Source organism: Ochotona curzoniae, unplaced genomic scaffold (assembly GCF_017591425.1).
Source record: "Ochotona curzoniae isolate NIBS_2020 unplaced genomic scaffold, NIBS_Ocur_1.0 contig_883, whole genome shotgun sequence".
Lineage (NCBI taxonomy): Eukaryota > Metazoa > Chordata > Mammalia > Lagomorpha > Ochotonidae > Ochotona > Ochotona curzoniae.
The window spans coordinates 22,288,672-22,532,464 of NW_024466599.1; the positions used below are offsets into that span (position 1 = coordinate 22,288,672).

Genomic DNA, 243,793 nt, shown 5'->3' on the forward strand with positions numbered 1-243,793 from the left:
ACCAGGCCAGGGAATGGTACCCACTGACATACATTTGCTCAGGTTAGGGGCAAGCCAGGTTGGACCAGTCAATATCACATGCCAGCAAATCTGGGAACCAGAATGGAGTATGGTTCAGGCCAGGTCAGGCAACAATATCAGCCAGTTCACATGAGGACCAGGACTGTTGACCGGCTAGGCTGAGCTAGGCTGTGGCCCCAACAAGCATGAGCTGGAATAGGGGATAGGCTGGGTCACACCAGGCTACAGCACCCACTGGCAAATGCCAAGGTGAGGTAGACCATGTCAGACTGGGCTGTAGCACCCAACCAGCACACATGAGACCCAGGTGGGAGGTGGTGAACCCAGTAGGGAGTCTGTGTGGGGCTCCCCTGCTGGACCACTACTCCCACTGGTGAGCGTGAGAGCTGTGGTGGAGGCAGACCAGGTCAGGTAGGGCTACAACACCTGTTGGCCTACATGTGAGCTGGATCAGGAGAAAGCCAGGCTGGGTTGACTGTTCCTACTGTACATGAATAAGCCAGAGTCAGTGTGGGTTGCTTGGGCTTTGCCACAGCATCAGCTGGCAGATGCTGGCACAGGGGGCGAATTCTGTCAAATTAAACTGCAGAACCACCTAGAGAGTCCAAGATTTGGGAGTGGGCCCAGTAGGGAAACAGTGGACACCTCCCTCTTGGATTGCCACTCCCACTAGTGAACACAAATCCAGGACTAGAGGCAGGCATGGGTAGATAGAGAATGACACCAGCCAGCAGGTGCAAATGCTTCATGATTTTTGCTAATAAAATATACCTAGGTACAAATTCTGATTACAATAATATTCACCGTAAAAATTAGTGATTATACTGAAATGAAGAAAACTAAAGTGAATATTATAAAACTATAAAAGTCATGAACTGCACCAATTTTGTTATTTATCCAATTATCATAAACCAATCAACAGATATCATACATGCATGGTATAATTAAATCTAATTCTATAAGCATTCCTTTTTTATGAGTACCAGTTGGGTACAAATCACAGCCTGACATATTTTTCAGTTTTTTCACCTTGGAAGTTTGGTCCATTCTCATTATAGTAATTACAAATTCTATAAAGCACATGAACACTGGATTGGTGAATAGTAAATCCTTGCCCCTAAAGAAACATAGCAGGTTCCTTCCAATTTTTTTTCTTTTTTTTTTTAAATTTTAATAATCTTAGTTGATTAGGGTACAAAGGGTCAAGGGCTACAGGTTGAAAGTGGGTAAGACCATTGTTTCCATGCTAATATTATCATTTTTTTTCCTGTATCTGGGGTTAGGGCAGTAACAAAGGGGAAAGCCCTACCCAACCTCCCACCCATCCCCAATCCCCAACAGGAGGCGCGCTCCAAGGGTCCTGCTCAAACAATTATAATAGTTCATCAGTTTGGGATTGCTGCCATTCTCACAGTTCCAATCGCAATGAAACCTATTCAGAGTCCACTGGCTGACAGTCTCTTGATGGTTGGGGTTCCAAGATCAGCAGTTCAGTTGGAGGGATCTCCAAAGAAACTTCATCTGAGATGATCTCATACCTGATTCTTTTTTTTTTTTTTTTTTTTTTTTTTTTTTTTTATTGTTGCTTACATTGTATTATGTAGTACAGTTTTATAGGCGCTGGGGATTCCCCCCACCCCTCCCATAACCCTCCCCCCATGGTGGATTCCTCCACCTTGTTGCATAACCATAGTTCAAGTTCAGTTGAGATTCATTGCTTGCAAACACATGCCTAGCATAAAGTTCAGCGTCTTATTGTCCAGATAAGTTCAGTGGCCTCTTGGGGAGACCTTCTATGGTCTGAAGATAGGTCTAACAGAGTAAAGATCCGGTCAGTTAAAAGCCCCAAAAAGGCCTCAGTATCAATATACAACATTATGGAATTAATTGACATAGTAATGGGTAGACAATATGTTAAAAATAATGCAAGTTCCATTCTTCGAAACATCTGGGTTGAGACAGTATCAATGACAGGATCAAAAAATAACCAACAACCAAACAAAAAATTACAGGTTAAATCAAGGCAAACATGTGGTATCTAATCTTTTGGGATTCACTCATTTCCCTTAGCATTATAGTTTCCAGTTGTGCCCATTTAGCCACAAAGAACTGCATTTTGTTTTTTTTAATAGCTGAGTAGTATTCCATGGAGTAGATGAACCAAAGCTTTCTTATCCAATCTTCTGCTGATGGGCATTTCGGTTGCTTCCATGTTTTTGCAATTACTGATTGTGCTGCAATGAACATAGGGATGCATGTTGGTTTGTCGTAAAACAGGTGTTTTGGATATATTCCTAGGAGTGCTATTGCTGGGTCATATGGTATGCAGATTTTGAGTTGTTTGAGTGTTCTCCAGACTGATTTCCATAAAGGCTGTACCAATTTGCAGCTCCACCAGCAGTGGAGTAGGGTTCCCTTTTCCCCGCATCCTCGCCAGCAAGCGTCGTTGGTGTTCTTGTTTATGTGGGCCAATCTTACTGGTGTTAGGTGGTACCTCATCGATGTTTTAATTTGGATTTCCCTTATTGCTAGGGAGCTGGAACATTTTTTCATATGTTTGTTTGCCATTTGGACTTGTTCCTTTGTGAAATGTTTGCCCATTTCCCGTGCCCATTTCTTGAGTGGTTTGTTTGTTTTGGTTTTTTGGTTGTTTTGAAGTTCTTTGTATATCCTGGAAATTAGCCCCCTATCGCCTATATCGTGTGCAAAGATCTTCTCCCACTCTGTGGGTTGCTTTTTTACTTTGTTGATTGTTTCCCTTGCTGTACAGAAGCTTCTTAGTTTGATGAGGTCCCATTTGTTTATTCTGTTCTCAACTGCTATTGCTTTTGGTGTCCTTCTTAGAAAGTCGGAACCTACTCCTAGGTCTTGCAGGGTATTTCCTACATTTTCCTGCAAGAGTTTGAAGGTTTCTGGATGTAGGTTTAGGTCTTTTATCCATGTAGATTGGATCTTAGTGTATGGTGATAGATGTGGGTCTATCTTTTTGTTTCTACAGGCTATCAGCCAGTTGTCCCAACAACATTTACTAAAGAGGCCTTCCCACTTGCTTGAGTTGTCATTGGTCTTTTTGTCAAAGATTAATTGGCTGTATTTGTGTGGGTTCCCTTTTGGTGCTTCTATTCTATTCCATTGATCTTCCTTTCTGTCTTTGTGCCAGTACCAGGCTGTTTTGATAACCACTGCTCTATAGTATGTCCAGAGGTCCGGGATTGTGATTCCCCCTGCTAACTTCTTATTTTTCAGGATGGTTCTAGCTATTCGTGGTTTTTTGTGTTTCCAGATGAACTCTTGAATCATTGTATCCAGTTCCGTGAAGAATGTTTTGGGCAATTTGATTGGAATTGCGTTGAAAATGTATATTGCTTGTGGTAGTATAGACATTTTAATGATATTGATTTTGCCTATCCAGGAGCACGGGATGTTATTCCATCTTTTGAGGTTTTGTTCAATTTCCTTTTTAAATAGTTTGTAGTTTTCTTCGAATAGGTCTCCTACGCTTTTGGTTAAATTTATTCCCAAATACTTCATACTTCTCTCTGCTATTTTGAATGGTATCCTGTTGGTTAGATCTTCTTCCATCTTGGTGTTATTTGCGTACACTATGGCTGTTGATTTTCGTTCGTTAATTTTGTACCCCGCCACTCTGCCAAACTCTCGTATAAGTTCTAGCAGTTTCTGTATTGAGTCTCCTGGTTTTTCTATGTACAGGATTATGTCATCTGCATATAGTGAAAGCTTGACTTCTTCGTTTCCTATACGTATGCCTTTGATTTCTTTTTCTTGTCTTATGGCCTCTGCAAGTACCTCTAGGACTATGTTGAATAGCAGTGGTGATAGCGGGCACCCTTGTCTTGTTCCAGATCGCAGTGGGAAGGGTTCTAGCTTTTCTCCATTCAGTATGATACTGGCATTGGGTTTTTCATAAATTGCTTTGATTATGTTGTGGATTTTCCCATCTATGCCTACTTTGGCTAGAGTTTTTAGCATGAAGAGGTGTTGGATTTTGTCGAAAGCTTTTTCTGCATCTATTGAAACTATTATGTGGTTCTTGTTTTGCAGTTTTTGGATGTGGTTTATAACATTTATGGATTTCCGAATGTTGAACCATCCCTGCATTCCAGGGATGAATCCTACTTGATCCGGATGAATGATCTGTCTGATGATTTTTTGAATTCTATTGGCTAGGATTTTGTTGAGAATTTTAGCATCAATGTTCATCAGAGAAATAGGTCTGTAGTTTTCCTTCTCTGATGGTTCTCTGTCCGGTTTTGGGATTAAGGTGATGTTAGCTTCATAGAATGAGTTTGGGAGGGTTGCTTCCTCCTCTATTGTTTTGAAGAGCTTGTAGAGGATTGGGGTTAGTTCTGTTCGGAATGTTTTGTAGAATTCTGTAGTGAAGCCGTCTGGGCCTGGGCTTTTTTTCGTTGGGAGATCTTTGATGACTGTTTCAATCTCTACCTCGGTTATGGGTTTATTTAATTCTGCAGTTGCCTCCGGGCTGAGTTTTGGTAAGTGGTGGGAGTCCAAGAACTTTTCTATTTCTTGGTGGTCCTCAAATTTGTGGGAGTACAGTTCTTTGTAGTAATTTCTAATTATTTTCTTAATGATTGCAGTGTCTGTTGTTATGTTGCCTTTTTCATCTTTAATGCTATTGATTCTCACTTTCTCTTGTTTTTTTTTGGTCAATCGGGCCAGTGGAGTGTCTATTTTGTTTATTTTCTCAAAAAACCAACTTTTTGATTTGTTGATTTTATGTATAGTTTTTTTGATTTCTATTTGGTTTATCTCCTCCCTTGTTTTGATGATTTCTTGTTTCCTATTGTGTGTGGGACTCTTCTGCTGCTGTTTTTCCAGATCCTGGAGGTGTGAGGTTAGTTCCTGTATTTGGCGTCTTTCTTGGGCCTTGACATGGGCTCCGATTGCGATGAATCTACCTCGTAGCACTGCTTTGGCGGTGTCCCACAAGTTTTGGAATGTTGTATCAGAGTTTTCATTGGTTTCCATGAATTTTTTGATCTCATCTTTAATTTCTTCTCTGACCCATTGTTCGTTTAATAGCATATTGTTCAATTTCCAAGAGTGCCTATACTTCCTGGGGAGTTTTGAGTTGTTGATTTCCAGTTTCATCCCATGGTGGTCTGAGAGGGTACATGGTATGATACTAATGTTTTGGAAGTTGTTTAGATTCGCTTTATGTCCTATCATGTGGTCGATTCTGGAGAAGGTGCCATGCACCGCTGAGAAGAAGGTATAGTCTGTGGCCTTAGGATAAAAAGTTCTATATATGTCTACTAAGTCCAGTTGTTCTATTGTTTGTGTGAGCTCTGTTGTTTCTTTGTTGAGTTTTTGTTTCGTAGACCGGTCCATTGTTGTTAGAGGTGTGTTGAGATCGCCTACAAGAATTGTGCGGGTGTCTATGTCTTCCCTTAAGTCTGTAAGTAATTGCTTTACATAAGTAGGTGCATTAAGATTCGGTGCATAAACATTAATGATGGTGATTGCTTCTTGATGGATCATTCCTTTCACCAGTATAAAATGGCCTTCCCTGTCTCTTTTGATGTTAGTTAGAATGAAATCTATCTCGTCTGAAATTAGGATAGCTACCCCAGCTTTTTTTTCTCGTCTATTGGCGTGAAATATCTTTTTCCATCCCTTCACTTTCAGTTTCTTTGCATCCTTTCTGGTTAGATGCGTTTCTTGTAGGCAACAGATGGTTGGGTCTTGTTTGATGATCCATTCTATTAATCTCTGTCTTTTGATTGGTGAATTTAGACCATTTGTGTTGAGAGTTAAAATTGAGAGGTTGCAATTTTGCCCTGCCATGTGATTGTGTTGTGTGTGTGTTGTTGCCTATGTAATTGTCTTGTTTGTGCGGCCTTTAGTTTGGAGACCTTCTTATTTGCCAACTTTGTTTGTGATTTGCCTCCTTTTTGTCCGGGACTAGCGCATTTCTAAGGAGACTTTGCAGAGCTGGTTTTGTGTAGACATATTCTTCTAGTTTTTCTTTGCTATTGAAGTATCTGATTTCGTTCTCATATACAAATGAGATCTTTGCTGGGTAGATTATTTTTGGTTGACAGTTGTTTTGTTTCAGGACTTGGAAGATCTTTGTCCATTCTCTCCTTGCTTGTAGGGTCTCTTCGGAGAAGTCAGCAGTGATTCTGATGGGTTTTCCCCTGTATGTGATCTTTTCTCTACTTCGTACTTGTCTCAGGATTCCTTCTTTGTCTTCATTGGAGTAGAACTTGAGCACCGTGTGTCTGGGTGAAGATCTCTTTGGATCATGTCTGTTGGGAGTTCTCTGTCCATCCTGTATGCGGGGTGGATTCGTGTTCCAAGTGTTTTGGAAGTTTTCCTGTATAATTTCATCGAGCACTGCTTGCATCCCAGATTCTCTTTCTACTCCCTCGGGGAGGCCGATGATCCGAATATTCAATTTTCTAAGGTAATCCTTCATCTCTTGCATCATTTTATTAGTTTTGCTGAGGTTTGTCTCCAGCTGTTTAATTCGCTGGGCACTTTCATTTTGTGTGTCTTCTGTTTCAGAGATCCTTTCCTCTGCCGCATTTATTCTGTTGATGAGGCTTTCAATCTTATTATCTTGGGCATCCAGTTTGGTTTTGATTTGTTGTATTTCGGTGATTATGCGGTTCTGGAGGTCTTCCAGCTTTGTGTCCACGTCTCTGAGAGATTTTAGCATTATTTTCATCAATTCCTTTGTTGGTAACACTTCCATGTCTTCATCTCGTATCGTCGATATTGATAATGGCTTTTGGCCCTTGTTTGGTGGGGTGCTGGCTCTTTCATCTGGAGCACAACTCTTTCTGGTGGTTTTTCCCATTGCGTTGGTGTATTCTGGTGAGGCAAATGGACCCGTGTGTTGAGGGGCTGTCAGGTGCTTTCCTGTAGAGATTGGAGCCTGTAGGCGTGGTGTTGCCGGGCGTGGTAATTTTCAAGGCACCGTTGGTGCGTTCTCAGGGCCTGGGGCTGTAGAGCACCACCTTGGGGGCCCAGTGGATTCCAGGCACACTCTGGGCACCTCTTCTACAGGTGTGACACCCCAGGGCGTGGCGGGATGGAGGCGCTCTCTGGGTGTGCTCCCTTCACGGGAATCCGCAGGGTGTAGAAGGTTTTATGTGCTTTCTCCCTGCGTTCTCCGTGTCAGGGACTGCAGGGTTTTTCAGAGCCCACCTGGTGCGTCTCCCACACACGGGACTGTGGGTGAGGCACTTTGCAGGCGTGGCTCTTGTGCAGTGAATCCACCACTCGTGGTGTGTGGGTGTTCAGAGCCCCTGCTCCCGTGTGGCTCCCCCACACAGGCCCTTAGCGGAGGAGTGGCCCAGGCGCCCTGTTATAATGACTTCACGGCGGCAGGTTCGCACCGTGTCAGTTTGTTGCAGGAGTTCCCCTGACACCTGACACCTGCGCTACGGAGGTGCTGCTGCTGCAGGCGGGGCGCCCAGCCCGCTCGGTGCGGCGATCAGAGTCCTGGTGGTTTCAAGCACTCACCAGGCAGGATGTGGGGGACTCCAGACCCTCGCCAGCTACCTCTGCGCACCGAGCCGCACTGGTCCCCTCAGCGCAGGGACATCCGATGCGCCTTCCCGGGGCCCCCTCAGCCACCAACACAACACCACTGTACGTAGTTCCACACAGACCCAACAGTCTGCTCCGTCTGCTCCGCGTTCTGAGGCTGTAGCCTCAGCGGGGGGCAAGAAATGCGGAGGCTGCCACGTCAACCCCCAGCTCACCAAACGTCCGGCCGCTGCAGTCTGCCTCCACCGCTGCCGAAGGCCTCCCGCCGGTGACGATCCCCCTGATCTCCCCGCCTCCGAGCTGGCCGCGTCTCCCGTCAGGCCGTTTTCAAAAGTGACTCAGCAGGTCTGGAGTGGGATGTCGGTTTCTCTGCCTTTGCCCTGCTCCGTTCTCGTTGTTCTTCCGAGTTGTGTGGATCTTTTTGGCTCCACACTGTCCCAGGGAGCTTCACGGACCTCTCCCTGCGGTTCCCTGCTGTTCCTCTTTGCTGCTTCTGTAGCTTTCTATCCCTCTCTCACTAGACTCTCCCTCACAGCCTTCCTCCTACGTCGGCCATCTTCGCTCTCAATCCATACCTGATTCTTAAGTGAGTTTGCTAGTACAGACTCCAACACTCTCCGTCACACCAATCAGCTTATGGTACATGCTGGTCGTTGCGATTGCTGGGTCCATTCTGTGTCCAGTCCTGTCTTCCTCATGAACCAATGGGTGTTGTAGTCCAGCTCGATCCTACACACTTCATAATTGGTCCTCATGCAAACCAGTTGGAGCTGCAGCCTAGTTGGGGCGACTCCCCATAACCCTACCCTGGTTCCTATGCTTGCCAGTATGTACTGCAGGCTTATCCAGTCTGTCCCACATCCCATTTAGCTCTCACACATATCAATGGACATTGAAGCCCAGTTCAACCCAACCAACCTATTATCCAGCCCATACACCTACTGGCAGGTGCCTTTCTGTCTAGCCACCCCTGCCCCTATCCTGGTTTTCGTGTTGTCCAGTGAGGGTGGTAACCCTGAGGGAGGTGCCTACTATTTCCCTTCTAGGTCACACCCACTCCCAGGTTATGCAGTCTCCAGATGATTCTGGCATTTGGCTTGACAGAATTAGCTCCCAGTGCCAGCCTCTGCCAGCTAATGCTGCAGCTAAGCCCAAACAACCTTCAACCACTCTAATTTTTGCCTGCACCAGTCGGAACAGTCAGCCCACCGTGACCCTTCCCTTTTCTAGCTCACATGAGGCCCACAGGTGTTATAGCCCTGCCTATTCTGAACTGCCCCCAACCCAACTCACGCTTTCCAATGGAAGTAGTTGTCCATCAGGGGAGCCCACGTTCCCCTGTCAGCTTTGCCTCCTCTCCCTGATTATCACATGTGCTATTTGGGCACTGCAACCACATCTGGTATGGCTCATCTCACCTTGGCATTCCTTGTTGTGTACTGGTATGTGCGGCAACTGAACCTGGCTCAACCCACACTCTATTCTGGTACTCAGATTCACCAGTAGGTAACGTGAACAGGTTCAGCCTGGTCTGCCCCCAACCCATGCCATGTGTATGCCAATGGGATCATTTCCATTGCCTGTTCTGGGTTGGTCCCTATTGTGCTTCTTGCACTTACCTGCAGGGACTGTGTCCTGCCAGAGAAGTTGCCCAGGCTCCTCCATCAGAACCTCTCCCAGTGCCAGTTTTTGTGCATACCAGTGAGTCCATGAGCCATCCCTACTCAGTTCACCCCCTGTCCTAGCAGGAACAGTGGCTTTTCCTGACTAGCCTTCAACCCAATCTGGTTCTCACTGTTGGATGTTTCAACCCAGCCACGGCTCTTCCATACCCCAAAACAGCTCACACATGGTTCAGTAAGGGCTGAGACCTAGCCCAGTCTGTCACACATCTCTCCCCGGTCCTTCAGAACACCGATGGTGTTGGAATTTGGCCTGGCTTGGTGCTTCCCATCCCAGTCCACACTTGTGCCAAGTGAGATTACAATCGTATCCTGATCAGAATGCAGCCCCAATTCCAGCCCATGCGCTCCTTGGTGGGAAACTCAACCCAGCTAGGGTGTCCCCTTAGTTCCCCAACCAAGCCTATTCCCAGCCTTAGATCACGTGCAGGCTGGTGCTTGTTTTGTCTCCGCTTGGCAGAGCCCCTCACTTGTCCTGGCCCCTTGGATGCTGTGGCTTAGTGTCTCTGTCTCATGCAGATCAGTAGGTGCAAGGACTTACGTGGCATGACCTGTGCTCCAACCTGATTTCTGTTGTTTCTTGTGAGTTAAAGTTTGTTCAGCCCTGCCCATTCTGCCCCCTTCCAGTGGCAGCCCGGCCCACCCCACATCCTGTTTAAGGATGCACATTCAGGTGCTGCTGCCTTGACCTACCCTGACTGTTATGGGTTCCTTTACCCATGAGAGCTAGCTTAGACCATTGCAACCCCAGCTTGCAAGCTAACCAGGGGGACTTGTATTCCAGAGGGTTGGGCCCACATAACCCCACAGAGTCTACCCCCAGACCAAGTTCTCTTGTATGCTGGATAGTGTCTTGATCCTGCCAAATGTGACCATTCCACAACTCCACCACCCAGTCAGGTAATGATACCTAACACTGCCAAATAGGTCCCCATCCATAGCTTTAGTGTGGGCTAGTGTGTGGCGATCAGTGATGTTCTATGCTAATAGCCCATTTCTGTATTCCTAATTGAGCTGTTGTATCTGTCTAACTCAAATAATCTTCTGGATACTTCCCTCCAAACCACCAGGTCTTGGTCCCCATGCATGCCTGAATCTTTCATGACCCTGTCACTGAGAATCACCCAAAATTCACTTCTCACTTACACTCAAACTGGCCTTAGTCATGAGTGTCCCCAGGCAGCAACTACATATCTTAAAAACCCCAGAGTTCGCTGCCGGGCGGCCAGCAGGCAAAGCCTGGCACCACTTGATGCACTGGCCACCCTGGGGGAGGCCGAAGATTCATTCACTGCCTTGTGGCAGTGTCTTTGGCGTGAGTCCCAGCATTGGGTCTGACCCAGCAGGGGCACCCCCACAGTCGTCACACTGCAGGAAGCAGCAAATGTCCCCAACTCCAAGGCCTGAACCCTCCTTCCAAATTTTGTATCACAACATTTTTATCATTGGATCCATGTCTAACCATGGTTTCTGTCTTTTGTCAAGTAATCAACACACAAGTTCAGTTTTATGCCTGAACGAAGCTCAACTAACCCAGGTAGTTATGGCACTCTGCATATCACAGCCTTCCTGCAGTTAGGGGCACTAGAAACGCATCAGCACTGCCCTTAAAGACCATGCTCAACAAGAAAACATCAGAAAGCAGAAAAATGTGGGAGAAGACAGCATTAAACATGCAAAGATCACTTGTTTACAGCATAAGAATCTCAACAAGAAAGCTATTTCACTTTGCTTGACTTCACTTGGTAACATACAAATTGGATATATGTGCATATATGTGAATTACCATGAAATTCTGTGCTGCAATCACTGCTTTGCTGGTTATAAATAAATTCTAGTTAACAGGCAAGCGTATTACACATGAGTAATGGACATTTGTATTTGTCAAGTTAGGAACACAGCACATTTTCATTTAGTAGTCAATTGGCTTGACTTACAACTTCTTGAGTGGCAGAGAGAGAGAGAAAGAAACAGAGAGTGCCTCTTATCTACTGGTTTACTCCACAGATGTTTATTAATGGTAGGGACTTGGTTGAAGTTGAAGACAGGAGCCAGGAGCCAGGAATTAAATCCATACCTCCCACAGAGGAGGCAAGAAAACAGCCATTTCAGCCATCTCCATTGTATTGTTGGAGCTGGGAACAAAAAGGAGATATCAAATCCACACCTTCTGCTATGAAAATCGGGTGTTTTAATTACCATCTTAACCAGTAGGCCAAACACTCTTGATTTATAAGGTCTAAAAATATTAAAGTATGCATAGTGACATTTAGAACAATGATGAATTATACACACACACATTGGTTGTCCCATCAATTATCACGAACCTGAAAACTTGCTAAAACCTAGTGATGTGTGTCATCAGAATGTTGCAGAGCAATGTGTCATTCACACGTATGTGGTGATACCCTGTAACTATGACTGCTGCCAGTCTTCTAGAAGTACAACACATACAATTATATAGAATATGCAATGTTTGATACTAATGACATTACTAATTGATGTATCAGTGACACTATACATTGTCATTGTGTTCGAGAGTACTCTCAGCTACATGTTTTTCTTTTAATTTTATATTGTAAAGCTGTATGCTCTGCTGCACGGACAGCAGCTCCATGTTTACCCTGGGTTGCCTTCAAAGGCCTCGCTGGGTGATTGTCCTGTAATGTCTAGACTTTCCTAAGTGCACTCAAATTTTTGCATAAAGTTGAAATCACCTGGTGATGCACTTATCGGTATATAGTGCCTCATAAAGTGATGCAGAACTGCATTTAGACAGGTGAAATTAAGGCTTTGACCAGACACTTAACTGGTCCAATATCTGTCAAGATCATGCCTACACCTTAGCTGAAGACCAACCTGCCCAGAGTTGAGAAGTAGGCTAACTTTGTGGCAAATGCCTTTAATCTACTGTTTTGAGCAGTAACAACTTCTTTTATTCTCTATTGTTATTCATATTATAATATTACTCATATTAAGATATTCTGTATTTATTACTCATAAATCTTCATTACCTCCCCATGTTAGGAGACATACATACACACTCACATACAGATCATGACTTTCTTTAGCAATCAACTCTACCCAGAATGGAATCCAAAGCTATTTAGAACAGACAATCCCAATACACATTCCATTCCATTCCTACATGAGAACCTATCTGCCCCTGTCTGCCCCAGGGCCCTGTAATACACTATGGGAGATATTCAAATAAATTGTTTCATGACGTTGGGCAGTACATATTAAATTATGCCATTGTATCATCACTTACAGATGAAACCAAACCTTAACTAAGTTTAGTTTTTGTTTTTCTCCTGGGCCCTTGCTGATAAATGACTCAGTGGGGATTTCAGATATACTGACAGAACCTTCTGGAAGATATTTGAAGGTTATACATAGCTTTCAAATCAAATCATCTGTTCCATGAGACACTTTATAAATTAAATGTGATCCTTGCCCTAGTACTAAGCCAAAAAAACATCATTAGGAAGGACAGGAGACAGTCCCTTCTTTGTCCTGAAGGAAAATGGACAGGCCATTAGTCAGGCGGAGGTTTACACATCAAAGGGCATGAACTGTGGGGGTGGACACAGACCACAGCACTGATGGGCCAAGTTCATTGTGTTCCTGGAGCAGCAGGTCCACACATTGGGGAAACTGGGTCAAGACTAAGCCCAGATGAGGTCTAATAAGAATAGTATACATGGAAACTAGGAACTGAATCACTTTAGGAACAAGAAGCTCTAAACTCATCTCTTCAAACAACTCTCCTGGGGTGAAGCACTGTGCAGCGAATGCAGACACCTGCATCTCATAGCAGGGTGTCTGAGTTCAAGTCCTCACTCCATTTCCAATCCAGCTACCTGCTGATGTTTACCCTGGGAGGAAGCAGGTGACGTCCCGTGTACTTGGATCCATGTCACCTACATAGGAGACCCAAACACAGTTCCAGGCTTGTGGCTTTGGCCTGATCTAGTCTTGACTACTGTGAGCATTTGAGAAGTGAAAGAGGTATGTGTGTAGGAGTACACAAGTCATGTGTGCATATCTTTCAAACAAATAAACTTATTTAAAATGCCCCTCTTATTCCCAAGACTCCAGGAAGCCAATTTCTCCCTAGAACTTCACAAACGAGGGTTCTCACATTCTCAAATTTTTACCAACTTAATTTTTTTTTACTAGAGACCCAAGAATTATCAAGTTTTCACGTGGATATTTTAATATTTTTGTTTAAAGATTTTATTATTTTTTTATTGGAAAGGCGGATATACAGAGAGGAGGAGAGACAGAGAGGAAGATCTTCCGTCCGATGATTCACTCCCCAAGTGAGTGCAACGGCTGATGCTATGCCAATCCGAAGCCAGGAGCCTCTTCCGGGTCTCCCACACGGGTGCAGGGTCCCAAAGCTTTGGGCCGTCCTCGACTGCTTTCCCGGGCCACAGGCAGGGAGCTGGATGGGAAGCGGGGCTGCCAGGATTAGAACCAGCGCCCATTTGGGATCCCGGCCGTGCAAGGCGACGACCTTAACCACTTGCGCCACCGCGTCGGCCCCTATTTTAATATATTTTTAAAGCTGTTTGCTATTATAATAATTTCACAGAAGAAATTACATTTGAGCATCAACAAAGGCAGAAAAATTCCAAAATAAAGGAATTATCCTTTGGGAAGAGTTGATGGCACAGTGCTGGCAGTTCATAGCATTAAGTGAAACCATCACATGGACTTTCCTGGTCCTTGGAGCCAGCATCCGGGATCTGGGCCCTGAGACCAAGCTCATCTGGGCTCAGGACTCCAGGGCCACACTGGCTCCCAAGAACCTGAAGTAGGGTCTCCATGGTTCCTTCAGAGGAAAGCCTGTGCCTCTCTGGGGCCTCATTGTGATTCTTTCCTTAAGTCTCCTACCTACAGTGTCCCTCAGCACGTGTGCTCCAGGGTGATATCCAACCTGAAGGGGAACCTGGCCCAGGGAGGACTTAAAGTCAGATGCTTCTTACCCAGAAACTGACTTCCTGTCTCCTCCTTCCCACATACAGGGACCTGGCTCAGACCCTGGTGGGCAGGGAGGATGCTCAGATCACACAGGCAGCAATTGTTCCGCGAAGTGGAACTTACCTGCAGGAGGGGAGATTTCTCAAAGCAGCCAGCTGACTGATGGGAGGGACATGTTAGGGAGGCCACCTGTGAGGGCCACAAGCTGCCGGCAGCCTTTGGTGCCTCATTCATTGTATCTGAGTGAGAGATACAGGGCAGCTGAGGTCAGCACAGCTACAGATGGACAAGAAGCCTGGGCGGCAGGGTTGGAAGAAGTGGAAGGCTTTGTCAGGATGCTTTCTCTTTCCCTTGTTTTCTGACTGCATTTAGAGCAGGGAATAAGCTAGCAAACATTTCTGAGTTCCAGGGTCAACTGTTGACTCATTTGTGACGGGGCCTGTGGGTACTGTCACCTCATGCCATTTCTTCTGTGAGGTCGCAGAAATGTCCTTAGAGGCCCAAGTATCACAGCCTTACTCCAACGCATGCCATCATTCTGTGTATCAGACATGGGAAGTTTGACTTGACCTGAGATCCTGAAAGAAGACAATTTTGCAGAGGCGATACATGAGATGACAGCTCTGTTCAAGATGGTTCTTCCAAGAGGGAGGAGCTCTCAAAGAGCCTCGGAGAAAGGTGTGACAAAGTCACCCTGGAGTTGAGCTTCCTGAATAACTCCTAACCAAGGAAAACTTTGTCCTAGTCTGAGCCGCAGTTGTGTTCCCCAGTTGAGAATCTCTGGCCCTCAGTCTTTCCCATTTGCATTATGTCTACCTGGCAGTAAAACATCTAGGACTTCGGAAAAATTTTTCATCTAGACTTTGAATTAACATCAGAGCCATGAGACAGACATTTTTATCTAGAAAACAACAACAACAACAACAACAAAAGATTGCTTGGTCAAAATAATAGGAATGTCCCAGGAGTGAAGTCAAGGTTTAAGTAAACTTAGAGGAAAACCCTGTTGTCTGCTAAGTGGTAACAATAGATTTGTGAGCCAAAGGAAATGAAGAGCAAGCTTTGAAAGTTTTAATTCCACCCTGTCCAAAGAAGGAACAGTGAAGGAATGGTTGATGGGTCTGGACACATTAAGGTAATCCGCTCTCCAAGTCTACCGAACAGCCTTTATCTTGCTCAAAAAAACCACCAAGCAAAATGTTGGCAATAGTTTTGCCTCCCTATTCCTTAGAGACTGATCAGAAACCCAGGATCAGGACCCCCGGACAGGCATATTCTTCTCTGTGTGTTGGCCTCACAATGTTCATGGTAATCTTTGAGAGTTTCTCCTAAGGGGATTGGAATCAGATAGCTTACACTATCTCCACTCATCTGTATTGGCTCCCTGTGTTACTGGTTCTTCGCTAATTCTGCAAGTAAAGCACAGGTTTTTCTATTCAGTGTTAATCACAATAAGTTGCAAGGGTACATGAGTGCAGAAACATCCAGAAAACTTCTTGTTGCACTAGGGAAGGGTCTGGATGGAGGCTGAGAATTGGGATCAGTTGAATTAAATATGCAACAAGGGTGAAAGGAGCTTGAGAGCCATAGAACTTTGGCCCCAGCTGAGCCACTAACTGTAGGGTCTCAGGCATGCTCTTGTGTTTCTCTGTGCCTTGTTACCTTTCTCCTTATTTGTATAATGAGAGTGTTTCCTAGAATTATCAGGTGTACTCTTTAGTGAATCTGTGTGTAAGCCACTGAGTTTCACAGCTAAGAGTGCTGACTGCGGAAGCCATCTGTCCCTTAAACACAGTGTTTTGTGGGAAGCATTGTCATGGAATTTTTTGAGAGCACCTGAACACTAAGCTTTCTTCACCCCAAGATTCCCCAAGGCCAGAGACCCAGTATGTGAGAACAAATGAGTCTCAGGACTGCAGATAAATAGCTGATGACTGTTGAACTCCCTGGTGGAGTCTAACAGGGAAGAGCATCAGAATCCCCCCCACAGCAGTGAGTCAGAACGCAAAGCCTCAGGTTAAGATGTAGCTGAAAAGTCATGGGATACACAGCAACACTTGTCAATCTGTTGACACTCATCAGTTGCCCTGGGATCTACGTTCCAACTTGATGTTAAGGGTCCTGGAGATTCCAGCCAGTGTGGGAACAACTCTTCCCTCTCCACTAGTCTCAAAGATACACCAGGAACACACTCAGGCAGCCAGGTATTTCGCTTGTCAGGGTTCTTCAGCTGCACAGCACTGTTCTAAGTTTTTATTTTGAAACCCCTCCCCCAGAGACCTAACTCAGGACACTCCTCCAGGGACGCAAGGCCTCCTCACTAGGCTTATCTTCTATACGACATAGTCACATTAAGCAACTATCTTCTTAGTCCCCTGAACTTACAACATTGGGATATAATTGCTAGAATGAGTTTGGAAGCCATATCCTACTCAAATCATGGCACGACTTCATGAAGTTTAAGACCCCTTTGCAGTACAGTAGACCAAGTTGTCACAAACCCAACTATGTGTTTCTGCCTTTGAAATAAACAAATAAAAAAAGGGATGAGTCTGGCAGTCAGGATACCTATATCCTATATGAGACTGCCTGGGCTCAAATCCCAGTTCTGCCCTCAATCGCAGGTCCTGCACTCGTGCAAGGGATTTCTGTATGAGGAATGTGTGGAGAGGAGTGCTACTGCTGGTACTCCCACTGATAATGCTTCTCTCCCCACAGTCCAGCCAACAGCATATGCTGCCAACCTTTTGATTTTCTGCCAACCTGGTAGATGGCAGATGAATTTTCAATATGCATTCTTCTATTATGGGTGAAGTGGAGCAATTTTCCATGATATAGGAATGCTTGCCAGGCCCGTTCCTCTCATGAAGCTAGTTGGGCATGAAGCCAACAGAAAGAATCGTGTTGACAATTTTTTTTCCTATTTCTTTTATTAAAATGTAACTGTTTATATCTGCATCTCTATTACAGTCAACTTGGGAAAATTATATTTTACTATACAATTAGTCATTTCATTTAGGGTTTCAGATGAATCCATATGGAACTGTGTATATGAATAAATACATCTTACTTGGTTAAGGCACTTTCAATGATTAATTGTTCCTTATTTTTGCTCACTTGGTCCATTTGTTATGGTGTTCTTAATTAACATTGTTTAGGTAGCAGTTTGCAAATGTTTTTAAATAATCATCTCATTCATCTATTAATTCTCTGTGAGTCTTTTCATTTCTAGGATGAATTTCTGGGGTTTCATTTGAGAGGCAGAGAAAACAGAAATAGACAGCTTCTATCCGCTGGTTCACAGGGCAGGGTCATAGCTGGGATCTGAGACTCAGTCCATGTCTCCAAGCAAGTGTTAAAAACCCGATCACTTGGGCCCAGCACCATGGCCTAGCAGCTTATGTCCTCACCTTGAACGAGCCAGGATCCCATATGGGTGCCGGTTCTAATCCTGGCAGCTCCACTGCCCCTCCAGCTCCCTGCTTGTGGCCTGGGAAAGCAGCCGAGAAGAGCCCAAAGCTTTGGAACCCTGCACCCATGTGGGATACCCAGAAGAAGTTCCTGGATCCTGGCTTCAGATCAGCATAGCATCAGCCCGTTGCGCTCACTTGGGGAGGGAATCATCGGACGGAAGATCTTCCTCTCTGTCTCTTCTCCTCTCTGTATATCTGACTTTCCAATAAATAGATAAATCTTTAAAAAAGAAAGAAAGAAAGAAAGAAACCCGATCAGTTGAGTCATCATTGGTCCCTCAGAGACCCCAAGCTTTGAATCAAACCAGACTGCATGATGTAGAACAGAGCATGCGCTTCTTACAGTAATATCTCAGTTTCTAGGCCAGAAGCCTTCCTCTAATCTTAGTTGCTTTCTTTACTAATGGCTTCCTGTTACTTTTAAAATTTATTTTGTTCTTTTTCTAATTTCCAAACTATTTAATTCACTTTAGTTGACACCAACTGCCTAAAGTTATATTTTTGATGACAACTGCTTTGGCCATATTCCAAACATTCAGAAAAGTACTGTTTTCACTAGAAGCATAACCTAAACATTTAATTTCAGTTTACACTTTCCCATTGACCCATGTGTTATTTAAGGGAGGGGATTGGACTTTACTTTTTAATTTCCAAGATGACAGTCCCTCTCAAAGTCTTTGTTAATGAGTTCTAATTTATGGCAATGTAGAGAATATTGCTTTTACTAATTTTATTTTTTAGAATTCACTGAGATTCTCAAGCATAAATTTTCTCAAATATTTCATATTTACTTGAAAAAGAATGTAATTTCTCTATTATGAGGGAAAAAATCATTTTAAAACCATCTCACCCAGATAGATGAATACTGAGAAGCCACACTGACCTCAGTAGTGGGAAGATCCCAACAAAGGAAGGACTACATTCTCAGGGTACCTAGTGAGAGACAGAACAGAGACTGTGAGGCAATGAGGAGACAAACATGCCAGCTGTGCTGACAGCCAACCGTATACTCACAATAAGAAAACCAGCACTCTGATAGGAAAGAGGATGCAAGAAAGTGCTTCCATCCCACCAAGAGCAGCTCTAGCTGAGGGAAGATCCCGCAGTGCCCACTGACTTCAAGACCCGTTTACGGTGCTGACAGGTGTCTGAGAATCCGCTTGCTTCTGAGAAAGCTGCCTCCTTCCCCTCACCTCACCGAAGCACCAGACTCAGGCTGTTTGGGTTGTTGCTGGTCTCTCTTTTGACTGGGGTGCTAGTTGCTGGGAGTTAGCTGAGCCAAAGACAAGGAACCTTCCAGGCAGAAAACAGACTAACTCCACCTTATCATCGAGGGACTTCTGGACATATGTCGAGCTGGGAAAGCCGCAGATTGTGGCTGGGTGCCTACACACCTGCCCAGCCTGACTATGGAGACTCAGTGCTCCAGGCAGATGCAACACGGAGTCAACGTTCTGAATTATGTGCGTGGCTGGGACTGTGCAGATACCGCAGGCTTGCTTTGGAATCTAAATCAGCTCATTCAGTCTGGCATGGAGAAACCTGAGGATTTTGAACACAGCAGCCAGCTCCCCTTCCCCTTCCCTTACTGATGTAGCCAAAAAGGACACCTCATTCATCTTGGTTGTCACTCTGGACTCTTGCCCCACCCACAATTCATAGTGAGAGTTCCCTGGTTCTACTTAGCACACATGCAAAGAGCACCCCCAGGCTCTACAGGCACACCTCCAGGGGGAACGTCTTTACTCAAAACACACAAAAACAAAAGATCCCCAAAATTAGCAAAAAAATCAATGTGTTAATATAAGACACATGATCATGGAAAGCAGTGTGTCTATGAATAAGGGGAGATTGATGAAATCCCTGAGAAAGAATGAAGAACTCAGTAAGTCACAGTTTAAAATACAGCAGAAAGAGTCGATAACAGATTTGATGAGGCAGAAAAGAGAATATTTGTTCTAGAATCTAGGTCTTTAAGCATAAAACAGAAAAGAAGAAAGAACTAAAACCATCTTGAGGATTCGTGGAATACTATTGAATGGCCAAATGTATGAGTTTTAGGTGTTTCTGAAAGAATATAAAAATTAATAACTTGGAAAAACTATGCAATTAAATAATAGCAAAAAAAAATTTCCAATTCGGAAAAAGATGTGAACGTTCAAATACAGGAAGTGCATAGAAGCCCAAAAAGACACAATCAGAAAACATCCTTACCACAACACATGATAGTCAAATTTTCACAAGTAAAATGGAGAAAGAATATTAAACTTTACAACCTAGAAATGTCAGACAGCTTTTACAGAAGCTCCCATAAGACTAACAGCAGATTTCTCATCAAAAACTTTATAGGTCAGAAGAGTATAGTTCAAGTTCTAAAAGGAGGGCACAGTGAGGTGGCCTGGTAGCTGGGGTCCTCCCATTGCACATGCCAGGAACCCATATGAGCACCAGTTTGTATCCTGCCCACTCCCCTTCCCATCCAGCTCCCTGCTTGTGGCCTGGGAGAGCAGTCGAGGACGGCCCAAAGCTTTGGGACCCTGTGCCCGTGTGGCAGATCCAGAGGAGGCACCTGGCTCCTGGCTTTGGATTGGCTCAGCTCCAGCTGTTCCAGGCACTTGGAGAATGAGTCCGTGGACAAAAGCTCTTCCTCCTCTCTGTGTATATGACTTTCCAATAAATAAATAAATAAGTGAATCTTCAAAATCTAAAAAGAAAGCTGCCAGCCCAAAATATTTTACACAGCAATGTTCTTATTTGTAAAGTTGAAATAAAAGCCTTGCAAGATAAGCAAAACCAGAAAGACTGTGTCACCATGAAGCCATCCTTACAAAGTTTACTTAAGCTATACTACATATACAGATACAAAAACAATCAGCACGATGAAACATTTAAAGGCAAAAAAATGTCCTGGTAAAAGAGCAAAGGAGTTTAAAAACAAACAATGTAAGCATTCGTGGAGAGAGCAGCAGATTCAAGTCATTACTTATCGATGATAACCTTGAATTTAAGTATACTAAATTTTCTAATTAAAAGATGCAGAGTGGGCCTGGCACCATGGCCTAGCAGCTTAAGTCCTCACCTTGAACACGCCCCGGGATCCTATATGGGCGCCGGTTCCAATCCCAGCAGATCCACTTCCCATCCAGCTCCCTGCTTGTGGCCTGGGAAAGCAGCCGAGAAGAGCCCAAAGCTTTGGAACCCTGCACCCGTGTGGGATACCCAGAAGAAGTTCCTGGATCCTGGCTTCGGATCAGCATAGCATCAGCCGTTGCGCTCACTTGGGGAGTGAATCATCAGACAGAAGATCTTCCTCTCTGTCTCTCCTCCTCTCTGTATATCTGACTTTCCAATGAATAAATAAATCATTTTTAAAAAAAGATGCAGACTGATTGAATGGATTAACAAAAACAAGACCCATGTATATGCTGCCTCAAGAGACATACTTAGGGCCCGGCACCATGGCCTAGTGGCTAAAGTCCTTGCCTTGATAATGCCAGGATCCTATATGGGTACTGGTTCTAATCCTGGAAGCCCTGCTTCCCATCCAGCTCTCTGCTTGTGGCCTAGGAAGGCAATCAAGAACAGCCCAAAGCCTTGGGACCCTACACCCATGTGGGAGACCTGTAAGAAGTTTCTGGCTCCTGGCTTTGGATTGGCACAGCACCAGCCATTGCGGCCACTTGGGGAGTGAATCACTGGACAGACCTCTGTCAGTCCTGCTCTCTCTGTATATCTGACTTTGCAGTGATAAATAAATCTTTTAAAAAAGAGAGAGACATACTTCATAATAAAAATGCAGAGACTGAAACGATGAAAAAAGATAGTTCATGCAAATGCAAATGAGCAGTGAACATAAATAGATGCACTCATATCAGACAAAACTTTTTAAGACAAAAACTGGCAAAAAAGAAAGATGAAGGAAGTCATTATGTAATAATTGAGGGATCCAGCCCTGAAGACTCTCGGATCCTCACCAAGGATTATCAGTACGGGCACCAAGGACTACATCCCAACAGCCAAGGAGACCACAGGGAATTGGAGTGCCTTCAGCTGGATCTACCACATGGGATGGACGAAGCCCAAATCCTTTCTTGCATGATCCAAGTTCACCGGAACAACAGCCAGGAGCCCTGAGTGGTCTGCAGAAACAGAAGAACAGTAAATTTCCTTCGGGACTAGGTAGAAGAGCTTTTTCTGGTCCTTACTTAGTTCCAACTTTGGATCCCCACCTTCTCTTGCAATGACCATCAGGGTAGCTCTGGAGGCCCCCCTCAAAAAAATTAAATTAGAATAGACGGAGAAATACAAGGAAAGCATAGAACCAGACAGGAAACAGTCAGCATGGATCCACATATGCCTTCCCAGGTAGGACACAAGGATTAGTTACTCCTCACTAGGGTATTGAAGATTTCTCTGCACACCCCTCCTAAAACTGTTATGCACCTCAACTGTTGACAAATGCCTTGTTAGAGTTATAAGCCAGTTTAGACTATCCTAAAATCTGCCAAGTTAAGCAAACTTATGCTTCAGCACTATAAACTGCTAAATACTAAAATGAAAATAGGCACGAGACGGTTAAATAGTATCCTATAGCCACTTTAAGGTGTATTGAAGCCAGTTCTGTGTATAAACAAAAATTGAAATGTCAATGAAGTAGTCACAGGATGTGGTTAAGAACTTGCATGGTTTTAAAATATTGATTACTCAATACCATGTCAATTAATTCCATAGTGTTGTAAATTGTTGTTGATGTTGTGCTGGGGCCTTCAATTGATCAGGGTGATATTCTGCCAGCTCTACCTTCAGACCAGAGATGGTCTCTACAAGAAACTGTTGAATTTGTCTGGACAATAAGATGCTGGACTCTGTGCTTGGTATATGTTTGCAAAGAAAGAATCTTGACTTAATTTGATCTGTAATACTACAATAGAACAGAGGAATCCACCATGGGGGGAGGGCTTGGGGAGGGGTTGGGGGAATCCCAGAGCCTATGAAACTGTGTCACATAATGCAACATAATTAATAAATAATAATAATAATAATAAAATAATTGAGATGTCAACTGAACAAATAAGTGAATATACACCCAATGTGAAGGGACCCAATCTTACAACAAATGCTGATGGATCTAAAGGGAAATGTGTTTCAATACAATAATAACAGGGCCTTCAATACCCCACTTCCATCAATCAGCAGATCAACCAAACAAAAAACATAACTAAGTTATACTATAGACCAAATGTATCCATAGATATCTAGAGAATGTTTAATCTCAGAGCGACAGAACGCACATCAGTGCTTGAAATGCACTCTAGGACAAGCCATGTGACTGCCATAAAAGAAAACAAATTCAAAAAATGTGAAGTTGTACCATGTATCTTTTTAGACCACAATGCAATGAAGCTAACATCAAAAGATGAACTATATCAGTAAGTTCAGCTTTGCAGATGATATGACACGCTGCTAGAAAAATCAAAGCACATCAAAACAAAAACAAGGTTTTTCATGAACATAATACAAAATATCCAATCAAAGCAACAATGAATCACACATTCAGTGGGATGTGTATGTGTGTATTCCTCACATTATACAGTAGTGTGAGACCCTAAAAATAACTGTGGAGGTGGATGCTGTGATGCTACAGGCAAAGAAATGGACGCGGCAGGAAGCAGGACTCAAACCCTGTGCCTCAGGTATGGCAGCAGAGACATTGCCCCAGTCAGCCATCTTCTCTAAACCCATTCATATTCAATTTCAATCTCAGCTCCAGGATTACCTATTTCTTTATTGTATATTCAACTTTATTGCAAATCCTGTCTTTCTCGTTCCCATTTTTTTTTAAGTGGCATGTTAGTGTATCACTGGGAGATGAGAAAGCAATGCAATGATGCACAGCAGTGTTGTCTGTGTGTGATCTGAACGGCAGGTGCTCAGGAACCAACCCACAACATGCTTTGAAAGAAACAATGGAACTGATCACCATACACATGATTTGCATCTGCCATTTTCATGGTCATTTATGAACTAGAGAGCCAGCAGCAGATTTTGCCCTGTATATAGCTGCCCACAGTGAGTGTATGTGATAACTGAAATTTGAACATGTTTGCTGGGAGACTGGTATTATTCAACTCAACTGTGTTCAGGGCAAATAACGCATGTTGGAACCAGGCAATGTAAAGGGAGCCTGTGTGTTACAGTTGCACCGAGTCCACACTGACAGAAGGCAGAAGAAAGTCTCACTGGGGGATGGCATCAGCCATCTTTTGATGCTCACTATTTTATTTCAGAACATTCTAGAATAGTCTCCATGGAACAAGAAACTGAGAGCACAGATGCAAATGATGTTCTCAAATGTTGTTCTCAAATGTTGTTCGGTTGGTGTGAATCCAAAGCCAGGATGTGTGAGACCCCCTCACAAATACCTCATCACTTCCGGAGGCTCCCAGGACTTAGTTCTCTCCTTGCAGCTGACCTGAGAGATCATGGCAGGGAAGTTTACTTTCTTCCATTCTGCTTATCCTCATGCCTGGAACAGACTTGAGACATCACAGAGCTATTTTCTCTGATGCCCGCGTGCACCCCCAACAAGATGCCATAAATTCTGCAAGCCCCGTAGTCATTCTCTAAATTCCCCAGAGTGAATTACGGTGCTGAGAGTTTGGTGACATTGATCCAAGGAAACCTGGTTTCTAATACAATATATTCCATTTGTCCTGGAATGCTGTAAGTTTTTTTTAGAATATTTGTTTTATTTAGTTGAAAGGTACAGTAACTGATAGAAAGGGACCAAGAGATCTATCTGTTGAATAACTCCACAAATGACCACAGAGCTGTGGTTAGGCCTGGCCAAAGTCAGGTGCCAGGACCTCCAAACAGATGTCCCATGTAGGTGTCAGGAACCCAAGCATTTGAAGCTTCTTCCACTGTTTTCCCAAGCCATTTCACAGGGAAATGGGTAGGAAGCAAAACAACTGTGATTCCAATCAGTACTCCTAAGGGATGTCATCATTACAAGTGGCTGTTTAATCTGCCACACTACAACATGAACACCTCCAATTCCAAAAGCTTGCTTTTGAGCCATTTTTTCATAAATACATAAATCCATCCCAGTAAATTAAGAAGATGATCCCATATACCTCCCAGGTTCCTTAGTTCTGTCTGCAGTTCCTGCTTACAAGGATAACTGTCGTTCCCTCTTTCTTTCTCCAAGAGCCTGCAGGAAGTCCATGAGGCCAACATGACTGTCCTCTGAGACAAAGAATCCCTCCTAGAGTACCTTAGTATTAGTACCCTACTTAGTACCTTAGCGTTAGTACCTGACACTAGCTTTGGCTAGTCAATCATGGGAAAACCTCAAGACATTGATCCCACCTGATCATCAAACCTGGGTTGACTATTTCAAGGGATCCTAAGAGGAAGAGGTGGGACCCCGGACAGGTGTGGCTGTAACACAACCAGGTGGTCCCAGATCAAATCTTGGACTGGTATCTATAACCAGGAGCATATATGAGGCCAAATGAAATGGGGCCCATGCCATTGCAGCCCACCACATCTGACCTGGCCATGATGCCTGCCATCCAGGAACACAAAGCCTTAAGGTCCCTCCCTGCACTCTCTGGCAGAACTTTCTGCATGTTAGAGTACCAGCTCTTCTCTCCATCCAGCTTTTCTCTCTTCATGAAGCGCTTTCCAGAAATTAACTATTAAGTAAACAAGCTACTCTGTGCCTTGGTTATGAAATTACTGGGCATAAATCACTTGGAAATTAATTGTGTTTGGGGTTCAGGGTTAAAACCTTACATGGCATTTCCCTTCTCCAGGTCACACTGAAGTTCACAGGCAAAGTCAGGTCAGCCCTTTTCTGCTTCAATCCTCTATGCCCCAGCACTTAGCTACAGGCTCCAAAGTAACAAGCAGTAATGGGCCTCCTGCACACAAAAGTTTGGAAATAAGGACAGCTGGGGCTGTGGGCCATTCAACCCTGACAGCCTCCAGCAGAAGGAGCCCAAGCATCAGGTGGCTGAGAGCCCCAGAAGAGTTTGTTTGGAGATCCAATGTGTGTTCCTCGGTGGCTGAGGCTGGCCCTGGAAGGTGTTGTACTCTGCATAGAGGGAAAACACAAGAGGAATGATAAAAATTTCTGGCTCATGGAGAGCTTTGGATCCTGCAGCTCAAACCAAAATGGAAGGACAAATAAACCAAACAGCATGTAGTGGAACACCTGAGAGATGTCAAGAACTGGGATATCTGAGTGGGAACACAGTTGCCTTCATGTGAAGGATGAAAAAAGATATTCTGTGAGTGAGGCAGAACTGGAATTCAGCTTCACAGAAGGATTGAAAATGTATTAGAAAATCAGGGAGGGCAATCCAAGCAGAAGGGACTCCATGAGAGCAACACTGCAAGGTTGTGGAATGCGTTCCCTGTGGTAGGAGGCACACATGCCCTCATGCTCCCTGTAAGACTTGAAACCACTGGGCACAAACCATGCCCCAAAGACACGGTGCTTGTTTACTAGGGCAGACTTTGGACACGGTTATTCAGGTAGGAACCTGGCTCTGGGCTTCTCCTTGGCCCATTCCCGGCTATTGCAAGCATTTGGAGAGAGAAGCAGATAGAATCTTGCTCTCTCTGCCTTAAAGTAAATATAAATAAATAAACTTTCCAAAATAGTGAAATGTCTGCCTGAACTCAAAAGCACTGGCTTTTAAAAAGCTCATGGAAAATGTTCACCATGGAAAATGTTCACCATCTTTTAAACATTTTTTTCTAATAGTTTTTTTTTTAACCCCCTAATCTTTCATTTAGTAGTAAGGTTAAGGGGCTTTAGAGCCAACCAGACTGTTCAAATTCAGCTGTTTCTCTTTTAAATGCAAGATTCAGGAGAAGCTTCTTAGCTTTTATGAGCCTCACTTTCCTCGTTTGTAAAAGGAAATAATACTAGTTAGTTGAAGTTACCTTGTGAAAGGCACAAGCTGATGCATGCAGAAATGACCAGCACAGTAGCTCAAAAATAGTCACTACCTGACATTACCTTCCCTGGTCTCTGAGTCATAGTGTAGTATGTTTCCATCAAAATAAAGTCCCCACATGTTATAAGGACTGAGGTCACATGGAGGGTGGGGGATTGGAAATCACCAGAACAAATCCAAGAAAAACTTTCAACAGAGAGCCAAGGCACAGATAAGCAGGTGAAATTCCCCAATTCAAGATGTTTTTGTATCTATATGGCTTCTAATCATGTTTCTAACAAAAACTGTAAACTTTTTTTAAGCAAAAATGTGGGTTTTTTTTAAACTGTAGTCATTATCTGGACTTAACAAAGCAGCAAATCTGAAAAATATTTAACCAGGTCCTACCTACCCACCACCTCCAGGGAGGTTGTCCCACTGAAGCAGATCTGCAGTAGAGTCCTCCACATGGTCCTGGCCACCTCCCAGCCTCCGGCTTCCCCACTGCCTGGCCCGCTGCGACTGCTGGCTTCACTGCCTGCTGCTGGCACCCGTGCTTTCCCTGGAACCTGTTTAGTTCTTGTCTCTGGCCTGCTGCTTCTCAGCCAGCTCAGTATGCTTGAGGATTATCATAGCAACACTTTCATAGGAAAGGCTTGGCTACTTCTTGCCCCTTAACAGATTGTTGACTGTTTTATCTTTGTTAAGCCTGAGCCCAGGAGGCAGCTTAGCAAGCCAGTTTTCTGATTTGTGACAGTTTGATTGAAGATCAGTTTGGGAAGGAAACTGTCATGAAGGGCCAAAGAAAGCACTCAGTCCTCAAACATCCAGTCTCCATTAGTGCCATTACCAGGAACTTGGCAATATCAGTCCAGGCCTGCAGACTGTCCCAGTTCTCAGTGCTGCTAGTGACTTCTTGATTTGATCATTGAACCTTGGAAAACGTGTGCCTGTCATGCCTATCAAAATGCAGACGTCAGACTGGGCTGGTGATGGTCATAAAATCACCTCATATTAACCCTGCCTACTGTCTCTGCTCTGCGCATGAAGAAATCAAGTGACCCTGCACAACTCACAGGACAGCTCGATCCCCCAGGGTTTGCCTGCTGCTCTCCACTCCAGCACTAGCAGCTCTGCACCTATGCCCCCAGCCTCCTCTCCTCCAGACCCTATTCTCAGAGTCCTCCATTCTTCTGTCTGATTCTCATTTCTCAGCCACCCAGGGGAAATTCAAGGAGCCCCACGCCGAAGAAGTGAGATCAAAGATACACTGTGAAGTCCAAGTGGCCAATCCAAGTGGCTCCAGCTTGTGTCCAATTTTTCCCAAGTATGATTCAGTTTCCCTGGCACCAGAGATCAACCCTATTATTGTCTTCAGAATAAAGTCTTATGTTTGGCTTCACCCCCAAGCATGAGGGTACAGTGTATCTGTCCTCTGACCTCATTCATCTTCCTAATGACCACCTCCTCTGTTGCTAAACTGTCCTAACTACCAGGACATCTGGTCTCCCTCTCAACAAATTGTCCTGCCACAATCTACCAAAAGACATGGAGCTGCATCTGCCCAGGCTTCTTCCCACTTGTAGCTAGCTCTACCTCCAGAATAAGCTGCTGTATCTGGAATTCTGACCAAACACTGAGTCTTAGAGATGCTTAGGGAAGTATGATAAAGTCTCCAGAATAGGATATCACCACCTGAACTGATGGGGATGTGTGTCCCACTATGATGCTACTCAGAAACATGAATCTTCGAAGGACCGCCTAGATCCTACTTGTATGGCTTCTACAGACCAAACTATACACCAAGAGAGGATCAACCAGTTGGGATCAGATATGCAAGAGTGTTATGGACAAGAAACCCAGGAAGGGGAGGAGTGCCTCAGATGGTGGTGTGAGTCTAACACCTGTGGAAAGAGAGGATGGTGGCTAGGAAGAGTTTCAAACACTAGAGCAAGAAGGTTCAGCCAAGACCGTGGGGAATTGTTGAACCACAGCGATCTATGAGGGAGTTCCATCTTGCTGGAATGCTCCAACTTTAGTTAAAATAAAAATGAAACCAAATGGAACTTGGAAGTTGTCTTAGAAAAAGGACACCACGGGATAGTGGACTAAGCCTGCAGCTCCAGCATCACTTGTGGGTACTGATTCAAGTCCTGGTGGCTCCCACTTATGACCCAGTTCCCTGCTAATGGCCTGAGAAGTCAGCAGAGGACAGCCCAAGGTTTTCAGCCCCTGCACCCACGTGGGAGACCTGGAGGGGACTCCTGGCTTCAGCCTGACCGAGCTTTGGCCATTACAGCCATTTGGACAGGAGGACCTTTCTCTCTCGCTTTTTGTAAAGCTGCCTCTCAAATAAAAATAAATAAATAAACTTTTTAAAAAGAAGAAGAGGAAGAAATTTGAGGCATTCATTCCACTCCATGCCTGTGTTCAGGTCAGGAAAGGGATCGCCAAAAGCTATGGATGAGATGAAGGCAACAGACTGGACTCTAACCTTGCAGGAAGCAAGATGGCAGCCTCCAAGTGGGCCACTGGAAGCCACAAGGCACCTGGAGTTAAAAGGGCATTGAATTGTCCTGAGAAATACTGGGCATAATCTGATGTGAGAGACCTGGTAAAAGTTGAGTGTGTGGCATCAGCTTCTAAGCCAGCTTGCCAACCAAATCTAGAGGGTCCACACACTTGATCAGAGGCTCACAGGGTAACCCGTGGCAGAATCCATAGGCTAGTGCAGAGGCCTCTCAATTCCAACTCCAAAGCCAACGCCTGCTCCCACTCATTCCTCCTGTGTCCCTCACCCACCCCACCCCAACTCGGCAGCAGGAAGGTCCTAGTTTAGATTTCCAGACTGATGGGCCAGGCATGGTAGCCTAGTGCATCCCTTGCACGCACTGGGATTCCATATGGACACCAGTTCTAATCCCAATGACCCCTCTTCACTTCCAGCTCCTTGCTTGTGGCCTGGGAAAGCAGTTGAGGACAGCCCAAAGTCTTGTGACCCTGTACCCTCATGAGAGACCCGGAAGAGACTCTGGGCTCCTGACTTTGGATCAGCTCAGCTTCGGCCGTTGTGGCCACTTGGGGAGTGAATCAATGGATAGAAAATCTTCCTCTCTGTCTCTCTTTCTCTCTTTATATCTAACTTTCCAACAGAAATAAAATAAAGATATATAAATAAATAAATCTTTAAAAAAAAAAGATTTCCAGACTTATAACTCCGTGAGCTCCTGGAATACTCATTTCTCTCTGATCTTCACTTTTGAAAATGATACATTTTATAATACTTATTACACACAAAAGTGCTTATTGTATTCACAATGGTATATGTAGTTTACATATATTCATACATGCATATGAATACCCATAAGCCCACAGTACAAACTAAGAACAGTAATATAATCCTCTGACACATTTTCTGTTCTACTGTAAAAAAGCTTTTGAATTGTTCTTGTTAAACACTGGGTACCCTATCAACCATATAAACATCATCAAAAATAAGATAATTTTTAATGAAAAATAAACACTAGGTACATACTAAAGAACAATCAGAAAGAAAAATTAAAGGAACAATATCTGTGTACCTTGTGCAGGCATTTGGTGCAAAATTTAAGAGGTCCCTTCAGATAACAGCACCCCATTTCAGATTGCCTAGGTTGAAGTCTTGGTTCCTATTCCAATCCAGTTTCCTGCCACTGGGCACCCTGAGGAGACAGCTCATAGCAGCTCATGTGCTGGCGTTTCTGCCATCCATTCAATACCACACTCCTGCCTTCAGCCTGGCCCAATCGGGTCTGCTGCAGACCTTTGGAAGGTCAACCAATGAATGGATAACCTCCCTCCCCCTTTCTCTTTCTTTCTCTCTCTCTCCCTTTCAAACAAATGAAGATGAATCATTTTTTAAAAAATAAAAAGAGCTTTATGAGAACACTTCAAAAATTTGTGGAGAAATTGAATTAAAGGCTAAGCTTACTTGGGCACAAAAATTTTTGAATATATGCATATTTTTTCAGATTCTGCATTTTCCATATTCTCTTTGAGGATCCTGACTATATTACTACCTCTGATCCTCCATGTGTGTGTCTCTCCTTATTTTTGTTCATGACTATTTGCTATCACATGGGGATGTAGTTCTTAGAACAAGTCCCAGGGAAAATCATTCTGTATTTAGAATGTTTGCAACACTTTGTAGAACACAAAATATAGCTACATAACATGGAAGATATTCATTTCACTTGGCTCTCCTTTTCCCAAATAAAATAAATTATTATTATGGGCAAGGAGGGATAGGGTGAGAGATGGAGAGAAATTTAAATTCATTGCTTTTGTGAAAGTCGGGGGCCATGACTTAGTTTTCCACGTACTTTGGAACAGCAGCATGGAGTCGAACAATGAACATTCCAACATAAGCATCCCCCTCCCCCCGACTTCTTCTTTTTCTCCTCAGGAGCTTCGTGTATCATATTCATTCTCTGCTGGTTTCTAAGTCATCCATTTTCTCAGGTTCTTTCACATTTAAAGATAATTCAAGTCTCTCCCATGTTAAAGCAAAACAAAATACCCTGGCATCTTGAATCTGTGTCTTTCTGATCTGTTTTCTTTTCCCTTCCAATGTTCTTGAGAGGGTGGTCTACACACGCAGCCCTGTCCTTGTCTCCTATCTTACTCTGTTTTCCACTGCTATAATAAATAACCCAAGATTGAGTAATGTGTAAAGAAAACAGGTTTACTTAGTGCACAGAAGTAGCCAAATCAATCAGGCGGTTTCCTCATTGCATGCTCCAAGCAGATCATGTGAGGTTGAGATCACATGGACAGACTGGAGTTAGTGATTCGGGGAGTAGCTAACTCATAATAAGTCACTTTGTAGATCGTATGAGGATAGACACATTGTCTCCTGAGATCAGTGTCATCAATTAGCCAATCACCTTCCTTTAGGCCTCACCTCTCAAGTGTCTCATCACAGCCAGCATCACTGCCTGCTGCAGCACCAGTATCCCACATGAACACCAGTTCAGGTCCTGGCTGCTCCACTTCCAATCCAGCTCTCTGCTAATATGCCTGGGAAAGCAGCTGAAAATAGCCCAAGTCCTTGGGCCCATGCCACCCCTGTGAAAGACTTGGATGAAGCTTCAGGCTCCTGGATTCAGCTTGGCCCAGTTCTCTCAGAGGATAGGAGGACAGACTAACTTTCTCTCCCAAAAAAAAAAAGACCTCAGGGCTGACACAGTGGTATGGCAGGCTAATCCTCTGCCTGCAGGGCAGGTATCCCATATGGTCACCTATTTGTGTCCCAGTTACTCTACCTTCCATGCAGCTCCCTGTTTATGGAAAAGCAGCAGAGGCCAGCCCAAAGCCTTGGGCCTCTGTACCCATGTGGGAGACTGGGAAGAAGCTCCATGCTCCCAGTTTTTGACCAGCCCAAACATGGCCATTGCAGTCTTTTGGGAAGTGGACTCTCTCTCTCTCTCTTTCAAGTAAAAAATAAATAAATAAATCTTAAAAAAAAAAAAAGAAAAAGAAAAAAGAAATCCTCCTCACTTCTCAACACCTCCCAGCTGGGTACCAAGATTCCCACAGGGGACTCACTTGGACCACAGCACCTTCAACCGACCCCCAACCCCTGGTAATATTTTCCTGCTCTCTTTCTTCCCCAGGCCCTGAACCTGCCCAACTCTGTTCTGCAAGATCACAAGCTGTCTCTTATTAAACCCAAACACCATTTACAAGTCTTCACCTGACCTCAGCTCTGAGCATGAAAGGGTGCCAGCAGCACTCCTCAGAGCCCTTCCATCCCTCACCTTCCATCAGCCTCCTTTCCTGCTGCTGCTCCAGCTCAGTATCTCCCAGAGGATTCCCTGCTTGCCCTTTCAAGGTTGATGTTCCCAGAAACGTTTCTTCGCAAGACTCTCCACCTGCATATCCTTGTGGGTGTGCTCACTCAACTCCTTCTCTGGCAGTGAATTTTTTCCCCAAACAACTGAAACCACATGTCCCAGGAGAGTTTCCATGGACAGCCAAGACAGGCACTGGACACAGAGTCCTGCAGTGCCAGCACGAGGAGCAGAGACGATCCAGCATTCTGGTATAGTGCCTTTGGAATTTTGCTGAGTTATACTTACTAGGTGGGATTATCCATATGAACAGAAGTGTTTTAAAAAGACACTGTAAGACTTCTTAGGTATTTATTACATACCAGGGAGCTTGCTAATTGTTAAATGTGGCATCTTATTTAGTTTTTCATGACAATTACATAGGGTATATTGGCATTGCCATTTACAGAATTTCAGGAATGTACACAAGATATCTGGGTCCAAAGAGAAATCGGGATAGTACCCCCAAGTCTGGATACTACATAGTTTTCATTCTTCCCCATGACTCAATTGATGCCCAGGCTCTGGTCCAGTCCCAGGCTTGCAGGCATTTGAGAAGTGTACCAGTAGATAAGACTGAGCCCTATCCTGCAACCCTGTTTCTCTTTCTCTCTCCCTCTTTTCTCTCTCGAGATTTCTCTTTCATAAGCAAATGACTTTTACAAGTATAAAAATAAAAGAATGCAAAAAGGTGGGGGAAGTATAGAACAATTAGTACAAATATAACACAACAAAATTAATCAGGAATTACATAACGTGCAATTAAACAATATATACCATCTAAAAGGGGAAGAAAAATGAACTGACAGTCTGATTTTAAAACTCAATTATTTGATGTTTAGAAGAAACATGACTAACCATGGACTCAGAAAGAAAAATTACTGGAAAATATACCTTACTGACAGAAGCCAAAAGAAAACTGACACTACTATGTTACTATCTAAGAGACTCTAATAGTATAATCATTTCTAGATGTCCAAAGAGGCAATTACTAATAGCAAAAATCTGAATTTACAAAGATGTGTTAAATAAAAATGTGTATGTAACTACAATGTCTGTAAATATGTATGCAGCAAAATAAGACAATATTCCTCAACATTTGTCAGACTAAGCACACAAAAATAAGTAAAGATGTACAGATATTTAGACTCAGGCATACAAATGTATAAATAGGAGAATCAAGAAAACGGAATAGGGTAAAGACACATTTTTAACAGACAGAGAAGCATTAGCCAGGATGAAGCAGAGAGGGTATTCTAGGAAATCGAAGAGGACAGACCGACGGCAGAAGGGCATCTGGCGGCTGACACAGGAAAGCAATGGAGACAACAGTGTGGTGTTGGACTGACCAGATATCCCAGCGCCATCCAGAAGCTGCAATCTGAACTCCACCAGCAGCCGGAACTTCGCCAGCAACCAGGTAGAAAGGGGAGTTCACCAGGAACTCAAGAGGTGAAAACATAGACCTGCCCATCCTGCTGGTTTGTTTAATTTGACCAGGAGCAAAGACACAGCAGATCCCAAACAGGTAGTGCAGGACAGGTGGATTTCACAGCCAAGTCCCTACCCCCATAGCCAAATCAGGCATCATTTTGTGCACCGAGGCAAAAGCTAAAGGACAGGACTGCACATGCATTAAGCTGGGAGTGAACTCATTTCCGGCTCAGTGATTTGCAATAACATGGCATCCTATGGGTTCCACCCAAAATAGCTCCAGGTAGACCCCAGACCTTAATACCCAACAGATCCAGAACTCCATGAGCAGCACATCAGGTGCCATTTTGTACAGTGTGGCAAAGGTCTTGAAACTGCAAGGACAACAGTGAGCTGCACACGGGCTAAGCTGGGGGCCAACACACAGAGTTGAGTGCCTTGCAATGGTCCCACATCAAAAATAATACTGATTTTGGCAACTTATGACTCAAAATAGATTCCTGTGGCCCTCAAAACTGTATCATGAAATGATAATAATAATAATAATAATAATAAATGAAAAATGGGGGGGCGTGACTTAGCAGGCTGAGCCTTCACCTGCAATGTTAGTGTCCCATTTGGTCATCGGTCCATGTCGGCAGCTCCAGTTCCAATTCAGCTCCTTGCTTATGGCCTAGGAAAATAGCAAAGGATATCTCAGTTCCTTAGGCCCCTGCACCCGTATGGAAGACTCAGAATGAAGCTCCAAGCTCCTGGGTTGCGATCAGCTCAGCTCCGGCAGTTGCAATGAATTGGGAAGCGAACCAGTGGATGGAAGCTCTCTCTGCCTCTCTTCTTTGAAACTCTGCCTTTCAAATAAAAATAAAACCTCATGGGGAAAAAATGTACAGGTAGATAGAAAGAGAGCGAGATCTTAACATACCAATACAGACCCCAGAGAGGGGCAGTCGGACCACCCAAGGATGACCCTGTTATCCCAAGTTGCAGAATTTCATTTCTCTTTGAGGTTTGAAAAGAAATAGAAGCGCAGAAGTACAAAGGTGTGGCAGCCACATTCCAGAAAGTCTCCACCTACTTCTGAGAAAAACCTTGACTATTCCTATTATTAGAATGTACTTGCCCTTTCGTTAAGAAACCCTTATCCGGGCCTGGTGGCGTGGCCAAGCAGCTCCTCTCCTTGAACAAGCCGGGATCCCATATGGGCGCCGGTTTTAATCCCAGCAGCTCCACTGCCCTTCCAGCTCCCTGCTTGTGGCCTGGGAAAGCAGTCAAGGACAGCCCAAAGCCTTAGGACCCTGCACCTGCGTGGGAGACCTGGAAGAAGCTCTGGGCTCCTGACTTCAGATTTGCTCAGGTCCAGCCATTGCAGCCACTTGGGGAGTAAACCATGGGATGGAAGATCTTCCTCTGTCTCTCCTCCTCTCTGTATATCTGACTTTCCAATAAATAAATAAATCTTAAAAAGAAAAAAAAGAAACCCTTATTCTATTGTGCACAGCTCAGAGATGAGGTCACTCTTCTCTGTATACCTGCACTCCTCGCAACAGTATGAGCACCGTTCTCAATAAAATGCTTGCTGCTTGCTAGTCACTACTGTCTGACTTGCTTATAAATTCTTTCTTGAACTGAAGTCAAGAACCCAGGTCCCAGGCAGCCCTTCCTGTCCAGTGCCAGACCTGGTAGACATACAAAGAAGACCATACTCTTGCAGAATACAGATTGTTCAAACATACTATATTACAATAACAAATTTAAACAAATCTCAAAATAATGAAATTATGATTCGTATTTTCAGATTACCATGAACTTGACTATGAATCCATAATTAGAGATTTATTGCATATTCAGAAATTTTAAAAATGCACATTCAACCAGCCCAGTGACCACAGGAAAAAAATTAAAGAAGTGAAAGCAATTTCATTTGAATGATGAAACCATTATATGTATTAAATAATTGTAATTTGAAAAACAAAATAATAAATTAAAATTTGCAAAATTAAGTAAAATACTAAAGAAAGTTACATCCATTAAAGGTTTAAAATAATGAAAACGCATTGATCTGAAAAGGCCAAAGCAGAAAGAGAAAAATATACCCAAATAAGTCAAAAGGGAAAGAAAATAATGTTGAAAGAGAAAACTTAAGCAAGCAAAAACTAAGCAGCATTTCTGACAATGCTGAAAGAAAAGAGAGCAAATTAAAAATGGTGCAGCACGGACCCGGCGCGGTGGCGCAGTGGTTAAGGTCCTCGCCTTGCACGCCCAGATCCCATATGGGCGCCGGTTCTATCCTGGCAGCCCCGCTTCCCTTCCAGCTCCCTGCCTGTGGCCTGGGAAAGCAGTCGAGGACGGCCCAAAGCTTTGGGAACCTGCGCCCGCCTGGGAGACCCGGAAGAGGCTCCTGGCTTCGGATCGGCATAGCATCGGCCATTGTGCTCACTTGGGGAGTGAATCATCGGATGGAAGATCTTCCTCTCTGTCTCTCCTCTCTGTATATCCACCTTTCCAATAAATAATAATAATAATAATAATAATAAATCTTTTTTAAAAATGGTGCAGATGGTTAAATGAGATACTATGAACAGAGAACACAGCATGGGACCAGTGAGGTTGACCTGCTGCCTCTACTTCTACTGACACTTCATGCCAATCCCACCCTGCTGGCCCACCCTAACATGGTCTGGCCTGCTTGGGTTCAGCGGCCACAGAGCCATGGCTCCCTGTTGAAATCTGATGAGATGGCATACTTGTGTGACATTTACCTGAAAGACCTTCAAGCATTACAGCCGGGGGTCTGACATCAGGGAAGAAGGCTCTGACCCAAATTGTGGAGAGGAGGAAGTAGAAGAGGACAAGAACTTGGGGCCCTAGAGGGCTACAATGTGGGAGTAGCCAGTGATGTGGATCTGCAGGGAGCTGAAGCCTTTGACACCAAAGAACACCAGTTCACCTGTTTGACCTACGAGGAGTCCAAGGATGCCCTCAAGCAACACATGCCCAGCCTCTGTGCTAAAGGCCACTGATGCTCAGTGCCAATAGCTGCACCCTCCCTATGCCATTTGTATCCCATTCGACGGCTAAACTTCCAGTGGTTAATTTCTACTGGCAGGTCTCAAAGATTTGGACTAGGTATGAGCCTAATTATGCTCAGCTGCTCATTGAAGCTCAAGTTCAGTCTAATCCATCAAAACATGCACCCACAACCCATCCCCTCACTACTGTGCTGTGTGCATGCAGCCAGCTTGATGGAATGAACTTTTTATAACTTGTTCCCATAACCAGTTTTGCTGCAGCTGCTGGAAGCAGCGCCACTCAGTGCTTGTCAAGTCTGGCATGAGGGTAGGAGTCTTTTGCATGGCTCAGTACTGTCCACTTGGTACTCAGAAGAACTTTGTGTTTCCAGTGCTTCCCATTGAAGACAGGAGAGACAGACACAGGTGCTACTCTTAGGGACTATGTGGCAGGTCCCCAGCAGCTCCAGCTGGGCCCCAGTGTGGACTGCCTCACTGTTATTCAAGTATAGAAGCCTAGAGCCACCAAGCACAGCACAATAGGTCCAATGAGGTCTTCTGCTTCTAGTGTTGTCAGAGGTATCACGCCCATGCAGACTGTGCCACAATCCAGAAATGGCTCACAAAGTGAAATGGCCAACTAATTAGAGTCCACACTAGAAAATGTGCCAAGTACAACATCTGCTTTGAGCAGAATGGAGGCTGCAATGACACGCAATGCTCCAAGTGTGAATGCAACTTTTGCTGACTGTGTCTAGCAAATCAGGAGACACATGCTAGTGAATACTATGAGTATACAGTCAGTATAAGGAGAATCCTAACATAGTCAACCAGAGCCAGAGAAACCCCGGCTAGGGAAGTCCTCACAAATTACCTGTTCTACTTAGGAGATGGGAAAACCACAACAAAAGCTTGCAGCTAGCTAGAGGCACCGATGTACAACGGATGCATGAAAAGATTCAAGAGAGGGCAATGAGCCCTCTGGGGACGTGGATCAACTAGCATCATCCAGAGAACACGGCCAACCTCTTGGCCAAGTGTCAATACGACTGCATTGAATCTATCCATTTGCCTGCTATGCAGAGTCTGGACCCAGGGAGAAACTGCTTGAAAACCAGCAGGCTCAGCGGGCGGCTGAGATCAAAAAGCTCTCATACAAAGTGGAATGTGCCGACAGCTAAGCCAGGGACTCAGAAAGCCAGATGCTCACATAGAGAAGTCTGCTAAAGGATTTCCATGAGACTTACGTGGAGACATAGACGTGCTGGAGCAGGGAAGATATAGCCACAAGATCTCCCAGCTGCCATTCTGCATGCTACAGGCTCTGCCTTTTACTGACCGTCAGGGCCCCCCACCCACCCACTTGAGGGACAGCAGCAACACTGCTTGGGCAATTTCTGCTTTCCTCTCATCTTTGGGCTTATTGTTTCTATCAGGGTAGAGGCCACATTGAGTTGACCTCTTTCCAGGACTTCAAGTTTCCCCTGGATGTTTGTTGGGAAGAAGATAGGGTTTTTTTTTGTTGTTGTTTTTTGGGTTTTTTTTTTTTCCTAAATAGCTATTAAGAGAATTAAATCATTGCAACTTACAGCATTTTCAGAGGTTGTGCAATGGTACCACAAAAATGACTCTTTTATAATACTAACACAAATCCCTTTTACAAAAATAGTTTAGCTTTAGTGCTTCACCTTCAGCTGTTTTACTTAGAATGTACTAGATCCTGGTCACCCATCCTGACTCAGAATGGTGCTACTCCAAGCGGATTCCAGGGTAGCCATTGCTTTCCAGATTCAAGTGTTTGAGCATCACTGGAGTCCCAAGGGAGATGCAGGGCTGGCAGGTGGGGTGGGGATAGACTGACTAGGCCTGCACAATGGTCATGGAGTTGTTTCAGGCCTCCTGCCTTTCCTTGGCAGTCAGGAGACAGTTAATGCTCACTCTTCTTGCCATGGGATGTTGCCACCTCTGGTGATGTTGGTGTCTGTGGGCTCCTCTCTATTACTGAAAGGGAGGTTAATCTGGGTCTGGTTCCTGAGGCCAGAGTCCACAGAAGTACACAGATGGGTGGTATTGCCACACACAGGGACACAGTTGCATCCCAGGCCTTCCTTTTATCCACTGCAAAAAAAAATACACAAATCCACTTTTGAGGAGAGTTCTCCAAAATATATTTGCTTTACTCTGGACCCCATGAGTCATGTTACTTGGAGCATGACCAACAACTGCTAGCACACGGGGTGTGTTCCCCTTTGCCCATTTCTAGCCATCTGAGGACAGCACCTATAGTGCCTGCAACTCTAAGGCCAACAGAGTCCTCAGTGAGTGGCCTCAGCTCCTGTGTGAGGAAGTGAATGGATAGAGGAAAGAGTTTTTGCCCAGTCGATTGCAAGGGAGTCAGCGTTTCACCCAGAGCCCTGTGTGTTCTGAATCTGGTTCTCTGGATCTTTGGAAAGTTGAATCTGTGATTTCTATGATTTTGTTCAATGGCTCCACTCAGATGGCAAGAGCAAATTAGAGCTCTGTGAATATGATGGTGGAAATTCCTTGATAGTTCCTACATTCTCACCTCCAGTCACAGGACAGCTGTGACTCGTGAGATCGTGGGGCACGTGGCCTTGCTGTGGCTTCCCTTTTTATCCCTTTCTTCTTCATATCCTTTTGTTTTTCTTCTAAGAAAAGGTTAATTGAGGCAATGTCAATCTGCTCAATGCTGAGCTATTTCTTCAACATAAACTGTAAATTTCTGATTGCAAAAAATATATATGTTATCAATAGTTTTGCTCCCAAGAGTTTGCAAATTCAGATGGAATGGAAATACTTTTAGAATAAGTATCCTAAAAGATAGAACTAAACAAACTAGCTAATCTGAAACAAAAGGCAGACTATTCCTACAACTACACAGGAACGTGAGAATTAAAAACATTTACACACACATACCCCGTACACAAGAAATGCGGCCTCAGTTGGTTTAACTGCCCAGTTCTTCAGCATTTTTACAGGAAGATAATTCTAATGTTACAAAACTCTTCCAGATAACAAAGTAATGTATCTTTAATTTTTTTTCCTGAGGTTAGTACAGTCTTGACATCAAAACTTAAGCAAAGCAGTACAACAACATCAACAACAAAAACTCTCCATTCTCTATTCACGGACATAGGTATTTGTAGCACCTAACTAATAAAGGTCTTTTGAACAAGAATGTTGATTTTTTTTTTTAATAAGTCAACAAGCAAAATGCCAGCCAGTACGAAAATGAATGAAGGATTTGGGCACTTCACAAAAGGACAACTGCAAATACCCAATCAATTTATGAAAAGATGCTAAAACCTCAAAATACTCAGGGAAATCAAGGTGTGAGATTTCCCAGTGCTTAAAGCACAATATATGCCTAACAATATCAACCTGTAGCAGTCAGATTTTTCACTCTAGTGAAACATCTGAGACATGCTTATAGAAACTGCTGACCTACACACTGGGGATTCACACTCCAAGATCAAAGGCCCCACCTTAAAGCAACATAATCAGATTGTTTCTCCCCTCTTAGCACCACTGACAAAATACTTCAGAGATAAACTACAAGAGTTAAAGGGTCAGATCGCATTCCAATCACAGCATTTTGCTAGTGTGGCCCTGAATTGCATATCCTTCTCAGATAGAAATGCAATCATTTCCTCCCCACCCATTCTAAACTATTTATCCAGTCCAATCCCAAGTCCAATTCCTTTCTTTGATCTCTAGTTTGGTTCCACTCTCACAACTTCATTAGGCCTCATGCCATTGGGGGTTGTCTGACGAAGCTCTTAACTCTACAGAAACTTATATTAAGAGCTTCAGCAGGCAACCACCAAAGGCATATAAATATAAATATATGTATATGTGTGTGTATATATATATATATTTTTTTTTTTTTTTGCAAAGTCAGATATACAGAAAGGAGGAGAGAGACAGGGAGGAAGACCTTCTGTCTGATGATTCACTCCCCAAGCGACCACAACGGCCAGTGCTGTGCCGATCTGAAGCCAGGAGCCAGAAACTTCTTCCAGGTCTCCCACACAGATGCAGGGTTCCAAAGTTTTGGGCCGTCCTCCACTGCTTTCCCAGGCCACAAGCAGGGAGCTGGATGGGAAGTGGAGCCGTAGAGATTAGAACTGGCGCCCATGTGGGATCCTGGTATGTTCAAGGAGAGGACTTTCGCTCACCATGCCAGGCCCAACTCTACAGAAACTCATGTCCAGCTTCCCAGCCCTTCCTTTGGAATTTCATGGCCACATGGAATTGTCATGGTGCCATAATTGATACACTATGACTGCCTGAAAAACAAACGCCATCCCATGGTTGCTTATGCCAATGTCACCAGCACAAACTACACCTAGAAAAAAATGAACCATGCTATATCTCAGAAAGGCTACACAGGCTGAGCCCAAGGTGGGGAAGGGGAGAGAATCTGTGAGTTATTCTTGAGCAACATCTGGTAAGCATCCCAGAATCCCACGAAAAAAATCCATCCTTCTGTTGATAACCTTTTCAGCAGGCACGTGGTCCTCAGCTGCACCTTCCATTCTGATCCTGCCTTGTCTTCTCCTTCTCTGGCCAAGACAAAAATTCTGTAAATCTTTCCATCGTGCCTCCTTTTGAATCATACATTTTACCTTTGAGTCATGCAGTTAAAAGCCATCATGTAGAAGCTTCACTATCTCCTGTGCCACATACCCCAATCCACAATTTTCAATTCAGTGTTCCATGAAGTATTCAGGACACTAAGTAGACAAGTGCTTTACTATGGTAATAACAAGGGTAGCATTTAATCCAATTTCAAATCCATCTTCATTTCCATCAGACATTACTATCCACATTTCCATCATCAGTCAAGTCAGGACTACTTAACCAATCTCTAAGATATTCTGGCTCTTTCCCGGATTCCTCATCTTCCAAGTCTTCATCAGAATCATGATGTTCCATTTACAGCATTCTAAGCACTTCTGGGCCTGTTCCTCCAGAGTCTTTCAGCACAGGCCAGTTACTCAGTTCCAGAGCTTCACATCTTTAGATATCATCATACTAGCACTCCCATCCTTAATAATCTGTATTATTCTGCCTTTAATCTCTAACAAAATACCTGAAGAAGGTGAATTTTATAAAGAAAAGGAGTTTATTTTGGCTCACAGTGCATAGTCCAAGATTAGCTATGGCCTTTGGTTCGGCCTCTATTAGCAGTGTTTTTACTGCAGGGCTCCGAGGAGGTAGGGACTATCATATAACAAGAGACCGGAAGTAGCACATGTCTATAGCTATGTGCTCTTTCCATCTGCTTATAAAGTCGCCAGAAGGCATTCATGTGGGATCCACCCTAATGATCTAATTAACTTTAATCAACTCCCAAAGACCCTACCTCTAAATGTCATGATCAGATTGATTTCTACCCCCTTTATTACATTGGCATGAACCTTTCAGGACTGGAGTTCTGCATGAGTTTGGGGAAAGGGACAAGTCCAACATAAACCGTGGCACAAATGTTGGCAAAGAAAATAGGACTCATAGATTCCTGGTGAGAGATTACATTTGACCTACTATCTTGGAAAATATTGTTGCAATTATTCAAGATACGTTTACACCTATGACTAACATGTTTCACTTTTAACCACATTTAGATGTATGTGGAGGCATGCCATCACATTTTTTGTAATATCCAAAAATGAGAATAAATCAAATCTCCAACAACAGTGGTCACATTGCTATCATCCAATCCCAAAAGGACATCCTTTGCTATTCTTTCCCACAAAGCTCATAAACAGATAAAATTATGGTATTATGTTTACTGTTATATACCTTGACAGAAAACTAGCAAGAAAAGCAAGCAGGTGATTGCCATAGAAGTTTTAGGGATCTGTAGGGAGAAAAGAGGTGTTTGTGACCAGCAAGGGGTCAAGAAAGCTTCGAAGGTTCTTTCATGTTCTTCAATTCCTTTGATGCATGTGGTGATCACACTGACGTCTACAGTAACTCGTTAAGTTCCACATTGTTACTTTATGGACATTTCTCAATGTGTAATATTTCACAAAAAGTTATTTTAAACTAAGAGAATAAACCCAAATGTAGAGTGATGCTGTGTATTGGGAGAGACAGAGACATAAAAGAAGAGAGTACAGGACCCAGGAAGTCTCAGCTCACTGACAATGTTCTGACTCTCTAATGGGGTAACAGATCCATGGCTATTCACTTTATTAGTATGCATGATAACTTACATGCACGTTACACATTTTACAACAAATGCCATCATAATTTATTATAAAGTTTTAGAAGGAAAGGGAGAAATATTCAGATTGTCTTCTGTTGTTTCATTTGTATTCAGATATTCACTCTTCTTTTCTGCAAAAGCTTAAGTTCAGCAAGTTCTGAGTGAATGAACGTATTTTTTTCACAGCTGTGGGACTGTGACAGTGTCACTTTGAGAAAATCAGAACCTACTGTATACAGCCAGAAGGCACTGGACAATTTCAAATAGAAGTAGCAATTTCTAAATCATCTGTAAGACATTTAATACTTGAGAAAATTATTAGTATTGTCAACCACTGTTTTTTTAAATTCTTTCTTAAGCTAAGCCAGACCATCAAGAAAAATCGTGAAATCATCTTTCTTCAGCCCCTCTAAGAACTGCATTATTTAGTTATGATTAACTCTTGGCATTTTCCTCTTAGGCAGGATTAAAACAGAAATCATCCAAGCAGAAAATGAAAACATTGTATCCCAGGTACTACTTATATCAATTCTAGCATTCCAACTTACAGGAAAGCTTCACCTAGCATATTCCTGATCCCAGGCAAAATAAATTGTCTACTTTATGATGACCACTTACTTAGGTGAGAGCATCTCCCCAGTGTAGACACAAAGTCAAAATTTTATAGATGTCATGAATCTTACTTGTCTTAATCCTTCTTTAAAGCAACTTGCAAATATTGATTGATGCCCTGACTCTTGTGTATATTTCAAACACAATGGGAAAGAAAGGCTAATGGTAAAGAATAAATAAGATTCTGGGAACTATGGCCAAGGGAGGGAAGCATGAGAGAATTTATGTCAACTTACTGAGGCCAGGCAACCTGCCCACTGCACAGAAACCAGAGCTGCTTACTGCCCAACAATTAAAAAAAAAAAAAGACTAATTAACTTCAGAGTGTTTCATTTTAAAAAGAGAGAATACTAAAGATAAAGAAATTACCCTGAACCTCTCCAGAGTGAGAGAAAAAAGAAAACAAAGCTTATCACCAAAAATACAGCAAACCTTTGGATGACATTTGATTTCTCTGCAATATTAGTTGTCAACACACAATAGAGCGACATTTTTGGAGTTCTGAAGAAAAACTATTTCTTGTTTAAAAGTAAGATACGAAGAGTTTCTGGCTAACAGGAAAGGAAATAAGAAGGTTAATATCTAACCATTGGAGAAACTACAAATGAAGACTGAGATCTATATCAAGCTGGGGAAGGAGAATAAATTATCAATCACTGTAAGACAAAGCCAATAGGAAATGTGTATGATCCACAGACACAAATACAGTGAGAAATGTGGAAGCCTGCAAATGGGGCAGAGGTGAGCATAGGAACTGTTTCTGGGAACCCTACGCAATAGTCTCTGGCAACATTGAAAATATGCCTACTGAATATTCATTTGAAAGAAATAGAATAACAGCAAAGTAATAGCAAACCCTCATGTTCTATTTATCAAATTGTTGAAGTGCTGCTCAGAGTTGACGAAGATGCTTAATGAAGGTCATCTTCCAGGAGTGCCATCAGAACTACCAACTGGTAGCACTTTCCTCAAGGGCAATTTAGGAAGATGTATCAAAAACGTTTCAGCCACACAAAACTTTTCAACCACCAGGAACTGATTTTGTCAAATAATAATAATTTTTTAAAAACATGCTAATATTCACATACTAGGATGTTCAGCAAATTTCCACTGACTAGACTCCTCAAATGCCCACACCAGCCAGGCCTTGGCTAGACTAATGCCAGGAAGCAGGAACTCCATTTGGTCCCCTACATGGAGGGACAGGATCCACAAGCTTGAGTCACCACCTGCTGTTCCCAGCATACACATCAGCAGGAGGCCGAGTCAGGAGCATGGTAGCCAGGACACCAAGTAGGCATTCCAATATGGAATAAAGGCATCCTACGTGGGAATTTAGACACTGTGCCAAAAGCATGGCCAGGTATTTTTTTTAACTTTCTCAGTAGATTCTAATCTGCAAACATGGCTGAAAGCTACTGCCTTAGCACCTGCTCTATATACTGACTCTCTTGACACTGCAGTCACCAAAGGGCAATAATAACACACACACCTGAAGCCCACCTCACCCTAAGATTCTGATTTAATTGGTCTCACCATGACCTGTGCTTTGGAATTTTTACCTCAATCCATAGCTTCCCACTCAATATACATCTCTCTCATCTTCTCACTGAGATTTGTTTCTTTATTAAGAATTTTATTAAAATATTAAAAATCCCACTAAGGAAAAAAGATACTAAGGATTTGCAATCCTTGACCATTTAGTAGGAACAAAATGTACACATGTAACCTTTCACATCAACAGTTTTAAGTTTTGCCTATGGGGAAAGAGAATAGAGTAATAAGACAAAAGATTTCTGAAGGCCTGATACATCAACTGTATTAATAACAATAAGGGAGAAACCACAAGAAAGAAAAATTCAGACCCAAGATAAATTTTCCATGCATGTGAACATGGAAAATAGCACAAAAAGATATACTGTATGATTCCATGTATAGCAGATATTCAGAGCTGTCAGTCATAAGGATGGATAAAAGGACAGTAGCTGCCAGGAACTGGAAAGATGGGGAGGGAATGGAGAGTTCTTATTAATGGGGACAGTTTCAGTTCTGCATGATGACAAGAGTTATGGAGCTGGATGCTGCAAAGCATTACACAATGACATGAATGCATTTAATATATTGAAGTGCAAACTGAAAATACTTAAGTTAATAAAATTTATGTCATGTATATTTTACCACAATAAAAACTGCGGGGAAAAATGTAGAGGAGGATAATGTCTAAAACCCCAAGGTCAGGTCTAGGCCAGTAGCTGAGCTTTACTGAGATTACCCAGATATTGTCAAAGTCAAGTTACCCTGTGACATCCACTGCCCATTCTAAACTTCAGGAGGAGTGTCTTTGTGGCCAGAACCTCAATTTACCCTATTTTTGTTTACAAGACCACACTGAACATATCTCTGGGCCCCTAATATGATGAAATTGACCTCCTCAATCAAGATTTTCGATTTTATAAATTATGTCCAGAGACATTTTCCCAGAAAATCTATTAAAGTCTAACACTAATTTTTCAAGGACCACAATTAAGATCTAGAATTAACCAAGGCTTCAATGATTTCATAATACAACATGTGGTAAGCATTTAATGTCTCATAAGCTCACACCACTTTTCTTCCTGGAAACATTTTTGTGTGTTCTGAAATATTTTTGGTTCTCTTGCGCCAATTTTTTTTTTGTTACCATTTGCTGTCATATCCAAAGTTTCCCTATTGTTTTCTGAACTTAACATGATAAAAAAAAAAGCAATGTGAATTTTGTACATAACACATCAAGCATTCATTAAAATGGGAAATTTCATTAATTAATGAGCCAAAAAATAATTGGAGATGACCAAGAAAAGCTCCCAGATAACACATAATTTTCAGTGTTTTGCTGTGAGATTGAAATCTTAATCTAACGAAATGGTTTTCATCATTTTCCCTCTCAACATTCATGTCAGTATTTTTCCAAACAATTTTTTGGTGTGTGTGTGTGTGTTTTATATAAAAATAAACAATAGACTCCCCAAACTCTCCTTGGGAAATACTTTTTTAAAATAATTTTTTTTTCTTTTTTTAATAATGATTACATGGCTGATCAGGGTGGGAAGGATCAAAGTTTAGCGAAAATTGGGTGAACTCTCTGCTTCCAAATTTGCTATTTTTCTTGTTATTCCTGGGGGAAGAGAAGAAACGAAGGGAAAACCAAGACTTTCTCAGCCCCTGGGAAATTCTAATTCTTTGCATGGAGCCCCTGATCCCTGAGCTGCCTCGAGTGATTCTGCATTTAGCTAAACTGCCTACACTTGAGATGAAGAAAAATGGTGGCTACAGCTCTTTCCAACTCATTACTGAGTTTTGCCTTCATTTTCAAATGCAATTATTGCAGACATTTCAATTTCCTGACATTTGGCCCCAGATTTTGATACCTGCTGCCACTCTGGCTATTCAAGCCACTGTCCTTGGATGAAGGATCTTCTGAATCTCCAGGTGACTCATGTGCACTCGCTTCTTCACTGAAGATTGAAAAGCATGAGGGCAAAGTGTTTCCCACACCTTTGGGTGGACATCAAAATCCTATGGGGCTTTCTTAAGCACACAGCTGCCAAGCTCCACCCAGACTGCAGGGTGACTGCTATGCTGCCCAAGGGGGTACCTCACTGAGCTTCTCTACCCAATCCAATACAGGCCTGGCAGAGAGGATTAAGTCAACAGGACTGCGCTGGGCTGGCAAGCCATCTGCACGACTTTCAGTCCTGAGCATTGACAGGAACAAGATGAAACTGCATCCATGGCGGGGAACTAGAGATTAGAAGGTGCATCTGAGCAACCACTGGGGAGCGAAGCAGAAGCTGCACACCAGAGACAAGGACAAGGACTAAAACAAAACCAGATTCCTTGCACTGCTCCAATGACCCACGCTCGCAAAACCCCCTTGCAAAGTCCCGGGCACCTGGGACAAGGCAGGAAAGAATTCTCTCATCCTGGAAAGAAGAGCCCCTTGCGTGAGATACTCTGAGAGGAGGGGTAGCCAAAAGGGCCACCTGCTGTAGGAGATATGAGGAGAAGCCAGGGACTTGGGCCTTGGAGCTCATTTTCTGTTAGATTTTCTGAGAAAACAGAGTTCAAGCCAGGTTGTTTTGAAAGGCTGTGTGAGGTCATGCTTGTACTCAGTGGGAAGGCCAGGTAACACATGCTGGGCTGAGACACAGGTATGAGGAAGTACGTGAAGGTGGCTGTTCCATTTGAGACTGGGAGGCAGGCTGCAGCAGAGTGGGGCAAGGTGTCCCTTGCAAGTCAGGGACAGGAAGGATGGGAATAGACCTGTGGAAGCCATGCCAAACCAGCCAACCATGCCCAATGGTGCTTAGGGTGAAAGGTTACAGAAATTCTTCTCTGAAAACTCATTTTCCCTTCATCTCTCAGGAAAGTTCCTCTGAAAAACATCCACTTTGCCCTTGACCAAAGGAGGAAAAAGATGGATTCATTCACAGGCTATAAATAGAGGGACTAAGAACAGGCTTCTACAGTTAAGCTGTCTAGATCCAAATCCTGACCCCACAAATCACCGTGTGACCTGCAACGTGTTATACTCATTCTCTCCTGTGCTTTCCAGTTCAGCTTCTGTTAAAAAAAAAAAAAAAAAGAATTCTGGAGATAATAATAGTTCCTGCACTGGGATGTTAAGATTAAACGTGGTAATATCAGTATGGGATAGCATCTGGACAATGTCAATTCTTAGCACTGTCTGAGGCCCTGGCAGAGAGGAGTCTCTATTTTCCTGAATGATAATCACTAGGGTATTCTGCCACTCCAAGTGACACTGAACCAAGTGTTCCTATACATGTCATGATGGTAACACTCCATCCCCCAAAAAGAAAGAAAATCCTGGGGCATTTGTGAAGCCAGAGCCCACACACACAGCAAGAGCATCCAGGAAGTGTGTGGGTTTGGTTGTCAGTTTGGCATGGCTTCCCAGGGGCTGTTGTCTTCCACAGGAGCATGTCCTTTTGCATTTGTCTTATCTTGGTCCACTCTCTCCGAGCATCAAATGGGACAATGGCCTGGGGCAGAGAAAGGGGAGGTTTGATGAGGACACCTCCCTATGTGTAATATCAAATGCCTCCCTTTCTGAAAGGGGCTTTTTGATAAGAACTCTGCCCCTGTTTTAAAACTTGGTGGTGATTGTATTCTGCTCTGCCGTTCTAATGGAGCCTGATGCTATTGCCTGCCCCAAAGGGAACAAGTTTGGAGCTGCTGCTCCATTCATAAGCTTAGCAAATTCTCCTGCAGTGCTCTAGGCAGCTGAAAGGACAGACAGTTCCTGAGTGCTTTGAGCCACCGGGCAACCTTCCACAGGCACCCGCCAGCCCCTCGCAGCCCCCCGATTCCAAAAAGCTACAGGCTGAGGCTCAAAAATGCTCTTTGTGGTCTTGGAGACCTCTGAACAGCACCCCAGATGGAAGGAAATGCAAACTTTTACCTAATGGAGTCCCTTGAAGTCCTGCCCCACCATGTCCTAAGGAAGCACTCAGCCTTCTGCTCTTGTAGCAATGGCATGACACTGGAGAACTGCCAATTGCAGAAAGAACACATGGGTTTGTGATTCCCTGGGTTTAGTTTGGGACTCCATGCTGACATTAGTTCCTTAACAACCACATGCACAGAAATGGCTTGTTGCAGCAGTGGGTGGGGGAGAGATTATAGACACATTTATCCTTCACAATAGAAGGTCCTAAAGTTAACAGGGCTCTTTCTGAGAGGATTTGAAAATTAGTCTCCTTTGAACACCACTCCAGGTGATGCTTTTCCTTTTTTTCTTTCCAGGTGACAAACTCTACATGACCTGCTTTCCTAATACAAGTTGCCTGGCCTTGGCTGCCTTCCATTCCTGTCTCATCTTCTTTGGAATCTAATCAAAAAACACAGTCTTTGGACTCTGACCGACAGGTGGAGCTTGGTCATTCTGCTTGGCAGTTCTGTAAATGTTGGCAATTTAAGTAACTTCTGTTTCCCTTGGCTTCCTAATCTATAAAGTGGCATTGGTATGGAAGGCTCTTTGGGAGGTTCTTCAAGAGAGCATAACCCAAAGTTACAGAACTGGAGAACAAAACTTACTTGAGTGGCCCATTACATACCAAGTAACTTTCCTTCCCCCATGAGACTCTGAGATAACAGGAGAAAAATGGAAGAACACCCTATATAACTTGTGAGCTAAGAGCATATACTTTGTCTGGTAGGGCAAACAGCCCAACACATAACTGGATAAACAATCAAATATTTTTCCCATTATAATCATCAGGGCCACCTCTGAGTGGAACATAATGTTGTAAATTATAAGGTCTTTGTCACAGTTCATGGATCTGTTTATCTGTTTTCATGCCAATATCATGCTGTTTTAATTGTTCTGGCTTTGTAACATATTTGTCAAGGACTGTAATACCCCCTGTTTCAATCTTTTTGCTGAAGATTGCCTCACATATTCAAGCTCTTTCATTTTGGAAGTGTTTTTTCTAGTTCTGTTACTGGTATTTTGAGAGAGATTGCACTGAATCGGTAAGCTGCTTTGGGTGGTGTGGACATTTGAATACTGATTCTTCTAATACATGATTATGGGTTGTCTTTCCATCTCATTGTGTCTTCTTCAATTGGTTTCATCAAAGATTTATAGTTTTTGTTACAACTATCTTTCACCTCTTTGACCAGATTTATTCCTAAGTATTTCTTATAGCTACTGAAAATTGGATTTCTTTTTTAGTCAGTCCATATTAGCACATAACAATTCTACTAATGCTTTGCACATTGACTTTGTATCTCACAACTTTGCTAAATTTATTAGTTCTAACAGCTTTTTGGTGGAATCTTTGAGGTTTCCTTTTTACAAGATTATATCATCTGCCAATGGTGACAGTCTTAATGTCTTCCTTCCTAGTCTGTGTGCCCTTTATTTCTTCCTCTTGCCTAATTTCTTTGGCTAGAACATCTGGCATTATGTTGAGTAAAAATAGTGGAAGCACGAGTTCAAAATGATGCTAACTGCTTGTTATTTTATGGTCTGCATTCTTGGAAGTATACCCCTTCTATTCCTATTTCATTCATGAAGCGGTATTTAATTAAATGTTTTTCCACATCTACTAACAAGAAAGTTCACACAAGTACCACCACTAATCTTTACCAAATGTGCTAAGAACATGCACTGGGAAAGGGGCAGTGCTAGGTAAGTTGTATGTTCACAAACAGAAGAATGAAACTAGACCTCTATTTTATCATATACAAACTCAGCTAAAAATCAATTAATTACCTAAGCTAAGACCTGAGAATCTGAAGCTACTAGAACAAGACAGAGGGGAGAAGACCTAGGGTGGTAGAATATGTAAGGATTTTCTTGCCTCAGAGCCCAAGAGCACAGAAAACAAAAGCCAAAGCAGACAAGTAAGATTTCATCAACTTAATGAGCTTCTATAGCTCAAAAATACATATAAATATAGCAACTGATTGAACAGACAACTTACAAAATGAGACAAAATACTTTGAAATGATAGGGGTCAATTGCTGTAATGTGTAAGGAACTCAAGCAATTCAACAGTAACTGTTCATTCTTTGTAAGTGCTATAGTCGGTACCAGAATCTCATGTGAAATACCCGCTCCTTTCTTTCCTCCTCAATGCTTTCTCAAAGCGAATTCCCCCCACAGGATCCCAAGCCATGCATTTATATAATCTATTTGTGCTTTTAATTTCATTAACCTTCACACCTGCACACTACCCCTTGCTGTTATCAGCAATGATTTAAGTGAATGTGATGCAGTTTTAAACCCTGGATGGCCCATGTCTGTTATCCTTCTGGCAAAAATTTATCCAGGTGCTACTCAAATGTATGACCTACTCAAGCTATGCTTCCATGCTGTGTTTTAGGGTGATCTCTAGCACCTGCTACTCTATCAGTCTGGTTCTGGACTAGAAATCAATAATAGCACCAAACTAAGATCATCAGTTGGGCCTTCTGTAGCAGGATAATTAAGTAGCATGTGTGCTAGGTGTGGTAAAATCAAAAAGGTTCTGTAGTTATCTGGGACTTCCACCTTTCCAAAGCTTGAAGTAGCAAGAGATGAGAGCCGGTTACTGCAATCCAAATGGAGAAACTGGTGTAGAGAGGATTTCCTCTCAAAAAAAAAAAGTCAAGAATAAAGGATTTTTTTTTTTTTTTTTTTTTTTTTTTGGTTAACAGACACAACATATCAAAACTAACTTAGCATGGAGGGAGTCTCTCTCCCATCACTTTTCTGCCAGGCTCCCAACTGAATGAACCATCCAGAGGGTACAGCTCCTGGGCCTGACCGATATGGTCTTTGATCTCCTCTTGTGTCACCTCCTAAGGGAAGAAGTCCAGGACAGAAGGCATCTAGTGAGACCAACTATTGAACACATACACTGCCGATTGCTCCTGGAAGGTTACTGTTTGTGCATACCATTACAGCTCTTTCATGTTAGATGAAGACATGTGGTCTCTATGGCTTCCTGATTAACCCGTAGCAACTCAGAAGCTGATTCTGAAATGAAAAGGGTGCACCTTCATCTGAAATTCTAGATGCTCTTCAATGTGATTCTCTTGGTGCTTCTTGCCAAAGGCTCCACACAACATTGCCACCAGATACTTGGGCATTATTGGACTAGCAAAGCAGGGTGTAAGACCATTAGCAAAGCAGATTGTCCTTAAAGATAATGTAGTAAATAAATCAGAGACGCAAACTAAAGAGATAAGTTGTCACCAGAATCCAAATATCTCGTTTAGTGTTATGGCTCTTACTTAGTAATAAGACTCAATATTCAACAATTTGTCTTTCTCTTTAAAAGAGGTAATCTCTCAATTGTCCAGATAACAAAATCTCTAGAAGCTTCATAATGGTGGTAAGTTTGTTGACCACCTCCTGAAATGCATATACCTAGCAGAAGCACCTAATTAAAGCAGCTAACAGTAGCTGATTTAATCACCATCACTCATTAATGTGGCTGGGTAGAGGGGGCAGACTATGCTAGGTAAGGGCCTAGTACCCACCAGCACATATACAACCTGGGTCTGGGAGTAGGCCTAGTGCAGTAACTTGGGAAACTCCCTGGTGAGCCATAGCTCCTACTGGTGAGCCTGTAGTCCAGGCCTGGAGGATGGGCAGGCCAGACAAGGCAGCTTCATCTGTCAGCAAGCATGTGGGGTGGTTTTGAAGGGGATGCAGAGCAGACAAGCCTTGGCCAACCTTAGCCCATTGGCATGTGCAGGAGCCAGGCTGGAGTGCGGGTTATGCTGGGCTAGGCTATCACACGTACCAGTTTGCATGAGCTAGGAATGGAAGCAGACTGGGCAAGGCTAGGTAGGCTGCAGCACCCAACAGCAATAGTTTGGACAGGAGCAGGCCGGGTCAGGCCAGGCTATAGCATCTGAAGGCAAAGGTGAGGGACTATACCAAGCTGGGTCAGAGCAACCACTGGACCATGCAAGATTTTTGGCTGGGAACAGACCTGATTGGGGAACTAAGGGGATGCCCCAGCTGGGTTGTAGTTTCCACTGGTGAATGTGAGAGCCAGGATGGGGGCAGCAATATGAACTGGACATGACTGTAGTGTTCTTCAGCTTGAATGAGGATTGGGTCTGGAGTGCGCCGGACCAGGCTAAACTCCAGCACCCACTGGTTCTTGTGAGAGCTAGGGTGGGTGTCTGACGAGTTGGCCTAGATCTCTGCCCCTGCTGAACCATGTGTGAGCTGTTTCTGTGTGTGAATCAAGCTTGGCTAGGCTATATCAACCAACAGTAAGTACCAGAATGCATGTGGACCAATTAGGCAATGCTACTATTCCTGCCAGGACAGGAGGTAGACTAAGTCAACCTGGGCCAAAGACCCACCGATGTACACAAGATCTGCCTCTTGGAAATGAACTAGTAGAAGAGCTTGGGGAACTCCTCTGTTAGGACTCAGTCTCTGCAGGTAAGCACAAGAACCAAGACAAGGAGCAGCCCAGACCAGGCCAAGTTATATATGTGCTGCTGATATATGTGTGGCTCAGGTCTCAAGTGGGCCAGACTGGGCCAGTTCATAATATCTACTGGCAGATTCTAGAACCAGGGCACAGTGCTGGGACAGGCCAGCCTGAGCCTCAATACCAGCTAGTTCACATTAGGGCCAGGACTGGAGGCTGGCTGGGCTGGGAAAGGCTGCAGCACTGCTGGCAAATGCCAAGGTGAAGCAGTCCAGAAAAGTCTGGGTGATAGACATTAGAAAACTTAATACACCCTAGGAAAGAAACAATGAGAATAAATGTGTATTCCTTTAAGCTACCAAATTTCCAGTAATTTATTACAGTGGCAATGGAAAACAAATTCAGTGATCAAAAGAATGTCATGTGTCCTAACCTAACAACATACTCTGAGCAATATCCCACACATCCAGATTCGGCCAGTGCCACACTTGACAGCCACTAGTCCATGCTATGTACAACTGATGCAAGGCACCTCTACATCCTAGGATCCTTACAACATGTCTTGCTCTTCCTTTCAGAAAAACAGATAGAAATTTCCAAAATCACAGGAATAATTCATAATTTAGAATTTTCTACTGATAATGCACATCATTTCTCTGGCATGTTTCATGGTCTAGGCTTTATTTAAAGTATTGACCAAGGAATATTCCTTTCATTCAAATAATATGTAAAATATTAAGTCAAAAATTAATACTCTGTCACTACAGAAAACTACATTTGAAATGAAAATTCTCAGACCCAGCACAATGGCTCAAAAGTCTCCTGCAATCACCAGGATCCTATATGGATGTGGATTCATATCCTGGTTGCTCCACTTCCCATCCAGCTCCCTGCCTGTGGCCTGGGAAAGCAGTTGAGGATGGTCCAAAGCATTGGAAACCTGCATCCACATGGGAAATCCAGAATAAATGTCTGGCTCCTGGCTTTGGATCGGCTTAGCTGTGGCCTTTGCAGCCAGTAGAGGAGTAAATCAACAAATGGAAAATCTTTCTCTTTGTCTCCCCTTCTCCCTGTAAAGCTGCCTTTCCAATAAAAATAAATAAATCTTTTTAAAAGAATGAGGAGGAAGAGAAATAGAAACTTCCAAACCTGAGCCCCCATGAAAACAACAGCATTCCTTGCTACTTTCTCAATTTAAAAGTAACAAGATCCAGCAACCCTCCCTATTCAGTGTTGTCACCTTAGTTTTTCTTTTCCATTGATTTCAGCAGAGCAGGACTAGAAGGAACAAAAAATGTATGAAAGAGATAGAAGAATGCCAGGTAATGACTCTGGGGTCTGGCGTTGGGATGTAGTGAGTTAAGTCACTGCCTACAATGCTCATATCCCACATGGGTACCAGCTCATATCCCAGATGTTCCACTTCCAATCAAGTTCCCTGACAATGGCCTGAGAAAAGCATCAGAGAACAGTTCAAAGGTTTGGGCCCTTACCACCCACATGGAAGTTCCAGAAGCTCCTGACTCCTGGCTTCAACTTGGCCCAGTACTGCCACTCCAAGCCATCTGGGCATTCTTTTTTTCCCTCTCTCCTTGAAACTCCAACTTTCAAAATAAATAAATAAATCCCTTTAAATAGAATAAAGTTCTACTGTCCTATAGCACAGTAGTGTAACTGCAGTCAAAATTATTCTATTTTTAAATGTATTATTTTTTTTCCTATATTTCCACTCAACTAGGATCTTTTTTTTTTTTTTTTAATAATCTTAGTTTATTAGGGTACAAAGGGTCACGGGCTACGGGGTGAAAGTGGGTAATATTATTGTTTCCACACTAATATAATAATTTTGCCCTGTATCTAGGGTTAGGGGAGTAACAAAGGGGAAAGCCCCACCCTACCTCCCACCCATCCTCCATCCCCAACATGAGGCGCGCTCCAAGGGTCCTGCTCATACAGTTTTGATAGTTCATCAGTTCTGGATTGCTGCCAATCTCTCCGTCCCAACCGTAATGAAACCTATTCAGAGTCCACTGGCTGACAGTCTCTTGATGGTTGGGGTTCCAAGATCAGCAGTTCAGTTGGAGAAATATCCAAAGAAACTTCATCTGAGTTGATCCCAGATCTGATTCTTGAGTGAGTTTGCTAGTACAGACTCTAACACTGTTCGTCACACCAATCAGCTTATGCATATGCTGATCGTTGCGATTACTGGGTCCGTTCGGCTTCCAGCCCTGTCTTCCTTGTGAACCAATGGGTGTTGTAGTCCAGCTCGATTCTACCCACTTCATACTCGGTCTTCATGCAAACCAGTTGGAGCTGCAGCCTAGTTGAGGCGACTCCCCAAAACCCCTACCAGTTCTGCCCCCTACCCTGGTTCCCATGCTTGCCAGTATGCACTGCAGGCTTGTCCAGTCTGTCCCACATCCCAAGTAGCTCTCGCACACGTCAATGGACATTGAAACCTGGTTTAACCCAACCAACCTATTATCCAGCCCATACACCCACTGGCAGGTGCCTTTCTGTCAAGCCACCCCTGCTCCCAGCCTGGGTTTCGTGCTGTCCAGTGAGGGTGGTAACCCTGAGGGAGGTGCCCACTATTTCCCTACTAGGCCACACCCACTCCTAGAGTATGCAGTCTCCAGGTAGTTTTGGCATTTGACTTGTCAGAATTGGCTCCTAGTACCAGCCTCTGCCAGCTAACGCTGTGGCTAAGCCCAAACACCCCTCAACACACTCTAATTTTAACTTGCACCAGTCAGAACAGTCAGCTCACCGTGAGGCCCACAGGTGCTATAGCCCTGCCTAGTCTGAACTGCCCCCATCTGTATTCACACTTTCCAATGGAAGTAGTTATCCAGCAGGGGTGCCCACGTTCCCCTGTTGGCTTTGCCTCCTCCCTGATTGTCACATGTGCTGGTTGTGAGCTGCAGCCACATCTGGTACGGCTCATCTCACCTTGGCATTACTTGTTGTGTACTGGTATGTGTTGCAACCGAATCTGGCTCGACCCACACTCTGTTCTGGTGCTCGGATTCACTAGAAGGTAATGTGAACAGATTCAGGCTGGTCTGCCCCCAACCCATGCCGTGTGTATGCCAGTGGGATAATTTTCATTGCCTGTTTTGGGTTGTTCCCTATTGTGCTTCTTGCGCTTACCTGCATGGGACTGTGTCCTGCCAGAGAAGTTGCCAGGGCCCAAGAGAGCTCTTCCCTCAGGGTAAGTCCGCCATGAGGGAACTTGGGAACTGGGTGGAAATTCCTAGCTCCACCCAGCTGCTAAGACCATGTGGCTGGGGGAGTTTGGGAGGAGTTCGGTCCTTGGGCTTGGGGGCAACTGACGCTCCCTGCAGTGTGGCGACTGTGGGGGGTGCCCCTGCCGGGTCGGACCCAATGCGGGGGACTCACGCCAAAGACACTGCCACAAGGCAGTGAACGAGTCCTCAGCCTCCCCCAGGGCGGCCAGTGCACCAAATGGTGCCAGGCTTTGCCTGCTGGCCGCCCGGAAGGGCAAACTCTGGGGTTTTCAGGATATGTAATTGCTGCCTGGGTCACTCATGACTAAGACTAGGTTGAGTGTAGGTGCAAAGTGAATTTTCGGGTATTCTCAGTGACAGGGTCATGAAAGATTTAAGCAGGCAAGGGGACCAAGACCTAGTGGTTTGGGGGAAGTATGCAGAAGATAATTTTAGTAAGACAGATGCAACAGCTCAATTATGAATACAGAGATGGGATATTAGTATAGAACGTCACTGATCACCATATAGTAGCCCACACCGAAGCTATGGATGGGGGCCTCTTTGGCAGTGTTGGGTACCATTGCCCAACTGAGTGTTGGAGTTGTGGAGTGGTCACATTTGGCAGGATCAAGACACTCTCCAGCACACAAGAGAACTTGGGCTGGGGGTAGGCTCTGTGGGGTTGTGTGGGCCCAACCCTTTGGAATACAAGTCCCCCGGGTTAGTTCCCAAGCTGGGGTTGCAATGGTCTAAGCTAGGTGTGACCACGCCATCTGCCATCACTCATGGGTAAAGGAATCCACAACAGTCAGGGTAGGTCAAGGCAGCAGCACCCAAATGTGCATCTTTAAACAGGATGTGGGGTGGGCCGGGCTGCCACTGGAAGGGGGCAGAATGGGCAGGGCTGAACAAACCTTAACTCACAAGTAACAACAGAAATCAGGTTGGAGCACAGCTCATGCCAGGTAGGTCCTTGCACATACTGATCTGTGTGAGGCAGAGGCACTAAGCCACAGCATCCAAGGGGCCACGACAAGTGAGGGGCTCTGCCAAGCGGAGACAGAACAACCACCGGCCTACACCTGCTCTATGGCAGGGCAGAGGCCCGGTTGGGGAAATAACAGGACACCCTAGCTGGGTTGAGTTTCCCACCAAGGAGCGCATGGGCTGGAACTGAGGCTACATTCTGATCGGGATACGATCATAATCTCACTTGGCACAATTGTGGACTGGGATGGGAAGCACCAAGCCAGGCCTAATTCCAACACCATCTGGTGCTCTGGAGGACCAGGGAGGGTTGTGTGACAGACTAGGTTAGGTCTCAGCCCTTACTGAACCATGTGTGAGCTTGGTAGGGGTATGGAAGAGCCATGGCTGGGTTGAAATATCCAACAACAAGAACCAGCTTGGGTCGGAGGCCAGGCAGGAAAAGCCACTGTTCCTCCTAGGATAGCAGGCGAACTAAATGTATTATTTATAATTCACCTTATTACACATTTTACAGGTATTAAAAGAAAGGATTTCAAACACAAATAAGCAACAAATGCCTTAAAGAAAAAATGCTAACTATTCTGATTTGACCATTAAACATTATATTCATGCATCAAATTATCATGCTAAAATAAACATTCAGAATTGCAGACCAATTTTACAAAATACGGTCAATGACTATATGTATATACACATATGTATATCCACACACATACATACAAAGACTAAGTTTGGTGTGAGGATAAGACATCACTAAAATTTGCAAGAACCAGGGAAGACTCATTGGAGAGTCTCTAAAGGCAAAAAAAGACTTTTTATGGCTGAATTTAAGAGACAGAAGCTGTATGAATTAGAGCATTACCATTTTTGATGGCTATGTATCTGGAACACTTTGTCCATATTTGTAATACTGAGAGTATAAAATAAATTGCCATTTAAAAGTGAGTATCATTAAGGTCTATAAAGAGGCCATGAAAATCCCATTTTCATTTGTGTTCCATCTTTCTCTCAAAGCTGAGCTATAACCTATGTGTTCTGCCTTTTAGGAACTCTTCATGCTTTTTTTGTTACCACAGAGCACCATGCAATGTTGAAAAATGAGAAGAGACATTTCTTTGTGTTTGTGAATGATAATTTGATACGTAGAAGATCTGGTTGCTTAATCAGTTCTAAAGACTTGTATCAAATACATCCAAGTGAAAATCATGCCTTTGTATATACACAGGTAATTTTAGCAGCAAACTGAGCTCCTGACATGACTAAGCCCCACAAGACAGGATCAGCCTCTCTCAGTTAACTCACAAATGTGAAGTAAACATAGAGCTTGGTGTCCATACTATGAAATTACGCAGCAACACAAGCATTCCTAGGTATATGCTAGCAAGAATTGTGTGTAAATTTGAAAAGTTATGAACCTTCAATGAGTTATCCAGAGGCATATAGAAGTTGTTAGGTTTAAATTACTACTAAAACATCATTTTATTAGCTCTCAGTCAAAGACTTACTAAGTTATTCAAACTAATGACAAAGTTTGCATTTTACTCCAGAGGTAGAGGGGATGAATTTTCCTACTTTTTTCTCACTAGATTAAGTTTCCCTATAGTAGCTTTTTCTATAACAAGAAGAGCCATCTTGACTTGAGTTGTAGCACCCGTGATCATGCTACCACTCTATGGATCCCAAGATGATGCTGAAAATATGTCATTTTTCCTCTCTTCCTTTGTTCTAATTATGTCTGATAAAAATGGCTAACACAGGACTAGGCAAAATAGTTCAACTGGCTAATCCTCCCCTTGCAAAGAAAGCACAATTATCCAAAATGGGCACAGTTTGTACCCAGCTGCTCCACTTCTCAACGAGCTCTCTGCTTATGGCCTGTGAAAGCAGCCTAGGATGGAGCAAAGCCTTGGGACCCTACACCCATGTCAGAGCCCTGGGAGAAGCTCCTGGCTCCTGGCTTCAGGTTGGCTCAGCTCCAGCCATTGTGGCCATTTGGGAAGTGAACCAATGGATGGAAGATCTTTCTGTCTCTCCTTCTCTCAGTAAATCTGCCTTTCTAATAAAAACAAATAAATCTGTGAAGGGAAGGGTATGGAGAGTTAAACTACTGCCTGCAATACCAACATTCCATGTGAGTGCTGCTCCACTTCTGATCCAGCTTACTGTTAATGTGCCTGGAAAGCAACAGAAGATGACCCAAGTACTTGGTCCCTGCGATCCATGTGGAAGACCTGGATAGAATTCCTGGCTCCTGACTTCAGCTCAGACCCAACCATCCCCTGCCATTGTAGCCATTTGGAGTCGAACCATCAACTGGAAGATATTTCTCTTTTTTTCTCTCTCTCTCTCTCCCTCTCACACATACTCTCGCCCTCCTCACTTTGTCTATAACTCTTGCTTTCAAATAAATTTGAAGAAAAAGCCTAACGCTATTTGGTTGGCCTGATTCTAAGTCTCTGTCAACAGAAATACCAGTTATAAATGAATTCCTCTTCACTAAGTTTCAGGCACATCCTTCCACAATTACAAGCACGGAGCACTGTGAATTTATAAACATTACCTCTTTGGGAGTCTCCTTTTTCTTCCAGGAATGACTCATGGATAGGCTTTTGAGAAACCACAAAAAAAACCCTACTGTTTTGCTTACTTTGCCTTGTAACCACCCACTGGTATGACTGAGGCCATGAACTACAGCTGGAAAACAAAACTGATCCACTTTGTTGGGGAAGACATTAAAGCTTTGTGAATAATTGTCTACTATTTATAGGAAAATGAGCCTCGCTTTTTTTCTTTTACTTCCCATTACAATTGCCTCACAGTTTTTTTTAATATTAAGTTCCACCCCTTGTTGTTTATTGTTTCAAAATTATTCTTCAGCATCATCCCCTAATTATCTCTCTCATATTTTTGACAAAACAAACTCCATCCACAATAAGGCAAAATAGTGACTCACACAGCAAGACTGCCCTTGTGTTCACAGGCAGGCTTCTTTGTCTCTCAGGATTCTCCCACCTGCAGACCTTCTCTTCATGGTGCCTTAGTCAGGCCAACAGTAGCACCCAGAGCAGCCACCGCTACCATGTCACGGTGTTGAGGAGGACCAAGACCTGCCCATGCATGTGTCTCAGCTTTCTATCTCAACTCACAAAGTGGACAATGCACGGGTATAAGTTGCCTCTAAGGCCTCTTGGTTTCCAGGTGGCTGTAGATGAATCATAGTTGAATTGTTTAGCATTCAGTAGGCAAGGAGAGTATGAAGGTCAGGAAGAGGTCAGGGCTGAAGAAGATCTAAGATTCATCAGTGTGTGGTGATAGTAACCATCTTCCATCCTGTCAAACACTCCCTAGATGGCCACAATGGCCAAGGCTGACCAGGAGATTCAGCTGGGTCTTTAACAGCAGGGCTGAATACTTGGGTCAAATTCCACTGATTTTTCCCAATCCATTATCAGGGATCTGGATCAGAAGCAGAGCAGGCGGGATGTGAAATGGTCTCCATTTGGATGCTGACATCCCAGGCAGAGGCTTTACCTATCCTCAGCTCTGGCCCCCAGGACTCCATAGGGTTTTGACACTGAGCTGTGAGAGTTTTTAATATATCTTCAGCTATTAAACCATTATTAAATACATGGTTTGCAAACATCTTCTCTTATTCTATAAGTTTTCTCTTGATTTTGCTCATTCTTCCCTTTACTGTGCAGAAGTGTTTTATGTTAATAATATACCATTAAAAATTATGTTTAATTTTGTTTCTGTTGTCTGTTTTAACATCATATACAAGAAACCACTGTCAAGGCCAATGACAAGAAGCATATGGGAAGGATCCAAGGTAGCTGAACATGAGAAGCCATACCACCCCAGCCACAGAAAGATACCCTATAAACAAAGGATGGACCACATTCCCAGGAACAGACAGAGAAATCTGCAATGGAGAATGGACAAAGCAGAGACACTGCACGGGAGTAAGGAGAGGGGAAAAACATACTGCCATGTGCTGTGCAGCCAGCCATTCCTGTAGCTACACAACCAGTCACCACTTACGAAGTACCACCTTGTGAGGCTAATCCAAGAGGAGACTCCTGCAGCTCATTACTGATGGTTCTCAATGAGGTGGAATTCATTGGTCCCATTGGCTTCAAGTCTGGCCTGGGGAGCGGGTGGGGCTCTGAGTGCCAACTTTGCTCAGTGAAAGGAAGCCACGTTGTCTGCCTCCCCTATCTCCACCAGACTACTAGACTCAACTGGTTGCAGTGGAAACAAAACTGAACTCTGTCCTGACTCAGGGAATGGTAGGCCATTCCGCCACTGCTGGAGGATGCCAGGGACATGATATTAAGAACAACTGCTACAAGAGACAAAAGAGGTCACCTGAGCAGGGGATCAGTTCTACAGGAAGATACTACAGTAAATGAACATGCTCCCAATGCTAAAGCACTCAGCTATATAAAACAATGTTAATCAATGTAAATGGAGATATATTACAATAAAATCATGTTGGAAAACTTCAATACCTCATTTTCCTCTATGGACAAATCATCAAGCAAAAAAATTCAAGAAAGAAACATCAGTGTTAGCCTATACTATAGATCAAGTGGACTGCATAGGTATCTTCAAACATTTCATCCCACAGATGCAGAATACACATTCTGTCCAACAGCATATGAAATATCATAAAGATAGAACATATACTAACCCTGAAAGCAAGTCTTAACAAATTCAAAAACACTGAAGTTATACCATGCTTGTTTTCTGAATATGATTGAAAGAAACTTAAACTTAACAAGAAATTCTAGAAAATATACAAACACATGACTAGTGCACAATATGTCCCTCAGTGGACACAGTGTGCCAAAGAAGAAACCAAAATAAATATGTAAGATTCCTCGAAATGAATGAAGATGAAAACACAACCTATATAAGTTATGAGATACAGCAAAAGGAGTAAAAAGAGGAACATTCACAACCTGCATCAAAAAATAAGAAAGGCATCAAATCTAACAATGCATCTCAATGACCTAGGAAAACAAGGAAAACTTACAAAAGGAAGGTAATAAAAATTAGAAAATAAGCAAGCTTTTAAAATTATGCAAAAGATCAGTGAAATGAAGCACTTTTTTAAAAAACAAACAAAACTGATAAACAATTAGCCCAAATGACAAAACAATGGGAGCAGACCCAAATTAATAAAACCAGAGATGAAGAAGGGCAAAAGATGTGAACAGGCACTTTACAAAGATGAAACACAACTAAGCAACAGTCACATTAAAAAAAAAAAAAATGCTTTCAGGGCCAGCACACTGGTGTAGCAGCCTAAGTCTCAGCATCCCATATGGATGGCAGTTTGAGTTCCAGCTGCTCCATTTCCAATCCAGCTCTGAGCTTATGGCCTGAGAAAGGAGCAAAAGCTGGCACAAGCCATTGGGCCCTTGCATCCATTTAGGGAATGAATCAGGAAATAAAAGGTCTCTGTCTCTCCTTCTCTCTCTAACTCTACATTTCCAATAAAAATAAAGAAATCTTTTTCAAAATGTTTATGATCACTAGCTATCAGGAAAATGAAAACAAAAACTGCAGTGAGATATCACCTCACCTCAGTAAGAAAGGCTATTATTCCAAAGTCAAAAAATGCTAATGAGGATATAGAGAAAAACATACCCTAACACATTATTGGCACAAATGTGCAATCAGTATAGAGAACAATATTGTGATTATTCAGAAAACTAAAAAATGATCTACCATATAACTCTTCTATCTCATTCTTAGGAATATGTCTAAAGGAAATAAAATCAGCATTTTAAAGAGCTACTATTACTTCCAGGTTTATAGCAGTTCAGTTCACAATAGCTAAATAATGGAATCAACTTACCTGTCCATCAGTTCCCATCTCTGGCTCCTAACTCCAGGTTTCTACCAATGTGGACTTTGGAAAAGAGCAATGACAGTTCTGTCTTCCTCTCTGCTGTCATCAATAACTACTTATTAATTATTAATGAAGAAACACTTCAATGCTGAAAGAAAATACTATATTGCTCCTATCCTCCTTCTAAACTTATCTTATTTTCCTTCACTTTACCAACAGATAGTAATAAATACCAGATTCCAAGACATACAGTTATAATCACTACGGTCTGATATTGGCACAACAATAGACATATAGACCAATGAAAGAGAAGAAAAACCCAGAAATCAATCCACACATCCACAACCAAATAATCTTAGACGAACGAGTTAAAAATCATTTGCTGGAGGAAGAAGTCTCTTCAATAAAAGGTGTTGGGAAAAGAGGGGGTCCATGTGCAGAAGTCTGAAGCCAGACCCCTACCGATGTCTTACACAGAAATCAACTTGAAATGGATCAAGGACCTAAATCTACCTAATGCCATCAAATTACTAGAGGGAAACATTGGGGAAACTCTGCAAGATATTGCCATAGACAAAGACTTCTTGCAAAAGACTCCAGCAGCCAAGGCCATAAAAGCAAAAGTAAACAAACGAGATTACACCAATCTAAGCTTCTGTGCAGCAAAGGAAACATTCAACAAAGTGAAGATGCAGCCCACAGAATGGAAGAAAATATTTGTTAACTATACATCTGATATATATAAGAGCTCAAGACACCAAAGAACAACAAAATAGTTAAAAAAAAAAAAAAGAACAAGCAAGCATTTTTCAAAAGACAAAATACAAATGGCCAAAGGACACATGAAAAAAAAAGAAAAAAAAACTCAGGATCACTAGCCACAAATGCAAATAAAAATCACCAGGAGGTTTCACCTCACCCCAGTTAGAATGGCCATCATGCAAAAAAATCATAAATTAATAAATGCTGATGAGGATATTGAGGGAAAAGGAACCCTAATATACTGATAGTAAGAATGTAAACTAGTATAACCACTGTGGAAGATAATACTGAGATTCCTCCAACACCTGAAAATAAACCTACCCAGCCATCCCACTCTTGAGAATATATCCAAAGGAAATTAAGCCAGCATAGGAAAGAGTTATCTAAAATCTGTGTTTATAGCAGCTCAATTTACAACAGAACCCAGATGTCCATCAACTGATGATTAGACAAAGAAAATGTAGTGTATATATGTGATAAGATACATGATACTACTACTGAGCCACAAAAAGAATGCAATCCTGTCTTTCACAACAAAATGGATGTGACTGGAGATAATCAGTTGTTAGTGAAATACGCCAGTCCCCTCCAAAAAATAAATATCATGTTATCTCTGTCACAAAGCAGCTAATACAGAGCACAAAAAAAAAAAAATGTGAGAATGAAGCTAACATCTTCTGACCTGATTACTGTTTATAACCCTTGCTGGACATTGTGGTTCTGAGTCCAGTAAACCTGCAAATGTATAATAAGTTGAAAGTCTATTACTGCAAAATTTAGAGGGAAAAGGAGAAAGAAGGAAGGATGAAGAGAGGGATGAAAGTATGGTTATCTTCTTGGAATTTTTTCTGTAAGACACATGAAATTTACTCTGTGTTAAGAAAAGATTTAAAATTGAGTAAATTTCAAAGGCCATGTAAACAATACAGAGAAAATACACAAAGACATCAAGAAACATAAAGATCAATCCTTCTGATTGAAAAGGAATTTGAACTCAAGGAAATGTAATGCAGGACAATAACATATGGCAAGAGCACGTAACAATTGCAGCCTTATCTGTATGGATGAAGCCCAGTGTGATTTGTACAGATAGGACTTAACCAGCTCTCTACTGGGAGACTGTAAACGGGGCAATACAAGAAGCTGAGCGAAATTACCAGAAGTATGGCCATCTGAAGGAATGCTGTAGGCAGGGAGGAAAGCAATAGCCAAGGTAGGGTGGAGGGAGCAGAAGTTTCTTTGCAGAAAGTAGTGGGAGATAAGACTAATAGGGTAGGTGGGAGCCAAAATTCTTGTGCTTTTGAAGACCAAGCAGAGTTCAGACTGCATATGGAGACACTGCTATGCTCTTAAAAAGTCTTTTAACATTGAAATGACTTGAACCAGATGGTTTTGAAAGATGAACCAGATAGCAGGAAAGCTAAGCACACACAACCACTTAGAAAGTAGGAGTTCTGGGGTCTGGGCGATGGAAACAGAAATCAATAAAAGGAAACAGAGAGAGGGAAACAAGAAAACATCAAGAATGACTAATCCCAGTGGGGCTGCTGGGATTAGAACCGGCGCCCATATGGATCCCAGCCCATTCAAGGCAAGGACTTGAACTAGGCTAAAGTCCTTGCCTTACATGTACCAGCATCCCATATAAACTGCTGGTTTATACACTGGCTACTATACTTCCCATCCAGCTCCTTGCTCTTATAATCTCTTTCTGTGTCTCTTTCTGAAAAAGCAGTCAGGATGGCCCAAAGCCTTGAGACTCTGCACGTGGAGAGCACTCAGGAGCAACTCCTTGCTTCTGGCTTTGGATTGGCTCAGCTCCAGCCACTGTGGCCACTTGTGAGAGTGAACCAGTGGATGAAAGATTTTTCCCTGTCTCTCCTTCTCTCTGTAAATCTGACTTTTCAACAAAAAAAAAAAAAAAGATTTAAATAATACTCATTACACATTTTAAGTTGTTACACATTTCTTTCTAAATTTTATTTCAAAACAATAGGTTAACATCTAGAAGCAAAAAAAAAGAAATTTTAAATTTCCTATTACTATTGCAGTTACATTGGCCAAAAAAGGAATGTATATTCATATGTGAAGTATTTGATATTTGACTTCAGTTTCTACGGGAGTATAGAAAGCAGATAAAAATGAGTTGGGGAGACTATGTGTGGATGGGGGGGAAATGGGCTGGCAAGCAAGGAGAAAGCAACAGAGACCACTTGAGAGCCAGTATCCAGGGGCTAGATGATGGAGCGATAAATGAGAAAAGCAGAATTTTTTTTTAATTTTATTTATTTATTGGAAAGTCAGATATACAGAGAGGAGGAGAGACAGAGAGGAAGATCTTCTGTCCGATGATTCACTCCCCAAGTGAGCGCAATGGCTATGCTATGCCAATCCGAAGCCAGGATCCAGGAACTTCTTCCGGGTTTCTCACATTGTGCAGGATCCCAAGGCTCTGGGCCATCCTTGACTGCTTTCCCAGGCCACAAGCAGGGAGCTGGATGGGAAGTGGAACTGCCGGGATTAGAACTGGCGCCCATATAGGATCCCAGCTTGTTCAAGACAAGGACTTTAGCCGCTAGGCCACGCTGCTGGGCCCAAAAGGCAGAATTTGAGACATATTTTGAAGATGGCCTTCTTGGTAAGAGGATTGTGGTCAAGTAAAGGGTTAAAGTAAGGATGATGTCTGAGTTTCCAGTTTGAACAACTGAGTACAAGTGATGTCACTGAGTCGGAAATAAAACCTGACTATAGGTGTCAGGAAAGAAAGGCCAGTGAGAAATAGGCATCTGTTGACATCTGTGGCATTTTGACTTTGAGGTTTCTACAAAAAATCCATGATTGTCAAGCCAAGGAGAGATTGTTCCTTTGGTGTGAAATCATTTGACTAAAAGGAGGATTTTCTTAATCCAGGGGAATCAATGAGCCTCACTGGGTGGAAGATCAAATATTTGTTGAATCCTAATACATCAGACATAAATGCATCTACAGTTCAGGCAGTGCAAACATTGTGATAACACAGGAGCGAGGCGCTGCAGAGTAGGGGCGGAAGGAAGATCTGTCTCAAACTACCGCTCCATCTATTCACAGGAGAGGCGCTGTGAAAAAGCCCAACAATTTTAAACTAAATGGTGCCTGAAGTAGTGTCAAAAACTGGATGTTTCAACTTCCTTCAAAGGAAATCACCATTTTTACTGATAATACTTTTTGCAGCTCATTTCCTCAAAAACTGGATTTTGGGCCTGGCCTGATGGCCTAGCAGCTAAAGTCCTAGCCTTGAATGCTCTGGGAACCTATATGGGTGCCAACTATAATTCCAGTGGCCCTGCTTCCCATCCAGCTCCCTGCTTGCAGCCTGGGAAAGCAGTGCAGGACAACCCAAAGCCTTGGGACCCTGCACCCATGTGGGAGACCTGGAGGAAGGCTCCTGGTTCCTGGCTTCAGATCGGCATAGTATCGGCCGTTGCGGTCATTCGAGAAGTGAATGATCAGATGGAAGATGACCCTCTGTCTCTCCTCCTCTATGTATATCTGACTTTGCAAAAATAAATAAATCTTTAAAAAAAAACCTGGATTTAAAGGGCTTTGGGAATGGGGTAAAAATGTACTGCCCAGCATGTTGGATGCCAAGATCAGTCACAGATGGAATGGGACTCCCACAAACAGATTGGAACCCCATTTTATTGGTAGCAAGAACGTTGGGACAGCCAAGCAACTGGAGACTGCAGCCCTACAGAATGTTCTCTTCTTCACCAGGTCTGTTTATGCAAGCCTTGTGCCTCTGCAGTTTTCTCCCCTTGGCTGAGTGCTCGTTTACAGGCAGGGCTGATTCTGATCTCTTAGTTGTCATGCCGCAATGTTTATGATGTGCTGAGAAAATTCCTGGCAAAAAGACTCTGTAAAAAAGGCCGTGTATTATTTTCTTGGATGTGATATATCAGGAGAGTGAATGTGTGTAACCTGATCTACCCAGTCAAAAATTTCATCTCTTCTATTTTTATGGCCCTCCAGGAAAAAAAAAAAAAATCCATTTAGGGGTGAAGTATTGGCTTTCAGGAATCATTCTCAAATGTCCTATCAACATGTTACCAAAAATGGGGCCCAGTTCATTTGCAAATACTCCATCATTGGTAATGAGTTCTTTGTGGCACACATTACTTGCAGTACAGCTTCCAACTGCCTCTAGAAGTGATGCCTGCTGCTGAGAATCTCTAGAATGACCACTTGTTTTGTCCCAATCTATCACTGTTGTCCACCTGTAACTACCCATCCCCACCTTCATCTTGCAGCTCTGCATGAGACTTAGAGTTACATGAACTTAACCTGCATGACCTTGACAAATTGCTTAGCTTCATTAAGATTCTCTTGCTTTCATACAGAAAACAGAAATAATCATAACTAGAAATTCATATGTTATTGTGAATATGAAGTAGTGCTAGGTATCAACTGTATATGCAAGTTGTTATAATGTATGGCCTACTTACACAACTTTTTTTTTTCACCTATAGTTCAGAACTTTCACTCTGCTTTTCTGTAGACCTGTGCTTATAGAAAAGGGAGTGCTCTGAACTCACTGTTAGAAAACCAGGGCTGGGTGCAAGTAATGTCAGGCTGGACCATCGTACCCACTCAGGGACAAGATCCAGGGCTGGGAGCATACCTGGAAGGGGGTACTCTCTTGCCGGGCTGCAGCTCCCACTGGAGAGCAAAAAAATCAGTGCTTGGGGTGGACCAGTCTGCTCAAAGCACAGCACCCGACAGCGTACTTGTGAGCTGAGTCTGGGGGTAGGTCGGGCTAAGCTAAGCCGTAGTAATCATGAGCATGCATGAGAGCAAGACAGGATGTGGGACAGATTGGGATAAGCCACAAGGACACACGCAATACCAGGGCTGAGGGCAGGCTTGGTGGAGGTTATTAGGGTCACCGCAACTGGACTGCAATATATGATGGTATTTGTGAAGATCAGGCCTCTGTCAGGCCAGACTGGGCTAGCTGCAGCACCCATCAGTCTATATGAGAGATGGGGCTGTGCGTAGAACTGCCTGGTGTGCGCAGCTGCTATGTGCATTGGCTGGTGCAGGTGACAGACCAAACCTGACCCTGAATTGGCTGGCAAACACAAAAATCAAGTCTCAGGTCACCTTAGGCAATTTTCTTGTGGGGCTCTATAACTAGACCACTGGACTCAAATCCTGTTCACATGGAAAATCACAATACATGTAGTCTGACCTTGGAGTGCATGTATTGAGTCTGGGCCTCCACAATTGCCAATGCCTGTGCACACAGGGGACATGAGAGTAGAGAACTTTGAGTGCCTTGTCAGAGGATGGAAAGCAAAACAAGTTGAACCACTCTCTTAACCAAGCTTTACAATATGTTCCAGGGCCTATGGATGCACTAAGGTGGACTTGTTCAACCAATAGACCTTGGGAAGATTTTCTCAACCTTGGTGCGATAAAACTAATGACATCTGAGAACTATCACAATCACCAAATAACACCTTCAGAATACTCTTCCCCACATCAGAGCCTTTAAGGCATCATCATATGAATATCTCCCTCCCCTGGGTGCTGATGTCATTTGAGAGCAAAGAGCAGTGCCCTCCCCTGCCTTTCTGCAAACACGGGAGGAAAAAAATTTGTTAACATTTATTCTACCCACCTGCCTCCATCCTTGACCCTCCCCATCTTAATCAGAGCCCCATATGTGTGTGTATCCCTCTCAATGACATAAACAATATTAAACATTTGTAAAAAGAAAACACTAAAGGTGTTGGTATTGTTATACATCAGGTAAAGCCGCAGCTTACAATAGCAGCATTTCATTGGGACATGGAAAGGAAGAGAGAGATTCCTTCTGCTGGTTCACGGCTACAACAGCAGGGGCCGAACCAGACGGAAATCAGGAGCCTACAGCTCCATCCTGGCTGACCCCTCCTGAACCAAGCACCTGAGCCATCGTCTGCTGCTTTCCCAGACACACATGCAGAGAGAAGAGCCAGAAGCAAAACAACCAGGACTGGAGGCAACACTGCAATAATGAGATGTCAGCGCCACATGAAGCCGTTTTAACCGCAGTACAATGCCAGCTACAATTGAAGTTATAACTTCTGTGTGTGTAAATCTATGTGTCATAACTCACAATGAGTCATGCCTCTTTGTGGCTGGATAGCATTTATGTATCTCCCAGGGAGATCAATGAATTTGAGTGTGGAGTCTATTAAAGAAGCTCTAAGAACAGGCTTTTAGCCTCATAATAAACACAGCACTTAGCGTACACATATCTCACACTGGCATGCTTGAGTTCAATTCCCAGCTAGTTCTTGACTCCAGATTCCTGCCAACACAGACCTTGGCAGGCAGCGGTGATGGTTCAGGTAATTGGGCTCCCTCAGCGACAGAAGACCAGAATACATTCTGGGCTCCCAGCTTCAGTGCCAGCCCATCCCCCAGCCATTGCAGGCAACTGGAGACTACAGCTACAGGTGGGAGCACTCAGCTCCTGTCTTCGCTCTGCATCCCTGCCTCTCTTTCCCTCTCTCTAGTTCCTTCTCTCTCTGCCTCAAACTTAAATAATAAAGAGACTCTGTTCTGATTAATTTACTCAAAAACTAAGTCAACGCTGATAAAAATGAAATACTAAGATTGCCAGAATATAAGGAAATTGAATTTCAAACACTTCAAATGTGCTGTATTTAATTAAATTATCCTTAGAAAAACCAACTCAGAAGTGTATTAAAAATTCAAGTTCATATTTGAAGGTACATCTTGCAAATAAGATAGTTCAGTTGGGGCCTGGTGCAGTAGCAAGTAAGATAGTTTAGTTGCATGCCTTGAATGCGCCAGGATCCCATTTGGGCACTGGTTCGTATCCCAGCTATTTCACTTTCCATCCAGCTCCCTGCTTGTGGCCTGGGAAAGCAGTCAAGGATGGTCCAAAGCCTTAGGACCCTGCACACTCAAGGGAAGCCTCGAAGCAGCTCCTGGCTCCTGGCTTCAGATCAGCTTAGCTCTGGCCCTTGTGGCCACCTGGGGAGTGAACCAGAGGACAGAAAATTGTTCTGTCTCTCCTTCTCTTTGTATATCTGCCTTTCCAATAAAAATAAATAAATCTCAAAAAGGAAAAAAGAAAGATACCCATGTGTTTGACTGCAGAAAATTGTAGTAGTCTGCTAATATGTTACATCTTCTTCATCTCTATTTTCCTCTGTGAAATTAAAGCAAGTTACTCTGGTCAAAAGCTATAATCAATGAGAATTTTGAAACCACAATAGGAAAAACACTGACAGAAAAATGCAATCGCTTGTATGCCTTTGCTTTATCAGTGAAAGAGGAATTTTGTCCTAAAGCAGCAATTCTCAGCCTTTTTGGCTAATGAGCCTCTTTCAAGAAGCCCAAGGGTTTTTCTTTGTGCGAGCTGTTAGTACAAGCACTTACAATATCAGAAACTGAAACTGAGAAAATTTAAACTTGTGTTAATTCATAGGAAGATACAACAATGAGCACGTTCATTGCTAGAAAAAGTAACATCTCAATATTTTGACAAAACTAGGTTTGACCTCAAGCACACGAGATCAGTCCTAAAATGTAAGACTGTTCCAGAACATAGAAGAACATTAAAAAACACAATATTTTGCATATAAATTTTGTTTCCCCTAAAACTGACAAGCAAATAGGAAATAGATGAAAACTTCAGCAAAATGTAAATGGATCCGATTCCCTCATTCCAGTGAATGCCTTCTCCAACAACTAGAAAACCTCTTTGTCTTCTGTGTAATTGGCCTACAATGCAAAGAATTTATGCTTACCGAAATAATTTGCCATTTCTTATGTTGACTTCATGTGTTCATGGCACTCCAGGAGATGCGAGAGAAATGAGACGTTGAAGAACAGCTGTCCCCGCTGCTCAGGCTTCTGGTCATATTGTGTCCGCAAGCACTGGTTGCTCTTTCTTCAGGACTACGATTTCTGGGATATTTGTGTAGCAAACAACTTTTGAAAACACTCAACATTCAACAACCCGGCGCAGTAGCCTAGTGGCTCAAGTCCTCACCTTGCACATACTGGGATCCCACATAGGCGCCAGTTTATATCCCAGCCTCTTCACTTCCCTTCCAGCTTCCTACCTGTGGCCTGGGAAAACACAAAAGGATGACCCAAAGCCTCGAGACTCTGCACTCGCGTGAGAGACCCAGAGCAGGTTACTGGCTCCTGGCTTTGCATCAGCTCAGCTCAGCTCAGCTGTGGCCGTTGCGACCACTTTGCGAGTGAAACAGCAGAGAGAAGATCCTTCTCTCTGTAAATCTGCCTTTGCAATAAAAATAAATAAATCTTAAAAAAAGAAAACACACCGTCTTCCTTACAATTTTTATCCAGGCAAGAATCAGGCAGGTGTATTTACAGCTCAATATAAGCGACTGGGTTTTCCTGGGCCCAAGGCTCCTTAGCCATGATGCAAACCACCTGTGCCTCCCGGCTCTTTGCATCAGCCCCACGGACTTTGCAGGGGAAGCAGAACCGGTGCACACCTGACGCTCATGCTGTGATGACGTCCTCAGACCCATGTCTTCTGCCGCCACACACACACCTACAGCACCTGAGTGGGCAAGTACCTCCAAAGTTCAGCCTTTTTTTGGTTTTTAACAACGTTCTTATTTACGAAACAGAGAACTAACACCTTTTTTACGTCAAATGTTACCTTTTCTTTGAAAATAGCTTGCAATCTCTTTAATGAAACAGGTAATCAAGTATGATTTCTTAGGCACCTGTGATTCTTTCTTAACCAAATATTCAAAAATTTAGTCATCTTCTAAATTCTACCTTTCCAATCAGATCCTCTATCTAGAAAGTAAATACATAAATAAATTTTTAAAAAATATATATTTTGGGGTATTTTTTTTAACTCAACACTTCACCTGAAATTTCTTTGAGAGAACTTGGGTGGAGGAAACAGATGCCAAGGATTTGTCCTTTCACTGTTAAAAAAAAAAGGCAGGAAAAATAATTAGGTCTATTTTATCTGTTACTAAATAGCATAAGAGATACTTAGTTTTCTGTCAAATGAGAAGACATATTTTCTTAGAGTTAAATTTATATGTCACTCTGTCATTAGTACAACTAAGTAATTATGCTTCAGGGGACTCACTTGCCAATTTTCATCTCTGGGTAAACACATTTCAAATGGTCTTGTCTAGTTTTCCTGCAGTTATCAGATCTCTGGCACATCTTTGCTTCTTCCTAGACAAAAGGAGGGGAGCCTAATCCGGATGACTCCACTGTTTAAAATGTCGGCTGGCCAAAGCCTTACTTTCTTCTTTTTTTTTTTTTTGCCTTTTTTTTTTTATTGATTACATTGCATTATGTGACAGTTTTATAGGCACTGGGATTTCCCCCATCCCTCCCCAAACCCTCCCCCCATGGTGGATTCCTCCACCTTGTTGCATTACCACAGTTCAAATTCAGTTGAGATTGTTTCATTGCAAGCATTTACCAAGCATAAAGTCCAGCATCTTATTGTCCAGATAAGTTCAACGGTTTCTTGGAGGAAAGCCTTACTTCTTCAGTTAGGCACTAGTGGCACTTCTTGGCCTTTTGACCAAGACCAAGTGTGGAGCTAGGAACTGGCATCTCCTGAGCCAGTAGGTCCCAACATGGAATTATATAGAAGAAAAAAATTAGGATGCCCAAGACCTCCTTGAGACAAGTGGAGCCCCCTTCCATACAGTCTCATGCTGATCACATACCCACCACTAAGACTTCTTTCTCTATTAAAAAAAAAAAGAGTGCCATCATTTTCATGAAATAAGTATAACATCCACTAAAATATTTGAAGAGACTTATTACAGTTAGAGGCCTTTTTTAAAAAAAAAAATTTCATACCTAGGTTCATTTGCCAGACATTGAAAATAACCAAACAGCCTCATTGTTATGAGTCTTACAACGGATTTGAATCAGGTCTTTAGTAAATCAGTCATATGTGAGTCGTAGGCAAGCAGTCACTACCATATATAGGCAGTTTGAATTTTACTACCTGAAGTCGGTGCTGGAAGCCACAGACCAAAGGTCATTTGCCTTCAACAGTCTCCCAGCGTCAATAAAAAGACAGCAAGACAGTACCGGCTACTCCAAGTTCCCGACATTATAATCCAACTGATTTCACGCCTCTCAGACCACACCAAGGGGCTCACCATGATTTCCAAAACATCTTTTTTGTGTGCAGGAACCAATGGCTTTAGGATAGAACAATCTGGATCCAGCAGAAAAGGAATGAATCTTATAAGAGTAGCCTAGAGAGATTCTGTTGTGGCTGCGATACTTTTGGTGTTGTATTTTCTGGATATATAAGGAAGATCTGTACCTGCAATTCAGAACAATTTTATATCTCTGCTTTTATAAACTGAAATAAACACCTGTTTTAAATGACTGAGATACTAATGTTTTGTTAGCTTATCTGAGAAACAGATAAATAAATGAGAGCTCTCCCTTGCTGGTTCGTTCCCAAATGTCTGAATTTCTCAGGAGCCAGAGGCAGGTATCAAACCCAGGCATGGAGTCTGGCCCAATAGCCTAGGAGCTAAAGTCCTTGCGTTACACACGCCAGGATCCCATATGGGTGCCAGCTCATATCCCAGCAGCCCCTTCCCATCCAGCTCCCTGCTTGTGGCCTGGGAAAGCAGTCGAGAACCATCCAAAGCCTTGGGACCCTGCACAATGTGGGAGAACTGGAAGAGCTCCAGGCTCCTGGCTTCAGAGTGGCTCAGCTCCGGGCATTGGGGCCACTTGAGGAGTGAATCAATGGGCGGAAGATCTTTCTCTCTGTCTCTCCTCTCTGTATATCTGACTTTCCAAGAATCAAAATTAAAAAAATAAAAAATAAAAAACAAGCACTAGGATGTGGCACGTAATGGATATCTTAACCATTAGGACAAATGCCAACGCTTTAAACCATTCTGTGTGATGGTGATGGCTCAGTAGATGCTTCCTGCCTCCCACATGTGACAGACTGAGTTCCCGGCTTCAGGCTTTGGTCTTGGCTGTGGACATTTAAGAAGTAAAGAGCAGGTGAGAGTTCTCTGTAAAGGCTTCTCTCTCTCAATCCCAAACATACAAATAGAAAAATTAAATGTCTCATTGATTCCTCTTCCTTAGAATTCATAAACTCTATTTTAAAATTTATTTTCCTCTTCCTTAGAATTCATAAACTCTATTTTATTTTATTTTTTTTTAATAATCTTAGTTTATTAGGGTACAAAGGGTCACGGGCTACAGGGTGAAAGTGGGTAATATCATTGTTTCCACACTAATATAATCATTTTGCCCTGTATCTAGGGTTAGGGGAGTAACAAAGGGGAAAGCCCCACCCTACCTCCCACCCATCCCCCATCCCCAACATGAGGCGCGCTCCAAGGGTCCTGCTCATACAGTTTTGATAGTTTATCAGTTCTGGATTGCTGCCAATCTCTCCGTCCCAACCGTAATGAAACCTATTCAGAGTCCACTGGCTGACAGTCTCTTGATGGTTGGGGTTCCAAGATCAGCAGTTCAGTTGGAGAAATATCCAAAGAAACTTCATCTGAGTTGATCCCAGATCTGATTCTTGAGTGAGTTTGCTAGTACGGACTCCAACACTGTTCGTCACACCAATCAGCTTATGCATATGCTGGTCGTCGCGATTACTGGGTCCGTTCGGCTTCCAGCCCTGTCTTCCTTGTGAACCAATGGGTGTTGTAGTCCAGCTCGATTCTACCCACTTCATACTCGGTCTTCATGCAAACCAGTTGGAGCTGCAGCCTAGTTGAGGCGACTCCCCAAAACCCCTACCAGTTCTGCCCCCTACCCTGGTTCCCATGCTTGCCAGTATGCACTGCAGGCTTGTCCAGTCTGTCCCACATCCCAAGTAGCTCTCGCACACGTCAATGGACATTGAAGCCTGGTTTAACCCAACCAACCTATTATCCAGCCCATACACCCACTGGCAGGTGCCTTTCTGTCAAGCCACCCCTGCTCCTAGCCTGGGTTTCGTGCTGTCCAGTGAGGGTGGTAACCCTGAGGGAGGTGCCCACTATTTCCCTGCTAGGCCACACCCACTCCCAGAGTATGCAGTCTCCAGGTAGTTTTGGCATTTGACTTGTCAGAATTGGCTCCTAGTACCAGCCTCTGCCAGCTAACGCTGTGGCTAAGCCCAAACACCCCTCAACACACTCTAATTTTAACTTGCACCAGTCAGAACAGTCAGCTCACCGTGAGGCCCACAGGTGCTATAGCCCTGCCTAGTCTGAACTGCCCCCATCCGTATTCACACTTTCCAATGGAAGTAGTTATCCAGCAGGGGTGCCCACGTTCCCCTGTTGGCTTTGCCTCCTCCCTGATTGTCACATGTGCTGGTTGTGTGCTGCAGCCACATCTGGTACGGCTCATCTCACCTTGGCATTACTTGTTGTGTACTGGTATGTGCGGCAACTGAACCTGGCTCAACCCACACTCTGTTCTGGTGCTCGGATTCACCAGAAGGTAATGTGAACAGACTCAGGCTGGTCTGCCCCCAACCCATGCCATGTGTGCCAGTGGGATAATTTTCATTGCCTGTTTTAGGTTGTTCCCTGTTGTGCTTTTGCGGTTACCTGCATGGGACTGTGTCCTGCCAGAGAAGTTGCCCGGGCTCCTCCACCAGAACCTGTCCCAATGCCAGTTTTTGCGCATACCAGTGGGTCCATGAGCCAGCACTACTCAGTTCGCCTGCTATCCTAGGAGGAACAGTGGCTTTTCCTGCCTGGCCTCCGACCCAAGCTGGTTCTTGTTGTTGGATATTTCAACCCAGCCATGGCTCTTCCATACCCCTACCAAGCTCACACATGGTTCAGTAAGGGCTGAGACCTAACCTAGTCTGTCACACAACCCTCCCCGGTCCTCCAGAGCACCAGATGGTGTTGGAATTTGGCCTGGCTTGGTGCTTCCCATCCCAGTCCACAATTGTGCCAAGTGGGATTACGATCGTATCCTGATCAGAATGTAGCCTCAGTTCCAGCCCATGCGCTCCTTGGTGGGAAACTCAACCCAGCTAGGGTGTCCTGTTATTTCCCCAACCGGGCCTCTGCCCTGCCATAGAGCAGGTGTAGGCCGGTGGTTGTTCTGTCTCCGCTTGGCAGAGCCCCTCACTTGTCCTGGCCCCTTGGATGCTGTGGCGTAGTGCCTCTGCCTCACACAGATCAGTATGTGCAAGGACCTACCTGGCATGAGCTGTGCTCCAACATGATTTCTGTTGTTATTTGTGAGTTAAGGTTTGTTCAGCCCTGCCCCTTCTGTCCCCTTCCAGTGGCAGCCCGGCCCACCCCACATCCTGTTTAAAGATGCACATTTGGGTGCTGCTGCCTTGACCTACCCTGACTGTTGTGGATTCCTTTACCCATGAGTGATGGCAGATGGCGTGGTCACACCTAGCTTAGACCATTGCAACCCCAGCTTGGGAACTAACCCGGGGGACTTGTATTCCAAAGGGTTGGGCCCACACAACCCCACAGAGCCTTCCCCCAGACCAAGTTCTCTTGTGTGCTGGAGAGTGTCTTGATCCTGCCAAATGTGACCACTCCACAACTCCAACACTCAGTCGGGCAATGGTACCCAACACTGCCAAAGAGGCCCCCATCCATAGCTTCGGTGTGGGCTACTATATGGTGATCAGTGACGTTCTATACTAATATCCCATCTCTGTATTCATAATTGAGCTGTTGCATCTGTCTTACTAAAATTATTTTCTGGACACTTCCACCAAACCACTAGGTCTTGGTCCCCTTGCCTGCTTATATCTTTCATGACACTGTCACTGAGAATACCCGAAAATTCACTTTGCACCTACACTCAACCTAGTCTTAGTCATGAGTGACCCAGGCAGCAATTACATATCCTGAAAACCCCAGAGTTTGCCCTTCCGGGCGGCCAGCAGGCAAAGCCTGGCACCATTTGGTGCACTGGCCGCCCTGGGAGAGGCTGAGGACTCGTTCACTGCCTTGTGGCAGTGTCTTTGGCGTGAGTCCCCCGCATTGGGTCCGACCCGGCAGGGGCACCCCCCACAGTCGCCACACTGCAGGGAGCGTCAGTTGCCCCCAAGCCCAAGGACCGAACTCCTCCCAAACTCCCCCAGCCGCATGGTCTTAGCAGCTGGGCGGAGCTAGGAATTTCCACCCAGTTCCCAAGTTCCCTCATGGCGGACTTACCCTGAGGGAAGAGCTCTCTTGGGTCCTGGGGGAGGCCGAGGACTCGTTCACTGCCTTGTGGCAGTGTCTTTGGCGTGAGTCCCCCGCATTGGGTCCGACCCGGCAGGGGCACCCCCCACAGTCGCCACACTGCAGGGAGCGTCAGTTGCCCCCAAGCCCAAGGACCGAACCTGAATTCATAAACTCTATTTTAAAATTTATTTTATTTTTATTGGAAACTCAGAAATACAGAGAGGAGAGGAGAAACAGAAAGGAAGATCTTCCATCTGATAATTCACTCTCCAAGCAGCCGAAATGGCTGGAGCTGAGCCAACCCGAAGCCAGGAGCTTAGAGCTTCCTCTGGGTCTCCCACACAGTTGCAGGGTCCCAAGGTTTTGAGCCATTCTTGACTCCTTTCCCAGGCCACAGGCAGAGAGCTGGATGGGAATCAGGCTGCCTGGATTAGAACCGGCCTTCATATGGGATCCCACCACCCAGGCGCGGACTTTAGCTACTAGGCTATCACGCCAAGCCCAGAATCCACAAACTCTTACTAAATCTCATTACTTTTTATGGAAATATATAGTTGCCTATACAGGTACATCACTAACTCTCATGGGCAAATCAATGATGGAACCAAAGCCTTGTCTGGAATATCATTTTTGGAGATGATACATATTTAACAAAGCAACGTGAATCATTTTCAGATAGCTAAGGTTTTTTTAAAGGTATGATTAATAAAACACTTTTATTTAAAAGAAAAGGGGAAAAAAAGAGAAATTCTCCTGGTTGGCATGGAGTTGCAAGCTTTACTTCAATGATCTCAAGAGGAATCCTATAATAATATAGACATTGCAGTGATGTCTGGGGCAATTTTACTGGCTCTGATTTCCCAACTTCAAAGTCACAAATAAAGAGGTTTTTAAGAGCCCAATCTAAGACTCCTTTCAAAATCTTCCAAAGAGAAATTCATTTTGCAATTCTTCAATACTGCATTGCTCTCAATTTGCCAATGCACATTTAAAGAGCTGCAGAGTAAATTAACCCTCTTGCCTCATCTATAATGAATAGCCACACCAAATTTAAGCAGTCAGGCTTATTTTGTGATCGAAACGATCTTTTCTCTCTTTTTGAGTTGATGAAAGATCACAAGATAGTGCTGGAGAAAGACTACCAGAAAAGTTTCTGAAAGCTTGGAGAGCTTGTTTGGTTTTTGCCATCCAGGTAACCGCTGGCTTTTCATGAATTTGATCTGCAAGTCTGTGAATTACAGATAACAGAGAATGTGCAGACAATCCTTTCCCGTGGTCTTGCCAATTCTGTCTTCTGGAGAGACTAAAGGCACCCATTCCATCTGGCTATTCTTCCAGGGCTCCTATCCCATGAAGCAGCAGAATTCATTGGTTTGGCTTTCTAAAAAATTATTTTGGCATAATATTATATATGAATTAACAGAATCCATATCTTTGTGAAATTGAATCTTTATATCCAAGGACAAAATATGCTTTTCCATTCATTTTAGTCTCCTCCTATGTCCCTCATTAGCACTTAACATTTTTCTCACTCTTCCATTTCTTATTTCTAAACACTGTATTTTTTTTTTTAAAGATTTATTTTTATTATTTTTTTTATTAGAAAGGCGGATATACAGAGAGGAGAGACAGAGAGGAAGATCTTCCGTCCGATGATTCACTCCCCAAGTGAGCGCAACGGGCCGATACTATGCCGATCCGAAGCCAGGAGCCTCTTCCGGGTCTCCCACGCGGGTGCAGGTTCCCAAAGCTTTGGGCCGTCCTCGACTGCTTTCCCAGGCCACAGGCAGGGAGCTGGAAGGGAAGCGGGGCTGCCGGGATTAGAACCGGCGCCCATATGGGATCCCGGGCGTGCTAGGCGAGGACCTTTAACCACTTGCGCCACCGCGCCGGGCCCTAAACACTGTATTGTATGCGCTGTTACAATGGACATTTCCTTGCAGTCTGCAAGGCATAACTCATAACTGACTTAAAATGAGCAAACGGCCCCCTTTTTCTTCCCTGTCTATACCCTTCTGGTTAACAGCTGGCAATTAAGACAATATAAGAAACATAAAATGTTCTCATTGATCCGAAAAAAGAACACAAGAGAAAGAAAAAATTCTTTTTTTTTTTAATAGAGGTTTTCCTATGCCTTTCTATAATAGATGTACTTTTAAAACTATATATAGGGGGAGGGTTTAGGGAAGAGTGAGGGGAATCCCAGTGCCTATAAAACTGTGTCACATAATGCAATGTAATAATAATAATAATAAAACTATATATAATATACCTTGTCCTTTATCTCTTTATCTAAACCCTTCTCTTTTTAGACAGAATCAATAACACCCCTAATGAAAAACTGACATTAGTACACTTTCACTGAGGCATGGTATTCACACATACACACTGATGCAGGAATAAATGTATATCAACCAAATGAAAACGAGCAAAGCCTAGAGACCCAGTCCTTGAAATAGCAGCTGAGTCTGTTACCGTGAGTTGTGCCTTTTCAGAAATTCTGAAACTTTCCTGGTTAGAGGCTGCTGGCCTGGGGAAGCTGAACGTGGGATTAAAGAAGCAAGGAATCCTTTGAAGTTGGTTAGCAGTACATATTTGGCTTCCTCTGGTGCTGAGTTGTAGGTAATGACACATTAAGGGAAGTTGACAGCAATTCACCAGCCCCACCAGCTTCAGGAGTGACGGCTTTGGGGATTATTACTTGATTTCCAGGCTGCCTACTATAAACAATAGGTTGATTTCCAGGGTTGAAGCTTGTGGGTCAGATTCCTATTTTCAGATGTGGTCTGGTCATTGTCTATTTGCATATTATGGGTCTCATTGCTGCAGCTGCAACAGTGGCTCAAGGACTGAAATTCTTTCACATGATCAGTAGGCTCCCAAGTGCCCTTCCTAACCACTCGGATTACTCTGACTCCCAGACCTCACAATACAGCAATCAATGTCTGGCACAGCTGCTGACCATCAGATCCAACTGCAAACAGTGGCCACTTGTCATTATGACAGTAGGTGTCCATGGCTAACTAGTTGTGAAATAACGGTTGCAGTATCACTCCCAACTCTACGTTTGCTCACTGTCTCCTTCCCTTATTCCCACACCCAATGTTAGCAGATCCTCTTTATTTCACTTAGTTCTTTTATTATTTACCTTTATACTATCGTGGATTGATTGATTTCACGGCATCAACTCTTCACTTCCAGCTGTCGTCATTCTCAGTGCTTCATGGCTTATTCTAAGTAACAGAAGAAACTTATTTTGTGGCTCCCTCGAATTTGCCCTTGGAAATGTAACCTGCTTTCGCCAACAGAAGAGACAACTTGATCCACTTAGAAGTTTGAAAAATACTTGTATGTTTCTATGTTCTTTTGCTTCTATTTCTTTGCTATGAGAACATGACCACACTGGCTGCTAAAGGATTGTGTGAGGCTCATGGAAATAAAAGAACTAATTCCAGACAAGGCACTCATAGATCAGCCATCCTCCGGGTCCTCTAAAGAAAAGTCTACGTCAGTGATGAGCAGCTAGAGAGCTCCTCTTTGGGAGGGCCCCTGTGGACAACTGCTGACATTTTTAAGCAATATTTCTATTTTAAGTTGACATGAATTATAACACAATTAAAATTAATTCCACTGTTTTATTTTGTGCCTGCGTTAGTTCTACTTTTTTGCATGTGTTAACGTCTTTGAGGGAACTAACTTTTGCTTCTTTGATTTTTTTTCTCTCCATTAGCATTAGCAGTTACACAGAAAAATTTTAAATGCATATTTGGAAAATCCCACCGGCTTTTCTGCCTTCTTCCTGAACAATTACAAGACTTTAGTATGCTCTAATTGTAGTCACTCCTTCAAGCCCAGTTGCTATTACAATGTGGCATTTTTCGTGTGTACTTCTTTAGCTCTGAAAAGTAAACGTTTTACTTTGCAGTATTATATAGCTGCTACCCATTTAGAATCAACTTTGTGCTTTTGACTCTTATTCTTTCTTACCATTCAGACCTTCTCTTTCAAATTGCTCTTCTTCCTAGTGTATTTCTTGGCAGTTTCTCTAATGGAAGACTATTGAGGCAGGACAGGCATGTGGCATAGTGGTTAAGAAGCTGCTCGAAGGACAGCGTAGCAGCTTAGCAGGCAAAGCTGCTGCCTTTGATGCCGTTGTCCCATCTGAGCACTGGTATACGTGAGCACTGTGTCCCATCTGCTCCACTTCATCTAAGTCTCCCATTTTTGGTGGAAGAGCCCAAGTACTTAGGCCATCTTCTACGGCTTTTTCTAGGACTTTATCAGGGTGCTGGATCAAAAATGGAACAGCTCAAAGCAGCACCCATGCAGGATGCCCAAATCATAGGTGGGGGTTTTATCGCTACACCACAGCAGTGGCCCCTTGACAATTAGTTCTATGAAATGCACACGCTTTGTTTTGGGGGAACTCCAATTGGTTGTAAAATATATACATATGTGTGTGCATACATTTATACATACATATGCTCACTTATTTATTCTCTCTTTTATATAATCATCTTGTCATTTCTATAGTTTTCTCTAACTTCTTCAACTTTTGTTTCCAGTTCAATAATTCTCTCTTTGTATCAAATCCTTTTAACAGTACTTTGAATATTCTACTTCTGCTGATGTCATTTGGCAACAAGCAGAGGCGGCCTCCCCCTCCCCCACTGTAGACACAGAAGAGCAAAAAATTGAAACACTTGTCCCACTCACCTTCCTCTGCACCTCGACCCTCCCCATCCTGATCAGAGTCCCACATGGCATGCATCCCTCTCAACATGTTAACAATATCAAAAATAAAGTTTTTTTTAAAAAAAGAAATAGAATCTGATTCTACTTCAAATACCTCTGCTCTTTTGTTGATTTGTTTGTTTGCTTTTCTTTGAGACGCAGAGAAACCAACAGGCTCCTACCAACTGATTTGCCCACAACAGCCATAGCCAAAGCCAGGAGCCAAGAGCTCAATGCAAAACCCCAACCGGGGTGTCAGAAACCCAGCTCCAGATCCATCACGTCAGCCTCCCACAGTCTGCCTTAGCAGAAACCTGAAATCAGGAGCCAGAAGCAGAAATCAAAGCCAGGCACTGCAATACAGGTCTGAGCATCTCAACTGCTAGGAAAACTGCCCATCTCCAACTTCTTTTTTATAGTCCCTTTCTCTTATCTTGTGTTTTATTTCCCTCTCTCATTTCCTTACATGTATTAAATCCTTTCCAGGTTCTATTACTGATGATTTAAACACCTGTTACTCTGGTCTTGCATTTTGCTGCTTTGCTGACCATAATTCACTGGAACTGGGGTGTGTGTGTGTGTGTGTGTGTGTGTGTGCACCCACACACCTGTATCTATTAGGACTTTATCTCTGGATGTGCTATTCACAATTATAGTTTGTTACAACTACAGTATAAAGTTGGAACTTGCAAAGGTCACCTGGCTGACATCAGTGACTCATTCTCTAGCCATGGTAGTTGTCAAACTTACAGCACACGACCCAAGGGATTCATTATGTAACTCATTTTCAGTACAAACCATCTGGTCCACCCCAGGATCCCAACTGAACAGACATTTCTTTTATATATAAGACCAGCAAGAACCTAAAGCTACTACTTCTATTTCTAAGCCTTGGTTCATTGCATATTGAAGATGATAATTGTATTTGCTACACATTGTGAAAAGAAAGGTTCAAACCTGGTTAGCAAAGTCATATAAAATCATGAATATTATAAGTTTATTGTTTTATATTTGGATAACACTGGCTCCAAAAGGCATGGGACTCTCTAGCCACAGGCATATTCTCTCAAACATCTGCCCTTAGACAAGAAAGAGTACAGGGGGGAAAGGCTTGGGGAAAAAAAAGAAGGGAAGAAAATAGCAGTAGGGACCTGTTAGAAAGCAAAGTGTGTGGATGCGGAAAAGCAGCCCTGCTATATTCCCTGAGGCTAGCCGCCATATTCTGGAAGACACGTTTTCTTATGAGTTAGTCTGTTGGTGTAGGTGGGTAGGGAGGAGGTGTGTGTGTGTGTGTACACACACTATGTCATCAGTAGGACTGGGCTATAGAACACACACCTGGAGAGCAGGGAGCGTTAGAACAAATAAGGCCTGGAAAGTGGGCAGGGCTAAGGCGGCGCACTGTGTCAGCTTCAGCATGAGAGTCGCCTGACCCAAACAATTCTGCTTGTTCCCTAGAAGAAAATCCTTTCACAAAAGTCTGTAAAATTCCAGAGTAGAATGCAAAGTAGTTTATGGCCCCTTTGAACAAAACAACAACAACAAAAAATCGATGTAATTTTACAAAGACACAATGGCTCAATAAATAAAAAAATAAGATTCCCTATCAGCTGCTCTATGCCCCAGCCCCCCCCCCCACTGCTGAATCTTTGTGTACAGAAGAGCAATGATAACGTGATTATAATCTTGCTCTCATGTCTATACCAACAGACACTGTTGAGCAGTGCACAGTATCTCTGGAATGTTAACATACAAGTTTAGGCAGAGTTCTGGCATTCCTTTCATTCCTCCAAAAAGCAGTCTATTCATTGGATAACTGTCCCGTCTGTTTTTCATACTCTATATCACTAAAATATACGTAAACTGAGTAAGTGTAAATTAGAAGTGGAATTGCCAGGAGCCCTTCACATCTTGGGGAAATCAGCCCTCTGTGATAACACTAGCTACACTTCTTCCCAGTTTGTCATTTGTTTCTGGGATTTAACTTTAATGGGTTCTCTCTGCATTTTTCAAATAATTAAGCTTATCACCATTTTATCACTTCTAAATTTCTTGTCATAACTACAAAGGCATTCTCTAATCCAGCGTTATATAGGAATTACCTGAAGTTCTGGGTAAGCATATATCAACACACACACACAAACTGGCTTCACGTTTTTACATCTGAATCTCAGATAGAATTTACCAGGTAGAATTTATCATTTAGAATTTATCCTGTTGTGGAATGGGCAAGAACCCAGCTGAAGCGTTTGCTGTATGCTCTCTAGCTATCCCAGTACTACACTAAGCAGTCCTTCTTCCTCCCTCACTGATCTGAGCTACCATCTTATCATCTAATAAATTTCTGTATGTATTTGGGTTTATTCCAACTCTCCTTTCTATCTGTGGCTTTCCCACACCGTGGTCCTACTTGTAAATCTGTGGTGCCAGCTTCACTATGCAAATTGGCTCCACTCCCCATCCAGCTCCCTGATGGAAAAGCAGGGAAAGCAGCAGAGAATGGCCCAAGGCCTTGGTCCCCACACCCACATGGGAGACCTAAAAGAATATAATAACTCTTCACTTTGAACCAACTCAGCTCAGGCCATTACAGTAATTTAGGGAATGGACCAGCACATGGAAGATATTCTCTCTCTCTCTCCTCCTAACTCTGACTTTAAAAAATAAGTAAGTAAATAAATAAACCTTTTTAAAAGCACCAATTTTTAAAAGTAATCGTTTACAGACTGACACTGTGACATTGTGCGCTAAGCCTCCTTCTGCAGTGCCAGCATCCCATATGGGCGATGGGTCAAGTCCCAACCAATCCACTTCTGACCCAACTCCCTGCTTATGAACTGGGAAAGCAGCAGAGGATGGCGGAACTCCTGGAACCCTTGCAACCACGCTGAAAACCCCAAAGAAAATCCTGGCTCCTGCCTTGGGACCATCCCAACTCTTGCCTTTGTTGCCATTTGGGGAGTGAATTAGTGCATGGAAGACCTTCCATATCTCTCCTCTCTCTGTAAAATTGACCTTTCCAATTGAAAATAAATCAATCTATTTTTAAAAAAATAACTCTAACACACACAAATGGTGCACAAAGCAGTCTCCTTTCCTTCTGACAGCTTTATGCTGCACTGTCATCATTAACGAGTCTGTTACTATTAAACTGCGATAGCCAACTGACACAAACAGAGTTTTTTAAACTCTTCACTGACTCACAGATCACACAGTAGCATCACCTTCTCCAAGAAGCTTTTTGTGTTCTCTCCTCCACTGCCCCCATCTGCTCTGGCCGACATCTCCTAGACCCTATCATGGGAAAATTCCACCATCTCACCTGCATGCTGGTCACAAGAATGCTTGAGTGATTCCCAGAACTGTTTGCTCGGTTATCTGTGCAAACTTTCAGGAATTGAGAATGTAAATCTTGGGCCATCCCCCCAACAGCAGCTTCCTGGTAGTGTGTCTGGAAGAGGTTGAATAATGCCATGTGGAGAGATAGAAAAGCCCCAGGGAGTGAGGGTGGACACGCACAGAGCACCAGAAAATAGTATAAAAACAGCAGCATTTTCTCAATAAAGCGGCATTCTCCTTACACAAATGAGCCAGTATGTGTTGTCTGTTTTTCAACCCTAGTCCCTCCGCTCGGCTCGGGGAAAGGGTGGCTCGGGCGTCGCTGGCATCCATCCGCACATTGGTCATTCAGCAGCATGCAACTCAACTCCATGTTGCTGTAAATCCTTTGTTCCATCCTCATTCCTATTGTTGATTCTGCCCCATGGCCCCTCATCTAAGGGAATGCACAGTAACTGTGCAATAGAAACTATCATATACAGCTGCAAAGACACAATGCACTAGGCATCTCCACTTACAAATCAAAGATGGACTCTCAGTAAAATTATTGGATATGTCCCGACAATAAGATACCAGACCATCTGCCATTGTCTGCACCCTCGATGTCATGACACACCCAAATAACAGAATGAGGGATTCACAACTGCTCATGAAGTACCACACCATTGTAACAATATGGAGGAAATAAGTCGGGGAGAGGGAGTTTGGGGAGGGAGGAGTGGAAATCCCAGTGCCTATGGAATTGTACCACTAAAGCAAAAATAAAAATTTTTTTAAAAAGAATTTGAGTGGCAGGTCAGGCACAGTGGCTAAAACATCACCTTGCAAGTACCAGGATCCCATTTAGGCACTGGTTCATGTTCCGGCTGCTCCACTTTCCATCCAACTCCCTGCTGATGGCCTGGGGAATGAGTAGAGGGTGGCCCAATACATTGGGACCCTGTTTTCAATATATCACAGAAGGTATGTTCATGTTCTCTAGCTTTCGTGGGCTTCAGGGCTACACCTTGCATGTGCCAAGATTCCATATTGGCACCAGTTCATGCCCGGGCACTCCACTTCCCTTAGGCTCACTGCTGACACAGTTTTAAAACTGCTTCTCCACCACTCACTAAGACCTGTGAGGCAGGCTTTCGAGGTAGGATCCATTTGGCTTTCTGAGCAGACTTGGTGATCTTGCCAGCTCTAATATCCTTCTTGTCTACTCCTCTGATTACACCCATAGCAAATGTCTGTCTCCTATCACAGCCAGTAAAATGACCCAGAGAAGGATAGTCAGAGAAGCTCTCAACCCACATGGGACACCAGGAACCACAATGACAACAACAGCATCACTGGATTTCAAGAATTTAGGGCCAGCTGTTCTGTACAATCACCAGTCTTTTCCTCCAGCTCAGCAAATTTTCAAACCATGTAAGCTGTGAGACAGCGCAGGACAGGGGCACACCCAGGACTGACCTAGATGGTTCAAGATAACCACCTGAGCAGAAAAGTCAGATGCTTCCATTGGTGCATCGTTTTCACTGTCACCGGCAACATTGCCACAATGGACATCTTTCAAAAATATGTTTCTGACATTGAAGCCCTCCTTGTTCCTAGGGAGATCTTCACTCGAAGCTTCATGGTGCATTTCAGTGGACTTGACATTGACTGGCACAAAGTTGCGACCATGCCAGGTTTGAGAACATCAATTTCCACTCAGCTCACAGGGGACAATGCCAACATCATCAATGTTGCGGGCATCCTGCAAAAGCAGGAGAAAAAGGCTTGTCAGTTGCTCTAGTTGGTGGAAGGATATAATCCAGGGCTTCCAGCAATGTGGCTCCACTGGCATTGCCATCTTTGCGAGTGACTTTCCATGCCTTGAGCCAAGGCATATTAGCACTTGGCTCCAACAGGTTGTCATCATTCCAACCAGACACTGGCACAAAACGCTACTGTATCAGGGTTGCAGCCAGTTTTAACATAGGTGCTGACTTCCTTAATGATTTCCTTGTATCTCTTGTGGCTGATCAGTGCCACATAAAACACTCCTTTGGGGAAAGAGGTTAGAGACAGGCTGGAAATGATTCACACACACTTTTTGGCAATGAGCCTGATGATACAGCATCAATTATGGAAGCAACCCCAGTGAAAAGCAGTGATGAGGAAGCCAGCATGAAAAGTTGAAGGAGCTGGAGATTTAGTTAGAAAAGATACACAGTAAAGGGAGGAGGAGGTGTGTTAGTATCTGTGGCTAGCCCCTCTGTGGCATGGGCTTCACCTCTCTAAGAATCTTCTCAGGTAGTAACTGAAATGATTACTATTTCACAGACGAGAAAATTAGTGTTCCAACAGTTATCTGCTACTCCAAGTGGGGTCCCACATCACCAGCATTGGCACCACCTGGGATCTAACCGGCTCAGGGTTTGCAACAAGACCACCACATGATCTGTATGCACATTACACTTTAAAAATCACAAGCGAATTTCTGCAGAGAACCAATGTAAATGGTGATACCGGATAGAAGAGCCTGCCTTCCTCACTCTGCCACTGCTGCAACAGTTACATCACCGGAGGACCACAGAAAAGAACCCACAGCTATGGCTAAGGACAAGAGTTCAAGTCTCAACACTAGGATCTCAATTGTCCTATCTGTTGGGGAGGTAACTACCATCACAAAAATTGGGAACAAGTCAGGTGCTTTCAATGTCTGTGACAGCAAAGACTTCTAAGGCAACAAAGCATGTCACGTTGAATGGCTTAAAATTTAAAAGTAAATTTGAAACACAAACCTTGTTATATGAGATTTATACTTGTCACCCTAAAAGCAAAGCTAATTTCTCAGGAATCTGAACAGCTCTGTACACACCATCTGTTCCTCCATGCTTCTACACCCATGGAGACTGGACATTGCACACATTGCCAAACTTACAGGAACATTGTTCTCACAATGTCACAGTAACTCCTCTAAACCTGAGCAGGGGTTTTCAAACATGAACGGAAGTGACATGAGATTCAGTTTACGTGGACTTCAAATTTGAAATATCCCCCATTGCATTTGATTTTTCAATTGTAGTGGCAATATTGCTAAAATTTGTTGTGGTTTTGTTGAAAAACCAGAAGGATGATGAGTCTTGAGCTGGTCCTCATGTTCTGTGATGGGCCAGTCCGTTCTACAAACAGCTTAAAGGAGCTTTTTACAGAGCAAAACCATAAAATCATTCTGCACGTGACTGTTCCCATCGAGCTCTAGCTGGGGGAGCCTGTGTCATGGGCCTCAAAGAACACCACAACTTGTCGTCGCCTCTGCTTCCCTTGGAATTTTCGAACTGGGAACCACCACAGAATGAGGTCTGTGGACAATGAATGCAGTTCCATTAGTTTAATTGCAGAATTAGCTTTGACTTTGGTTATGTAATTCTGTTGGTAAAATGCAGCTGTTTTAAAAGCATCAGTTTTATGAGGACACACAGTACTCATGGACTCTGTGGCGTCCTTTTTTTTTTTCCTGGCAGATCAGATTTCTATAACAATATCTCAAGGAGCGAGAAAAGGCAATGAAAGGGGAGAAGACTGTACCTATAGCACTGCAACACGGAAAATAAGAATTAAAAGAAAAAATGATATTTCAAGGATGAAACAATGAGAGAGAGAGAAAGAAAACCCATCTCAGGACTAACGTGGTGAGTGAATCCTTTAAATTAGTACTTGCTCCAGGCTGGAATGCCTCCCTTGTTGGATGGGCAGAAGGTGAAGGGATAAGCAGATGAATATGATTGTGAAATGTGTTCAGTGGCTCTGAAATAAAACATCAGGGGGCCATCACTATTTTTACATACTATGTTGCTTGCATAAACGATTAGCTGTTCAAGTTTCAGTTTCCTCATCTGTAAAATGAATTCTTGCAAGACCATTGTGAAAATGCAATGGGTTAATGCATATTAAAGCATTTGGTAATATGGAGCCAACTACATACAGCAGGTTAAGCCACTTCTCATGATACCACTATCACATATCAGAATGCCAGCTCAAGTCCTGGGTGCTCCATTTCTGATCCAGCCCTTGCTAGTAAGCCTGCAAACGCAGTGGAGGGTAGCCCAGGTACCTCCACTCACGTGGGAGATCTGAATGGATTTCCAGATTCCTGGCTTCAACTTGATCCAGCCTCGGTCACTGGGAAGCAAACCAACAAATGGAAGTGAGTCTCTTTCTCTCTCTCTCTTTCTCTCTCTCTCTCTCTCTCTCCTTTCTCTCCTCTCATTAACTCGTTTTCTCCTTCTTTTGCTAAAACTCTGCCTTTAAAATAGATTTTTTGAAGATTTATTTATTTTATTGCAAAGTCAGATATACGGAGAGGAAGAGAGACAGAGAGGAAGATCTTCCATCCACTGATTCACTTCCAAAGCAACCACAATGGCCAGAGCTGAGCCGATCCAAAGTCAGGAGGCAGGAGCTGTTCCAGGTCTCCCACACGGGTGCAGGGTCTCAAAGAATTGGATCATCCTTGACTGCTCTCCCAGGCCACAAACAGGGAGCTTAATGTTAAGCAGGGGCTGCCAGGATTAGAACTGGCACCTATATGGGATCCCAGCGCGTGCAAGGCAAGGACTTTAGTCATTAGGCTACTGCACTGCACCCAAAAATAAATAAATTCTTAACACACACACACACACACAAAAGCACGGGATATGGAGCAAGTTTGTAACCCATCCTTATTATTATCACTATTAAGGCAACTGAAATCCATCCTCCGCCAAAGAAGGAAATCTTGACCTCTAAAGAAAATATAAGCTGAAAACCAGAACAGAGGCATTTCCTTTAGGAATGCAATTCCTCCCACACCCATCTTTAGTGCTGAAATCACAGACCACGCTTTCCCCTGACAAACAGGAGGACACTGGGAAGGTTAACCGCCATCGAGAGCACGTGTGCCTGAATCAAGAACAATGGCCTCCCCGGAGGAATTCAGAAGAATCTGGAAACACCAACCATTTTCTGTCTCAGTCATGATGACAAGATATTAAGGCCTGATCTGGCAAGAGTACTGAGGCTACAGTCTGGCAGAGATGTGGCTAGGGAAAGCAACCAGACCGCTCACCTTCCTGGCTCACTACAGCTGGACATTAAAGGGGTAGAACCTCTTTAACTCACGCTCCAGATGTGATCCAAAGGGGCAAAGACAGGAAGAGCAGAATTGGCTCCCACTCTAGTGCCAACACTGCCTGCAGCCTCGGACTCAGCTCTGGTTACTCTCGGGAAAAAAGAGCATGGATGGATCACGTAGGCCAGGCACACTCCCCTAGATGGTTCCTTTCCCCCTCCCACAGTTGTACTGGTAAGGGAAGTGTTGATGGTCATGTGCAGTCTCCCACCAGCACCAGCCGAGGCATACATCCAGTCTGGCTCTCATGCACACCAATGGGTGCTGCAGCTTAGTTCAGCCCACCCTGCCCCCAGACCTGGACCTCACATAAGCCGACAAGTACTACCACCTTGTCCAGCCCTGATTCTCTTGCTCACTAGCAGTTGGTACAGCCTAGCAGCAGAGTGCACACACACCTACCAGGCATGCTCCCAGACACAAATCTTGTGCCTGCCAGGGAGTATTGTTGTCAAGCCTTACATGACTCACGCCCAGTCCTGGCATTTGCCACTGGCTACTGCCACCTTGCCTTGGTGCCCCACAACCATGTGGCTCTTGTGCAAGTACACATGTTTCAATACACTGTGCGATTGCATACTGCTTCCCAGCCAGGAGTACCTATGTCTAGTTTTATAACACTCCCCCATCACACACAATAAGACAATGGCAGGACTCCTGCGTCTGATGTGGTAATTCTCTATCTCACTGATGATGTTCTTGAGCACTGGACAGTTTGACCAACATTCACAGAAAGAGCCAAAACTAAGCAACAACACATTATAATCCATTTATTCTCACCTGCCACTAATTAACAAGTGCTTCCAAATTACTGTGTAAGATAGATCAATATGTGGCCTGGTGCAGTATCCTAGAGGCTAAAACCCTCACCTTGAATGCGCCAGGATCCCATATGGGCGCTGGTTCTAATCCTGGCAGCTCCTCTTCCCAACCAGCTCCCTGCTTGTGACCTGGGAAAACAGTCGAGGATGGCCCAAAGCCTTGGGACCCTGCACCCACATGGGAGACCCAGAAGAAATTCCTGGCTCCTGGCTTCAGATCAGCTCAGCTCTGGCCATTGCCATCCCTTGGGGAGTGAATCATCAGACAGAAGCTCTTCCTCTGTCTTTTCTCCTCTCTGTACATCTAACTTTATAATAAAAATAAATAAATCTTTCTAAAAAAGATCCTAAAGACTGATGCAATGTTTGTTTAAACGCTCTCTCAAGGATTCACAGAAGCAATCAAAGTTGTGGACCGCATGGTTTTCTCCCAGATACATTAACAACTCCGAACCTTACCTCTTGATTTATTCCAGCCATTTATTGATTCTAGTCTTGCGTCAAATAATCACTTGACCTAAGGATTCCTTGCTTTTTTGAAAAGAAGAACTATTTTTCATTTCCTCTGAAACTCTGTGATCGCTGGTCAAGAAAGGAAGAAAATCAATGATGAGTCTAGTCTTTGAAGTCCTTCCCATTCTCTGTTCCCCCAGAACCTGTTATCCTGGAATTAAAGCTGACCGAAGTATTTCAACTAGAAAACTTTAAATTAGGACGCAAGTAGCAGGATGTGACCCTATGCCTGTAGAAGTCTGATCTTTTTTCCTGTTGTTTTTTTCTAGAATTTATTTATTTGAAAATCAAAGTAATGGAGAAAGGGAGAAAGACAGCCAAGAGGGAGGATGAGTGAGATTTTCCATCTGATGGCTCACTCCTCAGATGGTACAACAGCTGGAGCTGACCAGGCTGCAGCCAGGAGCCAGGAGTTCCTTCCAGGTCTCCCATGTGGACGACAGAGACCCAAGCATGTGGGCCATCTGCTGCTGCTTTTCCCAGGCCATTAGCAGGAAGGTGGGTTGGAAATGGAGTAGCTGTGAGACAAACAGATACCCACAGCACCAACCCCTCAAAATCCGATCTTGTCCATGCCTAACTATCATAAACACAACTCCAAAGAAAGCTTATGCAAATTAGCAACATCTTTCCAGTACTTTAGAGAGTATTGGAAATCTAGATTGGAAATCAATCTAGAGAGGCATTTATAAAGAAGATATTATCTTCACTGAATAATAAAAATAGTTAAAACACACCCTCTTAACTTCTTGGGCCAGCCTGTAATTAAATCTTTGTAAATTAACTATAGAAGAATCTGTTGAAAGGCCCTGCACGATGGCTCAGTGGTTAAATCCTCACCTTGCAAGTGCTGGGATCCCATATGTGTGCTGGTTCATGTCCCAACTATTCCACTGCCCATCCAGCTCCCAGCTTGTAGCCTGGGAAAGCAGAGCAGGACGTTCCAAAGCCTAAGGTCCCTGTACCCATGTGGAAAACCCAGAAGAAACTCCTAGCTTCCAGCTTCAGATCAGCTCAGCTCTGGCTGTTGTGGCCACTTAGGGAGTGAACCAGCAGGTGAAAGATCTTTGTCTCTCCTTCTCCCTGTAAATCTGCTTTAAATAAAAAATAAATAAATACTTTTAAAAAGAAGGAGAACCTTTGAAATTATTCTTGTCTGGCTTTTACTTTACTTCTCCAAACTCAAGGATGTAACAGCTTCTCAGTGAATGAAATAGCTATGTCAGTTTCATTCCAAAAATTTAAAAGGTCTATACAAAAAGACTGCTATATTATTTGCTATTATGAGTGGGAAAAAGTGTTCTACTATTAAGCGATTGACAACCTGTGTAAGGGAGTTTGGAGACTTTTTTCTTCATACTCAGACTAAGATAATCAGCATATTGTGTGAAATGTATCAGATCGGTGTGCTTGCTACACCACAAATTAACCCCATTTTTGGATGGAATCATATATTACATTCAAACTCAAATCATGCAATATTAAAGGGAAATTCTCTTCTAAAAAACTGAGTTTCAACAGCAATGTAAGAAAATTTTGGGTCAAATCTCCAACCCTTTCTCCCTAAATGTTTGCCACGTGTATATGATGCTTTTTCTTGAATTTCAGAAAGGCTCCTTACAAACAGTTATTTTTCACTTATTTTGCAGTGACCTTGTGAGGTAGACTGGGCAGGTGTTATCTCCATCAGAATGGATAATAAGGAGTGAAGACACAATTCAAGCATGGCTCTTCCTAGGAAGCGAGTCTTTCTTGCAGCTTAGAAATGAAAAAGCACAGCATCCCAGATCAGGACAAGTTTGACTGTTGATACGCTGAACTCCTGGAGACCGCAGGTGACAGAGCAGATCCCTCATTTTTAAGATTTTCCATTGTCAAGAGAATGGCACACAGTGGACTCAGCCAGCACACTACTGTATCCTTCCATTGCATTTTCAGAGTTCCTACTTTCCCAGGCCTGTTTCTCACCGCTTAGTTTTGGATGCTCACTAAATAAAATCAGAGTTGTCATTTTGGGCAGTTTATTTGAAGCACAACGCTGACACCTAGTGCACTGACCAATTCTTCTCCCTTCCCTCCATCCTCCCTGCTCTCTCTCTTCCTCAGATACTTTTTATTTGCCTTCTTTCCCCCTTATTTTTCTTCTTTCCTTCCTTTGTGCCTATTTTTAAATATGATTGTTATAGCATATTTTAATAAGAATAAGCACTTAACAAGAGCAGACATTTGTCAACTAGAAATAACACTTCCTCATCATCTCCATTTTGTAAATATAGGAAAAAAGGTTTAGAGAATTTTGTTAGGGTCAAATGTAATAGGTTAATCCATTACCTCGCAGCTGCAGGATCCCGTATTGGCACAGGTTCTAGTTCCAGCTGCCCCACTTGCCACCCAACTCCCTGCTTGTGGCTTAGGAAAGCAGTAGATGTTGGCCCAAATCCTTGGGATCCTATACCCACATGGAACACCCAGAAGACGATCTTGGCTACCAGCTTTGGACTGGCTCAGCTCTGGCCATTGCAGTCATTTGATGAATAAACAAGTGGTTGAAACATCTCTCTCCTTCTCTGTCTCTTTCTCTCTGTAAATCTGCCTGTCGAATAAAATCAATAAATCTTAAAAAAATAAAATTAAAAAGTTTCAGGCCTGCGCAATGGCTCAACAACTAAATCCTCACCTTGCAAGTGCTGGGATCCCATATGGGTACTGGTTCATGTCTCAGCTGTTCCACTTCCCATCCAGCTCCCTGTATGTGGCCTGGTGCTGGGGTCCGTGCAGTGGGTGTGGATGGCACGAAGGTGTGAAGAGAACAGGTCCCCTGCTTGGCAGGGCCCGGGGGAGCTTTCAGCTGTTTGGTAGGGCCCAGCGGATTTCTCTCTGAACACCTTGACACTGTCTCACCACCTTTTTGCATGGAAACTCAAGCACCCCACTAAGAATTCTGTAATCTATTGAGGCATTGCTTGAAAGTTAATGTCACTGATAATGTCTTGGTGAGTGGGCCTTTGACAATTTACACACAGGAGCACAATTAAGCCCATGCCATTTTTGGACACCTTATTGGGTACTTAACTATTGCCTTGAAATCGGGCCCAGACATATATCATGTCTTCTGGGAAATGGCTTAATAAGAATTTTACAAAGTAATGGAAGTGATGGGAGTGAGAGCTGAAACTGCTATGGCAATAAATATAGCTATTGTTATCTCAAAGGCTAGCTTGTCTTTGCAATTTTTAGGAGTGTAGGAAATGTAATTGTTTTAGCTGCTTTTATAATTTTTAGCTAGAGGAATTAGAATGCTTTTATTAAAGAAAAATGCTTTTGATTATTGCCTTATTGTTTATAGGGTTGTAGGAATCTATAGTTGTAGGGAGATTTAACATTTGAAGTTTCTGTTTTAGATTTTAGGTTTTTTCCCTTGTAACCTATTTTCCCATTGAATGATGGGTAAATTGTAGAAGTAGAAATGTGGTGGGAAAGTACTACTGATTAGCAGGTAATCGCATGTGCCTTGGCCTTGGAGTTCTGGCTGTTGCTCCGTGGCTACTGTTGAAGAATAAATAATGGCTTGCTTTGAAGAATATGAATACAGTATTTTGCAGAATTATCTTTAGGGGCACCTGCTTAGCCTTGAAGTGCAGACGGAGTGACCAAATGTCTGTACATGCCCCCTTAGTCTTGAAGTAAAAACAGAATAATTAGTTGCTTGTGCAGAAGCTTGTGAGATGCTTCAAGCAAATAAAAAGGACAGCTTTTTCTTGAGCTGTTGTGAGAACGCACCAAGTGTCTGTGTCTTTCTTTATCGCCGACTCCACGAACCCTTCCTGAGCTCCGAACTCAGCTGGAGCTGGACTCCGGCAGCCTGGGAAAGCAGTTGAGGATGGCCCAAAGCCTTGGGACCTTGCACCCATGTGGAAGACCCAGAAGCAGCTCCTGACTCCTGGCTTCAGAATGGCTCAGCTTTGGCCATTGGAGCCATTTGGGGAGTGAACCAGCAGATGGAAGATCATTCTCTCTCTCTCCTCTCTGTAAATCTGATCTGCCTTTCCAGTAAAAATAAATAAATCTTTTTTTTTAAATTTCTCTTGAGTATTTTATAGCTTACACATGAGTATTTAGGTATATAATTAATTTTACTATACAATGTGAATTAAGGTTCAAGGTACTTTTTTTTCTGCCATGGATTTTCAACTGATTCAGCAGTTGTTAAAAAGATATTCATGAAACAGTTTTGCATTTCTGTGCATAATCAGTCAGATAGAACATGTCTACACCTGGACTCATTATATTACAATTCATTAATCTACATCTACCTTTATGTTAATCCCACACTGTGATATCTAATGTAGTCTCAGAGGCAGCCAGTATAAAACTTTAATTTCTTTTTATCAAAATTGTCTTGGCTATTTTATGTGTCTATACACAAAGTCAGGATCACCTTACCAAATTCTATTTTTATGTATTTGCAAAAGTTGGATAGGATAGGGGCCGATGCCATCGCCTATCAGGTTAATCCTCTGACCAATACACCCAGAATCCCATGTGGGCACCAGTTGGCATCCTGGCTACCCCACTTCCAATTCAGCTCCTGCTAATGTTCCTGGAAAAGCAACAGAGGATAGCCTAAGCACTTGAGCTCTGCATACATGGAGGAGACCTGGAAGAAACTCCTGGTTGCCAGCTTTGAACCAGCCCAGCTGGCCATTGTGGTCATTCGGCAACTGAACCAACTGTTGAAAGATTTTCTCTAACTCTCCCTCTCTGTCAAGCTGATGGAAGATCTCCATCTTTCTCTCTCAGTAACTTGTTCAAATAGAGAAATCTCCAAAAAGAAATTGGACAAAATAGACTACATTGAATTTTTACAAGAAATTAGGTATAACTAATGTATTAATAGTATCCTCCAATCCAGCCACATAGTACAAATTTCATATGTTAATCTCTCAGCAAGACTTAAATTTTGAGACTATATAAAATACTGTGAACTTTGTCCCTAAGTATTATATATATTTTAGCTGCTTAAGTGATATATTTAAACTACAATTGGCAAGCATTCATTGCAAGTATAGGGAAATAAAATTCAACATATATAAAATTCAAAACTCAACATATATAACATTCAATATATGTTATATATACATACATATGTGTATATTTATATATATATATGGCTTAGTATCTTGCAATGTGCAAATTATTCTTAGTAGCATTACCTCACCACCAAGATTTTCTAGGATTTTCTAGATAATCACAACACAAAATATTGTATTGTAGTGTATTATAGTGTATCATATTGTATTGACATGCAAAAAAACTATTGTATTCCTAAAAAACACTATTGTGTCCACATACCTTTTCCTTGCCTTATTATATCATTGAAAACCTTTCAGCAGAATGATGAATATAAAATGATGGGACACCCTTGTCTTATTTCCATCTTTTTTTGTTTTTGTTGTTACACACTGAACATTTATTATCAACATTAAGTCTGAACACAGAATTCATTCACATTTCCCATGTCACAACAAAGGGATATCATATACAAATTGCATCTTAATTATTTTAGCAACAAATAACCTCTATTCTGAAATAAAATGAATACTCTTCATGTTTATTATTTAACACTTGCTGAGACTTTCAAAGTATGTTTCCACATCCATTGCCCTTTTACAATATTTTGTATTTGCACTCTTGCTAATGGTTGCTTTATTCACTTTGTAATCTCTGATAGACAATAATAGCAGTTTTATTTTAGCTATTTTTTTTCTTACATATTTTGTAGTTCTGAGGTCTGTGACTCTGCTGATGACTGAGTTCTGAAAAATGATTGTTCAGTCAATGCAGTGATACTTTACTCATTTCTGTGGATATACTAATTATCGAAGCATGTATATTTTCCACTGCACTCAAATGTGTTTATGAATTTTAACACACATGTAATACATTCACGCTTTTCCCATGTGAATTCTTTTATTTAATGAAACTTGACTGCTTGCAACAGGATTTTCCACACTCCCTACATTCATAGAGTAATTATCCTGTATGGATTCTCTGATGTCGATTCAAACCTGCCTGGGAAGTAAAGGTTTTTAGACACACACTACATTCGTAAGGTTTCTGCCCTGTGTGGACTCTCTGATGTATGATTAGGTCTGACTTCTGAGAAAAAGCTTTTCCACACTCACAACATTCATAAGGTTTCTCCCAGGTGCATTCTCTGATGTCTTATTTCCATCTTAGAAGTAAAGTTTTCCACCATTAAGTATGAGATAAGCTTTAAATTTACTATAGTAGTATCTTTTAAAAAGATTTATCTATTTTCACTGTAAGGTCAGATATATAGAGAGAAGGAATGACAGAGAGGAAGATCTTCCATCTGTTGACTCACTGCCCAAGCAGCAACAACAATAGGTGGAGCTGAGCCAATCTAAAGCCATGCCTCTTCCAGGTCCCCACGGGGACGCAGAGTCCCAAGGACCTGGGTCATCCTCAACTGCCTTCCCAGGCCACAAGCAGGGAGCTGGATGGGAAGTGAAGCTGCCAGGATTGTAATCGGCACCCACATGGGATCCCAGCACATGCAAGGTGAGGACTTTAGGCTACCACACTGGGCCAATGCTATAGTAGTATTTTATCAAGCTGAGAAAATTCCCTTCCACAGTGAATTCACTGAGGGTTATTTTCCATACATATCATAAAGATTCCCCTCCATTCCACAAAGATGGCTCTTATTCCATTACTATCATGAATTATAATGTTAAAATTTGCATTCATGAGATTAAATATACTTATACCACAATATTATCATTTTTGATATGCTCTTACGTTCAGCCTGCATGAGTGCTCATGAATTATTCTGGGCTACAATTTTAATTTATGCAATAAGTGCTTGCTTCCATGTTTGTTATCTGAATAATGCCAGCTGAACACAAAGTTTTGAAACATTTCACTTGCTCTATTGCCCAAGAGTTTGTTTTAACTTGATATTAATTTTTGAATAAGCATCAAGTAGAACATGCCATTATGCTCATCTAGGCCCAGCATTTTCTTCATTGGAAGGTGCTTATGATAAATTTGTTTACAAGACATAAGGTTGCTTTCCAGCCATCTATACTTTTAAGTGAAATTTGGCAATTGGTTTTCTGAGAATAGCTCATCTACATTGTCATGTTTGCTAGTAAAAACTACTATCTTTTAAGATTTATTTATTTTTATTAGAAGAGCGGATTTACAGAGAGGAGGAGAAACAGAGAAAGATCTTCCATCTACTGGTTCACTCCCCAAGTGACCACGATGGCCAGAACTGAGCCAATCTGAAGTCAGCAGCCAGGAGCTTCTTCCAGGTCTCCCTTGCAGGTGCAGGGTCCCAAGGCTTTGGGCCATCCTTGACTGCTTTCCCAGGACACAAGCATTGAGGTGGATGGGAAGCAAGGCTGCCAGGATTAGAAACAGCAGCCATATGGGATCCTGGCGTGTGCAAGGCAAGGACTTTAGCCACTAGGCTACTGTATTGTGCTGGGTGAAAACTACATTTAATGCGGCTTCATTATTTTGCTATTAGCTTTCTGGGACTATCCTCCCAACACTTTATCCAAGATATTAGTTCCCTTCTCTATATCTTTTACTCTAATCGCAAACATTGATAAATTGTAGTTTCATGAAATCTGTTTGATTTCCCTTATTTTAATCACTAATGGCTACTCTTCTCTTTACATCTAAAATTTCCCTCCATCCTCTGGCTTCTGAAAGGTCATAAATTGTCCATTTGATACTTTTTTTTAATGAACAAATATATTTTTCTCCAGGACAATTTAGCTAAATTCCATACATTTTCTATTTCTATTTTTCAACCCTCTGCGCTTCCTTCATGGCCCATAAACCATTTAAAAATACGTTATTCAATTCCCAAATTTATTCAGTTAATTTTATCATTTAACTTTCACAAAATACCTTGAAATGTTTCAACCTTACATTTGTTGAGATATGTTTTGTATATGGTTGTGAAGATGCAATGAAGCTTGAAAGATGTATTAATCCTATTATTTGGTGAAATGACCCACACGTTAGTTAGGTCAAATTATTAAGTCTTCAGCTCTTCCCCACTCTCACCAATTTCTTCTGAACCCATCAATTCTAATTTAAAAATCTGAAATTTCTAACTATGACTGTCATTTTCCCATTCAACTATCTCTTAAGAATTTTGAAGTTGCTATCTCACCCATCAAACATATTTCTTTCTTCGTGTTGTATTAAAGGCATTAGTCTTAAATGTTTCTCATTATCTGATACTATTTATTGACTGGAAATGCACTTTCCAAACTTGGTCTTAGCCAAAAGGCCAAAAAGCATTTAGAAGTGCGTGTCCTGGCTAATACAGTCACTCCAGCTTTAGTGCTTCCATATAATTGAGTGCTTCTCTTCCCCCAACCCACCTTTTAATTGTGGTCTTTAGCTCATTTTCATTTAAGTTATTGATACATTCATATTGAATTACTACCTTTTAGTTGCTTCTGTGTCTCATGAGCTCTTTTCATTTCTCTTGAATTTGACTTTGATTTGTTTTGTTGTTTACAATGACTTCATTTTATTTCAGGTATTAGCTAATTAGCTAGAAACCTGCCCTTCAAAACTTGCATTGTTAATCTCCAAATACCATTAATCCCCTTTGCAAACATAAATATCTTGCAAATATATATTTCCCACTCCCCATTTTGTAGCTTTTGTAGTCACTTCACATCTACAAATGTAAACTCTAACCACAATGTTAAAATTTCACTCTAAACAACAATTTAAGGCCCAGCTCAAGAGCCTAGTGGCTAAATTTTTACCTTGCATCTCCTAGGATCCCATATGGGTGCCAGTTTGTATCCTGGCTGCTCAGCTTCCCTTCCAGCCCCCTGCTTTTAGCCTGGGAAAGCAGTCAAGGATGGCCCAAAGCTTTGGGACCTTGTATCCCTTCTCATAAGGTATAGGGTTCCAGCCTTCGGTGCTCCCATTTCTGCTTTTTAAATTTTATGATGGAACAGAAGTGATAAGCACTCAATAGAAATTATACTTCATTTTGCATCTGGCTCTTCCCCGTAGCTGCCAGTATGTGCAGTGCAGTATGCCTAGTGCTCTCTTGCAATTTCATCCTGTTAGATGTTTCGGGCATGTTCAAGGTGGGCTAAGCTAAACTATAATACATTAAGGATATCAAATGCAGTTTGACTCATATACTCTTGTCATCTTGTCAAGTTCATCAGAACGTAACACCATTGTAAGTTCTGGAACATTCCTATTGCAAAGATGTCCTTCCAACATGTTATAACTTCGTCGCATTGGTTGTTCATCTTCCTTTGTATCTAATTGTTCCCCCTCTGCTTTTTAAAAATTTCCTTTGCATCAGTTCAGTGCCTTACAAATCTGTAGTTTTCAACACAGTTGGGAAAAGATTTTGAAATTACTACTTCATGTTTGCTCTATTCTCAGCTCTCCACTTTCTTTCTTTCAGGACTTCAAATGACATCTATACTAGACTACTTGATCTTATCCCACAGGTCCCTGATAATCTGTACTTCATTTGGATAGTCTTGTCTAATTGATCTCTGCTGTCAATCTCATTGTTTTTATTTCAGATATTGTAGAGTTTCCATCTCTACAAGTTCCTCATAATTGCTTTTGCCATTTTTTCCTTTTAATTTACCTGAGAGGCAGAATGAGGCAAGATGAAAAAGGGAAAGATTTTTCCATCTGCTAGTTCACTCCTCCAAATGGCTGCAACAAGAATTAAAACATTATAAAAGTGACCATAGGCTTCATGTACCTTAAATTCAGGTGGCATAATTTAGGGCCCCGAGATACTACCTGGGGGCCAGTGTTGTGGTACAGCAAGTTAGGTCACCATCAATAATGCCAATATGCCATCGGGTAGGCTAGTTCAAGTACTAAAGCCCCCTGTTCCACTTCTTATCCAGGTTCCTGCTGATACACCCCCGGAAAACAACAAAATACAGTCCAAGTACTTGGACCCTGCTACCCACACTGGAGACCTGAGCGGAGAACAAGGCTCCAGGATTCATTGTAATTATTTAGGGAGAATTCTCCCTCTCTGTATCTGTATCTCGCTCTTTCACTCTGCCCTTCAACAAATCTTTTACAAAGAGGAGGGGGAGGGTAATGCCTGAAAGAATGTTTGCCTAAGCATGGGGCCAGTGGCGCAATAGATAACGCATCTGACTACGGATCAGAAGATTCCAAGAATATCTGACTAAATAGATTACTCATGGAGATGAAAAGAGGGGGAAAAAAAAAACAAAGCAAGCAGATCAGACATGGACCCCTTAAAATACAAAAAATAATGCAACTCTAACTGTATTAACAACTCTGTATTAACTCTGTATTAACTCTGTATTAACTCTGTATTAGCTCTGTATTATCTCTGTATTAACTCTGTATTAACAACTCTGTATTAACTCTGTATTAACTCTGTATTAACTCTGTATTAACTCTGTATTAACTCTGTATTAACAGATCTGAACGACACTGACTCTAAGAAGTCATACAGCTATCAAAAGAGCTGATGAAAAAATGCTCCATATGATGTCATTTGGTGACTACAAATTCAAGAAAAATGAGCTATTACTACACAATTGGGATGGAGAAAATCCAAAACAGTGACATCAACAGATGCTAAGGATTACATGTAGCAACATAAATTTGACTTCTGGTGGAAATGCAAGGTGGGATAGCCACTTTAGAAGACAACTGGAGGTCCGACACAGTAGCCTAGTGGCTAAAGTCCTCACCTTGCACACACTAGGATCCCGTATAGGTGCTGGTTCTAATGCCGGTAACGCTGCTTCCTATCCAGCTCCCTGTTGTGGCCTAGGAAAGCAGTCGAGGATGGCACAAAGCCTTGGGACACTACACCTGTGCAGGAGACCTGGAATTAGCTCCTGGCTCCTGGCTTCAGATTGGCTCAGTTCCAGCCGTTGCAGCCACTTAGGGAGTGAACCATCAGATGGAAATCTTCCTCTCTGTCTCTTCTCCTCTCTGTATATCTAACTTTCCAATAAAGTAAATAAATCTTAAAAAAAAAAAAAAAGAAAGATGGCTGGGTAGTCTTCCATGAAACTAAATCCACTCTTCCATCTAGCAGTAGCCCTCTTCAGGAAGTGAAATTAAACAAAACTTGTTCTTAGATGTTTTATGGCAGCTTTATTCATAATTCAAACCTTGGAAGCAACTAAAATATCCATTAGTAGTGAGTAGATAATTAGGTCAGTTGTGTTACATCCAGACAACGGAACACCACTCAAAACTAAAAAGAAACAAAGGATCAAGCCATGAAAAGATATGGAGAAATCTTACACGCATACAACAGTACTTCAGAGAGTTTGTGGAAAATGGATTTAAAAAGCTAAGATTCGTGCATATGATGAAGGGTTTTCAAAAAGTTCATGAAAAATTATGTACTACAAAGCATATGTGGATTTCAACTGTTCTGCACCAAAATATACTTACTAGTGTTAAAATGTGTACAACAGCTGGAGAATAAAGAGAAAGTGCCCATCTAATAGTTAAATAACCAAATACTCCACAACAAGCAGGGATGGGCTGGGGCTAGAGTCAAGAATTGACAACACAATCTAGGTCTCCCAACCCACGTGGCAGAAAACCATTTTCTTCAGTCACCAGCATACCTTCAGGAACCACCCAGACCAGCAGTCACTTCTGGACATTCAAACGTGGAACACAGCATTTTTCACTGCTCTAGTAGATGCACCCTTCTTGATTTTTAAATCCTTATCATGAACTTTTCAAAGTGTTGTGAACAGACTTCTAATTTCTTCAATATCCTAACACTCCCTGTCCTTACCATCGAGAGTAATCGAGACAGCACAGTATCCTGGGGACACTGCTGTAGTACAGCCGCTGCCTAAAGCACTGGCACTCCAAAAGGGAACCAGTTCAGGTCCCAAAGGTTCCATTTCCAACCCAGCTCCCTGCAAATGTACCTGGTAAAGTAGCAGAGGTTAGACCAAGTGCCTCTGCCCAGGCCACACACGTGGGAGACCCAGAAGTGCCTGGTCTCAGTGTCCCAGCCCCTGTTGTTGCAGGCATTTGGGCAGATGGATGATCTCCTTCTCTTTCTCTAAAAAAAGAGAAAAAAATCCTGCAACCTGCAAATAGTTTTGGTAGATGCCCAAATGCTTAAAGTCCTCACGTTCTGAATACGCATGGGCAGTTATTCACAAGGGCAGCAGCTGAAAACATGAACGTCTATGGAACACAAGGGTCGCCAGTTGTATCTTACTTGAACAGCTCACCACAGAGCAGACCATCCCACTTCTCATTCACCATACGTCTGTCAGCTGGTGCTCATTTGTGCAGTTAAGCCAATTTTACTTGAAATAGTACTTCTCCATCATAAGATTTCACCTGTAGTATGCCCTACATATCAAATACAATGCACTGTTTTCAAGTATGAGCATAGACAGCCAAAAAAGAAACTCATGTAAGCACACTACTTAAAAGGCACAGCTGACAGTTAGCTAAGAAATTAACACTCCGGGGTTTCTGTCCCAGTCTAAGTAACACCAGTTTATTAGCAAAGAACAAAGCTGACGTACTGGAATTAAAACATCTTCCTTAAATTCTCGTGATGCAACAAATGGAGACGCTCTTACATCGAGATCACCAATTCAGATTTCTCCAGTTGTCACAGTGGCCCTAAGGGATTCCACCTGTTAGCACGCCAAGTTTATCATGGCATTCCCAAAAGCTGCATGTTTGTATCACTTGTCAGTTTTCACGGGCATATGTAAGGAGTTTAAAGCGCAAAATCTCCTACATATGTATATACCCGTATCTTGTATTCTACAGTCTAAGCATCACCCATGAAGTCGACAACCTTGCTTCCTTCCAATCTCACATCCATGACATACGCCTCATAAAGAACCACTTCTTGAGCAGATCATAGTTCCCTCTGAACTACCTACCAACAGGTCCCATGACTGAACCACTAGGCTCCTTCGCTTTCATGAGGCATGAGTTAAGTTCCTCCCAAGGTCCAGTCTAATTTAGGTTTGTTTAAAACTACTAACAAGTATCTTGTCTGAAGATGGAAACAGAACAATTCTCCTGGTCTAGCTTTGGTAGCAGATGCCTGGGTGTGTGGATGAACCAAGGTGCATTTTGTCAACCAGCGGACCTTGGAAAGATTTTCCCAACCCTGGAGCAAAAAAATCAACAGCTCTCAGAACAATCAAAAATCATTCCAGTAACACCCTCAGAACATTGTTCCCCACATCGGGGTCTCTAAGATAACATCAAGTGGCAAGCCTCCATTGCTAATTGCTGATGCAGTTTGGCAGCAAGGAGCAGCCTCCTGCCTTTTTTCTTCTCCCCCTCTCTGCCACCCCAACCTGGATACAAAGATTAGTCCAACATTTGTCCAACCTACCTCCCTCTGTGCCTCCACCCTCCCCACCCTAATCCATGATCTACATGGGCATACATTCTTCTCAACTTAACAAATGGAATTAAAAAAATAGAATGTTGGGGCCTGGCGCGGTAGCTTAGTGGCTAAAGTCCTCACCTTGCATGTGCTGGCATCCCATATGCTGATTCTAATCACAGCGACCCTGCTTCCGGCCTGACAAAGCAGTCGAGGATGGCCCAAAGACTTGGGATCCTGCACCCATGTGGGAGGCCCAAAAGAAGCTCCTTGCTCCAGCTTCGGATTTGCACAGCTCTGGCCATTGTGGCCACTTGAGGAGTGAATCATCAGACAAAAGATCTTCCTGTCTTTCCTCTCCTCTGTATAGGTGACTTTCCAATAAAAAAATACGTCAATTTTTAAAAATAAATTTTAAAATTAAATAAATCTACTAAAACTCATTGCTTTAAAAAAAAATCCTGGGACATTTTCCATCTCATTCTGCCATAACATACAATTGACTCTGACTTCTCCACTTTAATTCCAGTGCTTTCTTATTTTTCTCTGCAAATCCTATTTCCTCAAACCTTCATTCATGCCCGACACTTATCAATTTGTTTCTTCACTCAGTGTGTGGGATCCAAAATCAAACACAGAACTGTAAGGACATATATCACCAGAGGGGGTCCTGCAGAAGACCGGGAGGAGGGCACTTTTCTCCCCAGCCTATGAATGAGGCAGGGTGACTGGCTCAGTATGCTGCCAACAGCACAGTCCCACAGCACTTTTCATTTCTCTGCGAACTCCTTTCCATGAACAACAATACATCAGAGGGAGAGATGACCAACCAATCATGCTTTTCAACGATTGAGCAAATCTCACTGGTTACCCTCTTTTGAGATCTAACCTGTCCAAAAATAACTTACAAACATGCTTTCTTACATGACAGTAGAGCCAATGGTAGAAAAAGCAATAGCAAGGAAAAAGCTATATTCCTTCTAATATGACAAAAGAAATGCAGGTTAAATGCTGTTTTACACCTAACAAAATTTTCCTACTATACACAAGAGTCATATTCAAGAAAAAACTAAACAAATTTTTTATTAAGGATCTGAGAGTGTTTTTTTTGTTGTTGTTTGTTTAAAAGTAATGTATTTACATTCATGTTCACAAATATTTCTATAAATTGATTTCTTCCCTTTTCTTTTAAAAGATTTTCATGTTTCAAGATTAAGCATTTACCATAAACAATGAAGCTTGATAATTTTTTAAATAAATATTTCTTGTATTTGCCCTTTTTAATAAACTCAGTACTCTTATACATTAAAAACTGGAAGGATGACGAATTAACAAAATTACACCTGTGTCACTAATGGCCGAAGTACTGTTATTAGGTTAGTATTAAAGTTATTAGTGCTAACAAAAGAACATGAAATGCAGTCATTTTCATACATACAAGAATTTTGTTTCCTCCAGTGTTTCAAGAAACAGACAAGAAAGAGTGAAACAAAAAGGAAAAGAACACCAATTTGGGGGCTTTGTGTTTTTGGCCACAGAAGAGGAGTGGAGGAAAAGGCAGGGGAGAGTTTCATAACCAACACTGCTAGAAGGGAAGAACACGCTCAATGTCGATGCTGGTCAAAACATGTAACTCGGAATCCCTCATACTGAATGCGACAGCTTGTTGACCTCCAGTCCCATTTTTCAAAAATTCTGGCTGATAATACCAAAAATGAACACAACAGCTCCTCTCAGAAGCTTCAGGCTTAGAACTGGTTTAAAAGTGAAACTTCCTTGCAGGTAACAGCAACTCTTCAAGACTGTACTGTGGGCTTGGACATCGTGCACACTCAAAATGCCTGCACCCGGATTGGAATACCCGGGTTCAAATCCAAGCTCCAATTCCAGCTTCCTCCTAACACACAACCTGGTAAGCAGCAGGTGCTGTTCCGGGTACACTGACTGGTACCTGCCATCCATGAAGCAAAACGGATTGAATTCCAGGCTCTTGTTTCAACCTGGCCCCACCCCAAGTGCTGCAGGCTGCTGGGGAGTGACCCAGGGGACAGGAGGTTCCCTCATATCTGTTGTCATTTCTTATTACTTATTAGTAAGCTATTGGAAAAGCAAGCTGCTATTTTTACTATACAAGAAGTACAATAGCAAAGGAGAATGGAAAAGATCAGTCTTTTTCATCTTCATATTAGCATGTCAGAATTTATTTTTGAATATTAGCATGTTACAGCATTATAGATTTTCACCAGTAATACAATTTTATTGCCTATGTCAACTGACCAAAATGGGAGAGGTATCAAAGTAGGAAAACAGACATATCTTAGTACATACTGTTTTAGTTCCTAATTATGGATAACTTCAAAAATATATAGGAAATATAATCAAAAGGCAACTTTGTCAGCAAAGCTCTAAATTCCAAATAGCTACAACACCCAGGGCTGTGTCAGTCTGGACTTGGGAATCCGGAACCACATCTTGGCATCCCACATGTATGGCAGGGGTCCACACATTTCGACAGGGAAGACACCGGAGAGTTGGCGAAACAGCTGGGACTTGAACTAGTATTCTGATATGGGATGCAGGCATCAACAAGCAGCCAGCTTCACCCAACCCCTAAAATGCATAGAAAGAAACTATGCATCTATTTCCAAAGAATTCTGTACCAGAAAGAACTTCTCTCTTAATTTGATTTTTGCATCTTCTGAGCTATCCTTGTACAAAAAAAAAAAAACCTTAAAATGGACAGTATTTTGCCCCTGTAGAGACAATTGTCTTACAATCAAGTTTAAATTTTTCTATTAACTTCTTATGCTTAGACTTTAAATTTGTAAATTCATTTTGGATAGCCATGTGATTTTCCAATTCATACTTTTCCCGACTGTGACAGATTATTTTTCAACAAACTCATGGCAAAACCCCCGTGTTCAAGAACCTGAATGTCACTATTTTGTTACAGAATTCATTACTTCATTACTTCCCTATGCCCATCTGCAAATGAATACTAAACTTGGGAAAGGCTCATTTTTATTTATTTATTTATCTATTCATTCATTCATTTATTGGTTTTTTTCAAAGAATACTGAGTGCTGTGGCCTCTGTGGAGAAGTAAAGTGCTGCTCCTTACCACAGCACTGTCCAATCAAAATAACTCCACTTACTAATGTCTAGTTATCTTAAAGCTGTAACGAACAAGGTAGAAAGTAACAAGAAATACTAACAATCCTAATTACAAAACTTTTACTACCACACAGTATTTAAATTACTATGTAATTTCTGAGCAGGCCTGGTGTTGTAGTGTACCAAGCTAAGCCTCCAACTGTGGTACTAAATATCCCATAGGGGCACAGGTTTGCATGATGCTCTGCTTCGAGTCCAGGTCCCTGCTAATGGCCTGGGAAGGCAGCAGACAACAGCTCCAGGCTTTGGGCCCCTACCCCCATGTGGGAGACCTGGAAGCAGCTCTTAGCTCCTGGCTTCAGATAGGCCAAGCTCCAGCTGTGGTGACCATTTAGAGTGAAAAACCAGATGGAAAATATTTCTCTCTGTGTCTCCAACTCTGTGAACTCTGCCTTTCAAATAAAAACAAATCTGTAAAATATATACTAAAATTTGGTTTTCTAAGTTATTTTACAGCAGGAGTAACTTCTCTCATATGAGATGCAAACAGAAATCTCAAGCTATTATGGACAGAAATTTCTTCAATTAAAAACGTTTTAATAAAAAAAGAAAAAAAGCACATAATGATATTCCATGTCATACTGGACCAAATTGTGTTTCAAGTAGTAAACTAGTAATGATTTGAATACTACATATTCACCAAAATCCCTATTATCTAAAAATTTTTTTCCATCTCCATTTAAAAAGCACTAAGTTAAAAACACTTGTAAATAATGCAAAAATTTCTGCACTGTGCATAAAAAATATATCACAATCAAGCAACCATCAAATTTAATATTAATTCTAAATACCTGAGTGAAACGTGACCATTGAGTCACAAACTCCAAGTAAAAATCAGACCTAAATTTGGGTGTTAGAAACTTAGTCAATTTTCCTTATTAAGTAATACAACTATTTGGTCCAAAATTGCTTTTGCGGTAGGTGCTGGCCCTACTGGTTAAACTGCCAGCTGGGATGCCTGTGTCCACAGAATGTCCAGGTGGAATTCCAGATTCCAGCTCCTGATCCCAGTTTCCTGATCACAGAACTACGGAAGATAATGCTGACAGCTCCATTATTTGGGTTTCTCCTACCCAAAATGGAGACCCTAATTGAGTTCTCCCTCCCAGTTCCAGGCCCCATACAGCCCTGACCACCAAAGGCATCAGGGGAGGAGTGTCCATTCACTCAAGCTCTCTCAATCTCAAAGACCATACAAATCCTTTTGTAGAGAAATAATAAATGAGATTATTATACAAGTGGCAATAAATAAATAAGCACCCATATACACATCAGCAGCTACATCACAAATATGTGATCAAGACAGCTAGAAATTAGACGCTTAGCAGTTACAGGGATCTATTTTTAAAAACATGAAATATTTGCTAAAATGAATGTTTCATGCATGTTAATTTTCTCTGATAATTAAATGAAACACAACTTTCAGAGACAGAGTAATCCTGTGACATAAGTCAAAATAACAAAACTCAAACACAAAATTTTCAAGTAAAACCCATGTGATAGTAAGAGGGTAGGGCGTACTTCTTACACCTAACAGGCTGGACTGGAGTCTGGCATTCACACAAAGGCACTGCATGAGTGGCCTCTGCTGGGAAAAAACGTACAAATGTTGGAATGGCAGCTAGGATGAGACTGTTCACATTGCACATACAGATTCTTCAGCTTCAGCTAAGATTTTAAAAGGATATCACCCAACTGTGGCCATTAACGCTTTTTGTATTTACCGTACAGAAAAAAAAAGGTGCTGAGCTCCTTTTTTATTATTATTAATAAGAACCATCCCTGACATTCACATATCTTCAGCTGATCATAGTTAGGTACTGGAAATGCCAAAAGCTTTGACCATGGAGTTAGTAATAAGCTAGGTAGCCACTCAATTCTAAAAAGCAACAAGACCAATGCGTTAAATAACACAACTATATATCTATAGTCATTTGACCATTTCTAACATCAAGACATCAACAACTGTCCTGCTACATAATCAAAACACAAGGGAGGAGGCTGACATCGTGTACAACTCCAACAATCCCATACGGGCTCTAGTTTGTCTCAGTTGCTCCATTTCCTTTTTTGTTTTTCTTTTCTTTTTTTTTTCCATTTATTTTTATTAGAAAGGCAGATTTAAAGAGAAGGAGAAACAGAGTAAAAGATCTTCTGTTTGCTGGTTCACTCTCCAAGTAGCCACAACAGCTGGAGCTAAGCCAATCTGAAGCCAGGAGCCAGGAGTTTTTCTGGCTCTCCCCGGCAGGTGGAGGGTCCCAAGGCTTTATGTTATCCTCAACTGCTTTCCCAGGCCACAAGCAGAGAGCTGGATGGAAAGTGGGGCTGCAGGGACTAGAACCAGTGCCCATATGGGATCCTGGCACATGCATCATCACACTAGGCCCTCTACTTCTGATCACTTCCCGATAAGGACAAGAGAAAGCAGTGTACACCCACATTGGGAGGCCAGTTAGAATCTCTGGGTGCCTGGTTTCAATCTAGCCCAGCCCTGATTTGTAGCCATCTGAGCAGTGAATCAGACAATATCTGATACGGATACTTTCCCTCCTTCTGTTATTTTTATTGCTAGAGACACATGAATAAGATAGACATACATTTACAAATATGGCACTTTGCAACCAGGAAAACTAAGCCGTATGCTTCAAATGGTTTCCTGCTTTTGTGGGAAAACACCTGTGGCATGTCAACCTTAGAATGACTATAAATAAAATTACAAACTTACTTGTTTCATCTGTGGCCTATTTCACAAAAGAAAATCAATATGACACACACCTAAGCCACAATAATCACGACTTTTGCATAGGAACCAAAAGAAAACTTGAAATATGCCAAAAATGAAGACAAATTTCCCCCAATTTTTTTTTAAAGTACACAAAGTCCATAATGCCAAAGTTGGGTCCAACAACAAAATAATTTACATTTTTTGCTGAACAGAAATTTCTGTCTTAATTTAGTTTCTACAGACAGATAATTCACTGTGTTCTTAATTTAGTCACATAACCACTCTACTCATGTAACTTTCCAAAAGAAAATATCTAATAGAAAGATTTCCAAGTTAAACTCTTTTACCTTGCATTTCTCATCTTGGGACAGCACAGTGGCAAAACAGATTAATCCCTCACCTGCTGGTACCAGCATCACATACAGGTGCCAGTTCATGCCCAACTGCTCTATTTTTTTTTATCTAGCTCCCTGTTTGTAGCCTGGGAGAACAGTAGAGGATGGCCCAAAGCTTTAGGATCCATGTGGGAAACAAGGAAGAGGATCCTGGCTCAAGGCTTTCTATCAATCCAGCTATTGCAGCCATTTGGGGAGTGAGCCAAACAATGGAATCATTCACTCTCTGTCTCTCCCATCTGTGTAACTCTGACTTCCCAGGTAAAATAAATATATAAAAAGAGAGAGAGAAAGAGAGTCCTTACTTTAAATATTCTGTTATAAAACAAAAATTAAGGAAATTTTATTGAATAAGGACGGAAAGCTTCTTCAGAAGAAACATTTACATATAATATGAACCCTGCTAATAAATCCGTTCCCTCATGAAGTGTACCTTAGTTTGTCCTAGAAACAAAACGAGACTGGGATCCAAACAAAGGAGGTTTAATTTTTTAAGAGGTAATCCCAGGAAACATCACTTTTAGAACAGGAATTGACAGAAAAGAGAAGTAAAAATCACATATTTAACAGTTTCCTGTTTTGAGAAAAGACCATCTCAACAGGAACTGCAGGAGACAATGTAAAAGATGCCCCAAGCAGCACCACAAGAACAAAAACGCTGGAGTAAAGATCTCTCCTGTCCATCGCTAGTGGAAGGCAGAAGGCATTATCTCCCCAGCTACGTGCAGAGCAGCTGCATGTAGTGAGAAGAGTTCAAGGCAGAGGCAAAGATGTCTGTAGTCCACTTCACACAGGACCTGAAATGGCGAGAGCTCAGCAGCTGCTAGGAGACTCACCACTGGTAAGAATCAAGTAGCAAGTAAGTTGCATTTCATCTGTCATTGTTTCATTACAAAGAAGTAATGTATACTAACATTTACAGCAAAAAAGTAAAAATTTCCAGGTTTAGAGTAAACCTACCAGAAGAGCAAAATAGATGACTCAGTAGGAATTTTTGAGCCCATAAAAAAATAACTCTATTTTACCTGAATTCAAAATATTTACATAGATTAGTCCCATTTTAGCTGAATTACAAGGCCCCATTACTTTCTAATTCAAGAGGACAGCTCAAAGAGCCAGCACCAAAAGCAAAATGCAGTCTGATGTATACAGTACTGAAATAAACAAAGCTGAAAACTAGAGGTGGGGGATTGTTGCCACAGCTATTCCTACTTGCAAGTCATGTATGTGTCTCGGGCACCTGAACATTAAAATCAAGGTAATAAAAGCTGGCCTTTGTTGAAATTACAGAGGGGAGCCTACTGAATTGTACTATAAAATTAAAAATAAAATAGAAGAGAAAAAAATGAAACATAATTTTTTTTACAAAAAGAAAAAAAAAAGAAATTACAGAGGGGAAGAAAAAGTTTTCAAATAGATTTTAAAATTTAGAAGTACAATGCAAACCAAACAAGGTAATGTATTACTGTCAGAGAAAGCCAACAATAGAAAGAGCCTCTGAAGTTGCGTTATTCTAGTTGATATTAGCAAGTAAACTCTGTCCCAAATTTGATCTACCAAATCAGCAGCATTTCCCTGGCCATGGTGACTGTGTACTCCACTGCAAGGCTGCCAGCAGTCAGCATCTTTCTGCTTGAGAACTGGCTATAGCAAAGCAAACTACTAAACATGAGTAAGAACCAGAGGCTTCAAATGTAGGGGCCAGGACTGTAGCATAGCAAGGTAGGCCCCACTTGTTACACCTGCATCCTGTACTGGAGCACTTGTTCAGGGGCCAATCCAGCTTCCTTCTAACAAGCCTGGGAAGGCAGCAGAAGGCAGTCCAAGTGCCCCTGAGCCCGTGCCACCTGTGTGTGGGAAACCTTGCTAAAGCGCTTGGCTTGACCTGGAAAGCCTTTCTTTCCCTCCACTCTCTATCAAATAAGTAAATTGTTAAAGTTTACAAACTGATCAAATTAATCACATTATCATGTTTCATTTAGCAATATATATTAAGCCCATAAATATCGCATTCCATCCACTTTTTTTTTCCATCCATTTTTAAAATTAGTGAGGAGGCTGGTTAAGCTAAACATGGAAAAAGCCCACTTAAAGGTTCTTCCGATATAAAGGGTATGTTTCCAGGGCTTTAGTAAACATTTCCTATGAAAATGTGGTCTCATTGCCTCAAATTTCAATTCACTGAAATCGAATAACATCTCAAAATTTAATATATGCTATAGTCATACAGATTTTTAAGTACAAAAACATTCTCAGAACAAATCCAGCTATAGAACAGTTTAACTATAAATATTTTTGCTAAATTCAACAGCTTAAGCTATTTAACTTTAGGAACACTCATAAACATGAACTAATGTTTAGCTTGTGCCTTATTTTAATACTTTTTACCTAAAAGATGTCACATCACATTCAGAAGAATTAAAATATTTTCCCAAACTTTGCATTGGAGACTTAAAGATCAAAATTCAAGGCCGTATGGCTAAATATGACAGGTCTGCAATAGCGTCTTACAAAATGTATATTCTCTTGGTTTTATTATTAGGATGATATAGGAAATCAATGAAAGCTGTAAGCCTCATTTTGTATTATGAAAAGTACATGAACATAATTTATAACAAAAATCCAATTGCACATTATGGTTTCCAAAAACAGAAGAACTGACTTATAAACTGTTTCACTTTTTTAACAGAATGATGATAGTTTGTATCAGCTGAATTAAGGTTCTCTCACACACACACACATACACACACACACACACACTCACACAGAATAAAAGTGATACATCCTGGACACAAACCACTCTAGAATCACTTGGAAACCTGAACAAATTACACATCTGAAATGCTAAAGTTCTTCCAATAGTGTTAGCAATCATGCGAAGGCAGGGTGAGAAACCATAACGAACTCCCATAAAAGCAACCTGGGGGAGACAGGGCTCCTGTCACCAACATACTTGAAACTTTTTCAAAATACACAGCTTGGCAATTGGTGACAGTATCCCATGATATTGGGCTGCATTCTGTGGCTAAAGGAATAAAGACAACAACAAGGACAGGAGGAACATCCTATGTGCTAGCTACTCCTAGTCTCCCTCCGAAGAGTAAAAGGACAGGTTCCCTGGCTCTTTTACCTTGGAAAAGCACCTCTGTTTAACAGAGGTAAAGCAATTTGTTTAAAGACAAACATAAATGTATTTTAAGAAATGCCAGAATTTGGCTCCATGCTTCAATGTCTTAATTTTAAAAACCAATTCATTATTCTAATGCCCCAGCATGAATCAATGTTATCAGTGTTCCACAAAGAACTGTGTAATAATCATCAATTCACAATCGTGCACAAAGTTAATGTCAAATGGTCAAAATCAATCTTAAAAAGTATTTTAAAATACTTTTTTTTGCATTTAAACGCAAATGAAATTTTAAGTTCCCAATTTAAACTGATACTGATAGTCCAGGAGCTAACTCTGAAGAATCAGTGAGCTAGATATTGTTTGAACACTTCCAATGATTTCATGAAGACACAGCCACTTTTCATTATTGGAAATTTCCACAGACAACACTAAATATGTGCAGAGAAACTTTTATTAATTTTTCTAACACAGAACGATCCTCCTAATCCTTCTAAATATGCCAGTCACTCAAATATTGAAAGAAAAATCCCCTTCCTTAAACTTAGCTTTTTCCTTAATTTCTGCCCATTAACTTCTTTAATTAAATCTCACTCTGTACTATTTATGTGTCTGGCACAACTTAAGATGGTAATATAGAAGCTTTAGTGTTCATTGCATTTCCATTTCCTACTTAATAACAGCTCATAATTACATTTAGTTTTCCAACAACTGCATCACAACACTTCCCTTGGACTGCTGCAACTATTCCATGGAATATTCCATGAGCTGAGAAAATGAAGTAATGTTTTCATTAACATAAAGTTATTTCAGTTGCGTTACTTCTTTATTTTGCATGCAGGTCCTTCCTAATATCAGCATTATCTTTAAAAGAAAATGATTACAGGAGCCAGTGTTGTGGCAACCACCTGCAAACCTGACATTACACACTGAAGTGCCAATTTCTGACTGCTTGGCTTCTGATTCAGCTCCTTGCTGGATCCAGTTCCCAGCTAGTGGGAAAGCAGTGAAAGACAGTCCAGGTAATGGAGTCCCTAAAACCAACTTGGGAGACACACAGGGAGTTCCTAGCTTCAACATGGCCCAGACCCAGGTCAGCCCTTACAGACATTTGTAGAACTGATTAGCAGGTACAAATTCTCATTCCTCCCTCTATGTCGCTCTGCCTTCTAAGTAAGTAAATTTTTTTTAAATAAAATTATTTTCCTACATGTCTTCACAGGATGAAATTAAGTATTATACTTCACAATCTTCTAAAAAAATATTGGTATAATTTTCTAAAATACTCAGGTAAAAAGTTTCTTCCAAACAATTTCACCACTGTCCTCTAGTAGCCAAGTACTTCGAATAATCAGACTTAAAAAACTCACTGACAACTTCTACCCATTGTTTTTTATTAATTTATGACCACAAAACAAACCTTCCTATGACCTCAAGGAAATTAAAGAATTTCAACATGCCTTCATGCTAATTGCCTAGAGTTCTTAGTTGCACTTCCCATTTACACTTGAGGCCCTACGTGACACTAAAACTCAAACAGATAATACCAAATTGTGAGGACTGAATTAAGTGAAACAAACTACTTGCTAAAGATTAGATCATTAGCCAACTTTGAACTATAAATGAACTACATCATACAGGCCAGGAGACAGCAAATTATATCTATAGGCTAAATCCAATTCTCCATTATTTTGTTAATAAAAATTTTATTAGAACATACATTTATTTGATTACAAAAAATGTATATGTTTGCTTTTGTGCCATAATGGTAAAGAGTTGGAATAGAAATCGTAGGACCTGCAAAGCTCCAAATACTTAACTATTTGGTCATTCATAAAAAGTATCTATCAACATCATAGAACAATGAATGATTTGCTGTCAAAGCAAAACCACGAGCTGTGCAGACACGACCATAGGTTAGGACCCCAGCCATCCACACTAGAACAGCTACATGGAAACAGTGGAATAGAACAGTTCTTCAGCCCACTCTGTGTAAAACATTTGTTGCATACCCAATACAGAGCTCTTACTTACCTGCTCAGTGATCTAATATTTAACTTGTATTTCTCAAGTAGTCAATACCAGAATAATAAAGAATAACGAAAAATTCATGAATATGCTTTTTTTTCCCGAAGGTTAAAAAAAGTTGCTGCAAATAACTCATCAGTAAGTAAAATGTGTAGAACTACAAAATAACTTCCTTACATTTTGGATCCCCCAGTACAAAACATTTTAAAGGCACTTAAAAGTAGGAAAGTTTAAGTACAACAATTTACATAATATCCAATGTATTAAATGATACAAATTCTCTCTTGCATTAAGTAACACAAGTTTCATTTTCCATGCTATACAACTAAAATCAGAGTATGTCTCATCTAATTCAAAGTATAGCTATTTAACATGAAGTGGCATCAGACTTTTTTAAAAAAAATTAAAGTCATAGCAGCAAAGAATCTGCAACAAGAAAATAACATTTTAAAGTGGGGAAAGTTTCAAAAGGACACGAAATATTTGAGAAAAGCAACAGGTCCTGACTAGCTAATCAGTGGCACAGACAAAACTAGCACATAACACTCAAGTACGACGTTGGCACTCTTTTGACTTCTTCACTGGGTTTAAGAGATGGTCGATTTCTAGGGAGTGCAGAGCAATCTGTCCAAATATTGAAGAGTTTTTAAAGGGCAGTAAAGATGCTCCTAGGCCTACAGTTCACCTACTCTAAGCAACCATCTTGTGTCTGTTTTTTTTAACCCATCAACTATAGTATTGCACAAGAACAACCCCCCCCCAAAAAAGCAAAGCAATTTTTATCACAAAGATCAAAGAAATAATCAACTATTTGCTTAGAAAATTGTCAAAGATGAGAAAAGCATAACAATACAAGTGAAGATACAGTGTGACAGATATCCATCTATTACCAGTTTGGTATGATATTTCTGAATGGTAATTTGGCAATATTTTTGAAGAGCCTAACAAGTACTTTGCATCTAAACCACTATTATATGTCCATTAAAAAATTCTAAAGAACAAATCTAATGTAGAGTTCAAATTTTACATACAAGGGTATACAATCCACTCTTATTTGTCAATGTGAAAGATTACAAACAACCTAACATCCAAAGAGTGAACTGGTTAAACTGCGGTTTTTCATACAGTAGAATATTAGGAGGCCATTTTTTAAAATCACACATTCAAAGACATGTCAGTGCTTAGGATATGATGTGAGGTTATATTAAAAAGGTACACAACTATATGGTCAAAATAAGGTAAATTCCCTTCTTTTACACACTCAAACACAAATGCACACACTCATACATACAATAGTATAAACAAAGACTGAAAGGAAATACAGAAATGTTAACAGTGTTACCTTTGGGTAGTGAGAGAGTAGCTAATTTTTTCCTCTATACTTATCGGCATTTTCCAAGTTTTCTATAGTAATCAAGTATTAATTTTATACCTACAAAATATTATTTTAAAAATTCATTCTGTAGTCAAATTTGGTATTCTCTGGTCTTCAGCAAATAAAGAATAAATATTTACAGTACTCAAAAGTATTAAATAATGGGAAATAAATCACTAGCTTATTATTATCTAAATCATTTTTGTTCTAGAGACAATAAGAAATAAATCATTAATGTATAAAAGTAATTTCCACTCATTTAGAGGTGGATGATTCCAAAAAGTAACATCATTATATTCCATTCTTGAGTATATAAAGTTGTTAATAAATAAGAGATGCAACTTTTAAATAAAATTGGTGCAAGGCATCTGAAAATAGTGCAACCATGGCATATGACCGGAGACATAATGATCTCCAATATATTGTAGATATTCAGTGTTAAATTAAAACAGGTATAAGGTACACACATGCTGGCCATATAATTTAGTATTCAAATTTCTTTTATTTTCTCAAAAAAAAAAAAAAAAAGCCAAAGTAACTAAATTGGTCTACGCCCAAGAAAGAAAAATATGCAACAATCATACCATCATTTTAGTTGGAAGAGCCGCACCAAAATTCATGACCCAAAAAAGTCAAACTATTAATAAAAAGAAAAAAAACAAATGACTTTTTTTCCTTATTCTTGCTAAAAAATTCAAGTGAAAGAGTAAAATTGCATAAATCACTAAAAAAGCACAGCAGCGTATGGTCTGCAATAATCTGAAAAGCACTAAGAACACTCCAATGTCTCCTCATGGAACATAAGGTGTTTCAAACGTGGTCTTTGAAGTACAGGACTCTCTCTCATCTTTCACAGTCTCTGAGTTTACATTCTGTTACAATCTGGTCATGACATGAAGGGATGTTACAACAAAAAAGGCAAACAAGCTCATTTTAAAACTTTCCAATTAAATGATTCTAATTTCTGTGATTTAAAAAAATCATATAAATGTCAAATATAAAATACATCCAAATATATTTTTACATAAGTGCTGAGGTTTACCAATTTTAACAAAAATTCTGAGATGGGATTAATAAACACTATTTCATGTATACACAGAGCAATAAGTTTAAATCAGACTATTTGAGTTGTGTAGCCCTTTATTAGCAACTAAAATAGAAGGTATCTGTTGTACAACACGGGTAATAATTGACTATAACTGGAGATTTATTATATTCTAATACAGATTATTTATAAATGCAATTTCTTTATTAAAAAGCTTCCACCCTTTTTTTGTTTGTGTACAATTTGCAAAACTATTCTGAAAGCGGAATATATGTGCACAAGTCTGCAAAGAGTGCAAATTTAGGATATGGTAAATGCTTTACAAGTTACTTTCAAAAAAACTGCCTGCCACAATTGGGCCATACAGTGTCATCTTTTGATCAAAATATCTTGATGCCAGCCTTCTTTCCACCAACCTAAACTATAAAGCATTTTTTTTAATGAGTTGAAATTAAGGAAGGACTACACCTACTAGAAAAGAAGAGAAGAAAGTTCTATTAGTCTGAGGTTTCAGAATCCCCCACACCAGGACCAGTGTCTCGGTAAAGGCTAGGCCGGGACCCCGAACAGGGTATGAGCATGTGCAGGTAGCATCCCTGAGGACTGAGAGCTTCAGTGCACTGTGAGGGCTCCAGCTGCGTAACTCACTGAACTGTCTTGCCAGTTTCTGCACTGGCTTGACTGGGCATAATTCAAAAAGGAAAAGCTCATATTCATTCCATTCTTCTGGAGCTCCGTGATAGCCTAGAAAGAGAAAAACGGGGTTAGGACAGACATCATATCAGCACGTAAACACTGCGAGTAAGCTACCTGCTTACCCTGGCCCTCTCCCCTGCGGAAGCGTAGGGCCCTCTCCTAAATTTCTCTCGTTGGCACATATGAAATAGAAAAACGATCAAAGTCCTTGCACTAACCTCTGAAGAAACCTGTTCTAACGTAGCTTCTTGATAACTCAATTCATTCATACATTAAGAGCTCTTCAGGTTCATGAAAAATGTTCATTGTGAAAAATTATAGATGGGTTTCAAAAACTCTTTTGGCACCAAAATCAACTTATTTCTTAATTTCATTTTTTTCCACAAACTTTTGAAGTACCCTTACAAATACAATTTCTTCTGTTCTCCAAATCAAATTTTGGTCAACTTCTTTCAAATACTAAGGTCCTTCCTGATCTAACTAAATTTAAAATGTGTAAGAATTAAATTTCAGATCTAACAGATACAATACGATTTTTACTTTAATTGTAGACTGGCTCAACTGATAAAAACTTTATCGACCAGCTCCTTATTCCATGGGCGCCTGGTGTGCAATGGCTCAAACAGCATTCTCCTTGGTAGTGTATGCAACCTGTTCCTTGTATGGGTTGCTCTAAGGGACCTTGGAGTCAGTCCTTCAAAGTGGCCAATCCTGCTTCTGACCTCATGCTGTTCCTCATCTAGGCTGCAGACAGGTGTGCGGGGTGCTTTTGGAAAGCCCCAGGGCACAGTCGTCACATAAGGGTTCACATAAGCCAAGTCATCATGTCCATCCGCACCAAGCTGCAGAACAAGGAACATGTGGTTGAGGCCCTACGCAGGGCCAAGTTCAAGTTCCTTGGTCGCCAGAAGGGAAAAAGTAGGGTTTTACTAAGTTCAGTACAGATGAATTTGAAGACATGGTGGCTGAGAAGTGGCTCATCCCTGATGGCTGTGGGGTCAAATACATCCCCAAGGGTCGTCCCTTGGACAAGTGGCAAGCACTCAACTCATGAGGCCTCTGCTCTTTTGCGCTCCTAAATCTGACCAAAAGAAATCTTGATTGTTGACTTGAAAAAAAAAATTTCTTGATAAAATTAGACTTAAGGAAACTAGTTTGATTATTTTAAATTTCAAAAATTTGTTTAAGTTTTTGAGTGGCTTTTTTTCATTCAATCAATCCTGGTTAAGAGTAAAACCTTTCCTAAACATTTACAGCATATTAGTTTTCAAAACACAGTAAAAAACCAATTTCAAGATTTCTAAAGATTATTCTTGGATACTACATCACTTTCTACATTATTTCTCCACTTTTCCCAAACAAATAAGCTCATTGTTACATCCTCCTCCAATTCATGAGTACATACAATATTTGCTCTTTTTTCTTAAGAGTTTCATAATTCTTTCAGGAACTCCATAGTATTTTACTTATAGGGAGAATTTAATGTATACTTTTCTTAAATTGGCATGACCAAAACTTGACTTATAATTTCCCTAAAAAAAAAACAAGTATTATCATAGTTGTTTTAAAGAGAAAAAGACATGTGTCATCCATCTTGCCACATTAAATTATGAAATCTAAAGTTCAACAGCAAGATCTTCCACCTATTAATAAAGACCTTATCATTTGAAAGGTCAATTCAGTTTTTATCTGGAAAAAAAACCCAGGTAGAAACAGTGTATCTTTTTAAAAAAAAATAGGAACTGGCTGAGTCCAGAAAAACATGGGTATCTATTCTACAGTATTTTTTGTATTAACAGATATTACAGACCAATATTCTAGTAGTAACTTTATTCCAGCAAAATAAATAAAAATCTGAAATTATGCTAAAGATCCTAGAAACAAATTTGGCAAGATGTATATAAAGTCAATGAAGATAACATTAACATACTGATAATATATTTAAGTATCACAGGATCAAATGGCAAAAGGCAAGACTCCCTAAGGGTACTCACATTTAGTAACACCCCAATGGGATGTCTTCCACATATAGTATTATGGTATTTCTTCAAGTAATTGCTAAAAGATACAGGATCTAATTGTTCTATAATACTCATACCCTAAAAAAATAAAAGAATAAAAAGAAAAAAAATATTAGCTAATTATATCTTAAAATTGTTACTTCAACTAAATTAATTTTCACTTACAGAGACACAAAGAAAATATGCTAAATCATCCCTGTGAAACATCAAACTCATTCATCAATGGCAATCTGATTACAGTCAACTGCAGTGACAGAAAACTAGGCCCAGTTTATCACCCTATTCTTACATATCCACACCACATTCAGCAGCTATCACTTAGCTCACAGATCTCAAGCATTTCTAAGGACCATTCAGGGAAGTAAATCTGCTCTGAAAATTTTCACATGAAACTTAAAATTAAATCTCATTATGATCGTATTTTCCCCATATCCATGTTTCTACTGCCATAAAAAAATCAATTATACTTCAACTACTTCCACAACATAAACATAAATATCAACAGTGTGTAAGTTATCAGAAATCATTCAGGTAAGTGATTTTAATTAATTCAAAGCTCCTCAAAGATTGGTGAAGGGTTATATATCACAGGATCTTAAAAGGAAAAGTTGTTCATCTCCTTACAATTCATACTAGAATGTCTTATTTTCAAGACTTTAATTCAGAATACAATTTATCTGATTATTTTAAAACAATTAATGATTTTATCACTTGTTTCCACAGAATGTTTCACTCTCCAAATACATAAATTCATTAATAGTAACTTTAACTTACTAGTCAAATAAATCAGATTAACTTATTCACCAATAACTTTATGTTATCTTTTTATTCAGTTAAATATTATTTATATGCAATAAACTATGAGAAATATAAGTGGTTTAATCTTGGACTTAACTGGTATACTATTTGTGAATATAAAATTTTATTTCACATGCTTTAACAAAGCAGGTACAATGCAAAAGTGCCAAGAGTTATAAGACAAACAGTCATAACAAAAAAGTTGTCTGGAAAGGAGTAGCAATCCGCAGGCAGCACACAAAGTTTTAAGTTGCAACATCAAAATTATATTTTGTAAAGAACCTTTCCTTGGATTCTTCAAGTCCTCCATAAATACTCTCAATTTTCTTATATGTCTGAAATAGGCAATGTTACTTATAATCAATCCTAAAGTGCTTGCACATCCATTAGCCATTCAGATTTATCAACAGTTCTTACTGTTGAGCTGGTTTTCCCCTGAAAACCAAAGTCAACAATCTAAGCTGACCCAAGCTCAAGAAATAAAGATTAACGTTAAAAGTTAAACATCAGAAACAATTCATACCATAATTCCAGTACAAAGAACTCAGTGTATTTCTAACACTGAGATAGAAATCCTTTCCATAACTATGGGTAATCAAGGTAAAACCGTCCTAAGACGAAGACATTAAGGCATAAAAAATGGTTACATTTCTTGGCTCTCAGTTTCTAGTCTTGGATACTCAATGTCTGCTCTGAGTCCTTACAGTGTAACAAGAGCCACACTAACAACTCTTTGAATGCACTGCCATACTACAATGGGCATGCATACTGCTAGAGAAGCTCCAGTTTCCTGGCAGCTCTCTTTAGCTGGAATCCTATCCATTAGTAAATGATGTGACATTGAGTTCTGACATGCAATTAATAACTAAGTTCTCAAAACACATTCAGAAAAAAAAATTATCAATAGTACATATTAACAGAAAGTCAAAAAGAAAACTATCATGTTTATAAAAAACACAAGTTGCCAAGCAACCGACCAAGACACTGTTATATAGAGAAGCATAAATTTCTAAACACAGAAGACACTACTAAATAGAGTTCAAAAATGAAAATAAACTGGATAAAATCACAATAGTGAAAATAAGAAATTGTGATGATTAAAGTTAGGGGATTAAATAGTATAAAAATGTTAATGCTTTTGTCATGTATATACTAAAGCAAAAATCAATCCTATTATACTCAAATCTCTGACAAATGTGATGGATTAAAAGATATGCCTTTTTATATAGGAGGAAGAGAGCAATTAAGACTTTTCTCATGGATAACTCTCTCCGATAAACAGCAATGTTGAAATCACAAAAGAGAACTCTGAGAATATCTGTAAGTATATCTATGTATATACACATACATATATATTTAGGTTTTGATTCGAACAACCATGAAATTACCATAAACAAAATTGTGAGAAAGCTACTTCTTCTACCCTGTTGCAAAATTTCAATATAAAAAAGAAAGTACTTCTCCAAATATGCCTACATAACTTTCTTATGACTTAAAAGGTAAGCAAGACTCACTACAGTAAAAATCTGATTTCTTCACATAAACATAACCTAACATGAGACAGTGAAATGGGTCAACACTTACTTATCTCTGAAATGAAAAGCAGACAAAGCATCAACAACCTCTATCAGGACTTTCAGTTTCTGAGGAATTCAGCATTTTCAGGAAGAAACCCACAGAATGAAGGCTAACTTGAACGTGGGGACAGGATGAAATCGGCCCTGCACTCACACTCCCTGCACAGTGCAAGCTTGTGATGTCAGGTCCCAAGTGTAAGCTGGAACAGGCAGTGCTGACTAACAGCAGCCTTAAATGCAGGACTCCGGCCAGAAAACAAATATACTCCCTTTTAAACAGAGTTAATCCACTTTAATGTAATAAAAGTCACTGAAAATTGTCAAACAGAAGCAACCCTCCTCTTAAAGTAATAAGGTAGCAGGAAAAAACTCTAAAGTATTTAAGAAATTACTACATTTTTAATAATGAGTACATAATAGTTATAGTATCAAATCAGTAAAAGTGTAAATTCACATTTTGAAGTAAAATGCATCACTAATTGAGGATGGGTATACATTCTAGGGAGGCATGGTGGGAAGAAGAAATATTCTAGCTTATTCAAGAGGCACAAAAACTAAAATCCACAACAGTGCAAGAAATTCCACGGGAAAAATTAAGGCTACAGGTAAAAGTGCTAAAGTAGTTGTCTTACAGATAAGATTATAAAACTGTTAAGAACCTATGGACTAAAATTGGGGGTGGGAGAGAAGATGTGCAACTGAAAGACATGAAAAATTTTCATTCTAAGCAAAAGTAAAAAAAAAAAAATGACATTCAAACAAATTTCCATTCTAAACAAAAGTTTTAAAAATGACAATCAAAGATTATGAAGTGAATAGTAAATGAGGAAGGAAAAGAATTGATAACAAATGGATGATTGCAACAGTCAGGTTTCCCTGACAAAATCGTAAATAATTTGCCAATGTCCACAATGAAACAATGGCCAACATTAAAAATGTATAATTTAAAACATCTGTATGCGATCACTCTGTGTGTGTGTGTGTGTGTGATTATTTCAAGTAAGCAAAGTTCACAACAAGTGTTCTACTTTAGTCACTGTAATTACTAAAACTGCAAAGTACTAATTATCCAAAACAAACAGTAGCCAATGAAACTACCATACAACGTTCAGAATCCACATTTTCTGCATTATAGGTACTTAATCTCAATCCCAATGTTTAGAAGCTTCAGAATTTATTTCTTACATAAAATTATGTATGTATTTTTTCACATAATCACAATTCAAGATATTACGCTACTGGACATTTCTCAATAAAGAATGGCAATTTTGCTTTTGGAGCACATAAGTGGTTTTATTTTCTAACATTTTAATGACTGTAAGATTTCTTAGCTAAAAAATGATCAAGACATAACTATCATTAAAATTTGAATAATTAAATTAAAACTTTACGCACAAAATAATTTTGCTTTTTCAAACTATCAAGAATTGCTAACATTTTACCAATACCCATACAGAGAACAAATACATTCTCCCTGAAGATTGCACAGGCTAAGAAACTGGTTCTCAAATGAATTATAATTATTGTAATTAAAATGACTTGTTAGAAAAAGAAATATGCAAAACTCTACTCACCATCACATTAGATAAATCACTTAAAACAACACAATGTTTAAGGATCCACCTAACAGTACACCGACACAGCTAGGTTTATACCCAGAACTGATCATCACTATTATTTTGACCCACATATCCTAACTTTCAGAACTGACTTTTCAGCTGAATTGGCAGTTCAATATTAAAAGAACAATACAGGTCATTTAAAAAGTCTATACAGGGGCCTGTTTGGTGCAGCACGTGAAACTGCCGACAGCAACAGGAGCATCCCACGTGGGTGGGTGGCAGTTCAAGTCCTGGCTGCTCCACTTTGACAATACAGTTCTATGGTAATACAGCTGGGAAGAGCAGAAGAGGGTCTGAGTGCTTGGGTCCTTGCCACCCAAGTGGGAGATGAGCTGGAATGTGGGACACTCAAAAGGAATTTTGGGTCCTGGCTTCAGCCTGGCTCAACTTTAGCCACTGTGGCCATTTGGGGAGTCAATCAGCAAATGGAAGATCTCTGTTTCTCCCTCTTTCTCTCTCTCTCTTTCTTTCTCCCTCCCTCTCCATCTCTTTATCTCTTTCTCTAACTTTGCTTTCCACATAAATATTCTTAAAATTCTGTATAAATTAAGATAATTCATTAATTGGGCAACAAAAATCAGTTTCAAGTTATATATGTTAAACCAAAAATTAAATTCAAGTATATTAACATGAGGCAAATAGTAGTATTTATTTGGCAATATTATTCTAGGTTTTTTTTAATTAAAATTTTTAAATTACATTCTAGTAATTTCAAACCCCAAAAGGAAAGCAAAGAAGATACAGACAGGGTAAGGTAGACGTTGTGATACCACAATCAGAGCCAGCACTTTGTATGCACACAGCCTGTATCAGAGCATCCACATTGCCCACCCAGTTTCCTGTAAATTAGCCTTCTGCTAACACTTTTGCAAGATAGCTGATAGCGGCCCAAGCATTTGGGTTCCTACCACCCTCATGGAGACTCAACTAAAGTTCTAGCTCCTGGCTTCAGCCTGATCCAGCCCTGTCCATCCTACCCACCTGGAAAGTAACAGTGTATAGAAGGTCTCTCCCTGCCTCCTCATCTGATACTCTGCCTTTCAAGTAAATAAATGCATCCTTCTAGAAACATTTTTAAAAACAGAAGTCCCTACAAATTTACTACTTACACTGAATACAACCTGTTTCCTGATGAATAAAAAATCCTAAATGAACTAGCAAAAAAGGCATCAATTTTAGAAGTTAGGAAAATTGGCCAATGAATAAACATCACTGCTATTTTACTGCTTTTGCTTTGCCATAAGGTATAAAATCAAAGTCAATTTTGTTGATCAAAGGGTCTTCAAAAAGTTCATGGAGCATGTCCAGTGCAGTGGCACCTGCTGGGATCCCATACGGGCACCAGTTCATTTCCTAGTTGTACCAGTTCCTAGCCAACTCTCAGCTTCTGACCTAGAAAAGCAGTAGAGAATCGCCCAAAGCCTTGGGACCTTAAAATCACATGGAAGGCCCAAAGGAAGCTCCTGGCTTCAGATCAGCTCAGCTCCGGCCATTGTAGCCACTTGGGGAGTGAACCAGCGGACGGAAGATTATTCTCCCTTTTTCTTGTTTCTCTAAATCTGCCTTTGCAGTGAAAATAAATAAATCAAAAGTTCTTGGTGGAACAGGCATTGAGTGTAGTAGTTAAGACACAAACATCAAACACGAGAGTACCTGACACTCTCCACGTCTGTCCCCTGACTCCAGCATTCCAAAAATACAGAACCCGGGAGGAAGCAATTACTCACCCAAAATTGGTTTCCTATCACACATGAGAGAGATCTGTATTGCATTACTGCTTCACCCTGCATCCCAACCCAGCACCACTTGGGAGGCAGGCATTTAAGAGAGGGAGCTAGCAGACAGGGGCTCGCTCTACCCATCTCTCAAAAGCCTTAAGTAAAATGTTTTTATATGTATTATGAAAAATCCAATTTTTCAGATTTCAATGCATAGATTTCAGATATCTTTGCATCAAAATAGACTTCTATATAAAAGATTTATTTGTTTGAAAGTCCAAGTCAGAAAGAGAGAGCACTTCTAGTCACTGGGTTCACTCTACAGGTCACAATGGCTGGGACTGAGTCAGGCCAAAGCCAGGAGCCAGGAGCTTCCTTGGGGGTCTCCAGGGGATGAGGGGGAAGCACTTATATCATCTACCTCTGCTTTCCCAGGATATTAGCAGGAAGTTGGATAAGAAGTTGGATAGGGATGGCAGCATCACGGGCGACAGCTTTACCTGCTACAGCCACAACACCAGACCCCAAACAAACTTTGAATCCACATTTTCCATGACCAGGTTAAGGATCACTATAGCACACAACCTCATCTCTACTTTGGGCTTAATTATCATCAATATGTTTGGTGAAATTTTCCACACTCAAATCTCAAGTCCTAACCACGTTTCTAAACTCCAGACTTACACATTCAACAACTGGCCAGGTAATGATGAATTCTCAAAATATTATACACTGGTTGTTTTTTTTTTAATCTCCACCAACATTACCCCAGTTCAAATTAGTATTGTCTTCTAAACTATAGAAAAGGCTTGTTCTTGCCTTCTCCTGGGCCTTCTATAGAGCCTGTTCTCCACACAGCTACCACGGCAACATTATCTGATCTCTGCCTACTTAGCTGGCCCAAGTTGCACCAGTCTTACTTAAAAATTGCCATCTACTCTATCCCTGCAACACTGGCCATTTTTCTTTCCACCTAGCACAGCAGCCTCTTCCCATTGTAAGATCTTGATCCAGGCAGTTCCTTCTATCTAGGATGGTCTTGACTGATCTTCTCTTCTGGTCTGCTTCTTACCATGCAAATCTCACAATAATGCTCCCTTAGGGGAGATCTTCCCTTGACCACTCAATCTCGAGCAGCTCTGAGTCATTCACTCACGCACAAGCCTTTTGAGCTCTTCAGTAGAGCACACACAGCTTACCAGAATGGGCTCCTTCACCCAGTTTCACTCTCCATCACTTCAGTCCAATCACTCATGCTCAACACCATGTCTGAAACTATTGCATGGAAAAGTTCCAGAAACAAACTCTTTTCAAGTTTTTTAAAACTTTTGTTGCAGTATTTGCTGTCATTCTTTCTACTTATTACTGCCTTACTCTTATTCTTAGTTTATGAATTCCAACTTATTATAGGTAGGTATTAAAGGAAAAAAAAAAAAAACATGTGCTTATAGTTAGTACTATCCATGGTTTTGGGCATCCACTGGGAATGCTGCAATGTGAGCCGCAGAGGAGACAGAGGACAACTCTACATACTTTACTGCCTTTGGGGGAAAAAAAATGTACCTCCTCCCACAAAAAGAAAAGTTCTGTGACAACACAGACCATCTTGGCTTATTTACTCCCCTATACTGCCAGTAACCACAGACTATAAATGCAATGAATACGGGAAAAAAAGAAGAAAGCAGCATAAGGTCAGAGAACACCTGTCTGGCTGGCAAACATTACAGAAAATCCTGCATATTTCATGGGTGTACCAAGGGTCAGGACACACTTCTAAGTTACAGCAGGGTTCCCAGGAGACTGACACGGGCAGTACCACATGTCAAGAACTGCTCTCCACCGACAGAATTCTCACATGCCCATACAGGTATGCTGCTAATCACTTCTGTCTGAATTCTGCTCATATCCATCATAATCTTTGCATGAATTTTATGGATAGAAATGAAATTACCACATAAAATGAGGCCAACAGAAATTAATTATGTTATCTTTTAGAAAACTAAGACACATCATCCAGTGATGTCATTTAGCAATCTGAATAAGGGCCCGGCAGCGTGACCTCGCAGCTAAAGTCCTCGTCTTAAACGCGCCGGGATCCCATATGGGCACTGGTTCTAATCCCAGCAGCTCCACTTCCCTTCCAGCTCCCTTCCTGTTGCTTGGGAAAGCAGTCGAGGACGGCCCAAAGCCTTGGGACCATGCACCCATGTGGGATACCCAGAAGTTCCTGGATCCTGGCTTCGAATCGGCTTAGCACCAACCGTTGCGCTCACTTGGGGAGTGAATCATTGGACGGAAGAGCTTCCTCTCTGTCTCTCCTCCTCTCTGTATATCTGACCTTCCAATGAATAAATAAATCTTTTTTAAAAATCTGAATAAAAACAATGTGAAAATTTGTATTTGTAACTTACATTAATATTATCATGCAAAGCCATCTAAGTACTCATTGTATCTTGCTGTGCCTGGACATGTTACATTATCAAATTTGTGCTGCTTTATTATCACATTTCCCTTTATTTCACTTTCATGTTACAGTTGGGAATTCAGGTTTCTAAATCGTGTACACGAATGCAGAAAGATCACATTCATGAATACACACATTTGAATAATGTTTACAGAGCCCCTATTTAATGTTCTAATCATTGCTCTAAGCATTTTAAATATATCTGATAACAAATATCCAGATGGCAAAAATGTAACAAACAAGCTAGTTAAATATCTTTTTCTTTTTTTTTTTAAGAATTTAGATGGCCTTTATTCTGGGAACCATGGTCACGGGTTTCCCTTCTCCATGCAGCAGAAAGACAGACATGAAGGAGAGGGCTACAGAGGAAGAAGCACCTAGTTAAATTTACAGAAGATAAAGCACAGTAGGGTAAGATGGACTGAGAATGCTGGAAGCAAAGTGCAGCATTAATTAGGTAGTCAGAACATCCTCCTGGGTAGAGGGGAGATAAGCAAGCAAAAAGGGGTGAAAGTCACAAGCAGGGAATATCCGTAGCATTAGTAACAAACAGCAAGGCGAAGACAGCTGTGTCATCACCATGGAACCAATAAAGGTAGGAGAGAAAACAGAACTACAAATGACAGTGGTCTATGTAGTCCATACTTACTAAAGACACTGTTAGCGCTCTGACTGAAATACAGTAATATTTCTTAAACTTTTTTTTTTTTAATAAAAGTCATATATACAGAGAGGAAGAAAGACAGAGAGGAAGATTTTCCCATCCAATGATTCACTCCCCAAGCGGCAACAACGGCTGGAGCTGAGCCGATCTGAAGCCAAGAGTCCAGAGCCTCTTCTGGGTCTTCCACACAGGCGCAAGGTCCAAATGCTTTGGACCTTCCTTGACTGTTTTCCCGGGCAACATGCACGGAGCTGGATGGGAAGCAGGGTCTCTAGGATTAAAATTGGCACCCATATGGGTCCTAGCACGTTCAAGGCAAAGACTTTAGCCACAAGATTATTGCACCAGGCCCCAAATACAGTAGTATTTTAAAAGGTTTGGAGCACTGACGTGGCCTGATCTGAATTAAGTTTTACAAGGACTACTATGTTCTGGGGCAAACATCGCATGTTAGGTTAAGCCTCAGCCTGCAGTACAGGCATACCATACTGGTGCAGGACTGAGTGCCTGCTGTTCCACCCATGGTCCAGTTCCCTGTAAACGGCCTGGAAAAGCATCAGAGCATGGCCCAAGTTCTTGAGCTCTTGAATCCACAAATGAGACCTAGAAGAAGTACCTGTCTACTGGTATTAGACTAGCCCAGCTTCAACCATTGTGGCAATTTAGGGAGTGACCCAGCAGATGGAAGATCTCTCTCCTCCTCTCTAAATCTGCCTTTGAAATAAAAATAAATAGGGCCTGTTGGGTAGCTCAATGATTAAGTCCTCACCTTGCAAGCGCCAGGATCCCATATGAGTGACAGTTGATATCCTGGCTGCTCCATTTCCCAACCAGCTCCTTGCTTGTGGCCTGGGAAAGCAGTAGAGGAATGTCCAAAGCTGTGAAATCCTACACCTGCAGTTTGAATTCACTCAGTTCCAGCCACTGTGGCCATTTGGGGGGTGAACCAGTAGATGGAAGATCTTTTTCTGTCTCACCTTCCCTCCATAAATCTGATCTGTTTTTCTAACAAAAATAAATAAATCTTAAAAATTATTTTTTGGGCACTGGCATTGTGGCGTGGTTAGTTAAGTCACTGTCTGGGATGCTGGGGTCCCATATGGGCTCTAGTTCCTGTTCCTATTACTCTATCTCTGATCCAGCTCCCTGCTAACGCATCTGGGAAAGCAGCAAAAGACGGCCCAAGTACTTGGGGCTCTGCTACCTCCATGGGAGTTGAAGTCCAAGGCTTCAGGCTTGTCTGACCCAGTGCGTGGCCCACAGCCACTATCTGAAAAGTGAACACACAGATGGAAGATCTCTCTTTCTCTCTCTCTCTCTCTAACCCTACACTTCAAATCAAAAAATCTATTGAAAGCAATTCTTGGACCATTAACTAGTGGAAATAAAGACAGTTGTAATGAGAGAATCTACTTACCTACCACTAATAATTTTTATTTCTTTTTTAAAAAGATTTATTTATATTATTTGAATGTCAGATATACTGACAGGAGGAGAGACAGAGAGATCTTCCATCTGCTGATTCACTCCACAGGTGGCCGCAAAGGGCGGAACTGAGCCAATCCGAAGCCAGGAACCAGGGTCCTCTTTCAGATCTCCCACATGAATGCAGGGTTCCAAGGCTTTTGGCTATTCTCTACTGCTTCCCAGGCCACAAGCAGGGAGCTGGATGGGAAACGGGGTCACCAGGACACGAACCATCACCCATAAGGGACCTGGCACATACAAGGCAAGGACTTTAGCCACTAGACTACCATGCTAGGCTCAATACCTTGTATTTCACATACATACATAAAATCATTACTCTTTATAGATTTAAAAAAAAAAAGCCAAGTGAAATGGAAATCATGTTGCTGATTTCACGTTTGGAGTCAAGTCTGTGTACTGTAAATGTTGTAGTGATCTTCGTTCAGATCAAAGTTTTGGCACAGTGGGTTAAGGCACTACTTGGAAAACTGCATCCTGTGTCAGAGTGATGGCTGGAGTCGTGGCTACTGCACGTCTGATCCAGCTTTGTGATGATAAACCTGGAAAGGCAGGACAATACAACCAAGTACTTCAGTCCCTGAGAGCAGAGTGGGAGATTCAGAGTTGGCTCTGGTTTCCTGACTCTAGGCCAGCCCATTAATGGCAACTGCAAGCATCTGAGGTGTAAACCAGCAGAGGAAAGGTATTCCCCTCCTTCTCTACCTCTTTCTCTGTCTCTGACTCTGCTTTATTCAAATAAAGAATTCCCTTGGAAAACACATTTTTATATATATTAGCCCAAGTATTCTTATACGAAAAATTATGCCTAAGGCTTCATATACAGGTAAAGCTGTTTGAACAGGTCAGAGATTTTTCAAACTGAAAGAATTGAAATACACTCTAGACAACATTTACCCCAAGTCTCTCTTCTTACAGATGAGGAAAGGACTTGCCAAAAGTCATAGAGTAAATCAGTTTCACTAAACTTAATAGTCTATGAACATATCAAAATTGTCTACGATTTTTTAAAAATTAAGACAAGTATGGTGACTACAATGCTACTTCCAGAAAACAATGACACCAGGATCAATGTCTATTTCACTCCCAGGCTAGGTTAAAATTACAATTATCAAAAATAAGTTATTTAGAATAAACTGAAATTTAAGAAAACCCCCAATTTTTTTCTTTCTTGCTGGGGGGCTCCAGATAGGCCTATTTTGCAGGAGAAGCAAAAAACAAGAGGAAGCACTATTTCTTCTAAAGGATTATCTGTTTTTACTGAAAAGGGAAAGTAACAGAAAGAGATCTTCCATCCATCAATTCATTCCCCAAATGGCCAGAATGGCCAGACTTGAGCCAAAGATCCCTCCAGGTCTCCTACATGGGTACAGGGGCTCCAGGACTTGAGCCATGTTCTGCTGTTCTCCCAGATCCTAAGCAGAGAGCAGGATCAGAAGTGGAGCCGCCAGGCTTAAAATGGAGCCCATGAAGGATGCCAGCACTAGAGCCATAGACTTAGCTTGCAATGTCACCATGTCGTACCCAAACTATTTACACCTATAAAAATAATTATTTTAAAGCCTTTTCACAGCTCTTTTTAATATAAAACACCTAAAGTCTACATACAAGCCATAGAAAATTAAAATTCAAGTCAAGATCAATTGCTTCAGATCAATAATAAACGAAAATCAAAATAAAACATCAGCTATAACAGAATCCTCAAAAAAATTCATTGAAAACATTATTTAAAAAAAAAAAACCTCTGCATGGATTTCACCAAACTTATCTTCTAGTTCTGTTTTTCCATGAACTTTTAAAAATACTCTTGTGCAACAATCTTATACGAAGATATTTTTAAAGAGACACTACAGATTTATAATTTTCAACTCATTAAAGTTCACTTTAAAAGGTTCTAAAAAATATGAAGTTAAAAGTCAGCACAATCCCAAAATAAATATGCCTGGTATTTAATAATACAGATTCCTTTACAATTGCCAACAAAATTTAAGTTACCTACATTTGATATAATATCTACTGGAATCCCTACATTCTGTCATCGTAAGGCTTTGGTATTACTATTTCTACAAGGAAAAAGCAGTAACTGAAAATACTTTAAAATTTTACATTTAATACTTCAGGTCTACCCATACTTTCTCCCACAGAGCACAGCTTTTTGTTAACCAACTCATAAAGTCCTCAGTATCAATCAAGAACAATAGGATGGCCTGCTAGGAAACTTAAATACTAGGTTACTTTGTAAGTTGTAAGAAGCAACTCAATTCAGACAGCGTCAAAACAAGCATTGTAGACAGACAAGATTAAAGACAAGATATTCCATCACCTGCTGTGCTCACTACTGCCTAACAGTAAGGAACACCATCAGTATCCACCGGCCCAAAGACCTAACAGACTTCTCCCAAAAGTATGGGAGAGCCAGTTCTAATTTTTCATAATCAAATGCAATTATGATGAAGTAAACTTCCACTAGATAAACAAGAGTCATTCTTATAGCCAGTATCCAAATGATGACAAAGTATACTTCGTAACATTTATTTTAGAATAGGGAAGGAAGTGTTAGCTTACTGTAAATTTTAACATCTTACATCTTGAATTACTAATCTGACAATTAAAAAAAAAAAACCTTAAAGCATTAAAACCCCACACCTGAAAGACTTACCATTTTATCTAGATGTTCAATGGATCTATAAATCTCCCCCTGGGATTCATCATAGTAACTGTAACGGAACCTTTGACCTTGAAACAAATATCATGTACAAAATAAAATAGGGAAAAATTAGAAGCTAAAAAGAAAGCAAGCGCTTACCAAATCATTTCAGTTCTCATGAAAGGCACAGCACAGCTTAAGCCTCTGAGAGATTTATTCCCAAGAGCCTCACACATAAAAATAAGAAGGCAGATTTGGGAATGTAGTAAGGAAATGATATATCATCAGGCTTTATGATGCTAAAATTTATTTCAAATTGTAGAAACCTTAAAATCACCAGCAACCGAAGATTAATGAAACAACACAGCTTGAAAGTTAAAAGCACTGTAAAACATTGTATCAGTCTATAATGGAAACACAAAGAATGACTTAGGAAACTACTACTGCAGTGTAATAAATCAAAGCTTAGCTTTGGCTTACAAATGCAAAGATCTCATCTCCACTATAGAAGAGAAAAAAAAAAAGTGTGGGATTTGTGTGCTCTGCATGACCTTGGGGGAAAAAAAACTCAGTTGGAGAAAGATCGATACTAGTACCTTACACAACATGAATAAGATACACAAAAGGATAAATTTAATAGTCCTACCCTGACATAAACTTTCAGTCAGAGGACAAGCACAGAACTTTCAGTGTTTAGCTGTTCTCCAAAGAACAGAGAAAGTCAAGTGTGGGAAGCTTAAAAACAAAAGACTCCAAAAGTAAATTCTCTCCTACTTTAGTCACAGGAACATAAAAAGTTAGTATTTCAGATACACCTAAATCTATCTTTGAGCAATGCTTTTTTCCCAATAACTTACTACTTTTATCTAACCTTTCTGTCAAAGACTCTCTAAAATGCATTTCCTGAAGCATCAGAGTATATCAAACACATATACACACTACACATCTTTAAGGTTTTTTACATGTATTATGCTTCATGTTTAAAATGAAATTAACATATTAAACTCGTTTTCTTTCCCATCTAGGAAGATAGGTTTCTTTGGTTGAATAATCATGATTTCTAAGCTGTGTGTGCCTTATTAAAGATAAAATCCTATGAATAATATGCAGTTTAATATTTCAAAAGTCTCTGATTCTTGGTGTTTTTTCTTTTTAGTTTTGATTTTGTTTAGAAAAATCATTGTCCCAAAGTTTAACACTTTATTCATCTGTTGATGTTGGTATCCTTCATGGACACTTTTCTAAAATATACCACATTTCTTAATTTCCACATTTTAATTTTTCATACATGTTAACATACACAATTACTCCATGTGGTAATTTTTTTTCCAAGTAACTATTATTAGACAGTATCACATCACATAATTGATGGCTGTATTAAAACAGAAAAAGGTCTGAAATAATACCAGCTCCCTGAATATAACAACTACTGCACGTTGCTATGGAGCTATGAGATGTATAGTCTTTGAACTAAAAAAAAAATCCTTGAGGCTAAAATTGATCATTTATCAGTAATTGTTTTGATACTAATGATTAGAACAGCTCTTTCAAAATGCAGTTGATTGCAGCATTTTCTTTAATGAAAAAGCTACTAATGAGAATTTATTAAAAATAACTATACAATAGACACTATTTTGGTCATTTGTCAAGAAGCTCCAACAAGGCTATTCAAAAATAAATCTAAAGTTCAATCACTTCCAATAACTTAGTGATTTAATTCACTAGCACTAAATTTTTACTTATGTTTAAAAGCTCTCTTGACAGGTTGGGCCTGGCAACAGCAGCCTAGTAGCTAAAGTCCTTGCCTTGCATGCATCGGGATCCCATATGGGCACCAGTTCATATCCTGGTTGCTCCACTGACCTTCCAGCTCCCTGCTTGTGGCCTGGGAAAATAAAGAGGATGGCAAAGCCTTGGGACCCTGCACCACATGGGAAGAAGCTCCTGGCTTCTGATCAGGTTGGACCGGCTCAGCTCCGATCACTGTGGCCTCTTAAGGAATGATCCTGTGGATGAGATCTTTTCCTTTATCTCTCCTTCTCTCTGCAAGTCTGACTTTCCAATAAAAATAAATAAATCTTTAAAAAAAAAAAAGTTCTCTTGATAAAACTGCTCCAATTTTTTCCACAAAGAAGAATTGAATGAACATCCCAGACAAGAATTTCAACCCACTATCAACAGGACAACAAGGTTAACACAACCTTGCTTATTTTTAAAAAAGTAAAGTGCTTCAGATCTGTACTAATATGAGAGTACTTCAAAAAATGTATAGAATACATATTATTATGAAATGACGTGGATTTCAAAAAAACTTTTGCAGAACTTGTATGATCTTTATGATCTTGAGGAGAAAAATAAATAAACTTGCCTTTTAATTCCACAAATTTTTTGAAGTACCTTCATATCCATTCTTCTAGAAATAGCTGCCAGTTTCAGCTTCTGTCAACATGTTAGTTTTATTAACATGTCTGGGACATGCGATCTTATCAGAAGACTGCTACTCCCAGGTAGACAGGAAATGCAGAGATTGGGGACAGCCTTTTGTCTTCAAAAATCTCTTCTCTGCTTTCCTACAAGGTCCAGAGCTGTAGTTTCAAATGGCTCCAGCTGGCCAACCTGGCCTTAATAAGAGAAAAGTACAACTACATTTTTAAGTGCTATTTTATTCATACAAATCATTTATATGTAATTTTCATTTAAAAGCTACTTCAGTAAAGAAATAAAAATACATGGATTCTTGGAAAAATTTCTGAATACAAATTAGCGTGTGTCTTAATGACACACATGGAGAACTAATTTGAGTAAACACTTCACTACGTATTTCCCTAACCTGTGGTAGCCATTTCACATTTAGTAACTGAAAAACTAAGTATAAATATTGGAATTGCTCTAAAGAATATACCAGTTAAGAAAACCAAATCCATACTACTGCATTATACTGAATAAGCATTTTACTTTTAATAACCCAAACTGCCTCACAATACTCCTTAAGAAAAGGTAAAAATAAAGACTTCTTTAAGAAGGCATTCAGATCAATATGCATACAGAAAGCATGTAATGTGAAGCATTCAGATGCCATCACTGCACTTAACTACTGTGTATATGGATTTGTCCGGGTGTGCACATGAGCACACACATCAACAAACACACCTTTTGTCAATCAGCACATGAAAACTGAGTTCAAAAGACCTTCTTTCTTTCTTACTTCTATTAAAAATAAGTTTCTCAAGATCTACTTAGTAAACCAAAGAATATTTGATAGATCAAAGCAAATTATTGAACTAGCACAATACGAACACATCTTTATATATTTATTTTTGCTTTAAAATAAAGACACTTCATTCTCATAAGCACAAACATTTCATTTACAAGTTCTCATAATTCTGACATTCAGCAAAGGCTATGAATCTGTGAACAAGCGTGCTTGGCTAAACCTGGAGAACTGGACTTGTGCACTGTTACACGTATGAATAAAGCATATCACATAGTAAGAGAAAATTACTTACCTGAAACTTATCCTTTCAGAAGGTACACTGGGAAAATGGATTCTTTGAGCCCCTGTTTCAACTCCAAGTATGAACTTTCTAGCTTTAAGAGCCATTGACACTGCCCCTAGGGGCAGAACAAGCTTTGGAACTCCCCTAGTGAGTGTGTCAGTAGGTTCTTCAGGTGCCTTCCCTCAGTTCTTTTCAAATTCAAAAGATGAGAGGAAAAAATAACCCAAGAAAAACATCCTGTAAAGCAGAAACCTTACTCTTTGAGGGAAGGAGGGTAGCTCATTTGTGAATCCATTCCAGAGCACGCTTTCTGAGAAAAAGAAATACAGGTAAGTAATTTTCCCATCTCCAAAGGTGACTGGTGATTAATGAGTGGATTCACAGAGTGTGAAGAGTAAGCTCCAGGTATGTCTGTTTAACACACAACAATCAACTAATGAGGACAAACAGAACAATGGATGGTACGAGAACCAAACACCTCAAAAAGCAGAAAATAAGAATATTTCTAATATATTAACTACCTCAACATTACGTTGTGCTCTGGACTGCTAGAATAAACAATGACTTTGGAAAACTAATCTATAAAACTCAGTGAGACAGACCTCCAGACACATGTCCCATCGAAATGTACTAGTACAAACTTTATTAATCATTTTTATATGTTAAACTATTTTTCAAATATTTGAGTTACATCTTACAACAAGTGAGATAGATTATTAGGCCATTCTAGATCAAGGACTTGACTTGGGGCTTTCATAACTGGACTCACTACCTGAGAAAGCCTGCATTTCATAGAGGAAACATTGTCAATGCAGCACCAAACCAAGCAATCATTTTGAAAAGCTAAACACTATCATCTTCTCATCCACGCAGAACTTTCAGCTTTACATTAACCCCACCAAAAATTCTCTAAAAATATGTATGTACATGAATAAATTTGGGGAGATAAACATGAGGATTTGGGTAAAAAAAAACATTTTGGAAGTTAGCTAACTTATATTCAAACCAATTTATATACTTAGGAAATACTTCATACCCTTAATCTAAAGAGACTATTAGAAAGGGAAAAGAATAAAAGCAAAGAATCACTTACTGATATATTTCAAAGAAGAAAGTTATATAAAGTTACAACTTTAATAAATATTTAGGAAAAGGCTACAGTGGTATATTTTGTAAAATAATTATATAGACCTAAATCAGTAAGTTCTTGGAGAAAAACCAAAATTACCAAGGAGACTATAGAGAAACTTCATGCACATTATGACAAAATAATCGGTCATAAACATTACCCAGTAAACTTACTGAAATAAACTTGCCAAGCCACAAAGGCAAAGCAAATAGAAACATAATTCCACGTTTAAAGAATCAATTCATCTTAGGTTCAACTTCATTTAGAAATGTCTTAAAAATTAACGATAAAGTATGTAAAGGAAAGCTATCAGTAAACTAAATTTGAAAATATAATTTTCAGGAATATCAGAAAAACACAAATATGGAGAAAACTAAACCCCAACCTTGAAGGTAGGAGCATTTGGCCAGCACAGCAGTTACAAACATCAGCTCAGGTGCCAGTGTTTCACAGCATAGTACAGGGTTCACAACCCAGCTCCAGATCTTGACTCCACTTTCCTGCAGATACAGACCCTGGAGGCATCACCGGGTTTCTGTCGCTGCCAGGCCATTTGGGGAGTGGAGCAGAGAACAGAAGCACACGTATGTATCTGCACTTTGTCACCTGCTCTTTCTCTCTTTCCCTCACTGCTTCTGTCTCTATGCCTCACGTGTAAATAACTATTAAAACGAAAACAATGAACAAACAGAATAGTAAATTCTAACAAGCAGTCAATCTAAGATAAGTCCAGACAAAATTCTTAAAAACACAATCATCCTAAAGGATGTAAAATTTGTTAGGTAGAAAAAAGTCTGAGGATGGGAGCAGCACAATGGTGTGGCACATTGATCATCAGCCTGAAGCACTCGCATCCCATATGGAAGCCAGTTCAAGTCCTGGCTGCTTCACTTCTGCTCTAACTCGCTGCTCATGTTCTGTGAAAGCAGCACAGTTTGCTCCAAGTACTTGGGTCCCTGAAACCACATGGGAAACACAGAAGCTCCAGGCTCCTGCCTTCCTATCAACCCAGCTCCAGCCATTGAAAGTGAGTCAACAGACAGACAATCTCTGTCTCTTCTCCTTTTCTTTTTCTTTTGCTTTTTTTTTTTTAAGATATACTTATTTTTATTGGAAAGTTAGATTTACAAAGAGGACAGACAGAGAGGAAGATCTTCCATCTGCTGATTCACTTCCCAATGGCCACAATGGCAGGATCTGAGCCAATCCAAAACCTGGAGCCAGAGCTTTATCTGGGCCTCCAACACATAGGTGCAGGATCCCACAGCTTCAGGGTGTCCTCGACTGCTTTCCCAGGCCCCAAGCAGGAGCTGGATGGGAAATGCAGCAGCGCCCAAATGGGATCCAGTACATGCAAATAGAGGATACCCATTAGGCTATCACACTGGGCCCCTGTCTCTAACATTCAAGAAAAAACGAAAAGTAAAGAAAACATACTGACTATGTTAAAAGTCAAGTACTAGAAACAAATGTCTTTATTTACTCCATTTCTTGCTAGTAGCAGGAAGGATAAAAATGAAGTGGGTTCATTCTAGAGTCACAGAAGATAATGAGTAATGTATTTCCTATGTATAAAGTTCGTAAGATAAAAGGCATAAATTGAAATCCAGAATTCCCTTTTGGAGAATCAAATGAGAAGACAGCAGAAACAACATTCCCGTCTCTCCCTTGTCATATCTCACACCAACCCCCTTCTGACCCTCCAAAAATCTTGAAGGGTATTATAATCTTGCTATGTTCTTTTATCAAATATTATTTTTCCAAGCTAGGATTAAAGTAAACAGGATTTGAGAGAGAAATATCTTTAAAGTAAAGCATATCTTAAAACATCATTTTTATAACATATTACCTAATCAAAAAGGTCAACAAGGGAAAATATGGACAATTATCGTAAAGAACTTCCAATTTTCTCTGTTAACAAGGTTTATGGTTGTTCACAAAAGCTAGACAAAATACAAAAGGAATCAATGACTGACCAGAAATGAAAAAAACAGAATCAATGCCAGTGGTCTATCTTTATGGAATGAACACAAGAAAACTTGCATTGTGTTTATATTCTATATATTCTGTCAAATGCTGTAACATCAGTTTAGTGATAAAAAAAAAAATAGCTCCTTAGAAATGTGTAAGGTGTTAAGAGTTAACTTCAATGGATCTTTTTAAGGTATTTTGTGATTAAGGAAAGGCATTCTTTCTTGAAATTATCTGAAATCTGTTATAATTGCTTTTACATGCTGAAAAACAATCTAAAATCTCTTTGTTTTATAGGGAGAAGAAAAAAGTACTTGATCTTCACAAGAAACAAATTTTTGAGATGGTAATATAATACTTTTTTTTATAAAGATTTATTTACTTTTATTGGATAGTCAGATATAAAGAGAAGAAGAGAGGCAGAGAGGAGGAGCTGTCTGCTGATCCAATCTCCAAGTGACTGCAACACCCAGAGCTGAGCTGAACTGCTCTGAAGCAAAGAGCCTCTTCTGGTCTCCTACATGGGTACAGGGTCCCAAGGCTTTTTGGCCATATTCTACTTCTTTCCCAGGCCACAGGCAGGGAGCTGGATGAGAAGCAGGGCAACTGAGATTAGAAGCAGTGCCCATATGGATCCCAGTACATGCAAGGCAAGGACTTTAGCCACTAAGCCACCGCACCGGGTCTGGTAATATAGTACTCTTTATCTAGAAAGGCTACCCAATGGCACTACACAAATTTTTATCTAACTCCGAAGTTTAAAAAAAAAACTTAACTTTTACCTAGCCAATGATTCATATTAATATACTTTATAAAAATTCATTTCTATGACTATAAGGAAACTACAATTTTGGAATGCTATCCACATTACACACCTTTCTCTTACCCCTACACCTCCAACAAACTATCAGTGAAAACTACCACGGTGCTTTCCACAGTATGAGTATTGCTAATGATGATAAGAAGAAAAATAAATAACTAAGCACATGTACTTAACCACCAGGTTGTGGCTAAAAGCTAAATTTATTGAAACCCAAATTTATGTTAGTCCTAAACAAATGTAAAATCCATACACCGGAGCCAGCACTGTGGCACAGCAAGTTAAACCACTGCCACAGCAGGTACAGTATCCTAGCTGCTCTACTTTTGATCCAAATGCCTGCCGATTTCCCAGGAAAGCAACGGAAGACGGCCTCAGCATCTGGAACCCTGCCACCCAAGTGGGAGACCTGGAAGAGGCTCCCAGTTAGAGCCTGACCCAGGCCCACCCAGAGTAGCTATCTGAGGATGGACGATCTCTCTCCCTCTCGGTCTTTCCCTCTCACCCTGTTGCTTCCTCACTGTTTCTTCATCTCACTCTCTAACTTTGCCTTTCAAATAAATAAATAAATTTTTCCTTTTTCAATGCAGTTTTGTTCATAATGAAATTTTCACTAACCCTGCATAGACATGTATTTCAAAATGTTCTACTCCAAAAAAATAAACTTAATTTCCAGTTTTTCACACACTTTATAAGTGCCTTTGTATAAATATCTTAGTCTACAAAAATTTTCTGAGCTATCATTCATCAACATTTGAAAATTCTGAGTTCTTTTCTGTAATCATGAAGTGGAAATCCCATCTTACAATACCAATTTTTTTTTTAAATCTGAAGACAAAATGGCCCAAAGAATTTTTTTCTGAGACTCCAGATAGGATATAAAATAAAATCTTTATCTTTCGACCACTGTAGTTACATACAGGAGAGGATTGGGGAATTGTTTGCTTTCAAATTATTAACCAGGTAAAAAGGATTATGACACAGAAAATAACAACATGAAGGCATCTACTGTTGTCTGATGTGAATTACGTTGTGATCGCAACATGCGGCAAACCGAGAGTAAGCCCTCAGATTCTGAAGAACAAAGTACTTAAATTATTCACAAGAGCCTTCAAAATTAAGGAGGATGGTCATTTGCTCTAAGGATTTCAATTTCTGAAAAGTGAATACACTTTACTGCCAACACAAATTCAAAATACTAAGAAAAATAACCCTGTTTTGAGAACTATTAATAAATTTCAAAAAGAACTCGTTTGAACAATCTCCCTAGCCAGTCACATCTATATAAAATAATCTCTGCCCAACGTAACACATCAGTAACGAATCAGTTGAATTTATTCTTAAGAAAGCCTGAGAGCTTCTCTGGAGTTTAGAAAGGAAAAAGCCCTTTCACATCTCAAATCTGGGTTTCCCACCCTCAGTATTTAATGACATTTTGGGCCAGGTAATTCTTTGATGTAGAGGGTAGTTCTGTGCATTGTAGAATGTGTCAGCAGCACTTTCCCTAGACCTAATCATTAGGTATCAGTAGTATTGCTATTTTCCAAATCCCATGTTGGCTGTGATAATCAAAAATATCTCTAAAGTATTTTCCTACATTCCACGGACCCCCATCCAGGAGAAGATTTATTCCTACTTGACAATCAATACCTTATAAAAAAAATTTACCTATATTATATGGACAACAGTTCTTTTAAACTGTCATGCCAACACTAACAGCACTGAAAAGGGGAAGAAAGAGAACAAGCTAACATAAATAGGCCAGATAAAAGTCTAATCAACTCAGGTAATCTAGTCAATGAGTAACATAGCTAAAAAGGCAAGGCATCCAATATTGAGCACATTATTCTGGCCATCCTAGCATTTGTCGCCAAACTTATGATCTATGTTCTAGGTTTCCTATAATAAATAATCTAAAAAATAAGTGATGAACAAATTACTGACATCCTTAAACCAATGAACAAATGAATCAAAGAGATGTCCCAAGAGGAATGCAACTTAGAAATACTCTAGGACATTAACAGATACATGAGAGCAGATTTTATCCAAAGAATTCTAAAACAAAATGTACTGACAGAATCATCCAAAAACTGTCTCACTTTCTTCATGATTTATTCACTGCAAAGCGTCCTTATTCTCTCAAGCCACAACAATCACAAAAATCACTTAAGAGTCCTTACCCTTATAAAGCATTACCAATGAAGACCACAGTGCTAATAGCCAACGTGTTACAATCTTTGGAGGGTAGCTCTAAACTGATGGCAATTGTGGGCAAAAATTAAGCACCGAAGGAAAAAAAGAAAGAAAGAAAGACTAATTACAAAAAAGGAAATGTGGAAAAGGACTGGCATAGCACACAGTGCTCTTCTGCATTTTAAAGAAGAGCGTTTGTCTTATCCAGCAAAACTACCTTCAGAGAGCCTGCCATATACCTACCTGCAGATGGGGTTCAAGGGTTTTCACTCCCACTAACATAAGTGACTAAGCAAGGATGCCCTCACAGTGTGAATCCAATTATACCAGTCGCCTTTGGAAATGTATCGGTAATCCACTATTATAATCTTATGCTTTTTAATGACCAAGACTTTTTCATTTATTTCTAAACACTGCTGCTAAAAGTAAAACTTTCCAAGGAAAGCAACAAAAACTGACAGAGCATAGATAAAAAAAAATTTCTTAGGCCACAAGTAGATAATCCAGCATGATACTTTAAAAGCTAGAACTTACCCCAATGGCAGAAATCAGAAGAAACCACAAAGAGATTACTAGGATCCGCTAGATATTTACTGAAGAGTTTTCCGAATTCCTGTTCTTTTGACTCACTCAGAGCTCCAACCAGTACAGGAATAATGGTAAACTCATCCTTATGGCTTAAAGAAAACAGAAAAGGGGGAGAAAAAAAGGCAAAACAGTCATTCTACATGTTTTAGAAACAGTTTCTAGAATTCTGGCACCAGAAAGTGGAATATTTATTAACAGTGGTAGGGATAACATACAACATTACTGCTGTAAATTAAATGTTAAAAGGAATACAATATAAAAAAACTACTGAAGAAAATTACAGAAATGTATACAGCTTTACCTAGCAAGCTATTTGACCACGAAATAGAGTAGTACCCTCAAAAACAAAAGTCCATTAGACCTTCACCAATTCAAGAATTGACAGCTATCCACCAACACTTTCAGGATCGTAAGAGCATTAAAGCCGTCCCCACCTAATTTAATCTTTTCATTATAAATACCATCACTTCGAGCACTTGTTCTGTCAGCCTAACAAATGAAAACTACAAATCTTTGTTTTCTTCAGTAATATTCACCAACTACACTTGAACACCTATCCTATTGATCCCAATACACAAGTTGGAAATACAACTCAAATTTCATTGGTAAATAGGTTACACAAAGAATTCAAGCACTCACTTCTAACAGCAAGAAAAAGACATCCTGCCCACCCACAGTTTTGACGGCATATCTGCCAGTCCCTTTTTCACTCTGTGCTGATAGATTTATGGAAAAGGAACAAAATTAATTAGTAAAGAATGATTATGACATATAGTAGAAAGAGATGCATATCAAAAATCTTTTCTTAATTTTAATTTCTCTGAAATCATACTTACATACCAAGGCATTTCACAATCATCTTGGAAAATGGAATTAAAAGACAAATTTATTTTGGAATAAAAAATTTTGAAATCTGTGCATATTCAGGGTATTCAAAATGTTCAGGAAAATGTGTAAGATGAAAAAAAAACTGCATGGTTTTCAGTTATTGGCACCAACATAAACTTAGCTTTTAATACTATTTTTCACAAACTTTTTTAAGTACCCTCACATATTCAATACTAGTTATATTCTGTTTCCAAACTTGAAATTTTAGATCATGAATCATGCTTGTCTTTTTCTGAAAAGGACTTTAAAAACAAAAACAAAACAAAACAAAATCACCATTATACTAAACGCTTTCTAATATGATACTTTGGCACTTAGCTGATATAGGAAAAAGGGAATTTATACGAGGATTTTTTGAAAACACAAAGTTTAAGTAATTCCAATTTAACTGTAGCCCAGCTGCATACAGCTCAAGTCAGAGCACCCAAGCTCCTCCCCCAAAGCAGCCCCCTTACCCTGGTCAACTGTGAAATAAACAGATCATACAGATCTCCAATCCCTCTGCAATGCAGGGGCTCCATGGGCAGAATCTGCATCTATGGGGTAAGAAAAAAACAAGGAAGCTGGCAGAGGAAGCTGCCATGGGGACGTCTCTCCTCTGACTCCTAGTAGTCTAAAAGTAACTGCCTCTGTGATAGGGGTTCTCTGAGTAAAGAGTAATCACCAACTGAAAGAAAGAATTTCACCTGTTAGTAAAAATGTAGGAAGACTGTTTACAACTCTTCTACCCTCCACTACTACTATATAAACAGCTACACATGTCCAAAAGCAATGAGGATATGGAGCAAAAACAATTACCTTAGAGTAGAGTGAACGAGAGGCCAGAAGAAGCAGGTTTCAATGTCAACCTCACACAATGTTAGCAAAGAGTTGAGATCGTAAACTGAGAAGGGATTTCCTTCTCTATAAGATAAACTTCATGACAGTATCTCTGAGGATAGTCTTCAAAAAGCTCACCAAAAATACTTATTGTAAAAGAATTATGCAGGGACTCAAAAATTTTTAGAAAACAAATCTTTTAATTTGGCCTTGTCACAGAAGCCTAGCAGCTGAAAAGTCCTCGCCTTGTACACTCTGGGATTCCATATGGGCACTGGTTCCAATCATAGTGGCCCTACTTCCCATCTAGCTACCCCTGCTTGTGGCCTGGGAAAGCAGTTGAGGACAGCCCAAAGCCTTGGGGCCCTGCACCTGTGTGGGAGACCTGGAAGAGCTCCTGGCTTCAGATTGGCACAGCATTGACCGTTGCGGTCACTTGGGGATTGAACCATCAGATGGAAGATCTTCCTCTCTGTCTCTCCTCCTCTATTTCTGACTTTCCAATAAATAAATAAATCTTAAAAAAAAAATCATGTTTGGGATCATCTCAGATGAAATTTCTTTGGAGATCCCTCCAACTGAACTGCTGATCTCAGAACCCCAATCATGAAGAGACTATGTCAGCCAGTGGAGTCTGAATAGGTTTCATTGCGATTGGAACGGCAAGATTGGCAGCAATTCAGAACTGGTGAACTATCAAAACTGCTTGAGCAGGACCCTCAGAGTGTGCCTCACATCAGGGACCTGGGATGGGTGGGAGACAGTGTGGGGCTTGGCTTCTCCCTTTGTTTCTCCTCTGACCCCAGATACAGGGGGAAAAAATGATATTAGTGCTGGACTCAGAACCCTAACCAAGAAAAGAGAAGATAGAACAGGTCAACCAACCATCTCAGCTATGATGGACTATGTCAATCAGTGGATTCTTCAAGGACCTCACAGTGCTTGGAGTGGCAAGATTGGCAGCAATTCATAACTGTTGAAATATCAAATCCACTTGAGCAAGAACCTCAGGGACCTGGGGAGGGTGGGAAATTGGGTGGGCCTTCTCCCTTAATACCCCCCTTTAAACATGAAGGAAACAATATGGAAAAAATACTAGTCTTACCCACTTTCCTGTAGCTCTTGAACCTTTTTAAATAATAAAAAATATTTTTTTAAAATGATATTAGTGTGGAAACAATGGTCTTACCCACTTTCCTATAGCCCTTAACCCTTTGTACCCTAATCAACCAAGTAAGATTATTTTTAAAAAATAATAATAAAATAAAAATAAATAAAATTCACATTCTATATTTGGACTCTTGGTGACTGAGTGCAGAATCTCATCCCCAGGGCACTTAAGTTACGCAGCTACTTGGAGCACCCGCATCCCATGGCAGAATGCCTTGGCTTCTGCCCCAGCTTCCTAATAACACACACTCTGGGAGTCTTAGACAACAGGTGATGATTCAAGTACTTGGGTTTCTGTCACCCCTGTGGGAGACCCAATCTGAGCTCCCGGCCGCTGATGTCAGCCTAGCCCAGTTCTCTCTGCTGCAAGTATTCAAGGAGTAAACCAACAGATGGAAGACATCTATCTCTTCTTTTTCCACTCTGCTTCAGTCTTTCAAGATAAAATAAATGAATAAAAGTTTCAAAAAAAAAAAGGAAAAAAAAGCTATAGCCAGCAAATATTTGTTAAACCATATGAATGACAATGCAATTAAAAAACAAACAAAAACAAAAAAGTGCCCTCAAGGAAAACTCCGAAATTGGATAAAACCATCCAAAACAATCATTTCTACATTCTGGAAATTAACCAAAGGCAAAATTATTTGATGACATTCATAATTGAAAAACTAACAAGACTTCTTGGTAAAAAATCATAGCAGTCTGGCATCTTTCCAGGAACTGAACATATCCACTGCAACCCAACCCCACTGACAGGAAAATTCCATCACTGTGAGGTTGGTTGTGAAAGTGAGCAGTTTTAATGTCAAAGCAGATAATTTGGATGTGCAGCAATTTGAAAAAAAGTCCACACTTTATTGGAAACAAAAAAGCTTGCAGTCCTTATAGCCTGGGATAGCTACACCAGTTAAGGTGGCAACCTGAGGACCAGACGAAAAATCCTCATACATGCATTGAGACACCTAAAACCAGTGAACACAAAATGAATAAGGCAAACATGAAAACCAACTGAATTCTGAATGTGCTCCCAGAAGCACACAGAATCCCTCAACAGCCGGTGAAAGCCTAACTGGCTCAGAGGGATTAACCTTCAAGCAATTGTTAGCTAAGTAGTAGCCCATGCAATTGCAGGTGAGAATCATTGAAAGCCAAGCTCAAAACTAAAAATAGGGACTGGCATGATGGTGGAATGGCCCTCACTTTGCAAGCACCAGGATGGCCCAAAATCATGGGACCCTACAACTGCGTGGGAGACCTGGAAGAAGCTTCTGGCTCTGGCTTCAGATCAGCTCAGCTCCAGCCGTTTGTGGCCACTTGGCGAGTGAACCAGCTGAAATATCTTTTTCTCTGTCCCTTTGTAAATCTTCCTTTCCAATAAACTAAAAAGAAGAGGGCGAGGAGTCTGGAGTAGTGGTGAAGACACCACTTGAGAAATGTACTAATCGCAGTCAGGAGGCCTGGGTCTTTTTAGCCAGGTAAAAGAAGGGGAAGGCATTAAACATTGGTTAATGAAACCTGTTCCCAAAGTAACCTCCCTCATTTTGGCCATCCTTTCCACCACGATTATGTCTCTGTGATTTCCTTTTATCCTCACAGTGCTTCTATCCCTCTCATGCACAGTTAATGTACTCCCAAAGTTCTTACAGAAACAAGTGACTACCACTGCCCAAGCTTCCGTGTACGAACATCACTTGCCTGCTCTTGTTGGACCATCCAATCCAGAGTATGGGCACCCCACATATCATCACCTCATGCCCACACCCCACCTCCCTCTCTGCACTCGAATCAGGACTGAGTGGCAGAGGTCCCAGAGCCTTTCTGACTCCTGTCGGCAAGCAGAATAAAGTCCTGGATAAACTTCTTAGCCCCTGCGTTCTTTCAAGACAAACAAGCACAACCTCTGAACTGCTTCCCAACCAATGAGCCTGCAGAGACGGAGGGCCAGAGGCTTGAAAAGCTCAGCTCCACAACTCTTCATGACCCTTACCTGACTGACTTCTGCTACACAGTCAACAGCTACATAAGCTTTCTGCCCTCATGTGTGTGTATACGTGTTTGTGTGTGTGTGTGTGTGTGGTAACCTCCGTTAACTGTATTACCTCAAATAAAATCATTTTGGCTTTAGTTCATATCCCAACTCCTGTCTGTTTTGATCCCTTTTTCCTTATATTCTCATGGCATAAAGCATAATAAAAATAAAAATTGATGTAAACTGCTAAATAAATAAATAGAATCTGAAGGCAAAATATATATATATATATATATATATCCTGAAATGCTATACGATGCAAAATGTCATTCTCTAGGCAAAAAATGTAAGCCAGCAAAGAAACAGCAAAACGTAACACATACTCAGAGGGAAGCATTTCCAGCAGGAATGTATCTGAATAAGATTGGATATTGAATTCAATAAAGATGTTAAAACAATCAGTTTAAATGTAGTCAAAGAACTAAAGGAAGTCATGCTTAAGTATTTTGCAATTAAGTAACTAACCAAATAAGAGTACATGGCGTAATAACCTCTACCCACAGCGAAGACATCTGATATCGGTGCCAGTCCCAACAGCACTACTTCCAATCCAACTTCCTGCTAATGGCCTGGGAAAGCAGAGGAAGACTGCCCAAGTGCTTGGGCCCTTGCATCCATGTAGGAGCACTGGAAAAAGCTCCCAGCTCCTGGTTTCAGACAGCTCAGCTCCAGCTACTGCAGTAAATAAATAAGTAAATCTTAAAAAACAAAACAAAACAAAAAACCTAGATGATCTGAAGTACTAACAATAATCCACACAATTAAAGATTATATATATATATATAAAATCAAGACAGAGTAAAACCACTGAAGATAAAGACATTTAGAAAACTGTAGCCAACACCAAGCATGCTAGTTTGATTACAATTAAATCTCAAAAATGGGACAGTGAAAAATAGAAGAAATAAGGCTGGCACTAGGGCAAATGCTGCAATGCCAGCATCCCCTATGAAAACCAGCTCATGTCCTGGCTATTCCACTTCCCATCAAGCTCCCTGATTGTGGGTTGAGAAAGTAGTGGAGGACGGCCCAAAGCCTTGGGAATCTGCATCCATGTGGGAGACCCAGAAGCAGCTCCTGGCTTCTGGCTTCAAACTAGCCCAGTTTCAGCTAATGTAGCCATGTAGGGAGTTGATCAGCAGATGGAAGCGCGCAGCTCTCTCTCTCTCTCGCTCTCTCTCGCTCTCTCTCTCTCTGTAACTATGTCCTGAAGGATGACTGACAAGTAGAGATGGATGAGAAGCAAATTCAGAACTGAGGTGCCACAGCAGACCAGCAGCACCACAATTCCAGAAAGGAAGTGAGGGCATTGGGTATCCAGGACCTTCAGACTAAGGTCTCCACTGACACCTGATCAAATTTCCAATTACAGAATCAAGCAAAATACAAGCAGATGAGGGTAATTTGTTGGGCAGCAAGAGTACCTGGAAATGGGGGGCTGCTGTAACAGCATCCTAAAACTTATGACACTGGCTTTTGGGAAACAGAAGCTGGCAGAAGTTAGAAATGCAAGGAGACTTTCAGTATCTTCCATACTGGAAGAGTGGTAAGAAAAGCATTACAAGAGGCTGAAGAAAGGTCACTCAAATTACAGTTACAGAACAATTAGCAAAACTGTTACAAAGCACTTTTGAAGATTGAAGATATACCTAATAAACCTGCAAATCAGGCCAAGGAGATACAGAGCTTGCTCACACAGCTTAGCTTAAGAAGGCACAAGAAGAAAACCAGGAGCTAAAAATCAGATTGGTTAGCTTGCAAGCACAATTTAAAACAAATATTTCTAACACGGAATTGCTTGGTTAGAATGCAACTATTTCTCATCACAAATCTGTCGAAACAACCAACATTTCCTCCAACCCCACCCCCCAGGAGAACAAACAAAACAGCAAGACAAACATGAAACTCAGAGCACTGCCTGTCAAATCATAAACTGAGAATATGTCTCCAAGATCCTTTATTAAGACCTCAGAAAGACTTAAGGCATTGTTTGCACAGCTTGTCAAGTAGAAAAAATGTTTCCAAGAAACTTCCTGGGTAATAAGCGTTAGCAGATAAAAGAAGGAAGTTCAGGTGTTCTATGGCTTAATAGCTATGCCATGGTAAACTATAGGTAATGCGTTATTTTTTATAAAGCCACATGACAAGATTATTAACATATTATCTCTAAATAACTTAGAAATGGGAAAATCAGTATGTTCACATTTTTTCAAACATCATGTGATATACATATGTATCAAAACAAACGAGTTCCATAAATGAGTCCAATTTGTAAGAGTTAAGCATAAAAATTAAAAATAAGAGGAATTTACAGGATCCTTCAGCCCTGTCTCAGAAAGAACTGAGATGTGACTACAGTATAACAGAAGGTATTTATATAAACTAATATACAGAAAACCAACAAACTGGTTAAAAAAGTTCAACTAGCCTGAACCAAAAGAAACATCGTCAAACCAAAGAGGATTTCAAATGGGCAAATATATAAAGCACACTATGACAAGTGCAGAACTGAGGGCACAGCACACTAGCAGCACCATAGTTCCAGAAAGGAAGTGAGGGTACCAGGTGTCCTGGAACCTTTGGACTAAGTCCACCTGCAGACAAACTGTCTCCACTGACACCTGATCAAATTTCCACAAATCAATCAAAATACAGGCATCTGAGGGTAATTTGTTGGGCTGTAAAGTTGTAAATTATTTTTAATTTTTAAATTTTATTTTATTTGAAAGGGTCATAAAGAGACAGAGGCAGAGCCGGAGAGACCTTCCATCAGCTGATCACTCTCCAAACAGCTGCAACAAACAGAACTGGGTCAGGCCAAAGCGAGCAGCTTGGGATTTCACCTGGGCTTCCCACATGAAGGTACAAGCCCACACACTTGCGCCATCTTCTATCACCTTTCCAGGCCATTAACAAAGAACCGGAACGGAAACTGTGCAATCAGGAAGGGAACTGGCATTTTCTTAGGAGATTTGCATTGTAAGCAGTGTCTTGATCAATGATGCCACAATGCCAGCCCAAAGCCCATTTTTTAGAGAAAAGCAAAATTGATCCAGAGAGCAGAAGCAAAAGCCCAAAAGATCCAGCCAACATATGAAAAAAAAAAAGTTACAAAACAACTACAAGAACCAGCACAAATCAGGGAACATCTTGTGATCAGAATTCCGTTGTAGCAGAAACCACTATGTGATGCTTCCATTTGTTCCTTCTCCGATGGGAGTGTCCTCTGTGATTAACCATCCCCGTGTCGAACTTTTATACTGCATATACAGGGTAGTAATGCCTGTCTTCTCAGTTCAGAGGTCTCCAAATCAAAAAGAAGTGCATAAAAGGAGCCTCATTTACATTCTAACTTAATGCAGACCACGTGGTAATTTCTGGGCTGCTGGAAGGGATGGGTACTTTATCACATATGGTGAGGAAGAAATGTGATACACCATCTGCAAGGAAGGCAACAACCCCTTTATAAACACGCACTATTCCTCCCAAAAAAGGTGATAATCAATTTCTCCATCCTTAAGCCTTAGACGACACAACGATTTTTTTGAGCTTTGAAAAAGAGAATGTAGGGAATGTGCTGAGGGATAGCACATAAAGCTGCCACCTTCAATGCTGGCATCTCATATGGGTACCAGTTCAAGTCCCAGCTACACCACTTTTGATCAAGCTCCCTGATAATGTGCCTAGGAAAGAAGGCTAGGTAAAAGATGGCTAGGTGCTTGGGCCCCAACACCCATGTAGGAGAGCTGGAAATTTCTGGTTCCTGGGTTTTTAGATCAGCCAACTCTAGCCATCGTGGTCATTTGGGGAGTAAACCAGGAAGGGGCACCTCAAGTCTGTATCTCTCCCTCTCTCTGTAACTCTGCCCTTCAAATAAATAAACAAGATTGTTTTTTTTTTAAAAAAAGGGAAGGAAGGAAGAAAGGCAAAGAGGGAAAGGAAAGGGAAAGGAAGGAAAGGAAATAGTTTAATATGTATAAATATATATTAATATGTTTTAATATTTCAATTAACAAATCCTGTCAGAACTTAAAACACTGGGGGTAGTGCTGTATAGTGAATTAAACAACCACCTGCAAGCGCCAACATACACATGAGTACATAAGCAACCTCACTTCTGCAGAAAGCAGGAGATGTCTCTAATGTTTGGGCCTGGGCCACCCTCACGGGAAGTATCAAAGAAATTCCTGGGTCCCATCTTTGGCCAGGCACACCCTTAACCATGTGGACATTTGGGAAGTGAATCAGCAGAAGGAAACCTCTCTCTCTTTTTAAAATAAATAAATCTTAAAGAATATAATAAACAACTCCAAACAAGAAATGAAATCTTACAAAATTTCAAATTATAAATGGAACATCAAAACTGTATGAAGGAAATAAAAGGAAAAATAAGAAAAATGTGACCCACAAGGACAGGTTTCTTATTCAAATACTGCACTAAAAGAAGAAACCTCAGGAAACGTTTCTTATTACAAAGTAAATTAACCACAAGCACCTGCTGGGCCGTGATGTGCTCAGCAGAGAGTAGAACAGATGCACCGCCCCGTCTTTACTCTGTGCACAGTCCAGGGAGAAGACTAATAGCAGGTACTGGGTAAGAATAATCAGTCATGTAAGAGACTCATATGCTTTGTAAAAGGCTGAAATAAATGGATTATAAAGCTACTTCCAAAACTAAAACTTCATGGTTATTAATTACAGCACTGTACCACAGAAGAATGTAATCATTCTTGTGATAAACAATTGATGAATGAAATATAAAGAACGCAAAAATATACACTTTATATAGGTAGATATGTTTCCACCTAACAAAACCACCACATCAATTTGCCTTCACAAACTCAAAACCAGTTTTAAGCCACATTAACACATCATAACCTCAAATTTTATTTCACTTCAGATAACAAAAACATTATCTTCTTACTCTCATAATTACCTTACCCTATTTTAAATAATTCAAAAAAATTAATGCCTATTATTTTTCTAAGATGTGTTACATCAAATTAGTATACCTTTCCATGGCTTTAGCTGTATAAGGCAAATGCATTTCAATACTGTGTTCATCTTCATCTGTTTGCAGAGACATGCGTTCAAACATTCCTGTCTTCCACAGCTCTCCGTAAACTAGAGATTCCAAAATACATTAGAACAAAGACATTAATGTATGTCCTTATCCTATTAACACAAAATAGCATACGCTGGCAAGAGACAGAAGCAGCAGAGAATTATCCTTCATTTATTAATTTTGAAAAAAAAACTATATTTTGTCTACCAAAATGACAACAAAGATTTACTTACTCATTGTATCTGTAAAAACAGTTACATAAATAATAATTTAAATTTCTCTTTAATCTCTTTTATTGTTTCTAAAATCATCTTGACCTTGATCAAGGCATGCCAGAAGAACTTCTATCTAAATACAGGAAAGTCAACGGCCTACTTGTTCTGGTTAGATAATGTAATTTTGGATCTCATTATTAAATAAATTGAGCGCCATTACTACTTCATATCTCAACTTTCTGCCATATTGTGAACAGAAAACTCACACTAACATTGCCAGTTACCTCAAATTGCTAAATTAAGCCCATAGGGCGGATTACAACATAAACTGTACCATGTTGACTTAGAATGACTTAGCAATTTTAGTCACTCAGACTTTTCTGATAAACTGTACTTAAAACTGGATATTCAAGGAAAAGAAAATGAAGTTTACTATGAAGCTGGGGGTGGGAAACATGAAGACATTTTTACCTTACCACAGAACAATATATTACTCCCTAGATCCTTTACTAGATTTTACCTATATCGATGCTATAAATGGGGTGATCTCTTTCAAAGAAAATTATATCCAGTTTAAAATTCTCCATTTCTCTGCTAGTAAGCTATCCAAATCAACAATTTTCTGAGTGTTTCAATGAGCATTCACTTTGGGCAGTGAAGTGTGTTCCCTAAAACCATCTTGGGGATCAAGGTCGGTAATAATCCAGCCACATTAATAAGATACATTCCAACAACAAACTGCTACCACTCTGTAATACTTAAAACTTCAAATTATTAACACTTAGGTCTAAAACAAAAAAGTAATCATGTGAACTATTTAAAAGAAGAAACTGTTGCATAATTTCTCAAAATAATAGCACCTCTAAAATATTGAAAATAAAATCTGACGAGAAGTAAGCATTAACAGAAATTCATGAAGGTGATTCCTTCGAGGAGAGCAAATTGTTCAGGAAGGCAAGACAACTCAGTAAATTGGGTGATAAGTATACAACGATTATATTACTCTCCAAACGGTTCTGTATTTTTAAGATTATTCTTCTGCAATTATTTACTATTATTCTCCAAAAAAAAAGTGTATAAAGTTGAAAGGTTTTAATTTATACATTTATTATTATCTAGAAGCTGATTTCTAGAATTCCCAGGAAAAATAATAATCAAAATAACAGACATAGTTAAAAATAATGTAGAAAATTTTTGCAGTACTTATCTTTTAATAGTTATATGACTATGGTCTCATTTTTTCCCCATAACAATCATGTGAGAGGAAATGCAGGTCTTATCATCATTATCTATCTACAGTGGGAAAAGAAGACATATTTTTCATCAAGTAGTTGTGCGTAACTAATTTCTTGTCTCATGGTACAATGAGCACATGCTACCTCCCTAAATATAATAACCACAATAGTCTAGACACCGGAAGAAAATCTGACAAAGTTCTGTGGCAAACAAGGTAACATAAACCGTATCTCTTAGGGACATTGAAGATAAATTTTTCCTTGTTTGTTTGTTTTGGTTTTATACAACAGATTAGTTCCAACAAATCCTATTTTTGAAATTCAGATATTAATTATGCTTTTAAATTAACTTAAAATTCCTGTTAGCATAACTTTAGCTATTTAAAATCTGCAAGATTTCTGTATACTTACTCTTTTGGTCAATACGAAGGTCATACAAAGGTGTCCTATATATATCCACACTGGAAAGTGCACATCGAGAGAGGGGCACGTGATGGGAAGGCCCAAGGATGAAAATTCTCCGGCTAGGAGATACACAGCAAAAAACACAGAACAAATGCACTTCTACACAAACACTGTTAAACAGTTACTTCTCTTCCTTCTTAGTGGATTTGATTTCCTAATATTTAGAGTTAAATGCTATTCCCCCAGAATGTATATGCCAAGTTCCAATCTCCTAAAGCTCAACTGGAAACCATATTTGGAAGTAAGATCTTTAGAGAAGGGATTCAGTTAAAATAAGCTCATTAGACTAGGGCCCTAATCTACTATGACTGGTGTCCTTGTAAGAAGAGACACCAGAGAGAGACCCGCCTGAGGAGACAGCAAGAGAGCGGTCATTCACAAACCAAGACGCCAAGGAAAATCCAACTCTGCCAGCACTTTGGTCTTGGACCTATCCCCTCCAGAGCCCTGGGAAAAAGTTCTATAGTTCAGGCCACTCTGTGCATGACACTTCACTGTGGCAGTCCCAGTAAACTGGCACACCTAATAATTTATTCCTCTATAAATTACATTGAACTACTCCTTTCCTTATCTTAAAGGCTTTTAAAAGAATTATGTTCAATAACAAGCCATATCAACTAACAATTTTTTACAACAAATCCACCTGCAATGTATAAAATCATCTCTGTATTCATAATATCCAAGATACATAAAGCTTTCAAAAACCATAATTTTTCAAAATCTTAAGTTACTAAAATCAAAAAAAGTTAACCTAAAATCACCTTCTAAGATTCACTACAGCATTAATAAAATGTGTAATACTATAAAGTTGTAAAAATCTATACATTATTATAAGGACACATTGTGAAAAAGCTATTTTTATCTCTTCAATGGCAGGGAAAAGCAACATCTTACAGCAGAAGAAAATCTATATAATCGCTTTCTCTACTCCCATTCAAGTACAAGTCTGTCTCAAAAACTAAGAGATATGAATATCTTTTACTTGCACTAAAGAGAAGAATTGAGCTACAAAGTAGCTCATACCTTTATCTTGACACCCATTTCCTCTCATTTTATTTCCAAAGTCCAAATCAGACCTACAATTAAATTCAAACTATCCATTTTGTTTTATGACATGCATATGAACTAATCAGCTCACACTCAAAAGAAACAAAACTGTAAGAAGCTCTAGGATGTATAAAACACTACATCCCTAGAAATTCAAACACTATTCACTGCTCTCATGAACAAAGATTAAGAGATGAGTAAGTTCCTGCCGAGCAAGGAACATGAACTTTAGTAATATATTTCTATATTTTAGTGGTATATTTTCTGTAGCTAAGAAAATTAGTAACTTCGCCATATGCTATTTCATATTCTGTGAATGAGAAGGGGAAATAAAGTTGTGAATAAGTGATTCCAGGCTTGAATCTCTGAACTGCCTCAAGATGTAACATAGAGAAAACATTTAAGACTACTAGGACTGCAAGTCAATTCATGCCATCAACAATCATATCTAAAACAAAATAGTCCAAATTACAGTATCCTAAGTGAATGAAACAAAGAAATACATATTTGCTTTCCTATCTTAATAGCACCTAAACATCATGACAATTTTTTAAAGTCCTAACATGGGACATACAGAATGCTAGTTCAGAAATGTGTGGGTGATTTATACCTAAAACCAAGTTTGATATGAACAAAAAATCAAACATAAAAAGTAATTTGATGGAGAAATAAATTTAAACATGTTTTATTTAATATTTTTAATTAACAGAAGGGAATAAATTTCATATAACCCACAGATAACAATTTCTTAAAGATTTATTTATTTTTATTCAAAAGTCAGATTTACAGAGGAGAGACAGGGAGAAAGATCTTCCATCCGCTGGTTCACTCTCCAAGCAACCACAACAGTCGAAGCTTAGCTGATCCTAAGTCAGGAGCCAGGAGCATTTTCCAGGTCTCCCACGGGGATGCAGGGTCCCTAGGCCTTGGGCCATCTTCTACTGCTTTCCCAGGCCACAAGCAGGAAGCTGGAAGTAAAGTAGAACAGCCAGGATATGAACCAGCACCTATATGGCATCCTGGTATGTGCAAGGCAAGGACCTTAGCCACTAGGCTACCACGCCAGGCCAGATAATAATTTTTTTAATGAATCTACTTATTTTAAAAAGTTCACAGAGAGTGAGGGGGCCTGGGGGAGAGAGTGAGAGAAAGTTCCATTCACCATAATGGTTAAGGATGGACCAAAGCTTTACAATTGCTAACAAAAGAAAATTAATAGAAGAAAGCATTGTGGCACAAAATGTAACGCCACTGTCTGCAATACCAGCATTATGTACAGGTGCCAGTATGACCCTGGGCAGCTTCACTTCCAATCCAGGTCCCCACTAATAGCTTAAGGAAAAACAGCAGAAGATGGCCTGGTTGCTTGGGGCCCTGCCACCCACATGGGAGACAAGCCCAGCGTGAAGATCCTGGCTCCTGGCTCATCAGAGTGGCCCAGCCCTGGCCATGCTGGCTCCCTGGGAAGTGAAGCAGTGGATGGAAGATGCGTGTCTGTGTGATCACTAAAGCTCATGTAGCTTCTGTTACTGACAGACTTATGGATCTGCAAGAGTAACACAGGAACAGGAGGACAAGTAATTCTACCTCCCTTCAGTCACAAGGCACTTTGTTTTTAAAGGAGTAAATACATTTTCAATGTTATCATATCATCACTATCATTGTGAGTGTAAATGTTTAACATGAAAGAATAAGTGAAGTGGGGGCAGTAGGCAGTCTACTTGCAAGAAATGTAGTTACCACAAAACAACTCCAAAGTTCGTATTTGTGGAGTTAACATAATGAGTAGTCTGTGAACCCAAAATGTAAATTGCCTTTTTATTTACACCAGCATAAATATTTATTCAATTAATTATTCCAGATAATGAAATATAAGTTCATTTTTTTTAAGGAACAAGAGATATTCTAACTAAAGAATGAAATGTCATATGACTCCAAAGAAGACTTCTTTTAGTTCTCCTCTTCTGTTCTTTATTGAAAAAAGAAGAAACAAAATCAGCTACCAGCTTGAGACTAAGTCAGATTCACAGCTCTGGAACCAGGAAAAAGACTCTGCAACTACCAATATGGAAAATAAATAACTTAGCATTTTTAAAACAGCTTAAACAAAGCAATGTTTTTAAAAGGTAAATCAGACCCTATCACTATTGATATTTAAAGCTTTCCGGCCAGGGCAGTATTCCCATAGTAGCTAAGACACCCATTTGGATGCCTGAATCACAGACCTGTGCACCTGCATTCAATTAACAAGTCTGATCTTTGACATTACATAACACATTACTAGAAACAGGCATATAACTCAAGAGATATTTCCACATATTCTATGTATGATGTTGCAAACATATCCAAGACTAAAAGGTCAACTCAAACTGCAAGCTAAATAGACAAAGAATTTATAAAAAGTACAAAAATATTCGCAGACATGCAGTTTCACAATGCAAATTAGTGTGCCTCCAAGAAACTAAGGAGATCAGCATTGTGGCATAGCAGCCAAACCCTGCAGCGCCATGCCAGCATCACACATGGGTACCAGTTCATGCTCCATTAACTCTACTTCCAGTCCAGCTCTCTGCTAATGGCTTAGGAAAAGTCCCTGCCACCCACAGGGGAGACACGGATGAAACTCCCGGCACCTGGCTTTAGCATGGCTCAGCTTCAGCCATCACAGCCATTTGAGAATTGAATTAATAAATGCAAAATGTCTCTCACCCTCCTTTCTCTTTCAAATAAATTAATAAATCATTGAGAAAAAAACAAAAACAGGGTCAGTTCTGGTACCAGGGCATAGCAGGTAAAGCAGACACACCATGGCACCAGCTAACTCCAAGCTTCCTTTCAAGTGGGCGTTTAGGTGTTAATTTTTGTTATTGTAGGCTAATGTTCATATCATCCTCCCATTTATAAACACCACAGCACTGTTTTAGTCTCTAACACCATCAAAGTACCTGGTTCAGAGTCAGTTAGCAAGCCTTTTCTCTTAAATAAGCTTTATGCATTTATTTCCCTTGGAGATCAGAATACGAAGTTCTTTGCTACTAACCACAGACACAAAAGACAAGTTTATTTGCAAAGAAGCTCCAGTTTCATCTTCTAACCCCTCTCTCACAGTCTTCAGAAAATGACAGGTCATAGCAATTGCTATTAAAATCTTTCAGGTACTAATCAGCCACAATAAGCCAAAGAACCATTTCCTCTTTTAAAACTGTTAAGTCTTTTCAAATTGTAATCATTTTGTACAAACAATTTTAAATTCTATATTCTTTTATCATAAAAATGTTTTCATTTTTCATACCAAAAGTGCACAGAATACCAATGTCCATATACAACTACTACAGTCACTTGGTTATTTACAAACTTCTTGTAATAGTTCAGTTTATCTCATATATTATGTATTTTTATTCCAATTTAATTAACCACTATTTTAAATAATTCCATTGAATAAACTGTTATGTAATGAGCTATTAACTTGGTTCATTATGACTAGGCTGCAGCTCCCACTGGTGTACGTGAGAGCCGAGTATGTAGCGGCTGAATTGGGCTGGGATGGGCTGGTCCACAGCATCCATTGGTTTACGAAAGAGACAGGACTGGAGACAGAAAAGACCCAGCAATCCTAATTAGCAGTGTGTGCATAGGTTGATGTGGGTGACAGAATGAGCTGGACCCCTTGCTGGCAAGCACACACAAGAAACAGGTATGGGATCACTTAAGATGAGATTTCTTTGGGGAATCCCCCCAAATGAACTGCTGAACTCAGAGCTCCAACCTTTGGAAAAACTAGTATCTACGGAGAGCACTCCAATCTTGAGGAAAATGATAGGATTGCGGAGAGCACAGGTCAGAACTGAGCTGCCTCAATGGCTAAGATGGAACCAGTGGATGGCATACCCAATGCACATGAAGGATACGGCCATCCATTGGAGCCTGCGGAGGACATCTGGTACCATAACAGAGGAAGGAAGACAGAGCAAATTGGGTAACTAACCCAGTCAGGCAATGATAGTAAATAAATATCTAGGCAAATGGAGACTCTAAGGTAGACAGAGGATTTCCTCATCTTAGGATTTGGCATGATGGACAGCTTTTCAGAATTATCAAAATCACTTAAGCACAACCCCCGGAGGACGCTCCACATCGGGGACCCTGGGATGACATCCTTATCCCAGAATGGCCCTTCCCCATCCACAGGGACTGAGGCAGATGGAAGGCTGGGTGCAGCTTCTCCCTTTATCTCCCCTCTTCCCACAGATACAGGAAGAAGAAAAAGAAAATCTGGAAACAACGGTCTCATCCACTTTCCCCTGGTCCTCGACCACTACCCTGATCAACTATGTAAACATTTTCAAAAAGAAAATAAAACATTCAGCATCTGGACTATTTGGGGCTTAGTTGTAGCTTAGTATCCCAGCTGTTCCACTGCTGATCCAGTTCCCTGCTGGTGGTCTGAGAAGTGCAGAGAAGATGGCTCAAATGCTTGGACTCCAGGCACCCACAAAGGAGACCTCCTAATTCTCTTCTGGTTTCCAGCCAGGAAGCAAAATAACAGATGAAAAATCTCTGTGTGTGTGTAACTCTGACTTTAAAAACAAATTTAAAAATCTTTTATTTTTGTAAGATTTATTTATTTTCATTGGAAAGTCAGATCTATAGAGAGAAAGAAAGAAAGATCTTCCGTCTGCTGATTCATTCCCCAAGTGGCCACAATGGTTGGGATATGAACTGGCGCTCAGAGGGGATCCCAGCACAGGTGAGGACTACCATGCCAGGCCCAATAAATAAATCTTGAAAAAAGACAAAGAAAAGGAGAGAAAAAAAAGAAATAAAAAATCAGACCATTTCAGAAATAATACAGCCGTGGAAATCACAGCATATTTTATATTGGGACTTGCTAGAATAGAATAATATGGATGTCTAAGCCAGTAACCACATATAATTTCTATGTATTTTATTGAGTTAACAAATTACATTCCTTAAATATTCACTGGATATATATATTGCCAACTGACATGCAACAGAAAATCAATCTCACCATAGACAGTTCTGAATTAAAATAACAACATATGGGCAACTGCCGTGACATAATGAAAAAACCTGTGACTGGTTGCACCGGCATCACCAGCATGGAAACCAGCTGGAATCCCAGATACTCCTATCCTAATCAACTCCCTGCTAATGTACCTAAGGACAAGGACACATCAAAGGACTATCCAAGATCTTGGGCCACTGATCCAGCACGGGAGACCCAAAAGTTTCTGGTTCCTGGCTTAGACCAGCTCAGCTGTGGCCCACCTCCAGCCACTATGGTCATTTATTCAATCAATCAGCAGATGAAAGATTGTGTGGGTGTGTGGGGGTGTGTGTGTGTGTGTGTGTGTGTGTGTGTGTGTGTGTGTGTGTGTGTGTGTGTGTGTGTGTTAGTGTGTTACTCTCTATTCAACTCTGTCTTTCAAATAAATAAAAATACATATTTAAGATAAAAAGGTTTCAGACTGGCACTGTGGTCTGGCAAGCTAATCCTCCATCAGCAGCGTCAGCATCCCATCTGGGCACTGGTTTGTGTCCTGGCTGCTCCCCTTCCAACCCAGCTCCCTGCTTACAGCCTGGGAAAGCCGTTCCCTACCCTTACCTCCTCCCTTTCCTTCCCTCCCCCCGCCCACAGCCACCGAGTTTCAGACGTCAGGAAAGAAGCTCATGGCTTCAGCTCAGCTCAGTCCCAGCCATTACAGTCATTTGGGGAGTGAATCAGTACATGGAAGATTTTTCTCTCCAGCTTCCATTGCTCTGTAAATCTGCCTTTTAAATAAAAATAATTAAATCTTTAAAAATATATATGTATATATTTGATAAGGCCTTTCATCAAATCATCATAAACAAGTGTAGCCAAAATCTTATCTATTTGATAACACTTTTATTACTAAATATTTGTTAAAACTTTTTCAACAAAAATATAATATGCAAATAACCCATCCAAAAATAGGAAAAGAATTCTTTTCTGTCTTAAAACTTTGAAATGTTCAAAGAAAAAGGAATGGTATGTGGCAATCTTCTTTTGAAATTCACAGTTGCTGTGAGTTCTTCTGAGTGCCTGCCTCACCCCATCTAGCAAAGATTTACTTACTAATTAACACTTGACAGGATTAAGATGAGCAACCACTTTGTGTACCCAGGGCACATAACTACAAGCAGACTGGAGCATAACACTGATTAGCATGCAAAAATTAGCTGTTAATGCTTAGCAAACTAATTTTAGTGGTTAGTTCCCGCAGAACCTTCTGGAAACTTGCAAGTTTTCTGTTTCAAAAAGTAGTACACGGCTTTAAACCAATTTCTACTTCCCAGAAAGCTGTCATTGACTCAAAAGTTAACATACTTCAAATACTATCAAATTCTGCCAGGTTTTAAAACATTTCAAGTATCTAAAATTCTATCAACACAAATCATTATTTTAGTAACCACAATTTACAAAGCACTAGGAATATTTTAAGTTAAACACTTCATCTAACTGTTTCTTACTTACGTTATAGATGGATCCACTTGTTTGTAAGCATGGGCAGCACAAGACCCACAGTATGTATATCCTGCATGGCTACAAAACAAAACATGTTCACTTCATCAGAAGGTCAAAATCAAGATACCCTGAAACAAACTTTGAAAAAATAAAACTATGGTAAGCATAGATTGAATGCACAGATTAAAATGTAATAACAATGCAACTTCTGGTAGATAAAATGAACAGTATGTTCCAACTCTAAACTTCAAAAATATATCATTATTGCTTTGTTCTGAAGACTAAAAAAAACTATACGTTAACTTACTTGAAGTCACAAACACAAGACATAAACTTCTGCTATATTTTAAACATACAGAATTTTTCATATCTTTCCTTATTTGCAAGAATGGTGAAACCAAGAGGAAGTCAGATGAAACCAAATCAAGTGCCCTAAACCAACACCACACTGCTGCACCTCTGGTGATGAAGGCCCGAGCCGGCCTCTTACGTCTAAGTGTTACATCTCACTTTCTCCCAAATCACTATTCCTTTTCAATCTTTAGTCTCAGCATTCAGTCAGTTCTTAATATCTAGAAAATGACATTGCTTCCTGAATTACTCATTCTTTTTCAACTCATTCTAGTTGCATGCATCTGTTGTCATTTCCCTTACTGCTTGTTTAACTGCTGAATAGCATGTGGCTAGTGGTTAATGTTTTAACAATTGCTTTGCAGGTAAAACAAACTGGTATAAGGGTGTGTGTATGGGAGTGTGTGTACGTGTGTGTGTGTGTGTGTGTGTGTGTAAAAAAGCTCATAATAAAATTTTACTGATATAAAAAGATATATGGTTTACAAATAATGGTAAAATATATAACATTCTTTGTTGCAAATTCCATATAGCCAACTGTCACTCTCCTGAGACAATCCACTTTTGCCTAACACCTGTAACCAAATGATGGTCAAAATAACAAAAGAATTGAAAAGATTCAGCAATCTCATTCTCAGGTATGTTTGCTTGAAAATCTTACATCAGTACGTCACAGATGTTATCACACTTGGGTTCACTGACCAATATTAAATAGCCAAGTTACAAAATCGAATCAAGTGCATGTCAGCAAAGACTGAATTAAAAAAATGTGGTGTACATATACAAAATGGAATAGTATTTCTTTCAAAAGGAAGAAATTCGTTTTTCTAACAACAGAGATGGGCCTAGAGATCATTATACTGAAACAGGTCAAACCCAGAAAGACTAGTATCTCAAGTTCTCACTCGTATGCGGATTCTGAACATGGAAAGTCCAAGGAGCAGACAGCGTGGTGCGGAGAAGAGGCCAGCAGACAGCAAGACCGGGGAGCAACATTCAAAGCCTCCGAGACGTAAGAGGCCTGTCGGATGAGCTTTGGAGTGTGAGTGTTCACATGTGTTCACCATGGTAACTGTACCCAATATCCGAACACTGCACATTTCAAACTCACTACAAGGGTGGATGGATCACAAAAGTTCTCATCATGGAAAACAGTAACTGTATGAAGAGATAAGCTGGAAAAACTGGATAAACTGGCTTGACTGTACACTATATCCAAAAATATTAACCTTACCTTATACTCTCACAAACAGAAGTATGTATAATTAGAATTTATCATTATAACAAAAGGATTTATATCTTAATAAAAAGACCCCAAATCTCTATAAGAAAACAATTACTCTAATTATTCAAAACAATGTAAATGTCCTGCAAGAAGAAAATTCCAAAGACTAATTTTAAATGATGTACAACACTGCCCTTAAAAACACGTAAGATGGGCCCAGTGTGGTAGCCTAACAGCTGGGGTCTTCGCCTTGAACGCGCCAGGATGGCCCCACTTCCCATCTACCTCCCTGCTTGTGGCCTAGGAAAGCAGTCGAGGACAGCTCAAAGCCTTGGAACCCTGCATCTTCATGGAAGACACAGAAGAAGTCCTGGCTCCTGGCTTCAGACTGGCTGAGCTCCAGCCCTTGGGGCCACTTGGGGAGAACCATAGGACGGAAGATCTTCCTCTCTGTCTTTCCTCCTCTCTTTGTATCTGACTTTCCAATAAAAATAAATCTTTACAAAAAAAAAAAATCTCTCCTTTGTTTGCCTTTCAAATAAATTCATAACAAAACAAAACAATAGGTGGCGTGGCCTAGCGGCTAAAGTCCTCACCTTGAACACGCCGGGAACCCATAAAATCAACAGTTCTAATCTCGGCAGCTCCACTTCCCATCCAGCTCCCTGTTTGTGGCCTGGGAAAGCAGTCAAGGACAACCCAATGCATTGGGACCATGCACCCGTGTGGGAGACCTGGAAGAGGTTCCTGGCTCCTGGCTTCGGATTAGCGTAGCACTGGCCATTGCGCTCACTTGAGGAGTGAATCATCGGATGAAAGATCTTCCTTTCTGTCTCTCCTCCTCTCTGTATATTGACTTTATAATTTTAAAAAAAAAATAGATAGCTAACCTTATTTTACATGTATCCTAGTTTAAACAATTAAGTTGTTTAATAAGCACAAATATTCCATAAAAGAGTGCACTGTGACACCACATAAGCATAGATAATAGACTGTACCACTTAAGTCATTAGGACCCCAGGGACAGGGTATTTGGCGTTGGGTCCACCTGTGGGGTGGGTTCCAGATCCATGAGTCCCGGGGTTGGCACCCCTGTGGGAATTTGGTGTGTAGGCTTGCAGGGACCAGGGGATGGCACAGGTCGGGGTGTGTGGGGGCCGGGGGTCTCATATACAGGACTGGCAGACTGACAGTGGAGTGCATGTGCCAGAACTGGAAAAGATGGAGCAGTGGACAGTTGATCCAGACGCACATGGGGGATATGGCAGCCCACTGGAACCAACACAGGATATCTGGTACCATAGCAGAGGCAGGAGGACAGAACAAATTGGACAACTGCCCCAGTCAAATGATGACAGTGGGGACCTGGGGAGGGTGGGAAATTGAGTGGGCTTCTCCCTTAAATACCCCCCCTTAAATATGAAGCTAACAATATGGAAAACATACTAGTATTATCCACTTTCCTGTAGCCCTTGAACCTTCTTACCCTAATTAACTATGTGAAGAATGTCAAAATAAAATTTATTAATAAGAAAAAAAAAACAAAAAACAAATGATGACAGTGAAAATCTAGTCAAATGGAGACTCTAAGGTGGATTATGTCAGTCAATGGACATTGGAAAGTGTTGCTCATTGATCAGTGAGATGAACAGTATTTCAGAACTATCGAAACCACTGGGCAGAACCCTCGGAGCATGTGTCACATCAGGGACCCTGAGTTAACATCGGGTAGCCCCTCCCACCCCTGGGTTCTGCAGTGGAAGCGAGAAAAGGTACAGGTTCTCCCTTTATCTCCCGCTTCCCCCAAATATAGGAAAAGGAAACTGAAGATTTCAAAACAATGATAATACCCATTCTTCCCTAACCCTCGATCCTTCCCGCCCTGATCAACTATGTAAATATCATCAAAAATTAAAAAATGTTGAAAACTGTAACATATCAACTCTACTCGTGAGATTACAGAAATCAAAAACTGAAATGCCAAAAGCAGAAAGAACGTAAGAGTTAAGACGCAAACTAATACAACTGCAATGTAAAATGTTACATATACCTTTGAAAACATTGACAGCTTCTTAGAAAGGCATACTCCTACCACATGATACAATTACTCAAGTTCTAGAAACAATGAAAGTGTATGTCCACACAAAGATTTGCATGCAAATGTTCACAGCAGCCTACTTTGTAATAGCCAAACTACCAGGAACAATCCAATGTCCTTCCAAAGATTAATGTAAAAAAAACTAGGATTCAGCATTGGGAAAAAATGGGTTAAATCACCACTTGGGACACACACATCTGAACACCTGGGATCAAGTTCTGATACAGTCTCCTGTTAACGCACCTCGAAAACTGCAAATAATGGGTTCCCGTCCCAGAATGTGAGACCTAGATGAGGTCCAGATGCAGGCTGCAGTCCGGCATCCCCCAGCTGCAGCAGGCATGCGGGGAGGAAACCAACAGCTCGGAAGCCCTCTCTGTAGCTCTGCCTTTATCTTTACTCCCACCAGGCTACTCTGCATTTTCATAAATAAAACTCTGAAAAAACCAAGCTGGCAACAAAAATACTGACAAATTTTTAAACATGGCATAATTATTTTGAACATCATGTATCCATTCCCTTTTATTTCTGAAGAGCATTCCATAGTGTGCCAAGGAGCTCCAATCAAAGGAGGACACAGGGTTTTTGTCCATGATAGTTCAGTGTTAAGTGAGGGTCAGTGTGGGGGTTATTTACTTCTTATCTCAAAAAAACTAATTACTACATAATATGAAATTGTTGTTAACGGAAGTATCTTCAAGGTCATAGGAGAACAATTCTCAATGCAGACACTCTATCACATATTCTACTGTGAGGATTTTCAACAAAGAAGACATGAAGAACACTAAAAAATACTGAGAATGCAAACAATGGTCAGAGCTAGCAGACCTGGTCGCAGCCACTTGGGCAGTGAATCAGTGGACAGATGTTTCTGTCTTTCTTTCTCACTGTAATTCTGATTTCCCAACAAAAATAAATAAATCATTTTTTAAATGTGTCTTTACGAATTGCACTTTTAGTAAAAGTAGGAACCTTAAAATCCATGTTCTAGATACACAGCACTGCTTGCAGGGCTGCAGAATTAGCATCTCTTCAGCCGTATGATCAGCTAGTAACTGATTCCTACTCCTCCTCACCAAACTAAAAGCTGGAATAAATTATTGGCAGTGGCTAAAAGCAAAACGGCAACATCAGCAGGTATTGGGAAAATAAGTTATTGATTGAATCTGACTATATATATCATATTGAGATTCTGTGACAGATCAAATAATAAAAGCTACTGACATGATCGTTACAGAAAAACAGTTAATTTAAAATTTTCATAGTTATTTGACATGAGTTGGGCATACTTATTTCTTGACACAAGTGGATTAATACTAAGGATTAAACTGGCAGCAAAGGCATACGACATGAAATGTTTTTAGTGGGGATATGGTACCTCTAAATGACTATTAATAGTAGCTATGATAATGAAGTATAACCATAATAGCTCAATACCATAATGAGCAAACTTACAACAGAACAAACTTAACACTTTAATTTGCAGCTTTATTTTTTTATTTCTGAGATCAACACATTTCTTCTTAACTTTGAAGATAAAGAAAACCATCCAGTGGATTCAGCATGGTGGTTCACCTGGCTAATCTGCAACTGTTGTCATCACATATGGGCGCTGGTTCATGTCCCAGCTACTCCACTTCCCAGCCAGCTCCCTGCTTATGACCTGGGAGAGCAGAGGAGTATGGCCCACACCCTTAGGGCCCCGCACCCATCAGAGCTGTCCAGAGGAAACTTCTGACTCCTAGCTTTGAATCAGCTCAGCAACTGAGGCCATTTAGGGAGTGAGCCAGTAGATGGATCTATCTCTCTCTCCTCTGTGTAAATCTGCCTTTCCAATAAAACTACATATTTTTTTACAAAAAGAAGAAAGCCATATTGTTACATACAAAGGCATGAATTAGCCATTCTTCCCTTTTTTCTTTAAAGATTTATTTATTTTCACTGGAAAGTCAGATCTACAGAGAGAAGAAGAGACAGAAAGACCTCCCATCCTTGGTTCCCTCCCCCAAGTGGCCACAATGGCTGGAACTGAGTCAATATGAAGCCAGGAACCAGGAGCTTCGTCCGGGTCTCCCACACAGGTACAGGATCCCAAGGCCTTGGGCTATCCTCCACTGCATCCCCAAGCCACAAACAGGGAGCTGGATTGGAAACAGAACAGCCAGGACAAGAACCAGTGCGCATATGGGATCCTGGCACATGCAAGGCTAGGACATTAGCCACTAGGCTACCATGCTGGGCCCTCTTTCACATTGTATCAGAAAATGAGATTTAAGCTTCTATATCACATATAAATTATATTTACAATATATAAGTCAAAATAATTCTTGGAATGAATGACAAATAAAACAGATTATGTAACTGGTATGTAACTTTTTCTCCACTGTGCTGTGCTTATCACGGAAAGGGAAGACTGAGCTCAGATTTAACATGCTGCTTCCAATCAGGATAAAGTGAAGTGAGCTCACAAGACGAGGATACAAGGAATAACTTCCAATTATACAGACAGTTGGCAGGAAAACTAAATTAATCAAATTTAGCCATCCTCACATTGCTATTAGAAGGGAGTACTGTTTCGAAGGCGGTAGGCTAGGACAATGGTTCAGCTGCAAATTCGTTTATACTTTGACTTTGTACACAAAACAACACCGACAGTGTGAAGCCAGGGACAGTTATCAGGGCTGCGGCTCATATTAAACTCTACGGTGTTTGAATAAGAATAGCCACAACTCCTAGTGCTCACGGTTTAAGTATGAGTAAGCACCAAGTGATACTGGGTTTTTCTGGCAAAGCAGAGAGAGATTATAACCATTCCTCACGGGAACAACTTGGGAAATGGATAAACCATACAGTCTGTTAAGACATTAAAGCTGCAATAGTTCATGGGATACTACAATCTCCCAGCACGGCTCCAAGGTCTCAGTGTGAACTTTCGGCAATCACAGGTGGCACCAGAGAGGGACATTTTTACTAGAAGTTATAATCTGTATGGAACCATAGGAACTTATTCAATCAGAAATTTAGCAATAACAGCATTTAGTAGATTTTAATAATCTTGTTGAGTATAGGATAAAAAATGCTAAAATAAAGGGTAACAACCCAATTAATGTATTTCATTCAGTCATTCTGTTTGATTTCCTCATCACATAATACCAACCAGAGAAGAGATTAGTGTAGAATACAGAATATAATTAGTTCAGATGCAGTGAATGTCATAAATAAAAGTATTCAAAGAAAATTTTTCAATATTCATGTTTTTCAGGTTCTTCATTCTTTCGAAAGATTTTTTAGGTTGGCTGTGTTAATAAAGTAATCAGATTGTTAATATTGGTCAAGAGATTGACCATGTATCAGAGATGACAATTAACTGAAAGTTCAAGTGTTTTAAACTGATTTAAAAAGAAACAGAATGGAGCATATATTGCTGCAGAGTGGGTTCAAGTTCCACTCGCGCTGCTCACATTCCTGATCCCAGAGCTGATTTGAGTCTCAGCTGCTCTGATTCTAATGTCTTTCTGCTCATACATCTTGGGAAGCGGTGGATGATGATTAAACAGCTTGAATCTCTGCTGCACAGCGGGGGAGACCCAGGAGAGACAGTCAGCCGCTTGTTTCTGCCTGGAACAATGCTGGGTGTTGAAGGTATTTGGGGAGTAAACCAACTCGGGCTCATAATGGAATGAATAACGGCTAAATTTACTGACAGTTAAGAAATTAGTGTAAATGTGCCTGACAAGGTAGCCTAGTGGCTAAAGTCCTCGCCTTACACACACTGGCAAACCATTTAGGTGCCGGTTCTAATCCCAGCGGCCCTGCTTCCCATCCAGCTCACTGCTTATGGCCTAGAAAAGCAGTCAGGGATGGCCCAAAGCCTTGGGAACCTGCACCCACATGGGAGACCCAGAAGAGGCTCCTGGCTCCTGGCTTTGAATCAGCTTAGTTTCGGCCATTGCAGTCACTTGGGGAGTAAATTAGCAGACAGATCTTCCTCTCTGTCTCTCCTCCTCTCTGTATATCTGAAGTTCAAAAAAAAAAAAAAATCTTTAAAAAAAACAAAAAAAGGATAAGTCAGTGTAAATGAATGAAGAAAATGTGTTGAACCAATTAATAAACATGATCCTATTAAAGATCACATTTCAGGGACAGCATGGTGGCTTAGCAAACTAATCCTCTGCCTGCAGAACTGGCATCTTATTATATAAGTGCCAATTTGAGTAATGGTGGCTTCACTTCCAATCCAGCTCCCTGCCTGCAGCCTAGGAAAGAAGCAGAAGATGTCTCAGGTCCTTGGGCCTCAGTAGCATTGTAGGAGACCAAGAACTTCCCAAGTTCTGCCTTCAACGATGCTCAGCAACTACCAGATGTGGCCATCTGAGCAGTGAAACAACAAGTAGAAGATACCTCTCTCCAGTATATGCAACATCTCTCTCTCTCTTTCTCTCCTTCCCTCCCTCCCTCCTCCTCTTTCTCTCTCTAAATATGCCTCTCAGATAAAAATGAATAACTGCTTAAAAGTACAATTCATGCCTTAATATTACGCATTGTTATTATTTGTTTAAATATAAATTGTACTAGTCACTATTGATCAGAGGTTAGGTGGTTATTAGCAAGGTTACTAGCTACGGGAACATTGAGAAATACGATAATAAAAGCATGGCAATAAGAATCGGGTAGAGGGCCCAGCGCAATAGTGTAGCGGCTAAAGTCCTCGCCTTGAACGTGCCAGGATCCCATATGGGTGTAGGTTCTAATCCCGGCAGTTCCCAATTCTCATCCAGCTCCCTGCTTGTGGTCTGGAAAGCAGTCAAGGATGGCCCAAAGCCTTAGGAACTTGCACCAGCATGGGAGACCCACAAGAATCTCCTGGCTCCTGGCTTCAGATTGGCTCAGCTCCAGCCTTTGCGGACGAAAGATATTTCTGTCTCTCCTCTTCTCTGTATATCTACCTTTCCAATAAAAATAAATAAATTTTTTTTAAAAAATGAAGAATTGGGTAGAGAGGTGGATTCTTCAGAAACCCGTGTTTTATATCACATTACCTGATAGAGTCCCCGTCCCCCCCTCCCGACTTCTGCTTCAGATCCAGTTTCCCACTGATGCACACCCTGAAGGCTCACGGAGCCAGGCCTTCCACCCACAGCAGAGACCCAGGCGGAGTTCTACATTCTTAGCTAGACCCTGGCTCTTTCAAGCATGAGTGTGAACCAGGGGCTGGAAGATGTATCCTGCCTATCTGTCTGTGTCTCTTTCTCTCTCTACTTTCCAATCAAAACAAAAACAAGAGACTAAGAATAGACAATTCTATTATTGTAGGGGCAATGAAATAAGTGAATAAATTTTCCCCCAAGGAATTTAACGTTCATGCTTCAATACCTTAAGGAATGGACACATTTTGAGGCAAAGTAATCTTATCATTATTGAGACACAGTAATAAATCATGCTAATGTATCTCTATGTGGCATTTCATTGTGCAGAGGTTAGCTTTCAGACATTAACTAACAAAATTAATGTTGCTTTGCTTCACAATAACTGTAATTCACTGTAACAGATGTTGCTCCATTTTCCAAATGCTTTGGTGGTACCAGCCGAAACACAACGGTTATAAAACACAATTTACTCTGCAAATTTCTCAGCACTGACTATTTATTAGGCCTGGTGATGTACAGGGCCCAGTGCAATAGTGTAGCGGCTAAAGTCCTTGCCTTGAACGTGCCAGGATCCCATATGGGCGCCGGTTCTAATCCTGGTAGCTCCACTTCCCATCCAGCTCCCTGCTTCTGCCCTGGGAAAGCAATTGAGGACGGCCCAAGCCTTGGGACCCTGCACCTGTGTGTGAGACCTGGAAGAACTCCTGGCTCCTGGCTCCTGGCTTTGGATTGGCATAGCACCGGCCGTTGCGCTCACTTGGGGAGTGAATCATCAGACAGAGAATTTTCTGTGTCTCTCCTCCCCTATGTATATCTGACTTTGTAATAAAAATAAATAAATCTTAAAAAAAAAAAAAACAAGAATGCTTACATCATATACCACAGGGCCTAGGTTCAAGTCCTGGCCCCATTTCCAAGGGCAGCTGCCTAGCCATACACACCCTGGGAAGAAAATGACAGCTCAGGTTCGTGAGTCCTTGCCAACCATATCAGACAGCTTTCAGTTCTGGGCTCCCAGCTTCAGTCTAACTCAGGTAGATCTCTCTTCCTGCCCTTCAATAAATAAATGACTTTTTAAAAGATAACACCATCTGTTAAAAAAAAAAAAAAACACATAGCTCTATTTCTTGTCTTTTCACACTGTAGAAAACTTTGACAGAATCTGACCTAGATTGTGCAGCCCTGAATTCATTAGGAAGAATTTCAGTCATTAAACAAATGAACCATCAATCACAGTTACGCCACTGGGATGTCCTGATCCAATACCCAAGTCGTAAGCCCTATTGTTGAAGTGAACTCCACCACAGGACTCCGTCGCTTGCCCTCCAGTGCCCCCTGACACCTGTCAAGCTGCTGAGGTCAGCTGATGAGCATGCTACTCTGACTAGTGAAATACGAGCTGAAATCATTCAGAGGTTGTTTTACGCTCTGAAACCACACAACAGAAAATTTAAGTTCATCAAATGTTGGCACATGATTGTCTACTCATTAGAGGTGTTTCAAGTGGACTACTTAAACTCCAGAAGGTCTTCTTGAATTGTTTTCCTCTTATTCCTGCTTGTGCACAGAAAGGTTAATTTCTTGATAAATAGACAGTTAAATCCTTATCCAGCTATTTGTACAAGGTCTTACTTATTGAATGGTTATTACAAGTGAATACTGAGACAGGTTAGGAGGAAGGAAGTTAAAGTTTTCGAAGTATGTAGTCCAAGACAGGAGCACCCCAGCAACCTGGCACCTGCTAAGGGCGGTGAGCAGGCTACACTTTGATCGAATGGGTCCATGTAAGTACTTGTGCTCACTGTGCTGCCTCATTAGGTGCTAAGAATGGCAGTTCTTGGGCTGAAGCAGCAGGTGATGACAAAGCAGAGGAGCCTTCTCTATAGGATGGAAAGCATTACCAAGGCCCTTCTCCCTTGAGTTTTGCGCTAAGTTTATAGTTAAAAAGAAGTGAAGCATCTAACACCAATTTGGATCTCAGCAGTTGCATGCTCAGATTGCATTAAAATCATTTTCATAGTTTATTTTTGTTTTAGCTGTACCAATTCAAAACTGAACTTATTTTTACATCATTTAAAACAAATTTTGCACCCACTTTCATCAATCTGAATTAACTGTATGACAGCAATGAAGTCACAAAACTTATTAAATATTGCATTAGTATAACTTAAGCAGACTTTATCAATTTCATACTGGCAAGTACAAGTACCAAGGATGAGGGAGGGCCTGGTGGGGATGACTAGAGGTTGCTCTGACTAGGTTGCAGTTCCCACTGGTGTACATGAGGACTGAGTGTGTGGTGGCCAGGGCTGAACTGGGCTGCATCATCCACTGAATTAAATAAGAGACAGGGCTGGAGACAGAAAAGACCCAGCAGTCCTAACTAGCAGTGTGTGCATAGGCTGATACGAGTGATGGACACCATGCTGGCAATCACAGACAAGTCAGGTCTAGGATCACTTTAGATGGAGTTTCTTTGAGGATTCCCCCAAATGAACCACTGCACTCAGAACTCCAACCATGAGGAGAATTGCAGGATATGTGGACTACCCATGGAGTGCACGTGTCAGAACTGGCTCTCCTTAATGGCTCAGAGCAGTGGACAACATACACAGAGGCATATGGAGGATACGGCCATCCACTGGAGCCTGCAGAGGATATCTGGTACCATAACAGAGGAAGGAAGACAGAGCAAATTGGGTAACTAACCCAGTCAGGCAATGACAGTAAATAAATATCTAGGCAAATGGAGACTCTAAGGTAGACTCTGTCTACCTTAGACAAGGATTTCCTCATCTTAGGATTTGGCATGATGGACAGCTTTTCAGAATTATCAAAATCACTTAAGCACAACCCCCGGAGGACGCTCCACATCGGGGACCCTGGGATGACATCCTTATCCCAGAATGGCCCTTCCCCATCCACAGGGACTGAGGCAGATGGAAGGCTGGGTGCAGCTTCTCCCTTTATCTCTCCTCTTCCCACAGATACAGGAAGAAGAAAAAGAAAATCTGGAAACAACGGTCTCATCCACTTTCCCTTGGTCCTCAACCACTACCCTGATCAACTATGTAAACACCAAAAAATAAAATTAAAAATCATCCTTACTACCAAAAATAAATTTTGAAATAACTGTACTACTTGGTAAAACAAAATAGCCAATTTTTTTATTTTTTAGTGCAAGTGGAAACTACAAGGAACTATGAAAATTACTGAAAACAGTATCTTCAGTTCAATATGGTGCTTAGTTTTCTGCTCTTTCGTTGTTCTTAAACCTTTAGATATTCCACATTTATTAACCACCAGTATATGAAAGACGAGAGGTAAAAACTCTTCAAACTTACGGTGCAATAATGGCTCTAGCAGGTCTTTTTGTAGACTGTACTTGTGAAAGCCAACCTTCTAGCTGGGCATTCAGCTGCGGTCCTATAAAAAGACAAGGAGCAAAATCAGTGTCACCAAGGCTGTGTATGACAAATAGCCACACATGGCACAAAGCCCACCCTGAACTTACGTGGGACTAAAAGAACTTGGTAAGCAGTAGAATCATTACACGTCAGTGCTTAAACTCATCAAGTACAATGTCTCTGGGAAATTAGGCTTCTATAACAAGGCTGAGAACCAGTTAAATAAAATCTGTTTGCATTCACTCAATCGCTTTGTTTTTATATCAGAACAACAAATATTTGCAATTTGAGGCAATATAATATATATGTATATATGAAAAGAAAATAACTACATCAACTTGTTTTAGATTAAGCCTGCTTTACTTAATAACTAAATAACACTCAGGGAGGAATCAAGCACTCTCATTTCCATGGATGTCTTCTTCCAACACATTCCACTTATTTACTCAGATGACAAAATTAGTAATCAATAACTATACCATATCAAAAATCTCAAGCATATCACTCTCTTTACTTTAAAAAAAAAAAAGGAGTTGGTGCTGGTGTTGTAGCCTAATTGCTAATTCCTTGCCTTGCATGTGCCAGGATCCCATATCAGTGCCAGTTCATATCCTAGCTACTCTACCTGCCATCCAGCTACATGCTTGGTGCCTGAGAAAGCAAAGAAGATGGCCCAAAGCCTTTGGACCCTGTATCCACATGGGAGATCTAGAAAAAGCTCCAGGCTTCTGGCTTAGGATCAGCTCAGCTCCAGCCACTGTGGCTACTTGGGGAGTGAACCAGTGGACAGATCTTTTTCATTGTCTCTCCTTCTCTCTGTAAGTCTGACTTTCCAATAAAAATAAAGATTTACAGATTTCCTCTTTACTTCTTATTTGATTATTCCCAGTAACGAGCAGGTGCCAATAAACCCTACAACTTTTTCCCTATCCTTCAATCCTCTTTTACTTCTTAACCAGCCCGAGACTTTTCAACCAATCCTTAAAATCATGACCCTTCCTACAGCCTCACACTCTGTTCCCTCTCCCTCCATCACAAGCAAAACATAGTTTAAAACCAACTTTCTCAGACTGGCACTGTGGTGTAGCAAGTAAAGCCACCAAGTGTAACACAGGCATCCGAGTGGGCACCCAGCTCCCTGCTAATACACCTGGGAAAGCAGCAAAAGATGGTCCAAATGCTTGGGTCTCCACACCCACATGAGAGACCCAGAAAAAGCTCCTGGTTGCAGGCTTTAACCTGGCCCAGCTCTAGTTGTTGTGCTCATTTGGAGACTGAACCAGTGGATGGACCTGCTCTCTCTCTTCCTCCCTCCCTCTCTTTCTCTCCTTCTCTGTAACTCTGCCTTTCAAATAAGTAAAATAAGCATTTTTCTTTAAGTGCAGCTGTCTATGTAGCATGATACCTCCTCAACAGAGGGGTAAAGACAAAGTTAAACACAAGCATATACTTTTTAAATTATAACTGTAAAACTTCAGCATTCCCCCTAGCAATGCTCAGGAAGCATCACATTAAATACAGAGAATTATCTCATAGCCTCTCCTTTCAAATAAATCCCCTTCTCACTCCCGGAAGGTAACTAGTATACTTTGAAGGACAAACAGTCAGATGCTAACCATCCTTGTTTTGCTTCAGTACTGAAAGTTTTCCATCTTGGGATATCTCCCAAACCCAAAGCACCCTGTTTAATCTTCAGCCTAAATTCACCAGAGAACCTGGGGTACAATGAGTTCAGTCACTGCTGGCCCCATCTCTTAACTCATCCCATATTGGACTGTCCAGGATCAGGTCACAGTATTGCTTCCAATTCCAGCTAACTTACACATTTGGAGGAAACAGATGATGGCTCAAGTACGTGGGTCCCTGCCACCAACACGAGAGACTGTAGTTCCAGGCCCAGGCTATCGTAAGCATCTTGCAAATAAACTAGTGGATGCATGATCAGTACCAGCCACAGTTTCTGTCTAGTAACATTTTTTTAATATGAACTTCATCCTCCAAGACTTATTCTGCTTTTCTTCCTATTTCAGCATGCTATCCTGTACCCATCAGAAGCCAAACACACTACTCCTGCACTGGCCCCTATCATGTTTCCCTAACTCACAGACCTGAGGCTGGCACCATGGCACACTAGGTAAGGCCACCAGCTACAGCACCTATAATCCATATGTACCGGCTGTTCCACTGCCCACCCAGCTCCCTGTACCATGCCTGGAAAGCAGTAGAAGATGGCCCAAGTGCTTGAGAACCTGCATCCTCATGGGAGACCCAGAAGAAGCTCTTGGCTCCTGGCTTCAGACTAACCCAGTTCCAGCTATTGTAGCCATGTAGGGACTCAAGCAGTGGATGGAAGTGTGTGCATGCTCTCTTTCTCTGTAACTCTTAATTTCAAACAAATAATAAATCTTAAAAGAAAAAAGATTCTGCTCCCACACTGTTACTATTCTCCAAGTACGCAATATCAGCCAGGTGAATTTCCCCTCAACCACCAGCCTATTTCTCTGCCTTTACAAGCAGATCTTCTTGAATTAATGTCCATATCTCCTTTTCCCCTCCACCCTTCACCACCAATTATCCTTTTAAATGCTTAATTATTAATTATTTTAAACATTATTACTAAATAATCTAGATAAGGTAATATACATGTACCTCTGCCCCAAATATAAAAATTTAACATTCTACCTTACTTAAAAATGAACTTTCCTTAATAAGAAATAAAGGAACTTGTGGATTACATTCTACACCTCATTCCTTAGAAATAATCATTTTGATTTTGTTTAGTATCATTGTGTACTCTTTCTGCTGTTTCTCTAGGTGTGAGTACACACATGATTATTTATATACATATGTGGTATTATTGTGCATGTTTATAAACACACACATGTGCATTCCCTTCTGCAACTTACTTTAGTAATTCAACACTTTTTAAATCTTCAAGTTGAGATATTTAGCTCTAAGTCATCTATTTCCAATTTACTACAGTGAATAAATATATCAAAACTTTTTTAGTCTCCTGTTCACAGATATTTCAGATGTGTGCAATGTTTCACTGTTACTATCCAATGTTACATGTATTTGACCAACATTAAATGGCATTTTCATTTATCTAGAAGTGCTGGATAACACATATCTTTAATTCTATCAGAACATTTTAAAACTGCCCACTAATGGTCCTGAATTAATTTATCCATCAGTGAACAGGCAAATCAAAATTAAGAGATGTAATCCCACCTGTGCTCTCCTATCCTTTTGTTAGAACATTTTCTTCAGAAAACATAAATTCTTACCCTGCACCTTTAAGATGTATTAAAATAATTTGAATTTGAAGAGCAAAATGAGGGGCAGGTGTTACAGCACAGAGGATTCATGTCCCCACTCAGGGTTCCCCCATTCCATATCAGAGAGTAAACTGCAGGTCCCAGCTCCTCTGCTTTGCATCCAGCCTCCTGCTAAAACGCCTGGAAAGGCAGCAGGTAACGGCTCATACTTTCAGATAAGAAGGTTTCTAATAGAGACAGAAAGGAATGTATTTTGACAAACTTGTCTAACTTTCTTATGTACTTTTTCTAGAATGCATCTGAACTATCTTTTAATTATCTTCAAGTTTTACTTCTTATTATTTAATAAACTATTCATCATGAACTACCATGCCCAGTAATATTGTAAAAGCCAAAGTAGCATCTGCTTTCATTCGTTACTTAAATGAATAATTATGGAAGAACTATTTGTGGGTGAGGAAGTGAAATAAATGATGGAAATAACAACAATAAAGATACATGTGATAGCTGCTTTCATGGAATTTATATAATGTGCCTTACATTCAAATAATAGCAAAAAGATGAAAATTCCTGATACCATTGACAAGCTGGTAGGAGAAACAGTTCTCCACACAGGAGTTCCCCAGTGTTACTGAAACTAATCCATATATACAACTTAAATAATGACCAATTGCCAAAATATTTCTTCCATTCTTTCATAGTGTGATACCTGCTGTTAATGCAGTAAGCTCAATACTACCGCCTTGGTTAAAGTAAAGCAATAGAAAGCCAAACAAAACAAAGGCTGCCAACACTAAATATATCAGCATTAATCATTCTGTAAAATACATCCAAATCAAAGTAAGAAATAACTCTGACCTGTGATGCAAAATCTACAAATGGTAAACTGAGTAAGCAGGACATTTTAACAGCAGCTTTGAAAAACATGGATTTCACAGATCAATACAATTTCAAATATAATTTGAGAAACCAACATAGGATTAAATTCACTTTATCAAGAAGGGATATTTAAAACACACATCACTGGGGCACACTTGGCCCAGTGGTTACACACCCTACACTGAAACGTCTGGTTTAAGCCCTAACTACACTAATGGACACCCTGGAAAGCAGGTGACAGCTCAAGTAGTGGATCCCATCACCCCCAGGAGAGACTTGGCATCCAATCTAGGCTCCTGACCTTGGCCTGACCAAGTCTTGGCTTTTGCACGTGGGAAGTCAGCCAGTGGATGATGGGGGAGCACTCAATCTCTGGTGCTTCGTCCCTGCTTCTCATTCTATCCCTTTCTTCCTCTTCCTCACCTCCAATTTTTTTTTCAAAGGGATAGTCATTGTGGCACAGTGAATCAGTGGATTCAGCAGCCACTTGTGTTATCGGTCCCAACTCCTTCGCATTCTATCCAGCTTTCAGCTAACGTGCCTCAAAGGCAGAAGACGATGACCCAAGTATTTGGTTTCCTGCCACCCTGTGGGAGACAAGGATGGAGTTTCTGGCTCCTGGTTTCAGCCTTGGCCCAATCACAGCTGTTGTGGCCATCTGGGCAGTAAATCAGCAAATAAAGATAGGTCTCTTTCTCTGTCCCTCCCTCCCACCGTTCCTCTCTCCCTATGTGTATGTGAGCACTCACACGCACACACGCACAAATCTGCCTCTACCAGTCACTGTGCTTTTCAAAAAAACAGGTAAATAAGACTGGTATCAGCTGCAACGGGTTAAGCTATTGCTTGAGATGCCAGCATCCTATATAGGAGTGTTCATTCTCCCTTCCAATCCAGCTCCCTGGGTAAAACAGCAGAAGACAGCCTTGCCAATCAATGTGGGAGAACTGGATGGTGGCCCAGTCTTGACTACTACATTCATTTGGGGAATAAAACAGCAAGAACCCTTTTTTTCTCTGTCTCTCTCCCTCTCATCTTTCCCTCTATCTGTCTCTCTCTTTCAGCCTTTCAAATAGTAAACACATAAATCCTTCTGAAAACCAGCTAAACATGTGAAAATACACTGCATTATGAATCTCTGCTCTTGGATGGAAGATGGAAACCTGAGCCCTGTGCCATAGCCTGATGCCTCATCTTGGCCTTGCATGCACTGGGATCTCATTTGTGCCCCAGGACAGTATAGCCAGTACAGCCCAATGGGCTTCACTTCCCACTCAGCTTCCTGCTTGTGGCCTGGGAAAGCAGTAGAGAACAGCCAAAAGCCTTGGGACCCTGCAGCTACATGGGAGACCCAGGGGAAGCTCCTGACTCCTGGCTTCAGATCAACTCAGTTCCAGCCATTGCAGCCAATTGGGAAGTAAACCAGCAGGTTTCCTTGTCTCTGTATATCTCCCTATCTAATAAAAATAAATAAAATAATTTTAAAAAAAAGGATGGACTCTCAATGAAACTATTAAACATATATTGACAATAGCATGTTGGACTACCTACCACTAACTATATCCAAAATCCATGGTATACATAAATAGAAAAATGAACTGTAACTGTTGTTTAAAGACTATACTACTACAATAATAGAGGGGAAATAAGTTGGGAGAAGAGGAAGTCTGAGCCTATGAAATTGCATCATGAAAAATAAACATAAAAAATAAAAATAAAATGTTGGGCCCAACGTGGCAGCCTAGCAGCTAAAGTCCTTGCCTCACAAGTGCCGGGATACCATGTCCTAATCCCAGCGGCCTACTTCCCTTCCAGCTTCCTGCTTTTAACCTGGAAAAGCAGTCAAGGACGGCCCAAAGTCCAGGGACCCTGCACCCGTGTGGGAGACCCAGAAAAGGCTCCAGGCTCTTGGCTTCAAATTGACTCCACTCCAGCGATTGCAGCCACTTGGGGAGTGAATCATTAGACAAAAGATCTTCCACTCTGTCTCTCTTCCTTTCTGTATATCTGACTTTCCAATAAAAATAAAATAAATATTTAAAATAATAATAACAGGGGCCCGGTGGCGTGGCCTAGCGGCTAAAGTCCTTGCCTTGAACACGTCGGGATCCCATATGGGCGCCGGTTCTAATCCCAGCAGCTCCACTTCCCATCCAGCTCACATGCCCATACAGGTATGCTGCTAATGCTGCTTGGGGAGTGAATCAACGGACAGAGTACCTTCGTCTCTGTCTCTCCTTCTCTCTGTATATCTGACTTTGCAATAAAAATAAATAAATCTTTAAAAAAAATAAGTAAATAAATAAAATGAATCTTTAAAAATTAAAAAAAAAAAAGAATTGCAGCTCGAGGATAAAGGGATAAGGGGATGTGAAGAGCAACACAACCTGGTGCTCCATAATGAATGAGACAAAGAACAGAGAAAACGCAAGGCACTGCATTTGGTGCTTATATGAAGAAAGTCACCTCAGAGAGATTGATTTTCAGGTAACATCGAGCTTACAAGTAGTTACAGGCAAAAGAATTACAAGATGATGAAAACAGCAAACGAAAACCACTTCAAGAAACTTAACACAATTAAAACTACCACCTTTCTCATCATCTCTACATCACCCAATTTAAAGTCTTCACTTCAAACACAACTATTAATCTGCACCCTTAGGCAAAAGCCTAAAGTATCAATTAAAGATCATGGGAAAGTAACCATTAAACATTTAATAACATGCTTCTGAAACTGCATCCACCCATACAGCACAGGACCTGAGTCTAAAAGTCATTTTTTTGAAAGATCAACACTTCAAGATTTTTTTTCTATGCACATTCATTCTATTACAGGATAACAATCCTATAGCTTACCTGTATAGAACTCAAGACAGTACTACTGTTAAAAAGGAAACTGCTAGCATTTGGTGTTAGCAGCACAGCTTTAATCTAAGGGCAGCAAAGTAACTTTTAAATATACATTAATGATGACCTTTCTTAATCATTTAAAATTTTGTGAGGGCCTGGCGTGATGGCTCAATTGACTATCCCTCTGCCTCCAAGTACCAGGATACCATATGGGATCATATGGACCAGTTCACGTGCCAGATGCTCCACTTTCCATCCAACTCGTTGTCTGTGGCAGTAGAGGATGATCCAAAGCCTTAGGCCCTTGCACCTGCGTGAGAAACCTGAAAGAAGCTCCTGGCTGCTGGCTTCCGATCAGCTCAGCCCCGGCCATTGCGGCCACTTTGTGGGAATGAACCAGGGAATGCCAGATCCTTCTTTTTTCCCTCCTTCTCTCAGTAAATCTGCCTTTCCAATCATTTTTTTTTTAAATCTTAAAAAAATAGTAACTATAAACATACTGATGTATTGAACTATGTGCTTGGTTTTCATATTATGATTCCTTCAGCATTGAATAAGAAACATGATACAGCAGTGACAAACCAGAAACTAAGAAGCCCTTTCCCAAACATGAGAAAAGACTCAGGAACACGTTTATAGGGGCTGGGGGATGGCATACAGGTTAATCCTCTATCTGCAGTACCAGATCCCATATGGGCACAATCCTATTCCTGGCTGCTCCACCTCTGACCCATTCCCTGCTAATGGCCTGGGGAAGCAGCCTGGCTGGCCCAGGGCCTTGGGTGCCAGTACTCATGTGGGAGACCCTGAGTACAGTTCAGTTCAGCTCCAGACGGCCATGCAAAGAGTGAACACGGAGGATAGAAGATGTTCTGTGTGTGTATGTGTGTGTATTTAACTCTGGACTTCCAAATAAAAATATAAAAATCTTTTAAAAAGAAAGGTAGTATAAAAGACAATGTAGGGCCCGGCACTATGACGCAGTGGTTAAGGTCCTCGCCTTGCATGCCCGGGATCCCATATGGGCGCCGGTTCTAATCCCGGCAGCTCCGCTTCCCATCTAGCTCCCTGCCTGTGTCCCGGGAAAGCAGTCAAGGATGGCCCAAAGCTTCGGGACTCTGCGCCTGTGTGGGAGACCCGGAAGAAGTTCCAGGATCCTGGCTTTGGATTGGCATAGATTGGCCGTTGCGCTCACTTGGGGAGTGAATCATTCGATGGAAGATCTTCCTCTCTGTCTCTCCTCTCTGTATATCCGCCTTTCCAATAAAAATAAAATAAATCTTAAAAAAAAAAAAAAGACAATGTAAAGACTCAGAACAGGGCCCAGCGTGATGGCACAAAGATTAAATCCTTCCCTTGTAAGCACCAGGATCCCATATGGACACCAGTTCTTGTCCTAGCTACTCTACTTCCCACCCAGCTCCCTGCTTATGGCCTGGGAAAGCAGTAGAGGATGGCCCAAAGCCTTGGAACCCTATATCCACATAGAAGACCTGGATGGAAAAAGCTCCAGGTTCCTGGCTTTCAATTGGCTCAGCTCTGGCCATTGTGGCCATTTGAGGAGTGAACCTGCGGATGGAATATCCTTCTGTCTCTCTTTCTCTCCAAAATCTAATCTGCTTTCCAATAAAAATACAAAATAAATCTTAAAAGAAGATACCCAGAGTTTTATGTTCATAGTAACATGTTTAAAAATCTCAGAAGAAATTATACCTTTGCTAATGAAAGCAATTCTGAAACACAATAAAGGTTTTAAGATTATGACTCTCCAAGATTTCATCATCTAAAGACTTACCAAAGGGCATTTAATAATTGCCAAAGTTATTTAGAAGACCACGATCTTTCTAAGACAGTAAAGTTCAGGGCCCCTGGGAAAGCTGCTGGGATCTAGATCTGAAGCAGCAAATGTACCAAGTGAGCGTTACACCAACACGTTATCAACCTGGTCTAGCATGATTCAGGATGCATCTATAAAGGCATTTCTAGATGAAATTAACACCTGAGAACAGGAGGGGGAATGGTGCTGGTGGACAAACTCAGGGCCTAACATTAGCCACCCTCTCCCAGGGAGAGGCAAACACAAACCTTGTAGATGTGGAACCCTGAGATAAGCAGCTAAGAGCAGAATGGCAACAAGAGATAACCAAGGGCCTGGTTTTCGGCCAGGAGGAATCCCCCCCAGGGGACAAGGTGAACAACAGCATCTCAGGAGAGTCATCGCCAAGGAAGCTAGCAACCCCGCTTCACAAACATCACAGGCTTGCAGTCCACAGGGGCATCCCCTCACTTGCAAGGCAAGGATTTAGCCACTCAGCCATCACTCCAGGCCCCACTTCTGCCGTTTCTACTCAATACTGAACTGGAAGGTGGCACCAGAGAAATTAGGCAATAAAAAAATAAACAAAAGGAACCCAAACGGGTAAAATATTAAAGTACCTCATTTGTAGACAACACAACCTTAAGGGGCTGGGAGAAGAGGAACCCTAAAGAATCCACACAAAAACTTAGAAAGCTAAAAAAAAAGCTAAAAAATAAACTTAACAGGGCCCGGTGCGGTGGCGCAGTGGTTAAGGTCCTCTCCTTGCACGCCCAGGTTCTATCCCGGTAGCCCCACTTCACTTCCAGCTCCCTGCCTGTGGCCCGGGAAAGCAGTCCAGGACGGCCCAAAGCTTTGGGACCCTGCACCCGCGTGGGAGACCCGGAAGAGGCTCCTGGCTTCGGATCAGCATAGCATCGGCCGTTGCGCTCACTTGGGGAGTGAATCATCGGACGGAAGATCTTCCTCTCTGTTTCTCCTCTCTGTATATCCGCCTTTCCAATATAAACATAATAAAAATAAATCTTTAAAAAATAAATAAATAAACTTAACAGCACTGTATGGTATAAGATGCAACCCAAAAAAATCAGTTCTAGCTATAGTAACTAGTAATGGTCAAATGGGAATGAAGAAAATAATTCAATTAATGGCTATCGGAAAGAACAACTAGCAATAAATTTAACCAAGGAGGTAAAAAATCTACACACTAAAAACCACCAAAAAATCACTGAAATAAAGACCTACATAAGTAGACAACTAAGAATATGAACTGAAAAGTTTAGTATAGCTAACATGACAATATTTCCCAAAGTAATTTTCAGATCCCATGGAATCCATGTTAAAATCCTAATGGAATTATCTGGAGAAATGGAAGATCCAAATCTCAAATCCATACAGAATTGTAAAGGGTCAAAAAAAGCTAAAACAATGTTGAATAAGAATAGTCCCCAGTTCTAAAATTAGTAAGGCTAGTGCTGTGGCACAATTAGTTAAGTCGCCACCTGCAACACCAGTTTCCCATAAGAATGACAGTTCAAGCTCAGTTGCTTTGCCTCCAATACACTTTCCTGCTGACATCCCTGGGGAGACAGTAGGAGACGGCTCAAGTGCTAGAGCCTCTTCCATCAATGTGAGAGTCCCCGGCTCCTGGCTTCAGCCTGCCCCAGACCCAGCCACTGTAGTCATTCAGGAAGCGAATCACTGGGTAGGTCTCTCATCAAGCTGTCTCTTCCTCCTCTCCTACCTTTCATAAGTAAAATTTTAAGGGGGAAAAGAAGACTTATTGCAAAGCAACAATAAATACACAATGTGGTGGAGGCCAGCACCCTAACACAATGAATCAAGCAACCACCTACAACACCCTCACCCTATATAGGAACCAGTTTGAGAACTGGTTGTTCCACCTCTGATTCAGCTCCCTGCTAATTCACCTAGAAAAACAGCAGAGGATGACTCAAGTACTTGGGCCTTTGCATCCATGTGGGAGACCCATATTGAATTCCCAAGCTTCTGGTTTCTACCCGCCCGATCCAGCCCTGCCATCACTGTCAACCGGGTTGTCACCAGAAGATGCAAGGGGTGTGTGTGTGTGTGTGTGTGTGTGTGTAACTGACTTTCAAATAAATAAATAAGATCTTTTCTAAGAAGTATGGTATTGGGGACATTCCAGTTAAAACACCACATACCAAAATCCCTTACCAGAGTGCCTGAGTTGGAGTCATGGCTCTGCTTCCACTTGTTTCCCACCACTGCAAACCCTGGGAGATAGTAGGTGATGGCTAACGGAGCTGAGCCCTGCCAGCCACATGGCAGACCTGGACTGACAACCTGGCGCAAGGCTCAGCCATGTCAAGCCTCACTAGGGCCAAAGAATATGCTCTCTCTTTATCTCTCCTTTTCTATCCCTCCCTGCCAAATTCATTTACCCACTATCTTCTATTCTCTCTCTCTCTCCCTATGTGTACTGCAGTTGAACTAAAAAAAAAAAAAAGAATTTTAAGTGAGACTGGCCTAAGATCTACATTAAAATCTAGAGCTGGGCCCGGCACAGTAGCCTGGTGGCTAAGATCCTCACGTTCAATACACCAGGACCCCATATGGGTACCAGTTTGTATCCCAGTGGCCCCACTTCCCATCCAACTCTCTGCTGGTGGCCTGGGAAAGCAGTGGAGGAGAGCCCTTGGGATGGACAGAGAGGAAAATCTTCCATCGGCTGGTTCACTCACCAACTGGCCGCAATGGCCAGGGCTGGGCCGATCTGAAGGCAAGAACCCAGAGCTCCCTTGGGGTCTCCCATGCAAATGAAGGGTCCCAAGGCTTTAAGCCATTCTTTATTTCCTTCCCAGGCAAAGAGGGAAATGACTGGGAAGTAAAGCTGCAGGAACATAAACCAGTGTCCACACGGGATGTTGGCACTTGAGCTATCACCTCAGCCACTAATTTTCCTTTGTCTCTTTTTTTTAACAGTTCCCTAAAAGCAAGAAGAGAGAGGAGAGAGAGAGATTAAGCACCTACTGATTCAATGCCAAATGCCTACAATAACCAGGGTTAGGCCAAGGCTAAATCCAAGAATTCAATCCAGGTCTCACATACAGAGACCCAAATCAACTACCTGAGCCATGACCACTAGTTTCCAAAGCGTGTATTAGCAGACAGCCAAAATCAGAAGCAGAGCTGCATTCAAGCCTAGGCAATCCAAGACAGGAACCCCAAATAGTGACTTAACCACTGCACCAAACACCCACCTCATCTCATGTAATTTTGAAAGCAGTTTTGAATTCAAGTATCTTGAATTGAGGAGAAATCAGATAAAAAGAAAAAAGCCAAGGAAAGTATGTCAAAGAAAAAAAAAAGCAGTAACAATGGCCCTCCAAGAAGGTACAGAGCACAAACAGCTACAGGAACAGAATGAGCGATGTTGGGAGAAACCTAAAGCAAAGTGAAAGGTTCAAAAAAAAAAAAACAAAAAAAAAAAACAGGCTTGGGCCCAGTGTGATAGCCTAGTGGCTAAAGGCCTTGCCTTGAACATGCGAGGATCCCATATGGGCACCAGTTCTAATCCCTGTGGCCCCACGTCTCATCCAGCTCCCTGCTTGTGGCCTGAGAAAGCAGCCAAGGACAGTCCAAAGCCTTGGGATCCTGCACCTGCATGGGAGACCCAGAAGAACTCCTGGCTCCTGGCTTTGGATCAGCGCAGCTCCAACCATTGCAGTCACTTGGGAGTGAATCATCAGACAGAAGGAAGCTCTTCCTCTCTGTCTCTCATATCTGACTTTGCAATAAAAATAAATAAAACTTTAAAAAAAATAGTCGTCGAGGATGGTCCAAAGTCTTGGAACCCTCTCTCTTTGTGGGAGACCTAGAAAAAACTCTGGACTCCTGGCTTCGGATCAGCTCAGATCCAGCCACTGTGGCTGTTTGGGGAGTGAATGAGCAGACGGAAGATCTTCCTCTGTTTCTCCTCCTCCCTGTATATCTGACTTTCCAATAAAAATAAATCTTTTTTTAAAAAAAGTCTTAGGCCAAATCATGCAGTCTGCAGCAAAGCAGAGAAATCTTCCACCTCCTTAGAATGTGTGAGCAAGACGCTAAGTATAACCTATCAAGAATATAACAGGTAACTTACAGATAACAGACTCAAATCAGCATTAGACATTAACAAAACCATAAAGACATACAGGGGGAATCAAGAGTGATCCTGACAACCTTTTAACAGGAGGTCATATGCACAGAGCAAGGGAGGAGAAGGGGGGCACCCAGAGTGGAGCAGGAGGACAGGAAGAGGCTTGTATCCCAACCCTGGAGACTCCTAGATCCTCACCAAGGACTATCAGTACAGGCATCAAAGACTATATCCCAACTGCCAAGGAGACCACGGGGAATTGGACTGCCCTTGTAGGCCAAGAACTCTGAGGTCATCCACTCCCTTTCAGATCTCCCACATGGGATGGAAGATGCCCAGATCCTTCCTCAAAGGATCTAATGTCATCAGAACAATAGCCAGGAGCCCTGAGCGGACCTCAAAAACTAAACTTCCTTCGGGACTTGGGAGGGGAGCTCTCTCTGGTTCTTATTTCCAACTTTGGATCCCCACCCTCTCTTGCAATGACCATCAGGGTCACTCCAGAGCACCCTCCCCTACAAAAAAAATTAGATTAGATAGACAGAAGAACCTGACAGGAAACGGTCAGCTTGGACTCACATATACCTTACTAAGTAGGACACAAAGATTAGTTACTCCTCACTAAGGTAGTGAAGATTTCTCTGCACACCCCTCCTAAAACTATTCTGCGCCTCAGCTGTTGACATATGCCTTGTTAGAGTTATACCCAGCTTGGAATATCCTAAAATTCACCAAGGTCAGTAAAAATTATGCTTCAATACTACAAACTGCTAAACATAAAAATGAAAATAGACACGAGACTGTTGAATAGTATCTTACAGCCATTTTAAGGTATATAGCAGTCGGTTCTGTGTATAAACTAAAATTAAAAGGTCAATGAAGTAGTCACAGGATGTGGTAAGAACTTGCATTTTCTAACATATTGGCCACTCAATACCATGTCAATTAGCTTCATAACATTGTAAATTGTTGTTGATGTTATGTTGTGGCTTTTCATTGGACAGGACAATATTCTGAAAGCTCTGCTTTCAGACCAGAGATGGTCTCCCCAAGAAACCGTTGAATTTATCCGGACAATAAGATGCTGGACTCTATGCATGGTACATGCTTGCAATGAAGGAATCATGACTAGATTTGAACTGTAATACTGCAACAAGGTGGAGGAATCCACCATGGGGGGGGGGGGGGTTGGGGGAATCCCAGAGCCTATGAAACTGTGTCACAAAATGAAATTTAAAAAAAAACAGTTCTGCTGCTTCCAATCCAGTTTCCAGCTAATGTGTCCCTAGGAGGCAGCAGATGATGCCTCCAGTTCTCTGAATCCTGCCGTCTAAAGGAGACTGCAATGGAATTCCTGCCTCCTGGTTACAGCTTAGCCAAATGATGTGTATTTGGAAAGTAAACAAATTAATGGAAAATATCTCTCTCTCAAACTTTTTAATCACTCCCTCTCCAGATAAAATAAAGAAAAAAGGTAACACTAGGATGTCCATGTCATTACAGTAGCGACCTGATTCTTTTTAACCTAACTTTTCATTTTAAATATTGCATGTATAATTGAGAATACATGCCCATGTTGACCACTGATTAGGGGAGGGAGGGTTGAGGTATGGAGCAAGGAGAATGGGACAAACTTTTTCAATTTTTTTTCTCCTGTTTCTGCAGGAGAGAAAGAGAGGGGACCGATCCTTGTTGCCAAAAAACAGCAGCACCAGGGATGGGGAATGGGCATTTGATGTCATCTTAGAGACCCTGAAGTAGGGGAGACTGTTGCAAAGGTATTACTTGAATGATTTTGACAATTCTAAGACACCATCAGAATTGTTGTACCAGGATAAAATCTTTCCAAGGTCTACTGGTTGACAAAGTTCACCTTAGTGCATCTATACAACCGAACTGCAAAGCTTGGTCAGGAGAGTTGCCAACCTCTTCTGCTTTCCATCCTCTGCTGAGGCACTCAACACCCTCTGCTGGCCTAGATGAGCTGGCCATCATGTCCCCCATGTGTATCTGGACAAGTTATCTACTGCAGAGGCATCAGCAACTAAGGAGGTCCAATCCTGAAACATGCACTCCAAGGCTGAATGAACCACATATCCTGTGATTTTCCCTGATGCTGGAGTTCAAATCCAGTGGTTCAGCTGGAGGGTCCCCCAAGAAACCTCACCTGGGGTGACCCCAGACATGACTCTTGCATACACCAGCTAGTGCAGGGTCCAGCTCAGTCCATCAACCACATCAGCTACACAAAGTGGTGAACACAGTTACCTAGTCAGTTCCTCCTCCATCCCCATCTCCCATGCAAACCAATGGGTGCTGCGGCCTAGTCCAACACAGCCAGCCACAAACCCAGCCCTTACATTCAACAGCAGGAACTGCAGCCTTGTCAGATAAATCCCCAATAACCCCAACCAGGCCTGTCTCCAGCCCTGGTTCTTCATATGCTGGCATGTGCAACAGCCTAGTTCAGCCCAGCCTACATCCCAACTGGCTCTCATACACAATCACGGGTGCTGTGGCTTAGTTCAATATGACCCATATATGTCAGAGGCAGAATACATATATGTCAATAGGTGCTGTTGCTTTGTCGAGCCCAGCCCATTCTCAAGCTTACCAGCAGGAGCAACAACCTACTAGAGGAATGCCCAGTTTCCCTACTAGGCCCCCTCCCAGATCCAGATCTTATACTTGTCAGGAGGTAATGCAGTCCAGGCTGACAGATGCTGCGGCAAAGCCTGGCTGGCCCACTTGTTCCGGCTCTTAAATGTGCCAGTGAATGCAGCTGCATAGCCTGGTCTACCCCCAAACCCAGCTCACATTCAAGGCAAAGGTAAGCCCTGTCCAGGCTGATCCACCCTCAGTCCCAGCTGTCAAGCTCACCCATGGAAGCAGGGGAATTCCTGAAGTTCCCCTACCAGGTTTACCCCTAGCCCTAGCTCTTGCACATGCTAGTGGGTACCACAGCCCCTAGTCTTGCATGACCCACCTTGCCTTGGCATTCACTGGCAGATTTTACAGCCTGACTCTACTTTGTCTTCCCTCAGTTCCAGTTTATGCTAGGGAGTACTGCAGTCTACCAGTAGCCCAATCAGCCCTGAGTCCTGGCCCTCATGTAAAATGGCAGGTGTTACAGTCGAACCTGGCTGGCCTGAAACCCATCCTGGTGCTCATACCTACCAGCAGGTACTGCGGCCTGGCTCAGCCTGATCCACCCCCAGGCCCAACCCACATATATACCAACAGATTCTGCAGCTCAGCCTGGCCTGGGCTACCCCAAGCCTTGGCTCACATGTTTACCAGCAGGAACTGTGGTCTAACAGGAGAGTTCCCCAAACTCCCCTACCAGACCAGCTTCCAGCCTCAGATCTTGCATATGATGGTAGGTATTTATCCAAGACTGATATGACCTGCCTTCAGTCCTGCATTCACAAGCAGGTACCACAGCCTTGCCAAACCAGCCCACACCCATTCCAGCTCTCCCCAACAGGTACTATAGCCCAGCTCTGCCTGGACCGCCCCTAGACCCAGCTCTTACATAGACCAACAGGTGTCAAACCTAGCCCAGTCCAGCCCAGGCCACTCCAACTCTGATTGCTACAAGAGCTGCCTGGATTCTATTCCCAACCCCACTCCAAATTTCAGTTTCCCATTGCAAGTATGTATCCTGGAAGACAACACAAGATTACTCAACTGGCTGAGTCCCTGCTAACCACAAAGCAGACCAAGGCTGAGTTCCCAGCTACAATGTGGCCCAACTCTAGTTGCCAATATCTGGAGAGCATCCCTGTCTCTTACTCTTATTCCATCTCTCTAACTTTCAAATAAATAATACTTAAGTAAAAAATAAAGACAAAAATGCATTCACATTTGAAAATGTTGTTAACCCACAGAAAAACTACACTGACATAAATCCCACTTCTACTTCTACAAAACATTCCAATAAGTATAGCTTGTTGGCAGATATTGTACCCTGATGTGCCATGGGAAGCAGCAGAGAATGGGCCAAGTCCTTGGAACCCTGCACCCACATGAGACCTGCAAGAAACTCTGGCTTCCAGCTTCTGATCAGCTCAGCTCTGACTGTTGCAGCTGTTTGGGGAGTGAACCAGTGCAAGGGACATCTTTCTGTCTCACCTTCTCTCTATAGATCTGTCTTTCAAATAAAAATGAATGGATCTTTTAAAAATAAACAAGTAAAAATAAAAAAAATCAAATGGAACATGTAAAGATAAAAATCACAAAATCTAGTTCATTTACTCTACTAATGTTACTATCTTCTTAACCACACAAGCTGAAGATGCCACCATTGTCTCAACAGCTGGACATTCTGAGGTTGTAACCAGTGGGTTGGAAAAGTAATAAATATGTGAAGTCTTAAAAAAATAATAATAAGGAGCTAGTGTGGTGGTATATCAAGCTAATTCTCTGCCTGTGTCATTGGCATCCTATATGGCCACTGGTTCAAGTCCCAGTGGCTGTACTTCCACTCTGGCTTCCTGCTAATGGTCTGGGAAAGCAGTGGAAGATGGCCCAAGTACTTGAGCCTTGCACCCATGATGGAGACCCAGAAGAAGCTCCTGGCTTCTATCTCCTGGCTTTGGATGGGCCTAACTCTGGCCATTGTGGCCATTTGGGAAGTGAACAAAAACTTTGGGCAAGATGCTTAGTAAGCCCAAACGCAACTATCAAAACTCCCCTTACAAAACAGAAAAAGAGAATTTGGGCCCAGCGTCGTTGCCTGGTGGCTAAAGTTCTCACCTTGAACCTGCTGGAATCCCATATAGGCACCAGTTCTAATCCCAGCAGCTCTACTTCCCATCCAGCTCCCTGCTTGGGGCCTGGAAAGCAGTCGAGGACGACCCAAAGCTTTGGGACCCTGCACCCATGTGGGAGACCTGGAAGAAGTTCCTGGATCCTAGCTCTGAATCAGCATAACACTGGCTGTTGCGGTCACTTGGGGAGTGAATCATTCGATGGAAGATCTTTCTCCCTGTCTCTTCTCCTCTCTGTATATCTGACTTTCCAATAAAAATAAATAAATCTTTAAAAGAAAAAGAGTAGAGGCCCGGCACGGTGGCGCAAGTGGTTAAGGTCCTCGCCTAGCACGCCCAGGATCCCATATGGGCGCCGGTTCTAATCCCGGCAGCCCTGCTTCCCTTCCAGCTCCCTGCCTGTGGCCTGGGAAAGCAGTCCAGGACGTCCTAAAGCTTTGGGAACCTGCACCCTGTGGGAGACCCGGAAGAGGCTCCTGGCTTCGGATCGGCATGGTATCGGCCCGTTGTGCTCACTTGGGGAGTGAATCATCGGACGGAAGATCTTCCTCTCTGTCTCTCCTCTCTGTATATCCGCCTTTCCAATGAAAAAATAATAAAAATAAATCTTTAAAAAGAAAAAGAGTATTCAAACAATCATAAAGCAATCAAAGACATACTGCATTCAGAGAAATGAATTTTTTAAAACCCACATACCTCACAGAAGCTACACATGCCAACGAACAAAATGGAAACTTATAAACTGCTTAAAGAAATAACGTCAATATATTCACCAAGTTTAACACAAGACCAAAAAAGTTAAAATTATGCAAACAGCATAGTCCTCCCATAAGATACAGATGAATGAAATAAATTCAGAATCCAAAATAACTCCAATATCTATGAGCAATTAAGTTTCAAAAAGATCAAAAGAGCTCTCAGCAGGAGCTGGCGATGTGCCCTAACAGCTAAAGCCACCACCTGCTGCACTGGCATCCTACATGGGTGGTGATTCAAGCCCCAGCTGCTCCACTGCAATGTACCAGGTAAAGCAGCAAGATGCAAGCCCTTCAGCCCTGCCAGCCAAGAGGGAGACCCAGATTAAACTCCGGGTTTCAGTCTGGACAGCCCAGGCCAACACAGCCATTTGCAGAATAAACCAGGAGATGGAAGATCAATTGATTACATCTCTCTCTCTCCCAATCTCTTAAGAAAAATCCAAATCAAAATGATAAAGATCCAACTTCATTGCCATGAGGATGGCTACTATTAAAAAAAAAAGTGGGGGGCTGGGGGAAATGTGGCTGCGAGGTGGCGTATCAGGCTAATCTTCTCCCTGCAGTGTCAGTATCCCATACGGGTGGCAGTTCAAGACCAGGCTTCTGCATTTCCAATTCAGATCCCTGCTAATGTGCCTAGGAAAGCAACATAAGATGATCCAAGTACTTGGACTCCACACCCATGTGAGAGACCAAGAAGAAGCTCCTGGTTTCAGATCTGCCCAGCTCTGTACATTCGGATCATAGCTCAATTATCCACATGTGTTTGTATTTCAATCGCTTATGTCATACATTCTAAAATAGCAAGCCAAGAGCAACTGGTCTAAGTTGGAGAGGGACTGAGGCGCAATGCGCTAAGCCTCCTCTGCCTGTAAGCACTGGTGTCCCGCACAAATGCTGGCTCATGTCCCAGCCACTTCCTGATCCCTGCTCATGGCCTGGGAAAGTAGCAAAAGGAGAACCCAAGCACTCAGACCCTGCACCCACATGAGAACCAGAAGCTCCTGGCTTCATGCCAGCCCCAGTCTGGCAGCTTTTACACTGAGAGCAAACCAGCAGATGAAGAACTTTCTCAGTGTGTCTTTTCTTTCTCTGTAATTCTGCCTTTTCAATAAAAATGGATAAATCTTAAAAAATTAGTCCTATTTATTAAAAAAAAAAAAAGGTGGGGTGTAACAAGTGTGTCAAAGAGTCAAAAACAAAACAAACAAAAAAGAAACAAGATTCCTGGGGCCCAGCTCGATAGCCCTAATGCCTAAATTCCTTGTCCCTTGCAAGCACTGGGATCCCATAAGCACAGGTTCATGTCCCAGCTACTCCACTTCCCTTCCAGCTCCCTGCTGTGACCTGAGAAAACAATACAGGATAGCCCAAAGCCCTGGGACCCTCAGCCCACATGGGAGGCGCAAAAGAAGCTCCTGGCTAGGGCCCGGCACCATGGCCTAGCGGCTCAAGTCCTCGCCTTGAACACACCAGGATCCCATATGGGCACCGGTTCTAATCCCTGCAGCCCCACTTCCCATCCAGCTCCCTGCTTGTGGCCTAGGAAAGCAGGATGGACCAAAGCCTTGGGACCCTGCACCCGCGTGGGAGACCTGAAGGAAGTTCGTGGACTCCGGCTTCAGATCAGCACAGCACCAGCCGTAACTTGGGGAGTGAATCATTGGATGAAAGATCTTCCTCTCTGTCTCTCCTCCTCTCTGTTTATTTAACTTTCCAATAAAAAATAAATAAATCTTAAAAAAAAAAAAAAAAGCAGCAGCAGCAGTTCCTGGCTCCTGGTTTCAGATCAACCAAGCTCCATTCATTGTGGCTACTTGGGGAGTGAAGCAGTAGACAGAAGATCTTTCTCTTTATAATTGTGACTTTACAATAAAAGAAACAAATAAATAAAAAAATGTTCTAGAATCCTGAAGCAATTTAAATATCAGGCCTATACTGCAAAACAACAATTAGGGATTAAGATAAACAAGTGGGCACCCATTTCACAGCAGCATTACTCACAACAGCCAAAACATGGAAACAATCTAAGCGTCCCTCAACACAGAAACACACACAGAAAAAGCTAAGGGTACACAAAATGTGATACATACACATATAATGAAGTATCATCTATTCTTTAAAAAAAGGATGAAATTCTGATACAGACAGTATGATTTAACCTTGAAAACATTACATCAAGTGAAGAAAGCCAGACATAAAAGGGTGAGAAGCAGAGCGATAACTGTCAGGGTTGAACAGTGGAAAAAATGAAGAATTTGCAACTCACAGATAGACTTCTACAGTTGGGGAAGATGAAAAAAGTTCTGGAGGTGAGTGATAACAGCTACAAATACTGTGAATGTACTTAGTCGCACATAAACTACATACAAAAAAATAAATAAATTATGGGGCCCAGCACTGTGGCCTAGCAGCTAAAGTCCTCATCTTGAACGCGCCCAGGATCCCATACGGGCACCAGTTCTAATTCTGGTGGCCCCACTTTCCATCCAGCTTCCCTGCTTGTGGCCTGGGAAAGCAGTCAAGGACAGCCCTAAGCCTTGGGACCCTGCACCTGTGTGGGAGACCTGGAGTTGGTTCCTGGCTCCTGGCTCCTGGCTCCTGGCTTTGGATCAGCTCAGCACCAGCCACTGTGGTCACTTAGGGAATGAATCAATGGACGGGAAGATCTTCCTCTCTGTTTCTCCTCCTTTCTGTATATCTGACTTTGTAATAAAAATAAAAATAAATCCTTTTTTAAAAATTGTGAAAACAGAATGGGCGGGCAGAGCAGGATTAGTGGCAGTGCGTGTTAAGCTAGCGACTGAAACACCAGCATCCCACCTCAGGCTGTCTGGAATCGAGTCCTGCCTTGGCTTCCTATCCCACTGCCTGCTAATGCACACCCTGAAAGGCAGAGGATCACAGCTCAAGGACCTGGATCTGCTGGTAAAGTTTCAGGCTTCCAGGGTGGGCCTGCTAAGGCCTGGCTACTGTGGGTCTTTGAGGAATAAACCAGTCATGAAAGCCACCTCTCTCTGTCACTCTTTCAAATATATAAACTCTGTTTAAACATTACTAAAATAGCAAATTTTGAGGGTTGATATCCTGTGCAACAGCTAGGCTGTTACTTGGGTCATTCACAGCCTGGCTTAGAATAAGGGGTTCAAGCACTGGCTCCACTTCTAATTCCAGCTTCCTGTTCGTGTGCACCCAAGATGACCAAGAATGACTCCTGGCTGAAGCCTAGCCCTCCCTTGGCTTTTGAGGTCTTTGGGAAACGAATCAATGAAAGGAAGATTTTCTGCCTGCCAAGTGACTTTAAGTATTTTATGTTAAGTACATTTCAGCACAATTTTGTTTAATGCATCTGTATTCCAACAATCCATGCTAACAATGTAATTTAAGGCACTGCTTTTGTTCTCTTTATATAAGGGAAGCCACAGTGTATCAGTGTGGGGGGGGGGGAGGATGTGCTGCAGGCTAGCTTAAGTCAATCATGGCCTGAACCAGGCCAAGCCTATGCAACTAAACCTCAATTAACTTTGGGTACAACCAGCTAGCTGTGTTTCTCTGGTTTGAAATACCTTATATCTGTTTTACAGGATCAATGAGAAAAGTTACTTCACTGGTACAACTCCACTGCACCTGTCTTCTCTTGAATAGAACCACAGAAGCTTTTTTTTTTCCTAACATTACTTTGTGTCTCTTCTCAATAACAACCCACGTCCCTAAGCTTAACAGCCTTTCTAAGTTTAGTGTGTCCTCCTAATATCAAACCTAAGGCTGGGGCCCGGCGCAGTGGCGCAGTGGTTAAGGTCCTCGCCTTGCACGCCCGGGATCCCATATGGGTGCCGGTTCTAATCCCGGCAGCCCCGCTTCCCTTCCAGCTCCCTGCCTGTGGCCCGGGAAAGCAGTCAAGGAAAAGCCCAAAGCTTTGGGACCCTGCACCCGCGTGGGAGACCCAGAAGAGGCTCCTGGCTTCGGATCGGCATAGCATCAGCCGTTGCGCTCACTTGGAGAGTGAATCATCGGACGGAAGATCTTCCTCTCTGTCTCTCCTCTCTGTATATCCGCCTCTCCAATAAAAAAAATAATAAAAATAAATCTTAAAAAAAAAAACCTAAGGCTGGTTTTTGTTTTTCCTCCAAAATAAGCAGAAAGCATGTGCCATGTAAAATATTAACCAACAGAAAACTGGGTCACTCTTACTATAACTGAAGGAACACTCCTAGACAAGATACATTATCAAACACTTATGGCCAGAATTGTGGTAGAGCACATTAAGCTGCAGCCTGCAACGCTGGGACAAGAAATGGTGCTTTTCTCCAACAGGAAATGGCCCAAGTATTTGGGTTCCTGCCACTCATTTGGAAGACCCAACTGAAGCTCCTGGCTCTTGGCTTCAACCTCCTGGTCATTGCAGCTATTTTGGAAGTGAATCAGTAGTCAGAAGATCTCTATCTCTCCCTTTCTGTAATTCTGTCAAATAAGCAAATAAGTCTTTAAAAAAAAGTTCTAAACAAGTGTACCAAGTAACAGAGTTAAAATGTGAAGAATGAGCCTACAAAAGAAAAAAATTCAACACAATAACAAATATTAACACTGCTCTTCGAAACTAATAGAAATAATGAAAAAAACACAAATGCAGATTTAAGTACAACACTTTAATGTAATTAACATTTATTTAGACCATTCTGTCTCACAATTGGGAAAGTGTTCCATGTTCAAGTGAAAATACTGTGTGTTTTCTTGAGGACAGAACACATAACAAGCAACAAAGCAATACTATTTTGAATTGTCAGGGCCCACAAAAAAAAAAAAAAAGGTGCAACATTTCCTAAACTTACTTAACCATAAATCCCTTATGCAAAAGCTATCTCCAGGGACAACTGTTGCACACAACATTACGGGGGAAGCGACCCCACCCATTTTCAACATCTCTTCCTATTCCTCCCCCTAACTGTGACTAGCAAAAAAAGAAGCAACAAAAATTTCATTTCCTTAGATATACAGCATCTAAGCCACTGCCTGAAAGAGCACTCTGTCTCTCTTACTCTTTCAAACAAACAAGTATTAAGAGAGAATGACTAGAGCGACTGAATCAATGTATGTGCATGGAAGTAGGAAGATGAAATCAGAGCATTATGGGGCTAGCTAGCACTGTGGTAGCAGTGGCACCACCCATTCAGTCCAGCTCCCTGTCAATGCACCCGGGCAAGGAGCAGAAGATGCTCCAAGTGGTCGGATCCCTACCAGCCACAGATGAAGCTCCTGGCTCTTGGCTTTGTCCTGGTTCAGCCCCCGGCATTGCAGACATTTGAGGAGTAACCAGCAGATGGGAGAGAGAGAGTGTGTGTGTGTGTGTGTGTATGTAAACACACCTTACAAGTAAATTTTTAAAAATTAAAGCTATACAGAGATCATAGCATGTGAGATCTAAGTCTTCATAAATAGCTTGAACGTAGAGTGTGATGAAGAGGCAGTGAAGAAGTGGACAGTAGCAGGTCTAGATTTTTAAACATTCTCTCTGCTGTAACAGAAAGCTCTGCCAGCAGCCATAAGGGATGGTTAACTCCAAAGTGGCTCTGACTAGATTCAAGTGTGTTTGTCAGGGAAAATGCTCAGGTCAATCTACCTAAAGTGTATTGAGATGCCTTAAAGTGCTCTCTTCACTTGGTTACCAGCACATCTCACCACACTTAACTCTCAAATCTCTTCAGTCACTGAATCATTTTTTCCTCGTCTCATTCTCCTGGTGATTGTGTGTGAATACCTGACTTAAAAGTTCTCAATTTTATACCAGCAGCCTGTTTTTTTAAATTTTATTTTATTTGAAAGGCAGAATTATAGAGAGGGAAAGACAGATCTTCTGTCTGCTGGTAAACTCCCCAAACGGCCACAAAAGGAAGGAGTGGCCCAGACTGAAACCAGGAGCCAGGAGCTTCATCCAGGTTTCCACATGGGTCCAAGGACCCAAGCACTTGAGCCATCTTCTGCTGCTTTCTCAGTTACATTAGCAGGAAGTAGAGCAGCCAAGGATCAAACCATCTGAGACGCCTACATCACAGGAAATGGCTTAACTTCCCAGGACACAGTGTTCAGGCAGCTCCCTGCATCACCCATCTAGACCTCTCAAACTCCAGACTCATGTATCCATTCGACTGGGTAGGAAACAACTCAAACTTAAATCAAAACTCAATTCTAACCTTCCCCCTCCAAAATTATTCTTCAAAACCTGTTACCCCTGTGGACAGCATTCTGGTGTAGCAAGTAAAACCATACCGGTTCAAGTCCCAGCTGCTCTTCTGCCAAATCTGCCTTACACACCAGCAGGAAGTGGAGATGAGTAGAGCTGCTGCCTGTGATGGCAGTATCTCACATGGAAAACAGTTAGTGTCCCGGGTGCTCTCCTTCTAATCCAGCTCCTGTTATTGACCTAGAAAAAGTAGCAGGATATGGCCCAAGTATCTGGCCCACTGAAACCTGTGGGAGACGCAGAAAAAAATTTCCAGGTTCCCAGCTCCAGACCGGGCCTAGTGCAGCCATTGCAGCCATTTGGGAAGTGATTCAGCAGACCCCACTGGCATCACTCAATCCGAGTCACTACCATCCCTCACTTGCAAAGACTTCCTAACTGATCTTCCAGGGTTTGTCCTTGCCTCTGTCTTCACCACTCGTGGGCCTCAGTGTACTCTGAATAAGAGTAAAATGATTCTAAAAATCTTAATTATTACGCCAGGTCATCCACAGCTCAAAACCTTCCAGTGGCTACTCATTCAAGTAAAGGTCACTTCAATGTTCGTCAAGGCTGACCACCAGCCTGCTGTACCCATACCCTAGGCACTTGCCACTTACACACTACCACTCCATCCAAGTTTACTTCATGCCGCACTGGCCTAGCCTCTTTGATGTTCCTCCAATAGTCTAGTCCTGGTCTAGCCTCAGATCTTTGAGTTTTCGACTCTGCCTAGGATGATCCCCATAAACACACAAAGCTTATTCTTTAACGTCCTTCAAATCTTTACTAAAATCAAGTTGCCCTCTGCATGCTAGTTCATTTTGCATACACCCTGTGCGCTAGCTCTGCTGTGACCCTCCAGGGCACTCTCCTCTGTGCTCGTGTCCTGGTACTACAGAGCATCCTGACAGTCAGCCTCTCCCATTGAAACTGTAAACTCTAGGAATGTTTATGTTTCATCCCCTGCTAAACATCCAGTCCCTTTCACACAGAGCACAATTTGCTCAATACTGACTCAGTGTATGTTAAATAAAGCCTCTTGAGATATGCCAGACTTTGTTAGACCCAATTCAAATTCTAGGTCCAATCTAATAAACATATCTCAATTTTGTTGTCATATTTATAACATTCAAATTTTAACTATGCTTTTGTCATTTTATAATCTCTTTATTTGGCAATCATAGATACTTACTAATTTCAAAGAGTTCAATTTCTTACTTATCCTGCCATTACCGTAAATAGAAAGAACAGCAGGCTTTGCCCAGAACTTCTGGGTTGGAAATCCTAGCGGTTCTACTTCCTAGTAGTATGACTCAGGCAAGGAAGACTCCTCCAACTCTTAGCTTCCCAGCTATAAAATGGCAGGATACAGACGAATCAACAATCTGCCTGCCCTACCCCTCCTATAATTAATCATAGGCTTATGGTAAAAAAAACAGAAATGCTTAAGAAAATGCTTTCAAGCTACAAATGATACACAACACCCCTCCTGCAGTTTGGGGAGAGCCTGGAGCAGCACTCATCACGCCAGCTCCTTGCCCAGACACTACACTCAAGCTTCAGAGCCAGACTGGCTCTTCCACTCACTAGCTACACCTTAACTAAGTGACTTCATCCCCCCGAGTCACTGTTTCCTCACCCATTATTGGAGATGATACCAACCTTATAGCATCCCTTTTGAAGATTATAGATTACATGCATCTATGTAATGCACCTATGGAAGTACTTAACGAAAGATCTTATTTTTTGTCATTTTCATCTTATTTCAAATGGACAAAAACCCAAAAGTAGCTAGTACAAACTACATCACAGGGCTCAGAAAGATGATTCTGATGTGTCAATTGCCTGTGAAAGGACAAGAACTGGAGGAAAAAGGTAATCAAGCAGTAATATTGAGTTCACATGTTAAACTTCCTTCATACTTGCCGTTCTTCACAGTAAAATAACAGAGTAAGAAATAATCGGCACGGTGGCACAGTGGTTAAGGTCCTCGCCTTGCACGCCCGGGATGCCATATGGGCACCGGTTCTATTCCAGCAGCCCCGCTTCCCTTCCAGCTCCCTGCCTGTGGCCCGGGAAACCAATCGAGGATGGCCCAAGGCTTTGGGACCCTGCACCCGCATGGGAGACCTGAAAGAGGCTCCTGGCTTCGCACTGGCTCAGCTCCAGCCGTTGCAGCTGCCTGGGGAGTGAATCATCGGATGGAAGATCTTCCTCTCTGTCTCTCCTCTCTGTATATCCGCCTTTCCAATAAAAATAAAATAAATCTTTTAAAAAAAAAAGAAATAATATAAATCAGCATAATCATATATAATAATCTAAAAGAACCTACTTTGTTTTCCTTTAATTTTCATTTATTTGTTTTTCAAGTTACTTGAAATGCCAAGAGACAGAGAGGACCCCCACACACACACCAAACAAAAAGCAAAGCTCTCTGCCATCTTCTGGTTGGCTCCCCAGATGTTCACAATAGTAAAGACTGGGCCAGGTCAAAGGCCTGGAACTCAACTGCGTCTCCCAGCAGAGTCAGGGACCGGCCTGGGGATTTTTCACCCACATCTGCGAGGGTACACGTTGGTAAAACGTTGCATCACAGGTCCGGCGCAGTGGCCTAGCAGCTAAAGTCCTCGCCTTGAACACGCCTAGATCCCATATGGGTGCCGGTTATTATCCCAGCAGCTCTACTTCCCATCCAGCTCCCTGCTTGTGGCCTGGGAAAGCAGTCGAGGACGGCCCAAAACTTTGGGACCCTGCACCTGCGTGGTAGACCTGGAAGAGGTTCCTGGTTCCCAGCTTCAGATCTGCGCAGTACCGGCCGTTGCAGTCATTTAGAGAGTAAATCATCGGATGGAATATCTTCCTCTCTATCTCTCCTCCTCTCTTTTTATCTGATTTTGTAATAAAAATAAATAAATCTTTAAAAAAAAAAAAAAGAAGAAGAAGTTGGATCACAAGTGGAAAAGCCAGATCGTCACCCAACATTTCAATATACAATACAGGCATCCCAAGCTGTGACTAAAGCACTACACAAAATTCCAGCCCTGGAATCCACTTCACAAGTAAGTGTCATCATATGATGTGCTAATTTGTATTAGTTTATAAATTTCCACACACCAAGACATTTTAACACTCCAAAACTCAAGTTACACACACACACACACAAAAGATTAACAGTTTTCCACCCACTGAACCCTGCTATAATTTCATTAAATAGGTTTAGAAAATCAGACTCATCAGACGGAAGATCTTCCTCTCTGTCTCTCCTGCTCTCTGTATATCCGCCTTTCCAATAAAACATAATAAAAATAAATCTTTAATAAATAAATAAATAAAAAAGAAAATCAGAATGTCTGAAAACAAATTTAAAAATAAAACCACATTTAAGATGTGTATCAAAGGTCCGGTGCAGTAGCTTAGGCAAAAGAGTCTTCACCTTGAATGTGCCAATATCCCATTTGGGTGCTGGTTTCAATACCGACAGCCCTGCTTCCCATTCAGCTCCCTGCTGTAGCCTAGGAAAGCAGTCGAGGATGGCCCAGAGCCTTGGGACCCTGCACCTACATGGGAGACCCACAAGAGGACCTAACAATAGCTCAATTGGCTAATCCTTCCCTTTCTGGCACCAGATGGGTACCAATTTTTGCCCTGGTTACTCCACTTTCCATCCAACTCCTTGCCTGTGGCCCGAGAGAACAGCAGAGGGTGACCCAAGTCCTTAGGACCCTGTAGCTGTGTGGGGGACCCAAAAGAGACTACTAACTTCAGATCAGCTTAGTTCTAGCCACTGTGGCCACATGGGGAGTGAACAAGGGAATGGAAGATCTTTCTCTCTCTCTGTAATTTTGTGTTCCCATTAAAAATAAATAAATCTTTAAAAGGGGTGAGTGGGAATGCAGTTGAGGACAGACCAAAGCCTTGGGACCCTGCACCCACATGGGAGACCCAGAAGAAGTTCCTGGCTCCTGATTTTGGATCGGTGCAGCTCTGACTGTTGCAGTCACTTGGGGAGTAAATCAGCGGATGGAAGATCTTCCTCTCTATCTCTCCTTCTCTGTAAATTTGTGCTTTCAATAAAAAATAAATAAATCTTATTTAAAGAAAGAAATAAAGAAACACAGTGAACCAGCGATGGTATATGAGGGTAGTGGGGGAGGGGTTGACAATCTACCTTTCAAATAGAAATCTTTTTTTCTTAAAAATGTTAAGGGCTGGGGCCAGTGCTGTGACAAAGCAGGCTAAGTAAGTTTTAACCTGCAATGGCAGCATCCCATATGATTCAGGTCCTAGCTGTTGTACTTCTAATCAGCTCCCTGCTCATGGCCATGGTCCTTGCACCAGTAAGAAGTTCCTGATTCCTGGGTTTGGACAGGAATGTGGCAGCCATTTGGTGAGTAAACAAGAGTAAGGGAGATCTCTTTCTCTGCCTTTCAGATAAAAAATAAATAAAATAAAGGACTTAAAATAATAAACGCTGCATCACACTGAGAGAACACAGACATATCATGGTACTGGTCCGGAGATCGCACTTTGAGAACCACAAGCAGTGTTGGCAAACTTTAAATACGTGCCACACACGGTGTCTAATGCAGTTCTCACTTTTTAAATAACCCTTTAAATACGGAAAACCACACTTAGCTAATGAACCATTCAAAAAAAAAGTATTTAAGAGACCCCAGCCTGAATATAAGCTGTGTGCCAATACTGCTGCACACCCAGAGATACTCATGCTTCTAAAATTCTACTCGAATCACATTGCTATCCTACTCTGAACTTCCCTTCATTTTCACTGTATCTTGGTTAAGTGTGAGCCACGTGACACCAGGATCTAGACTCTAGCTCCCATATACTAGCCCAGGCTATAAATTACATCACATCACCTACTCATCTTTATCTGCCTCTGCATCTTCATGGTGTTTCCCCATCCAAAGTTCTGGCTTTCTGTTGCCAAACTTACCCAAAAACCCTTCCCCTTCCTGCACAGCCAAATTCTAACCCAGTATCAAAGCATTCTATGCCCTCAGAACTAGTAACAGCAGCCCATGAACTTCCCTGATAGTTACTGCACGGGGTTATCATTTACTGCAAATAAACTGTAAATTCCTTGAGGGCATGCAGTGATATGCACCACCCCCACTGAACCTAACACGTAACAAAGAGTAAAATATAGATACACGTGTGTACACACATGTTTTTCTGAAAGAGCTACACAACTGAAGCTAATATAATTTCATCCTTATTTATAGCAATCACTGAATACTAATTTTAAGGACACAAACTGAATAAAATACAAATCACAGAATGGTAATCTATAATCAGATCACCCCTATTATTCACATAATTTTTTGATAAGTTCATAACTGAAGTATAATTTTTGCAACAGTCCATATTATCAGTACAGGTACACTGGCATGCAACTAAAGATAAAAGTATGATGCCAAGTTAAAGCTTATTTATTTGTAGTTTTATTTTTAAAATACAAAATAGGCTTCTACAAACAAACTACTTTAAATTCTCCCTCAATGAATACTCAAATTCAAAAACATCTCAGAGGCCAGCACTATGGAACAGTGATTAAACTGCAATCTGCAAGGTTGGAATCACACAGAGGCAACAGTTTCGACCCAGCTCCCAGCTGCTGTGCCTAAGGAACCAGCACGAGCCCACGTGCTTGGGCCCTGGCCACCTCTGTAGACACCAGAACAGAGTGCCAAGCTCCCGGCTTGGCCTGACCTAGCTCTGCATTAAGGCCAAGGGACAGTGAACTAATTAACAGAAGATTTCTCCCTTTGTCTTTCAAGTAAATAAATCCTTTTACTTATTTGTCTGTTTCATTAAAAAGGCAGATCTTACAGAGGGGAGAGTGCTCGTCCTTTCTCCAAATGGCCACAACAGCCAGAGCTTGAGCTAATCAAAAACCAGGGCCAGGAGCTTCCTCTGGGTCTCCCATGTGGGTGCAGGAGCCCAAGGACTTGCGCCATCTTCCACTGCCTTCCCAGGCCATAAAGCAGAGAGCTGAATCAGAAGCAGAGCAGCCAGGGCACAACCCAGTGCCCATATGGGATGCCAGCTCCACAGGGTAGAACATTAGTTTGACGAGCCACCACACAAGCCTCAAACAAGTAAATCTTTTAAATGAAAGTCTAATACACAACATACCAAAAAGAGTCACAGTGTGAGCCATTATTAATAATAAAGTTATCCATGATAATTCACATTATCAAATACCAATACTGATTTCTCAGAACGTTTTAAATTTGGGGGGCTGACAGTGTAGCACAGCAAGTTAAACCCACTACCTGTAACATCAGTGTCCCATATGGGCACCAGTTCAAGTCCAGGCTACTATATCTCCAACCCAGGTAACCTCTAAGGCAACTGGGAAAGCACTGAAAGCTTGTATCCACTTGGGAGCCCAGGAAGCCACTGCAGCCATTTGGAAAGTGAACCAGCAGATGGAAGCATTCTCTCTTCCTCTCCCTGTGACCCTGGCTTTCAAATAAATCTTAATTTCTAAAAAAATGTTAATAGCTCATTTTCACTCACTGATGCCAAGTAGCTAGAAGCACAGAAATTTTTCAGCTAGATTGAAGGATTTCTCCTACTTGAGAAGATACACTTTATAAGTCTTTAGTTCAAAGTGTGAACTACTTGGCTACCCAAAAACCCTTCCCAAAAAAGGCTAAAAATTGCTACAGAAGCATTTGTCTACATTCCAACATAAGCTATGGCAGAGGATTAAAGCACAGGGAAAAAAAAACCACAACAAATAAATCAAAAGATGGGCAGCAGGGAGCAAACGGGGACTTCCTTGCCTTTACAGAGCACCTTACACCCTGAAAAGGCCGTTATTCACTGCTAAGAGTTAGGGAAGACACACTGACTGGAGGATACGCCAGCCCAGGAGCCAGAGGACTGTTTTAACTCCTGTTCTGTCCCTGTCTAAGGGTCCTAGCCATATCCTTGAACTTAATATTTCCCCACATGGCCCATAAGATCAGCTTCCCAGACCTCCTCAGGGTGTGAGAATCATTTAGGAAGCATGTCAAGCAAGTATCAAAGGGGGAAACCAATCCACTGCGCAATGTCCCATTGCTTAAGGCAGAACTTACCTACACTGTTACCAATAGTTGCGAATCCTAATTCCTTAGTGTCTTCTCAGTTAAGTCTCCAGTGACTCAGTAAACTGCACGTCCCTGATGAGCTAGTTCAGCAACCTCTGAGAAATGAATTCTCTTCCAAATCTTGGTTTTCTCACAAGCCCCTGACACCACCCAACCCAATTACTGGCAAAGGGAAAACATGATACGGACTCATAAAGCGAAGCCTGCTTAACAGCTATACCAACACCAACGGGCTGAAGACTTGAGAATCACAGTGCAACTTTCTTCCTTAGCATACCAGAAATGTGACTCCTGAAAACAATCCCAGAAAACCATCGTTTGAACAAGAGCTTTATTAAAGGGTAAGTTCCTATCTACACCTTTTTTTTTTTTTTTTGCACAACTCGTAAAAATGCTCGCAGGCAGTACGGCCAGGAGACTGAAAATTCGCTCAAAACCTAAAACTAACTGACTAGCTCGTCTCCAGCACCTGCTTTGCGTGGAGCAACTAGACCCTGAAGGAAAAAAGTGCTGATGCCATCCCCAGCTGCCCCTCTCCTGAATGACAGGAACAATGCACACGCTGACAAAAGAGCGGGGCAGCCGCCCAAAGCCCCGGCCTCTACCTCCTCCCCTCACCCCAAATCCCTGACCCCACCCCACCCCAAGGCCCTGGCCTGACACCCCTCCTGGGCGGAGAGCTCGTCTCAGGGAAAGAGAAAATACCACTCTTCACTCCTTCCACCAGCGCCGCCTGGCACCTCAAAGGGTGAGGGACACGCTGCCTGTCCCCACCAGTGCCACAGGGCTAAACCGGCCCCAGGGACACAGGCGAGGAGGTTCGGGGGGCGCCTGAGTCGGACCCCCGGGCAGGCAGGGCAGGGAGGTGAATGCCTGGACGCTCCCGGAGGGGAAACCGGGACACCCGCGTCCCTCCCCGGTGGAGCGGCCGGAGGAACAGGCGACAAGTCGACGCGGGTCCCAGGGCACGATCGGGAGCACGTTCTTCCCCTGCAGCCTGGTCCCGAGGGAGGGGTGCGGCTGCCAGGGCGGTGGCAACTCCTCTGGCTCCCCAACTCCGGGACGGCGCGAGCCCGGCCGGCTGCGGCCCGCTCGCCCTGCACGCGGTCGGTCGGCGCCCGCGGCCCGTCCGCGCCCTGGTCTCCGCCCGCCGCCGCGCGCGAGGGGCCGGGCTGCCCGACCTCGGCCGGCCGGGCGCGGGGCCAGGCGGCCCGGCGGCCTGGGGCCCTACCTGAGGCTGTGTACCAGCTCCCGGCGTGACTGGCTTCCCGGCAGACCACTCGGTTGGACATCTTGGTGCCTGTGCCGCCTATGGTGCACGAGGATGAATGAGGAGGAGGCGGCGGCGGCGGCGGCGGCAGGAGCGGCTCCGCGAGGGGACGAGACACCGCGGGCCCAGCCCAGGAGGAGGCGGCAGCGGGGAGGGGATCAGCCCGGCCCAGGAGGAGGAGGAGGAGGAGGAAGAGGAGGAGGAGAGGGGGAGGAGGAGGTGGCAGCAGGGGCGGTGGCAGCGGCAGCAACAATCACCACAAACTCGGCCGAGCGCCGGAAGATGGGGCCCGCGGCGGCCTCCCCGAAGGCCGGAAAGCCCTGGCCCGGGGCCCGCTGCCGCCGCCGCCGCCGCTGCTGCCCACCGGGGCTGGTTCCGCCGAGCCCCCGCCGGTGACCCCACCCCGTGACTCGGAGCCCGCCCCCTCCCCCCACCCCCGCGGGGCTCCCCGCACCCACCCCACCCCACCCCCACCCCCGGCTGGGCCCTGGGGCCGCTCCGCCCGCCCCGCCCCGCTCCTCCTCCTCCTCCTCTTCCTCCTCCTCCTCCTCCTCCTCCCGGGCCGCGCCGCGAGGTTAACGGCGGAAACCGGACAGGCCAGGCGGCATCTGGGGTCGGGCGGCCCCACCGGGAGGCAGCGGCCGACGCTGCGGCTCGGCGTCCCCCTCCCCCCTAAGATAGAAAAGCAGCCCAGGGTGCGGGGCCCCCCGAAGCGAGGGAAGGCAGCCCCAGCGCAGCCGACGCTCCCTTACTCGCCACTCGCCCGGGTCCTGCCCACTGAGCATGCCCGGCGCCGCGGCCAGGCCCGGGCCCGGAGACTCAACGTGCGCGCTCCGCGCTCCGGGCTTTGGCGGCAGCGGAGGCTGGGGGAGGGCGCGGCGAGCAGGACGCAGCCGCAAGGCAGCCCCCTCCCCCACACACACCGGCAACTGCACCTCTTTTGGGCACGCCGAAGAGGCTGGCCACCTGGCAGGGGCGGCTGGTATGCCCCCCCCCCCCAAACACACACACACACACACACACCTGAAGGCGGAGTCCCTGGTGGATTTGCACCCTCGAGGTTTCCCTCTTGGGGCTGCCAATCTTGTCTGTGCTAACGCTGGGAAGTTGATGTGTAGAAGCAGGCACCTGTGAGCCTACTTTTTGCTGCCGCCGGTCACCTCTAACACGGAATCGTGGCTTTGGACTGTGAGCGATTAGCTTGTAGTCCAGCTGAAGGGTGACAGAACTGGCCTCATTTGTAATCAACCGTAAAATGGGGAGCGGCACCCAACGGATGCAGCCGGGATTGGAACAGACCCAGGTAAAGGGGCCCCATGGCAGCGGGTGCACAGCAAACACCATTTCTGCTTTGTATTATTTCCTCTTTGCCCTTGCTAGAGCTAACTATACATTCCAATATAACACGGGAAAATCAGGAACAAAGAATTCCTTTGCAAGTGTAAAGAATCCTGGATCTTCTGGGAAGTGCTGTTGGTACTTCTGGGAAGTGCTGTTGATCACTTGGAACTGGGAAGAGGTGAAGAGCCACCTGGATGCCCTCACTCAGATTTGGGTCTTGCTGCTGTGTCTGACTTTCACACTAAACAGGCACCCCTGTGGAAGTGGGGGTGCGGGAGATAAGGACCACGTGCCTGAGGTTCAAGTGTAGCTTCCCCAGAGCCATAATTCACATTGTTACAAAGGCCCTGTGTTGGTTCCTTCTCCCCCCATGCTTTCCAACTTTATGTAAAATTCCTGTGCAACAGCCTGATGAATCACTCAAACACTGGTGAGTTACCTACCTGCATTGTTCTGCTTTAGTTGTGTACTGTATCTATTTTCCTTCACTCCAGTTTAACCCACCTCACCTCACCACTAGCCTGCCCAAATATTTATACACATGGAAGATATAAAAATGGACATACCAAAAAGACAAACGCAGTTTTCTTGAAAGGCTTGTTTTTATTGGAAAGATTTGCAGAGAGAAGGAGAAACAGGATCTTCCATCATGTGGTTCATTCCCCAAATGGTCACAATCACCAGAGCTGAGCTGATCAAACTCTGGGAGCCAGAAACTTCCCTCCAGTCTCCCACACACGTGCAGGGCCCCCGAGACTTGAGCCCTCTCCTGCTGCAATCCTAGGCTACAAGCAGAGAGCCGGATCAGAAAAGGAACAGCCAGGACCAGAACCAGCAACCACATCAGGTGCTGTTATTAACAGGCAGGAAATGAGCATGCTATGCCACTGTACTCACACCAAAGCCAAAGTGTAACAGAAAAGGGAAGAGAAGAACTCAGATTCCATGGCATAGGTGTTTCTAGAGTACAGTAGCAAAACTCAGGGACAAGATGAAATTCTCATTGTAAATCTGAGAGAAAAAAAAAGTTTGTGGAAATGTAGGTAAAGCTGATGGTATACATGCATGCTTTAGCAAAACCAGTGCCTTTCTGGGCTGCTCGCTTTCAATCTAGCTCCATGCAGATGCACTGCAGAGCGGTTGGGACATGGTCTAACTGAGCCGCTTCCACCCATTTGAGAGACGCACATCGATTCTCGGATGCCCAGCTTCGGCCTGGCCCAACCCTGCACATTGCAGCCTTCTGGGAAGTAAATCAGTAGGTGGAGAATTCCTCTTTCTCCTTCTCTGTAATTCTTTCAAAAATAAATATTTTTTAATTTAAAAATTTATTTCTGGGCCCTGTGCAATGGCCTAGCACCTAAAGTCCTCATCTTCAATGAGCCAGGATCCCATTTGGGAGCTTCTCCGGGTGTCCCATGAGGGTACGGGGTCCCAAGGCATTGGGCCGTCCTCGACTGCTTTCCCAGGCCACAAGCAGGGAGCTGGATGGGAAAATGGGGCTGCCAAGATTAGAACCGGTGCCTAGGGCCCAGCACAGCAACCTATGGACTAAAGTCCTGGCCTTGAATGTGCTGGGATCCCATATGGGCACCTGGTTCCAGCTAGGCTCAACTATCCAGCCCTCACGGATATTGTTGAGTGCCTTTCTAGCCACCCCAGCCCCTGTCCTAGTTTTCATGCCCTCCAGTGGAAGTGGTAACCCAGGTAACCAAGAGGGAGGAGCCCAATATCCCTCCCAGGCCTTTCCCACTCCCAGATTGTGCATTCTCCAGGTGGTTCTGTGGTTTGACTTGACAGAATTAGACCCCAGTGCCAGCTTCTGCCAGCTGATGCTGCAGCTAAGCCCAAACAACCCTGACCCACTCTAATTTTGTTTGCACCAGTAGGAATAATCAGCCCAGCCTGGCTTTTACCCGATCTAGTCCACATGAGGCTCACAGGTGTTGTAGCCCTGCTAGGGCTCCTGTACTTCTATGGGAGACCAAAATAAAGCTCTGGCTTTGGCCTGCCATTGCCCAGGGTGATAGCCCAAGTGATGGCGCTGCTGTCATTCCTGTGGAACATCTGGATTTCCAGCTGCTAACTTGAAAAGGCACAGCTCCAGCAGTCACAGGCATTTGTGGCAATGAACCTGCCAAAAGCAGCTGTATCTCAAATAACTCTTTTTTTAAATAAGTGAAAGGAAGTATCACAGGGAACACTTGAGTGGATTTACAGGTTAGCCAAGAAAATGGAGTTCATTTGCTGGGATTAACACTTGTGGAACTATTGGGAGATGCAAATATTTCCAGATTTTTCCCATATAAATGCACAGAACTACGTAGGCAATACCACCTATGCACACTCATCAGTCTTACTGAAGTACATTTTCCCTGTACTTAGAAAAACAGCATACCTCATTTTGTCAGCATGTTTCTAATGCTGAGAAAGCCTGAAGACGTTTAGCTTACAGACACAAGGTTTTTTATAAGAAACCTACTTTTTTTAAAATTTATTTTATTTTCATTACAAAGTCAGATATACAGAGAGGAGGAGAGACAGAGAGGAAGATCCTCCGTTCAATGACTCACTCCCCAAGTGACCACAAAGACAGGTGCTGCGCCAATCCGAAGCCAGGAGCCAGGAACTTCTTCCAGGCCTCCCATGCAGGTGCAGGGTCCCAGGGCCTTGGGCCATCCTTTACTGCCTTACCAGGCCACAAGCAGGGAGCTGGATGGGAAGTGGAGCTGCCGGGATTAGAACCAGCACCCATATGGGATCCCAGCGCATTCAAGGCAAAGACTTGTCGCTGGTCCCGACACAAGGTTTTAATATGCATTTTTTTTAATGTATTATAAAATCAGATATATAGAGGGGAGGACAGACAGAGAGGAAGATCTTCTATCTGCTGATTCACTCCCCAAATGGTCACAATGGCCAGAGCCTCTTCTAAGTCTCCCACACAGTCCAGGATTCCAAGGCCTCGGGCCATCCTTGATTGCTCTTCCAGGGCACAAGCAGGATGCTGGATGGGAAGCAGGGCTGCTCTTATTAGAACCAGGACCCCTATGGGGTCCCCGAGCATGCAAGGTGAGGACTTCAGCCACTAGGCTACTGCGCTGGGCCCAATAGCCTTTTTTAGATTTATTAAGATTTATTTATTTGAAAGACAGATTTCTAGAGAGGATACTGACAGAAATATTCCATCGGTTGCTAGTTTACTCCCCAAATGGCCAGAAAAGTCATGGCTGGGGCAGGCCAAAGCCAGTAGCTTTTTTCTAATTTCCCATATATGTGCAGATACCCCAGGAGTTGAGACATCTGCTTCTTTTTCAGGCACATCAACAGAGAACTGGACCACAAGGGGAACAGTCAGGCCCAGCGCTGTAGCCTAGTGACTAAAGTCCTTGCCTTACATTTGCCAGGAACCCATACGGGCGCTGGTTCGAATCCAGGCTTCTCCACTTAGCTTCGAGGTCCCTGACTGTGGCCTGGGAAAGTACTAGATGACGACCCTGCACATACCTGGGAGACCCAGAAGAGACACCTGGGTTCTGATCATCTCAGCTCTGGCCACTGTGACCACTTGGGGAATGAACCAGTAGATAAAATATTTTTTCTCTCATTCTCTCTGTAAATCTGACCTTTGAATTAAAACAAACAAACAAACTAAAGGAGGGGATCATTCAGCCTGCAAAACAGAACTTGGATGGGATATTGGTGACACAGGTGAATTAATACGGTACACCACATTGCTGATCCCAGTAACTTTTGTAAAAGCGTCTTTTCTTTTTCAAGATTTATGTTTTTTAAAGATTTATTTTTATTGCAAAGTCAGATATACAGAAATGAGGAGAGACAGACAGGAAGATCTTCCGTTTGATGATTCACTCCCCAAGTGACTGCAACAGCTAGTGCTGTGCCAGTCCAAAGCTGGGAGCCAGGAATCTCCTCCAGGTCTCCCAGGTGGGTGCAGGATGGGAAGTTGAACTCCCGGGATTAGAACTGGCATCCATATAGGATCCCATTGTGTTTAAGGCAAGGACTTTAGCTGCTAGACCACTGCACTAGACCCGAAAGATTTATTTTTATTGGAAAGTTAGATATACAGAGAGGAGAGACAGAAAGGAAGATCTTTGGCTGCAATTGCACCAATCTGAAGCCAGGATCCATGAGCTTCTTCCAGGTTTCCTGTGCAGGTGCAGGGTCCCAAGGCTTTGGTTCGCCCTTGACTGCTCTCCCAGGAGACAAGCAGAGAGCTAAATGGGAAGCAAAGCAATGGGACATGAACCGGCGCCCATATGGGATCCCAAAGCATGCAAGGCAAGGACATCCGTCATTAGGCCACCACACAGGGCTTTTTCTTTGCGATATATATATATATATGTATATGTATATATATATATATATTTTCTTTTTTGAAAGGCAAATTTACAGAGAAGGTAAGAAAGACATTTCAAGTGTGTGCAAAGGCAGGGGCTGAACCCATCCAAAGTCAGGAGCCAGGAGCTTCTACTAGGTCTCTCCTGTAGATAGAGGCTTCAAAGGCTTTGCCAAGCCCATCCTCTGCTGCTTTCACAGGCCCCAGGCACAGAGCTGGAAGGGAAGTGAAGCAGCTGGGACAAGTGAAGCACAAGAACAGGTGTCCATGTGAATCCTGGCACTTGCATGGTTAGGATTATTGCTTCAAAGGTGTCTAACATTAGCTTTTTCAACTTTTCAAACTACTGCAATGTGAGTTGGGTACTTCCTGAGGCAGTTGGCCATGAAAGCAATCCTGTGCATCTTAAGATGTTGAGCTATGCTCCTGGTCCCTATCCACTAGATTCCAGTGGAACCAAGTCTCATTTCACTTGTAATAATCATCAAATGTCTTTGCAGTATAAAGACACAATTTCTTTTGAAACTCACTGAGCTACTGAATGTTTTCCAGGATCTCTTCATAGTAAGCTATCTTAGGTTTTTCCTAGGAAACAATGGGATAGATAAAGGACGAGCTGCTGGTTTTTACTGAAAGGGAGGCAATGGCACTTAATACAGTACTTCTCATTTAACTAACACAATAGTAGAACTGTGTTTGAACACCCATTGAATCAGGTAGCAGAGGTGTTGTCTTAAGCAACTAACTCTCCCAAGTCTATTTCCTTATCTGTTCAATGGAAATAACAGCAGCTCCTTTGCAGAGTGGCCGTATTAGATAATGGAAGAATTACACCTTATAGGACTGGCTCTATGCATCTGGCTCTAGCACAATGGCCCAGTGACTAAATCTACACCTCAAACGTGCTGGGATCCCATATGAGCACCAGTCTGTGATCTTGGTTGCTCCACTTTCCTTCCAGCTCGCTGTTAGTGGCCTGGAACAGCAGCTGAGGATGACCCAAAGCCTTAGGATCCTGCACCCACACAGGAGACCTGGAAGAAGCTTCTGGATTCAGATTTGGCTTATTTCCTGCCATTGTGGCCCCTTAGGCAGTGAACTAGTATCTTTCTCTCCTCTCTGTAAATGTGTCTTTCAAATAAGAATAAATATTCAAAAAATAATAAACGACAGCTATTACTACTACAAAAGTTGACAGCACCAGGAATACTGCCCGCTCTGCAATGTTGTGTTTTAGTATGTGAATCTTGACACCTTGGCTGTATATTCACTCTGTTGTAAAGTCAAAGTATCACAAGACACAATTTATGAAAATGAGTTCCACCACATAAATATTAATCACATAGAATGAAACTACTTTAAAAATGATTTTGTGATAGTTTATTGTGAAGATCCTTTTTTTTAAAAACAAAGATATAGACAATATGAGAATAAATTGCACAGAATATGCTCATTAAATAAGTATGGTGATTAAATCAAAATAAGGGAGATATGTTCTCTTCTGCAACTCCAGAAACATTTCTTTGTCCTGAAGGTGTTGATACTTCCATAAAGGGAGAAAATCACGGCAATGAAAGCTGCCTCTTAATCATGTAAATCTGCAGTAGCAACCAAAATCTTCTGTTCATCCCAAGAAGTCAGTTTCGATCTTCAAATTGTGCCTTGTTCTTTAAAAGATAAGATGCTAGAAATTCAATGGGATTTGGTGGTCTGAAAGGAAAGGACATCCAAAGCTTAGACATACTTTGCAGATGTGTGCATTTACACATAAAGTTCCATAATGAAAACATACTTTTTGAAGTAAATTGTAATTTTATAGTCAAAGAGTATTTGCACTAATGGGATAAGTAAGACACGCAAGCAAATCAGTCAACAGGGGAATGTGAAATTATTACGTAACTTAACCATGGCTATGGACCCAATTCTGAAACAAAAGTTTTAAAGATACACTGAAACCAGAATGATGATCACCCCAAAAAGAATAAACACTGGAGGGGCTGAAAGGCAGGTGGAGAGTACTCAGTTTCTTGATCTGAGTACCACGTAAGTATGTTTAGTTTGTGAACATCAGGCTGATCTAACTCGGATCTAATTTTCTCCCTAAATGAACCCAGTGGTTGAAGCTGAAGCCAACAGCCAGGAGCCTCTTCCTAGTATCACATATGGTTGCAGGGTCCCAAGGTTTTGAGCCATCTCCTACTGCCTTCCCAGGCTGCAAGCAGGGAGCTGGATGGGAAGTGAAGCAATTGGAGCAAGAACCCAGGTGGAACACTGGTGCTTGCAAGGTGAGGATTAGCTAGCCAATGGAGCCATTGAGGCAGGCCCAGGAAAATTCTACTTTTACCTCTATTCAGAAAATTTAAATCAGTGATAACTGTGGGAGCCATCTTCGTGGTACAGTGGGTTAAGCCAGCATTCTATGTGAGGGCCGATTCAACCTCCAGCTGCTGTACTTGTGATCCTGCTCCCTTGCTGATGGCCTGGAAAAGCAGTGAGGATGGCGTAGCAGCCAGGCCCTTGCCAGCTATGCAGGAGAGTGGGGTGAAGTTCCAGGTACTGGCTGTGGCTCAGCAAGGCCACAGGACCCATTTGGGAAATGAAATATTAGAAGAAAAGATCTTTCTCTTTCTCTGCCTCTCCCACACGGAAGACCCAAAAGAAGCTCCTGACTCCTGATAAACCTAGTTTTGGCCATTGCAGCCATTTATAGAGTTAACCAACAGATGGAATAATTCACTTTCTCTCCTTCTCTCTGTAACTCTATCAATCAAATAAATAAATAAATAAATAAATATTTAATTCATGGATTTACTTTTATTTAAAAGGCAGATTTACAGAGAAACAGAAAGATCTTTAATGCACTGGTTCACTTCCAAAATGACCACAACGGCCTGAGCTGAACCAATCGGAAGCTGAGAGATAGGAGCTGCTTCCAGGTCTTCCACGTGGGTGCAGTGGCCCAATACTTGAGCCATCCTTGGCTGCTTTCCCAGGCTATAACCAGAAAAATGGATCAGAAGTGGATCAGCTGGGTACGAACCGGCATCCATATGGGATGCCGTGACACCGGGCAATTGACCCTGTTGAGCCATGGCACCAACCCCTAAATAAATAGAAAAAAAATCATGTCCTTTGAACTAGAAAACCTTAAAGCTTTAAACAAAAGCAAAAGAGCTATGGAACTAGAGAAACTACCTAGTGACACACAGAACTAGAAGAAATTGAACCTACATGTTCAATGGAAAAACACCCTAGTTGTGATATTACAATTTAAAGTATAAACACTATAGATACATGGAAAATGTTTGTTATTAAGTAAAATATACAAAATTTACAGATATGTATGATATACCACTGAGGAAAAAATGTGAGTATCTGAACAGTGAAGTTATGGCTCCCTTCTTTAAAGAAAAACTTTAGTATTCATGATACAATGCAAGGCAGCAAAGTCTACCTAATGGCTTTTCAGCTACAGCGGTCCACTTGGCTTACTCTGCTAACCCCATGAGCAGGTACCATTGTCTTACCTTTCCTTTGCGAGCACAGCAAGTCCCTGTAATAAGATAGGCACAACTGTCTGATCCAGGTAGGCACGGGTTGGTAAAGACTGCAGATCCACCTTCTGTTTTGAAGACTTTTCAGCATTAATCTTCTCATTTTCTACTATCCTCTGGTGAATTCAAAACACAATGCATGAATATTGCAAATAACTGGATTGTTTCTAGTGGTAAATAAGGCTAATTAAAACAGGGTACTACTAGAAAAGGCACACAAAAACCAAGAAATATCGGACAAGACTGCAAACCTCCATGTCAAAATAAATCAAAACACATCTCTGAAATTTCATTTAATCTTTTCTCAAACTTCCGAAGGTACCACAACATCTAACACTTATAATGGCATATCTCCTGATTCTTTCTCTTTCACTCTTTTTTTTATAGTAAATACACTCCTTGCCTAACTTTTTTTTTTTCCATCTGAGTGCTTTCTCTTAATATGTTCCAAAACTACTGGAAATGATGCTGAGTACCAGTGCATCATGGCAAGAAAGCTAGCCCTGTTTCAGTTTTTACACCATAGATGCCATTTTGCCAAAGATAATCTTAGTTTAGAGCTAGTATGTTTTGCTGGCCCATTCACCAAATGCATCCAGCACCGGGGTTGGGCTACACTGAAGCCAGGTGTCCAGAATTCAGTCCAGGTTAACCATAAGGTGGCAGGCAAGGAACAAATTACTTTAGCCATTCTCACCTCCTCCCTCCAGGGTACAGATTAGCAGAAAGGTGGAAACCAGGATTCCAATGGAAGCACTTCAATGAAGTGTCTTCACTACAAAATTCAATACCATTGTTTTCTATTCACTGTTTTCAAATTTGATGTAGGAGTGAGTCTGAAGAAGGGAGCAATTTCTATCTGCTTCTCTCTTTTATTTCCTCTCTCAAATATGATAAATAAAAATTTTAAAATAAAAGAAATTGAAACAACCTTTGAAATTTCAAAGGGTCTTTCTTTTCTTTTTTTTTTTTTAAGATTTCTTTCTTATCGATTAGATATACTGCTGATTCACTCTACAAGTGCCTACAATGGCTGGGACTGAGCTGATCTGATGCCAGGAGCCAGGAACTTCCCCCAGGTCTCCCACATGGATGCAGGGTCCCAAGGCTTTGGGCCATCCTCGACTGTTTTCCCAAACCACAGGCAGGGAGATAGATGGGAAGCGGGGCTGTTGGGATTAGAACCGGCACCCATTCAGTATGCCCACGTGTGCAAGGTGAGGACTTTAGCCTCTAGGCTACCATGCCGTGCCTAATATGTTGATTTCTAAAATTTTGGCATTTGGCATATGCTAAGTACTCATTAAGTATTCAAATGAAATACCTAAGAAAACTGATTAAGGGATTTATTATAAGATATACAGGAGTTGCTTAAGCATTGTTGTTTCTTTTTTGGAAGCATTGTAGCATCAAGTGAATGGCTAGTCTGTATTATTCAGAAACACTAACAGGAAGTTAGAACTGCTACATGAAAGCACCCTGGGCCCAGTGCCTTAGCTCAGTGGCGAAATCCTCACCTCTTTTTTTTTTTTTTAGAAAGATTTATTTTATTAATATTATTGCATAGTCAGAGAGGAGGAGAGACAGAGAGGAAGATCTTCCGTCCAATGATTCACTGCCCAAGTGACCACAACGGCTAGTGATGCGCCAATCCGAAGCCAGGAGCCAGGTATTTCCTCCAAGTCTCCCATGCAGGTGCAGGGTCCCAAGGCTTTGGGCCATCCTCGACTGCTTTTCCAGGCCACAAGCAGGGAGCTGGATGGGAAGTGGAGCTGCAGGAGTTCAAACCAGGACCCATATGGGATCCTGGCATGTTCAAAGTGAGGACTTCAGCTGCTAGGCCACCACGCTGGGCCCTAAATCTCATATAGGCACCAGTTCGTGTCCCAGCTGTTCCACTTAGAAACCTGCTCCATTCTTATGGCCTGAGAAAGCAGCAGGAGGTGACCCAAAGCCTTAGAACCCTACACCCACTTGGGAGACCCATAAGAACCTCCTGTCTCCTGACTTTGCCTCAGCTTAGCTACATTCTTTATGGCCATTTGGAGAGTAAACCAGAAATGGAACATCTTTTTGTGTCTCTCCTCTCTCTGTAAATCTGCCTTTCTAATAAAAACAAATCTTTAAAAAAAGAAAAGAGTGGAGGTCTTTCACTCTGTCTCTCCTTGTCTCTATAAACGTGCATATCCAATGAAAATAAATAAATCTTTAAAAACAGCAAATGCCTTATATGTTGAAAAACAGATCCATATCCAGCAAAAAAATCTGAAAAAATGCAAAACTCTGATTTTTTCCCCCAGATATTCAGAATGGCACTTACTGCCTGCCAGAGAGCACATTAGCCAGACGCTGCCATCCTTCAAAGGGCCAGAGGACTGGGAGAGGATGCAGAACCTCAAACTAGCTGTCCCAAAGGCTACAACAAACACATTTAGAAATTCCTGCCAGCAGATTTACACACAAAAACCAAATTCCTTCAAGCAGAGTGAAAATAATGCCAGGTGGAAGCAGAGATGTAGAGGAAAAAGTCACCAAAATGGCAAAAAAACGGGTTAAACGTTAAATCCTACATTTTCTTATCACTTAAATATCTTAAAAGATAATTAAGTTTACAAACAAAAAATAACCCTACCATGCATTTTCGAAATCCTAACACACATATAAGTAAAGCATACTACAAAAGAAAAAAAAAAAAAAAAAAGGAAGAGAAACATGAAAGCTAATAAGGTTCCTATTCCAAAGACATGGAAAGAGATACAAAGATACACTTAAAGGTAAAATGTACTTCAATTTAACTTACAAACTACAATCCTTAAAGTAACCACTTAAAAGCAAGTAAAGGAAAGAAAATCGAATTTTTTTTTCAAAGGCAGATTTACAAAGAGAAAGAAAAACAGAAAGATCTATCCGTTGCTTCATTCCTCAAATGTACTCAATGATCAGAGTAAGCTAATCCCAAGCCAGGAGCGTTCTTCCTGTTTCCCATGCAGGTGCAGGGTCCCAAGGTTTTGGGCCATCCTCCGCTACTTTTCCAAGCCATAAACAAGGAGCTGGATAGGAAGTGAAATGAACAGCTGGAACACAAACCAGCACCTATACAGGATGCCAGAACTTGCAGGAGGAGGATTAACCAACTGATTTGTCACACCAGCCACAGAAAAATGGCACAGTAAGAGAAACAATTAAAGAAAAATGGTGTCCAGAATTAAAAAAATAATAATAAAACAAAAAGCATGCAAGGGCCTGGCACTGTAGCCTAGTGGCTAAGGTCTTTGCCTTGCCTGCGCCAGGATGCCATATGGGCACTTGTTTGTGTCCCAGAAACCCTGCATCTGATCCAGTTCCCTGCTTGTGGCCTGTGAAAGCAGTCAAGTACGGCACAAAGCCTTGGCACCCTGCACCCATGTGGGAGACCTGGAAGAAGCTCCTGGCTTTGGATTGGCTCAGCGCCAGCCATTGTGGCCATTTGGGAGTGAACCACCGGATGGAAGATCTTCCTCTGTCTCTCCTCTCTGTATATATTTGACTTTCCAATAAAGCAAACAAATAAAAAACGGGCCAGCATTAAGGCACAACAGGTTAAGCCACTGCCTACAAAGCTGGTATCCCTTAATGGACTGTCAGTTTGCGTCTTGGCCAATCTAGCTCTGAAGTGCCTGGGGAAACAACAGAAGATGGTCCAAGCGCTTGGGCCACCGCTACCCATGTGGGAGACGCAGAAGCAGCTCTGGGCTTCTGATGGACCAGCCACGATAGCCATGTGGGGAGTGAACCAACAGATAAAAGATCTCTCTCTTCCTCCCTCCCTCCCCGCCACTCTGCCTTTCAAAAAATAAAAAGGTTACCTTAAAAAATACATAAAAATTAATAGTGCTTTGGGGAGCCAACTAGTAGATGGAAGATTCTCTCTAACTCTGCCTTTGAAATGTAAATAAATCTTTTTTTCTAAAATTGGTTAAGAAAAAAAAAGGCTAACACAGTATGTTAGGGTTGTTTGTTTTTGCTTTTTTCTTTTGCCCAGTAATACTTAAATTGCCACTTTACAATATCATTAATTCATAAAAGGGCATTACATGTATACAGAGGCCAGCACGGTAGGATACAGAGGGTTAAGCTGACTCAGCGGCATGCCACACTGGAGTGCCAGTTCAGGTTCCAGCTGCTGCATTTCCCATCAGTCCCTCCACATGGGAAAGCATGATGAAGTTCCTGGCTCCTGCCTTCAACCTGGCACAGCCCTACTATTTTGGCGATTTGGAGGAAAAACTAGTAGATAGAAAAAAAAAATCTCTATTTCTTTCTCTCTCACACTTGATTGTTCTTCTTTTAATAAATCTAATAAATCTTTGAAAAAAAAAAAATAAAGGACCTGACACTGGCATGATGGATGGCTAGAGCCTCGCCCTGCATGTGCTGGGATCCCATTTGGGCGCTGTCCATGTTCCAGCTAATCCACTTCCCGTTCCGCTCCCTGCTTATAGGCTGGGAAAGCAGCAGAGGATCGCCTAAAGCCCGGGAAGGAGCTCCTGGTTCCTGGCTTTGGATTGGCTCAGCTTTGGCCATTGCAGCCATTTGGGGAGTGAACCAGCAGATGGAGGATCTTTCTGTTTCTCCTCTCCATAAATCTGATCCACAGCACCTGGCCATCACTATTTTACTGCAGGGATAGTAAGCTTAAAGAGATCTATTCACTGGCTCAATCCCCAGATGGCTGCGATGGCCAGAGCTGGGTTGTTCAGAAGCCAGGAGCTTCTTACCGATTTCCGAAACACTTGGGCCATCCTGTGCTGCTTTCCCAGACACGAGCAGGAAGCTAAATCCAAAGTGGAGTAGCTGGGACTCACACTGGAGGCCATGGTGGAATGCTGCCACCACAGGCAGAGGCTTAACCAGCTTTCCATGCTGCTGGCTTGCCCCTAGATATTTTTCACTTTTTATTTATTTTTTTAAGATTTATTTATTTTTATTGGAAAGTCAGATATACAGAAGGAAGGAGATTCACTCCCCGAGTGACCTCAATGGCTGGTGTTGCACCGATCTGAAGCCAGGAGCCAAGAACTTCTTCCAGGTCTCCTGCACAAGTGCAGGGTCCCAAGGCTTTGGGCCATCCTCTGCTGCTTTCCCAGGCCACAAGCAGGGAGCTGGATGGGAAGTAGAACTGCCAGGACTAGAACCAGTGCCCTTAAGGGATCCCAGCGTGTTCAAGGCAAAGACTTTAGCCACCAGGCTACTGTGCCAGACACTTTTTCACTTTAAAAAAAAAAAAAAAAAAAAAAAAAAGATTTGTTTTACTTTAAAGTCAGTTACAGAGAGAGGAAAAAGGAGTGAGAAAGATATCTTCCATCTGCCAATTTACTCCCCAAATGGTCACAACAGTCAGAGCTGGACTGATCCAAAGTCTATTCCAGGTCTGCCATGTACTTGCAGGGGCCATCCTTTGCTGCTTTCCCCAGCCATAAACAGAAACCTGGACTAGAAGTGTAACAGCAGGGACACGAACCAGCGACCAGCCTCCATGTAAAATGCTAGCTTTCCAGAGAATTAGCCCACTATCCCACCGTGTAAGCCTTCAGGGCCTCTGGATATTTTTTAGTGTATGCTCTGCTGAAGTGAGTACAGTGGATATTTTTGACATCATTCACTGACTACACAACTTAAAAAGCAGCCTGCGATCAGTTTACACTTTCAAGTCCCACCTGTGGTTAGGATGGCAGGGCTAGATCAGAGGAGAGCTACACAGCCCATGGAGAATCAAATGTTCACTGCTGCTCTCCCGTTTTATGGCTTTGCCTTCATATATGCAGGCATCATCCAGCAGACACTGCTGAAACCTTGAAAGAAGTGTCTCAAATTACCGGAACACAGCGGTACAGAGCGCTCACAGACACTCCTGACCCAGCATTCAATTCAATTAAAATCTGCACCATGAACACCATGAAACAATAGTAAAACTTCAATTAAAAAAGGAAACAAAAGTATTCCTTACTACTGATGCATAATCAATGCTCATTAATAGCAATTACACAGGCACAAGGTAGCCATGCCAGTGCAGTCAGACTAGCACTCCGAATTAGTCCTGCTGTAAAGCTGCCAGGCTGCTCTGCAGTGGGGCGGCTGTTCCAGCAGGGCTGTGGCACAGTGCGTAAAGCTGCTGCCCGCCGCACTGCCACTGATGCCATATGGGAACCAGTTTGAGTTTTTATTGCTACACTTCAGTCCAGCTCCCTGTTGATATGCCTGGGAAAGCAGCAAAGGATGGACCAAATCCCGGGAAGCCTGCACTCATATGAGAGAAGCAGGGGAGGCTCCTGGCTTTGGGCCAATCCAGCTCCAGACATTGGGATCATTTAGGAAGTGAATCAGCTGTCCACTGATTCACTCTCCAAGTGGCTGCCACAGCTGGAGCTGAGGCAATCCAAAACCAGGAGCCAGAAGCCTCTTCCAGGTCTCCCACACAGGTGCAGAGTCTCAAGGCTTTGGGCTGTCCTTGACTGCTTCCCCAGGCCACAAGCAGGGAGCTGGATGGGAAACAGGGTTGACCGGATAAAAACCAGTGCCCTTATGGTATCCTAGCGCATGCAAGGCAAGGACTTTAGCCACTAGGCTACCATACCAGGCTCAACTCTGCCATTCCAATAAGGACATACATTTTTTAAAAAACATCACATGAAATCCCATAAACATATAAACATGAAGTGTTTTCATGAAAAGTAGAAAAAGCAAAGAAAGGAAAGCTGGGGGTTGGGGAGGCTGTGCCAGCACTCTGCTTCAGCAAAGCTGCTGTCCACAGCTCTGCCACCCTGCGTGGGCACCGCTTTGTGTTCTAGCTGTTCTCCTGCCAATCCAGCTCCTGGCCTATGCACCTTGAGAGCAGCAGAAGGCCCAGTCCAGGCCCCCCCCCCGCCCCCTCCCCCGCACTCCACAGCTAAACCCGCCATTTCCTGCCTTCAGACCTGCTGCTGTGACCACTGGGGAGTGATAGCGCACAAGGTAGATTCTCTCTCTCCCTCTCTTTCTCTAATTCTGCCTTTCAAATAAACAAACATAAAAAAGGAAAGGAAGCAAAGAAGGACAGAAGAGGAAAACAAAATAGAAAAGGAAAAACAGCTGTGGTATTGTGATGCAAAAGTTAAGCCACCTCCTGGGGTGCTGGCATCCAACACAGGCACAGGTTCTCCTTCCAGCAATTGCACTTGCTGCTAATGCACGTGGAGAGACAGCAGAGAATGGCCCAGGTGCTTACAACCACCCCCTCCTCCACCTGAGGGAGATTTGGAAGAAGCTCCTGGCTCAGTCCTGGCCAGGCCATGGCTCTTGCAGCCATTTAGGCAGTAAACTAGCTGGTGGGAGATCTCTATAATCTTTTCTTCCCAAACTCTGCCTTTCAGATAAATTGCATTTTTAAAGATTAAAAAAAAAAGTGGACCCAGCATGAGGGTTCAATGATGAAGTCTCCCACCTTGCAAGCACCAGGATCCTGTACAGCCTCCAGTTCTAGTCAGGCTATTCCATTTTCCATGCAGCTCCTTGCTTATGGCCTGGGAAAGCAAAAAATGATGGTCCAAAACCGTTGGACCCTGTGTTTGCAGGGGAGATCTGGAAAAAGCTTGGTTCCTGGCTTCCGCTAGGATAAACTTCGACCATTGTGGCCATCTGGGGAGTAAACCAGAAGAAGGAGGATCTGTCTCTCCTTCTCTCCATAACTCTGATCTGCCTTTCCAATAAAAAATAAGTAAATCTTACGAGTGCCCCCCAAACAAAAGCAGGGGGAGGGAAGGGGCAGTGTGGTAGCCTAGTGGCTAAAGTCCCCACCTTGCATGAGCCAGGATCTCATATGGGCAGTGGTTCATACTTGGGCTGCTCTACTTCCCTTCCAGCTCCGTTTGTGGCCTGGGAAGGCAGTGGAGGACGGCCCAAAGCCTTGGGACCCAGTACCTCCATGGGGGACGGGAAGAGTCTCCTGGCTTCAGATCAGCTCTGGCTGATGCAGCCACTTGGGGTGTGAACCAGTGAACTGATCTTTCTCTACATCTTCTCTCTGTAAATCTAACTTACCAATATAAATAAATCTTAAAAAAAAAAAAGAAAGATAATATAGCTTCCCACTTAGCTCCTGGGTGACAGTGGCCAAGTCACCCAACAGCCCTGAGAGTAAAGAATGATTGAGTATGTCAGGCCCGGCAGCATGGCATAGCAGCTAAAGTCCTCACCTTGAACGCGCCAGGATCCCATATGGGTGCCGGTTATTATCTCAGCAGCTCTACTTCCCATCCAGCTCCCTGCTTGAGGCCTGGGAAAGCAGGGAGCTGGATGGGACAGCGCAAAGCCTTGGGGTCCTGCACCTGTGTGGGATACCTGGAAGAAGTTCCTGGATCCTGGCTTCAGATCGGCACAGCACTGGCTGTTGCGCTCACTTGGGAAGTGAATCATCGGACGGAAGATCTTCCTCTCTGTCTCTCCTCCTCTCTGTATATCTGACTTTCTAATAAAAATAAATAAACCTTAAAAAAAAATGATTGAGTATGTGTGGCACTTCACAAAGGGACTTTAGAAACATTAACAGCTGTTACTGTACACAGAAATGCTTCTGTAGTAATATAACCAAGTTTGAAAAACATTAACATCTTTTCCAGGAAACCTCCATTTGCCAAACTGGTTAATCCATCTGTCTCAGCATTTACTTCACTCCTTTACAAAGCCCTCGCCATTCTTCAGACAACCATCTCTTAGCACTTTATTAAGAAATTCTAGAAAATACACCTTCTCTTGTATGAGCTGAGCCACAACCTCGGAAGTCAAAGCGATTACTTTGTTACTGCTTCCAATGGCATCTACTGCTGAACTCTGCAAGAAGTAAACGTTTTTTAAACTGTTTACTCCACCAGCACAATATTCTGCTACAAAGAGTCACACGTTTGTTTGTTTTTTTAACCGTAACAGGCAGTTTTTACATAGCAACATCCCAACAGACCCATGAACACCCAGCTGGCAAAATTATTCTGACAGCGTCCCCCAAGCACGTGGATGTGTTTCTTTAAGACTGCTTTAAACGTTCGACTCGTTGGCTCAAAAGCGATGAGACTGTCTAGTTAAGACAAGTTAACTACAACTTGATACTATCCAGCTCCTGCTAGCTAAAGTTTCCCTGCTGCAAAGTGAGCTAACATAAAACGGATCCCAGGCTTTCTCCAGCTCTCAAAGAGACGCGTGGATGCGGCATGGGAACTGGGTGAGTTACCTCCACGTTGTCCGTGAGGCCGTACTCAGAGTGAGGATTCTCTGCAACCTAGAAAACAAAACCACGGCCACACAGACATCAGCGCACTGTCCCTCTCCGCCTCCCCGGCCACGCCGCCCCCCGGGATCTGCGGGCCTCAGGCTACCTGCGTCTGTCCCTCCAGCATCTGCTCGGGCTCCATGGCGACTCCCCGGATAGCAATCTAAGAAAAACAAGAGTCGAGAGTTACCCGGGAGATTTCAACACCGAGACTCCGGGATGGAGTGCAGTCCAGCTTGGACCCCGCCCCTCACCCCAAGCTGGGAGCCGGAGGCGCCCCCAGCAAACGGGGACAGTCCGCGACCGGAGCCCCGCCGTCGGTCCAGAAGCTACGGAGCAGCTCCGACTACCCAGGAGAAGCAGCAGGAGGAGGAAGACGAGCTGATTACCCGAGCCGAAGCCGTCGGTTCCTGGCAGCTCTGCACAGCTCCACCAACCCCCAGCGCGAGCCGCTCCGGCCGTAAGTGACGGATGTCGCACGACGGCGCGCCTGCGCAGAGCCTCCCGGCGCGCTGGGGGCGGGAAGGCACCCTGGTCCGCGCCCCGAGGCTTCCATGGCTTCCGCAGGTGCAACTGGGTGCTACCCCTGCTGCTGTCCCGGGGACGGCGAGAGGGTCGGTGGTCCGCCTGCAAGCACAGGACGTGCAGACCCGGTAAACGGCCCGGCTGCTAGGGATTCGGGACTTCCTGGGAACGTCCGCCCAAGTTGTTCCTTTGACTCCAGACACTTGGGAAATGAATGGCTCCTGTCCGAATAACCCTGGGGCCAGGCCACAGCATCCCCCACGGAATCGCGGACTTTGGGGATCCAGGATTCCGCTTGATTGCGAGCCTTAAATCTCTGAATATGCGTTGTGAGCGGTACCTGCTGTTTCTATGAGATTAACTAAATGCAGCTGGCGTCCCAAACCGCGGTATGGTTAGTATTTTTTTATTTATTTATTTATTTTTTGCACTGTTGTCTCAAAAGTACAAGGGATAATTTGCCTCATTTGTGAGACTAGCAAGCAGGATCTGGTCAATCAGATGTTTGCATTCCAGGAATTCCATTTGTTTACACGTAAATTTGCAGTGATAAGATTTTATTTAGTTCCATTTGTAGTTGGCAAATGAAAACATGAAGACTTAATTGTAAAATATTTGAAACCTGGGCCCGGCGGCTTGGCGTAGCAGCTGAAGTCCTCCCCTTGAACGAGCCCGGGATCCTATATGGGCGCCGGTTCTGATCCCAGCAGCTCCACTTTCCATCCAGCTCCCTGCCTGTGGCCTGGGAAAGCAGTCGAGGACTGCCCAAAGCCCTGGGACCCTGTACCCGCATGGGAGACCCAGAAGAGCTCCTGGCTCCTGGCTTCGGATTGGCTCAGTTCTGGCCATTGTGGCCGCTTGGGGAATGAACCATCGAACATAAGATCTTCCTCTCTGTCTCTCCTCCTCTCTGTATATCTGGCTTTCCAATAATAATAAATAAATCTTTACAAAAGAAATGTGCATTTGGCAAGGCACTTGCCAAAGATATGTCCTTTGTGGCTAATATAGAAAATAGCGACTGTAAGACCAAACTCCATGCCAATGCAACAACCTTACCCCCACCTGTATCTCAGAAATGTTGATAGATTAAGGAACATAAATTAAACAGGGTTTTTTAAGTTGTGTTTTTGATATTGTTTATTTACACAGTTGATCAGGGTGAGAAAGATCAAGGATCAGAGGAAAGTAGACAAGACCGCGGCTCACACGTTTTCTTCTTCCTGTATCTGGAGGAAGGGAGGATACAACGGGAGAGACCACACACAGCGTCCCCAGTACCCAACGGCATCCCCAGGTCCCCGCTGCGGAGCATGTTCTCAGGGTTCTGCTCAAGTGCTTTCAGTAGTTCTGAGATGCTGCTGATATCACCACTCCAAGAATGAGGAAGTCCTTCCAAGGCCTATTGGATGACATAGTCGACCTCAGACTCTCCATTCGCCTAGAAGTTGGCCATCGAGCTTCATTGGGGTAGTTGATTGATTTATTCTGCCCTCCTTCCTCAGCAAACCAGTGGGTGTTTCATCCCAATTCAACCCTGCTCACCACACACTCAGCCCTCCTGCACACCAGGGTGGGACTGAAGCCGGTCGGAGCAACCCCTGATAACCCTCACTGAGCCCACCCCCCGCCATGGTTCCTGCGCCTACCAGCATGTGCAGTGGACTGGTCCAGTTGTCCAACATCCCATTCAGCTTTCATACACAAAACTGGGCATTGAAGCCTAACTCAGCCCACCAACTCCATCTGCCAGCCCAACTCATGCCAGTGGGTGCCACTGCCTGTCCAACCAGGCCTGCTCCCACTCCTGGTTCTCATACCAGTGGGAGCTGCAGCCCATCAGAGAGGTCCCCACCATTTCCCTACTGAACCCACTCTCAGTCCCGAATCTTACATACTCCAGGTGGTTCTGCAGTCTAGCCTGACAGGACTTGTCCCCAGTCCAAGCACTTGCCAGCTGATGCAGCTTCAAAGCCCAACCCACCTGCTCTTAAACCGGCTCATGCCTGTACCAGTGTATACAATCAGATACCCCACCCTGGCTCTCCCTAACCCTGTTCACATGTAGGCCAACTGGCCCAGCCTGGTATGCCCCTAGTTCCAGCAGTGGTCCAGAAGAGGAGTCCCCACTACTTCCCTACTGGGCTCGCACACTGCCCCACGTCTCACATGTGTTAGTGGGTGCTATGGTGCAGTCTGGCATGACCCATCTCACATCAGCATTTGCCAGTGGGTGCTGTAGCCTGGCCTAGGTTGGTCTGCCCCCATTCCAGCTCGCACTGGTGGCACAGTCAGCCCCCAGTCCTGGCCATAATGTTAACTGGCTGGTGATGCAGCCAGACCCAGCCTGTCCAGTACCCTGGTCCTGATTCTCAGACCTGCCAGATGGGTGCTATGAACTGACCCAACCTGGCCCACCAGGCCAGCAGGTACTGTAACCTGGTCTGCTTTGTCCTGCTCCTTGCCTAAGTTCCTGTGCTCACCTGCAGGAACTGTGTCCTGACAAAGGAGTTCCTCAGCCTCCTTATTGGGTTTCCTTCCCCTGGTCAATCTTGCACACACAGGTGGGTCCTTGGCAGGTGGGCTAAGTCAGCCTGGGCCAAGGACCCACCTGCTGTCCTGGCAGAAACAGTATACTTGCCTAGCTGGCGCTTACCCAATCTAGGTCTCACTGTTGGATGTTACAGCCCCGCCACAACTAATTCACACCTTGACAGCTCTCACATAATCCAATGGGAGCGGAAAGCTAGCCCAGCCCATCCTACACCCACTCTTGCTTTCATGAACAGCAGTGGGTCCTGGAGTCCAGCCCAGTCTCACAACCCCAGACCCAGTCCACACCCATACTAAGGGACACTACAACTATATCCAGCCCAGACCACCACCCCCATTCTGGCTTCTGTGCTCACCAGTGGGAACCGCAACCTAGCTGGGATGTCCACTTAGCTTAGTGTCACTTAGCTTAGCTCACCAGTGGGAACCACAACCTAACTAGGGTGTCCACTTAGTGTCAACAAGGCCTGTTCGCAGCCACAGATTTTGTACACGACAGTGGTTCCTTTGACCCAGCTTGGCATAGCCCATCCCCTGTCTTGACCTTTGCCATCGGATGCTGCAGCCTGGCCTGACCCAGCTCATCCTCAGTCCAACTTTCACCAGTGAATGATGAAGCTTGGCCATGCCCAGCTTGCTCCCATCCGTTACTCAGTCAGACCAGCAGGTGTGATAGGCTAGCCCAGCATGCTGAGCATTCCAGCCTGGCTCCTGCACTTGACAATGAACTAAGGTTTGCCTGGCCCTGCATGATCCACACCCTTCCAAAACCAACCCACACACTTGCCAATGGGTGGAGCTACCCTGCCGGGTCTGACCAGCACCTAGGCCTGAGTCACATACTCACCTGTGGGAGCTATGGCTCACCATGGGAGTTTCCCAGTTCCCTCACCAGACCTAGATCTCGCATGTGCCAGTGGGTATTATGCATTCACTGGTCACAGACTACCCGCTCCGTCCTGGCCTGTGTGTGAGTGGTGGATGTTGTGACCCTGTAAGGTCTACACTTTATTCTTGGGTATGCCTGTGAGTGCTGCAGCCTGGGCAAACCCAGCCTTAAACATTTTTTTTAAGATTTATTTATTTTTATTAGAAAGTCAGATACACAGAAAGGAAGAGAGACAGAGAGGAAGATCTTCCATCTGTTGATTCACTCCCCAAGTAGTCACGATGGTTGGAGCTGAGCCGATTCAAAGCCAGGAGCCTGGAGCCTCTTCCAGGTCTCCCATGCAGGTGCAGGGTTCCAAGGCTTTGGGCCATCCTCAACTGCTTTCCCAGGCCACAAGCAGGGAGCTTTATGGGAAGCAGGGCTGTTGGGATTAGAACTGGCGCCCATATGGGATTGGGATCATGGTGCGTTCAAGGCGAGGACTTTCAGCTGCTAGGCTACCACATCAGGCCCTAAAATTTTTTAAAGAAAAAAAATCATGTATTTTTGAAGTCAGTAGAGTTAGAGGCAGGGAAAAAAAAGGCAGAGTAGAGTTAGAGGCAGGATCACTTCTCGGCCTTTTGGCTAAGATCAAGTGTGAGTTAGAGGCAGGAAAAAAAGAAGCAGAGAGAGGCATTCCATTTCCCAGTTCACGGTTCACTCCGCAGGTGGCTGCAACAGGCAGCATTATGCTAGGCTGAAGTTAGGAGTCAGATATTCAACTTGTTCTCCCACATAGCTGGGCCCAAATACTTGGCCATCTTCTGCTGCTTTTTCCCAGGCCATTAGCAGGGAGCTGGATTGAAAATGGATTGGGTGCTCGCTTCAGCAGCATATACTAAAATTGGAATGACACAGAGAAGATTAGCATGGCCCCTACGCAAGGATAACATGCAAATTTGTGAAGCATTCCATCATAAAAAAGAAGAAGAAAGTGGATTGGCCAACATTCAAACCAGTGCATGTACAGGATGCTGGCTAGGCAGCAGCTTTATGCGCTGAGCCTCAAAGCTGACCTGAGATTTTTTTAACTTAAATGTGTTGAGCGTATGCTTTATGTATTTCTTCTGGAATGCAGAAGACTGTTATGATAGACTCTAGGTTACTAACTGATAGGTGCATATGTAACTTTGATATTTTCTCATATTTAAGAACCCAGAATCATTACACATAAATTTGTATGGAAACCCATTTCTTTTCGTAAAGACTAACTTAGGAAGTCAGATAGAAATTGGCACCTAATTTTTATTTAAGATTGTATTATAAATATTTTCTTCTGTAAGATAATTATCAGAATGTGCGGATAACACATTCCTACTGGGGGAGTGCAGGAAAAGGTTTAATTATAAATCTGACTGTGAAATAATTTACTTATCCCAGCACACAATATGCTAATACCCTTGTGAGGTAGCTGAGAGTATTCTCAGAAAATAAGATGATAACATAGATTTAGGAAAATTGTCACTGACATAATATCAAGTTAAATTTCATTCTAGAATCACTGAATTCTTTTTTTTTTTAAGATTTGTTTATTTTAGACAAAAGACAGTGGAATAGTAATCTATAGCCATTTTAAGGTGTATAGAACCCAGTTGTATATAAACTAATAATTGTAATGTCAATGTAGAAGTCATAGGATGTGGTTCAGAACTTGCACTCTTTTTTTTTTCTCTCTCTGTTTTAACATGCTGGTTACACAATACCATGTCAACTAATTCCATTACATTATAAGTTGTTACTGATGTAATGTCGGGGCTTTTAATTGATTGGGATGATACTCTGTCAGCTCTACCTTCAGACCAGAGACGGTCTCCCCAAGAAATTGTTGAACTTATCTGGACAATAAGATGCTGGACTCTATGCTTTGTAGATGCTTGCAAGGAAAGAATCTCAACTGAACTTGAACTGTGGTAATGCAACAAGGTGCAAGAATCCACCATGGGGGGGGCAAGTTTGGAGGAGGGGAGAGGGGAATCCCAGTGCCTATAAAACTGTGTCACATAATGCAAGGTAATCAATAAAATAAATTTTAAAAAGGATTTGTTTATTTTTATTTGCAAAGTCAGATATCTAGAGAAGAGGAGAGACAGAGAAAAAGATCTCCCATCTAATGATTCACTTCTCAAGTGACCACAACAGTGGGTGCCGCACCAATCTGAAGTCAGGAACCTCTTCCAGGTCTCCCAGGGTCCCAAGGCTTTGTCATACAGCCAATAGCAGTGTCTTTGGTGGAGGGCTCCCTCCTGCCCTCCCCTTCCTTACTCTTTGAAATCTGTAGCCTGTGCTTAATAAAGCAGACATTCCTCACCAGCCTTTTTCTGGTGCTTCTTATGGCCAAGGAGCACGGTCACCTCACCCTTAATGATTCTGGGGCCTGCTAGCAAGCCAAAACCCTGAGACTCTTCATTTGTTCTGAAGATGTATTTGATTTTGTTGGAAAGTTAAAATTTACAGAGAGAAGAGACAGAGAAGATCTGTGTACTGGTTCACTCCCCAAGTAGCCGCTATGGCCAGAGCTGAGCTGATCCAAAGCCAGGAGCCAGGAACCTTTTCTGGGTCTCCCATGTGGGTTCAGGGTCCCAAGGCTTTGCGCCATCCTCTGCTGCTTTCCCAGGCCACAAGCAGGGAGCTGGATGGAAAGTGGGGCCACCAGGATTAGAACTGGCACCGATATGGAATCCTGGTGGGCACATTCAAGGCGAGGACTTTAACTGCTAGGTTACTGTGCTAGGACCTAAAAAAAACACAAATATTTAAAAAGAAATAAAGCTTTCCCTAAATTATGTTGGTGGCTCACTGCTTAATCTGTAATGCAAACAGTGTTGGATATGTTAAACTCATACTGTCTTGGAAATCTGGAATTTTCTTTGTATTGGGGAGATGGGGTCTCAATGACCAGTTCTAACAAAACTGTGAGTATGGAATTTCTGATGGGCATCTTTTTTTTTAAGATTTATTTAGTTTTATTGGAAAGTTAGATATGCAGAGAAGGAGAGACAAAGACCTTGACCTTCCGTCTGCTGGTTCACTCCCCAAGTATCCACAATTTGACCTGAGCCAATCTGAAGCAGGACCTAGGGTTTCTTCCAGGTCTTCCACATGGGTGCAGGGTCCCAAGGCTTTGGGCCGTCCTTGACTGCTTTCCCAGGTCACAAGCAGGGAGCTGGATGGGAGGTGGAGCATCTAGGATATGAACTGATGAGCATATAGGATCTTGTTTTATACAAGGTGAGTACTTTAGGCCACTGTGCAGGCCTGATGGACTTTTGTGTAAGCATCTCACACATGTTGTCAGAAGCCATTCCTCGAGGAATTGCATGTATCCCCTGCGATTCCACCAGCAGAAAATTCTTACAAGTTTGTATCTGATTTTGTTCAGAGTTCACCAGATGGGTCATTCTTTTAAAGATTTTACTTTATGTCCTTTTGCTCAAAGGACACAACTCAATAATAATAACTCAAAGCTGTGATTATCTCTGCTCACTGAATCCTTTAAGTTCTTGGGAGTCATCAAACCTGGAGTGTTCTGGGGGAATCTTAACCTGTTGAGGAGTTTATAGTTATGTATTCTCATTCCTGCCCTCGTCAACTTGTCTTCTAGTTCAGGTAGATGGTATAGCCACATGCTACATTTACATAAGGATACAAGCTAACAGCTGGATAAAGGTGAAGACAGACACTATGGACCATACATTGTGAAGGAATTCCAATGAAGCTGGCGAAAATGTAAGAAGGTATCTTTGGCAGAAACGTAACAAAGTGTTACAATGAAGCCTTAAACGAGAGGCCTTCCTGAGAGGGCTGGGGGTAGTATCAACAAATTCCAAGGATATGAGCAAAAGGGAAAAAAGCTTAGGCATCCGAGAACATGTAGAGGAGGCTCTCGGGATAAAAAAGACTTTATAGCACCACTGCGTGTCCTAGCAACCACTTTTCAATATAGACAACGTCTTTTATGTCCCAACATCCATCTTATTTGAACAATTCCCATTTCTTTGCATTTCCTGTGTGCTGGAATAAGCATGCTCTGCCCTTCTTAAACATGTTAAGTAAGATTATAGTCATATACTCACGCACTTTGTTTCGGGTACCAACTGAGGCAGGGCATTATGGCTCATAGGGCTGAACCACAGCTGGTGACACCAGCATCCCATATTGGAGCACAAGTTCAATTTTTGAGATTTAGTTACTCTACTTCCAATTCAGCTCCCTGCCAACATACCTGGGAAAGCAATGGAGGATGGTGCATGCATCTGGGCCTCTGCCATCCATGTGAGAGGCCAGGCTGAAATCCCATCTTGGCGGGGGGGGGGGGGGGGCAGTGAACCTGTAGATGGGAGAGAGATCCTTTGATGTCTGTCTCTTTCTCCTTGTATCTCCTTTTCTGTCATTCTGTCTTTCAAGTAAATAAAAGGTGGATTTTTTTTTCTTAAAAAAAAAAGGCGGGGGGCGGGATGGCTAACTGCATATGTGGTAGTCATCTGTATTGCCTTTGCCAGGCATTCACTGTTTAAATTGTGTGCTAGCCAGCATACTGTTTTAATCTAGCTTCTTAGCTTCGAAAATCAAGTTGAGCAGGTCAGGTAACAATTCATAGTCACACCCACACTTACTATTTCAAAATCATGCCCTCATTCACATTTGCATGGAAACAACAAATCTTCCATCAACTGGAGAGTCTCCAAGTGATGGCTCAGAGTCTTGGTCCTGTTTGTTTTCATGTTTTGGGACACCACATCACAGCCAATGGATTTCATATGAAAATTCAGAGATGTTTTTTCTTGAGAAACTTTTAAGTCTCAGGAACTCAATGGGGGAAATCAGCTTGAAGGACAGACTTCTTGCGGAGGGGGTAAGATGTCACTCAGGATTCTTGCATGCATTGTCAGAGTACAGGAGTTTAAGTACTACACCCGATGCCAGCACTGTGCTGATGCACACCCTGGATCGCAACCAGTACTGGCTCAATTACTTGAGTCCTTTTTACCCAGTTAGGAGAGCCAGATTGTATTCAGGGCTCCTTGCTTTGGCCTGGCACAACTTCAAGCTGTCTGAGGCATTTGTGGGGTGACACAGAGAACATAAGATTCTCTGTCTCTCTGTGAGTTTTTTCTGCCTTTCAAATAAATACATGAGTTTTAAGAGCAGTTGGAGCTGAGTAACAGCTATCCTGTTTTTTGGTTTTTTTTTTTTTTTTAGGGGACGCCACACTCTCATTTCTCATGCTGACTCCATCATCCACAGTATATATGCGTTTTATTTTAGAGGCAGTGAGAGATAGAGCACTCCCGTCTGCTCTTTTGCTCCCCAAATGCCCACAATCGACAAGGTTGTGATCAGAAGTGAGAGCTAGAACTTCAATCCAGTTCTCCCTCACTCTTTAACACATCTTCCCTGGCAGGAAGGTGCAGTCAGGCACCCGAGCTAGACACCAAACCACTTCCCATATGTGTATTTTTTTTTAAGATAAAAATTCCTTAATTTTTTATTCCTGGTACCACTACAACGATTCGCAGGGCAACATACCTGATGTAATGAAAAGAAGAAAACAAAGGTACAAGAGGTAAAAGACCTTAGGAATGCACATCCAACTGATACTACATTGCATTAATTGCTGCACTTTTTCCAAACTGTGGCTATGGCAGTCCTGAACAAGAAGGGTTTCCTGTTTAAGCTACAGTAACTTTTCTGACTGTGGATCATCATTCCTCCTGTGGTAGATTTTTACAGTTCCTCTAATGCATTTGGGATGACTGTCTCAGAGCAACCTGCAGCTTTCTTGAAAACACCTCACTCTCCTGCTAAGGAACATAGCCCTTTTCCACTGTTTGTAGAACCTTCTGCTACCATATCCACTTCCACCGCCAGATCTATAACCACCACCATAGGGAATGCCCGAGCTTCTCCCACCAAAACTGCCCCCTTTCCTGGGCCCATAATTTGATTGCTGTTGTCCATTATAATTTCTGAAATCATTGTAGATTCCACCACCACCATAGTTGCCTCCAAAATTTCTTCCTTCATTGTAAACATCATATCCACCACCTTGGTTTCCATATCCTGGTCCACCACCATGCCTCCCCTGGTACTGTAACCAGGACAACCAACGGTTGCCACCATCATTTCCAAAACTATTATATCCACCATCACCTCCTCCATAACTTCTGCTGCCACCAATCCACCATAACCTCTTCCACCAAAGTTTCCACCACGGCCAAAATTACCTCTACTACCTCCAAAGTTTCCCCTATGACCCATAAAGTGGCCAACCCCACCTCCACGGCCTCTCAGCAGCAGACGGCATCTCTTGTTTGGAAGGGCCTTTTTTCACTTCACAACTATGCCCATTAATAGTGTGGTATTTCCGAACAGCAATTTTATTAACTATATCATGATCATCAAAAGTTACAAAAGCAAATCCTCTTTTTTTTTTCCCCTCTACCTGTCTTCCATCATTTCTACAGTTTCAATCTTGCTATCCTTCTCAAATTAGTATCTCAAATTATATTTCTCTATATCTTTTTTTTTCACTGTTAGACAGGTATCATGCTTTAACCGAATCCTCTAGAAACAGGTCTCTTTGGGTCCACAACACGCCCATCAACTTTGTTTGGTTGAGCACATGTTGCTGCATCCACCTCTTCAATACAAGAGTAAGTCACAAAATCAAAGCCCCTGGAACGTTTTGTTTGGGAGTCTTGCATTACCTCAACAATTTGCCAGCGTGCCCCATTTCTCACAATGTCCTCTCAAACTGTCATCTGTAGTTTCAAAGCTCAGAATACCAATAAGCAGTTTCTTCAACTGCTCTGGTTCCTTTGGATAATGAGTCTCCTCCCCGTGGCAGCAACGACAGCTGGCAGGCATTTTTAAAAAGATTTTTTTTTATTATTATTATTGGAAACTCAGATTTACAGAGAGAAGGAGAGACAGAGAGGAAAATTTTTCATCCACTGGTTCACTCCCCAAGTGGCTGAAAGAGCCAGAGCTGGGCTGATCCAAATACAGGAGCCAGTAGTTTCTTCAGTGTCTCTCACACAGAGCACACAGTCCCATGCAGTCCCAAGGCTTTGGGCCATCCTGTACTTCTTTCCCACCAGAAGGAGGGAGCAGGATGGGAAGTGGAGGATTCGGGACACAGGAACCAGCACAGCACCTATGTGGGATCCTGGCATGTGCGAGGCAAGGATTTTAGACACTAGGGTACCATGTTGGGCCCAAAGAGATTTATTTATTTTTATTGCAAAGTCAGATAAACAGAGAGAGAAAGAGACAGAGAGGAAGATCCTCCATCCGATGATTCACTCCCCAGGCGACCACAATGGCCGGAACTGCACTGATCCGAAGCCAGAAGCCAAGAGCTCCTCTGGGTCTCCCATGCAGTGCAGGGTTCCCAGGCTCTGGGTCCTTCCCAACTGCCTTCCCAGGCCCCAAGCAGGAAGCTGGATGGGAAGTGGGGCTGCCGGGATTACAACTGGCACTCACATGGGATCCCAGAGCACCCAAGGCGAGGACTCCAACCTCTAGGCTACAGCTCTGGGCCCCTTACATGCATTTTTTTGAATGTCACATCAACCACACATGAAATTCATAGGTGTTACATGCCTGGCTGCTGCTATTTGAGGTTCTGGCCACTACATTAGGTGATGTACAGTGTTTTGTCTGCTCTGATCTTTTTATTTATTTATTATTATTATTTTTTTAAATTATTGTTGGAATGGTAGATATACAGAGAGGAGGAGAGACAGAGAGGAAGATCTTCTGTCCGATGGTTCACTCCCCAAGTGAGCGCAACACATGGGGCTGAGCCAATCTGAAACCAGGAGCCAGGAGTTTCTTCTGGGTCTCCCATGCGGGTGTAGGGTCCCAAGGCTTTGGGCCGTCCTCAACTACTTTCCCAGGCCCCAAGCAGGAAGCTGGATGGGAAGTGGGGTCACCGGGAATAGAACCGGGGCCCAGATGGGATCCTGGTGCATGCAGGGTGAGTACTTTAACCACTACGCTATCACACCAGGCCCTGTCTGTTCTGATCTTGGCATTGCACTCATTGCTAGATACATTGTATTAATACTATTTGTTGAATAAATGAATATGTGCCATGTTGGACATAATTCAATGAACTGTTTAATTGTTCACAATTATGTTTTTGCTTTTTAACAAAGAAACAGGATTATAATCCACAGTTGCTTGATTCTCTTATCCCACCTCCAGTCATGTCTTTTCATTTGTTTATGTTCAGCTTTCTGTTATTACCCAAAGAATCATTTTTTTTTTCCTTTGGGTCTCGGTGTGCTATTTTATTTGCTTTTCTTTTTTGTTTGTTTCATTCTGTCTCTGTCTTTTTTCCAGCTGGAAACAGATCCTGAATATCTAGGGTGGGCCTTACTTCAAATAATGTAGTATGTTTCAAGCTGAAAGGATGGGGCGTTCCTTAGAAAGCAAACAGAGCTGAAATATCCCAAAAGTTATTCAGTGGTTAGCACTTGGGTAAATAAATTCAAGGTTAAAGAGATAAAGTGACTGGGTGTCCTGGATTACTCAGCCCAGTACTCAACTCCTCCTTTTTGTCCTGGTGAAGCTGGCCCAGATTTCATTTACCAATTAAGTGTCCTGAAAGTCTTCACAATGCAAAAAGTCGGGAGGATGTCATACTGTAGGTTGAATAATTCAGGAAGTTTAGCTGGTTAGGATATTCAGCCCAAGCAGAGGCTAAGACAAGGATAATAACAAGGACTTAGTTTGCTTTAGACAAATTAAGGAAGATATTAATTCACAAAATGGAGTTAAAATTGATATATAGATCCCAGGGCAGAAGATGTGAATTGACCGTACCCCCAAAAAAGTGAGATTCCAGTTGAGCCAGCAATCTGGGATGGAATCATAGGTGTAAAAACTTTTTTATTATCCATTTATAAAAAGATTTATTTATTTTTTATTACAAAATCAGATATATATAGAGGAGGAGAGACAGAGAGGAAGATCTTCCATCCTATGATTCACTCCCCAAGTGACCACAATGGCCAGTGCTGGCCGATCCGAAGCTGGGAACCAGGAACCTCCTGGATCTCCCACACAGGTACAGGGTCCCAAAGCCTTAAGCCTTCCTCGACTGCTTTCCCAGGCCACAAGCAGGGAGCTGGATGGGCAGTGGAGCTGCCGGGATTAGAACCGGCGCCCACATGGGATCCTGGGCTTTCAAGGCAAGGACTTTACCCATTAGCCACGGTGCCGGGCCCTATTATCCATTAGAAAATGAATTCAAAAAAGCACTTGCTCTATAGCACACAACATGAAAGTCTAGAATCAGAAAACCAGTCCTGGTGTTGCTGATCCTTACTTCTGTATTTCTGCCATATGAAATCATGGCCAAGGTGCAGAAAACACAGGCAGCAGTAGGGACAGTTGGAGAACAGAGATTCAGCAATTACAAACGTAAAAACCAGAAACTCAACACGTGGTCACTAAGAAAGGAAGGATCATTCTTGCAGCAGGAGTCAAATATATGCTTATTTTATTATTAACAAAATAAAAAACAGATGTGAGGAGTGCCGGAGCGGCACCCTAGCAGGTAGGGTGCTCACCTTGCACATGCAACGATTCCATATGGGCGCTGGTTCTAACACTTGGCCCCACTTCCCATCCAGCTCCCTGCTTGTGGCCTGGGAAAGCAGTTGAAAAGAGCCTAAGGCCTTTGGACCCTGAACTCGCATGGGAGAGCTGAAAGAAGTTCCTGGTTCCTGGCTTAAGACTGGCACATCTCCAGCCATTGTAGCCACTTGGTTAGTGAATCAATGCATAGAGGATCTCCCTCTCCGTCTCTCCTCTTCTCTGTATATCAGACTTTCCAATAAAAATAAAATAAATCTTAAAAAAAAAAAAACAGATGTGGGGCTTGGTGCCATGACCTAGTAGCTGAAG

The 243,793-nt window shown here is 42.2% G+C and overlaps 2 protein-coding genes, 2 non-coding genes and 3 pseudogenes across 7 annotated transcripts; 3 read left to right on the forward strand and 4 right to left on the reverse strand.

The window, feature by feature from the left end:
- Positions 1-36,551: 36,551 nt before the first annotated feature.
- LOC121164623 lies at positions 36,552-38,194 on the forward strand (annotated as a pseudogene).
- A 49,777-nt stretch (positions 38,195-87,971) lies between these two features.
- LOC121164624 lies at positions 87,972-91,891 on the reverse strand (annotated as a pseudogene).
- A 28,874-nt stretch (positions 91,892-120,765) lies between these two features.
- MEMO1 (mediator of cell motility 1) lies at positions 120,766-212,135 on the reverse strand. 3 transcript variants are annotated; one of them, XM_040993024.1, is made up of 10 exons: positions 212,087-212,135; positions 211,296-211,373; positions 178,185-178,266; positions 166,029-166,097; positions 158,411-158,523; positions 156,497-156,608; positions 146,525-146,667; positions 136,393-136,469; positions 123,379-123,483; positions 120,766-121,432 (listed from the first exon to the last, which is right to left on the reverse strand). In XM_040993024.1, the coding sequence occupies exons 2-10, from the start codon at positions 211,354-211,356 to the stop codon at positions 121,301-121,303; spliced, it is 894 nt and encodes a 297-aa protein (XP_040848958.1). In that variant the 5' UTR covers positions 211,357-211,373; positions 212,087-212,135; the 3' UTR covers positions 120,766-121,300. The 3 variants fall into 3 exon arrangements, with proteins under 3 accessions (XP_040848958.1, XP_040848959.1, XP_040848960.1); XM_040993025.1 differs by lacking the exons at positions 166,029-166,097; positions 212,087-212,135 and having other exon boundaries at positions 211,296-211,484; XM_040993026.1 differs by lacking the exons at positions 156,497-156,608; positions 158,411-158,523; positions 166,029-166,097; positions 212,087-212,135 and having other exon boundaries at positions 211,296-211,451.
- On the forward strand, positions 121,946-122,078 carry LOC121165478. Its single transcript, XR_005885259.1, has one exon. It is a non-coding gene; the product is annotated as a small nucleolar RNA SNORA70 (small nucleolar RNA).
- Positions 212,136-218,403: 6,268 nt separating the features above from the next.
- Positions 218,404-230,329, reverse strand: DPY30 (dpy-30 histone methyltransferase complex regulatory subunit). 2 transcript variants are annotated; one of them, XM_040993028.1, is made up of 5 exons: positions 230,259-230,329; positions 229,976-230,032; positions 229,831-229,878; positions 220,566-220,708; positions 218,404-218,748 (listed from the first exon to the last, which is right to left on the reverse strand). In XM_040993028.1, exons 2-5 carry the CDS (start codon positions 230,009-230,011, stop codon positions 218,676-218,678), a joined length of 300 nt encoding a protein of 99 aa, XP_040848962.1. In that variant the 5' UTR covers positions 230,012-230,032; positions 230,259-230,329; the 3' UTR covers positions 218,404-218,675. The 2 variants fall into 2 exon arrangements, with proteins under 2 accessions (XP_040848962.1, XP_040848963.1); XM_040993029.1 differs by lacking the exon at positions 230,259-230,329 and adding an exon at positions 230,124-230,248.
- A 4,364-nt stretch (positions 230,330-234,693) lies between these two features.
- On the forward strand, positions 234,694-234,796 carry LOC121165450. The gene has a single exon (XR_005885241.1). It is a non-coding gene; the product is annotated as a U6 spliceosomal RNA (small nuclear RNA).
- Positions 234,797-239,633: 4,837 nt separating this feature from the next.
- Positions 239,634-240,594, reverse strand: LOC121164625 (annotated as a pseudogene).
- Positions 240,595-243,793: the final 3,199 nt, after the last annotated feature.

What these genes read in the sequence shown, in the direction of transcription:
- DPY30 (XM_040993028.1), bottom strand. Translation starts at nt 230,011, where the DNA reads ATGGAGCCCGAGCAGATGCTGGAGGGACAGACGCAG. An exon ending in TGCTGGAGGGACAGACGCAG is followed by an intron (nt 229,879 to 229,975) that starts GTAGCCTGAGGC and finishes TTTGTTTTCTAG; the next exon opens with GTTGCAGAGAATCCTCACTC. An exon ending in GCCTCACGGACAACGTGGAG is followed by an intron (nt 220,709 to 229,830) that starts GTAACTCACCCA and finishes TGAATTCACCAG; the next exon opens with AGGATAGTAGAAAATGAGAA.
- MEMO1 (XM_040993024.1), bottom strand. Translation starts at nt 211,356, where the DNA reads ATGTCCAACCGAGTGGTCTGCCGGGAAGCCAGTCACGCCGGGAGCTGG. An exon ending in CCTTCGTATTGACCAAAAGA is followed by an intron (nt 156,609 to 158,410) that starts GTAAGTATACAG and finishes TGGAATCTCTAG; the next exon opens with TTTACGGAGAGCTGTGGAAG. An exon ending in TTGAACATCTAGATAAAATG is followed by an intron (nt 123,484 to 136,392) that starts GTAAGTCTTTCA and finishes TTATTTTTTTAG; the next exon opens with GGTATGAGTATTATAGAACA.